The 288,358-nt window shown below is 51.9% G+C and overlaps 1 protein-coding gene across 1 annotated transcript; it reads left to right on the top strand.

Moving 5' to 3' along the window:
- Positions 1–75,546: 75,546 nt before the first annotated feature.
- On the top strand, positions 75,547–285,225 carry LOC140431056 (tetraspanin-32-like). The gene is made up of 8 exons (XM_072518972.1): positions 75,547–75,688; positions 80,543–80,657; positions 106,104–106,201; positions 177,321–177,395; positions 235,873–235,974; positions 243,042–243,128; positions 265,079–265,162; positions 281,120–285,225. Exons 1-8 carry the CDS (start codon positions 75,623–75,625, stop codon positions 281,216–281,218), a joined length of 726 nt encoding a protein of 241 aa, XP_072375073.1. The 5' UTR covers positions 75,547–75,622; the 3' UTR covers positions 281,219–285,225.
- Positions 285,226–288,358: the final 3,133 nt, after the last annotated feature.

The following is a 288,358-nucleotide window of genomic DNA, read 5'->3' as shown; positions in this document are numbered from 1 at the left end:
TCGCGACCCTCAAGGTCGACCCGCCTTCCCTCTTTGCGAACCTCACCCCGGATTGCAAACCCGCCGCCACCAGGAGCAGACGGTACAGTGCCCAGGACCGGACCTTCATTAGGTCGGAAGTCCAGCGGCTACTGAAGGAAGGTGTTATCAAGGCTAGCAACAGCCCCTGGAGAGCTCAAGTAGTGGTTGTAAAGACCGGGGAGAAGCATAGGATGGTCATCGATTATAGTCAGACCATCAACAGGTATACGCAGCTCGACGCGTACCCTCTCCCCCGCATATCTGATTTGGTCAATCAGATTGCACAATACAAGGTCTTTTCCATGGTGGACCTCAAATCCACCTACCACCAGCTCCCCATCTGCCCGGACGACCGCAAGTACACTGCATTCAAAGCAGATGGGCGGCTCTACCACTTCCTAAGGGTTCCCTTCGGTGTCACAAATGGAGTCTCGGTCTTCCAACGGGAGATGGACCAAATGGTTGACCGGTACGGTTTGCGTGCCACGTTTCCGTACCTCGACAATGTCACCATCTGCGGCCACGACCAGCAGGACCAGGACACCGACCTCCGTAAATCCCTCCATACCGCAAAAACCCTTAACTTGACCTACAACAATGACAAATGCATGTTCAGCACCGACCGTCTAGCCATCCTCGGCTACGTAGTGCATGATGGAGTCATAGGCCCAGATCCCGAACGCATGTGCCCCCTCATGGAGTTTCCCCTCCCCCACTGCTCCAAGGCCCTGAAACACTGCCTGTAATTGTTTCTCCGGCACCCAAATGTATATTTACCTCCCCAGTCTCCAAAACCCCCCCACCTCCCCCCCCCCCGCCCCTGCCACAAACAGTCGTCTATTTATGTGTTGTAAATAATTTTGCCAGTTGTACAGAGTTGCTGCTGTTGAGCTGATGCACAATACCCTACCAGTTATTCTATTTTATTTTTTATTATTACTTTTTTTTGTGGTATGTTTGCCCTTCTCTTCTATATTTGTATATATACATATATACATATTTCTTATTCTGTGTACATGACGGTAAATATACTTTGTTCAAAAACCCAATAAAAACATTTATATTAAAAAAACATTGAAGAGGCAACTCCACTTTCTGCTCGTTAACTTCCACAGTCACCCCTCAGCAGCAAACCTCTTTGGTATACATCCTCAAGACCACATCAGATGGTTTCCATGGCAATCATGATGCTATTTCGGTTCGAGTACAGGTGATATGGCAGCACCCATAGGCATGTCCATCTTAATTTTGGATAGATCCACAATTGTTTGTAGTCTCTTTGTGCTGCTAGAACGCCGAGCTTACATTCCTTATGCTGACTTGACACTTTAGTACTCAGTGAGTCTTCAGTTGGGCCACTTAACTAATAAACTTTGTAGTATTTTTCTTGGTACCCTTCTTTTATGTTGACCTTAGAATCATAGAATCCCTACAGTGCAGAAGGAGGCCATTCGGCCCATCGAGACTGCACCAACCCTCTGAAAGAGCACTCCACCTAAGCCCACTTCCCAACCCTATTCCTATAATCCATTAACCTAACCTACATATCCCTGGCACCAAGGGACAATTTAGCATGGCTAATCTACCTAACCGTCACATCTTTGGACTGTGGGGGGAAACTGGAGCACCCGGAGGAAACCCACGCAGGCACAGGAAGAAAGTGCAAACTCCACACAGACAGTCACCCGAGGCTGGAATTGCTACAGCAGGTTTTTAATGCCCCTTCAATCAACAATTTCTTTTGGATGGCTTCATTCCCTTTTTTAAAATATTTGTATTGAAGTTTTACATTTTTACACTGTACATTTGTTTAAAATCGATGAGACGGTTACAATTTCCAAATTGTGGATGGCTTTATTCCTGAAGCCACAAACCAATCAGCCACAAAGTGTATCATCCGTAGTCTGGCCAAATTCACAGTACTTGTGTTATGACTCCCTGGGCTAGGGCATGATCAATTCCAGCCTCCCCTTGACCTGGAGTCACAACATAATTGAGTTAACAAATAATTCTTAGAAAAATACCCAGTCTTTGGCCCTTAGCTGGCCACTAATCACAGTCACCAAGTTTATAAATTTATACACAATTACTTTTTATTAATAACAAGAACGATAATGAAATATGCAGCAAATACAATTGGTTAACTATTATTTAATTTCTAATACCCCCACTTTAACCTTCCCCCACTCTCTATGCACACACACAAGACAAACATAAGAGAGGGGTGAAAATAAAAAGATAAGAATTTTTGTTTCAGATGGCTGTTTCCAGCACCTTCCTTCTCTTCAAACTTTGCTTTCAGTTCAAGATTTTCACTGTAGGTTCATTCAGGTCTCTGCAGTTTCAGAAATACAGCAGCTTTTCTGGAGAGAACGCGAGGGGGAGAGAGCAGGCCCTTTCCTTGTAGCATCCAGGATTCAAACTCTGCTTTCCTTAGGCCTCTGGAAATCATCCCACTCAGATAGAATCCAATCACCACCTGTTATCAGGCAGAATATGGCCTTTTGGTCATTACATTGACCACCAGCCAACCAATCGAACTGAGTCCCACACCATCTCTCGGGTGCCACAAAGTCTGAGTTTTGTTGTCCAAAGCTAGCAGAGTGTTCTCTTCTGTAACTTTTGAATTCCGCATTTCCCCTGCTCGACTCAAAGATATATGTCCATAAAACATCCATAGATCAAAATGACAACAGCAAAAGTAAAGAAAGGAGGAAAACAGGAATAAACAGGAAGGACCCTTACACCTGGTTAGTTTTCGCAGTGATGCAACAAATTGTTAAATGTTTTCCCCTTCCTCCTGCACACGATGATGAAAGCGGAATCCTTCAGCTATTAATAGTGGACGGGGAGAGGAATGTTCTTGCAAGGCAGTCATTAATTCCTCATGTGATTTGTCTCCAGGTTTAGCTGGGTGTATTAAATTCTGAAGCAACATGAATGAGCTGAGAAAGATCGCAGTATGCAGGTCTGCTGGTGTCTGATTGGTTTTAAGGAATGGCTGGAACCTTTCCTGACAAGTCTTCCATGTCTCCTCCTCTTCATCAAACACGTCCATGCCGCCTATTCTTCCCTCCATTTTTGGACTGCAGCTCCCTGATTTGTGCGAATCAGCCTTTAGCCCACCATCCCTGCTATTTATTTTCTCTCTGTCTAATGCACACAAGCTCGCAGTGCGGAAGCAGACTAGTTATTTCTGTGCCCCGCTATCGATTCTGGGCAGCAGATTGCAGAATCGGCAACTCCAAAGGTTCGCATTCCTGCAGCCCATTTAAATGCCTCGAGCACGGTCTCCACAGCTCTACCTACTACAACGAAAAGTGCACTGAAAACGTCGATCCTCCATTTGAAGTACGCTCCCAGTAACTTACAGTTGTCTGACAGTTTTGGTTTTGGAAACCCTTTTACTTGCATTAGCGGCTGTCACGATCGACCGGACGGTTCACCAACGACCCTCTACGAAATGCATGGTGTCCAAATATTTACGTCAGTGTTGTTTTTACACGCCACAACTGCAAGGCGAAGGCTGTGCATGAGCCTTCCCATCCGGACTTCTTCGGGGCAGAGGTGCAAAGGCAGTAGGGTTCCCATTCGTCACCCTCCCCACCCAATAAATGCCCTCACCATCACCAAACATGCCTCCGGAGAGGTCAATAAATTCTGCGCAGTGTGTACATGACTCACTTGATGTTTAATCTAAGTCCTGGTCTTTGTGTATCACAATCCTATATTTAGAAATTCTTTTTGAGCGGTGTCAGCTAATTTACCAGATTTGTATCTACACCTTCATTAAAATGTTACATGCCTCTAACAGTGGTTAGCACTGTTGCTTCACAGTGTCAGGGACCTTGGTTCAATTTCCGGCTTGGGTTACTGTCTGTGCAGAGTCTCCATTTTCTCCCTGTATCTGCGTGGATTTTCTCCAGGCGCTCCGGTTTCCTCCCACTAATCACAAAAGACGTGTTTTTTTAGGTGAATTGGACATTCTGAATTCTCCCTCCATGTACCCGAACAGGCGCCGGAATGTGGCAACTAAGGGATTTTCACAGTAACGTCATTGCAGTGTTAATGTAAACCTACTTGTGGCACTAATAAAGATTATTATTATTAAACTTAATCGTACATAGGGCCATATATACTGAAATAGTTGCACTTTGATGTTGGGATAGTGTGGCCCCTTTAAAGGGGCAGGCTCCATGGACCACATGACCCAGTTTAGGGCCCAATTGCTCAGGAGCGTGGAAATAGAGAGTTTGCACGGGGCCCTGGGAGCGGGATCCTGGGCAGTGTGAACCAGGGAGCCGAAGTAACGTGCCTGTTACTAAACTGCCTTTTGTTTTCCCCCTTTGTTAACTATTGGAAGCTTCCGGTATTACGTTTAAGCCACCACATTGGTAACAAGGTGAAGGTTTTCAATCACAGCCAATAGTCATCGGAAATAGAGGTGAGAAGGAAAGAATAGTTGAGAAAGTTGAAAAGCTGCAGGAAGAGTCGGAATCATTTAAACCGTGAATGGGAATGTCTATCATTGGTAAACTAGACCCATTTTACCAAGTGGCTGAGGATTGGAGTCAGTACATCCAACGGCTCCGCTATTTTTATACCACGAACAAGACCACAGGCGAGGACAAGAAGAAGATGATATTTCTGACAGTTTGCGGGCCCCAAATTTGATGAGGAATCTCACGTTCCCGGAAGCACCTGGCTCAAAGACCTTCATTGAATTTACAGTGCAGAAGGAGGCCATTCGGCCCATCGAGGCCGCACCGGCCCTTCGAAAGGCCTACCTAAGCCCACACCTCCACCCAATCCCTGTAACCCCACCAAAACTTTTTGGGACACTAAGGGCAATTTAGCAGAGCCAATCCACCTAACCTGCACATCTTTGGACTGTGGGAGGAAACCGGAGCACCCGGAGGAAACCCACGCAGACATGGGGAGAACGTGCAGACTCCGCACAGACAGTGACCCAAGCCGGGAATCGAACCTGGGACCCTGGAGCTGTGAAGCAACTGTGCAAACCACTGTGCTATCTTCATAGAGAATTTTCATAGAATTTACAGTGCAGAAGGAGGCCATTGGGCCCATCGAGTCTGCACCGGCTCTTGGAAAGAGCATCCTACCCAAGGTCAACACCTCCACCCTATCCCCATAACCCCGTAACCCCACCCAACACTCAGGGCAATTTTGGACACTAAGGGCAATTTTGGACCTAAGGGCAATTTATCATGGCCAATCCACCTAACCTGCACATCTTTGGACTGTGGGAGGAAACCGGAGCACCCGAAGGAAACCCACGCACACACGGGGAGGATGTGCAGACTCCGCACAGACAGTGACCCAAGCCGGAATCGAACCTGGGACCCTGGAGCTGTGAAGCAATTGTGCTATCCACAATGCTACCGTGCTGCCCTTATAAGTAACATTATAAGTTATATAGCATTTTAAGTTTAACTCTGCAGTGAGGGACAATGAAGAGTCTGTCTCAGCCTTCACAGCCAGGCTTCATCAGCTTGCTGAGCTCTGTGTGTTCGGGACCCTGCTTTATTGATATGCTGCATGATCAACATGTTTGTGGGATCCATAACCTTAATATCCGGAAAAAGCTTATGTTGGAAAAAGTAGTCAAAATAGCGCAGGTGACGGAGTGCGCTGAGAAAGGCGCCACTGAGCTCCAAGGCACGGCTGAAGGGGAGGTTAACCAAGTATGCAGCAGTTTGGTCGCGAGGTCCATGGCGGGATCAACTGGCACAGCAGAGAAACAGACATGGTCCTCGATACCGGACCAGAACCCAAGGAGCGGAAAGAAGTCTGGGCATCAATCCAAGTTCAAGGTGGACTGCTATCATAGCGGGGGAGACCATCCCCAGGAGATCTGTCATGTTTGGGAATTTGTGTTTCCGATGCAACCCAAGGGAACACATTCAAGCAGGTTGCCGTGAGAGGCAAAGTGCGCCAATGCAAAAAGTAACGACAGCAGCAGCAGCAGTTCCCAGTGCCACTGAACATAGTGGAGAAGAGCTCTGAAGTAGAGCATGCAATGTATCAGTTGAATGCAGTCCAATTGAATAAGACAGGTCAGATTGAGATTGTTTTAGGTAAATGAAAGACCCCTTAAATTGGAAGTCGACAACGGTGACCATAGTGGGTGAGCAGACATTCCAATGTCTTTGTGCAGGAACTCAATCTTTAAGCTTGAAGAGTACCACAGCCAAGCTTTCCACATGCATCATAGAAATATTGAAGATCCTCCGAACAGGCTATCCCCAGTGGAATACAGAGGATAGGAGGCCAATTTGCCTTCGGGTGTTGTGGGAGGACATAGACCCAGTTTTTTTGGAAAGAGACTGGTTACAGAAGATTAGGCTCAACTGGCTGGGAATCTTCAAAATATACAATGGCATCCTCCAAGATGTCTTAAGAGGGTATGAAAACGTCTTCCACAAGGAACTGGGCCGGATTAAGTGCATAAAAGCCAAGATCTATGCCAGTTCGGACTTAAGCAGAGCTAAAGAGATTGTGAGAGATGGGTATAATCAAGCCGGTTCAATTTTCAGAGTCGGCGGAGCTAATAGCCCCTGTCCTTAAACCAGACCATTCGCTAATGATTTGTGGGGACTATATGCTTACCATTAATCAGGCTGTCCAGGTCGAATGGTATCCAATTCCCTGAATGAGGACTTTGACACATAAGCTGGCGGAAGCTTCACCTATTCAGCATTGGACCTCAGTCACGCCTACCTGCAACTACAGTCAGACAAAGAGCCTCAGAAGTTTGCTACTTTTAATACCCACAAAGGTCTCTTCCAGTATACCAGACTGTCGTTCGGCATCACTTCAGCTTGTGCCAATTCCCAGGGCACAATGCAAAATCTCACCCAGAGCATTCCCAAGGTGATGGTTTACCTTGATGACGTGCTAGTCACCAGCACTACCCCAGAAGAAGAAATGGTCAGCCTAGAGGAAGTATGAAAGAAGTTTTGTGATGTAGGGCTCTGCCTAAAATGAGTACAATGTACCTTTCAGGCTTCAGAAGGATTTTGCATTGTTGGGACTGGATTGCACCCCCTGGAAGAAAAGATCAAGACCATACGAGACGCCCTGCTCCCAAAAATGGCAGCGAGCTTAAATCCTTCCTAAGTATGGTAATTATTGTGGAAGATTCATTTGGAATTTAGCCATAACATTGGCACCATTACACCATAAGGAAGAATCAGCGGTGGAAGAGGAAGCCTTCTGAATCATGAAGAAAGCATTACAGTCTTCAAACCTCTTGGTGCATGTTGACCCAGGAAAACCAATCATGCAGACATGTGATGTGTCCCCTCATGGTAGAGGGACAGTTTTATCCCACATAATGGGTGTTGGTTCAGAACGCCCTATCATCTTTGCCTCAAGGACCCTTTCAGAAGCAGAACAAAACTATGCCCAGATTGAGAAGGAGGGTTTAGCGGTTATATTTGGTGTGGAGGAATTCCCTCAGTATGTGTACGGTCGGCGGTTCGACATAGTGACTGACAACAAGCCTTTACTGAGTCTTTTAAGGGAAGATAAGCACATATCACCCTTAGCCTCAGTGAGTTTGCAGCGTTCAAACAGAAATCTTTGTGTCCTCATTGGCCACAGGTGAGATCCCAGAAGATTTGAGGATAGCCAATGTTGTACCGTTATTCAAGAAGGGTTGCAAGGATAATCCGGGTCATTATAGGCCAGTGAGCATGACGTCAGTAATAGTGAAATTGTTGGAAAAGGTTCTCAGAGATAGGATCTATGCAAATTTGGAAGTGAATGGTCTTGATAGCAACAGACAGCATGGCTTTGTCCGAGGGAGGTCAGGTCTCACTAAGTTAATTGAATTTTATGTGGAGGTGACAAAAATGATTGACGAGGGAAGGGCTGTGGATGTTGTCTGCATGGATTTTAGTAAAGCATTTGATAAGGTCCCCCATGGCAGGCTGGTGCAAAAGATTAAGTCACATGGTGTCAGGGGTGAACTAGCTGGATGGATTCAGAACTGGCTTGGCCATAGAAGACAGAGGGTAGCAGTGGAAGGATGTTTTTCCGAATGGAGGTCTATAACTAGTGGTGTTCCGCAAGGATCAGTTCTGGGACCTCTGCTCTTTGTTATATATATAAATGACTTGGAAGAAAACGTAGCGGGCCTGATTAGCAAGTTTGCGGATGATACTAAGATTGCAGGAGTTGCAGATAGTGATGAAGATTGTCAGAGAATACAACAGGATATAGATTGGCTGCAAAATTGGGCAGAGAAATGGCAGATGGAATTTAACCCGGACAAATGTGAGATGATGCATTTTGGTATATCCAATTTAGGTGGGAGCTATAAAATAAATGGCAGAACCATCAGGAGCACAGAGACACAGAGAGACCTTGGTGTTCAGGTCCACAGATCCTTAAAAGTGGCAGCACAGATGGCAATGGTGATAAAGAAAGCATATGGCATGCTTGCCTTCATATGACGGGGTATCGAGTATAAAAGCTCAAAAATTAACTTACTGTTGTATAGAATGTTGGTTTGGCCACATTTGGAATACTGTGTCCAGTTCTGCTCACCGTACTACCAAAAGGACGTGGAGGCTTTGGAGAGAGTACAGAAAAGGTTTACCAGGATGTTGCCTGGTATGGAGGGTATTAGCTATGAGGAGAGATTGAATAAACTGGGATTGTTCTCCCTAGTGAGATGGAGGCTGAGGGGTGACCTGATAGAAGTTTATAAAATTATTAGGGGTATAGATAGGGTGGACAGTTGGAGGTTTTTTTCCCAGGGCGGAAATGACAATTACAGGGGGGCACAAGTTCAAGGTGAGGGGGGAAGGTTCAGTGGAGATGTGTGGGCCTACAACTATTCTTTCCAGTACCAGCCAGTACTAATGCAGACGTATTAAGTCACCTACCCCTACCTAAGAACATTCCACCACCATTTGTACCCAGGAGGCCATTCTGGCTTGAACCTCCTGTACACTATGCCAGTGTCAGCTGGGAAGATCTGCAACTGGACCCAAAGAGACAGACTGGGTGGCGTTATGAGAAGTCTGAACAGCTGAGGCCCTACTTCAATCCTCAAGATGAGTTGACATGTGAAGATGGCATGATTCTGTGGGGATCACAGGTGGCTGTCCCACCTCAGACCAAGGGGCCCCCTCCTCCAAGAGCTACATAGCACCCATGCAGGGCAAAGATAAAGGTGCTGATGCACAGATATGTCTGGTGCAAGATGTTTTTGGTGCAGGTGGATGCCCACTCTTAAGTGGTTCAAGAGATGGTGACCACTACCTCCGTGGTCACGGTAAATGCCTTGCACCGAGTATTTGCCATTCATGGGCTCCCGAGTCAATTGTTTCAGATAATTGCACCCCCTACACCGGCAATGATGTCCAGGTTTTTCAGAGAGCAAATGGCATGCGACACACGAGGACTGCCCCCTACAGTCTGGTTGAGAGGGCCGTTCAAACTTTCAAGAAAGCAATGAAAAAGCAATCTGATAAACTACTTCACCAGTGGTTGGCTAATTTGTGTTGCTGTCTATCTCAACTCCTCATTCCACTATGGGGGCCACACCTGCTGAGCTGCTCATGGGATGTTAGTTGAAAACCCGATTGGATCTAGTGTTTCCAAATTTGGCAGGGAGATTGGAGGAAGGACAAGCCTCCCAGGAGAGTCAGAACAGAGGGGCGACAGGTTCTTCCAGATGGGGGACCCGATTATGCTCCATAATTTTGCTTCAGGTCTGCCTTGGTCAGACCACTTAAGGAGTCGAAGGGTGGTGACCCCAAACTTGGAGTCAACAAGTCCAGCTAGCATTGTAAACATTCCTATAACTCATTCCAGCCAAAGGGAACCACGGATTCCTGATACTGCTCAACCAGCTGGCCTGTCGAGGCCGATGAGGCCAGTTCGCCTGTCATAGGTTCCCCACAGTGCAGAAGGAAGCCATTCAGCCCATCGACTCAGTACCAACCCTCTGAAAAAGCAACCGACCTAGGTCCAATCCCCCACCCTATCCCTGTAACGCCACCTGAACGTTTGGACACTAAGGAGTAATTTATCATTTCCAATTCACCTAATCTGCATATCTTTGGACTGTGGGAGGAAACCGGTGCACCTGGACGAAACCCACGCAGGCACGGGGAGAACGTGCAAACTCCACACAGATAATCACCCAAGGCTGGAATTGAACCGTGGAATGTAGAAAGCTGGTGCTTCGGGGAAGCAGTGCTGACCACTGTGCCACCCTGCCACCCACTCATTGAGGTGGAGCCTCCTGAGGTAACACCAACCGTTGACCACTCAATCACCCAAAACAGTGCCGAGCCTGTGGTGGGGCTATTGAAGTCCGGGAGGACCCAGAAGTCTCCGGACCTGTTGACCTTTTGATGGACTCTCATTCCCCTGTTGTCTCTGCTAACATTTGTAACTTCTGTATATCGTTTTTGGGGTGGTTATAATAAGGGACTTAAGAGAGGAGCAATGTGGTAGCGGGGTCCTTTATGGGTGTGGGCTCCATGGATCATGTGACTGGCTCTGGACCAATCACACAGGAGCACACAAACCCCAGCCAATAGGAAGTTTGCATGGGGCCCTGGGATCAGGACCCCGGGCAGTGTGGACCAGGGAGCCGAAGTGTTAAGACCTGTTGTATAGAGTTATGGGCCTGTTACTAAAATGCCTTTGCCTTTCATTAACAGACCCCTTTGTTAACTACTGGAAGTCTCCAGTGTCTGTCTCAATCCGTTCTTTGCATCCTCCCATGATGCATGATAGAGTTTGATCCTTTATGGTGATTGTCCCTTTAAAGACAACATAGCAGTGTAAGGGTCACACGGCCTGTGCGACCAATCGGGACTCAGTGTGGAATCATCCCATGGTGAGACAGGCTCCTAGGCAAGGAAACATTGATGTGTTAGGCAGGTAGGTTTGATGTGGACTGCACTTGATGCAGGGAAGCTAGAAACAGACATCTAACACTGGAGAAGATCCAACACTGTTTTATTCAACGATAGAACTGATACACATATTCAGCTGTGGGTCGACACTATACTGAACTGACTGGAGGCCTTGTAGTAGCTTGACCAGGCTTACTAGCTACCGCATGGTGTTTGCACTTGCTAGCTCGTGGACTCTGACTGTCTCAGTGGCTGGGTCCCGAGAGAGCAGGAAACCTAGTGCCCTCTGGCTTTATAGTGGTAATGTCCTATCTGGTGATTGACTGCACTGTGTTGTGTGCTTACTGGTCATCCTGTATGTCAATCACTTCCTGTTTGCATCTCATTATATACATGAGTGGATATTATGACATCGCCCTCTTTTTTTTTAGATAAATAAATACTAAGGTGTGCGTGCGTATATATATATATATATGCCTGACTATATACAAAAGGTATCTAAATGAATGTATATACATAGGAAAGTGTCAATAGTGCAGATACATGGCAAACAAAATAATATTGACAGATGTTAAATCGATGAAGTCACAAGATGTACAAAAGTTCAGTCTACAGATTCAGTCTTTGTGGCTGGCGACGAGTTCTTGTCGATCGCCGCAGAGGTGGATCAGGAGCCGCCTGCACGTGGATAAGCGGGGCCGCTGCCTTCGCGGTGGTCGCATGGGCCAGCAGGATTGCTGGTAGATCGGTGGCCTCGTGGCAGGGTACGTCCGGAGGAAGCATCGTAGGCGGCGGGGCACTTCGGGCAGTTAGTGGGTGTGGTACTCTTCACAGTGCCCGTCTGTTGCGCTGTAGCAGGGAGCCATCAGCCATGCGGCCAAGGAACGATCTTGGGGCCACTTGTTTGATCACAACAGCTGTAGCTGACCAGCCGCCCTCAGGCAATTGGACACGAACATGATCAGTTGGGGCCAGCTCGGGTAGATCCATGGCATGAGCATCGTATGTGGCCTTCTGTTGGGCCTGTGACTGCTGCATTTTCTGTAAGACCATGAGGTGGTCAAGGTCTGGAACATGAATGGCTGGAAATGTGGTCCTCAGAGTGCGATTCATGAGTATCTGCGCTGGAGACAACCCAGTGGACAGTGGGGTTGCCCTGTATGCCAGCATCGCCAGGTTGAAGTCGGAGCCTGAGTCTGCAGCTTTGCACAGCAACCGCTTTACAATATGGACCCCTTTCTCGGCCTTCCCGTTTGACTGCGGGTAGTGGGGACTGGAGGTTACGTGACGGAAGTTTAGGACTGTGCAAAATCAGACCATTCCTGGCTGTAAAAGCAAGAACCGTTGTCGCTCATTACCATGAGCTGAATCCCATGATTGGCAAACGTTTCTTTGCAGACTTTGATTACCGCCTTCGACGTGAGGTTGGACAGTTTCACCACTTCTGGGTAACTGGAGAAGTAGTTGACCAGGAGTATGTAGTCACTCCCTTGGCATGGAAAATGTTTACACCTACTTTGGATCACGGAGAGGTCACGATCTCGTGCTGTTGCAGCGTTTCCTGGGTTGAGCTGGTTGAAACTTGTGACAGGTAGGGCAGTTGATTACTGTGTTGGCAATGTCCTGGCTGATGCCCGGCCAATAGACCGCCTCCCGAGCTCTGCGTTGGCATTTCTCGACCCCAAGGTGACCCTCATGGAGTTGGCCCACCACAGCCCGCATGCTCTGAGGAATTACGATCCTGTCGAGTTTCAGAAGGATTCCCTCCACCACCGTCAGGTCGTCTTTTACGTTATAGAACTGGGGACATCGTCCCTTCTGCCAGCCATTGGTAAGGTGCTGCATCACACGCTGCAGCAGAGGATCCTTGGCCGTCTCCTCACGAATTTGGACCACCCGTTCGTCAGAGGCCGGAAGGTTGGTGGCACACAACTGCACTTGCGCTTCTATGTGGCAGATGAAGTCACTTTGTTCACACGGTGTGGTAATGGACCAGGATAGGGCATTTGCAACGATCAGCTATTTGCCTGGTGTGTAGACCAGTTCGAAGTCGTAGCGGCGTAGCTTAAGAAGAATTTGCTGTAACCGAGGTGTCATGCCATTTAAAACCTTCTGAATTATATGGGCGAGAGGCCTGTGGTCCGTTTCTACTGTGAATTTTGGCAGGCCGTAAACGTAGTCGTGAAACTTGACTATCCCTGTCAGGAGGCCCAGACACTCCTTCTCAATCTGAACGTACTGTTGCTCAGTGGAAGTCATGGCCCTGGAGGCATACGCCACTGGAGCCCAGGACGAGGAGTCATCTCGTTGAAGGAGCACCGCCTCAATGCCGTCCTGACTTGCATCAGTCGATATCTTGGTTTCCTTGGTTGGGTCGAAGAACGCTAGAACCGGGGCTGTGGTGAGCTTTGCTTTCAGCTCATGCCATTCCTCTTCATGCGTAGGCAGCCACTGGAATTCCGTCGACTTCTTGATGAGATGGCGGAGGTCCGTGGTGTGGGATGCCATATTGGGAATGAATTTCCCGGGGAAGTTGACAATCCCGAGGAAGCAGAGGACCGCCTTCTTGTCTTCCGGGGTCCTCATGGCATTGATCACCAAGACCTTGCCGGCATCTGGCCGCACGCCCTGCTGTAAGATGTGGTCACCCAGGAACTTAATATCGACCAAAATATTGACCAAATGAGCACTTGGCCCTGTTGAGCTGGAGACCATGTTCTTGAATTCTCTAGAATACCTTCTTGAGGCGAGCGATGTGTTCCTGGGGCGTTGTGGACCAGATAATTACGTTGTCAACATATACTCGCACCCCCTCGATGCCCTCCATCATCTGCTCCATGATGCGGTGAAATACTTCGGAGGCAGATATGATCCCAAAAGGCATCCGGTTGTAGCAGTAGCGACTGAACGGGGTGTTGAACGTGCACAGCTTGCGACTAGACGCATCCAGCTGTATTTGCCTAAAACCCTTGGAGGCGTCCAGCTTAGTAAAGAATTTGGCATGAGCCATCTCACTGGTCAACTCTTCACGTTTTGGTATCGGGTAATGCTCCTGCATGATGTTGCGGTTTAGATCCTGAGGGTCAATGCAAATGCGAAGATCCCCTGATGGCTTCTTTACGCAGACCATGGAGCTGACCCAGTCTGTTGGGTTTGTGACCTGATGCCCTGGTCTTGGAGGTCCTGTAATTGCTTCTTCAGACGATCCTTGAGGGGTGCCGGCAACCGGCGTGGTGCATGAATTACAGGGGTGGTGTTCGGCTTGAGCAGGATTTTATATCGGTATGGGAGCGTGCCCATTCCATCGAAAACGCTGTGGTACTGCGTGATAATGTCATCTATGTCAGCTTGCAAGTTTCCATCAGGCGAGGCCGTCGCCGGTGATGATGACATGGTGTGGACGCGCTGAACCAGGTTCAGGAGCTTGCAGACACGAGCACCGAGCAGGGACGCTCTGTCAGGCCCGACGATTTCAAACCGCAGTGTTGCCTTGATCGCCTTGTTGGATACCGCTAGTTGACAGGAGCCACTGGCAGCTATGGCATTGCCATTGTAGTCAAGGAGCTGGCAGGCCGGTGGAAGAATGCTTGCTCTGGCGCGGATGGTGTCGAGGTCGGATTTTGAGATGAGGTTCGCTGATGCGCCGGTGTCCAGTTTAAATCGGATGCGAGCCTTGTTAACTGTGAGGACAGCACACCACTCGTCGTCGGGATCCACACTGAGGATCGAGAGGCATTTCGCCGTTGTGGTGGAAGGCAGCGCATGTGTAGTTATGATGCCCACCCGGTATGGGGACTTGAGGCACTCAGCATCATGGTCTGTTGGGCTTGGAATGTGGCATGCGTTGTTGTATTGAGTGGACACTTCTGCGCCGCAGCCGGGATCGCTGGCTGCTGAGCGGTGGAACAGATCTGCAAAGGGCTGCGTAGTGGCCAAGCTTGCCACACTGTAGACACCAGCATCCTTTTGCCGGACATTGCCGCTTTAAATGGGCGGAGCCACAATTTTGACATATCATGACGCCGACGTCAGCGCGTTCCATGTGCCATCACGCATGCGCAGTGCGGTCGGTCGACGTACACACCTGCGCAGTCGGGTTATCAGGCTCGTCGTCCACTCGGTCGTAGCGCGCATGTGCAGGGACCCGGGAAATTCATGCAAAACGGCCACTCTCCTCAATGCTCAGGCCCTGCATTTGTGCAATGGCCCGCACCCGTTCCGCCTCATGGGAGGCCAGCTTTGCAGTTTCTGCCGCCCTGATGTGGGAGTAACGATTCTTAGCATGCTCATGTACAACGCACATCTTGATATCGACAGAGAGGGTCAACTGTTTGACTTTCAGGAGCTGCTGCCGAAGGGAGTCCGAGTGGACCCCGAAAACGATCTGATCCCGGATCATGGAATCAGCCGTCGAGTCATAGTTACATGACTGCGCTAGGATGCGGAGATGGGTCAAGAAGGACTGAAAAGGTTCATCCTTACCCTGAAGCCTCTGCTGGAAAACGTACCGTTCAAAGCTCTCATTCACCTCAATGTCATAGTGGCTGTCAAACTTCAGCAAGACTGTTTTGAATTTCGTTTTGGCTTCGCCGTCAGCGAACGTAGGGGAGTTGTAGATGTGGATGGCGTGGTCCCCGCGGTGGAGAGAGAATAGCGTGATCTTCCTGGCATCCGCTGCTGCTTCGAGGTCGGAGGCCTTGATGTACAATAGGAACTTTTGCTTGAAGATTTTCCAATTGGCGCCGAGGTTGCCGGAGATGCGGAGCTGCGGAGGAGGCTGGATGTTTTCCATTTCACCGGATGGCTGCTTGCTGGTCAATGCTGATTCAGTCAAGGTACTTCCGTCAAGATCAGTATCACTCTGGTACCATGATGTGTTAGGCAGGTAGGTTCGATGTGGACTGCACTCGATGCAGGGAAGCTAGAAACAGACGTCTAACACTGGAGAAGGTCCAACACCGTTTTATTCAACGATAGAACCGATATACATATTCAGCTGTGGGTCAACACTATACTGGACTGACTGGAGGCCTTGTAGTAGCTTGACCAGACTTACTAGCTACCGCATGGTGTTTACACTTGCTAGCTCGTGGACTCTGTCTCAGTGGCTGGGTCCCGAGAGAGCGGGAAACCTAGTGCCCTCTGGCTTTATAGTGGTAGTGTCTTGTCTGGTGATTGGCTGCACTGTGTTGTGTGCTTACGGGTCATCCTGTGTGTCAATCACTGCCTGTCTGCATCTCATTATATACATGAGTGGATATTATGACAATAATGACCTGGAACATTTCTCCATATGGTGTTGGTGCGAAGATGTCCCATGAGGTGGACGACGGCTCTGAATGGCCGAAAGGATAAGCCGTCAAGAACCCTCTCAGATTGGTTTAGCACAGGGCTAAATAGCTGGCTTTTAAAGCAGACTATGGTAGGCCAGCAGCACGGTTCAATTCCTGTACTAGCCTCCCCGAACAGGCGCCGGAATGTGGCGACTAGGGGCTTTTCACAGTAACATCATTTGAAGCCTACTTGTTACAATAAGCGATTTTCATTTAAAAAAAAGGTTACTCACAAATCAAGAAGGAAGGATTCTCAATAGTCTTTGGCGTCAAGAAATTCCACCAGTACTTACATGGTGGACACTATATCAGTGTTTCTGACCACAAACCGTTCTTTGAAGACAAAGAGGACAAGGTTATCCCACCATTGTCTCGGCAGGAATTTAATGATGGGCATTAATTCATCCACCTATGAATATGCTTCAAGCACTGACCTGGACCACACATAGCAAATGCAGATGCTCTTAGCTGTCTACCCTTACAAGAAAGTATCACATGTACTCCAGCACCACAAGAAATCATCATGGCATTTCATTTTTTAAGACACATTGCCAGTCTCGGCAAATAAGATCAGGAACAGGACCAATCGAGATCCACTACTGTCCAAAGTGAGAGACAAAATAGTTATCAGAGGGTAAATGAGCCAGTTTCCGAGGAAATTAAACTATTCTTTCCCCGCAAGAGTGAATTGAGTTATTAGGATGGCATCATACTCTGGGTGGTAAGAGTTGCTCTTGTACCAGGCAGAGAGCTGCTCCTAACTGAATCACATGGCACTCATCCTGGCATCTCGAAGATGAAGGTGCTTGCCAGGAGTTGTGTGGTGGTCTGGTATAGATGGTGATATCAAGAAGCTAGTCAGGCACTGTTAGGAGTGCCAACTGCACTGTTTTAAAATTCATTTGCGGGCGGTGGGCAGCGCTGGCTAGGCCAGTATTTATTGTCCATCACTCATCACCCTTCAAAAGTTGATGGTGAGCTGCCTTCTTGAACCACTGCAGTCCCTTAGGTGTAGTAACACCCACAGTGCTGTTAAGGGGGGGAATTCCAGGATTTGAACCCAGCGACAGTGAAGGAATGGCAATATATTTCCGAGTCAAGATGGTAAATGACTTGGAGGGGAACCTCCAGGTGGTGGTATTCCCATATAACTGCTGATCTTGTCATAGATTACATAGAACATACAGTGCAGAAGGAGGCCATTCGGCCCATCGAGTCTGCACCGACCCACATTAATCCCTCACTTCCACCTTATCCCCGCAACCCAATAACCCCTCCCAACCCTTATGGACACTACGGGTAATTTAGCATGGCCAATCCACCTAACCTGCACGTCTTTGGACTGTGGGAGGAAACCGGAGCACCCGGAGGAAACCCACGCGGACACGGGGAGAACGTGCAAACTCCGCACAGACAGTGACCCAGCGGGGAATCGAACCTGGGACCCTGGCGCTGTGAAGCCACAGTGCTAATCACTTGTGCTACCGTGCTGCCCTTCTAGATGGTAGTGGTCGTGGGTTTGGAAGGTGCAGTCTAAGGAACCTTGGTGAGTTCCTGCAGTGCATCTAGATGGTACACACGGTGCCACGGTTCGTCCATGGTGGAATGATTGAATGTTTGCTGAAGCGGTCTGCTTTGTCCTGGATGGTGTCAAGCGTCTCGAATGTTGTTGGCGCTGCACTCATCCAGGAAAGTGTAGAGTATTCCATTACACTCCTGAATTGTGCCTTATGGACAGGCTTTGGGGAGGTCAGAAGGTGAGTTACCTGCTGCAGGTGTTGCATCTTTAGACCAACAGTACTAACAAAATAGATTGCAGCTGCACATGGGTTCAAAGCAACATTATTAATTTGGTCTTCACTGTCCAAGGGTTGGTACTAGACTAGGGCAACGTAGCCGATGATGTCACGTGTGTCACGTGACTCAGTTCTTAAAGAGACATTTCACACAACTACAATAACTCACTTATATAACATCAATGCCTCTTTACTTCTAAGGTCCAACACAACGAATAACTAGGATTTGAACATAGTAATTTACATACATACACAAGTATTGGCATCAAATTATTGCACTGAAATAACACAATCAGGTGGAGGACTATTTCTTGCTGGTTGCCTGTGCACTTCCGCGACTTTGTTATTCTCAACCTTAGATGTATTTACATGTTCCTCAGTAGATGTCTCTACCCTGGAGGGTGTTACAGTCTTTTTTTCTGAAGGAAGATAGTAGTAGCAGATTCTTCTGGTGCAATCTCTGCTTCTGTAGATGGACTAGAAGTTACACAGTCAGATAGAATGGAGACCGTTACCCCTTGAGGTAGTTCTGGCACTGACTCACTAATGCGTGTTGACAATAATAGATCCTCATGGTGTCTCCACACGAGGTTGTCTGTCGTTTGGACTGTGTAGGAGATTGGACACATCTGAGCCAACACCGTCACAGGGACCAACTTCTCACTAGTGGTGTAGCTGCACACTAACACTTGTTCTCCTTGTTGAAACAAGCATTTCCTTGAGTTACTTTCTCATCTCAAGATCTGTGACTGTTCGTTTCACTCTATTATGTCAGATGTCTCCTTTGGCAAGAATAAATCAATGGTAATCCTCAGCTTCCTTTTCATCAATAGCAAAGCTGGTGAACGTTGTGTAGTTGCATGTGCCATAACCATATGTTGTTAAAAACCTGTTCACTCATCGATGAAGTGAACTTTAGTCCATGAAAGCTTTCAGTGCCTGCTTCAAGGACTGGACAAATCTTTCTTACAAACCATTCGTGGATGGTGGTAAGGTGCTGACTTTATATGTTGAACTTCACACGTCTTTAAGTAGTCTTCAAAGTCTTGAACTGTAAAATGTGGCCCATTGTTGCTCCCGAGCAGCTCTGGTTTAGCGAATTTCGCAAAGATCTCATCGAGTTTCTCAATGGTTTATTCTGCAGTGGTTGACTTCACTAAGACCACCTCAGAGTACTTTGAGTGTGCATCTGCAACAACCATGAACATGTGCCCCTCGAATGGAGACATTGTCAAGGCATTTTAGACCACTCCCATGGATGCAATGGGGACAATGGCGGTATGTTCCTTACTCGCACACATGACTGGCACAGTCCTGCTTTTTCTTCTTTCTGGGCATCAATTCCTGGCCAATAAAAGTAGTTTTGCGCTAGTTCCTTTATTGACACTATATCTGGGTGTCTTTTATTTAACTGTTATAATACTCTTTGTTGCAAATTTGGAAGAATTATTACTCTCATCCCCCACAACAGATATCCACTTTGTGCTGTTAATTCGAGTATCCTAGAAATATACGGTTTTAATTCAGGATGTTTTCCTGTTGTCCTCCCCTTGGGTGGTACGGTGGCACAGTGGTTAGCACTGCTGCCTCACAGCTCCAGGTCCTGGGTTCAATTCTGGCCTCGGGTGACTGTCTGTGTGGAGTTTGCACTTTCTCCCTGTGTCTGCGTGGGTTTCCTCCGGGTGCTCCGGTTTCCTCCCACAGTCCAAAGATATGCAGGTTAGGTGAGTTGGCTCTGCTAAATTGCCCCTAAGTGCCCAAAAGGTTAGGCGGGATTACTGGGTTACAGGGATGGGATGCAGGTGTGGGCTTAAGTAGGATGCTCTTTCCAAGGGCCGGTGCAGACTCGATGGGCCGAATGGCCTCCTTCTCCAGTGTAAATTCTATGATTCTTTAAATACCATTTCCAGTATCTTCCCCATCACAGGATCATTTCTGGTATGTTTTTGGACTTGAGCTGCAGTCATTTGAACATTCTCTATTAGTGCACAATAAAGAAATATTATCATGACTAGGTAGTATCTGACCAGCTGGCAAAGGCAGATGTGATAATGCATCTGGATTGGCATAATTTTCTGACTGAAGATATTTGATCTCATAGGAATGTGCAGATAGTATTAAAGACCATTGTTGGAGTCTACTTTCAGCCAACAAAGGGATACTACTGTGAGGCCCAAAAACAACTGTTAAGGGCCTGCAGTCCATCCACATTGTGAGGTGACGACCATAAAGTTATTAGTGAAATTTCCCTACACCAAATATAATACTCAGTGCCTCCTGATCCACTGAGTGTAGTTAGATTCTGCACTTGTTAATGTATGAGATGTAAAAGCTGTTGGTCTTTCTTCCCCTGATGGTAATTTATGTGGCACCACCGCTACAACACCATATGGCGAAGCATCACAGGCAAGTTGTAATGGTAACTTTGGGTTGAAATGTACCAACACATCTGACTTTTTCAGTGTTTCGTTTGCTGATTGATTTGCTTTTACACATTCTGGTGTCCAATTCCACACCTGTTTCGCGCACAAGATATGTAACAGTTTCAATGGGTTGTCAGGTTCTGGACAGATTTTCCATAGTAGTTGATTAACCCTAGGAATGATCTAAGTTGAGTGGCAATCATTGGTTGTGGAGCCCCATAATAACTTCCATCGTTTTAGGTGCTTTGTGTTGGCCCTTACTGTCAATTACATGTCCAAGATATTGTATGGATGTCTGAAAGAAATCACATTTATCTTTCCTAACATGAAGTCCATGCCTCTGAAAGTGTTTCTGTGTGACTTCTAAGTGTTATAAGTGTCCTTTATTGGTACCAATTATCAATATATGATCTAGGTAACACTGTACCCCCTATAAGCCATGAAGAATCTGCTCCATTGACTACTGAAGTAAAGTTGGTGCTGATATTATGCCAAAACAAAATCTCTTGCAGCAGAATAGGCCTTTATGAGTGATGATGACGAGTAGATGTTGAGATTTTGCTGCCTGAGCTGCAAAATATCAATCTTGCTGAACTTCTGTCCTCCTGCGAGGCCTGCGAACAAATCTTCAATCAATGGTAGCAGGTATTGTAGAACCGGATTGATTGTTGTCCTAAAATTTCTGCAGATATGAATTGTACCATTCTGCTTCACGACAGGTGCAATAGAGATTGCCCGTTCACTCAAAGTGATGGGGTCTAATACTCTGTTTCCACACGTCTCAGTAGTTCAGATACAAATTTTGGACATATTGCATAGGGTACTCCTCTAGCTTTGAGACATTTCAACTGGCTATTTTCCTTAATCTTCAGGGATACTTTGACTTCTTTCATGGACCCCAATGTGTCTTCAAAAACACTGCTGTATTTTTCCATGATAGTCTGTAAGTCCGACTTCGAATCAACCAAGCTGTTTACAGCGCTCCAGTTCAGTTTAATCCTTTCCAGCCAAGAGCAGCCAAAAAGAGCTGGAAAACATCCATAGAGTGGCAGCTCGGCAGTTTGTGCACTTAGCTCAACCTTGTCTGTGATGTAACCTCTCAGAGGCACTATTTCCTCATTATAGTCCAGAAGATCGCATCTGCAGGCTTCAATGGTGATTAAGTTTCCGTTCCTAGATGGTCTCCGGAATTACGACGACTGCTGCTCCCATATCCACCTCCATTTTGATGGGTTGTCCATTCAGTTTTGGGACTACCAGAAAATGGTGTGAATTATCCTGGATTGAGAGAACAGTCAGCTGCAGTTCTTCAGTTTCAGTTCTTCATCAGAATTAAGTGCCACAGCTTCACTGTGGTTGTTGTTCTTTTCTTCCACAATGTGAATTTTCAGGTTGAATTTGTTTTGTATCTTCCTTTCAATGAGTTCTGTGTTTTTCTTTGAGCGTTCGTCTCTGGAGAAGTTTATTTACTCCAGCAAACTCTTGCCGTGTGGCCAATTCTGCCACAGTTTTTACATTGACTGTCCTTGCTCCAGAAATCAGCCTGTGAATGGCCTATCTTTGCACAGTGATGACATGCCTGTTGCTGGGTAGACTTCTTCTGGCGGCAGCCAGTTTATGGATCCTCGTGCTTGTTCCAAGATGTCAAGCCTCCTTAGTCACAAGCTCCTTTGTAACAGCAATATTGAATGCAGTCTTCAGACTTCGATTTTTTTTGCTATCAATAATCTGCTCTGAAAGGCCTAATTTCTTCAAACCACACAACAAACAAACGCTAATTGTATCGTCTACGAGTCGCAAAATTTGCAAAACTCTGCAAGTCACTTGAGGGTTGCGATAAACTGTGCAATATTTTCCCTTTCTAACTAATTCCTTCGATGAAATCGAAATCTCTCCGCAATAATTAACGGCTTTGGTGCATAATGGTCTTCTAATATTTAAAATCTTGATACATCTTATCCCTGGGTGTCGCAGGCTGAACAAAGCTTTTTTTGCTTCCAGTTAGGAATGCAGGGACCTTAATATCTTCCAAAATCTTATTGGCTAGAATATAATAATGGAATCTTTCTGAATATGACTTCTACTTTTCTGAGTCTTCATCAAATTAGTCCATCACGCCAAGATTTCCTGCCATTTTTAAGGCTATTGGAAAGCTCTCCCAACCGTCCTTAAATTAATGGTCTAGTTAAATAAAGTTTCATAGAATCATAGAATTTACTGTGCAGAAGGAGGCCTTTCGGCCCATCGAGTCTGAACCGGCCCTTGGAAAGAGCACCCTACTTAAGCCACACTGCCACCCTAACTCCGTAACCCAATAACCCCACCTAACCTTTTTGGACACTAACCTTTGGACTGTGGGAGGAAACCGGAGCACCCGGAGGAAACCCACGCAAACACGGGGAGAACGTGCAGACTCCGAATAGACATAGCCCCAAGCCGGGAATCGGACCTGGGACCCTGGAGCTGTGAAGCAACTGAGCTAACCACTTTGCTACCGTGCTGCCCTTTGCTTTAATTACCAATTTGTAACAGCTTTAACTCACAAGCTGTGAGAATCTTCTGTTCTCGATCATTTATGATAAATGAAGCCGTATACGTGAGAAACTTCGATCGTGGATCAAGTTGGATCCCCAAAATTATTCGGACGGATTCTCCGTTTCTGAGACTAAGTGCTGACGCCAACACAAAATTCATGGACTTTCACGACAGCAAAACTGGTGCCTCATCTGGACCGATTCCGCTACTGTAAAGAGGCTAGCACCGGTGCCACGTGGAACACAATTGATTCCAATGGAAAATGATGCAGGATTCGTCGGGTCTGTGATTGACACTCAGGAGGCTGACAAACCGCAGCCTCATATACACACTACAATCCCCACACATACTCATCCCAGCCATGGAGATGGCACTGGTTGTAATGAAGAGTGCTCATACAGCTGATTGGTCGGCTGGGGCCAGAGGGCACCCAGGAGGGTGGCCTGGGAGGACATCTATACGACCCGTGGCCCTAAGGTCACAGTGGACTGAAGCGCCGAGAGCAGCTGCTTGGCCGCCTTGCCGGCTGCGGAAATGGTGTTCAACTTTCCGTCCACCCTGACCCCACAGCCCACCTCCTGGCCACCTCCTGCTACTCCCCGGGCCCTGGCAGAAGCCCACCCCCCACCAGCCAGCGGCACAGCTATCAGCAAACTATGGCCATGTTGGACACTTTCCGTATCCCCTCTCTCTCCCTCAGCAGCCACCATGCCGGTTTCAGGATTTTAAAAAGCATAAATCGACCGCGCCGTCAGGAACTCGCCCCTTCGGACGTGGAGCATCGCGGAGGCCCCAGAGAATACCGGGTTGGGCCCACTAATGATATGCAAAAGGTGTCCACTATACATGCATTCTGGTATGCATTGACGCCGCTGTCGAGGTGACAGAGAATTGCGATTTGGTGTCAAATTGGTGCCCTCCACAATTTTGCCGTCGGAACATATTCTCCATCCAATGACATTTCGTAATTTCAGAGTCGGCAAGTGGAGAATCCCGCCCATTGTCTCTAAACTGGACCCCTTGTGGAGGAACAGATCGTTTATAAACACATGGACCACATGAGGAGTACAGAGGTGCTCCAGAGGTCAGTGCTACCATCAAGAAATAATTTCAATGAGGCAAGAGACAGAGGGGTTTTACCCCCGACGATGTCACAGGCCACCATCTCCCTGATACTGAAACGGGACAAAGACCCGGAGGCATGTGGGTCCTATAGGCCCATCTCTCTGCTCAATGTAGATGCAAAATTACAGGCCAAGCTTTTGGTTTCTAGGATTGAGGACTGTGTGCCGGATGTTATTATGGAAGACCAAACCAGGCTCGTCAAGGGCAGGCAGCTGGTGGCCAATCTAAGAAGGTTGCTAAATGTGATCATGATGCCCCCAGAGAGTAGGGAGGTAGAGGTAGTCGTGGCAATGGATGCCGAGAAGGCTTTTGACCGGGTTGAATGGGACTACTTATGGGAGGTATTGGGATGATTTGGGTTCGGGGAGGGCTTTATCGACTGGGTTAGGCTGCTGTACCAGGCTCCGGAGGCTAGTGTAAGGACGAATAGGATGACGCCTGACTATTGTAGACTGTACCGAGGAACAAGGCAGGGGTGCCCCCTCTCCCCACTGCTGTTTGCGCTAGCAATAGAGACGCTGGCAATTGCTCTGAGAGCTTCAAGGGGCTGGAAGGGGCTGGAGGGGGGGGGGTGGAACACAAAGTCTCGTTATACGCCGATGACCTGCTCTTATACATCACGGATCCAGTGGCTGGGATGGACGGAATCATGGGAATCTTGAGGGAATTCGGCCGGTTCTTGGGGTATAAACTGAACATGGCAAAGAGTGAATTGTTTGTTGTCCTGGCGAGGGGCCAGGAGGGTCGGTTGAGGGAGCTGCCGGTTAGGTTAGTAGGGGATCATTTCAGGTACTGAGGGATACAGGTGGCACGGGACTGGGGTCGGTTGCACAAGTTGAACTTATCCCGGTTGGTGGAGCAAATGAGGGTCGAGTTTCGGAGGTGGGATGCGCTCCCACTGTCACTAACGGGGAGAGTGCAGACGGTTAAAATGACAATCCTCCCGAGATTCCTATTCGTGTTCCAGTGTCTCCCCATTTTCATTCCGCGGTCCTTTTTTAAGAGGGTCAATAAAATGATTATAGGATTTGTGTGGGCGGGAAAGTCCCTGCGGGTGAAGAGGGTGATGCTTGAGAGGAACCGAGTAGAAGGGGGGCTGGCGCTGCCAAATTTTTGTAATTACTACTGGGCAGCCAACATAGCTATGATATGGAAGTGGATGGTGGGTGCGGGGTCGGTTTGGGGGTGGATGGAGGCCGCTTCGTGCAGGGGCACCAGTTTGGCAGCCCTGGTTACGGCGCCACTGCCACTCCCGCCGGCACGGTACTCCACCAGCCCTATAGTGGTGGCGGCTTTGCAGATCTGGGGCCAATGGAGGAGGCACATGGGGGAAGTGAGAGCATCAGTTTGGTCCCCAATTTGCGCTAATCACCGGTTTTCCCCGGAGAATATGGATGGTGGGTTCCAAATATGACGGAGGGCTGGGATTGAGAGGATGGGGGATCTGTTCTTAGAAAGGAGCTTCCTGAGCATGAGGGCACTGGAGGAGAAATTTGGGCTGGCGAGAGGGAATGATTTCAGGTACTTGCAGGTGCGGGACTTTCTACGCAGACAGATTCCATCCTTCCCACGCCTGCCACTTAGGGGTTCCAGGACAGGGTAATGTCCAATGGATGGGTGGGGGAGGGGAGGATCTCAGATATATATAAAGAACTTATGGGAGCAGAGGAGACGCAGACCGAGGAGCTGAAGCTTAAGTGGGAAGAGGAGCTCGGAGGTGAGATAGAAGAGGGCTTATGGAATGAGGCGCTGAGCAGGGTAAACGCGACCGCAACATGCGCTAGGCTCAGTCTGGTCCAATTCAAGGTCATCCACCAGGCACACATGACAGTGGCCCGGATGAGTAAATTCTTTGGATTGGAGGACAGGTGCGCCAGATGTGCGGGAGGACCAGCGAACCATGTCCACATGTTCTGGGCATGTCCAAAACTCAGAGGATACTGGCAGGGATTGGCGGACGTTATGTCCCGGGTACTAAACAAGGGTGGTGATGAGTCCAGAGGTGGCGATTTTTGGGGTTTCGGAGGACCTGGGAGTCCAGGAGGAGAGAGAGGCCGACGTTCTGGCCTTTGCTTCCCTGGTAGCCCGGAGACGAATACTGCTGTCATGGAGGGATTCAAAGCCCCCGAAGTCGGAGGCCAGGCTATCGGATATGGCAAGCTTTCTCGGTCTGGAGAAAATTAAGTTCGCTCTGAGAGGGTCACTGTCAGGGTTCGCCCGGAGGTGACAACCATTTATCGACTTCTTCGCGGCAAATTAATCGTCAGCAAGGGGGGGAGCGGGGGGGGGGGGGGTTGGTTTAGGGTAACGTAGATTAGGGGGTTAATTAGACGGGTCCTTGTGAGATGGGAGCCGGTATTTCCCCTATGTTTCTTGTTCTTTTTGCACACTGTTCTGTACTGTTGCTGTTTACTATGCCAAAAATGCCTCAATAAAATTGTTTATTAAAAAAAAAAGAAATAATTTCAAACTCGTAAGCGCCAAAGTACCTGATCAACCTGTTGCCGACATAACTGATGTCCCCGTGGAAGCAAATAGTGATGAATCGCCTGTGTCAGAAGAGCTACCCATTATTGCAGTTCCTGGTGACATCGACCCTGTGGAAACATCTCAGACTACAGAATAATGCCGCTCTACAAGAAACAGAAAACCCCCTCAAAGACTCAATTTATAATTGTCCAACTCATGTACATAATGTTTAGTTAGTACTCATCAGTGAATTTGTTTTTGAAGATTGTATAAAGGACTTAAAGGCGGAGGGCTGTGGTGATTGTCCCTTTGCGGATAACACTACCTAAACATTATAAACCCAGCAGCAAGATGGCGCCGGAGTGTGGCGACTCTCTGCGAGCTCCCCCGAACAGATCCTCATTTCACTCATCTTATAATCGTTCTAATCTTTTGAAATTTAATTCTAAGACTAACATTATTAATCACCTTTCTCTTTTATCTTTTCTTGCAGGTTTGAACATCGTCCGAGGCCCATGGAGACCTTTTGACCCGACCCGACCTGACCTGGAAGCGGATGACACCCAAACCGGAAGTGAGGTCCCAACCTCGATTTGGACCTGACCCAGACCTCGGAGCACCCGAACCGGCCTAAGAACCGACACCAGCCGGCCCAGTCCCTAGAGCTCCCAACCCGGTTCCCAACCACGAGACCAGGCCCAACTTGACCCGGAGAGGCCCGTCCAGCACCCCGACCCGGAGTGGCCAGCCAGCAACCTGACCGACCTCGAGATGGAGGAAAGAAAAATCCACATGGAGGCCTGACCGGGCCTACTCCAAGACCTGTCCCCAGGTGCGCCCAAGGAGAGAACAGAACACGGGACCCAGTCCAACCTGCCTCAGAAAGCCCCTGCCTGTGTCACAGGACCCCCAAAATGACGGAGACCCCACGCAAAGACCCGAACGCGCCACAAGATACTCCCGTGCTTGCAGAACGGTGGGACCCGACCAGCTCGCAAACATGCCCCCCCCCCCCACCCCCAGCAACCCCATTACGTCAACCAGCGCCCGGGACTCTGCCAGACACAACCTCGGAAACGTAACCAGCATCCCAGTACCCGCCAGCACCTCGGTCCCTGCCAGACGCAACCGCCTACCTTCCACAAGGGCTGACTTCTCCCATCGGATCCCGGGAACATTCAGCCACGGCCGCAGCCGCCGACCGAGGAAATGAGGGAAACGGGGCGGTTTGCAGGTGAACCTGAAGCAACGCGGTTTCAAGACTCCTCTCCCCAGCATACTCCTGGCAAACGTACAAGTGATCGAAAACAAGCTGGATGAACTTAACGTCAGACTTACCTCTCAGAGGGATGTAAGAGATTGCTGTGTGCTCTGTTTCACAGAGACATGGCTCACCCCCGCCTCACCGGACTGTGCCATACAACCTAAAGCTTCTCAGTTCATCGGGCGGATCGCACTGCAACATTGGGCAAAGCGAAGGGTGGAGGGGTTTGCCTCTTCATCAACTCCTCCTGGTGCTTGGATGTGGTGATCCTGGTGACCTACTGCTCCCCAGACCTGGAATACCTGACCGTCAAGTGCCGCCCATACTATCTTCCACGTGAGTTCACTTCTGCCATTATCACAGCGGTCTGCATCCCACCCCAGGCAGAATTGAAGAAGGCGCTGGACGTGAGAATTTGCTATTGTCAGTCCGGATTAAATGATCAATCGAACACCAAGTCACTTCAATGTACGTTTATTCACGGCCGGGGCTGCACCACTGTACTTCGGGGGAGCACAGCAGCAAGCCAATATTAGTACAGTCGACAGTAGCTTATACACAGTATGACACTGTCCCTTTTCTGAGGACGGCCCCCTTAGAGGCCCAAGTTAGGGACGCATTCTGTTACTCTCAGCTAAATTATTATGCTCTCAGCTAAATTATTATGATCTTTAGAATGAGGAACCCATTCCCTCAGCTGCATCCTGTTATTGCAGACTGTCTAATGCAAAAGCAGAAGCGATTCACCTCGAAAGTCACATACACAGTTTACACAAAGCTTTGACATTCCATTTCCCATCAAGCTCTATTCTATCTTGAGCCAAACTCTCATTCCCCCCTTTTATCATTTTACGATAACTTCTAATCCATAGCCACTTGCCTCAGTCTTTCCCATTCTATCTGCACTTCTATAATTTTTCTACGTTCCTCTGCACCTTCTTTCACATCCATTAGCTCTTCAAGGCTCACTTCATGTTGCTGTATTAACTGTTGGGAAATTACTGCTGCACCGATGCTTTTACACAAGCATTTCATTAGGAAGCTAAGCATGATTATTACAAGTATTACAACTACCAGGATTATTAATCCATGCACTAGGTAAGACCCCCATGATCCGTCAAACAACCATGGTAAATATACCATATATGTCATGGTATATATGACATATACGTGTTTACATGTAATTCCCTTTTTTTCCGCAACTTTACCCTCCCTTGGTCAACGCATCCCAAGGGTAAAGTCTTTTTTTTGTTTCTGCAGCTATAGTCCCATTTACAGTTGACCCGATGACAGGGTAGGTTGCCCTTAGTCACTCCACTGATGAGTCTGGTCTGATTGCACCGTTGTACGTAGGCCGAACATCCGTCCGCAGGGGTCGCGTTCCAAGGTCCTTCTCCTGAGCCTTGACTGGTGCATTGTAAGGTGTCTCCTCGACAGAGGTGATGAGTCTGCCTTCCCTTGGGACCGCAGATCCTTCGCTTGGCCTCCCCCCTCATCTCCAAAAGTCCCAGCAGGGTTACAATAATAAGTGTGGCCTTCATCCTTGAAGCGATGCCGGAGTTATTACTTAGGGCTCAAAACAGAGGGTTATTTTCTATTGCATTTTCACAACCTTACAATGGTGGATGTGGATCCAGGCATTTCTGCCTTCCACTTTTACAGCAGTGGGAGTAGTGAGTAGGACCTGGTGTGGTCCTTCCCATCGGGGTTCTAATCCTTTCCTAACCCAATTACGAATCAGGACATACTCTCCCGGATTAATAGTGACAGAACTGGACAAGAGAGATATCTCCTCATAAGCAGCTCACACCCGTGAATGGAGGCCTTTTAGCACTTTGGTCAAGGCTATCACATAGTTGGCCATTTCAGTAGTCATATGGTGAAACTGTACTTCCTTAGGGCTTTCTTGATCCCAGGGAGTGCGAAAGGGTCTTCCGTATAGAATTTCGGCGGGACTCAGTCGTGTCTTTCCAGCCGGGATTGCACGTATCTGGAAGAGGGCAATAGGCAATAATTTGAGCCAAGTGGCTCCAGTCTCTGCCTGTAGTTTTGCCAGTTTCGTTTTTAATGTCTGATTAGCCCTTTCTACCATTCCCGCTGCCCGGGGTCGGTACACGCAATGTAATTGTTGTTTTATTCCCAGCTGAGTGGAAAATTCCTTATTGATCTGTTCCACAAAATGAGGTCCATTATCAGAGCTTAATCAATATGGAATCCCAAACTTAGGAACAATTTCTCACATCAAAACTTTTACTACCGTGGAAGCTTTGTTATCTACAGTTGAGTAAGCTTCTATCCATTTACTAAATACATCAACAATAACCAATACATGTTTATAACATTGGCATCTTTCCAACTCAATGTAATCCATCTGGAGTGTCTCAAAGGGACCTTCCGGTAGTGGGGTTTTACCCATTTCACAGGGTACTACTTTTCCAGGATTATATCGCTGACATACCAGGCAACGACTGCTAATGTTTTGTGCTATGTCCTGCAGTCTTGGATGCCACCAAGTCTTCAGCAATATATCACCCGTAGCTCGCGCACCACAATGAGTTGCAAAGTGAACACATTCGGTGACCCAGGCTGCTAATGCATCGGGCATACAAGTTTGCCCTGCCGGGGTGACCCACAATTTATTTACAGGATCATAACAACATCCCGATTCTTCCCATAGTCTTTTTACACAGCCAGGAGCGTCCTCCTGTAATTGAATGACGTCAGTGTTAGTCGGCATTGGCTTTTCAGAGGGAGACTGACCCTTAGAGCTTTTAGTCTGACTCATCATTTTGGGCACCACCAGGTCTTTTAAGCGAGAAGCCTCTTTGGCTTGGTGGGCCGTCTGCCGATTACCCACGTCCACCGGGGTTTTGCCAGTCATATGGGCAGCGCAGTTTATTACGGCTATTTGTTTAGGGAGCATTAAAGCCTGTAGTAATTGTATAACCAACTGTTTGTGGGATATCTGAGTGCATGCAGATGTAAGAAATCCCCTGTTCTTCCATAATTGGCCAAAGTCGTGTGTGACTCCAAATGCGTATCTGGAATTCGGCCAATTTTTTTGTCCTTTCCCAGTACACACGCACGGATTAGTGCAAATAGCTTGGCTTGTTGGGCGGAGAATGGCGTTTCAAAAGCTGCCGCCTCGAGAGTTTCGCCCTGCTGATTAACTATCCTCTATCCCCCCTTTCATTGATGGAGGCACTCCCGTCGGTGAAAACAGTTAATTCTGCGTCGGGCAGGGGAGTATCAATGGACCAGTTGCGGATAAAGGGCTTGGTTATAAGGTGGAGGTGGAGGTGGAGGTGGAGGCGGTGGTGGCGGTGGTGGAGGAGCAGTCGGCTGCCCCCGATATTGCCAATTTTCAGGGTCATCATCATCGTCTCCCTCGGTCAAGGCAAGGCCGGGCATTCGACCGTACGGTCTTGGTTTAGGGGTCGGGGGCTCGAGAGACTTAGGTCTCTTATGGTGGGCACATTCCTTTTTCAAAACCTCTGCAGTTTTAACAATTCCCCCTTCCGTTAATTCAATGCCCAACTTTAAGGCATTATCCTGCCAGCTAGCCAATAGAGATGCATCTTTTAATTTTTGACAGTACTCCCGCCATATCACGATCAGTTTCTTAGCCGTAGAGTTGAGGTTATGTTGCCAGATAACCTGTTGTGCCTCTACAACCGTAGGCAAATCTTTCAGCCCCCCCCAGGGGCCATTTTCCCTGTCCCAAATTTTTATGCAGTTCCCCCGATAACTGCCGCAGCTGCTTAGAATGTTCCGGATACTGTTCACAAAGAGTCTGAAGCACGCTTTCACTATCAGAGGTGCTATCCAGAGTATTACCCATTGTCTCCTATCCTCGGATGATCCTCACGGTTACTCACTTAATTTGGCAGCGAGCCTAAGTCGCTTATTCAATCAAGAATTAGAACGGGGTTATCCTGCCCCGCAACCCAATCTGGAATATAAGCAATTGCACGAGTGTTCCGACAGGGTGCGAGATGGTGAAACCCTGTTTATTGTGGAGGCTAAGGCGTCTTCCGCACCTGATGGGAAGTACTATATTTTAGACGGAGTTATCGGACTCCACTATAGCCAATAGTCAACCCGGAGTGTCGAACAAGTCAAGACACTGGTTGAGACAATCTCTTGTTTTAAGGACAACCTTTTATCACGAAGGTATCAACCAACCAGAAGGATCATCATCAGCCAAGGACCTTTCTTCGGCCGAGGGCCTCTAACCCTCGCGCAAAGAGGACTCTAACCTCTTTCGGGCCTCTAACCCTAATTCAAGAGAGGACTCTAACCTCTTACAGGCCTCTAACCCTGATTCGAAGAGGACTCTAACCTCTTACGGGCCTCTAACCCTGTCTCGGGCCTCTAGCCCGGGCTGTAACAGGGGTTCGCCGGACTGACCTGGATCTCGTAAGAGTCTCTTCAGAAACAGACGGTAGGACTAGGTCGCACTCGGAACAGCGGAGGGGGAAACCAAAGTGATAACAAGGGTACTCACATTTGGGGGCCCAATCCCTCCTTCGCGTCCGGACACGATCAGTCAGTTACACCGTCTGCCGCTGGCTAGGCTCCGTGACACCAAATGAGAATTTGCTATTCTCAGTCCGGATGAAATGATCAATCGAACACCAAGTCACTTCAACATACGTTTATTCACGGCCGGGGCTGCACCACTGTACTTCGGGGGAGCACAGCAGCAAGCCAATATTAGTACATTCGACAGTAGCTTATATACAGTATGACACTGTCCCTTTTCTGAGGACGGCCCCTTAGAGGCCCAAGTGAGGGACACATTCTGTTACTCTCAGCTAAATTATTATGCTCTCAGCTAAATTATTATGATCTTTAGAATGAGGAACCCATTCCCTCAGCTGCGTCCTGTTATTCCAGACTGTCTAGTGCAAAAGCAGAAGCAATTCATCTCGAAAGTCACGTACACAGTTTACACAAAGCTTTGACATTCCATTTCCCATCAAGCTCTATTCTATCTTGAGCCAAACTCTCAGATGAACTGTACATAGTTATAAACAACTATGAATCAGAACACCCAGAGGCCTTGTTCACCGTGGCCGGAGACTTCAACAAGGCCAACCTCAAGAGTGTACTGCCAAAGTTCCACCAGCACATCTCCTGTCCCATCAGGGGCGACAACACTCTTGACCACTGCTACTCAAAAATCAAGGGTGCCTACCGTTCCTTCCCCCGACCGCACTTTGGAAAATCAGACCATAAGACAGTGCTCCTTCTCCCAGCATACAAGCAGAAACTCAAGCGGTAGAATCCAGCTAAGAAGGTCGTGCAGTGCTGGTCCGAGGAAACAGAAGAGCTCCTACGTGTCTGCTTAGAGACAGTGAACTGGTCCATATTTAAGAATTCAGCGACCAACTTAAATGAGTATGCCACCACCATCACAGACTTCATCAGCAAATGTGCCAAAGAAAGCAGTACGCATGTTCCCCAACCGGAAACCGTGGCTCAATCATGAGATTGATTCCCTACTGAAGGACAGGTCTGAGGCGTTCAAGTCAGACAACACTGACCTATACAAGAAATCCAGGTACGACCTCTGCAAAGCCATCCGAGATGCCAAGAGAGAATATCAGACCAAGCTGGAGTCACAGACTAGCGTCGCAGACTCTCGGTGGTTGTGGCAAGGCCTAAACAACATAACAGGCTAGAAAGCGAAGCCGAGCAGTATCTCCAGCAGCAGCGCACCTCTCCCCGGTGCACTCAATGCATCCTATGCTCGGTTCGAGCAGGAAACCAACAATCTGCTGTCGAGTGCCCCAGCAGCCCATAACACACCCATACCCACCATCACAGCTTCCAGTCAGATCGACCTTCCTGAAAGTGAACCCTCGGAAGGCGATGGGTCCAGTCAGAGCCTGTGCGGACCAGCTGGCAGATGTGTTCGCAGACATCTTTAACCTGTCCCTATTCCACTCCGAGATCCCCACCTGCTTCAAGAAGACCACCATCATACCCGTGCCGAAGAAGAACCAGGCAATGTGCCTCAATGACTACCGTCCGGTGGCCCTGACTTCAGTCGTAATGAAGAGCTTCGAGAGGTTGGTCATGAAGTGCATCACCTTCATATTCCCAGAACACCTTGATCCACTGCAATTCGCATACCACCGCAACCGGTCCACAGCAGATGCCATCTCCCTGGCCCTACACTCATCCCTGGAGCATCTCGACAACAAGGACTCCTACATCAGACTCCTATTTATTGACTACAGCTCCGCCTTCACCACCATAATCCCAGCCAAGCTTATATCAAAGCTCCAAAACCTATGACTTACATCCTCCCTCTGCAACTGGATCCTCGACTTTCTGACCCACAGACCACAATCAGTAAGAATAAACAACAACACCTCCTCCACAATAGTCCTCAATACCGGGGCCCCGCAACTTATCCCCCTATTATACTCCCTGTCCACACACGACTGCGTGGCAAAATTTGGTTCCAACTCCATCTACAGCTTTGCTGACACTACGACCAAAGTGGGCCGGATCTCGAATAACGACGAGTCAGAATACAGGAGGGAGATAGAGAACCAGTGGAGTGGTGCAGCGACAACAATCTGTCCCTCAGTGCAAGCAAAATTAAAGAGCTGGTCATTGACTTCAGGAAGCAAAGTACTGTACACACCCCTGTCAGCATCAGCAGGGCCGAGGTGGAGATGGTTAGCAGCTTCAAATTCCTAGGGGTACACATCTCCAAAAATCTGTCCTGGTCCACCCACGTCGACCCTACCACCAAGAAAGCACAACAGCGCCTATACTTCCTCAGGAAACTAAGGAAATTCAGCACGTCCACATTAACCCTTACCAACTTTTACAGAAGAACCATAGAAAGTATCCTATCTGGCTGCATCACAGCCTGGTATGGCAACTGCTCAGCCCAAGACCGCAAGAAACTTCAGAGAGTCGTGAACACAGCCCAGTCCATCACACGAACCTGCCTCCCATCCATTGACTCCATCTACACCTCTCGCTGCCTGGGAAAGCGGGCAGCATAATCAAAGACCCCTCCCACCCGGCTTACTCACTCTTCCAACTTCTTCCATCAGGCAGGAGATACAAAAGTCTGAGAACACGCAGAAACAGACTCAAAAACAGTTTCTTCCCCACTGTTACCAGACGCCAAAACGACCCTCTTATGGACTGACCTCGTTAACACTACACCCCTGTATGTTTCACCTGATGCCAGTGTTTATGTAGTTACATTGTGTACCTTGTGTTGCCCTATTATGTATTTTCTTTTATTTAATTTTATTTTCATGTACTTAATGATCTGTTGAGCTGCTCTCAGAAAAATACCTATCACTGTACCCTAGTACACGTAACAATAAACAAAATCCAAATCCAATCCACAGCAGAGTGAATGTTACGTGGCCCATGTGACCAATCGGGACTCAGAGTGTGGAATCACCCCCATGGTGAGAGAGGTTCCTAGGCAAAGAGACATTTTGGGAGCTGGCTACAGCCTTGAGGCTGCTGTCCAATTCTTATTCATAAATAATTACCATTTGTGTTCACTGGTGAAGTCTGTGAAAGTGCATCTTTGCAGCCTTTAATTATGCTTTTAATGCAGGGCATGTCTGAAGGACAAGGCTCAAAGGTGATAATTTTACAGCTCGGATTTAACAGACTGGATAAAGCAGGTAATGAAATGGTTGATGAAAGCTGGATTCTGAATGAGGCATCTTCCCTGTTGTCATTCTATGTTGTAATAGAGCACTGTGCAGGACCAACATTTTATACCTGATCTCAGCAGTAAGGGAGACAGGAAGGACATGACAGCGAGCAGACCACCAGGGGCTCGTTAATCAGAGATCACAGTGGGGAGGGGTGTGCATCAGAGAACTGAGAGTCTCTCCCTAAAGGTCAAACACAGTGCGGTACTGAAAACAGCAGAGCATGGCTGTCAGACACTGTGTAAAGACAATGTGACTATAGCTGGGACATTGTCACACCTTCCCCTCTCTCTTTCACACACATACACAGAAGATAGTTCATCCTGTGATTATTCTTCCATCGTTCCATCCTCTCAATACATTGCTCATCTCTATTTCACAAGATAATTATGGATGATGAAGAACATTCAACCATTTTAGTTCAACTATTCACAAAAGTCATAAAGGTACTTCATTGCAGCATCCAAATCTTTCTTCAATAATTCCAGGATTTTTGTCTCCACTATTTTAATGAAAGTCCTTTTCATGTCGGGCTCACTCTTTGTGTGAGGAAAAGGATTCTTGATATCACTCTTAAATTTTCCATTATTAATTTGAACCTCTACTCTCTTGTTCTGTTCTTGAAATTCAAAGTAATTTCCAATTTTGTCTTTTCCCTGCTCTTTTACAATCCCGTATCATTCGGAGATGACCTTTCAGAGATCTCCTTTCAAGGCAGCAAAGCCCAATTTTCACCAATCTTTCCACATAATACAGATTCAAAAGACCAGTCCCTTGGCTTTATCTCTGCCTCCTGTGCTTGAATATGTCCCGTGTGTTTTGTGACCAGAACTAGATGCTGTACTCAAGATGGGATTTGGCTAAATTACTCTACATCTTAATTATGATTTTCTCCGATCTGTATTTTCCTGTTTTGATTGCATAGTTTAACATGTTAAATGTTAAGTCTACCAGGACTCTAAAGTCCCTTTGAATGTAATTCAAAGCTATTTTAACATCATTTTTGAAGAACGTATCACCCATTTTCTTTCCAATATGCAGTACTTTGCACCTGTCAGGGTTAAATTGCTCCTGACATTATTTTGCCCAGAAACACAATGGTCCAATCTTCTGGTCTCCAGATCATCAGAGACTGAATGTCTATCCAAAGATGCGCATCAGGGCCCTGGGGAATCCTGCCATGTGGACGTTCATGTGATTTAGACAGCAAGTTTAAACTTCCAATGGGAAATTCTCCCCTGCCTGTACCCTGTGCGGATGTCTCTGGGCTGGATTCTCCGTTTCAGTGGCTAAGTGCTAGCTCAAACGGAGAATTTGCGGGCGTTTGATGACACCAAAATCAACGGCGAACCCTCACCGATTCCGTGACCGGTAAGGGACTAGAAGCCATGCCACATAAAGCCCCCTCTTTACTTGCCGATATAGATGCAGAATGACCGAATCCATGGCCGCACATGCGCACGGTGACGGTCTGCGGCGGCCACGCCGTACAACATGTCGGCGGCCGCTTGCGAACCCGGCCTGCCAAACTCTGCCCCCCTGTAACCCCCCTCGCCACCACCGGACCGCCCCCCACCAATCACCCAGCCCCCGCCAAAGCCCCCTCACCAGCGGAACGGCTCCCCCCCGACTGTGGCGCCGCTGGACACAGTCCGCAGCCGTATGCCAGGTTTACGAAAAGTGAGAGGACACGCAACCTACGCCGTCGGGAAGTGGGCCCATTGGGGGCGGAGCATCGGGGAGGGCCTCAGGTGACGTCCTGAGGCCATCCTGACGGTGTGCGGCGTAAGGAGTACGCCATTTTTGAGGGGCGGAGCTTCAGATATCCGGCGCCACTCCAATTTCCAGCATTAAAGTGGACTCTCCGGCCAATCGTTTAATGCGATTTTGGCATCGGTGGTCGGAGAATCCCGCCCCCTGTCTCTGAGTTAGACACATGTGACTTACCTGAATAATTACCCAGGAAATGTTAGTGGGATTAAAATCTGGTCTAATACCCAGTTAACTCCAAAATCGACTGCTCCCACAACAAAAATTACCGACGCGACCAGACTCGACTACCACCTGGCTACACATTAACCTAACTGATGTGTTGGGTGTTCTGGATCACAAACAGGTCACCAACACTGGAAGTGGTGCAACTCTATTTTATTGTAAGGTTAACTATATTAACATACTTGAACTGTGGGTAAATGCAATACCAGCTTTAACTGTTGACCCTTGCCTTGTCCTAACCAGGTGATGCACTCAGCACATGGCGAATGTCTGTGTTGCAGGCTGTGAGCTCTGCTGGCTGCTACTAGAATGAGCGGGAACTCTCCTGTCCCGTCTTTATAGTGCGTGTGCTCTCACTGGTGATTGGCTGCGGTGTTGTGTATGCTGATTGGTCCCACTGCATGTCCATCAGTGTGTGTGTTGTTGTGTCTGCACCATAATATACTGGTGTATATTATGACATCCCCCCTTTTACATAAAGAACATGTGCCTCCATGACAATAAATATTGTGTTGTGAATGTACCTGACTATGTGTGTGCGTGTTATTTACATGACTATGTACATGAGGCTAATCTATTTACACGGGAAGGTGCCTGGTGCAGAGAAATAGGGTGTCACACCAACAACAAAATGAACATTATATACAAACTACTGGAACGATGAAACAGGATAACAGAACAGATGAAAGAGAACAACATTGCAAAACTCATAAGTCAAGTTTCTGAGGTGGGCGACGGATTCTGGTTGACCGCCTCAAGGGTGGGTCAGGAGCCACCAGCTGAGGAACGGGCTGGGCCACGGCAGAGTGAGGAGGATGCAGAGTATTTGGAATCTCCACATAGTCCAGGTTTGGGACAACAGGAGGGCGTGGCACCGGCGGAGGATCACGTAGCAAGCGTGGAACGAGATGAGGGGCACGCCGATTGCGGCGGCGAATGGAACCATCTGGCAGACGAACCAGGAACGAGTGGGGAGACACCTGCCGAAGAACCACAGCAGTTGCTGACAAGCCACCCTCCGGAAGATGGATGCGGACGTTGTCATCCGGCGCCAGAGCAGGGAGATCAGTCGCCCGAGCGTCATGCGCCGCCTTGTGTTGTGCACGAGACTGTTGCATCCGCTGAAGGACCGGAACGTGGTTGAGGTCTGGGACGTGAATGGACGGCACCGTGGTCCTGGGGGTGCGACCCATGAGCAGCTGGGCTGGCAACAGGCACGTGGAGAGTGGGGCCGAACGATAGGCCAGCAAGGCGAGGTAGAAGTCGGATCCTGCATCGGCTGCCTTGCAGAGGAGCTGTTTGACGATGTGGACGCCCTTTTCCGCTTTGCCATTGGATTGGGGGTGCAGCGGACTGGATGTCACATGCACAAAGTTGTACCTGCTGGCAAAGTTGGACCATTCCTGGCTCGCGAAGCAGGGGCCATTGTCCGACGTCACAGTGAGTGGGATGCCGTGACGAGCAAAGGTCTCCTTGCAGGCATGGGTGACCGCCGATGATGTGATGTCGTGCAGGCGTACGACCTCCGGGTAATTCGAAAAATAGTCTACAATCAGAACATAGTCCCTGCTGAGTGCATGGAACAGGTCAACGCCTACCTTAGACCAAGGGGACGTGACCAACTCATGGGGCTGTAGGGTCTCACATGGTTGGGCCGGCTGGAACCGTTGACAGGTGGGGCAGTTGAGCACTGTGTTGGCGATGTCCTCATTGATGCCAGGCCAGTACCCTCTTGGGCCCTCTGTCGGTACTTCTCCACGCCAAGATGGCCCTCGTGTAGCTGTTCCAAGACAAGCTGGCGCATGCTGTGCGGGATAACAATGCGGTCCAGCTTCAGGAGGACACCATCAACTACTGCCAGATCGTCTCTGATATTGTAGAACTGCGGGCATTGGCCCTTGAGCCACCCATCCGTCATGTGGCGCATGACACGCTGTAGTAGGGGGTCAGCCGCAGTCTCGCGGCGAATGTGGATGAGGCGTTCATCCGTAGCCGGCAGATTGGAGGCCATGAAGACCACATGGGCGTAAACCTGGCAGACGAACCCCTCTGGGTCAGATGGGGTGTTGACTGCCCTGGACAGAGCGTCGGCTGTGATCAGGTCTGTGATGAACGGTTACTGCCTTGTCATCATGTAAAGCGATGTCCCCTTTAAGACCGGGCTTGGAACCCTGGGGACTCCGCCTCTGGCTCCGCCCATCTGTGAGCCATATATAAGGGGCTGCCTTGTGGGCTGTGCAGCAGTTAGCACATGTCTCAGCTCTAGCATAGTTCTTAGTCTAATAAAGCCTTCTTTACCGTTTATACTCTAAGCTTCATTATTGAGGGTACCTCAAGGTCCTTGCCCGGGGTGTATAGGAGCTGGAAATCGTACTGCCGGGGTTTAAGCAGAATGCGCTGGAGGCGAGGGGTCATATCATTCAGGTCTTTTTGTATAATGTTGACCAGCAGGCGATGGTCGGTCTCGACAGTGAATTGGGGGAGGCCGTACACGTAATCGTGAAATTTGTCGACCCCAGTCAACTGGCCCAGGCACTCCTTTTCGATCTGCGCGTAGCGCTGTTCCGTGGGGGTCATGGCACGTGATGCATATGCAACGGGGGCCCATGATGAGGCCTCATCGCGTTGCAGGAGCACCGCCCCAATGCCAGATTGGCTGGCATCCGTTGAAATTTTTGTTTCCTTCGTGGGATCAAAAAATTCCAATACCGGGGCTGTGGTAAGCTTGGTCTTAAGCTCCTCCCATTTGCGCTCGTGGGCGGGAAGCCATTGGAAGTCTGTCGTCTTCCTGACCAGGTTCCGGAGAGCTGTGGTATGGGAGGCGAGGTTGGGGATGAACTTCCCCAGGAAGTTGACCATGCCCAAAAATCGGAGGACCGCCTTCTTATCCGCAGGCTTCTGCATGGCCGTGATGGCTGCCACCTTGTCCACATCCGGCCACACACCCAACCGGGAGATGTGGTCCCCTAGGAACTTGAGTTCCGTCTGGCCGAAGGAACATTTGGCTCTGTTGAGGCGAAGGCCTTGGTCCTGTATTCGTTTGAAAACGCGCTGGAGGCGACTGATATGCTCCTGCAGGGTGGTGGACCAAATGATGATGTCGTCAACATAGACGCGCACACCCTCAATGCCCTCCATCATTTGCTCCATGATCCGGTGGAATACTTCTGATGCCGATATAATCACAAACAGCATCCTGTTGTAGCAGTATCTGCCAAACAGGGTATTAAAGGTACACAGCTTTCTGCTGGACCTGTCTAGTTGAATTTGCCAGAATCCTTTCGAGGCGTCAAGTTTGGTGAAGATGTTGGCCCGAGCCATCTCGCACGTGATCTCCTCGCGCTTGGGGATAGGGTAATGCTCCCTCATTATGTTGCGATTCAGATCCTTTGGGTCAATGCAGATCCGGAGCTCGCCGGAAGGCTTCTTTACTCAAACCATGGAACTGACCCAGTCGGTTGGTTCCGTCACTCTGGAGACTCCTTGGTCTTGGAGGTCGTGCAGCTGCTGCTTGAGGCGGTCCTTGAGGGGTGCTGGGACTCTGCGAGGTGCATGAACCACAGGCTTTTGTTTGAGCAGGATTTTGTAAGTGTATGGAAGCGTGCCCATGCCTTCAAAAACGTTGCAGTGCTGGTCGATGATGGCATTGAGTTGCGCCCTGAAGTCCGCAACTTGGAAGGCAGACGTGTCCTCTGGAGAGAGAGAGTGTACTCGTTGAACGAGGTTTAGGAGTTTGCACGCCTGTGCGCCTAGCAGAGAGTCCCTCGAGGAGCCCACGATCTCGAAGGGAAGGATGGCTTTTCGCGAGTTGTGCGTCACTTCGAGTTGGCATGAACCGGTTGCAGGAATGACATTGCCATTGTAGTCCACTAGTTGGCAGGTCGACGGAAGAATGGTTGGTTTAACTCCAAGGGTCAGAAAGTCTGACCACACTAGGAGATTAGCGGAAGCACCAGTGTCCAGGCGGAATCGTATCTGGGATCGGTTGATCGTCAGGGTGGCACACCACTCGTCGTCTGGATCAATGCTGTGCACCGACAGCGGCTGGTGGTTTTGATTCAGGGACAGCCTGTTCTTTGTTATAACAGCAACTCGAAAAGGCTCCCTCGGGTCCTCGGTGTCACTGATCTGCGGGAAGTCGGAATCGGACTCGGTGAACGTGGGTTGAATTGCCGAACGTTCCTGCGAGGCTGGCTGAAGCGATGCGAATTGGCAGGCTGAGCTGCTCGACAGCAGGCAGCATAGTGGCCAAGTCTGCCACATCATAGGCATTGTCACGATTTTGCAGGACATTGCCGCTTTAAATGGGAGAAGCCACAGTTGCCGCACTTTGTGACGTCAGTACGCTCGTTGCGCCACCGCGCATGCATGGTGCAGTCCTGCGTGGTGCGCGCCTGCGCATCACGTTCCTCAATGTCACCGTCCCCTCGTTTGGCGCGTACAAGCGTGGGAGGCCGCGAAAAGCGCGCGAAATGGCCGCCCTCATCCAGGCTGCAGCCTTGGAGGTGTTCAATTGTTTGGATCCGTTCCGCCTCGTGGGGACCTTGCTGCGCCGTTTCAGCCGCCTGTATGTGGGAGTACCGGCTGGTGGCATTTTCATGCAGGACACAGGTCTCGATGGCAGTCGCTAGGGTGAGTTGCTTAATTTTGAGGAGCTGCTGACGCAGGGGGTCGGACAGAACACCAAATACGATCTGGTCGCGTATCATGGAGTCGAAGGTGGGCCCGTAGCCGCAGGACTGCGCAAGGATGCGGAGGTGTGTTAAAAAGGATTGGAAAGGCTCATCCTTACCCTGCAAGCGCTGCTGGAACAGGTATCTTTCGAAGCTTTCATTGACCTCTATGCTGAAGTGGGTATAGAATTTGAGGAAAACCGTCTTGTTCTTTGTCTTGTCCTCGTCGTCTGCGAATGTGAGGGAGTTGAAGATGTGGATGGCGTGTTGCCCGGCCGTGGCTTCGAGGAAGAGCTTGAAGCGCTGTTTAAAAATCTTCCCTGAGATTGCCGGCGATGCGGAGCGGCGGCGGCGGGTTGATGTTCTCCATACTTCAGGATGCCGGAATGCTGATTAGTTGCTGGTGGGTCTCAGAAGTGCTAGTATGCAACCACTCCTTGTACCATGATGTGTTGGGTGTTCTGGATCACAAACAGGTCACCAACACTGGAAGTGGTGCAACTCTATTTTATTATAAGGTTAACTATATTAACATACTTGAACTGTGGGTAAATGCAATACCAGCTTTAACTGTTGACCCTTGCCTAGTCCAAACCAGGTGATGCACTCAGCACATGGTGAATGTCTGTGTTGCAGGCTGTGAGCTCTGTGCTCCGAGCTGGCTGCTACTAGAATGAGCGTGAACTCTCCTGTCCCCTGTCTTTATAGTGCGTGTGCTCTCACTGGTGATTGGCTGCGGTGTTGTGTATGCTGATTGGTCCCATTGCATGTCCATCAGTGTGTGTGTGTGTGTCTGCACCATAATATACTGGTGTATATTATGACACTAACTACCCCCCCCTGACCCGACTACCACCTGGCTACACATTAACCTAACTACCCCCCTGACCCGACTACCACCTGGCTACCTAACTACCCCCTCGACTCAACTACCACCTGATTTCCAGCTCTCTTTTGAAACCTCCTATGGAATCCACCTCCAACACTCTCCCAGCAGCGCATTCCAAACCCCAACAACTCTGAGCAATGGAATGCACTGAAATAAGTACAGAAACTCTGGCAAAATATTCATCTTTGCAAAATTTATAGGACCAGCTAAAGAAAGAGGTGAATTTAGACCAACATGCTAAGTCCTGCTTCATACCTTCAAATAAAGGGTAAAAGCTGAGCTGAAAAGGGTCTCCAGGGAATCGAGTAATTAAAATTCCTAAATATTTAAAACTGTTTACTGGGACCTTGAAGGGCAGGGAGAAAGAAGGTAACTCTTGACAACAGAGTTAATGGGAAAAATTAACTCGTTTGCAAATGAATTTTAAAACTTGAAGTCTGACCAAATTGCTCAAGAATAGCGAGAATATGTGGGAGAGATGAGGCCAGATCAGAGAAGCAAGGTAGCAAATATAAATGTTGCCGTAATCCCAGAGGACCATGGCTGCTCTCGCCTTTGAGCCCCGCCTTCTAAAGTGCCACCTGGGCACCTTGTCAGTGTCAGGCTGGCACCCAGGTGGCACTTCCAGGGTTCCAGGATGGCATTGCCAATGTTTCCAGGTGCTACCAGCAGAGCCAGGGCACCGCCCTGCCCAAATTGCATACAGCTGACGGCCTCCGATTGCTTAGTCGCTCTGTCTGGTCAACCTTGGGGCAGCAAGGTAGCACAGTGGTTAGCACAGTTGCTTCACAGCTTCTTCTTCCCAGGTTCAATTCCCGGCTTGGGTCATTATCTGTGTGGAGTCTGTACGTTCTCCCTGTGTCTGCGTGGGTTTCCTCCGGGTGCTCCGGTTTCCTCCCACAGTCCAAAGATGTGCAAGTTAGGTGGATTGGCCATGCTAAATTGCCCTTAGAGTTACCGGGTTATGGGGATAGGGTGGAAGCAGGGTGTTCTTTCCAAGGGCTGGTGCAGACTCGAGGGGACGAATGGCTTCCTTCTGCACTGTAGATTCTATGATTCTATACATGGTCCCCGTTTGTGGAGACCAGTGTTGAACAACACTCGCCCGAGGTCTCTGAGACAAAGGAGATGAATTCCAAAGCCGCAGGTACCTTAGAAATGTGTACATTAGAGTGAGGCGAGCTGTCTCACACTAATATGCATATTCGCCAAAAACACCTCACAAGGTCGCGAGGCACTGTGAGCCGGGTAGATCCCGGGAGTGGCGTCTCCCGACTTTTATCACCATGCTGCGCGCGGTGAGCTGCTTTTCGGGCACAGCTTGGCCTTTGGATCGTGCCCTGTATATCTCCACAGGTCCGCAATGAAATTGCCACAGGAAGATCCTCTTCAAATAATTTGATTACATTTTTTGAGCAGGTCAAGCTTAATGAGGGTATTGATGTGGTAACTTGCAAAAGGTGTTTGCTAATATGCTGCATAATAGGATTACCAATAAATTTGAAGCCCACGGCAGTATGGATATGAAGTTGGCTGAGTGACAGGAAGCACAGTGTCATGGTTAATGGTTGATTTACAGACTAGAGGGAAGTATAGATTGGGTTCACCAGGGGTCAGGACCAGCACCACTGCTTCTCCTAATGGGCTGAATCTTCCGTGGAGTGGGAATCACCATTGGATTGTCACTATGCTCCTTTTTACTTACCTTAGTCTGGAGTTGCATATTTCTCACCCGGATTTCTGACCCACTTCAGTTAAGAAATGAGCAGCTCAGTTGCTCCAGGAGGTCTTCAGCGCAGTGCAGAACTATCAGGGTTAGTGAAGCCATGCCCCCCTTTGATGTCACTAGCTGTCGTAAACCGGTAAATGTAAATGCCCCAGCTACTTTGGGAAGTTAGGAGAGAAGGTGAGTGTGTAAGGTAAGTGGGTGGGTTGCCTCAGAGAGGATGGGTTGGGGTGGAGTGGCATGGTCGGGTAGTCAGATTGTCGGGGGGTAGTCGAGTGTTTGGGGGTTAGTCACGGGGGTTGGAGGAGGCAGTCGGGGACAGGGCGAGAGTCGGGGCAGTAATCAGGGGTGTGGGGCCAGGTGGCAATAGGGGGTATGGGGTTAGTTGGGGTGTCCAATGGGGACTCGGGGGTGGTTCAATAGCATGGTTATTTAGGAGTTAGAATTGGTTTTACTCCTTCTAACTTTTCCTGGGTACGTATTCTGCTCAGAATGTTGGGACAATCCAGACGCAGGCTAATTTCCCAATGGAAGTTGACATTTCCCAGGCAATGCCCATGCATTCCTTGCCTGGTAAGCTCCAAGGGGTTTGCCAGTGTATTCTCTGGGGTACCACCCTCTGGAGAATGAAAGATCTAGGCCAAAATATATTTATGATTTAGACTTAACGGTAAAAGATTAGTGAAGGATAGAGTGGGACCCATCCCTGTTACCTCACGGCGCTGAGGTCCCAGGGTCGATCCCGGCTCTGGGTCACTGTCTGTGTGGGGTTTGCACATTCTCCCCGTGTTTGCGTGGGTTTCGCCCCCGCAACCCAAAGATGTGCAGGTTAGGTGGATTGGCCACACTAAATTGCCCCTTAATTGGAAAAAATGAATTGGGTACTCTAAATTTTTTATTTTTTAAAGAGTGGGACCCATGACGGACTAGCAGTGTAAACTGCCCACTGAAGCGGAGGGTATGATAGTGGTATTAAATGAGTACTTTGCTTCTGTCTTTTTCTGTAACACCCATATTTTCAACTGGGCTGTTGTCACCATATTCTAATTTGGTAAAGACACAATTTCAAAGAGTGAGATGAGGAGAAACTTCTTTGCTCAGAGTTATTGGGGTTTGGAATGCGCTGCCTGGGAGAGTGGTGGAGGTGGATTCCATAGGAAGTTTCAAAAGAGAACTGGATATATATTTGAAAGTGATGAATTTAGGAGGCTTCAGCGATCGGGCTGGGGAATGGGACTAGTTAGGTTGCTCTTTTGGGAGCATGTGCAGACACGATGGGCCGAATGGCCTCCTTCTGAGCTGCAAATAACAAACAAACAGCTAACAAATGACAAACTGGGGTGAACACAGCATAATTTCAACATTTGCAGATAGCAAAGACTGTGAGATGTAAGGAGAATAGTGTTAGACTTCAAGAGGACATAGAGAGGTGGAATATGCGAGTATGTGGCAGATAAAATTTAATGTAGGGAAATATGAAGTTGTTTGGAAGAACAAGGTGAGGCAGTATAAAATAAAGACACCTTTCTAAAGTGGGTGCAGGAATGGCGGACCTGGGGATCTATGTGTACAAATCATTGAAGCTGGCAGGGAAGGTTGAGAAAGAGGTTTAAAAGGCTTACAGGACCCTGGGTTTTGAAATAGAGGAATAAAAACAAGGCCGCAATGATGAACCATTTTAAAACACTGGCCAGAATTCAACTGGAGTATTGTGCCCAATTTCTGGACATTGCTCCTTCAGAAGGATGTGAAGGATGTGAAGGCTTTAGTGAGAGCACAGGCAAAAATGTTTCCAGGGAGCCGTTCATCGACTTCTTTGAGAAAAATTATGCTGTCAGCAGGGGGGTGGGGGGAGGGGGGCGGAAATGGGAGCATGGGTGGTGGTTGGGGAAGGTGGCACTGTTTGTGTAAGCCATGTTGGCTGGCGTTTGTGCCCGGGGGAGTTTGTTGGGTATATTATTGTGTTTTTGTTTTTGTTGAAATTTGATGTTTAAAATTGTTTAAATTCTAAATGCCTCAATAAAATATTTTCCAACAAAAATGTTTCCAGGGATAAGGGACTTCAGTCAAGCAGGTAGATTGGAGAAGCTGAGGTGGCGCTCCTCATGGAAGAGAAGATTGAGGGAAGATTTGATAGGGGTGTTCAAAATCATGAATGGTCTGGACAGAATAGATGGAGAGGCCGTTCCTACTAGCTTGAGAACCGAAGGACGCCAGTTTAAGGTTTTTGGCACAAGAATAAAGGGCTGAATGAGGAAAAGCCCTTTTTATGCAGCTAAGGGTTATGGTCTGGAATGCAGTACTTGAGAGGATGGTGGAGACAGATTTCAAAAGGGAATTAGAGAAGTAGCTGAAGGGAAAAAATTCCAGGGCTACAAGCTTCAACGGGCTGAATGGCCCCCTTCTGTGTTGTAATCATCCTCTGATTCTATGAAGGGACAGCTGAGGCCAGTTAAACATCATATCCAAAAAAAACATTTATGACAATGTAACACTGTGTCAGCCTACATTATGCGCTTGAGGTAAGGGGTGGGGTTTCTGAGTTAAGGAGGAGGATGCTAGCGACTGAACCAATCTGTGGCTCCCATTGTAATGCTGTGCTAGATTTTTATTCTTTCAAGAAAGGCTGTGCCTGTTGACATGATATGTTTGTTTTGATCAAGTTAATTAAATTATTTAATGTCATCAATGGAAAACCTCTGTAATGTACTAAACATTTTTCACACAAGTCATCCTGAGAAACTGTAACAAAGCAGTTTGATGAAGGGTCACTTGCTGGATTTGTCTGATCCGTGTTCTCGGCACACTCCCGGTTAATCAGGTTGTGTATGTGAGATGCACAGCAAACTGTGTAAGTCTCAAGTTTCATGCAGTGCAATTGCTCCCTGCAGTACCAGATTAGCATGCCTTAAGCATTCATACCATGCAGCAGAAAAACTGGGTCAAATAATGTGACTTCTAATGGAGGAAAATATTCCATCAGTGTGATAGAAACATAAAGAGCAGGAATCCAGGGAGAGATTCTGGACAACAGAATTATTTTTACGTTCAAACCTATATAGTGTTCAATTCCAAAACATTGACTTTCAATAGCATGATACAAATCTCACACTCGATTGTTTTTTTGCTCTCTAAATAACTGGTTATTGAGCAGTCCCTGTGTGGCAGTGAATTTGTGTACCTGTTTCCACCAGGAATATGGTCAAGACCGTTCTCAAACTTACTTCAAAATTATTAGTACATGCACAGAGAAGAGATGTCCATCCTCTCAGTCAGACTTGCGGTTAATTCCAAGTCTGAGGGAAAAGCACAGTATTATCTATCTTGGAATATTCATGGAATAGAATCATAGAATCCTTACAGTGCAGAAGGAGGCATTCGGCCCATTGAGTTTACACCAGCCCTTGGAAAGAGCACCCTACTTAAGCCCACACCTCCACCCTATCCCCGTAACCCAGCAACCCCACCTAACCTTTTGGACACAGCTGTGGCACAGAGAGGCTATTCCTGAAAGTGGTCTCACAGATCTCAGGACCTGAGAAGAGAATGCGTTGGACGCTGTCTATAAGGAAAGGGTGAGGTAATGACACCATGGGATTAATCTGCGCAGTTCTTCTGCATCCTTGTGCGCTGGAGTGAATGTGTAATGCTGAAAGGCAACCTGTTGCAGACAACCAATGCAACCAAAGCAGCAAAGGAGAGGGAGTGCATGGCCCCAGTGCAGCCAAGTGTGTACAGGACCAGGATGACATACTTGCAGATGTCAGAGAGGCAGTGCAGGGAGAGACTATGCCTCTCAAGGCAGACAGTCAATGACCTCTGTGCCCTACTGCAGCATGACCTGAATCAGCAGTGTTATAATGGAAACTCAATTCCAATAGCCCTGAAAATCTCCGAAGCCTCCAATTCTTCATGTCCAATTTCATCTAGGTTTCCACAGATTTGGGGTATCTCCCAAGCAGCTACTCATGGCAGCATAAAGGTGACAAATGTACATTTGGGAGATGAATACAGATGTTTGCTCGATATCCAGGCTGTGGCACAAAGCCTATGTGCTGCGTGACTCAGAGGTGTCACACCTGTTTGCACCATGGTTGCAGATTCATCCATGGATCCTCAGTGACAGAGGCTACCCTTCGTACCTGGCTGATGATACCCATCAGAAAGCTGCACAGTGTGGCAAAAGTGAGGTTCAATACTCGTCACACAATAGCAAGGACCATAATTGAACAAACCATCAACCTTCTGAGGATGCCCTTTCGTTGCCCAGACAGCTCTGTTGGTTGTTATCTTGTGCTGTGCACTTCACAACCTTCCCGTGCAAAGGGGTGAGAACCTCAACCTAGAGGAAGAAGGGGAGGCACAAGCCTCATCTGATGAGGAGAATGGGGACATGGAGATTGATCATGAGGGGACCAGAGCATCTGCATGCAGTTGCTGCCTGAACCATGGAGTTAGTCAGATGGGAAGTAAGGGAGAACCTTATCCACACCCACTTCCAAAGACCACAATACCAATAAGGATCAGCCATTCATCATCCTTATTCTTTGGTCATCGATGGCACATGTCCTTGCAATAAAGAGCTTACATTATCCTTCCACTGTTGTCATAGAGACGCACATTTCTGAAATGGTGAGCACGTTTGTAAGGCTCCTTGCATATATTCTGATGGGCTTCTATCCTTGGATGACTATGTTGGACATCCTCTGGCAGCCCCAGGCCTGGCAGGCCCAGTTAACTACAGGTCTCCTGCACCAATGCAGGAGGCTCTGTAGCCTTTGTCATGGGAGGAGTGTGGATTACTAGCAGAGGGGCTGGAGAAGCTCCTGTTAAGACGTTGAACCCCTTGTGAGGAACCCGCAAGTGTGTCAGGCTCCATCTCCCCCAGCCTCTCAGTGCAAATGGCACCTCCCTGCTTTCTGTTGATTGAAGTATACCAGGAGGAGTGTCCACTGACAACCTCTCACTAGCCCAAGCTGATGTCACGAGCAATCGTCTGCAGGTACGCCGTAACACCAGGCACCCATTGAGGGGTCTCTTAGACCTGCCTCTCCATGTTACTCACCAATCTCTCCATTGAAGGAGCAAAGCATTCACCCACCTGAGACATGGCAGAGGCTGTGGCCTGGATGGACTTTATCATTGACCGTGCATGTCTGTTCAAACCCTCAGGCAGCCCGGCCCGATTCTTTTTATTTGCCTCTTTGACTCCAGCAGGTTGAGTGTGGTCCTCATCAGAAGCCTTTCATCAGTCTGGGCAAAGCATGGGCCTGGCCTCCAATAGCCAGCCGAGTGTCAGTGGCCTGGTCTCTTGCAGCCTCCGTCATCTATGGTAGTTGCCTGTGAGGCACTCACCAGATTGTGGCCCAGGGCCGGTGGGCAATTGTCTCCCCAGCAAAGTGAGCGTATCTGTGCTGCTGCTGGGTTCAGATGTAACACTACACCCTCAGAGACGGTGGGACAGTCCGCAGGTTCCATGGCAGGAGACTCTTGAGTCTCGGCTGCAGAGGAACCCGAAGCACAAACCGTGTTAGTTGGGTGAAGACTGTACGGCCTCTTGCCAGAGATCTGTCGATATTACAGAGTAGAGCTACATCACCTGATCATTTTAGGTCACAGTTGTTTAAAGGGACACTGTCTCGTGGGAGGACTCGTCATGGTGTGCAGTCACAGGCTGAAGATACGCAGAACAATAAATATTTCCAATTCATCTGATTGGTGACGGTGTAACACAACTTGAATCAAGTTTTTGGTAAGTAATTACGGCCTAAATCTGATTGTATTTAAACCAATATTTAATTATTACCTCCTGTCAAGGCATGGATTGGAAATTCAGCTGCTATTGATTATTCAATTTGTTTTTTGTTACAGATCCATTGGCATAACTGGAATGCTCGACCAGAGACTGTGAAAGCTTCGTACTTTAATAGTACAGTAACCGTGGCAACAATTGTATTAGCCATTCTTTTCTCCACCAATTTCTTACTCCTCTCCTGAAGGCACTGAGTCAGAGTGCGATCTATACACCAGGGACACTGGCAACTTTCCCACTACCTCACTAGAAGCTTCAGGAGCAAATGTCAGCAGGTTACAGCCAAGCCAAACTTGTTTTTGTTGAATGCCCACACACATGTATTCTTGTACAGTGATCAGGAATGGAACAGACAATCGATTCCCGGCTTGGGTCACTGTCTGTGCGGAGTCTGCACGTTCTCCCCGTGTGTGCGTGGGTTTCCTCCGGGTGCTCCGGTTTCCTCCCACAGTCCAAAGATGTGCAGGTTAGGTGGATTGGCCATGCTAAATTGCCCTTAGTATCCAAAATTGCCCTTAGTGTTGGGTGGGGTTACTGGGTTATGGGGATAGGGTGTGGGCTTGGGTAGGGTGCTCTTTCCAAGAGCCAGTGCAGACTCGATGGGCCGAGTGGCCTCCTTCTGCACTGTAAATTCTATGATTCTATGATTTCTTGCCTTTTGCCCAGAGGTGCTGAAACCACCGCCCACCCAAACTAGCAACCCAGCTGCAAAACTGATCATTGTTATCGGTTCTTAATGAAATGCATAAGGTGGAATTCTCCATTCCTCAGACTAAGGGTGGGATTCTCTGATCCTGAGGCTAAGTGTTGACGTTGTCGGAAACGCTTCGCGTTTCTCGACGCCATCAATACGGCCTCAGGATCAGCAATTCCAGCCCCTACAGGGGACCAGCACGGCACTGGAGCGTCCCACGCCGCTCCAGCTGCTGATCCTGTCGTGAAATGCGCACTGCGGGATCCTTACATGCGCAGTGGCACCGGCGTCAACGTGTGCATGCGCAGTGGCTCCCTTCTCCGCGCCGGCCCCGACACAGCATGGCGTAGGGCTTCAGGGGTCGGCGCGGAAGAAAGGAGGCACCCAACCAGAGAGACCGGCCCGCCGATCGGTGGGCCCCGATTGCTGCCAGGCCACAACGGCAGCCCCCCCCCCAGGGTCGATCCGCCCCCCCCCCCCCTCCAACATGCTGCCCCCGGACCCTTCCACGCCAAGGTCCTGCCGGCTGAGAGCAGATTAGAATGGCGCTGGCGGGACACGGGTGTTTTGCTACGGCCGCTCAGCCCATCCCGGGCCGAGAATAGGCGGGGGAGCCACGTAGAATGGCCCCCGACCGGCCAGTGGCGTCAATTCTTCGCTCTGCGGAGAATCGCGTGCCGGCATCGGGGCGGCATGGCGCAATTCGCGCCGGTTGCGGGGATTCTCTGGCCCGGCCACGACAGTAAATCTGGTGCCGCACCTGGACCGATTCAGTGACTCTGGAGGGGCCTAGCACTGGCACCACGTGGAACACAATCGATTCTAATGAGAAACGGTGCTGGATTCAGCGGGTTCGCGATTGACACTCAGGAGGCTGACAAGCTGCAGCCACAATACACACTCCACTCCCCACACACACACCATCCCAGCCAACAAGATGGCTGCAAGATGCGTGGTCCCACAAGTTATGGACGCCAAGCTCGAGACCCTCCTGGACGCCGTGGAGGAGAGGTGCGCCACCCTATACCCTGGCCCAGGAAGGAGGTTGCCAGCTGCCGCCTATCACCGTGCCTGGGTGCAGGTGGCACAGGTGATCATCGCCATGAGCAACACCGTCCGGACGGGCCTGCAGTGCTGGAAGAAACTGCACGACTTCCTCGACCAGCCAGTGTGAGTAGGCAGCACTGTGCCCCTGGCACCAACCCCCTCCCACACACCCATATCCTCACTTCCCCCCACCAGGAGGGTCGCCGAACCACCACCCTGCACCACATGCCGGCACCCATACCGACCGCCATGGCCGGCTGCCCTGGCCACTGAAGACACCAGTTACCCACCCCCTGGGCTGCAGGCGTCGGACTGTCTAACACTGTGTGTTATCTGTTTCCCCCCTCCTCAGGCGAAGGCCACCCAATACCTCAGGGAGCGGGTGAAGACTGGAGGAGCACCGCCAGACCTGCAGGCCCTCACCGTGGCAGAGCAGTGGACCCTGGGTGTGGTTGGTGGGCCTGAGTTGCGGTTCCCCGTGCATACGTGTGTCAATCCCCCCAACAACACCCCCACCACTCTCACACCACCCTCACCCCCCACACCACCTCCACCATCCCACTGCCCACCGGCCCGCAGTCTAAATATGCATCTTGCCTTGTGCCTTACAGGAGCTGCTGGTGATGGGACGGGTCCATCTGGTGTCCCCAGCCCCCAACCACAGCCAGTGCCACAACCATCCTTATTCTTGTATGGCGAGCAGAGATCACTATACCGACATGGAGTTCATTCATATGCCTGAGATCCAGAACACCCCGGAGCTCGAGTCCGAGGATGACACAGATTTCCTGTCACAGCTGTCTCCAACACACGTCACCATCCCAATGACACTCACCTCGGTTGGGCACTTTAGTGAAGAGGTTCCTGGGGCACTATCTGGTGTGCACCACACACATGCTCCAGTTCATCAGGTGGAGGTAGGAACTCCCGAGGGGGTGGACGGTCGGAGGGCGGGCCGACCCCAGGAACTAGCTGCCATCCAGTCGAGCATTGGGCTTCTGGAACAGACAGTTCTATCTATTGTGGAGATGCAGTCACAGAGCCAGGGACTAAATGAGGGATTGTCAGCAAGCATCCAGCACCTGCAGACGCAGGTGGAGCAGTCCAACCGTGTGCAGGAGCAAGAGGTGGTCCCGACCATGTGTGCCACACAAGCCAATACTGCACGGGTGGCATCCGTGCCGGAGGCCCTGGGGGCGAGGGATTTGGCTATGGATCAGCATGTCCAAGGCCTGGGCCAATCTGTGCAGGTGGGGGCCAAGGCCCAGGACAGGGCTGTCCTATCACAGGCAGCCATGTTCCAGAGCCACCTTGACATTGCAGTGGTGCTCCTGAGCATGTCTGAGTCACAGCGGGTCTTGGTTGAGAGCGTCGGCGGCATTGCCCAGGTGTTGGCCGGCGTGGCACAGATGCAGAGGGAGGTGGCCCAGTCCCAGAGGGAGATGGTGCAGTCACTGGCTGATGTGGCACTGACCCAGAAGGTGGTGGTACAGTCGCAGCGTGATGTGGTGCAGTCCCAGATGGAGGTGGTCCCTCCTGTTGTGATTGGTGCTCGATGTCTAGCAAGGAATCTACCAAATTACTTGTGACTTGTCCAAACCAAGATCATTATTAGATCACATGTGGTAAGATAGCGATCTGTTACAGAGCAAGTTATTATGGAGTTTCTTTGTACTCCCCTGGAACTACCCCTCGGCACGACTGTCCCCTTGTACATCTTATAACCATCTGCAGATCGCCGGATGCTCCCGCACTTATATCTGAGTGCCTTACCACATGACCCCTGTCTCAAAACTGCATGGTGGGTCTGTACCGCCATCTGCTAGTTAGAGGTTGCATCGACAGCCATTTACAATATTGCTTACAGGCATATCACCACACTTCCATGGCCACGAGTATGCAGACCCTGGCCGAGATGTGTGGGGCCTCCAGGACTGGCGGCGCCAGGTGGTGGGGGAGTGTCAGGGGATAGCTCCGCTCACACACTTGTCCGATGGAGTATTTCCGGGGGCCATCGGGCACCCCGAGGGTGGAGGAGGTGTTGGGGCCCGTGCCGGTGACTCCCCAAGGGAGGTGCTGGAACACCACAGCACCTCGGACTCCCCCCCAACCCCACCCCCACCTCCTCTCCCTGGAGCGCCTGGTGGGCAGCAGGGCAGCACCACGCCAGCTGGGATACCCGAGCAGCAGCTGCGCCCATCCAGGCTGGGTCGTCCCAGAAGACGCTGCCATAGGGGATCCAGGTCACAGGGCGGTAATCATTGCAGGCCGCCTCCACTCTTGCTGTACCATCTGGGGGTCCACCTCGACGTAGCGTTAGGGTCGTAAGGCCAGAAAATTAGACACCAGTTAAGTTGGCATGTGTGCAGGGCACAGTATAGGGATCGGGGCTAGGGCACGACTCTGTATATATTTGTTCACATTAAACATCTGTTCACACCATTACAACCTGCCTCGGTGCTCTGTCAAATGGGTGTGAGGGGTGGGCTGGTCTGGGCTGGCCAGAGAGGGGTCGCCGGCGGGTGAAATGGACACACGTTCTGAGTAGGCTGGGACCAGCTCTCCTTCCCCCATCCCCACCTCAGCCACCCCAGGGATCCGATGGCACCATGTGATGCAATGGCCAGCTCACATGGAGGGAGCTCCCAGGTGGGCAGTGGGAAGTGCTACTGTGGGCAGGAGTCAGATGTTGACGAACGATGCGGAGCATCAGAGCTCATCGCAGAGTGGGTTGTCATTATCATCTATCCCATGGACCAGACCCGCTGTTACTGCCAATCCAGGGTCCTCAACCATAGTGTGGCAGGGATGTACCACGGAGGGGCTTGCAGGCAGGGGGAGGAGGGGGGTTGAGTTGGGATGCGGCGTTCGTGTCCCTGGCCAGTAATCCCCAGTCAGTAAACCTGTAGGCGATCAGAGTATCCCGTACGCATTGGCCTGGAGCACATGTTATGCGATCTCACGTGTCTGCCTGGGTCCCATATCCTGCCCATCCTCGCTCTCCCCCGCATCCTCCTCGTCGGAAGAGGCCTGGGCTTCATCCTCCTCCTCTAGCACGTCGCTCCTCTGCTGTGCGATCTTGTGGAGGATGCAGAAAGCTGCCACAATGCTGGCGATACTCTCAGTACCATACTGGAGAGCCGCTCCAGAGCGGTCCAGGCAGCTGTCCCGCATCTTCAGGATGCCGAAGAACCGCTCGATGCATTCAAAAGGCATCTTGACAAACACATGGATAGGATGGGTATAGAGGGCTATGGCACAAGGAAGTGCTGAGGGTTTTGGCAAAGATTGGTATCATGACCAGTACAGGCTTGGAGGGCCGAAGGGCCTGTTCCTGTGCTGTATTGTTCTTTGTTCTTTGATCACACCCTTGGCCGCTGCATGGGCTTCATTGAAGAGGGTCTCCACGTTGGTCTTTGGCCATCGGATAGGTGCCATCAACCACGACCGCAGTTGTTAACCCCTGTCACCCAGGAGCCAACCTCCCAACTGGGGGGGCATCTCGAAGAGGTCAGGATCATTGAGTGTGCCAGAATGAAGGGGTCGTGCACACTGCCCAGATATCGAATGCAGAGGTGCATGATGCACATCTAATGGTCAAATATCAGCTGCACGTTCATCAAGTGGTATCCTTTTTGGTTTGTGTAGAGCGGCTTGTCATCTGAAGGTGCTCACATCAAGACACGCAACCCATCGATCACCCCCTGGACCCAGGGCATGGCAATGACCCCCACTGCCCGGGCATCCTGGTGGGCTCAGTACACATTGAAATGGATGTATTTTGCTGACTGGCATATAGGGCCTCCATGATGAGCCAAGCTCTGTGAGATACCGGATATGTCCCAATTCGGCACCTGGAAGGATGGCATAGAGGTTCAGGGTGACCGTCATGAGCGGGTGTCCTCCCCCATTCCCCTGCAGTGCTAGGTGCACCCTGATCTGACACATATGTCGCACGGTCCCCCTGGTAAGCCAGAGTCTTCGACAGCATGTCCAGTCCGGCAGGTTCTCGACTGGCAGGTGCTATCGGGGCTACATTGGGTTTTGCCCTGGGTGACTCGTCTGATGCCCTGCCGGTGGCTGGCGGCCAGTTGGGGGGCTTGCGGGGGTTGGTAGGATGGGGACTGGGGTGTGGGGGGTTGTGGGGTGGGGACTGGTGCACGGGGGTGGTGGGGTGGAGTGTGGGCGCTGGTGTGAGGGGTTGGTGGGGTTGGGTGCACCCATACGGCCGGTGTCACTCTGCAGAACCAGGGGCCAAGGTGGGTGGTCAGTGGGGTGTACAGCAAGATGGCTGCCTTGCAGGCCACAGCAATGGCAGTCCATGCCTGGACTCCGCCCCAGTCCCGTGGGGGTCACCCCAGCCCTATGGCCTGTTCCCCCATCATCAACCCCCTCCCCGGCCCTGGCAAGCACCCCAGCCAGTCCAGCCAGTGTCCAGACCTGTTGCCCACGGTTGCGCCTCTCCGTGTCCAACCTCCTCTCTCTCCCTCATTAGCTACAGTGCCAGTTACACGGGGCGGAATTCTCCGACCCCCCGTCGGGTCGGAGAGACGGCGTGGCATGGCGCGAATCGTGGTGCGGACCTTAATGAAGTGGGTAAGCCGGGTGACAGAGGTCATTGTGGATAGCCCGAAGTCGGCCATCTTGCGCATTGGCGCATGTGCCGCGGGACAGGGCATCTGGGGGCTCGTTGAGCTTCCCAGGACGATACTTGATATCGTAATTGTCGGTGGAGAGTTTGATCCTCCAACTCAAGATTTTGTCATTTTTTATTTTGCCCCGTTGTGCGTTGTCAAACATGAAGGTGACCGATCGCTGGTCGGTGACGAGGGTGAACCTCCTGCCGGCTAGATAGTGCCTCCAGTGCCGCACGGCTTCCACAATGGCTTGTGCTAACTTCTCGACCGAGGAGTGTCAGATTTCGGGAGCGTGGAGGGTCCTAGAAGAATGCTACTGACCTGCCCGCCTGGTTGAGGGTGGCGGCCAGTGCGACGTCTGACGCATCGCTCTCTACCTGAAAAGGGACAGACTCGTCCACCGCGTGCATTGCGACCTTGGTGATGTCGGCCTTGATGCGGCTGAAGGCCGAGCGGGCCTCATCCGTCAGGGGGAAACTGGTGGTCTGAATAAGTGGGCGGGATTTATCTGCATAGTTGGGGACCCACTGGGCATAGTAGGAGAACAGCCCCCAGCATTGTTTTAGGGCCTTGAGGCTGTGGGGAGGGTGGAGTTCTGTGAGGGGGCGCATACGGTCGCGGTCGGGCCCTAGGACTCCGTTCTCCACGACATAGCCGAGGATGGCTAGTCGGGAAGTACGGAAGACGCACTTTTCTTTGTTGTATGTGAGATTGAGAGATTGGGCGGCCTGGAGGAACCTCTGGAGGTTGGCGCCATGGTCCTGCTGGTCATGGCCGCAGATGGTCACATTGTCCAAGTACGGGTATGTAGCCCGCAAAATGCACTGGACCACCATTCGGTCCATCATTCTCTGAAAGACCGAGACCCCGTTAGTGACGCCGAAGGGGACTCTGAGGAAGTGGAAGAGTCGGCCGGCTGCTTCAAATGCAGTGTAGTGGCGATCTCCCGGGCGGATTGGGAGCTGGTGGTCGCAGACTTTAGATCGACAGTTGAGAACACACGGTACTGCTCGATCTGGTTGACCATCTCCGCTATGCGTGGGAGGGGGTCATCCAGTTGCGTGAACCGGTTAATGGTCTGGTTGTAGTCCACAACCATCCGATTCTTTTCCCCGGTCCTGACGACCACCACTTGCACTCTCCAGGGGCTGTTGCTGGCCTCGATGATCTCTTCACTCAACAGTCGCTGGACCTCCGACTTGGTAAACGTCATGTCTAGCGAACTGTACCGCCTGCTCCTGGTGGCGATGTCGCTTGCAGTCAGGAGTGAGGTTCGCAAAGAGTGACGGGGGGGGGAGACCTTGAGGGTTGCGAGGCTGCACATCGTGAGGGGGGGGGCAAGGGTCCGCCGAACTGTAAGGTCAGGCTTCGGTGGTTACATTGAAAGTCGAATCCGAGCAGTGGGGGGCGCAGAGGTGGGGGAGGACGTACAGCTTAAAACGAGTGTACTCTGTGCCCTGCATCGCGAAATTGGCGATACAGTACCCCTGGATCTGAACCGAATGGGACCCAGAGGCAAGGGAGATTGTTTGGGAGGCTGGGTAGGTGTGGATGGAGCAGCGCCTTACCGTGTCGGGGTGGACAAAGCTCTCCGTGCTCCCGGAGTCGAAAAGACAGGGGGCCTCGTGCCCGCAGACCCGGACGACCATCATGAAGTTCTTCAGCTGTTTTGGCTGCGACTGGTCGAGGGTGACTGCGCCCAGCTGCAGGTAGTCTGTGTGGTCGGCGGAGTCACAAGATGCCGGCCCCCATGAGTCACACGTGTCGGGCTGGGCCGGAGATGGTGACCAAGATGGTCGCCCCCATCGGTCGCACGTGTTGGTCGGTCCCGGAGCCGGCGGTCAAGATGGTGGCCCCCATGAGTCGCATGTGTCGGGCTGGGTCGGAGATGGTGACCAACATGGTCGCCCCCATCGGTCGCACGTGTTGGTCGGTCCCGGAGCCGGCGGTCAAGATGGTGGCCCCCATGAGTCGCACGTGTCGGGCTGGGTCGGAGATGGTGACCAACATGGTCGCCCCCATCGGTCGCATGTGTTGGTCGGTGCCAGAGCCGGCGGTCAAGATGGTGGCCCTCATGAGTCGCACGTGTCGGTCGGTGTTGGGGCCGGCGACCAAGATGGCCGCCCCCACGAGTCGCACGATGCCGATGACACGTCTGACGGGGGCATTCCGGGCAGGCACGCAGCCGCATTGAGGGGTCTGTGGGGATGCGCGTCCATGGGTCGGGCCTGGTGCGTTTTCGATTTCTGAGACTTAGGTCGGCCCAGACAGACTCTAGCGATGTGCTCCTTTTTCCCACAATCGCTGCACGTCGCTGTGCGGGCTGGGCAGTGCTGCCGGGGGTGTTGACCCTGGCCGCAGAAGTAGCACTGTGGTTCCCCGGGCTGGGCTGGCAGATGCGCGGCGCAGGCCTGCGGCGTAGTCGGTTCCGACGGGGGCCGCGACGAGGGTGTCCACGAGGGGATCGCCAGGCCCGCGGGGAACGCACTGAGGTTCTGGTAGGCCACCTCTAATGAGGTAGCTAGCTTTACCGTGTCCCACAGGTTGGAGGTCCCATTTTCCAGCAGGCGCTGCCTGATATAGTTCGAGCGGACCCCTGCCACGTAGGTGTCCCATATCTGTGAGTTCATGTGTTCCTCCGCCGTCACATCTCGATAGCTGCAGTTCCTCACGAGTAGGGTCAGGGTTTCCAGAAACTCGTCCAGCGATTCTCCGGCACGTTGACGGCGAGTAGTGAGGAGGTGGCCGCTTTCTCGATCATTACTAAAATTCGGTGGCTCACCCGAGCGTGGAGGAGTCGCAGCTTGAGAGTCTCTGTGGGATGCGTTGTGGAAGAGTCAAGATAGGCCTTGAAGCATCGAAGCCAATGTTCGAATATTTCTTTGGCTTAGGACGCTCAGGCGTCGAGTTCGAGCCTGTCTGGCTTTAGAGCGGCTTCCATAGTGCTGTCTATGCCTAATAAATTGATATACCTTCAATTCACCGAGAGGCAGAGAGAGCGAGTGAACATTAGGCGTTATTAGTCATGAACTTGTCTAGCCAGAGTCGGTAGTACAGATGAATGCCGCCCACAGGCCGCCGGTTTATATATGGCCCCGGTGAGGGTGGAGCCAGAGGCGGAGCCCTACCGGGGTTATAGTACAGTACCTGGAAGCAGCTCGTATCACCACTTCCAGGTCACAGGTCATAGGTGACAGTATCATACAGGCATTAGGTGAATACATTCACCACATTAGGGCTGATGGAATTTGGGGTATTAAATTAGCATGGTTTGAGAACTTGTTAATGGACAGAAAACAGGGGGCACGATCTAACGGAAACGTTTCTAAGTGTAATTTCAGGCGGGTTTCTGTTGGCGAGTTCCCCATCACTATCTAACCACACTAAGTCACTGGGGAGTTTCTCTATGGGCTAGCCCGCACTAATTGTTTTCCATCACTGGGGAGCTGAACTCGTTGGCCAGACCAACTCCTCAAAGATTGTGCCAACTCTTTTTTTTTTAAATTCCAATTAAGGGACAATTTAGCATGACCAATCCACCTACCCAGCGCACCTTTGGGTTGTGGGGGTGAGACCCACGTAGGCATAATAATAATCTAATAATCTTTATTAGTGTCACAAGTAGGCTTACATTATTGTTTAGGTTAGAGTGGGGCGTTTTTCCTTATTGGTGTGTTTATTTGTTAAATGGGGGTTTATTGTATTTTGTTGGTGTTATAACCTGCCTGCTTACCATTGGCTGGGGACTAATGACTATCCCACAATCCTGTGGGAGTATGAGCTTCCCCAATGAGGGGGGGCGGAGAAACCACTAGTAAACTCCTAGAATAAATAAAGCTGGCCAGTTCAGGAGCCAGCAGGAAGGAGTATGTAGCAAGGGAAGTTACTGCTACTGTTATGTATATATGTTATAGTAAATAAATGTTATTACTTTGTATCCTTAAAACTCGTGCTGGATTCTTCGTGGCCCTTACAAAAGTTGGAAATCTCATGCATAATTTTTGTTTGTTTTGTGCTTTATTCTCTTTTCTGGTTGGAGTGTTTTGTTGAAAATCGTTGAAAATTTGAATAAATATATATATTTTTTAAAGTAGGCTTACATTAACACTGCAATGAAGTTAATGGGAAAATCCCCTAGTCGCCACACTCCGGCGCCAGTTTGGGTACACTGAGGGAGAATTCAGAATGTCCAATTCACCTAACAGCGCATCTTTTTGTTGGAGGAACCCAGAGCACCCGGAGGAAACTCACGTAGACACGGGAAGAACGTGCAGACTCTGCACAGGCAGTGACCCAAGCGGGAATCAAACCTGGGACCCCGGTGCTGCAAAGCAACAGTGCTAACCACTGTGCCACCTTGCTGCCCAGTGCCACCATTTTGAAAGGGTGGTCCCTATCCCTAAGTGAGCTTGAGGGTCTCCACACCCACTACCCATAGGTAATGCCACCCCACCCCCCCCACACACACACACACATGGGCATTCCCCCCCCCCCCCCACCGCAAGTGAGGACATGCCACTATGGAGTTGCTGAGGACTCCCCATTGTGGGGCGATCCAGACCCGACATCTCACGAGATTTTGCGAGGTGCAGCAGCCGTCAGGAAGCCTGGAGGAGGCCTCTCCCAGCATCCACCGGTTGTGTGGCGCCCCAGAAGTAGGAATAAATAGAACATTTTCTGGTTAGCAGTCTGGGACCAGCAAGGATCAGTACTTAGACCCCACCTATTTACAATCTGTATTAATAACTTAGATGAGGAGACTGAGTGAAGCATACCCATAATTTCTGATGATGCAAACTTTGGCGTGAAAGTAAGTGGTGACAAGGATGGAACAAGGCTGCATTGTGATTGAAACAGTTTTGGGTGGGTGGGCAAGAACATTTCACACAGAATTCAATGTGATAAAGCATTGTCTACTTTGGTAGGAAAGATAAAAAAGCAGAAATTTACAAATAAATATATACATTCAGAGGAATCCGGCTGTCCTGGTACACCAATCACGGAAGGTGAACATGCAGGTACAGAAAGCAATTTGGAAGTAAATGGTGTGCTAACATTTGTTACGAAGGATTGGGCTACGAGAGTAGAGAAGCTTTCCTACAACAGAGCAGGGCATTGGTGAGGTCACACCTGGATACCGTGTGCAGTTTTAGTTTTCTTAGTTTGGGAAGGATATACTTTAGAGGCAGTGCAACAAGCATTCCCTAGATTAGTTGCAGAGTATCCTGAATAAGGATTGTCCCATTAAGGAGCAATTGAGTAGACTAGGCCTATACTCCCTGGAGTTTAAAAGAATGATTTGAAACACAAAATTCGCAAGTTTGACAGGATCTATTTGAGAAAATGTTTCCCTTGGTTGATGCACCTAGGCACAGGGTCGCAATCCAAGCTATTTAGGACTGAGATGAGGAAATATTTCTTCGCTCAAAGGGTTGGTAATCTTTGAAATTCTCTACCCCAGGGAATCCCCCTGTGGATTCTCAGTAATTAAGTATATTCCTTGCAGAGTTGGTGACATTTTGGGTATTAAAAGAATTAAGGGGCGGGATTCTCCGACCCCCCACCGGGTCGGAGAATCGGCGGGGGCTGGCGTGAATCCCGCCCCTGCCGTTTGCCGAATTCTCCGGCACCGGATATTCGGCGGGGGTGGGAATCGCGCCGCGCCGGTTGGCGCCCCCCCACCCCCCGGCAATTCTCCGGCCCGCGATGGGCCGAAGTCCCGCTGCTGGAATGCCTGGCCCTCCGGCAAGAATCAAACCACCTCTCTTACTGGCGGGATAAGGCGGCGTGGGCGGGCTCCGGGGTCCTGGGGGTGGCATGGGGCGATCTGGCCCCGGGGGGGTGCCCCCACGGTGGCCTGTCCCACGATCAGGGCCCACCGATCCGCGGGCGGGCCTGCGCCGTGGGGGCCCTCTTTTCCTTCCGCCTTCGCCATGGCTGGCGGGGCGGAAATCAGTCCAGCGCGGGCCTAGCCCTTCAAGGTTAGGGCTCAGCCCCTCAAGATGCGGAGGATTCCGCACCTTTGGGGTGGCGCGATGCCGGACTGATTCGCGCCGTTTTTGGCGCCGGTCGGCGGACATCGCGCCGATTGCGGTGAATCCCGCCCAAGGGATCTGGGGTAGTGAGGGAAAGCAGAGTAGAGAGAAGATCGGACATTATCTTGTTGATTGTGGGCTTAGTCCTGCTCTTATTACATTGTTATATTCTTATGAGTGTACCTTACACTCTTGGTCAAGTGTGATTCATACCAATTAATGTATAATAGATTATAATGTTGTATTTCTGTCAATGCTTTTAATAGGTTTATTAAAGGAGGTCATATGAATTCTGTCATCAACTTAAATGCACAATGGGTAAGTGTAAATTTGGGATTTCATAAATCCTTGGACAGGAGTTAGACTGGTGAGTGCACAAAGAACAAAGAAAATTACAGCACAGGAACAGGCCCCCCCAGCCTGCGCTGATACAGATCCTTTCTCTAAACCTGTCGCCTATTTTCCAAGGATCTACTCCTCTCTGTTCCCCGCCCGTTCATATAGCTGTCTAGATGCATCTTAAATGATGCTATCGTGCCCGCCTCTACCACCTCCGCTGGCAAAGCGTTCCAGGTACCCACCACCCTCTGCGTAAAAAGCTTTCCACGCACATCTCCCTTAAACTTTCCCCCTCTCACCTTGAAATCGTGACCCCTTGTAATTGACACCCCCCACTCTTGGAAAAAGCTTGTTGCTATCCACCCTGTCCATACCTCTCATAATTTTGTAGACCTCAATCAGGTCCCCCCTCAACCTCCATCTTTCCAACGAAAACAATCCTAATCTACTCAACCTTTCTTCTCATAGCTAGCACCCTCCATACCAGGCAACATCCTGGTGGACCTCCTCTGCACCCTCTCTAAAGCATCCACATCCTTCTGGTAATGTGGCGACCAGAACTGCACGCAGTATTCCAAATGTGGCCTAACCAAAGTCCTATACAACTGTAACATGACCTGCCGACTCTTGAACTCAATACCCCGCCGATGAAGGCAAGCATGCTGCATGCCTTCTTGACCACTCTATCGTCCTGCGTTGCCACCTTCAGGGTACAATGGACCTCAACCCCCAGATCTCTCTGTACATCAATTTTCCCCAGGACTCTTCCATTGACCGTATAGTCCGCTCTTGAATTGGATCTTCCAAAATGCATCACCTCGCATTTGCCTGGTTGAACTCCATCTGCCATTTCTCTGCCCAACTCTCCAATTTACCTATATTTTGCTGTATTCTCTGACAGTCCCCCTCGCTATCTGCAACTCCACCAATCTTAGTATCATCTGCAAACTTGCTAATTAGACCACCTATACCTTCGTCCAGATCATTTATGTATATCACAAACAACAGTGGTCCGAGCACGGATCCCTGTGGAACACCACTAGTCACCTTTTTCCATTTTGAGACACTCCCTTCCACCACTACTCTCTGTCTCCTGTTGACCAGCCAGTTCTTTATCCATCTAGCTAGTACGTCCTGAACCCCATGCAACTTCACTTTTTCCATCAACCTGCCATGGAAACTTTATCAACCGCCTTACTGAAGTCCATCTACAGCCCTTCCCTCATCAATTAACTTTGTCACTTCCTCAAAGAATTCTATTAGGTTTGTAAGACATGAACTTCCCTGCACAAAACCATGCTGCCTTTCACTGATAAGTCTATTTTCTTCCAAATGTGAATAGATCCTATCCCTCAGTATCTTCTCCAACAGTTTGCCTACCACTGACGTCAAGCTCACAGGTCTATAATTCCCTGGATTTTCCCTGCTACCCTTCTTAAACAAAGGTACAACATAAGCAATTCTCCAGTCCTCCGGGACCTCACCCATGCTCAAGGATGCTGCAAAGATATCTGTTAAGGCCCCAGCTATTTCGCCCCTCGCTTCCCTCAGTAACCTGGAGATTTGAGATTTGACCTACTTTCCCGATATTCCTCCAAAGCTTCATCAGTTTTAAGTCACCTAGATCTTATGTATGCTTCCCTTTTCATCTTAGCTAGTCTCACAATTCCACCCGTCATCCATGGTTCCTTAATTTTGCCATTTCTATCCCTCATTTTCACAGGGACATGTCTGTCCTGCACTCTAATCAACCTTTCCTTAAAAGACGCCCACATTTCAAATGTTGATTTATCCTTAAACAGCTGTTCCCAATCCACATTCCCTAGCTCCTGCCGAATTTTGTTATTCTTGGCCTTTCCCCAATTTAGCATTCTTTCTTTAGGACCACTCTTGTCTTTGTCCATGAGTATTCAAATCTTACGGAATTGTGATCGCTATTCCCAAAGTAATCACCGACTGAAACTTCAACCACCTGGCCGGGATCATTCCCCAATACCAGGTCCAGTATGGCCCCTTCCCGAGTTGGACTATTTACATACTGCTCTAAAAAACTCTCCTGGATGCTCTTTACAAATTCTGCTCCATCTACCCCTCCAACACTACATGAGTCCCATTAAATGTTGGGGAAGTTAAAATCTTCCATCACGACCACCCTATTGCTCCTACATTTTTCTTTAATCTGTCTACATGTTTGTACCTCTACTTCATGCTCGCTTTTGGGAGGCCTGTAGTAAAGTCCCAACAATGTTAGTGCACCCTCCCTATTTCTTAGCTCTACCCATATTGCCTCAGTGCTCAAATCCTCCATAGTGCCCTCCTTAATCACAGCTGCGATGCCATCTCTGACCAGTAATGCAACTCCTCCACCCCTTTTACCTCCCTCTCTATCCCTCCTGAAGCATCTATACCCTGGGATATTTAGTTGCCAATCTTGCCCTTCCCTCAACCAAGTCTCAGTAATACCAATAACATCATATTCCCAGGTACTAATCCAAGCCCTAAGTTCATCTGCTTTACCTGCTACACTTCTCGCATTAAAACAAATGCACCCTCAGACCACCTGTCCCTTTGCATTCATCATCTCTTCCCTGTCTACTCTTCCCCTTAGTCACAATGAGTTCATTATCTAGTACCTTACTGGCTTTAGTTACTGCCTCTTTACTGACCTCTGACGTCCTAATCTGGTTCCCATCCCCCTGCCACATTAGTTTAAAACCTCCCCAACAGTGTTAGCAAAAGCACCCCCTAGGACATTGGTTCCAGTCCTGCCCAGGTGTAGACCATCCGATTTGTAATGGCCGCACCACCCCCAGAACCGGTTCCAATGTCCCAAATATCTGAACCCCTTCCTCCTGCACCATCTCTCAAGCCACGTATTCATTCTGACTATTCTTGAATTTCTATTCTGACTGTCTCGTGGCACTGGTAGCAATCCTGAGATTACTACCTTTGAGGTCCTGTTTTTTAACTTATCTCCTAACTCCCTAAATTCTGATTGTAGGACCTCATCACGTTTTTTTACCTATATCGTTGGGGCCTATATGCATCACGACAACTGGCTGTTCACCCTCCCCCTTCAGTATGTCCTGCAGCAGATCTGAGACATCACTGACCCGTGCACCCGGGAGGCAACATACCATTCGGGAGTCTCGTTTTCGACCACAGAAACGCCTGTCTACTCCCCTTACGATTGAATCCCCTATGACTATAGCGCTGCCAGTCTTTCTCCCGCCCTTCTGTGCAGCAGAGCCAGCCACGGTGCCATGAACCTGGCTACTACTGCCTTCCCCTGGTGAGTCATCTCCCCCAACAGTATCCAAAACGGTATACCTGTTTTGGAGGGAGGTGACCGCAGGGGACACCTGCAATGCCTTCCTGCTCTTTCTCTGCCTTTTGGTCACCCATTCCCTGTCTCCCTCACCAATCCTAATCTGCGGTGTGACCAACTCACTGAACATGCTATCCATGACCTCCTCAGCATCGCGGATGCTCCAAAGTGAGTCCATCCCCAGCTCCAGAGCCATCATGCGGTCTAACAGGAGCTGCAGCTGGACACACTTCCCGCACATGAAGGAGTCAGGAGCATCGGCCGGGTCCCACATTGAGCACGAGGAGCATAACACGGGTCTGGGATCTCCTGCCATTTTTACACTTTACCTTAACTGATTACAAATATAATATCAAATACTGAATAAGTGAAAGGAATAAAGATTTTACTTACCAGTCACAATACTTGCCGACACGCTAATTGGAGCACTTTCCTTACCAGCCAATCAGGTCACTGCTTTGCTGTGATGTCACTCTTCAAATTGATCCCCAAAGACCCTGTGGCCGCTGTTTAAGCAGCGAAGCAGCTAGATTAAATACTCACCGCTCGACTCTGTAGCTCCGCCACTCCATCAGCTGAATTCCCGCTGAAAAGACTCGAATCCGCGAAGCAGCTAGATTAAATATTCACCGCTCGACTCTGTAGCTCCTCCACTCCATCAGCTGAATTTCCGCTGAAAAGACTCGAATCCGCGAAGCAGCTCGTTTAAATACTAACCGCTCGACTCTGTAGCTCCGCCACTCCATCAGCTGAATTCCCGCTGAAAAGACTCGAATCCGTGAAGCAGCTAGTTTAAATACTCACCGCTCGACTATGCAGCTCCGCCCACTCCAACAGCTGAATTCCCGCTGAAAAGACTCGGATCCGCGAAGCAGCTAGTTTAAATACTCACCGCTCGACTCTGTAGCTCCGCCCACTCCAACAGCTGAATTCCCGCTGAAAAGACTCGAATCCGCGAAGCAGCTCGTTTAAATACTCACCGCTCGACTCGGTAGCTCCGCCCACTCCAACAGCTGAATTCCCGCTGAAAAGACTCAAATCCGCGAAGCAGCTAGTTTAAATACTCACCGCTCGACTCGGTAGCTCCGCCCACTCCAACAGCTGAATTCCCGCTGAAAAGACTCGGATCCGCGAAGCAGCTAGTTTAAATACTCACCGCTCGACTCGGTAGCTCCGCCAACTCCAACAGCTGAATTCCCGCTGAAAAGACTCGAATCCACGAAGCAGCTAGTTTAAATACTCACCGCTCGACTCTGTAGCTCCGCCCCCTCCATCAGCTGAATTCCCGCCGAAAAGACTCGAATCTGCGAAGCAGCTCGTTTAAATACTCACCGCTCGACTCTGTAGCTCCGCCCACTCCAACAGCTGAATTCCCGCTGAAAAGACTCGAATCCGTGAAGCAGCTCGTTTAAATACTAACCGCTCGACTCGGTAGCTCCGCCCACTCCAACAGCTGAATTCCCGCTGAAAAGACTCGAATCCGCGAAGCAGCTCGTTTAAATACTAACCGCTCGACTCTGTAGCTCCGCCCCCTCCATCATCTGAATTCCCGCTGAAAAGACTCGAATCCGCGAAGCAGCTAGTTTAAATACTAACCGCTCGACTCGGTAGCTCCGCCCACTCCAACAGCTGAATTCCCGCTGCAAAGACTCGAATCCGCGAAGCAACTAGTTTAAATACTCACCGCTCGACTCTGTAGCTCCGCCCACTCCAACAGCTGAATTCCCGCCTGCAGGAGAGCATTTATCTGGCAAAAACCCCACAGTATTGGGCAGTGGAATTCTAATCCATACTCCATAATGTATGAAAAAATTCAGTTTAAGATCTATTTTCCACAATATTACATTTAATTCAGTCTCTTTCACTGTCCCTAGAACCTATTATTGAATTGAAATGAGTTGCCACACACAGCCACACTGGAACTATGAGGTTGGAGATCCAGGAAATCAATTGAGGGCCGGCAACCAATGGAATTGGAAACCCAGTTGATTGTAGGGTGAGGAACCAATCCATTGAAAGGTGAGTGATGGCGGGGTGATTGATGAATACTACTATAGGCGGAAGATTGGTGAAGGAGAGATAAAATACATGTTGACGGGAGGTTAGCAGATCAAATAACTGCGGATTGCAGATTAGCCAATCAATGCTATAGAAAGATTGTTCGAATGAGGAGTATGACATCAGGTTGTTGAGGACGTTAATTGATCAATGAGTAAGAGATAAGTTGATTAATGGTGAGAAATGAGTCAATCAAGCAATAAAATATGCGTCAATTGAGAAGTTCTCTTTCCTTTAATAATTCAAACAGTTGTGTTCCATCCAGGCAGAGTCCTATTTCAATGATTCATTGTTTCCAGCAATTAAATATTCGCAAGTTGTCCAGCCCACATATATTGTGTAAAATCCCTGGTTTTCCCAGTGGCACCGCTTTTCCTGTTCATCTCCATATTGTCAACACCCCACCCCAAACAGCCTGTTTCGCACGAACACACAGTGTCAACAAGCACGATAGCACAGTGGTTAGCACTGTTGATTAACAGCACCAGGGACCTGGGTTCGATTCCCTGCTGGGTCACTGTCTGTGCGGAGTCTGCACGTTCTCCCCGTGTCTGCGTGGGTTTCCTCCAGGTGCTCCAGTTTCCTCCCACAAGTCCCGAAAGACGTGATTGATAGGTGAATTGGACATTCTGAATTGTCCCTCAGTGTACCCGAACAGGAGTGTGGCGACTAGGGGCTTTTCACAGTAACTTCATTGCAGTGTTAATGTAAGCCTACTTGTGACAATAATAAAAATTATTATTATTAGGCAGCACCGTGGTGCAGTGGTTAGCACTACTGCTTCACTGAGCTGAGGACCCGGGTTCGACCCCTGCCCTGAGTCACTGTTCGTGTGGAGTTTGCACGTTCTCCCCGTTTCTGCGTGGGTCTCACCCGCACAACCCAAAAGAATGTGCAGGGCAGGTGGATTGGCCATGCTAAATTGTCCTTTAATTGGGAAAAAAATAATTGGGTACTCTAAATGTATTTTTTAAAAGGATTATTATTATTATACCTGTGAGCGATAAGCACCAGCTATTGTTAGATCTCTTACTCTTCACTCTTTTGCTTCTGTTATGGGAGAGTGTCATGGTTTGGTTTTGATCAAACCTCCCACTATGTTCAAGGACATCATCTGCCCTCTTCATTGCCAATGAAAAATATGCAGTTTCCACATCTAAAAAGTGAAGTGAATTGTGGGCTTTGCATTCGCATCTCATTATTCTGAGGCCCTATATCTTACCCCAACATTTAGAATAAAATCTCATATCTATTTGATAAGGTTTTCTTTGTGCAAATGTTCTCTTCTACTATGAAGAATAGCCAATGCTTTCTGGGTTTCCTTCCATGGGAGCTTGCTGCCCTGTGAGAAAGTGCTTATTTTTTGTGTTAGCCTGAATAGTGGGGGCCAGTATGCTATTCGACTGTAGACGACATTGTAGTTCAGTCCAATCTTGTCAACACTTAACATGCACTTGTGTGCCTTTCTAGCAGATCGCTGGACATGAATCTAATTCAGGAGTCTTGCTGATTATCTCACAAAGCCAATTATTCAGACATCAATTATAGCATCACCAATTAGCACACAGCTGTGGTCAAAGCTAGGACCTTCCCTTTCTGTATGGCTCAGTACCATTATGATTGAGGCATTTACACACTATTGCGCACCTATAATCAACGTGACACACTTTCATGCTAGGTACAGCAGAGATTGGACTAAAACTCCAATAATACTGCTCAACCAATCATACTTAGCCCTCACCTCAGCAGGTCAGCCACTCCTGTATCAGTTGATACTTCATTCCTCCTACATCCTGATGATCTGTTTATTGGAACTAGTGACAATTTGTACTGAACCTGTTGTTCGCATTGTGCTGTGGATCTGTGCACTGTAAGAACAGCTGTAGTTGTCCAAGGGGCTCACCCCATTTAGGATCCTAACAACCAAAGGCATGAGGGCATCACCAATTAGCACACAGCTGTGGTCAATGCTAGGACCTTCCCTTTCTGTATGGCTCAGTACCATTATGATTGAGGCATTTACACACTATTGCGCCATCCGTCTCAGTGCTGAAAGGCCAATCTGTTAACTTAGGTAGGGAGATGGTCATTTGTTGGATCCAAGTGGAATTGTGTCACGATATATCGATAATAACTGCCTGCCATGAAAGGCCTCCTCAGAAACAGAGTGAAGATATAACAAAAAGGAATTCTATTGTACTCATGTGCTTCGGACAATCTACAATGGCTGGCCATATATCTGGGTACGTGAACGTGGTTGGCGAGGGTTTTGATGAATACCTACAATTCAATTTGTTTATACCTGAATTCACAATACACTCTGGGTACTCAAGATGATTCAGGCAAAAGGAGGGAATTAGAGGTAGGTACATGGGGTGATCAAAGTCTTGTGGAGCAGTGGGTACTGCCGTTGCTTCTCAACCAGAAGCATTGGGTTGAAGTTCAACTCCAGGACTTGTTGACCACGGAAAGGGCGATCATGGCATGGTCAAACAGGTGGAAAGGGCCAGAGAGAGTCCTGTAGTAAGCCATGCTTGTTTCAGAGAGATTCCTCTCCAGCTATAACCACTTGTGTGTTAAGTCGATGGCCCCTTGTGGACTATGGGGATGATGTGATCATTGTTGTTACACTAGGTAACTGTGCCAATTTGCATTATCATTCTCCTTGATGAATTATTTCATATGGTTAATACTGAATTGAGTTAACACAACTCCCTCAAAGGCTTAATTGGTGAAGCCAGCATGTTGCACAGTGACAGAGAAGTCCTGGATTCAGTTCTTAGATTTTGCTGAGCCGGTACAGCTTGACATTTGCAACAATCATAACATTGGCTTTCAAGCCCCTGGGCATGGGAGAACAACATAGACCATGCAGGGTGACTACACTTGATCAATAGCAAGTGATAACTGTTGGAAAGTGTCGGTGTAAGATGTCAAATGTATACAGGGGTGGGTTGATTGTTGTGATGCATACTGTGGTAAAATAACTCTGCCTCTGAGCTCCCACATAAGGAAGCTCAGTTGAATGAGGTACAAGACTCAGAACCTTCAGGAAAGGAAATTGGGAATAAGGAATAAAATGAATCAAACACATAAGCTCAGGTTTGCAACCTGGAAGGGAAAATAAGAGATCAGTGTTCAAAGCTTTAATGGACATCCTGGTGACTGGATAACTGTCCTATTAACATCTGGTGAGAGACACTGTAAGAGATTGGATGCAAACAGCGCCACCTGCTGATAACACATGGAATATGAACAAGTATGTCTCAAGAGAAACATAAATTTTATATAAATATGAAAAGCGACAATGCAGATTAACCGCATTCAACAGTCAATACACGCACACAATAATCAGCTGGCCTCCAAACAACACTTTCTGTAGCCAACAGGCAGCCAGACACGAGTCCTGAAATTCCAAATGTGTGTTTTCTTTTTAAATATTTACCTGTCTGATTTTACCCAAAGCTGGAGAATCTAATACTGTATTGGAAATATAAGATTTCTAACATCACAAAGGTAAAAATGCAAACATACATGAAGTTGCTAACTTTACCTAGGCAGTATCATGTCCTCAACCGCCTGCTGTGTCTCTTTTTATTCACAGCATAATAATAGTGTTTAATTGGGAAATCTATTTCTGCTGAGCAGTGCTGATACAAGCGAGCAGGAGAAGTTCAGAATGAGTACCGTTGAAATACTAAAGACCAATATGCCGTCAAAGTAACACTAGCTCATAACCTGGCATTCTCAATGTGGTATCCAATCTTCCCAGAGTTCCTACTGCCATTTATAGATTGACTGTAATTACTCGGGATAGGTTTGGAGCAAAGATTGGACTCGCTGGATGGCAATGCTCACATGTGGTGGATTGGGCTCCAAATTGGCCTTAAAAGGAATTTTCTGCAAGGATAATACAGATGCCTACTGGGCGGCGAATATGGAGAAGGTGCGGAGCTGGGTAAGAGGGGTTGATTCCCAGTGGGTCAGAATGGAGGAGAGTTTGTGCATGGGGTCAGGATTGAAAGCACTAGCAACAGCGCCGCTCCCGATAGCCCCTGGGAAGTACTCAGGGAGTCCGTTAATAATAGCTTAATTGAGAATTTGGGGGCAGTTTCGTCAACACTTCGAATTAGGGGCAGGGTCAAGGGAAATGCCAATTCGGGGGAACCACAGATTTGAGCCAGAAAGGTGGGATGGAAATTTTCAGAAATGGGAGGAGAAGGGGATTAAGACACTGAAAGATTTGTTTCTTAGGGGTTGGTTTGCAGGATTGAAGGAGCTGGAAGCGAAGTATGGGCTGGAGCAGGGGGAAATGTTTAGATACATGCAGGTTCGAGATTTTGCCAGAAAGGAGATACAGAACTTCCTGGCGGAGCCGGCCTCCACATTGCTGGAGGAGGTGCTGCGACAGGGGGACTGGAGAATGGGGTAGTGTCAGCGGTCTACAGAGCTATTTTGGAAGAGGAAAAGGCACCACTGGAAAGGGTCAAAGCAAAGTGGGAGGAAGAGTTGGGAGAGGGGTTCTGGTGTGAGGTACTCCGGAGAGTGAATGCCTCCACCTCGTGCGCGCGGTTGGAGCTGATATAGCTGAAGGTGGTATATAGAGCACACCTCACGAGGGCGAGGCTGACCTGATTCTTTGAAGGAGTAGAAGATGTGTGTGAACGTTGCGGGGTGGGCCCCGCTAATCACGATCATATGTTTTGGTCCTGTTCAAAGCTAGAGGATTACTGGAAGGAGGTTTTTAGGGTAATTTCTAAAGTGGTGCACGGGAAACTGGACCCGGGCTCCCGGGAGGCCATATTCGGGGTGTCGGACCAGCCAGGGTTGGAAACGGGTGCGTAGGCAGATGTTGTAGCCTTCGCCTCGTTGATCGCCCGAAGGCGGATCCTGATAGGTTGGAGGGCAGCCTCTCCACCCTGTGCCCTAGTGTGGCGGGGGGATCTGTTGGAATTCTTGACTCTGGAGAAGGTTAAGTTTGAACTGAGGGGAAGGACGGAGGGGTTCTACAATTCATGGGCATTATTCATTGTGCACTTTCAAGAACTGGATAACATCGAACATTAGTTGGGGGGGGGGCGTTGGGGGAGGGGGGGCGGTGTGTGTTAATGGCGACTATGGGTGATTCCTGATTCCTTTTTGTCATTTGTTTGTGTGAACATGCAGGCTAATGTTTTGGGTTTGGTGGGAGGATGGGATCGTTGTTATTGATATGGGGATTGACATATTTGTTACTGATTATTGTTTATTGTTGGTGGGTGTAAATTTGGGAGAAAATGCGAAAAAGGAGAATAAAGAAATATTTTTAAAAATAAGGATAATTCAGACGCATTTTCTGTGGCAGATTTGAGATGGTAGCCACTGTGTAAAGTTTATTCCATGTAATACCCAGAACTGCTCAAAACCGAACTGTAATTCAGCGGAAAATCGATCCCTTCTATTCAACTCCCGGAAATATTATTCCTAGCTGGGGTTCTCAGCTATGATTCTAACCCTTAAAAAGAATAATTTAGCAGTGCAACCAACAATATTTTTATTAGACTGCGTGTGATGCGTGTTAGGGCTTCCATCTGGTGCCTGTTGTTGCTTTTCTGGAGCCTGAGGCAATTGATTGCAACTGGAAACTGTGGACAGAGATTGGGGAGAGAGGGGAGAAGGGGCAGTTAGAGGGAAGCTGGCCAGGGGCAAGATTCAGACTGTGCAATTGCACCAAGTGGATCATGAAAGGGGATCCCAGTACAGGGGATCCCAGATCATTGTGCAAACTATTTTATATTACATTTTTGAAACAAGCCTTTTCCTGATTGTATGTATGTGGATTTGACACCAGACTAAGTAGGGAGTATTTAGCATCACTGTCCATCAAAACTCAAAGGCTTTCTAACCAAATCTTTGCTGACGCCCCTGCAAGACAAACATCAGCCCTATGTTAGCACTGCTGCCTCACAGCGCCAGGGACCCGGGTTCGATTCCAACCTCGGTTGGCTGGAGTGAGGAGTTGCATGTTCGTCCAGTGTCTGTGTGGGTTTCCTCTGGATGCTCTGGGTTTCTCCCACAGTCCAAAGATGTGCAGGTTAGATGGATTGGCCATGCTAAATTACTCTTTAGTGTTCAAAGGTTAAGTGGAGTTACGGGATTGCGGAGGAGGGGGTGAGGGATCGTGCTCTTTCAGAGGGAGGGTGCTCTTTCAGAGGGTTGGTGCAGTCTTGAGGGGCCGAATGGCCTCCTTCTGCACTGTAGGGATTCTATGATTTTCATCTGTGAACACATGTAGGTCAGGCCACCAAAATACAAAAACAAAATACTGCAGGTGCCGGAAAGCCGAAATAAAAACAGAAAATGCTGTAAAAACTCAACATGTCAGGTAGCAACTGTAGAGAGAGAGAAAGGCCGTCAACCTGAATGTTTCACTTTACCGATGCTGTCAGTCCCGCTAAGTATTTCCAGCATGTTCTGGTTTTATTTGGGCTACCAGAAAGTTGTTACCTCGCCAGACAGTCGGCATGGGGAGAAATGTATTTTTATTTATTTGTCCTATTTGTTCTCAGAGATGTGCAAATGGCAAAAGTCGTTTGACTGCAGTGTGGATGGCTGGAGCAAGGGTTTTGATAAATATATTCACACATGCATGTTTGCATCCTTACATGTATTAAAGGCATACACCCAAAGCACATGCTGGGCGGGAGGGTGGAAGACTCGAGCTGGGAACCACGCTCCACTGACACTGAAGTGAGTGACAAGCTGGCGAAGGACAGCCTTGCACAGAGCCTCATAAAACTGGAGTTAAAGAAAGTTAACGTATCTGCAACCATGAGGATCGGGTGTCTGATTAAAACCACGAAATGCCAGCTCCTGGGCATCAGTCTCACCGTCATGGTAAATAATAACATATTTATTCTGTTTACCCTAATGCAATTTTAATGCACTGCGTGGGAATTTAAAAGAAAAATGGAATATGTTCTAATACAAAATTGGTTGTTTGCAAGCCACTTCCTTTGCAGAGAATAAAACCTCGGGTGTAATGATGTTTCGAATGTACGTGATGCTTTTGATGAACAATTAAAAAAGAAAGCCTGGTTGGGATAAAGTTTTTAAAAATGGTTTTTAAAGCCGCCCCATCATGATGCACTCCCATTTCCTCGTGATATTAATATTAAAATATGAGTTACCTCAGCCCAGGCCCCAATCCTCGTGTTGTAAAACATTGAATATATGCGGGTTGCTGGACTTTGGGGAGGTATCAGAGCGGAGTGATTATTCCTTCATGATGATGCACTATTAAAGAGTGGGAACAGATGGCAGCAACATCGGGTTGTGTTAGTTATACTGTGCTAATAAACTCACAAGATTAAAATTTAGGGGCACTTTTCAGACAACCCACTCCCACTCTGCTGCAACAGTTTGCTTCCCAGGGCCAGCTTTTGTGAAGCGCCCCTTATTGCACAATGAGGTATTTTCCTCTTCCTACACCAGCCATCTTATGGTTTCCCTGAGATTGCCAATTTCAAATGATGTGGGGAAACATTGCAAAAGTGCCTGGAACATGTGGCGCTTCACCCTTAAAATGGTGCGATTTTTAAAAATGCCTTTTGATTAGCTGTCACCAAAATAGGGATAGAGGACAGTACAAATTTCAATTTCTAATGGGACAAATCCTTTATGGCTTACTTTGCTGTTTATCATCAAGTGACCGGATTGGACCGGATTCTTTCAAGAATATCTTCAATTTTCTCCCAAAACAGACCAGGCAGTTTGGACCTAATAGGGACAAAAGAGGATTGTATATGCTCGAGGCTCAGGGAAATGCTGGAATATTTAATGAATAATTTGTATCAGTGTTCACTAAGGAAGAGAAAGGATTCTGATAAAATATTGGTTGAGAAGTAGAGATGGTAGAGGTAATGGATAGGGTGAAAATTCATAGGCACTTTTTGCTGAAAAGGCTGCCTGTGCTTAGAATGGATAAGGCACCTGGTCCAGATGGTTTGCATCCCACATTAATAATGGAAGTTGAGGTAGTCCAAAGACGTGCAGGTTAGGTGGATTGGCCATGATAAATTTCCCTTAGTGACCAAAAAGGTTAGGAGGGGTTATTGGGTTACGGGGATAGGATGGAAGTGAGGGATTAAGTGGGTCGGTGCAGACTCGATGGGCCAAATGGCCTCCTTCTGCACTGTATGTTCTATGTTCTAGAGGAAGGGCTTGCTATTATCTTACAGTTTCTGTAGATACAGCTGAGAAGCTAGAGGATTGGGAAGTGGCAAATGTGATATGTTCAAGAACGAGTGTAAGGACATTCCTAGTAACTACAGGCTAGTCAGTTTAACATCAATAGTGGGTAAGGTTTCAAAAACAATTATCAGGGAAAAGATCAACAGGCACTTGAAGAATTATTAAAGGAGAGCCAGCATATATTTGCAAACGGTTGACTAATCCACCTTTTTAATAAAGAGAGAAAGTTGTTTAGTTCTGCAGAGGAGATTTGCAGAATGGTCGCAGGGGTGACGGTTTTAGTGACAAGATTAGGTTGGAGAAACTGGGATTTTTCTCCCTGGAGCGAAGGAGATTTGATAAAGGTGTACAAGATTATGAATGGTTCAGATGAGGCAGACAAAGTAAACTGTTCCCATTAGCTGATGGTACAATAACTAGGGGACACAAATTCAAAGATTTGGATAAAAGATATAGGGAGCATGTGAGGAAGAACTTTTGTTTACGCAACAACTGGTAATGACTTGGAACTTTTGACAGGTGGCACAGTGATTAACACTGCTGCCTCACAGCTCCAGGATCCCAGGTTCAATTCCAGCCTTGGGTGACTGTGCAGAATTTGCACTTTCTCCCCATGTCTGTGGGTTTCCTCCAGGTGCTCCGGTTTCCACCCACAGTGCAAAGATGTGCAGGTTAGGTGGATTGGCCATGCTAAATTGACCCTTGGTGTCCAAAAGGTTAGTTAGGTTATTGGGTTACGAGATAGGGTGGAGACGTGGGCTTAAGTAGGGTGCTCTTTCCCAGGGCTGGTGCAGATTCGATGAACCGAATGGCCTCCTTCTGCACTGTAAATTCAATGAACTTGCTGCAATTGAGGGAAGCGGAGATGATCAATGATTTCAAATTGGATGTGCAGTTGAGGGAAACAAATCTGCATGACTATGGGGACGGAGCTCTGACTGGATTTTTCTGCAGAGAGCTAGCATGGACCCGATGGGTCGAATGGCATTCTTCTGTGTGATTATGACTTTGTGACTCAATGATTCTACATCCACGTTCTTATACCCACACTCCAAAATTAGTATTTATCCTCAGTTTTTTGGAAAGGAAATTTAAGTTTCTCAACTGAAGGATTGAAGTTTCTGTCTCAAAAAGTTCTTGGTGTAAGTCATTTTCAAGAACAGATCATATTTATGAGACAGATACAGTTGTAGCTTCAGGGTAATTTTGTCAATGATAAAGTTAACAGAGGGCAAAAGAGTTAGCCCAATATGCACCAAAAGCTGTGGAGGAAAGACGTTAAATGCAGATAGTGTGGCAGTAAATTGGAGAATAATATGGTTATCTAGGTCAGCGCTTCTCAAACATTTTTGATTGATAGACCCTTTTTTCAAATATTGTTGTAATCATAGACACCCCTATCAAAATTATAATACTATATAATACTTATAATGTGGAAGTGTTGAATGTTAAGAGTGTTTTAATAATGCTTTTAAGAAAACAGATATTTGCTTACAAAATTCAATTCGATGTGTGTGCCTGCTTCTCACTGCAAAGTCTTTCAATCCTCAGTGTGATGTTTGACAAAGACGCTCATAAATCATTCTCCACTTCCTCTTGAGACCCGTACTTTCTCTTCGCAGCCTTTGGGAAAAATCGCACCCTGGAAAAAGTTATATTTTGGTGCCCTTTGAGTTTAAGCATGCAGTGTTGAAATACATTAAATGCACTCCCCTTTGTTTAACAAGGCTAAACTAATCTGATGCCCCCTTGAAACCACAGGGCTACTTGTCAACTTCGTGCCGATCTCAAAACTCCTCTGTGCACACTCCCTTCCGAGGTAAGATAGTCAGCCCACTCTGCAGGGCATATTCGGAGGTTGCACTCCACCCGTGCCAAGTCTGCCTCCAGTTGCAGCTGAATCACTTACTCTTGACCACGATTCCCTGGCCAGTTGTAAAGCCCTGAAAACTACATTTGTTTTCCTAACACACATGTAGGGGGGAACAAATTGTAGGGGTTCGGGAAAAGGGTTGGGAGTGGGACCAGCTAAATTGCCGAGAAACAGGATAGGCTCGATGGGCCAAATGGCTCCTCCTATCGGTAACCATTCTATGAGCACAAACAAGAATATTTCCGAAAATAAAATTGATGATCCAAGAAAGGGTCCATTTCTCAGAGGGTGAAAGTCAAGTTTAGGTTTGGGTCATTTGGATTTTGGAACATGCTGAGTTCAACACAAATGCAGCAGTAAATAGTTAATGTATAACTAATTAAAATAGATAGTTGAAGGTCAAAATGGAAAGAAGTCTGCCTTTCTTTAACCAATGGTGGGCTTTGTTATTCCACACCACTCACTTAGGGACTAAGAGGATGGACAGTGAAGCTAGTTAAAATATTTCAGCCACAGAAAAGCCACACGTGGCATAAAAGATGCTGATTGCCCCAACCCGAATGTAGAAAACCAGCTGAAGATAGTGACAATGTTATGATGTTGATGGCTTCCCCAGAATATTTGACCGGTGGAATTGGCACGCTCTCGGTTCAAATTGGATGTTCAAATGATCGCGTACAAAAGACAAGGTTTAGTGTGAATTATCTCCCGGAGACAGACAACATTTTTTTCCCAGAATTCTTGCTGAAAAATTGATTGGTTAGAGTCCACAGGTGGACATTTTCTGAATATCAGCAAAGGCCGATAGCGGGCGGGAAAAGCGACATTGCTTTTTCCGCCACACTGTTCCGGACTTAGTTAAAAAATGGCCAGTCCCACAATTGATCCTGCCCTGCCAGCAACTTAGCTTTTTGGAAATCGGGATGCCATCTTTAAAGGTCTCCCCACTGCACAAGTGTTAACCAGGAACCAAACCTCACTCGCACGTCCCCACACAATCCCCCATCACCCAGGCACTACCCCCTGGCACGGCCCCCTCACTTGAGCCCCTCGGGGAGGTCTGCTCGGCAGGTGCATGCCTTGGGAATCCAGTCGTCTGCCCACACACCAACATGAATGGACTTTCTTTCGGGGGGGAGGAGATGATTCAGGTATAAGAGACCTGATATTGTGATGTTAATATATGGAAATAATGTTACCAACATTGAATGTCTGGAATCCTGTTATGCCACTAGCGGGGGGGTGGGGGGGGGGAACAATCACATTATGCTTTTAGGTGGGTGGGAAACGCGTTTTGGACGTCTAGCGAGATTTTACACTCCTGTCGCCAAACTTTTTCGAAGGAAACGGGAGTGGAAAATCTGGGCCACGATTGTATATTGTCTGTGAAAGGAAGGACTTGCTGAGCTGACTGGTCGTTCTTTGTACAAAGAAGTTACAAGATAGAAATAGGTCACAGAAGAATCAATGACTTCAGGAAAGCAGTGACAGAGAAAGTCAGAGTGATGGAAGAAGCAAAAGATAAATAAAATATTCAAATATCATCGCTGTCTTGTAATGAGCATTCTAGTGTTGTCCTGACTCTCACATCTCATTACCTTCCCCTTTGTTGTGTTTCACACTAGTTCCTTGGAGTTGCAGTTGCTGCATTGACCTTGTGGACCTCCTTCAGTGATGAGTTTAATGTTATCCGCAATATTACCATTGAAACCAACCGATACAACAGGTTTCATGATCTTGGTGAGTTAACTTGCAGACAGCTGAAATACAGACTCTTTTTCCATAGTGGCAAAGTACTTTTTTCAATCCTGATGAAAGTTCATGTGAAAGAACTATCACAGTTCTCTGTAAGGCCTATATAAACACCAGAATTTATTTAAAATACTGAGCGAGCAATTACATTTGTATCTTGACTCACTTAATTCTCATTCAGTGCTAAATGGCCTCCTTCTGCACTGTAGGGATTCTATGATAATACTCATGGAATGTAAGTTTTCAGTCTGTAAGGATCTGACATGAAATGGATAGTAACTCAACAACTTGCATTTTTATAGTGCCTTTAGCATCAAAAATCACCCTAGAGAACATCACGGAAGCATTATCAGAGAAATTTCAACACTGTGCCAAAAGAGTAAATATATAGAAGGTTGGTCAAATAATGGATTTTAAGACAGAATCTTATAGGAGAGAGAGAGATAGAACAGTTTAAGAAATAAATTCTCACATTGGAAAGGAATAACCACCAGTAATCGACAAAGTGAGTGGTGAATACTCAAAACGTCAGAATTGGAAAGCGGCAGACCTCAGAGAGTTGTAAGCTGGAGAAGGTTACAGAGGTCCCGAAAGGGCTTAAGCACGAGGCTGAGAATTTTACATTAAATTTTTAAAAAATTATTTCAAGGGACGTGGCCGTCGCTACGAATGGTCGGTGAAAAAATATAGCATAAGTGTTCCGTGCCATCGGAAATCGGCCCACTGGGGGCGCATCGGGGGAGGGGCTTCCAACGACGCTCCAACGGTGTGAACCGTGCAACATGACGACGCCATTTCGGAGGAGGCAGAGACTCGAAAACCGGCGTCAAACCGGCGCCGCCACCGATTTGGCCGTTGGAAGGGATTCTCCGCCCGATCGCCGATTACGATATCGACGTTGGGCAACGGAGAATCCCGCCCCCGGTTCCAACTAAGATGGTGTGCGACTTGGAGGGTAACTCCATGCATTTGCTGCCCTTTTCCTTTTAGGTAGTAGAGGTCATGGGTTTGGAAGGTGCTGTTGAAAGAGACTAGGTGAGTTACAGCAGTGCATCTTGTAGTCTTTCCCGCCCCAGACTTAATCTGGGTGAGGGCAGGAAGGCAGCGAAATGCTCACCCAGCACCCTCCCACCCAATTAAATGCCCCCCCCCCACCTCCAAACCCACCGCTAGAGAGGGCAGAAGATTCCACCCCAAATTTGAAAAGGCCAGTTATTCAGTTACAGTTTGCTTGGTTGCAATGGTTTGACTTCAGCTCAGGAAACGAGTTTGTGGCATTGAAGACTGAAGCTCAAAGATAACTCTTGCCCCAGCTGCTCAGCAGTACAAAACGTTGGTAAAAATGCCCATTTGTCATGCCTAAATTGTACAAACGTTATGCCTGACAATATCTTTTCATCATAACTTTTAATTTAATCAACTGTCAAATTATCGGTGCAGTTACAGACAACTCGGTGACTTGGCAAAATTAGACAAGCTACATCCTGGTGTCTTTTGTTCAGCAGAGAAGTGTTTCTGTTCAGCCACATAGGTTCTTCTGGGTGCAGCGAGCTATGTGCAGGGTGCACTCAACATATTTTCTAATAATACGGATGATCCTAGACTCAGCTGCAGAATGGCTCTGCATGAAATGCTTTTATAATCTTATAGAATATAAATACTTTCAGTTCTAATGAAGCACAGTCTCATACTGTCACATAAACATTCTCCTCATCTTGTATGAAATAAATGCTCCTTGGAATCAGCAAGTTTTGGAATCACAAAAGCACAACACTGCCCGTGCTGGAAATCAGAAATAAAAACGACGAAATGCAAGAACTACTCAGTAGATCAGGCAGTATCTGTGGAGTTCCAGGTTATGATGATCTGTCGAAAGATAGAAACATAATGCGCGGGATTCTCCGTTGGCCGACGCCGAAATCGGGAAAGATAATAAGGTGGAGAATCGGCTTTGGCGCCATAAATACGGCAGGTGCCGATTTGACGCCAAATCACAATTCTCTATCACCTGGTGTAGCCACCTGGGTTGGCCACTTCCCAACTTAAAATGGAGAACCGCAAAGGCTGAAGGGAAATTCAGCCAACACAGGCAAAGACTAGCAAGTGCAGAAATCATGTATATTGAAACCTGCAAAACAACCAGACAGCACTGAAACCAGCAGCCATCTGCATAGTAATGCAGCAGCCATCTACATAGTAATGAGCGATTCCAAGGCACAATGGCAACAGTTAAGGTGAATAAAGCCAAGCCAGACTCGTCGGCGCCAGCAGGAGCCAAGACAAAGGAAGGCCAACGGACATTTAGGGACCGCCCAACGATCAGGGAACAACTCCAGTATTGGAGAAATCGATCCAAGTGATCGGAACGCTGTCCAATCACTTGGAACCAGGTACGGGGTCCGCCCCGAAGGGTGGGAAGCCCCTGGGGACTATAAAGTAAAGCCCCCAAGTTCAAATCGTCCTTCTTTGGCAGGGTCACTCAGCAACTTGAACCAACCCTTGACAGTGACCTGCCTCGCTGCCGCCAACCAAGTAAATCTCAAGTCAACGCTCGCTACGAGATAGGGGCTCCTAGCTACAAGTCCATACCAGCTTTTGAATCCTGCAGACTAAGGACCTGAACGAAAGGCCATTTGTTCCCCTGACCTGGTGGGCCAGTCCGAAGCTAAGTATAGGCCTTTTGCCTAGAAAGTAGAGTTTATGCATGAGTAGTGATTTACTATGTATAATAAATGTGTTTTGATTTGAATCTTACTAATTGGTGTGTTGAGTTATTGATCATTACTTGAACTTGAATCTCGTTGGCGGTATCATAAAGATGCCTGGCGACTCTAGAGCAAAGGTTAAACAAACAGAGCAAATTACGAATTAAGAGCCAACCAAAAGTTAGCAACACTGGACAGCGGCGTCAATGCGTACCGGGACGCACATGCAGAAGACACCATTTATATATCGTTAGCGGACCCGACTTGGTATTCTCCAGGGCCTCCTCGATTCTCCACCTCTGATGGGCAGAGTTCCCGATGGCGAATTTCACTTGTGCTTTTAAAAATCGTGAATCCGCCGTCGTGGCTGGTGAGGGAAAGAGAGGAGGTAGGACGGTAGAAGAGCGACTGCGACACGGACACTGGACGTGCAGGCTGGGTTGGGCCGTTCCACGGCTGGGGGAGGGGAGGGGGAAGGTGGGGAACAGGCCGAGTGGCCAGGGTGATAGCCAAGGGACTAGGGCGGTGTCCAGGCACGGATCGCCATTACAGCGGCATCTTGCTGCGCACCTACTGACTACCCAACTTGGTCCCTGGTTCTGCAGCGTGAGGCACGATCAATTGGACAAAGACGATAGTTGAATCCAACTGAGGCTTTATTGCTATCAGATGTGTGGCCTCCCACAGCAGCTGCCGAAATGGCTGCTGGCTGGAGGACACACATATTTGTACAGTCAGGGACTACCGATGAACCTGTAGTACAGGTCCTACCGTACATTACCTAATACAGGTGCAACAGTGGTTTACCACATTCACCCCCTGTTAAAAATTGAGTCCGCCGGGGGTGGTGGATAACTATATACAACAATGAGTTAATATTTACAAGATTTGAGCAAACAAATGTCCTTTGATGTCTGGTGGACCAGTCAGAGGTTTAGCCGGTCCGGGGCCTTGATGTTCCTCTGGGAGCGACGCAGTGGTGTCGGCGATGTTGGTGCTGATCTGATTGATGGTGACTCCGGGAGCATGCCGAAATCCTCTTCATCGTCGGGCGCGGGTAGGGGGGGGGACGGATCTCCTGGGGGGGCTGCTGTTGGGAGCGATGGGAGAGGGGAGGGTGGTGCCGGGGGTGGAGGGGGTGTGGGGGTGGAACCTGCTGGTGCCAGGTCCCTGAAGGAGACAGTATCCTGGCGGCCGTTGGGGAACGCCACGTAGGCGTACTGGGGGTTTGCGTGGAGCAAGTGCACCCTCTTCACCAACGGGTCCGCCTTGTGGAGTCAGGCGTGCTTACGGAGAAGCATGGTTCCCGGAGCTGCAAGCCAAGTCGGGAGCGACACCCCGGATGTGGACTTCCTGGGGAAGGCAAAAAGACGTTCATGGGGTGTATTGTTCGTGGCAGTGCAGAGTAATGAGCGAATGGAGTGGAGTGCATCAGGGAGGACCTCCTGCCAGCGGGAGGCCGGGAGGTTTCTGGACCGTAGGGCCAGCTGGACGGCTCTCCATACCGTCCCATTCTCCCTATCTACCTGTCCGTTTCCCCAGGGGTTATAGCTTGTCGTTCTGCTGGAGGCGATACCCCTGCTGAGCAGGAACTGGTGTAGCTCATCACTCATGAATGAGGATCCCCTGTCACTGTGGATCTGGCGGGGAAACTGAACAGAGTGAAGATTGTGTTGAGGGCTTTAATGAAGGTGGCAGACGCCATGTCGGGGCATGGGATGGCGAAGGAGAACCGGGGGTATTCGTCGATCACACTGAGAAAATATGTGTGATGGTCGGTGGAGGGGAGGGGGCCTTTGAAGTCCACACTGAGGCGTTCAAAGGGGCGGGAGGCCTTAATGAATTTTGTGCCTTAATGAAGTGGTTCAACTCCTGGGACTCCTGGGTGACAAAGGCTGTCGAGCAGGGCCCGGAGTCGGTCAACCTGTGTGCTGGCACATGTACCTCGTGATAGGGCGTCTGGAGGTTCGTTGAGTTTGCCGGGGCGATACATAATCTCGTAATTATAGGTGGAGAGCTCGATTCTCCACCGCAAGATTTTATCATTTTTGATCTTGCCCCGCTATGTGTTGTTGAACATGAAGGCTACCGACCGTTGGTCAGTGAGGAGAGTGAATCTCCTGCCGGCCACATTTCTGAGGCATGAAGGATGCGGGAAAAGAATGCCACGGGCCTGCCTGCCTGATTGAGGGTGGCGGCAAGGGCGACGTCTGATGCGTCGCTTTCTACGGAAGGGCAGTGTCTCATCTACAGCGTGCATCCCGGCCTTGGCAATATCAGCTCTGATCCGGGCGAAGGCCTTTTGGGCCTCGGCCGTCAGGGGAAACTGGGTGGACTGTATGAGTGAGCAGGCCTTGTCCGCATACTTTGGGACCCACTGAGCGTAGTGCGAAAAGAACCCCAGGCAGCGTTTGAGGGCCCTGGGCAATGGGGGAGGGGGAGCTCCATGAGGGGGCTCATGCGGTTGGGTCCGGGTCCCGTTCTGGACCACATAGCCGAGGATGGCTAAGCGGTTCGTGCTGAACACGCACTTCTCCTTGTTGTAAGTGAGGTTTAGGAGAGTAGCGGTGTGGAGAAATTTAGCAAGGTCCATCTCCCATTGGAAGACCGAGACCCCGTTTGTGACGCCGAAGGAGACCCTAAGGAAGTGGTATAGGCAGCCGTCTGCCTCGAAGGCAGTGTATGGACGGTCCGATTTACGGATGGGGAGCTGGTGGTAGGCGGATTTCAGGTCCACCGTTGAGAAGACCCGGTACTGTGCAATCTGGTTAACCATGTCAGATATGTGTGGGAGGGGGTACGTGTCGAGCTGCGTGTACCGGTTGATGGTCTGGATGTGGTCCACAACCATTCGGTGTTTCTCCCCAATTTTAACTACTACCACTTGAGCTCTCCAGGGGCTGTTGCTGGCCTCGATGATGCCTTTCCGAAGCAGCTGCTGGACTTCGGACCTGATGAAGGTCTTGTCCTGGGTGCTGTACCGTCAGCTCCTGGTGCCGACGGGTTTGCAATCTGGAGTTAGATTGGCAAAGAGGGAAGGTGGGTCGACCTTTAGGGTCGCGAGGCCGCACACAGTAAGGGGTGGTAAGGGCCCGCCGAATTTCAGAGTTAGGCTCTGGAGGTTGCACTGGAAGTCAGACCGAGGATTAATGCAGCGCAGAGATTAGGGAGGACGTAGAGGCGGAAGTAGCTGAATTCTACGCCCTGGACCTTGAGCATGACCGTACATTACCCCCGGATCGCTACCCAATGGGATCCGGTGGCCAGGGTGATTTTTTGGTTGGCGGGTGGTATCGTGAGGGAGCAGCACCTTACCGTATCCGGGTGTATGAAACTTTCGATGCTCCCGGAGTCCAGCAGGCAGGAGGTTACATGTCCGTCGACTTTCTCGCTGGTGCATGCGTTGGTCAGGTTATGCGGACGAGACTGGTCGATTGACATGGAGGGGAGTCTTGGTTGGTCGTCGGGTCATGGGACGGCTGGTGAGCCCGGGTCCTGGAACACTGGTGCCCATGTGCTGAGGGGTAGACAAGATGGCGGCGCCCGAAGATCTTGCAGGTTACAAAATGGCGGTGCCCATGGAACGCACGTTGCGGGGGTGGAACAAGATGGCGGCGCCCATGGAACGCACGTGTTGCGCGGAGGGGAAGATGGCGGTGCCCACTGGCTGCACGTGGTCTGAGGAGGGGGGGGGATGGCGGTGCCCATTGTCCGTGACCGAGGGGGGTGAGGGCGATCGCGGCTACTGAGCAGGCCTGGCACACCGCGGCGAAGTGGCCCTTCTTCCCGCAGGCTTTACAATGGGCAGCGCGGGCCGGGCAGCGTTGGCGGGGGTGCTTCTGTTGGCCGCAAAAATAGCATCGGGGCCCCCCGGGGTTCGCTGGCTGGCATGCAGCGCAGGCGTATTGGGTGGCCAGCGCCCCCGCTGCGGCGGCTGTCTGTGGGGTCCACGAAGCGTAGGAGGGGTGGGCCGCGTGGCTGGGGTGTAGGACTGGACGTTGCACAGGGCGACCGTCATGGAGAGCGCTAGCGTTTTAGTCTCTGCGAGGTCGCGCATGGCCCCTTCTAGGAGCCGCTGGCGTATGAGTTCTGACCCAATTCCAGTCACAAAAGCGTCCCTCATAAGGAGGTCTGAGTGATCCGTGGCCGTAACGGCCTGACAGTCACAGTCCCGGACTAGTGGGATTAGGGCCCGCCAGAAGTCTTCTATGGACTCACCAGTGAGTTGAGAGCGAGTGGCGAGTGCGTGCCTGGCGAAGAGCGTGTTCGTCTTCTGTGCGTAGTTGTCCTTGAGTAGAGTCATGGCTTCGGTGTAGTTCGGCGCATCCTGGATTAACGGAAAGACTTTGGAGCTCAACCTGGAATATAAAATCTGAATCTCTGAGCCTCCGGGACAGGGGTTGGTGCCGCGTTGATATACGCCACGAAGCAAGCGAGCCAGTGCTGGAAGTCCTTTCCGGCGTCGCTTGAGTGCGGATCCAGCTGCAGGTGATCCGGTTTGATACTGAGGTCCATCCTTAGAAACTGATAGCAATAAATTGAAGCACGATCAATTCGGCAAAGACGATAGTTGAATCCAACTGAGGCTTTATTGCTATCAGATGTGTGGCCTCCCACAGCAGCTGGTGAAATGGCTGCTGGCTGGAGGACACGCATATTTATACAGGCAGGGACTACCGGCGAACCTGTAGTACAGGTCCTACCGTACATCACCTAATACAGGTGCAACAGTGGTTTACCACACAGAGTAACACCAGCCATATGGGTGCCCCATCCCCCCACCCACGCACCCCATGTCCCCGCCACATCACCCCCCCGCCCCAATCCCCTCCACCACCCAGCTACCACCCACCGACGGCCCACCCAGGGCAACACCCACAGTAGCCCCTGGTGAACGCAACACCAACCACGGAGCCGGGCACCCACGGGGCCAGGGGTGTGGGGATGTGGGGGGGGAGGGACAGGGAGTAGCATAGTGGTTACCACAGTTGCATCACAGCTCCAGGATCCCAGGTTCGACTCCCGCTTGGGTCACTGTCTGTGTGGAGTCTGCACGTTATCCCCGTGTCTGCGTAGGTTTCCTCCGGGTGCTCCGGTTTCCTCCCACAGTCCAAAGATGTGCAGATCAAGTGGATTGGCCATGCTAAATTGACCTTGGTGTCCAAAAAGGTTAGGTGGGATTACTGGGTTATGGGGATAAGGTGGAGGCATGGCCTCTTTCTGCACTGTAAATTCTATGATCAAAGCTTGCAGTGCTAACCGGGGCCCGTTGGCACGTTGTAGTCCGTTAGATCTGGTTGGACACAGAGGTACGCACCATGTTAACATGTCGACCTTTCAGCCCCTGCAGACAATTGATATTGGAATACAATCAGCAATGGTGGCCTTCTTGCTAGTCGCTGCCACCCTGGGGGATGCCTTGTGGCTGTACAAGGAGGAGGAAGCTGCAGCAGCGGAGCAGGCAGCAGCGGACCGTGCCGCAGAGGGACAGGTGGCAGTCGCCCAGGTTGGAGAGCCGACCGCCCAACAGGCTGAGGGGGAGGAGGTGCCAAGGAGGTGCCGCATGAGGCCTCGTGTGTCCCGGCACCGCCTGTCATTCGAGAAGCTGCCGGACCGGGCATGCCATTGAAGACTCCGGCTGAGTAGGGAGACAGTGCGACATATCTGTCAGATATGGGGGTATGGGGGTAGACACCTGCTCCCAGTGGCCGTTAAGGTGACGGTCGCCCTGAACATTTATGCAACGAGGTCCTTCCAGGCGCCGAGTGGGGACCTGTCCCGGATCTCACAGACATCGGTGCACAGGTGCATCAGCGGAGGCCCGATATGCCCAGGCAGATCAGCTTCAATGAGAACCAGGCCACCAGGATGCTCGGGAAGTGGGGTTTTCCGTCATCGACGGGATGCTCTTGGTCCAGGGGGTAATCAATGGGATGCATTTCCCCCTAGGGGCACCTGCGGATAACAGGCCGCTGTTCACAAACCGAATGGGGTTCCACGCGATGAACGTGCAACTGATATGTGACCACCAGGTGCGCATCATACATGTCTGTGCCCGGTACCCGGGAAGTGTGCATGACTCCTGGCACACTCGACGATTCCTGACATGTTCGAGATGCCCCTCAGGCTGGGGGGGGTTGGCTCCTGCATGATGGGGGGAACCACTGCAGTCGTGGCTTCTGACACCTATCCAGAGACCACAGCCCGATGCCGAGACCGGTACAACGACGGCCATACAGCAACGACCAGGAGTGTGATCGAGCGGTGCTTCGGCATCCTGAGGATGGGGTTCAGGTGCCTCCGACCGCTCTGGAGGGGCCCTCCACTGTGACGCTGAGAGGGTCGCCCACATCATGGTGGCCTGCTGCATCACACAGCAGAGGGGCGATGTGCTGGAGGAGCAGAATGAAGGCCAGGCCTCGTCCAACGAGGAGGGCGAGGGTGGGCTAAACATGGAGCCCAGGCAGGCATGGGAGGCCGCATGATGTGTGCGCCACGGCCAACCGCACGGGACGCTCTTATAGCCTCCAGGTTCACCGACTAGGAAGGGGGTTAGAGGGGGAGCACTGGCCAGGGGCAGGGGCATCACATCCCAACCCCGCACCACCTCATTTCCCCCTGGCCATCCCCGCCTTCAACACCCTCCGTGATAATAATCTTTATTATTGTCACAATGTAGGCTTACATTAACACTGCAATGAAGTTACTGTGAAAATCCCCTAGTCGCCACACTCCGGCGCCTGTTTGGGTACTCTTGAGGGAGAATTCAGAATGTCCAATTCACCTAACAGCACGTCTTTCGGGGCATGTGGGAGGAAACCGGAGCACCCGGAGGAAACCCACGCAGTCACAGGGGGGGGCTGGGTTCTCCGGCGGCAGGATGTTCCATCTTGCCGGCAGCCCGGGGGTTTCCCGACGGCGTGGGGCTGCCCCACAATGGGTAGTCCATTGACCAGCCAGCGTAAGGGAGCATCCCGCTGGCGTGCCGAAACAGAAATGTTGCGCAGCGGGACGGAGAATCCAGCCCAGGGAGAACGCGCAGACTCCGCACAGACAGTGACTCAAGCAGGAATCGAACCTGGGACCCTGGCGCTGTGAAGCAACAGTGTTAACCACTGTGCTATCGTGCCACCCACATGTGCAGCAGGCTGCCATGATACATACCTGTCCCACTACGGGGTAGGGGCCCTGGGTAGGCAGTAGCACCGTAGGACAGTAGGTCCATGGGATGGAGGATAATTACAACCCGCTCAGCGATGAGCTCTGATGCTCCACATCGTATGACAACGTCTAACTCCTGCTCACGGTAACACCTTCCACCGTCCACCTGGGTGCTCCCTCCGTGCGAGCTGGCCATTCCATGACATGGTCCCAATGGATTTGTTTGGTGGAAGTGGTGGGGACGGTTGGGCGGGGTGGGGGAGGGGGGGAGCATGGGACACCCATTCCCCCTCAACGTCCACCCATTTCCCCCTGCCCCGCCCCTGCCCGGCCAGCCCACACCTGTCCACCTCCTTCTGGGTCTGTGTCTCGTCAGCCAGTGACTGCGCCATTTCCCTCTGGGACTGGGCCACCCTTCTCTGTGTCTGCACCACGTCGGCCAGCGGTGTCAACATTCCCACGCATGGTCTGCTGTGACTTAATCCATGCTCCGGAGTGCCGCTGCAATGTCTAGGGGGCTCAGGCCTAAGGTCTCCTGTGAGGCTGCAACCCTGTCCTGGGCCACAGCCAGCATCTGTACAGAATGCCCCAGACCTTGGACCTGTTGACCATAGCCAAAATCGTCGCCCCTAATGCCTCCACCGCAGATGCCACCCATGCGATTTTGGCATGCATTGTCACCACAACCTCCTGCTGCACCTGCAGGTGCTGGTTGCTCGCCGACGACCCCTCATGCCATCCCTGCTCTGCGACTGCATCTCCATTCTAGATGGGAATGTCTGTTCCAGAAGCCCGAGATCCATTTGGACGGTAGCTAGTTCATCGGGCCGACCTTCCACCCCTCAAGAGTTCCTACCTCCACCTGCTGTACCGGAGCAGTTGTGTGCTGCACCAGAGAGTATCCCAGGAGCCTCTTCGCTAAAGTGGCCAACCAAGGTGAGTGTCTCTGGGATGGTGGAGGGTACTGGAGACAGCTGTGACGGGAAATCTGTGTCATCCACCGACCCGAGCTCCAGGGTGTCCTGAATCTCGGACGGAGAGCTGGTGTCCGAGCTGCTGATCTCGTCGGTGCTCGGCTCATAGGGGGGTTCCGGCTGTGGCACTGGCTGGGGCGGGGGACACCAGATGGGCCCGCCCCATCTCCAGTAGGTCCTGCAAGACCAGACGCGGGCCGTGGGTGGGGGAATGGGCATAGGGGTGGGGAGGGTGGTGGTGCAGGGTGAGGGAGTAGGTGGGGGTGGTGTGGGGGTGAGGGTGGATTTGGCGTGATGGTGGTGTGGGGGTGAGAATCGTGTGGGGTGAGGAAGGTGTAGGGTTGAGGGTGGTGTGCGGGTGGTGTTGGAGGTGGTTGACACATGTGTCACGGGGAACCGCAGCTAAGCGGAGTCTCACTTCCCCGCCCGCGGCTGAGCTCCACCTCGGCGACTTCCCTTTCCTCCGGGCCGCCAACCACGTTCAGGGCCATCTGCTCTGCCATGGCAAGGGGCTGCAGGTCCGGCGGTCCCCCACCTGTCTTCTCCTGCTCCCAGCAGTTATGCGCAGCCTTCTCCTGGGGGGGGGGGATACAAAAAACAACAATGTTATACAAGCAATGCATGCAGCCCAGGGGGTGGCAGCCGGAATGGGTGCCGGCATGGTGCCAGGGGGTTCGGCTACCCTCCGGGGGTGGTGGGGGGATGGGGGGGGGGGTGCAGGAGTTAGGGTTACGGGTCTGTGGGGCGAGATTAGTGCCAGAGGCACGGTGCTGTCTACTCACCCTGGCCGCCCTGAGAAGGTCGAGTAGTGTTTTCCGGCACTGCTGGGCCTTCAGGATGGCGTTGCCCACAGCGTTCACGGCCTCTGCTACCTGTGCTCAGGCACGACGAACGGCAGCGGCTGGAAGCCTCCTTCTCAGGCCGGGGTACAGGGTGATCTGCCGTTCCCCCACTGCGTCCTGTGAACCTCGGGGCTACTCTCCTCGCTGCCATCTTGTTGGCTGGGATGGTGTGTGTGGCAGGAGAATTGTTTATACGCGGCTGCAGCTTGTCAGCCTTTGGGTGTCAATCGCAAATCCGGCACCGTTTCTCACTGGAATTGATTGTATTCCACATGGCGCCGGAGCTAGTCCCTTAATAGTAACCAAATTGGCCCAGGTGCGGCGCCGGTTTTACTGTCGTGAAAGTCCACAAATTCTGCGTTGGCGTGAAGTCTAAGACAAGGAGAATCCCGCGCAATAGGTTTTGAGCCAGCGGAAGGGGGGCATGGGTCAAGAAGAATAAAAGGGAAGGCCTGTGATAGGGTGGAGGGCAGGAGAGACGGAAAGACAAAGATTTCAGGCTGCAAAAGCGAAAAGAGTGATAATGGGTATTACAAAGAGAGCAAGAATGTGACCAAGTAGGTGTGAATGGTTACATCGCACCCATCTGAAGGCAACATGAAGAGAGATGAGGAAAACAATGAGACCAGACCAGATGGTATTAGCCTAGGTGCTAAATTTAGACTGTCATGTCGTACTGTATTTCCCTGCATATAAATCACATACACAGAGGTCTACCCCTAAATTATTTACCATACTGTCATAGAAACTTACAATTGTCACAAACGCGGACTACTGCTACCAACTACCTTCGGGCAGATCAAACTCTTGGGCGGTGGAACTTAAAAAATTATGACAGCCGATCGTAATTTTTAATTGCACCCTTGACAGAGCAATTTAAGGGCCCTGGCCCCTCTTCGTGCAGTCTTGGCAAAAACTGACCAGAAGGCGCAAGGATGTGGAGCTTGCTCTTTCGATGGAGTGTGACCAGATTACCTCCCTGGAAGTGGAAATGGCACGGGAGGCCGGTGATAACAAGGCGCTAAGGGCCAAGCACGACGATCTGGAGAATCGCTCCAGAAGGCAGAATTTGAGAGTCGTTGGGCTGCTGGCGGGTCTGGAAGGTCTGAACCCAACAAAATAAATGTCGCAGTTGTTTGGGACGATGGTGGGGGAGGGTGGAATGGTTTCCCCTCCCGAGTTGGATCAGGCCCACAGGTCGCTCAGGCAGAAGCCCTGTTCTGATGAACCACCGCGGGTAATCTTCATGCCTTTTCACAATCACCAAGGAAAGGAAAGGGTCCTGCGGTGGGTGAAGGACCATCAGGACTATAAATGGGGGGGCGGGGGGGGGGGCGGGCATGCCATTAGGCTCTACCAGGATGTGGAAGCGGAGCTGGCTAATGTTATGGGTCAGGGTTTAGAGAACCCCAAAGTGTATCATGGAGTTCACCTGACCCACAACTTTTAATAGATTGTGGTATGGGGCGCACACGGCCCACTCTACAGGTGTGGTACAGCAGAAATGGAAAAGTATATTTTTAAAGCACAACAATGTTTATTCTATGAACTCAAGTTAACCTTTTTAAAACATACAGTGAACATCTTAGCAACCATTAATTCAAATACAACCCCCAAAGAATACAACATTAAGTAATTCTTTAAGCTTCCCTTTTAACATCTTTAAGACTTAAAACACCTTTTACCAGAAGCACATCAGGTTAAAGTCGCTACTGTTATTAGTTTTAAATCACCAGGATCGATTGACAGTTTTTAGATTACAGAGAGAGACTAATACCCCTTCTGGCTGTGACTGCAGCTATTCAGCTCTGAAAACGAAACTAAAACACACCCTCAGCAAACAGCCTAAAACGAAAGTAAAAAGCTGACAGACAGCCCAGCTCCACCCACTCTCTGACATCACTGCAGTAATAAACACCCATTTCTTAAAGGTACTCTCACTATAGATACTTATATACACACCCATTTATAAACACCCATTTCTTAAAGGTACTCTCACATGACACTAAGAGGCGGGCAGCATTCAACAAGGCCAAGGCTGAGTTGTACAGGAGCAACGTTCGATTCGGTGGTGTACCCTGCGTGCCTCTGAGTAACTACGAATCGACAGATTACTATTTTGATGCACCGGACGGGCAGGATCATTTGTACAGAAGCAAGGACTGGGGTTGGGCTAACTGCAAATTGGATTTGTTGTGAGATGTTTGTTGGGGGGTGGGTGTGTGATATTTGGCATCTGTTGGGGTGCCTGTGATAGCCCGCCTGAGGTCTACAGGGTGGGAATGATTAACTTTGATTTGATTTGATTTATTATTGTCACATGTATTAGTATACAGTGAAAAGTATTGTTTCTTGCATGCTGTTCAAACAATGCATACCGTACATAGGGAAGGAAGGAGAGACTGCAGAATATAATGTTACAGTTATAGCAAGGTGTAGAGAAAAGATCAACTTAATACGAGGTAGGTCCATTCAAAAGTCTGATAGCAGTAGGGAAGAAGCTGCTCTTGTATCGGTTGGTAGGTGACCTCAAACTTTTGTATCTTTTTCCTGACAGAAGAAGGTGGAAGAGAGTATGTACGGGGTGCGTGGGGTCCTTAATTATGCTGGCTGCCTTTCTGAGGCAGCGGGAATTATAGACAGAGTCAATGGATGGGAGGCTGGTTTGCGTGATGGACTTGGCTACATTCTCGACCTTTTGGCGTTTCCTGCGGTCTTGGGCAGAGCAGGCTCCATACCAAACTGTGATACATCTAGAAAGAATGCTTTCTATGGTACATCTGTTGAGGTTGGTGAGGGTCGTAGCTGACATGCCAAATTTCCTTCGTCTTCTGAGAAAGTAGAGTCATTGGTGGGTTTTGTTAACTATAGTGTCGGCATGGGGGGACCAGGACAGGCTGTTGGTGATCTGTACACTTAAAAACTTGAAGCTCTCGACCCTTTCTACTTCGTTCCCATTGATGTAGACAGGGGCATGTTCTCCACTACACTTCCTGAAGTCGATGACAATCTCCTTCATTTTGTTGACATTGAGGGAGAAATTATTGTCTTCACACCAGTTCACCAGATTCTCTATCTCATTCCTGTACTCTGTCTCGTCATTGTTCGAAATCCGACCCACTAAGGTGGTGTCATCAGCAAATTTGAAAATCGAATTGGAGGGGAATTTGGCCACACAGTCATAGGTGTATAAGGAGTATAGTAGGGGGCTGAGGACACAGCCTTGTGGGGCACCGGTGTTGAGGATGATCATGGAAGAGGTGTTGTTGCCTATCCTTACTGATTGTGGCCTGTGAGTTAGAAAGTTTAGGATCCAGTCGCAGAGGGAGGAGCCGAGGCCAAGGCCACAGAGTTTGGAGATGAGTTTCGTAGGAATGATGGTGTTGAAGGCTGAGCTGTAGTCGATAAATAGGAATCTGACATAGGTGTCTTTGTTATCTAGGTGTTCCAGGGTAGAGTGCAGGGCCATGGAGATGGCGTCTGCTGTGGACCTGTTGCAGCGGTAGGCAAACTGTAGTGGATCAAGGCAATCCGGGAGGCTGGAGTTGATTCGTGCCATAACTAACCTTTCAAAGCACTTCATGATGTTGGATGTCAGAGCCACTGTACGATAGTCGTTATGGCACGCTGCTTGACATTTTTTTGGTACAGGGATGATGGTCGTCTTCTTGAAGCAGATAGGGACCTCAGATTGTGGTAGAGAGACGTTGAAGATGTCTGCGAATACCCCGCCAGCTGATCAGCGCAAGACCTGAGTGCCCGTCCGGGTACCCCATCCGGGCCAGTGGCTTTCCGTGGGTTGACCTTCGAGAAGGCTGCTCTGACGTCTGCAGTGGTGATCTCAGATACAAGTTCATCCGCGGCTTCTGGGGTAGCGGGCTCGCTCTCGCTGACCTCTTGCTCAAGGTGGGCATAGAATGCATTGAGCTCATCAGGGAGGGGTGCGTTGGAGCCGACGATTTTCCCCGTGCTTCTTGTGCAGTACTGGCTCCCCCGTTAGGGGTGGGGGATCTCTATTAAAACGTCTGCAATAAGGCACCGATACCAGATCAGGATTCTGGTAGGGATCGACCAGGCGGTGTGAATATCATGTGGAAATAAGAACTATATTTCTGTATTTCACTCAGTCTGGACTCCCCATGTCCTTATGTAGATGCCTTTTGGCCATTTTGGAGTTTGCACTTGTATTGTTATTGTGGGCTTGTAGGATGGGTATTGTTCTTTTTTGTTTAATTATTAAGGTGGCAAAGGCTACCACCTCGGCCTCTCTCCCCACCTGCACCCCCGGATCCACTGACACACCAAATATCACCACCCACGGGCTCAGCGCTATCTCCACTCCCCAAATATTCGACATTACATTTGCGAACTCTTTCCAAAACCCCTCCAACTTCGGACAAAACATATGACATATGGACATGGTTTGCCGGTCCCCTTGCACACCGCCCACATCATCTTCCACCCCGGTACAAAACGGCTCTTCCTGGACCCCATCACATGAGCCCTATGCACCACCTTGAACTGTATGGGACTCAGTCTTGCTCACGACAAGGACGAGTTTATCCTACACAGAGTCTCACTCCACACCCCGGCTTATATCACCCCTACCAACTCCTCCTCCCACTTGCGCCAACCTCCTCCACTGGGGCGTCCTCCTTCCCCATCAACTCCCCATATATATCTGACACCTTGCCCTCGCCTATCTCATCCTCGGACAGGAGCTTGTCCTGTAGCGCTGGAGTTGCGGGAACGAACCCAACTCTTTTCTCAAGATGTCCCTCACCTGCAGGCACCTGAACCAATTCCCCTTTGGCAGCAGGTACACCTCCTCAAGCTCCTCCAATTCAGCAAACTTACCCTCAACGAAAAAGGTCCTGGAAATACTTCATCCCCAACTGACCCCACCCCAGAAAGCTCACCCCTACCAACCAAAACACCAACCTCCTTAAACTCCCCCCTGTCCCCGGGTATTAATTGGGGATACCTCACTTTTCCCCATGTAACATTATGGTGGGGCAGGCAATAAACAAAGAAATAACTGATGCATGTAGAAATGGTACAGCAGTTATCATGGGGGATTTTAATCTATATGTCGATTGGTTTAACCAGGTCGGTCAAGGCACCCTTGAGGAGGAGTTTGTAGAATGTATCCGCAATAGTTTCCTAGAACAGTATGTAATGGAACCTACGAGGGAACAAGCGGTCCTAGATCTGGTCCTGTGTAATGAGACAGGATTGATTCAGGATCTCATATTTAGGGATCCTCTCGGAAGGAGCGATCACAATATGGTGGAATTTAAAATACAGATGGAGGGTGAGAAGGTAAAATCAAGCACTCGTGTTTTGTGCTTAAACAAAGGAGATTACAATGGGATGGGAGAAGAACTAGCTAAGGTAGACTGGGAGCAAAGACTTTATGGTGAAACAGTTGAGGAACAGTGGAGAACCTTCCAAGTGATTTTTCACAGTGCTCAGCAAAGGTTTATACCAACAAAAAGGAAGGACGGTAAAAAGAGGGAAAATCGACCGTGGATGTCTAAGGAAATAAGGGAGAGTATCAAGTTGAAGGAAAAAACATACAAAGTAGCAAAGATCAGTGGGAGACTAGAGGACTGGGAAATCTTTATGGGGCAACAGAAAGCTACTAAAAAAACTATAAAGAAGAGTAAGATAGATTATGAGAGTAAACTTGCTCAGAATATAAAACAGAGAGTAAAAGTTTCTACAAATATAGAAAACAAAAAAGAGTGGCTAAGGTAAATATTGGTCCTTTAGAAGATGAGAAGGGAGATTTAATAATGGGAGATGAGGAAATGGCTGAGGAACTGAACAGGTTTTTTGGGTCGGTCTTCACAGTGGAAGACACAAATAACATGCCAGTGACTGATGGAAATGAGGCTATGACAGGTGAGGACCTTGAGAGGATTGTTATCACCAAGGAGGTAGTGATGGGCAAGTTAATGGGGCTAAAGGTAGACAAGTCTCCTGGACCTGATGGAATGCATCCCAGAGTGCTGAAAGAGATGGCTAGGGAAATTGTAAATGCATTAGTGATAATTTACCAAAATTCACTAGACTCTGGGGTGGTCCCGGCGGATTGGAAATTAGCAAACGTGACACCACTGTTTAAAAAAGGAGGTAGGCAGAAAGCGGGTAATTATAGGCCAGTGAGCTTAACTTCGGTAGTAGGGAAGATGGTGGAATCTATCATCAAGGAAGAAATAGCGAGGCATCTGGATGGAAATTGTCCCATTGGGCAGACGCAGCATGGGTTCATAAAGGGCAGGTCGTGCCGAACTAATTTAGTGGAATTTTTTGAGGACATTAACAGTGCGGTAGATAATGGGGAGCCAATGGATGTGGTATATCTAGATTTCCAGAAAGCCTTTGACAAGGTTCCACACAAAAGGTTGCTGCATAAGATAAAGATGCATGGCATTAAGGGGAAAGTAGTAGCATGGATAGAGAATTGGTTAATTAATAGAAAGCAAAGAGTGGGGATTAATGGGTGTTTCTCTGGTTGGCAATCAGTAGCTAGTGGTGTCCCTCAGGGATCAGTGTTGGGCCCACAACTGTTCACAATTTACATAGATAATTTGGAGTTGGGGACCAAAGGCAATGTGTCCAAGTTTGCAGATGACACTAAGATAAGTGGTAAAGCAAAATGTGCAGAGGATACTGGAAGGCTGCAGAGGGATTTGGATAGGCTAAGTGAATGGGCTAGGGTCTGGCAGATGGAATACAATGATGACAAATGTGAGGTTATCCAATTTTGTAGGAATAACAGCAAAAGGGATTATTATTTAAATGATAAAATATTAAAACATGCTGCTGTGCAGAGAGACCTGGGTGTGCTAGTGCATGAGTCGCCAAAAAGTTGGTTTACAGGTGCAACAGGTGATTAAGAAGGCAAATGGAATTTTGACCTTCATTGCTAGAGGGATGGAGTTTAAGACTAGGGAGGTTATGCTGGAATTGTATAAGGTGTTAGTGAGGCCACACCTGGAGTATTGTGTTCAGTTTTGGTCTCCTTACTTGAGAAAGGACGTACTGGCACTGGAGGGTGTGCAGAGGAGATTCACTAGGTTAATCCCAGAGCTGAAGGGGTTGGATTACGAGGAGAGGTTGAGTAGACTGGGACTGTACTCGTTGGAATTTAGAAGGATGAGAGGGGATCTTATCAAAACATATAAGATTATGAAGGGAATAGATAGGATAGATGCGGGCAAGTTGTTTCCACTGGCGGGTGAAAGCAGAACTAGGGGGCATAGCCTCAAAATAAGGGGAAGTCGATCTAGGACTGAGTTTAGGAGGAACATCTTCACCCAAAGGGTTGTGAATCTATGGAATTCCATGCCCAGTGAAGCAGTAGAGGCTCCTTCATTAAATGTTTTTAAGATAAAGATAGATAGTTTTTTGAAGAATAAAGGGATTAAGGGTTATGGTGTTCAGGCCGGAAAGTGGAGCTGAGTCCACAAAAGATCAGCCATGATCTCATTAAATGGTGGAGCAGGCTCGAGGGGCCAGATGGCCTACTCCTGCTCCTAGTTCTTATGTTATGTTGAGCTCATATCCCCAAAAAAGACAGAATTCCTCCAGGATCCCCGAAATCCTGTTGAAACCATCAACTGGGTCCGCAATATATAACAAGAGGTCAACAGCGCACAAAGAGACTCGTGCTCCACCCCACGCCCCCTCAATCCCCCGCCACCCATTTGAAGCCTTAATTGCCATTGCCAATGGTTCAATAACTAAGGCAAAGAGCAAAGGGGCGAGCGGGCACCCCTGCCTCGTCCCCCGGTGCAACCCAAAACACTCCGAATCGACACTATTGGTCCTCGCGCTCGCCTTTGGGACCCAATACAACAATCTCACCCCATCGACAAACCCATGCCCAAACCCAAACCGCCCCAACACCTTGACTAAATACGCCCACTCCACACGGTTAAACACCTTCTCCGCATCCATTGACACAACCACAACCACCTCCTGGCCCATTGAGGACATAATTACCACATTCAATCACCTCCGAACATTGGCCGATAGCTGCTGTCCATTGATGAACCCCGTCTGGTCCTCCCCTATCAATCCTAATTCTCTACCTGCATGGAATGCACCATTGCCAATAGCTTTGTATCAACATTTAACAACGATATCGGGCGGTACGACCCATACTGTTCTGGGTCTTTTTCTTTAAAAAGAGTGAGATAGACGCCTGAGACGGCGTGGGAGGAAGCTCCCCATCAACTCGTTGTACTTCTCCACCAACAGGGGGTCCAGTTCTGACTCAAACTTCTTATAAAACTCCGCTGGGAACCTGTCTGGGCCCAGGGCCTTCCCCGACTGCATCGACCCCACACAATCCATCACCTGCCCTGGTCCAATTGGGGACCCTGGCCCCTGCACCCTCGCCACATCCACCCTCGGAAACTCCAGCTCATCCAGAAACCGCCTCGTGCCGTCACCCCTCGCCGGAGGCTCCAAACTGTACACGTTACGAGAAAAAGCCTCAAACACACCAGCCTCAGCCTCTCTGCCCTCACTCTATGCAGCCTAATGGAAATAAACCCCACTCTAACCGCTGCCTTCAACGCCTCCCGCAATGTAGCCGCAGAGACCTCCCGCCTTATTATGCTCCACATAGTTCAGGTTAGCCATCCCTATCTCCTCACAGACCTCCTTATCACCCAATAACCCCAGATCCACCTCCATTGCAGTCTCTGGGAGCTTGCCCCCTCAACCCGCAAGTCCACCCAGTGTGGCACGTGGTCAGACACCACGATCATTGAATACTCGGTCCCAGCCACCCCCGCCAACAATGCCTTGTCCAGGAGAAAACGAATCAACCCGGCAGTACCCACTGTGTACATGCAAAAAGAACGGAAATTCCTTCGCTCTCATCGCCTCAAACCGCCACGGGTCCGTCGCCCCCATTCACTCCATGAATCCCAGCAACTCCTTTGCCAATGCCGACACCCTCATAAATTGGGGCACGATCAGTCCAACCTAGGATCCAGCACTGTATTAAAACCCACCCCCCCATAATCAACCAGTGCGTGTCCAGGCCCAGCATCTTTGCCGGGACCCACCATAAACTCCACATCATCCCAATTTGAGGCATAAATGCTCACCAACTCCAACTTCCATGTCATCATCACAAATCTACACCCTGGGTCCGTCATTCTGCTCCCCACCGGAGAGGACACCCTCTTATTAACCAGCATTGCCACCCCATTCGTCCTCATATTCAGCCCCAAATGAAACATCTGTGCCACCCATCCATTCCTCAGCCTCATCTGATCAGCCACCTTCACATGAGTCTCTTGCAAAAACACAACGTCTGCATTCAGACTCCTCACAAACACGCGCAACCTCTTAACCGGCTCATTTAATCCACGAACATTCCATGAAATCAGCTGGGTGGTGCCCAGCACCCCCTTCCCTCTGGTCAGCCATATCTCTGCTTTAACCAGCTCCCCCAGGTCCACGCCACACCCACCCAGGGCCTCCCAAAAATGTCAGCCACATCAATCACCCCCACACAACTGCGCCACACCAACTCCGTTCACAGGAGCAAAAGAGAATGAAAACCACCCCCCGCCAACAACTCCCCCCCCCCCCCCCCACCACAACAGATGTATCCCCCACTTCACTCCCGTTAACTAGCCTACCCCCGAGCATGGCCCCCAGTCAAAGCAACTGCCTTACCCCAAACCCGAACAAGTGCCGAATTTGGCGACTAGGGGCTTTTCACAGTAACTTCATTGCAGTGTTAATGTAAGCCTACTTGTGACAATATTAAATTATGAATCCCTCACACCCCTCCCCCATCACCTTCGCAAAGTTCTCAGTCAGCCTTGGGCCCTCCACCCCCTCATTCAAGACCACAATTCTGGAATTCTGCCGCCTTGACCCGTTCTCCAGATCCTTCACTTTGGCTTTGAGTCCTTTGTTGGCCTCCACCAACCCCACAGCTCCTCACCCATCGAGGTGAACTGGTCCCTGTGCTGTGACAGAGCTTCCTCCACCCCCTTCAACTTCTCTCCGTGCTCCCGTACCTCGGCCGATGCCTTCAACACCGCCGCCTTCATCGGGGCCAGCTCCTTCATCGCAGCCATCATCTCCGTACGCATCACCTCCATGTGTTTGGCGAACTGCCTCTCAAACTCTCCGGCCATCACCTCGGTCAAATTCTCTTCAGTGAAGGGCGCGGCCCCACCCAGCGATTGATCCTCCGCTATCTTTCCTGCTGCCGGTTTGCCCCGTTCACTCGATGCCGAACTTTCGCTCGCCCCCTTCTTCCCAGCGCTTTTTTTCTGGGTCTTCGACATTCCCCATCCTTATGTCTTCCTGCACCAGCTTATCCGAAAACAGCCCTTGGAACTGGGCATTAAACTCCAAAAACCAGAACCATCCAACATGCAACTTCCACCTACATGCTGCCACCGGAAGTCCCCCCTATGACCCAACTTGCACATCCCTGCACACTAAGGGCAATTTAGAATGGCCAATCCACCTAACCTACACATCTTTGGACTGTGGGAGACTGCTAATGATTTCTCCGCCCCCCTCATTGGGGAAGCTCATACACCCACAGGATTGTGGGATTGTCATTAGTCCCCAGCCAATGGTAAGCAGGCAGGTTATAACAGGAAGGAAACCGGAGCACCTAGAGGAAACCTGCAGACACGGGGAGAATGTACAAACTCCACACAGACAGATACCCGAGGCTGGAATCGAATCCCTGGTGCTGTGAGGCAGCAGTGCTAGCCACTGTGCCACCATGCTGCCCTTACGCAGGTTTCTTTCCTCTCCTGATGTGTTTCCCAGAATAAACTGCTTCAGCCAGCATGCACCTCTCCTTTGAGTAGCGCAGGAAAGCTTACATTGGTGCTAGCCTCAAAGTCTGAGCTGCAGCTACTCAGCGGCACCTTTGGCGCCAGGCTGCACGTCTGTGTCGTGGAAATGTGCATGTTGCCTACATTATTTTAAATGGCCACAGGTTAATCGCTCATCGACACCCCAGTGTCCCTTATCAGACCTTATCAAATTTATTGTTCATTCTGTGTAATATACAATCTATGTAATTTCTTATTTGTCTAACAAATTCAACTTGTCTTTCTGCAACGTGTTCCTATGTGATTGCTTTCGCTAACACTCTGTATAACACAATTCACACTGTAATTCCTCTTGTGTTTTTGTGATGCTCTCACTTTGTAATCCAGTTACATCCTTCTCTCATCACGTAAAAACATTCCATCCTGTGTAATAGTCTCTCCAGATACACTTTACAGACATAACACTGTTTCTCCAATATACTCCCAGTGTGTATGATTTTTATGCAACACGTGTGTTATTGCTGATAATTTGTAGTTTAACGCATACCAACTTGTGTAATGTTCTCACTGTGTGCATTCTCCAGTCTGTTAAATACTTTCTATTCCAAACTCTCCTCGTTTCTGCTCCGTGATAGGGTTGAACAGCATGGCTGGGAGTGAGTGCATGGTGCGTTATCTGAGGGGCCCCTCTCTCTCTGCTATCTCTCAGTGACCATGCTGAATACTGTTTCTGCTATCAGCAACTGACACCTCAACAAGAAAAATCACCCTGGTTATTTTTATTGCTTCAAGTTCTGGTAAATGTTGAGCAGAGTTGTGAGAGCTGACGCTATGTCCTGAACTGTTCACTGCTATCTTACTGAACACTGAAGGTTTCCTCTTGGACTGTGACTCTGAAAGTGGGAGCTTCACAATGAAGTGGAATAAACAAATTTACATCATAGATTCTGACCCTCAGAAAGGCCATGAACAGGCGTGACTGAGCCATGTAAACTGGGAAGGTGCCAAAGCCAGAGGGAGCCGGATAGCCAAAAATGTGCACTGGGGATTGCAATGCCTGATTAAGCTCCACCCAATGGTTGAAGTGAAGGTAGCACATCAGGTGCCCAAATGCGGGTTCTGCACCGGGCAGTACATCAGTCTCCGGTCCGTCCCCGACGGCAATAGCGGGCGTTCTGTCCCACTTTGGTGGGGACATGCCAACAGATCAAATGCATTCATTTGGATACAATTAACGGGCTAGGAGCCTGAATCTACAAACCCCAGTTATGCACCAACCCTCCCAGTGGAAACTCCATCGGGTGAACCTTGGTGCAAATATTGACAAGCGCTTTCCTGGCACAATGAACCCCAAGCGGTGGGGGGGGGGGGGGGGGGGGGGGGTCGAGGAAGTTAGCCTCTACCCGTCCAGTGAAATGATTGACAGCTCCTCACCACATAAAAAGGAGCTAATTGTTTTCTGCTGAGAAAAAAAGGAAATTAAAGCACTTAGCTCCTTTTGATGTGTGAGGAGCTGTCAATCATAGCAAGATTGTTTGTAAACATTGTGGTTAGTATCATTGAAGGGTACTTGAGATGCATCCACGCGTGACTAGCATGACAAATAAACAAACCCCGAAGCAGCTGTGTCAGGACCCATAAAAATGTCAATCACTGTCTAGTGAAATGTATTGCTGTGTGAAATTGAATTGGAATTTAAAGCCCTTTCAAGTGTATTTGGCTTTTGAAGTCTCTGACACTTGTAACAGCTGCTGCTTTAAACATTTTTGTCTGAGGCAGCAGATGTTAGGGAAGGGTAAGTCAAAATGCAGTGATCTTTCACCCTACTGTCTGGACTGCACCTGAGCTTTCAGGCAGGGGTGACTGATGGGGGCCTCTGATGGCGGTCTCTGTTGGGAGGAGGTCTCTGATAGGGGTCTCTGTTGGGCGTTCTGAATGGAGGAGGTCTCTAATGGGGGTCTCTGTTAGGCGTTCAGATGGGAGGAGGTCTCTGATGGGGGTGCGCAGAGTCTCTGTCACTAGGGAATTTGGAAAGCTTGGCTGAAACCTACATGAGTACATGAAATAATAATATTTTTACAAAGTGCTTTAAAAACAGATTTTCATAATTATATAGTATATTAGATGTTAATCTGTGATATGCAAACAATAATAATTATATACTGGATGTTACTATACTGCTTTATTAATGGTTTTATTTTTGTTGGTGTCTGGGGTCACATAAGTGTGTAAGTGTTAAAATGGGGTCACATTGGAAAATACTTTGGGAAGCACTGCCTTAGAGAATGCATATTCTTGCTATTTTATCTATACAATGACTCAGCACTCCCTCTGCTGGCCTTTCTATTACATGCAAAACAATCCTGGCATCGGTTTTAAGGCCTCTTTGGGTCAGATTGCTAACAGGTGAAGTTTTGTGTTGTGTGCTTTTAGTAACTGAGGAAGCCAGCAGTAATGGAACAATTATTTATTTCAAACTATCTACAATACTCTGCCCATGGCAGTAACTCCATTATTCAGTCCCCGTTGGGATAATCAACATCTCCGAGCCCTGCTTGGGCCGGCTTTTATGTGTAAGTCTAACAAACTCCAGCTGAGTGGCCTCCGCCCCCTACCTGGGAAGCTCGTACTCCATGAGTCCCATGGGGAGATCGGCAATGGTTTCTCTGTGGTCCTCATGGGGGTTATGACAGTGCTCAAAACTATTAGTTACCAGCCAGTAGCCAAGAAATGGTTCAGCTTCTAATTTTTGACTGGATTTAAACCTCATGCCAAAAGATTAAAGCCAATATTTAACCGACTCCAGACTCTACATTTCATCAATTACAAAATATGGTGAGATTTCTGTCCAAGAAGCATTCGTCTGGATTATCACAGGTTAAAATCAATTTTGTTGCTCTGTCTATTCCTACAGCTGTGTATAGTGGCCTGTCCACCAGCATCTTTCTCGCTCTCCTGGGAATTATCTGTCTGATTGGAATTGTGAAGGAATCGGAATACTTGCTCAGTGTGGTGAGTAGCACATTATTTGGGATACATCACACAAGATATTCAGGCAACAAGGAGCAAATAGACTGTGCTTGAGGTCGCCATCAGGCAGACAAACACATCTTGGTGTTTCAAGCAATGATCTGACTGTTGTGTGTGGGCAGACACGTTCTGGGCTGAATTCTCCGCTTCCCGCCTCTGGCAGCGAGGATTGCGATCGGGCGGAATATTGCGCACAAGTGAAAAATTGCAGCTGGCACCGAATCCAGTGTCATGCTCCAGGCCCCTTTTGGCGACATTAGTGAAGTTTGCGCCCCGTGCTGGCGGGACCATGCAAAACCATCATTTCCATGGATTTAAATCTCAGTTCAATCATTAGCGGGTTGGCCACTTCATGCTCCATCCCTCTCAAGCGGAAGTCACGCAGGTGTGAATTAGTGTAAGCATTTACAAGCGGGAACTGGGCGCCGTGGCCATTGGGGGAAGCAAGAGGCTAATAATTCAAAACCTCTGAACGATTGTGGGGCTTGCTGGGGGTGGCTGATGGGCTGGGGGGAGTAGAGGAGAACGACTTGGTGCCAGGTCTGTGGACTCAAGGGGTGCGATTCTCCACTCCCATGCCAGTTGGGAGAATCGCCTGGGCCGCCAAAATTTCCGGGGACGCCGGTCCGACGCCCTCCCGCGATTCTCCCAAGCGGCGGGATCGGCCCGGTCGAGTTCCGCAGGCCGGAGAATCGCCAGAGACACCCAAAATGGCGATTCTCCGGCACCCCCGCTATTCTGAGGCCCGGATGGGCCGAGTGGCCAGGCCAAAACGGCGGGTTACCCCCGGCGCCATCCACACCTGGTCGCTGCAGTCGTGGGCGGTGCGTGAACGCTGGGGGGGCGGCCTGTGGGGGGGCGAGGAGGGATCCTGCACCGGGCTTCACCTGGAATGTGGGGTGGCCTGCGATCGGTGCCCACCGATCGTCGGGCCGTCCTCTCTGAAGGAGGACCTCCTTACTTCCGCGGCCTCGCAAGATCCGTCCCCCATCTTCTTGCGGGGCGGACTTAGAGAGGACGGCAACCACGCATGCGCGGATGACGCTCGTTATGCAGCGCCGGCCGCGTCATCTATGCGGCGCCGCTTTTACGCGGGCGACAAGGCCGGGCGCGTGTAGATGACGCGGCCCCGATCCTGGCCCATTGTCAGGGCCTGAATCGGTCGGGACCGGGGCCGTTCCGCGCCGTCGTGAACCTCGACGGCGTTCACGACGGCGCGGCCACTTCGGCGTGGGGGTGGAGAATCCCGCCCAAGGTATCCCTCTCGGGATCGGGGTGGCCTTGCTCAGACTGCCGTTGCTGCAGTATGTGATTTAACCGCACCACTCTGGTGCTACTTACAAGCTTTTGGCTGCTCACACTGCTGACTGCTCACTATGTCCTGTAAAGGTTCAGAGAGCCTCTGGTGATGTGGGACCCGCCACCCCTCTGGAAACCTCCATACCCCAGCAGTATCATCAAGGGGATGGGGGCGGCCAAGTTCAGTCAGGGGCCAGCCAGGTGTTGGCACTCCTCAGAAGCGTTGCCTCATTGCAGTGAAAGCAGGGGATCAGCAGAGCTCACCCCAACCAAAGGTCACCCTGCCCAGTTTCTCTGCCCCTCTCAGGGCAGAGGCCTCACCAGTGCCCCCCCCCCCCCCCCAACACCCCTCAGGATCATAAGCTGTCTCCGCCTGGTGAGGTTGGCAACACGGACTGCATCTGCCACCACCTCTCAGGCACTTTCCAGGAGATCAGGCTTTATCTGCCGCCCCTCCAGGGAAGAGGGTGACCCTCCGCTGGCATCGAGCAGTGGGTCCACTTCAGACTCCCGAAATTGGGGGGCGGGGGGGCAGAACTTCTTTGAGCTACCCTTGTGGCTGCAATCAGTGTGTGGTGAGTGGAGTGCTGGAAGCAGCTTCAGCTTGTCAGGCTCTTTATTGTGAACTCCGGACCCAGCGGTTCTGCCACCAGCGGGGATGGGAATTGCTTCCAATGGGAATTACAAAGTATTTGCCCTTTGGATGTCCTGAATCACAGAATGAATAGCAACCCCAATGGAAACACAAATCGCACGCTATTCCGTTCCGGCGGGAACACTTAGGGCGGGATTCGCTGTTCCGCAGGCAGCGTGCCCTCGCTCACGGGTTTCCAGGCGGCGTGGGATGGCCACAATGAGAAATCCCATTGGCAGGTGGTGGGAACAGGGAATCCCACTGCCAGCGAGGGCCCGCTGCCGAGGAACACCCGGCTGGCGACCGGAGACCCCGACCCTTCGTCTCCCAAATGGAGAATTCAGTCCTCTGCCTTCTCTCTTAGGGCTGGATTCTCCGATTCTGGGGCTATGTGCTCTCGCCGGCATGGGAACGGTGGCGTTTCACGCCAGAACAAATGGTGTAAAACAGCCATCGATTCCCCGTTTTGCTGGGGGCTAGCTTGCCGGCTCGGGTGCCCCGGACCACCCTCCCACTGTGCCCCCAGCCCCGAATAAAGTCTCCCCCTGCCGGCGGATTGGCCCTCCCCCGACTGTGAAGGTGCTGGACTGAGTCCAAGCTCCCGATGGATGAGACCACATGTGTCCCGCGCTGTCAGGAACTCGGCTGGCCGGGGGCGGAGCATCGCGGGGGGGGCGTCAGGCAATGTTGGAGGCCGTTGATACGTGGCGCGGCGTACCCCCCTCCCGATTTGCTCTGGAACTTTGACTCTCCGGTCGCCGAACGCGATTTCGGCGTCGGCGACCGGAGAATTCAGCTCTTTGTCTCTCAGCTCCTGCAGTTGCTTTATTGCTGGTGTACCCACAATGGCAGTAATGTGTCCCAGCTCAGGTGTGTGTCCCACTTTGAAATACCAAAAAGTTATTCGTCACTTGGTATCTGGGAGGTGGAACGATTTAAAAATAAAACGCAAGAGTTCAGGGCCCATTCCTGGAACGTAACCTACCTCAAAAGGAGGCCGGCTATTCATGAAGAGACAGAAGACAAGGACCTGGAAACGTCAGAAGACAAGAGCAACCCACCTGAAGTAGGTAAAAACTAAGAACAAACCAGAAGTATGATGAACTAATGTAAACACGTGACGCTGCTCAACAGATTAAGCCCCAGGAATCATATTCAAATGAATTTATCACAGAATTGGTATGGTGCAGAAGGAGGCCACTGTCCCATCATGTCTCCACTGACTGTCCAAATGAGCATTATGACTTTGTGTCATTCCCCTGCCTTTTCCCCGTCCCCCTTGCACATTGATTCTATTCGAGTAATCATCTTGAGTCATCTTGACTGCCTCGGTTGAACCTGCCTGGACCACACTTCCAGGCAGTGCATTCCAGACCTGAACCACTCGTGTGAACCACTCATTTACCTAACTACTAAATGTATATTTTCTCCAGCACTTAAAAGTATTTCTTGGGCGAAATTCTCCGGAAACGGCGCGATGTCCGCCGACTGGCGCCCAAAATGGCGCAAATCAGTCGGGCATCGCGCCGCCCCAAAGATGCGGAATGCTCCGCATCTTGGGAGGCCGAGCCCCAACCTTAAGGGGCTAGGCCCGCGCCGGACGAATTTCCGCCCCACCAGCTGGCGGAAAAGGCTTTTGGTGCCCCGCCAGCTGGCGCGGAAATGACATCTCCGGGCGGCGCATGCGTGGGAGCGTTAGCGGCCGCTGACAGCATTCCCGTGCATGCGCAGTGGAGGGGGTCTCTTCCGCCACCGCCATGGTGGAGACCGTGGCGAAGGCGGAAGGGAAAGAGTGCCCCCACGGCACAGGCCCACCCGCGGATCGGTGGGCCCCGATCGCGGGCCAGGCCACCGTGGTGGCACCCCCCCAGGAGCCCGGAGCCCGCCTGCGCCGCCTTGTCCCGCCGGTAAGGTAGGTGGTTTAATCTACGCCGGCGGGACAGGCATTTTAGCGGCGGGACTTCGGCCCATCCGGGCCGGAGAATCGCGGGGGGGGGGGCCCGCCAACCGGCGTGGCACGATTCCCGCCTCCGCCGAATATCAGGTGCCGGAGAATTCGGCAACCGGCGGGGGCGGGATTCACGCCAGCCCCTGGCGATTCTCCGACCCGGCGGGGGTTCGGAGAATCTCGCCCCTTAAGTCCGAATCAAAAAAAAAGCCACTAAACCTGGAAAATTAATTAAAAATCAAAACAAGACCCCAGTGTGCAATGATCAGCTGACCTATGTGCTATTTCCCTCATCTCCCACCCCACTCCCCACCACCTCCCCAAACATTAATTTTCCTTCCTGATGTGTACGGCAGGTCGGTTCGGTGTGGACTGCACTTGATGCATCGATGCGAGAAACAGACCTCTAGCACTGTAGAATATCCAACACAGTTTTATTGAACAATAGAACTAACATACATATTTAACTGTTGGTCGACGCTATACTGAACTGACTGGAGACCTTGTAGTAGCCTGACCAGACTTACTCGCTACCGCATGGTGTTTGCACTGTGCTAGCTCATGGACTCTGACTGTCTCAGTGGCTGGGTCCCGAGAGAGGGAAACTTAGTGCCCTCTGGCTTTATAGTGGTGGTGTCCTGTCAGGTGATTGGCTGCACTGTACTGTGTGCTTACTGGTCATCCTGTGTGTCAATCACTGCCTGTCTGCATCTCATTATATACATGCGTGGATATTATGACACTTCCTTTACTTACACTGGGTAAAGAATGCCAACTGTAACAATAGATAATCCAGGGCCAAATTACACAACGTGCAGTTTTTCAAACTAACCCAAGTGAGTTGCAACATTCAAGAATGAACTGAGAGGGTACACTGCCAAACATAGTTAACCTGGAAGCAAAATGTTAACAGTTGTTGAACTTCTCCAACTGTGAATAAAGCATTGGTGAAGCAGTGACAGGATTCATATAAAAGATTGAAAAAAAAGAGAATCCCCAGGAGTTTCAGCTGTTAACCTCATGATGCAATTCAATTGCCTTCCACTAGGGAGCAGCAAAGGCTTGCTGATCAACTGCATTTCCCGCTTATACCCGTCCAAATGGAGGGCAGGAGTTCCTGCTGGATTGTGTTGGTTTTTCCAGCAGAATTCATCCTGAATCAGCCAAAGCAGCATAAATTATGCTCTGGCATGAATTGAGTTTCCGTGATGTTTTGCACTAGTTTTAAAAAAAACATTGCACCAGGAGTGAGTCTCACCCACCAAAATGTCCGTGGCCCAAGACTGAATTCACTACCATTGGGAATTTCCACAAATGGCCCTCTTGCAGACGTTTGGGGAGGCTCCTAAAACAAAACTGCTGTGTGGCACAAGGCCACCTTGTAAAATCTTCTAGATTTTATAATTTACTAAGAAATTTGAAATTTGTTTCCAACTAATAATGATTTTGTTATGCTGTCCTCAATATAGATGAAAAAACTGTAAACCATCAGGAACAGAATAGTAATAATACTGGGTGCATAATAATAATCATTATTATTGTCACAAGTAGGTTTACATTAACACTGCAATGAAGTTACTGTGAAAATCCTGCACATCCTTTTGTGTTGTGGGGGTGAGACCCACGCAGAAATGGGAAGAATGTGAAAACTCCACAAGGACAGTGACCCGGGGCCGGGGTTGAACACAGGTCCGCAGCGCCGTGAAGCAGTAGTGCTAACCACTGCGTCCCCGTGCCACCTAATAATAATAATCTTTATTATTGTCACAAGCAGGCTTGCATTACCACTGCAATGAAGTTACTGTGAAAAGCCGCTAGTCGCCACACCCGGCGCCCGTTCGGGTACACAGAGGGAGAATTCCCAATGTCCAATTCACCCAACAAGCACGTCTTTCGGGACTTGTGGGAGGAAACCGGAGCCCCTGGTGGAACCCATGCAGACATGGGGAGAACACAGACAGTGTCCCAAGCCGGGAATCGAACCTGGCTCCCTTGCGCTGTGAAGCAACAGTGCTAACCATTGTGTGACCATGTGCCAATGTCAATAAACCATTAATTAGGCTCAATTTACTGTAATCACACTATCAGGAACTCAGCAGGTTTATGTGTGGTATTATTAATACTCCACTTTGGGCTTTGTCAAACTTAGCCAACTTCAGTTTGCAGAGTGAAGTATCTTAACAACAATTACATTAAACTTTAGGAATGTACAGAATGCAAGAGAACACTGCAGTCAATCTGACTGGTGCGAGGTTAGAAAAATATATATTAAGCAAGATGCCAGTGAGGAAATACCTTACATTTCTCAACCTCCTCAATCACTTTCGTCACCCAAATATCCCTCAGGTTTGCTCCTGAACTCACTGACACCACCTGGTTCCACTGTCTCTCTGGCCATTTACTTCCATGTACTATTTTTGTGAAGCAACTGAACTCATCCAGTTTGTTCTTCCAGTCTAGAGTCTATATGAGACATTCTTGTAAAAGTTGAACATTATGGCCGGGATTCTCCATTTGGGAGACAAAGGGCTGGTTTCTCCGATTTTGAGGCTATGTCCGGAGGAAGTGTCTAATTTTACGATGAAAATGTCGGTGCCGCCCCCGCACTGATGCTCCGCCCGGTGGGGTACGAGCAGCCATGTCATGTGAAACTCCCGGCGTTCCCATCATGAACGCCCGGAGAATTGCCGGGTCCATGGCCACGCATGCGTGCGGTGATGACCTGCAGCGGTCGCGCCATGCAACATGGCGATGGCCGCGCGCGGACCCAGCCGGCCAAATGGTGTTCTCCTGGACACCCCCTCCCCACCCCTTGGACACCCCCTGCCAGTCCCCCCAGCCCTCGCCGAAGCCCTCCCTGCCAGCAGCGGGTCTCCCACCCGACTCTGGTAGTGCTGGACACAGTCTGTAGCCGCCACACCGGGTTTACAAAAATTCAGACCACACGTGGTCAGGAACCCAGCGGTGCGTGCCTCAATGACACCGATTTGGAGGGGGCGAAGCATCCGAAAAATGGCACCGGCTCCGATTTGGTGGCAAACGGGGATCCTCGGTCTGATCGCCGAATACAATTTTGGTGTCGGGCAATGGAGAATCCCGCCCAAAGTGTTGCCGCCAGGACTGAAGTGCGTGTGCTTTGCAGTCCCGTTGGGGGCGCTATTCATGAAGTACCTTGGGACATGTAAATGAGCCAGCACTCTGCCCATGCGAATCGAGAACAATCCCATTCCTGCTGGTGTCTGAGTCACTGGGGCCGGAATTGGCGCTGGAATGCCTGACAGGTTAAAGCTGCTTTTAAGCACTGCACTCCCCACACACACTCATTCCAGCCAAGAAGATGGCTACATGATGACCAGGGCTGAGGTTCATGGAGACGGAGCTGGACAGAATGCTGGAAGCGGTGGAGAAGAGGAGGAACACCCTCTTTCCCAGGGTGGGCAGGAGATTAAAGCCTGCCATTGTGTACAGGGCCTGGGAGGAGGTGGCAGAGGTGGTCAGTGCTGCCCGCCTCACCAGGAGGACTGGACCCAGTGCTGAAAGAAGATGAATGACCTCCTCAGGACAACTCGGGTGGGTCACCACCCCTATGCATCTGGCATCACTACCGCCCCTCGCTCCTCTCACATCACACCCACTCCCCAAGCGACCAATCAAAACCCACCTGCCTGCATCTCCCTTACAACCCACCCTCCACCAAACCCCAACACCTGTATTGTCCTCTTTGTCCAGGTGCTTCACACACTTGCCACCAGCTACAGACCCCCCCACAGAACTTGTCTATATGCACCTCACCATGTCCTTTAATAGATGGCCCAGAATGGGTGGGAGCAGCAGAAAACCGTCAGGGGCATCCAAGACCTGAAAATCCAAAGCCCTGCGGAGCAGAATGCAATGGAGCTAGCGGGCGAGGCTGATGAAAGGGCTGTCTCGGAAGCGGAGATCGGCATGCGGCAACCAAGAGAGCTCCCAATACAAAATGAATCCCCTATAGCAAGTGAGTCAGCACTTCCCACCCCAGACCACTCCTTTCCAAGACCTCACCATGTCTCTTGTCTTCTGTCTTGCAGAATCACCACCAGAAAAGGCCAAGCTCGCCCCCACCCACATCCCCAGCACACCTCAGAGCACCAGTCCGCAGACGGCACCGACCTCTCGGCACTGCATTCACCTGCACTCTCCTCCATCGCAGACACTATCACCTTGGTGGGGTATTTTAGTGAAAAGGCTTCCGGGTCACCTTCTGGTGATCACATCAAACATGCTACGGCATGTCAGGTGGAGGCAGGGACCCCCGAGGGAGCGGACAGTCGAAGTGCTGCCCGATCCCAGGAAACAGCTGTAGTCCAAAGAGGTGTCGCGCCCCTGGAAAGAATGATCCCATCACTGGTACAGCCAGACCCGGAGCCGTGAATTACTGGAGTGAGTGGACTTTCCAACAGCTGCAGGTACAGCTGGAGGAGTCCATCTGCCTTCAGGCACAGGAGATGGTGCTGACAATGCAGGGTACCCAGGCCAACACCGAACGGGCGGTGTCCGTGGTGGAAGGCATGGGACAAGATATTAGAGCCATGGTCAAGACATCCAAGTCTTGGGGCACACTGTGTGGTTAATGGCACAGGCAGAGAAGCCCAGTCACAGCCAGTCCCAGGCCACATGGACATTCCTGCAGCTCTCCAGAGCTTGGCTGAGTCACAAAGGGCCATGACGGAAATATCAATAGCATTGGCTGGGCACTGACAGACCTTGGCCAGTTGTAGAGGGACATGGCACAGTGCCAGAGGGACATGACCGAGGCAGTGAGGGACTGTCTCACTCGCTGAGGAACATGTCCCAGTCTCACTGCTCCATGGCTGAGGGCATCGAGGCTGTGGGGCAGATGAGAGCGGGCCTGCAGGATTGGCAGTGCCAGGTGACGGTGGAGCCTCCAGAGCTCACTCCAGCCTCACCTCCATCCCAAGGAGTAGCCCATGGGCCAACAAGCACCCTGAGGAAGGAGGAAGTGAAGGTGCCCATGCCAGTGCCTCCCGCACGAGAGGTGCAGGAAGACCACAGCGTTTCAGAGCCCCCCACCACCTGACACTGCCGCATTTGATGGGCAGCGGTTGGAATAGGCTGGCACCTCATCACCTGTGACACTCGAACGTAGGCTGGGCCCATCCACGTCCCGGCCCTCCAGAGAACAGCCGCCAAAGGCATCTCAGATCAGAAGGCGAGAGACGCAGGAGGCCGCCTCCACGTCTGATATGCTGTTGAAGAAGCAGTAGGCCACAAAAAATTAGAGAGTTAGACACCAGTTACGTTGGCACAGGTGCAGCACATAGGATTGTGGGGGGGAGCGATTTTGTGGGTGCGTCCTGGAGCATGCGGCGGATCAGGGCCCCCAGGACACTTCAATGTCTCAGCTGGGGTCACCTTCAGTGAGAGATGGCAGAGGAACGGGACCAGAATGTGAGCCCGCCTTGAATGACAGCTTACCGAGTGAATGACACGTCACCCTCACCGTGAGATGGAATGGCCAACACAGATTCAGGGATCTCCCGGGCGGACAGTGAAATGTGATCCTGAAAGGGAGTCAAACGTTGCCAAACAATGAGGAGCACCAGAGCTCATCTCACAGCGAGTCGCTGTCATTCTTCGTCCGGAGAAAAAAGACCCGCTGATACTGCCTGCCCAGGGCCAACACCCTGTGGTGATGCTGGTACGATCCTCAGAGGGGGAGCTGGGGTAGTGGGAAGGAGTGAAGGTCTGAGGGACAGGGAGGGTGCAGTGAAGAGAGGGGAGACAGGGGAGGTGGAGTGAAGGGAGGAGGGATAGAGGAGGTGCAGTGAGTGACAGGAGAGGTGCAGTGAAAGGAGGAGGGGCAGGAGAGGTGAAGTGGAGGGCAAGGGATAGGGGAGGTGGAGTGAAGGGAGGAGGGACAGGGAAGGTGGAGTGAAGGGAGGAGGGACAGGAGAGGCTGTACTCCAAAATTAATTTTTAATAATCTTTATTGTCACAAGTAGGCTTACATTAACACTGCAGTGAAGTTATTGTGAAAAACCCCTAGTTGCCACATTTCGGAGAATGTTTGGGTACACAGAGGGAGAATTCAGAAAGTCCAAATTACCTAACAGCAAGTCTTTCGCTATGGGGAAGTGGGTATCATTTGGCAGGGTGGGTGGGGGGGTGGAGATGTGGGACAGGGCAGCAGAGCTTCCGGTGGCCAGGCCTCTTAGTCAGTAAACCAGGAGTTGATGAGGTTGTCCCGTGTGCAGCGGCCCTGGAGCACACATTGGGTGGCCTTCCCTGCCAGCCTGGACTCCATGCTCGGTTCTTCCTGGACACCCTCTGCATCCTCCAGGTCAGATGAAACCTGGCAATCTTCCTCCTCCACCAGCATGTCCCTATTCTGCAGTGTGATGTAGTGGAGGGCACAGCAGGCCAGCATGCTGTTCAATACCCTCCTAGGGCTATATTGGAGAACCCCACCAGAGCGGTCGAGATATCGGAAGTGCATCTTGAGGTCGCCGAAGCACTGCTCAATGTCGCTCCTGGTTGCTGCATGGGCTTCGTTATAATGGGTCTTCGTGTCAGGCTGGGGCCTCCAGACAGGTGTCATTAGCCTAAGACATCAGTCGGTAACTCTTGTCGCCCAAGAGTCCACCCCTCACCCGAGGGGGCACCTCAAAGGTGGTGTGAATTGATGACTGCGGCAGGATGTATGTGTCGTGCGTGCTGCCTGGGTATCGGGCACAGACATGCACCTGGTGGTCACACACCAGCGGCACATTCAAGAATGGAAGCTCGGCTCCTGGAAAGACCCAGATCCCTAACAGGTCAGGGTGACCGTCACCTTGCGGGCCACCGGGAACGGGTGTCCTCTTCCTAACCCCCGCGTACTGGGTGCCCCACCATTTGGCACAGATGATGTATGGTATTACTGATGAGCCAAAGTCCTCAACAGCACAGGCGGTCCAGCAGCAACTCGAAGCACAGGCACCGACGTTGTACATGCGCCCTCATGTGGCGCCTCCTTCACATCTCCTCCTCGGCCTGTTGAACGGGCGGCACTTGAGCCTCACCGGCTGGCCCTTGTTCTTCAGGGGCAGGCTCCTGTTGGGCAAGGTCCCCATTGAGCAGGCCCTGTTCCTCCATCCTCTGTGCATCCGCAATGGCAGCTGCAGCAAGCTAGATAGCGAGCATTGCTGGCTGTACTCCAAAATTAATTTTTAATAAACTTTTTTTAATAATCTTTATTGTCACAAGTAGGCTTACATTAACACTGCAGTGAAGTTATTGTGAAAAACCCCTAGTCGCCACATTCCGGAGCATGTTCGGGTACACAGAGGGAGAATTCAGAAAGTCCAAATTATTGAACAGCACGTCTTTCGGGACTTGTGGGAGGAAACCCACGCAGACACAGGGTGAACGTGGAGACTCCACACAGACAGTGACCCAAGCCGGGAATTAAATCTGGGACCTTGGCGCTGTGAAGCAACAGTGCTAACCACTGTGTTACCGTGCCACTCTATTCTCTGCAGAGGGGGAAAGAGAAGACATGTTAGCAAGATGAGTATTCCCTTGCCCATCCAGACCCAGCAGACTATGTGGTGACCCTGAGTTGTACTAGAGTGCCACCCTCAACATGTCCCCACCCAACCCCGCACTGCACTCCTGACCACATTAGTGAGCGGCACCGGGCCTGTAATGTGGGGAGCCTCCACCCTCATCACCCATCCCTGTCAACAGGGGTACCAATGGCTGCCGTAGACCATGTCAGTGATAGGCTCTGTGATCCCTGTCCTGTTTCCTCTAGTGGGATCTACTGTGGGTGTCCTCATTGGGTGTTCTCCTGCTAGCAGGATGGCACTGGTTGTGGGGTGAAGACGGTCACCGTGTGCCACAATTGTCTCCATGTTTCGAGGCTTGGGTGTGGGCAGGTCCCACAGATGGGGAGTGAGGCAGGGAGGTGTGCATCTGCTGGGAGTGTAGCTGCAGTGTGATGCGGGTCCTGGGTGTGACACACAGGGCGTGACAATCAGTCCGGGGCAGGAAGGATGGGAGCAGGGGCGCGGTGGGCAGGCCGGGCTTGGAGACAGCTGGTGGTCCTGAAGGGTGGGATAGCTGATAGTGTCACTGTTGAGGCCTCTGCCCTGAGAGGGGCAGTGTGCCAGGGAGGATGCCAAAGGCCACGATACACGTGTCCTTTGTTGAGGTGAGCTCTGCTATTCTCCTGTTTCCCCTGTAATGGGGCTGCGCTTCTGATGAGTGCACTGAGGGGTGCCAGCACCAGGTGTGCCACTGATTGAATTTAGCCACACACGTCCCATTGACGATCCAGCTGGGGTCTGAGGTTTCCAGTGGGGGGCCCTGGGTGGGCTTCCAAATGACCAGAGTCTCTCTAAATATTTACAGGACACAGTGAGCAGTCATCATAGAGAATAGCCAAGGGCCTGTAACTTGTACCAAATGGTTGCATCCAAAACATATGCTGCAGCAATAGCAGTCTGAGCCAGGCCACCCTGAATCCACAAAGCTGCCACCATGTCGCTCCCAGCTACTCCCCCCGGCCCTGGCAACAGCAAGCGCTTCAACTTTTAACAGTTTTTCAAGTTTTGCTTATCTCCCCCTCAGCAGCCATGGCGCCCCGTCCCCGTTTGTAAATCCCTGGAGTAAACTGCGTCCGTGTGACATCCGCCTGAGAGGGGCGGAGCATCGCGGAGGCCAGGAGCATTGTGGGTTAAACGTGCTAAATACATTGAAATGCATGCTGCTGCTGGCGTGGGGTGTATACCTCGGAGTCGGCACCAGCGAGGGACCGGAGCTTGGCGCCGATTCCGCGGACCTCAATTTTGGTCAGACACCCGATTCTCCGCCCAATTGCAGTTCGTATTTGTGGCGTTGCAAGGCAGAGAATTCTCAGCCTTTGACTGCCAGATGTAAACATTTTCCAGTTTATTTCTGCAACCTGGAAATTGCTGGGTTAAACCCGGGGCTTAACTGAGGATCACATGATGAGGGATTTTAAACACTATTAAAGCACTTAATTTACAGTTTCCTGGAATTGCACTAAACCTTGCCTGTTAGCATCCATACACTGGGGGGAAAAAAAGATGAAATGTCAATAATATGGACCATCAGCTTTGCACTGCAATAAAGAGTCATTTAAAAGCTGCAATAATGCAGGGGAGTCTGGGGCTTCTGTTTATGAAGCAATATTGCCGAGACACAGAAAAGCTGACCAGGTGATGCAAGAGGGGGATTAGAATGTATGAGACTGCTGCCTCCTCCAACCCCCTCCATCTAACACCAACACCGCAGCTTTTGGAGAATAGAACTCAAAGGGTCAAAGATATGTCGAAAACCTTTAGAAACAGACAATGGGGTGAATTATCCTCCGGCAGGAATCTCCGTTCCGCCGGCAGCGTACCCACACCCGTGGGTTTCAGGGTGACGTGGAGGTGGCCACAATAGGAAATCCCATTGGCCGGAGCTGGGAATGAGGAATGCATGGCCGGGGTGGCGGAAAATTCACCCCGATATATTAGGAAAAGAGATATTGGGCAGGACTCTCCGACCCCCCCGCCGGGTCGGAGAATCGCCGGGGGCTGGCGTGAATCCCGCCCCCGCCGGTTGCCGAATTCTCCGGCACCGGATATTCGGCGGGGGTGGGAATCGCGCCGGTTGGCGGGCCCCCCCGGCGATTCTCCGGCCCGCGATGGGCCGAAGTCCCGCCGCTGTCAACCCACGCCAACCGGCGTGGATTGAACCACCTTTGGGACACGGCGCCGCGGGCGGGCTCCGGGGTCCTGGGGGGGGGGGGGGGGGGGGGGCGCGGGGCGATCTGGCCCCGGGGGGGTGCCCCCACGGTGGCCTGGCCCGTGATCGGGGCCCACCGATCCGCTGGCGGGCCTGTGCCGTGGGAGCACTCTTTTCCTTCCGCCTTCGCCATGGCCTCCACCATGGCGGAGGCGGAAGAGACCCCCTCCACTGCGCATGCACGGGGATGCCGTGAGCGTCTGCTGACGCTCCCGCGCATGCACCGCCCGGCAAAGTCAGTTTCCCGCCAGCTGGCGGGGCGGAAATCAGTCCGGCGCGGGCCTAGCCCCTCAAGGTGAGGGCACAGCCCCTCAAGATGCGGAGACTTCCGCACCTTTGGGGCGGTGCGATGCCGGACTGATTTGCGCCATTTTTGGCGCCGGTCAGCGGACATCGCGCCGATATCGGAGAATCCCGCCCAATAGGCCTGACGAAATGTGCTGTGGGAAACTCCCAGCTGTGTTTTTAGCAAGCACCTCCTATTTCTTCTTTTTAATTCTTAGTGCTGGAGCAGGCGAAACAACAAGAGAAGCTTACCAATGTAGAACATTGGTATGCTAGAACAGGGAATGTTTTGCTTCAATGGGGACTCTGAGGGTGGGACTTTCCAGCCCCGCCCACCACTGGTATTGTCCGGTCCTGTCAGAATGCAGTGGACTTTTGGCTGGGCTGCCAAATCTCCCATGGTGGGTCCTGCCATGACGGTGCCAAACAATCCCGGCCTTAGAGTGTCATTTGAAGAAAGGATTATCTGAGGCCTCAGGCCCTACGATTCTCCGCCCCCGACCGGCCGAGTTCCTGATGGCGTGTGTTGCGTGTGCTCACACCGTTCGTGAACTCGGCGTTGCGGCTGCGGACTCAGTCCGGGGCCGCCACAGTCGAGGGAGGGCCAATCCGCGGGCGTGGGGGGGGGCTTCATTCGGGGCTGGGGGCACTGTGGGTGGGCGGTCCGGGTTGCGCGAGCTGCCGAAGGGGGGGCATTACTTTCGCGATCCGGGTCCGTGGGCTGAGTCCGCCCTGGAGCATGGCACGGCCACTGCAGGCCGTCACTGTGCGCATGCACGGCCTCGGAACCAGAAATGCTGAGGGCCATATCGGCACCTAGAGCTGCCACTGCCTCCCTGCTAGCCCCCAGCAAAACGGGGAATCGGTGACCGTTTTATGCCAGTTTTCCTGGCGTAAAAGACCACCGTTTTCACGCCGGCGTGGGGACTTAGTCTCCAAAACGGAGAATCCAGCTCTTTGGCCCTCGGGGCCCAGACAGCACTCTGCGTTTGGACAGAAATCACTCTTTGAGAATTGATTTTGGATTGGATTTTGTTTAATGTCACATGTACCGAGGTACAGTGAAAAGTATTTTTCTGCGAGCAGCTCAACAGATCATTAAGTACATGAAAAGAGAAGGAAATAAAAGAAAATACATAATAGGCAACAAAGGGTACACAATGTAACTACATAACACCGGCATCAGGTGAAGCATACAGGGGTGTAGTGTTAATGAGGTCAGTCCATAAGAGGGCCGTTTAGGAGTCTGGTAACAGCGGGGAAGAAGCTGTTTTTGAGTCTGTTCGTTCGTGTTCTCAGACTTTTGTATCTTCTGCCCGATGGAAGAAGTTGGAAGAGTGAGTTTCGTCACATGTTCAGGAAAATCACATTTCAAGGTCAGGGAGGTAGCCTACTACCTGGTCTGTAGAGGATGGCTGAAATTTAGTCTGCACTGCCATCTGCAATGGAGCATGTAATCACTCCTGAATCATCCTCATTAGAGGCATTGGCTGAGACCATTGGCATAGAGGGAGTATCTCTCCAGGATACTATCGAGCCCTTGTGCTTTTTGATTGGTTTCATCAAATCTGAGGAACTTTAAGGTGGGGATTCTAAGGCCTCAGAACTGACCAAAGTTCAGCTCTCAAACAGATCACTGGACATTTCTGGGGCATTGCCAACATCAATGAGATGCCTCCAGTAGCCAGGGATGAGGCTCTCAAACCAACACCAATTTCTGACTTATCAACTATTTCTACACAAGTAGTAAACAAAATGCAGCCAGAGTGTTAACTCTGGCTGAGTCGGATACTGGGCTGCAGGGAGACCTGGAAGACTAAGATAACCAGAAGGCTGTCATTAACGAAGGATTAATGAGCAGAAGTAGGCATTCTGCCCTTTGCGCCTGCTTCGCCATTCAATCAGATCATGGCTGATCTCTTCCTGGTCTCAAGTCCACCTCCCTAGCTGTTCCCCATGTCCCTTTAACCCGTTTTTAAAATCAGAAATATATCGATTTCTATCTTGAAACTATTTAATGACTCAGATTCCACCGCACTATGGGGCAGCAAGTTCCAAAAATTCACCACCCTCTGCTCATTTCAGTTATAAATCTACCGCCTCCCAACCTATATCCATGACCTCTGTTTCTAGATTGCCCCACAAGGGGGAACATTCGGTCTACGTTTACTTTACCAATCCCTTTTCGTATTTTATACACCTCGATCAGATCCCCTCTCATCCTCCTAAACTCCAGCAAGTATAAGCCCAAACTATTTAATCTCTCCTCGTACGTCAACCTTTTCATCCCTGGAATCGATCTGGGGAACCTCCTCTGAACTGCCTCCACATCCTTCCTCAAATGAGGAGACCAGAACTGGACACAATACTCCAGATGTGGTCTCACCAACACCCTGCACAATTGCAACAACATTTCTCTACTTTTATACTCCAATCCTTTTGCAAGAAATGCTAACATTCCATCTGCCTGTTTAATTACATGCTGCACCTGCATACCGACTTTCTACAAAAGAAAGAACAAAGACACCCAGATTCCTTTGCACAGATGCATCTTGAATCTGATTTCCATTTAAAAAATAATTTGCCTTTCTATACTTTCAGCCAAAATGGATAACCTCGCACTTATCTCCATTAAACTCCATCTGCTAAATTTCGGCCCAATCTCCTCCATCGTTTGAGATGGGAGGAGAAGGGGGTTGAAGTGATGAGGGATTTGTTTTTAGAGGGGCGATTTGCGAGCATGGAGGTGCGGTCGGAGAAATTTGGGCTTTCATGGGCGGATGGTTTTTAGTTACCTTCAGGTTCACAACTTCGCAAAAAAGGTCTTCCCGACATTCCCTTTGGTGCCTCCTACCTTGTTGGAAAGGGTTTTGTCACTGGCAGGAACGGAGGAGGGGGTGAAGGCTAAGTGGGAGGAGGAGTTGGGGTTGGAGATGGAGGATGGGGTGTGGTGCCAGGCTCTGCCTAGGGTGAATGCAACATCGTCATGTGTGAGGTTAGGGCTGATACAGTTGAAGGTAGTGCATAGGGCCCATTTGACCAAATCCAGGATGAGCAGGTTGTTTGCGGGAGTGGAGGCTATAAATGAGTGGTGTGTGAGGGACCCAGTTTATCATGTGCACATGTTCTGCTCATGTCCTAAGCTCATGGCGTTCTGGGTCTCCTTCTTTAGCACCATGTAGGCGATGCTACAAATTGAACTGTAGTCCTGTCCCTTAGGGGCCGTATTTGGGTTGTCGGACGTGCCAGAGCGGCAGACTGGGGTGGGGGCTGATGTCCTGGCCTTTGCTTCACTGGTTGCTCGAAGGCAGGTGCTGCTGGGGCGGAGCTCAGCTTCTCCACCCAGTGCCTCAGTATGGCAGGGAGATCTTATGGAATTTTTATATCTTGAGAAAGAGAAAGGTAAGTACATTGTGAGGGGAGCAATTGAGGGGTTCTATTGGAGGTGTGTTGCTCTTATTAGCCTTAGTTTTATTAGCTCTAATTCTGTCACCTTTGCTCACGAGTTGCCAGGTATCTTTCTGATACCGCCACGTGGTTCAAGTCCAAGTAATGATTAATAATGCAACACACCGCTTAGTAAATGTTAAATCAACGATCATTTATTATATACAGCAATAAATACTTATACAATAATCCTACTTCTAGACTACTACCTACCACTAAAGGCCAATACTTAACTTTGGAAATGGCCCACCAGGTCAGGGAAACGAATGGTCTCTCGAATTGGTTCTGGCCTGCGGGATTCAAAGCTGGTACAAGTCGATAGTCAGGAGCGCCTCGCTGGAGTAAAACTTACTGTTTTCTTTGTCGAAGGGTCTCGAAGGTTGCGAGCAGGAAGAGAAGCGTCGATCTGAACTTGACCCCTATTCTTATAGTTCTCAGGGGCTTCCCGCCTCTCGGGGCGGACCTAGTACCTGGTTCCAAGTGATTGGACTTGGTCCCAATCACTTGGTTCGCTATGCTCCAATAATGGGGCAATTCCTTGATCGGGGGGTGGTCGTTTACCTTTCTTTGTGTCAACCCCTGCTGGCGCCGACAGGTCTGGATCGGCTTTATGTTGCTAATGTGTAGCAATTGTACCCGGGGATGGCTGCTTAAAATGCAGGTGGCTGGGTTGTTGTGATGTTGATGGCTGCAGGTATCGGTCTGGGCCGACTTCCCCAGAGGTGAATACACTGTTTTACCTGCAGCTGTCCGTTTGAGTCCTGTTGGCTGATTTTCCCATCAGCCTCTTTCGTTCGCCATTTTAGATCGGGGTTTGACCATTCTAATCGGGAATCAGCCATTTTAGGTGGCTACAGGTGGCAGCCGTTTACTCTGTACTTTAAAGAGCTGGTCATTGTTAGTTGTCAGGTGGGAGGAGAGGGGGAACTGAGGGAGGGGGGGTGGTCTCTCTGATGGGGGTTGTGCCGCTCGGAGCTGGGGAAGAGGGTTTTGGGGGCTTCTTGATTGTTTTATTGTGGTATTGTTTATGCATTAAATTTTAAAATGTGAATGAAAATACTTTTTAAAAAGAGGATGGGGTTCAGAGATCCTCGGTGAGGATAGTGAGGTGGAACGTGCGGGGGCTGAATGACCCGGTTAAACGGCCTCAGGTGCTCACACATTTGAAAAGCTTAAAGGCGGATGTGGTTTTCCTTCAGGAGACACATGTGCAATAATAAGTAATGGAGGACCAGATGCGGTTAAGCTAGGGATGCCGACGCTCCACTCAAGGTTTGATTCCAAATCGAGGAGGGGCGCGATTCTGTTTTGTAAAATGGTGGGATTCGTGATGGACAGTGAAGTGCAGGACCTAGGAGGGAGGTACGTGATGGGGTGCAGGGCGCTGGTTGTGTTAGTGAACATATGCACCCAATTGGGACAATGCAGAATTTGGTAAGAGGACGTTGGCAGCCATCCCGGACCTGGACTAGCCTCAGTTGATAATGGAGGGTGACTTCAATTGCATGTTAGATCCCAGGACGGATAGGTCGAGCCCCAAGCCATTAGTCAAGTGGGAAATATGAAAGGAGCTCGGGGTATTTATGGATCAAATTGGGGGGGGGGTTTGCTGGGGTGGACCCTTGGAGGTTTAGGCATCCGGGAGAGAGGGAGTATTCCTTCTTCTCCCATGCGCATCGGGTATACTCCACAATAGACTCTTCCTTGATGGGGAAATCAATACTCCTGGGAATTGTGGGGGCGGAATATGCAGCGATTGTGATTTTGGACCACGTGTGAGGTTGGAAACGAGCCAGAGACCCTCCTGGAGCGCCGATGCAGCGCTCCTGCTGGACAACAAGTTCTGTGAGAAGGTGGCCTAGGTGACAGAGGACTATATGGAGTTCAACCAAAACAGGTCTCTGCTTTTGGGAGGGGTTGAAGGCAATGCTCCGGGGAGAGGTTAAATCCTATAAGGGCCAAAGTATAAGGTTGAGAGGGTGGAGACACAGAGGTGGTGGATGTCATTCTGGAAGTGGTCAGATGGTACTTGATGGCCCTAACCGAGAGTTGTTAGCGGAAAGGAAGAAGTTACAAGGGAGTTTGAACAATTGACAACAAGGAAGGCGGTGGGCCAGTTTTGTCTCTCAAGGGGAGTGTTTTATGGGGAAAAGGCGAGCCGAATGCTAGCCCATCAGTTGAGACGACAGGTGGCCAAGCAGGAGATGGCGCAGGTAGGGGATGGGGAGGAGGATTGGTGACGACACCAGAGAGAATTAACGAGGCATTCGAGGCCTTCTACCAGTGGCTGTATAGGTCTGAGCCCTGGGCACTTTTTAGTGGGCTAGTATTCCTGGAAGTGGAAAGGGGGAAGGGACAGGGATTAGAGGCACCATTGGGACTGTCGAAATAATGGAATGCATCGGGTTGACGCAGTCGGGAGGGTATCGGGCCGAATAGCTTTCCAGTAGAATTATATTAACAATTCTCGCCAGTGCTGGCACCCCATCTCCTGGGAATGTATAATGATTTGTTGGCACAGGGAGAGTTGCCGGCCATGCAAGCTCGGGCATCAATCTCTTTGATCACCAAGAAGGATAAGGACCCATTGGAGTGTGGGTCTTATAGGCCCATCTCCCTGTTAAACACCGATGGAAAGCTGTGTCTAACATGTTGGGGAGGCGGCTGGAGGGGTCTGTGCTGGAGGTGGTCTCTGAGGGTCAGACAGGTTTTGTTAAGGGTGGCAGTTGTCAAGCAATATTAGGCGACTATCGAATGTGGTAATGACTCCGTCTAGGGGAAAAGCACCGGAAGTCATTATTTCAATGGACGGGAAGAAGGCTTTTGACCAGGTAGAATGGGGGTACTTCTTTGAGATCTGAGGGCAGTTTGGGTTTGGGCCAACTATCATTTTGTGGGTGCAGTTGCTGTATGCAGCTCCCACGGCAGATGTGAGGATGAACACGATGAGTCCGGGATATTTTCGGCTACATAGGGGTATGAGACAGGGATGCTTGCTGTCTTCGCTGTTGTTTGCACTGGCTATTGAGCCTTTGGCTATTGCACTCCTGGTGTCAAGAGAATGGAATGGCATTGAAAGGGGAGGGAGGGAGCACAGGGTGTCATTGTACACAGGTGATCTGTATCATATGTTTCGAAAAAGTCACTGAAAGGAGTAGTCTATAGGCCACCAAATAGTAACATTACGGTGGGGCGGGCAATAAACAAACAAATAACTGATGCATGTAGAAATGGTACAGCGGTTATCATAGGGGCTTTTAATCTACATGTCGATTGGTTTAACCAGGTTGGTCAAGGCAGCCTTGAGGAGGAGTTTATAGAATGTATCCGTGATAGTTTCCTAGAACTGTATGTAACGGATCCTACAAAGGAACAAGAGGTCCTACATCTGGTCCTGTGTAATGAGACAGGATTGATTCAGGATCTCATAGTTAGGGATCCTCTCGGAAGGTGCAGCACAATATGGTGGAATTTAAAATACAGATGGAGAGTGAGAAGGTAAAATCAAACACTAGTGTTTTGTGCTTAAACAAAGGAGATTACAATGGGATGAGAGAAGAACTAGCTAAGGTAGACTGGGATCAAAGACTTTATGGTGAAACAGTTGAGGAACAGTGGAGAACCTTCCAAGCGATTTTTCACAGACCTCAGCAAAAGTTTATACCAACAAAAAGGAAGGACGGTAGAAAGAAGGAAAATCGATCGTGGATATCAAAGGAAATAAGGGTTGTATCAAATTGAAGGAAAAAACATACAAAGTGGCAAAGATTAATGGGAGACTAGAGGATTGGGAAATGTTTATGGAGCAACAGATAGATACCAAAAAAGCTATAAAGAAGAGTAAGTCAGATTATGAGAGTAAACTTGCTCAGAATATAAAAACAGATAGTAAAAGTTTATACGAATATGTAAAATTTAAAAAATTGGCTCTGGTAAATTGTGGTCCTTTAGAGGATGAGAAGGGAGATTTAATAATGGGAGATGAGGAAATGGCTGAGGAACTGAACAGGTTTTTTGGGTCGGTCTTCACAGTGGAAGACACAAATAACATGCCAGTGACTGATGGAAATGAGGCTATGACAGGTGAGGACCTTGAGAGGATTGATATCACCAAGGAGGTAGTGATGGGCAAGCTAATGGGGCTAAAGGTAGACAGGTCTCCTGGCCCTGATGGAATGCATTCCAGGGTACTAAAAGAGATGGATAGGGAAATTGCAATGCACTCGTGATAATTTACCAAAACTCACTAGACTCTGGGGTGGTCCCGGCAGATTGGAAATTAGCAAACTTGACACCTGTTTAAAAAAGGAGGTCGGCAGAAAGCGGGTAATTATAGACCAGTTAGCTTAACTTTGGTAGTAGTGAAGATGCTAGAATCTATTATCAAGGAAGAAATAGCGAGGCATCTGGATGGAAATTGTCCCATTGGACAGGCGCAGCATGGGTTCATAAAGGGCAGGTCGTGCCTAACTTATTTAGTGGAATTTTTTGAGGACAGTACTAGTGAGGTAGACAATAGGGAGCCAATAGATGTGGTATATCTGGATTTCCAGAAAGCATTTGACAAGGTGCCACACAAAAGGTTGCTGCATAAGATAAGGATGCATGGCATTAAGGGTAAAGTATTAGCCTGGCTAGAGGATTGGTTAATTAATAGAAAGCAAAGAGTGGGGATTAATGGATGTTTCTCTGGTTGGCAATCAGTAGCTAGTGGTGTCCCTCAGGGATCAGTGTTGGGCCCACAATTGTTCACAATTTACATCGATGATTGGGCGTTGGGGACCAAGAGCAATGTGTCCAAGTTTGCAGACGACACTAAGATGAGTGGTAAAGCAAAAAGTGCAGAGGACACTGGAAGTCTGCAGAGGGATTTGGATAGTTTAAGTGAAAGTGCTAGGGTCTGGCAGATGGAATACAATGTTGACAAATGTGAGGTTATCCATTTTGGAAGGAATAACAGCAAAAGGGATTATTATTTAAATGGTAAAATATTAAAACATGCTGCTGTGCAGAGGGACCTGGGTGTCCTAGTGCATGAGTCGCAAAAAGTTGGTTTGCAGGGGCAACAGGTGATTAAGAAGGCGAATGGAGTTTTGTCCTTCATTGCTAGAGGGATGGAGTTTAAGACTAGGGCGGTTATGCTGCAACTGTATAAGGTGTTAGTGAGGCCACACCTGGAGTATTGTGTTCAGTTTTGGTCTCCTTACCTGAGAAAGGACGTACTGGCACTGGAGGGTGTGCAGAGGAGATTCACCAGGTTAATCCCAGAGTTGAGGGGGTTGGATTACGAGGAAAGGTTGAGTAGACTGAGACTGTACTCGTTGGAATTTAGAGGGATGCGGGGGGGCTCTTATAGAAACATATAAAATTATGAAGGGAGTAGATAGGATAGATGCGGACAGGTTGTTTCCACTGGTGGGTGAAAGCAGAACTAGGGGGCAAAGCCTCAAAATAAGGGGAAGTAGATTTAAGATTGCGTTTAGGAGGAACTTCTTCACCTAAAGGGTTGTGACTCTATGAAATTTCCTGCCCAGTGAAGCAGTTGAGGCTTCTTCAAGATAAAGATAGATAGTTTTTTGAAGAATAAAGGGATCAAGAGTTATGGTGTTCGGGCGGGAAAGTGGAGCTAAGTCCACAAAGGATCAGCCTTGATCTCATGGAATGGCGGACAGGCTCGAGGGGCCAGATGGCTTACTCCCGCTCCTAGTTCTTATGTTCTTATGAACCCGCTGGAATGTATGGGGATAATAAGGGACAAATTAGGGAAGTTTGCCATTTTTTCTGGGTATAAATTGAATGTGGCAACGGGTGAGGTATCCCGGTGAGTGCCCAGGGGAGGAGTGCTAACTTGGAAGCCCCGCCATTCAAGCTGGCCAAACAAGGTTTTGGTATCTGGGAATTCAAGTGGCCCATGACTGGGCCACGATGCATAAGTGGAACTTGCCGGTTTGGTAGAGGGGGTGAAAAGGGAGCTAAAGAGTTGGGATGCCTGACCACTGTCCTTAGCAGCTAGTGTACAAACCACAAAAATGAACATTCTCCTGAGGTTTTTATTTTTTTTCCAGTCCCTTCTGATATTCCTTCCAAAGGTGTTCTTTCAGAGGGTAGATAAGCTAATCTCAGAATTTGTTTGGGCAGACAAGTCACCCAGGATTCGGAGGGAATTTTCACAGAGAGGACGGCGGGTGGGGGGTTTGGCGCCCCCAAACCTGCTATATTATTACTGGGTGGCAAATGTAGAGAAGGTGCTAGGCAAGGTCGGAATTTGTGCAGGTGGAGGAGGCCTCCTGTGTCGGGGTGTACTTAAGGGCCTTTGTGACAACCCCCTTCCCGTTCTCCCTGGTTAAGTACACCAATAGCCCAGTTGTGGTGTCGCACTTTGAGTTCTGGAGCCAGCTGAGGTGGCACTTAGGAGGAGGAGGTATGTCTGTGCTGGCCCCATTATGCGGGAATCATACCAGCAGGGATAGACGTGTCGTACAGGAGTTGGCATAGGGAAGGGATAGAGGAGTTAAGGGATCTGTTCATAGAAGAGAGGTTCGCGAGACTGGAAGAGTTGCAGGAGAAGAACCAGCTGCCTATGAGGAGTGAAGTTAGGTACCTGCATGTGTGGAACTTTGTGCGTAAGGAGCTCCCCTTGTTCCCTCAGTTGTCAAGGTATTCTCGAATGGATAAATTGTTACCTCAGGATGAGCTGGGGAAAGGGAAGATTGTGGATATTTATAGGTGGTTGTTGGAAACGGAGAAGGCGCCAGTGTTGGAGATAAGATGGAATTGGGAGGAGGAGCTGGATAGAGCTTGAGGGGGAGTTGGAGTATAATTATGCACTGGGTGAATTCAACATCATCCTGTGCAGGATGAGTCTGATACAGTTTAAGGTGGTGCATCGGGTCCATATGACTCAGGCTCGCTTGAATGGGTCCTTCCCTGACATTGAGGACAGATGCAAGAGGTGCGCAAGGAGGCCTGCGAGTCATGTCCATATGTTTTGGTCTTGCCCAAAGTTAGGGGGATTCTATACATTGACCTTTGAGATACTGTCGGAGATTGTAGGGGTGAGGATGGTAACGTGCCCACTGGCAGTGATCTTTGGGGTTTCGGAGCTCCTGGAGAGGAGGGTGACTGATGTTGTGGCCTTCGCCACTCTGATTGCCCGGCAATGAATCTTACTGGGGCGGAGGTCAGCGACCCATCCGAGGGTGTCAGCATAGTTTGGGGATATGGTGGAGTTCCTACAACTGGAGAAAATTAAGTTCGCTCTTAGAGGGTCAGAAGAAGGATTTTATGTAAGGTGGAGGCTGTTTCTGTCTCTGTTCAAGGATTTGTTTGTCACCAGTGGGTTGGAGGGCTGGGGGAAGACATTGCTGGGGGGCATGGTGGTAGTAAAGGAAAAAAATGAGGAAAATGGGGTACTGTTGCAAGTGCTTGTATCGTTTGTTTATTATGTGATTTGTTGATTGTGTTTGTGGTGCTTATTTAAGAAGTGGACCTTTGAGTCATAGAGTCATACAGCACAGAAAAGGCCCTTCGGCCCATTGAATCTGCATCAGTCAATAACAACCAGCTAACTATTCTAATCCCATTTCCCAGCACTTGACCCATAGCCTTGTATGTCTTGGGATTGTATGTGCACTTCTAAATACTTCTTAAATGTTATGAGGGTCTCTCACTCCACCACCCTTTCAGACAGCGAATTCCAAACTCCCATCACCATCTGGGTGATGCACTATCAATTACGACGAGACGAGAGTAGAGAGTAATCAAGGCTTTATTACGCAGAGATGTGGAGCCTCCTACAGCTGCAGCCGAAATGGCTGCAGCTCGGAGAGCACACACATTTATACTCCGCCCACTGGGCGGAGCCAGAAGGCAGGGATCTACTCCTGTATCTGCAGTACAGGGCCTTCCCGTAATAACACTCGTATGCGGTATATACAATACAACAGTGGTGACTATCACCAGAGACTGCCAGGTCTGTGCGGAGTGTAAACCGCACTTCTACCGTATAGGGCAATGGACGCCAGGCATACGAGGTATGGGGGGGAAGATCCCTGCCTGCTGGCTCTGCCCAGTAGGCGGAGTATAAATGTGTGGGCTCTCCGAGCTGCAGCCATTTCGGCAGCAGCTGCGGGAGGCTCCACATGGTGCATCAATTTATTACGCAGAGATTTTACAACAATGGATCTCCGCATCAAGCCTGATCGCCTGCAGCTGCACCCTCAAGCAGACAATGCCAAGTCGGCCGTCGCACATTGGTTAGCTGGCTTTGAAGCATATATTGGATCTGCGACAGACCCACCCTCAGAGGCACAGAAGCTCCAGATCCTTTACACGCGGCTGAGCTGCGATATCTTTTCCCTCATCCGGGACGCACCGACCTACGCTGAGGCCATGGTGCTACTGAAGGAGAACTACACTCAGCAGACTAACAAAATCTATGCCAGGCACCTCCTGTCCACGCGGCATCAACTCCCCGGTGAGTCTGTGGAAGATTTCTGGCGTGCCCTGCACGTCCTGGTGAGAGACTGTGATTGCCAGGCCGTTTCGGCCGCTGAACATTCTGACCTGCTACTGCGAGACGCGTTCGTTACGGGCATAGGGTCGGCCTACATCCGCCAGCGCCTCTTAGAAAGGGCTACCCTCGACCTCGCGGCGACCAAGAAACTAGCAATCTCGCTCACAGTCGCCTCACACAATATACAGGTGATGCACAATCAATACTCTTGAGACCACGAGGAGTCATATCGATTCAGCTTTAATCAGATAGAACTGTACCCAGCAGCGATGTTACAGAAGTGAAGGCTGCTGGGATGGCATTGGTTCTTATACCCCGCCTCTCAGGGCGGGGCTATGTACATTGCCCAATGGTAGACCCCGCGGTCTAGCCAATGGTCATTCCTCTCTCAGGTACCGCAATACCTGGTATTACCACAACAGGCGTATGCCCCCGACCGCACGGCCCACCCTTCCTGGGCATCGTGGACCCCGCCAGCGAACACCCCACCGTGGACCCCATCAGCAACCTCCCCCAGCCAACCCCAGGCCTGCGCCGCGCGGCAGCCAATCAACCCCGGGGGACCAAAGTGCTACTTCTGCGGACACTCGAAACACCCCCGACAGTGCTGCCCGACACGGAGCGCGCTCTGCAAGGCCTGCGGGAAGATAGGGAATTTCGCAGCTGTGTGCCAGGCCCGCTCGGTCGCCGCTATTGTCCCGGCGCCCCCATGTGCGACACGCGGGCACCGCCATCTTCCTCGCCTCAGACCACGTGCGGCCCGTGGGCGCCGACATCTTGCTCCACTCACAGCACGTGCGGCCTGTGGGCGCCGCCATCTTGCTCGCCTCACAACACGTGCAGCCCGTGGGCGCTGCCATCTTGCCTGCCTCAGGACACGTGCGGCCATGTGTCACAGATCCGATGCTTCAAAGCAAGCTAGCCAATGTGCGAAGACCGACTTGGCGTTGTCTGTTTCAGGGTGCAGCTGCAGGCGATCAGGCTTGATGCGGAGATCCATCGTTGTAAAATCTCTGCATAATAAATTGATATACTATCAATTACGACGAGACGAGAGTAGAGAGTAATCGAGGCTTTATTCAGCAGAGATGTGTAGCCTCCCGCAGCTGCTGCCAAAATGGCTGCAGCTCGGAGAGTCCACACATTTATACTCCGCCTACTGGGTGGAGCCAGCAGGCAGGGATCTACCCCGTACCTGTAGTACAGGGGCCTTACCGTAATACCCCTCGTATGCATATATACAATACAACAGTGGTGACTACCACACTGGGTAAAAATGTTTTTTCTCCCATCCCCTCTAAACCTCCTGCCCATTACCTTAAATCGAGGCCCTGGTCACTGATCGCTCCACCAAGGGGAAAAGCTTCTTCCTATCTAGTCTATCTATGCTCTTCATAATTTTACACATCTCCAACATGTCCTCCCTCGGTTTCCTCTGCTCCAAGGAAAACAATCCCAGTCTAGCCAATCTCTCTTCATAACTAAAACTCTCCAGCCCAGACAACATCCTGATAAATCTCCTCTGCATCCTTTCCAGTGCTATCACATCCTTTCTGTAATGTAGATTCTAGAACTGGACACAATACTCTAGCTGTGGCCGAACCAATGTTTTATACAGTTCCAGCATGGCCTCCCTGCTCTTAACTCTATGCCTCGGTTAATAAAGGCAAGTATACCATATGCCTTCTTAACCACTGTAACCACCTGTTCTGTAACTTTAAGGGACCAGTATACATGCGCACCAAGATCCCTCTGATCCTCGGTGCTTTCCAGGATCCTGCGTTTATCATGTATTCCCTTGCCTTGTTTGTCCTGCCCAAGTGCATCACCTCACACTTATCCGGATTGAATTCCATTTGCCACTGATCAGCCCATCTGACCAGCCCATCTATATCCTCCTGTAATCGAAGGCTATTCTCACTATTTGCCACCCTACCAATTTTCGTATCATCCCAAACTTACTGATCAACCCTCCTACATTCATATCCAAATCATTTATATAAACCACAAACAGCAAGGGCCCCAACACTGATCCCTGTGGGACCCCACTGGACACGGACTTCCAGTCAGAAAAGCACCCCTCGACCATCACCCTCTCCTCCCTGCCACTCAGCCAATTTTGGATCCAATTTGCTCACCTCTTTGAAAAACTCAATCAATTTGTCAGACATGACCTCCCCTTAACAAAACATGCTGACAGTTCTTGATTAATCCCTGCCTCTCCAAATGCAGATAATTCTGACTCTCAGAATTGCTTCAAATAGTTTCCCCACAACTAAGGTTAGACTGACTGGTCTGTAGTTTCCTGGTTTATCCCTTCCTCCTTTCTTGAATAATGGTATCACATTGGCTATCCTCCAGTCCTCCGGCACCTCTGCTGTGGCCAGACAGGAATTGAAAATTATTGCCAGCAGTTCTGCTATTCCCTCCTTTGCCTCACTCAGCAACTGGGGATACATTTCATATGGCTCTGGAGATTTGTCTACCTTTAAGCCTGTCAGGCCACTCAGAACCTCCTCTCTGTCTATGTTAATCTCTTTAACTTTATTACAATTCTTCTCTCTGATTTCTATATCCACATTGTCTCTCACAAATGAACACTGACACTAAGTATTCATTTGGAGCCCTACCTCCATCCTCCGGCTCCACACACAAATTACCACTGTGGTCCTGAATGGGCCCTACTCTTTCCCTAGTTATCCTTTTATCCTCAATGTACTTGTAAAACAATTTAGGACTTTCCTTTATTTTATCTGCCAGTTTCCTTTCATGTCCCCTTTTTGCTCTCCTAATTTCCTTTTTAAGTTCCCTCTTGCACATTCTATACTCCTCGAGGCCTTCTACTGTTTTGAGCCCTCGATACCTGCCATAAGCCTCCCTATTTTTCCTTACCCAATTCAATGCCCAGGGTTCACTGGATTTGTTAATCCCACCATTTTTCTTGATTGGAACATGTTGGCCTTGCACTCTGCCACTATCCTTCTTGAATTAATCACTATTCTGTCGCAGATTTACCGAAAGGTTTCCACACCCAGTCCACTCTGGCCAAATCACGTCTGATTTTATTTAAATCGGCCTTTCCCCAGTTTAGAACTTTGATCTCAGGCACATTGTTGTCCATAAGACCATAAGACATAGGAGCGGAAGTAAGGCCATTCGGCCCATCAAGTCCACGCCACCATTCAATCATGGCTGATTTCAACTCCATTTACCCGCTCTCTCTCCATAGCCCTTAATTCCTCGAGAAATCAAGAATTTATCAACTTCTGTCTTAAAGACACTCAACGTCCCAGCCTCCACCGCCCTCTGTGGCAATGAATTCCACAGACCCACCACTCTCTGGCTGAAGAAATTTGTCTGTGCCCCCGGGTCCTAGTCTCCCCTGCTAATGGAAACAAATTCCCTACGTCCACCCTATCTAAGCCATTCATTATCTTGTAAGTTTCTATTAGATCTCCCCTCAACCTCCTAAACCCCAATGAATATAATCCCAGGATCCTCAGACGTTCATTGTATGTTAGGCCTACCATTCCTGGGATCATCCGTGTGAATCTCCACTGGACCCGCTCCAGTGCCAGTATGTCCTTCCTGAGGTGTGGGGCCCAAAATTGCTCACAGTATTCTAAATGGGGCCTAACTAATGCTTTATAAAGCTTCAGAAGTACATCCCTGCTTTTATATTCCAAGCCTCTTGAGATGAATGACAACATTGCATTTGCTTTCTTAATTACGGACTCAACCTGCAAGTTTACCTTTAGAGAATCCTGGACTAGGACTGCTAAGTCCCTTTGCACTTCAGCATTATGAATTTTGTCACCGTTTAGAAAATAGTCCATGCCTCTATTCTTTTTTCCAAAGTGCAAGACCTCGCACTTGCCCACGTTGAATTTCATCAGCCATTTCTTGGACCACTCTCCTAAACTGTCTAAATCTTTCTGCAGCCTCCCCGCCTCCTCCATACTACCTGCCCCTCCACCTATCTTTGTATCATCGGCAAACTTAGCCAGAATGCCCCCAGTCCCATCATCTAGATCGTTAATATGTAAAGAGAACAGCTGTGGCCCCAACACTGAACCCTGCGGGACACCACTCGTCACCGGTTGCCATTCCGAAAAAGAACCTTTTATCCCAACTCTCTGCCTTCTGCCTGACAGCCAATCGTCAATCCATGTTAGTACCTTGCCTCGAATACCATGGGCCCTTATTTTACTCAGCAGTCTCCCGTGAGGCATCTTATCAAAGGCCTTTTGGAAGTCAAGATAGATAACATCCATTGGCTCTCCTTGGTCTAATCTATTTGTTATCTCTTCAAAGAACTCTAACAGGTTTGTCAGGCATGACCTCCCCTTACTAAATCCATGCTGACTTGTCCTAATCCGACCCTGCACTTCCAAGAATTTAGAAATCTCATCCTTAACAATGGATTCTAGAATCCTGCCAACAATCGAGGTTAAGCTAATTGGCCTATAATTTTCCATCTTTTTTCTTGTTCCCTTCTTGAACAGGGGTGTTACAACAGCGATTTTCCAATCCTCTGGGGCTTTCCCTGACTCCAGTGACATTTGAAAGATCAGAACTAACGCCTCCACTATTTCTTCAGCTATCTCCTTTAGAACTCTAGGATGTAGCCCATCTGGGCCCGGAGATTTATCAATTTTTAGACCTCTTAGTTTCTCTAGCACTTTCTCCTTTGTGATGGCTACCATATTCAACTCTACCCCCTGACTCTCCTGAATTGTTGGGATATTACTCATGTCTTCTACTGTGAAGACTGACGCAAAGTACTTATTTAGTTCCTCAGCTATTTCCTTGTCTCCCATCACTAGATTACCAGCGTCATTTTGGAGTGGCCCAATGTCTACTTTTGCCTCCCGTTTTTAATGTATTGCAAGAAATTTTTACTATCGTTCCTAATGTTACTGGCTAGCCTACCTTCATAATTGATCCTCTCTTTCCTTATTTCTCTCTTTGTTATCCTCTGTTTGTTTTTGTAGCCTTCCCAATCTTCTGACTTCCCACTACTCTTTGCCACATTATAGGCTTTCTCTTTTGCTTTGATGCATTCCCTAACTTCCTTTGTCAGCCATGGCTGCCTAATCCCCCCTCTGATAACCTTTCTTTTCTTGGGATGAACCTCTGCACTGTGTCCTCAATTACTCCCAGAAACTCCTGCCATTGCTGTTCTACTGTCTTTCCCACTAGGCTCTGCTCCCAGTCGATTTTCGGCAGTTCCTCCCTCATGCCTTTAGTTACCTTTATTTAACTGTAACACCTTTACATCTGATTCTACCTTCTTTCTTTCAAATTGGAGATTGAATTCTACCATATTACGATCGCTGCCTCCTAAGTGTTCCCTTACTTTAAGATCTTTAATCAAGTCTGGCTCATTACACAACACTAAGTCCAGAATGGCCTGTTCCCTCGTGGGCTCCATCACAAGCTGTTCCAAAAAGCCCTCCTGTAAACATTCAATGAATTCCCTTTCCTTGGGTCCACTGGCAGCATTATTTACCCAGTGACCTGCATATTGAAGTCCCCCATGATCACTGTGATCTTGCCTTTCTGACATGCACTTTCTATTTCGTGGTGCATTTTGTGCCCCTGGTCCTGACCACTGTTAGGAGGCCTGTACATAACTCCCATTATGGTTTTTTTGCCTTTGTGGTTCCTCAACTCTACCCACACAGACTCCACATCATCTGACCCTATGTCGTTTAGTGCTATTGATTTAATTTCATTCCTAATTAACAAGGCAACCCCGCCCCCTCTGCCCACCTCCCTGTCTTTTCGATAGGTTGTGAATCCCTGGATGTTTAAATGCCAGTCCTGAACCCCCTGCAACCACGTCTCTGTGATGCCTACCACATCATACCTGCCAGTCACAATCTGGGCCACAAGTTCATCTACCTTGTTCCGTACACTGCGCGCATTTAAATATAGCACCTTTAGTTCTCTATTGACCGTCCCTTTTTGTTTTCTTAGTGTGGTGGACCTTGGTTTACTGAGCCTTTCCATACACTGTGTCATATTTTGTGGGATGGGGACTATCGTAACCTCTCCTGAGTTCTGTCTTTTCGTGCTTTTTTGTATTCCTAAGCAGCTACGCTTCCCACTGATTACTTCACCTCTTGGTTCCCTGACTTTCCCTTCCCCCCCCCAATCTCTAGTTTAAAGTCCTATTGACCACCCTATTTACTCTTTTCGCCAGAACACTGGTCCCAGCTCGGTTCAGGTGGAGACCATCCCAACGGTATAGGTCCCACCCGTCCCAAAACTGATGCCAGTGTCCCATGAAAAGGAACTCCTCTTTCCAACACCACTATTTCAGCCACGTGTTAACTTCCCTTATTCTTGCCTCCTTATGCCAATTTGCACGTGGCTCGGGCAGTAATCCGGAGATTATGACCCTTGAGGACCTGTTTTTTAATTTGAATCCTAGCTCTTTATAATCTCTAAACAGGTCCTCTTTCTTAGACTTGCCTATGTTGTTGGTACCGACATGGACCACAACAACTGGATCCTCCCCCTCCCTCTCCAGTATCCTTTCAAGCCGGTCAGAGATGTCCCGCACCCTAGCACCGGGCAGGCAACATACCATGCGGGACTCTTTATCCTGCTCACAAAGGATACTATCTATCCCCCTGATAATAGAATCCCCTACTACAACTTGCCTATTTACTCCCTCCCCTTGAATGGCCTGCTGAACCATGGTGCCTTGGTCAGCTGACTCATCCTTCCTGCAGCCCTGTTCGCCATCCACACAGGGAGCAAGTGCCTCATACCTGTTGGACAGGGTCAAGGGCTGAGGCTCCTGAGTTCCTGACTGCTGGTTCCCTTTACCTGCCTGACTTGCTGTCACATCCTGCTGTCCCTGGCCACTGGCAGGATTTAAACTACTTACTCTGACAGGTGTGACTGCCTCCTGAAACACAGTGTCCAGGTAAGTCTCCCCTCCTGGAGGTGCCTCAGTGTATGAAGCTCAAACTCTAGCTCATCAACTCTGAGCCGGAGCTCTTCGAGCAGCCAACACTTACTGTAGATGTGGTTGCTGCAACTCGCAATGGGATCTGCCAGCTCCCACATCAAGCAGCTCAAGCACATCACCTGACCAGCCATCTCTAATTAATTAATTAGTTTAATTTAAGTTTACGAGTTTAGCTGTGCTTTTTTAAAATTTGGGGCAGATGTGCTATCAACCAATCAGATCACAGCTTCCCTCTGACGTCACTTTTGGGGGGAAAAACTGGAAAACAGGAAGCTACCGTTAGGTTTTTATACTCACAGAGACTGCTCGTCCTCCTCCGAACGGCTCCCGAAACCGGCGGTATCAGATCGACTGAGAATTTCCAAACAACCGCCTCAACCGGAGCTACTCGGAGCGCTGCTACTTCCTCAGGTGAATAAAGAGGTATGTTCCAGAAACATACATATAGACAATACGTGCTCTCATCCCACGTACTCCCACGTACACGCATTGGAGCTCTCTGCTGCTTCCCGAAAATACATATGGCCAACACACCAGGCCGTCCTATCGTCTCAGGCAATGGGACCCTGTGTGAGAACCTCTCTGGCTACATCGAGGGCATCTTGAAACCCATCGTACAAGGTACGCCCAGCTTCTGTCACGATACGACGGACTTCCTACAGAAACTCAGCACCCATGGACCAGTTGAACCAGGAACATTCCTCTTCACAATGGACGTCTCGGCACTCTACACCAGCATCCCCCATGCCGACGGCATTGCTGCAACAGCCTCAGTACTCAACACCGACAACTGCCAATCTCCAGATGCAATTCTGCAACTCATCCGCTTCATTCTGGATCACAACGTCTTCAGCTTCGACAACAAGTTCTTCATCCAGACGCACGGAACAGCCATGGGGACCAAATTCGCACCCCAATACGCCAACATCTTCATGCACAAGTTTGAACAAGACCTACTCACCGCACAGGACCTTCAACCGACGTTATACACCAGATACATCGATGACATTTTTTTCCTTTGGACCCACGGCGAAGAATCACTGAAACGACTACACGATGACATTAATAAGTTCCATCCAACCATCAGACTCACCATGGACTGCTCTCCAAAATCAGTTGCATTCTTGGACACACTCGTCTCCATCAAGGACGGTCACCTCAGCACTTCGCTTTACCGCAAACCCACGGATAACCTCACGATGCTCCACTTCTCCAGCTTCCACCCTAAACACATTAAAGAAGCTATCCCCTATGGACAAGCTCTCTGTATACACAAGATCTGCTCAGACGAGGAGTAGCGTAACAGACATCTACGGACGTTGAAAGATGCCCTCGTACGAACGGGATATGGCGCTCGACTCATCGATCGACAGTTCCAACACGCCACAGCAAAAAACCGCACCGACCTCCTCAGAAGACAAACATGGGACACAACCGACAGAATACCCTTCGTCGTCCAGTACTTCCCCGGAGCGGAGAAACTACGACATCTTCTTCACAGCCTTCAACACTTCATCGATGAAGATGAACATCTTGTCAAGGTCATCCCCACACCCCCACTACTTGCCTTCAAACAACCGTGCCACCTCAAACAAACCATTGTTTGCAGCAAACTACCCAGCCTTCAGAACAGTGACCACGACACCACACAACCCTGCCATGGCAATCTCTGAAAGACGTGCCAGATCATCGACATGGATACCACCATTACACGTGAGAACACCACCCACCAGGTACGCGGTACATACTCGTGCGACTCGGCCAACGTTGTCGACCTCATACGCTGCAGGAAAGGATGTCCCGAAGCGTGGTACATTGGCGAGACCATGCAGACGCTGCGACAACGAATGAACGGACATCGCGCGACAATCACCAGGCAGGAATGTTCCCTTCCAGTCGGGGAACACTTCAGCAGTCAAGGGCATTCAGCCTCTGATCTCCGGGTAAGCGTTCTCCAAGGCGGCCTTCAGGACCCGCGACAACGCAGAATCGCCGAGCAGAAACTTATAGCCAAGTTCTGCACACATGAGTGCGGCCTCAACCGGGACCTGGGATTCATGTCGCATTACATTCATCCCCCACCATCTGGCCTGCGAAATCCGACCAACTGTCCTGGCTTGACACAATTCACGCCTCTTTAACCTGGGGTTACCCCATCTCTGGATCTGTAAAGATTTAATCACCTGCTAATGCTCGCATTCCAAGCATTGTTTGGCATCTTTGAATTTGTCTATATATATGTTTCTGGAACATACCTCTTCATTCACCTGAGGAAGGAGCAGTGCTCCGAAAGCTAGTGACATCGAAACAAACCTGTTGGACTTTAACCTGGTGTTGTAAGACTTCGTACTGTGCTCGCCCCAGTCCAACGCCGGCATCTCCACATCATGTATTTAAGTAGGCAGCACAATTAGATTCACAGTCTATTCAGGATGTCTGATTGTGTGTAGGCAGCACTGTTCATAGACTAAACATGTGAGTGGGCAGTGCATTCAGGATCTCGAGGGATATTAGGAATGAGCAATAAATGCTGGAGCTCAAATCCCACGCATGAATTAAGAAAAAAAGGAGGCACACAGTCTGTATCTCAGAAGGCAGTAGATTCAGAACATAAAAACATAAGAAATAGGAGAAGGAGCCAGTACAGTTCAAGTCTATATATCAGTAGCCAGTAGAGTTTGCAGGCGACATAAGAGTAGCCAATGCAGTTCAGTCTATAGTCAGTCTATGTCAATAGATAACACACTCAGGCTCAGTCTGTAGATGAGTAATATGCCCACCCACCTTAGAGATGCATTAGTCCGAAAAAGGCATTTGAATTCCCAGTGACTGACTTAAAGGAAGCAGAATATTTCAAGTTTTAAAAATTTTACTGTAACAAACAAAGTAAAAACAATGTCAACTAAGCAATATTTAGTAGGCAACTAATACTCTAAATTACAGAAAACACATTCCATGTCAGTTTCTTCACCTGACCAATAACCTCATGCTGTATTTACATTATGGCACAACTGAACTTTTGCTCACTTTATCTTTCTCAGCATCTGTCCATAAACTGAGCTGTTTCTTTGAAATAGGCTGTGGCATGTTTCCCCAAACCCTTTGGGCGGGATTCTCTGTCCCGCCGCACACATTTTCTTGTGTGGCGTACCCCCCGTCAGCAGCAGGATCCTTCGTCCCAGCAGTCGGCCAATGGGGTTTCCCATTATGGGCACCCCCACGCCGTTGGGAAATCCCCGGGCGTGAGTGCACTGCCGGAGAAGCGGATGCTCCCCCCCGACAGAGAATCCAGCCCATTGTTTTTGAGGTCAATTTTTAAAGTGACTCCAACAAACTCTCTTTCGGGTTTAATCAGAAATATGGGGCGGGATTCTCCGACCCGGCATCCGGGGGCTGGCGTGAATCCCACCCCCGCCGTGTCCCGAAGTCTCCGCCACCAGAGATTCGGTGGGGCAGGAATCGCGCCGCGCTGGTCAACGGGCCCAGCCCCGCCGATTCTCCGGCCCACGATGGGCCGATGTCCTGCTGCTGGAATGCCTGTCCCGCCAGCATGGATTAAACCATCTTTTGAACGGTGGGACAAGGCGGCGCGGGAAGGCTCCGGGGTCCTGGGGGGGGCGCGGGGCGATCTGGCCCCGGGGGGTGCCCCCACGGTGGCCTGGCCCGCGATCGGGGCCCACCGATCCGCGGGCGGGCCTGTGCTGTGGGGATACTCTTTTTCTTCCGCCTTCATAGATTTTATCATAGAATTTACAGTGCAGGAGGTCTTTACTATGGCAGAGGCAGAAGAGACCCCTCCCCTGCGCAACCGCTGACGCTCCCGCGCATGCGTAGCCCGGCGAAGACCTTTCAGACCCGGCTGGCGTGACACCAAAGGCCTTTCCCGCCAGCCGGCGCAAACCACGCCGGCACGGGCCTAGCCCCTCAAGGTGAGGGCTTGGCCCACACCTTTGGGGCGGCCCGACGCCGGAGTGGTTCCCGCCACTCCATTATGCCGGAACCCCCTGCCCCGCCGGGGAGGGGAGAATCCCGCCCCGGGGTCTGGATTTCCATTATTGAGACTATGTCCCCACACCGGTGTCAAAACGGTGGAATTTTACTCCTTTAATTCCTGTAAAAAAGTGAAACGAATTCATAGCCCTGCAGGAGGCTAACAGGGTCCCGGAGTGAATCTCGCAGCTTTTGCTGCAGGTACGGACCCTCTCACTTCTGGGTCAGTGGCCGCGCATGCGCACAGTGGCGGCCGTGGTCCATGGCGGATTCGGACCACGGAGGTAGACCCACAAAGGTGACTCTCCGATCGGCCGCGCACCCAACCCTCAAACCCCGCACATTAATTCCCCGGCCACCTACAAGACCCCGGTTTTCGGTGCCTGGAGATTCGCCGAACCGCCGCCGGTCCCGATTATGGCATCAAACTGGATTCTCCGCCCTAGCGCAGGCTGCGATTTCTGAGTCGGGGTGCGGAGGTCCAGCCCATGGTTTATTCATACATTCAAACCTGGGGAATATTGCAACTTTATACACACGCATACACATAAGCACACAGCAAGGAGATCGGAAAGAGGAGTTTTTACAACTATGAATAACTTGAAAGAAAAAGCACCACAGATATGGATATCTGTTCTTGTGATTGCCAGAGTCCAGAAAGTCCAGTGAGGGTTCTTTCATAAAGGGACTACAGTTTAGGCAGGTTCAGCTAACAGAAACAGTTTTGCAGAATTCCTTGAAAGTGTTGGTGATGCAAGGAGATGAGGTTGCTACACAGAGACTCGGCCTGCTCGGCAGACAGTAGCAGGAAACTTCCAGAGAAAACAGGCTTGGAGGAGGCTCCGACTTGATACAGGCTATTAGCTGGCTGGAGTCTTGCTTAGATGTTGCATGTTGGAGTTTAAAAGCAGATTGAATTGTGAGTCTTGGAATGTAATATTTAAACTTTCCAAAGATCAGAAAATTAAGTTATGGATTTTGCACATTAATGAGTCAACTGCAGGCTAACAAGCAGTTTCTATGTCCCTGGTCAGAGTCCATTGTCCACCTTAAGAGACAGATGGTGGCTCCTGGTGCCTCTGGGGGCATAATGAATTTTGATGGTGCTCCCTTTGTTATAAGATCAGGCTGGGGAGACAGATCATCTGCTAGTCCCTGGTTTTGCTGGATTGTATTGTACCCTAATGATGCGAGGTGTGAAATTCTACAAGAATGAGGGTTGAGCTTTTGTTCTGCAGCTGCTGTTGAAAATTTGCAGAAACTGTCGCCAACTTGTGAATCTTGTAGCCTGTGGCAGCCATTTTTTGTTACAGCAAGGATACAGAATTTTCATGCGAGATAGGGAAAGAGGTAAAAGAGGAGGAGATGTCGCAATTTTGATCAAGGAATTAATTACAACAGTAAGGAGGGATGACATCTTAGAAGGCTCTTCAACTGGGGCCTTATGGGTAGAACTTAAAAACCAAAATGGAGCAATCACATTGGTGGGCGTGTTCTACAGGCCCCCAAACAGTCTGAGAGAAATAGAAGAGCAGATATGGAGGTAAATTTCAGAGAAGTATAAAAGTAATAGGATAGCGATAGTGGAGGATTTCAATTTCCCCAATATTAACTGGGCAAGCCAAAGTGAGAAAGGTTTAGAGGGAGCAGAATTCGTAAAATGCATCCAGGAGAACTTTTAAGGCCAGTACGTAGAAGGACGTACAAGAGAGGGGGCGATGCGGGAATTAATTTTCGGTAACGAAGCTGAGCCGCTGTATAAGTGGGGGAACATTGTGGAGACAGTAATCATAACTCCATTAGATTCAAGATTGTTATTGAAAAGCACGAAAAGACAGAACTCAGGAGAGGTTACGATAGTCCCCATCCCACAAAATATGACTGTATGGAAAGGCTCAATAAACCAAGGTCCACCACACTAAGAAAACAAAAAGGGATGGTCAATAGAGAATTAAAGGTGCTATATTTAAATGCGCGCAGTGTACGGAACCAGGTAGATGAGCTTGTGGCCCAGATTGTGACTGGCAGGTATGATGTGGTAGGCACCACAGAGACGTGGTTGCAGGGGGTTCAGGACTGGCATTTAAACATCCAGGGATTCACAACCTACCGAAAAGACAGAGAGGGGGCGGGGTTGCCTTGTTAATCAGGAATGAAATTAAATCAATAGCACTAAACGACATAGGGTCAGATGATGTGGAGTCTGTGTGGGTAGAGTTGAGGAACCACAAAGGCAAAAAAACCATAATGGGAGTGTTATAAGCTGCCTACTTACCATTGGCTGGGGACTAATGACTATCCCACAATCCTGTGGGAGTATGAGCTTCCCCAATGAGGGGGGAGGAGAAACCACTAGTAAACTCCTAGTATAAATGAAGCTGGCCAGTTCAGGAACCAGCAGGAAGGAGTATGTAGCAAGGGAAGTTCCTGCTACTGTTATGTATATATGTTATAGTAAATAAATGTTATTACTTTGTATCCTTAAAACTCGTGCTGGATTCTTCGTGGCCCTTAAAAAACTGGCGACGAAGGTTAAAGTGAATAGCTGTCTACACTGCTGAAGCCACCTCCCTAGATTTTTGTTGGACACAGGTTGGAAGTTGTTTTCTGTTATACCATGCCTCTGTACGGACGTTTGGATGTTTTTGATGCCGCGCTGGAAAGCTGGAACCAGTACACACAACGGATGCGTTACTATTTCCGGGCAAACAATATCACCGAAAACGAATGCCAGGTGGTCATATTGCTCACCGCCTGCGGCCCACATACGTTTGGGGTGATTAGAAGCCTTACGTACCCAGCTGCGCCGGACACCAAAACGTTTGATGAACTTGTGAATATAGTGGGGCAACATTTTAACCCAACCCCGTCCACGATAGTCCAGCGTTACCGGTTTAATACCGCTGAGAGGACCCCTGGAGAATCCCTTGCCGATTTTCTATCCAGGCTACGCAGGATTGCGGAGTACTGTGACTATGGTGAGACCTTGTCAGAAATGTTACGCGACCGTTTGGTTTGCGGTATTAACAATGCGGCCACCCAGAGAAAGTTGTTAGCGGAGCCAACATTGACTTTTCAACAGGCCATTCAAATAGTATTGTCCCGAGAGAGCGCAGAGCGAAGAGTACAGGAGCTACAGGGAATGGAAGTGCATGCCTTGGGGCGCAACCCCTTCCGTCTGAAAACGTCCCCCCGCACTCCTGCGGTACCTTGGGCAAGGCAACGTCCGGACCGACGCCAGTGGCCGTCGGACATTCCTCCCCGAAGGGAGCCTTCTCCAGAGCCAATGGATGAGGAGCCATGTCCGTGTCAGACTTGTAGGCGCCGACCCCGTCGCGGACGCCGGTCCTGGGGGCGCGTCGTTCCGACCGAAACTGGGACCAGACCAGGGGCCGTAACTGGGACCAGCCCAGAGGCCGTACCTTCCATGTGGATGAACCTGCGGCGACTACCCCTGAGGACGTGGAGACGGAGGACGACTGCCTGCAGCTGCATTGTGTGGCAGCTCCCCGTGTGGCCCCCATTAAGGTGACAGTACGGGTCAATGGCCACCCGTTTGAGATGGAGTTGGATACTGGCGCAGCGGTCTCCGTGATCGCCCAGCGGACATTCGACCGCATCAAGCAGGGTATACAGACCCTTACATTAACCGACTCACAGGCCAGGTTGGCCACCTACACGGGGGAACCACTGGACATTGCAGGAACTACAATGACCCCTGTTGTCTATGGACGCCAGGAGGGGCGTTTCCCACTTATCGTGGTGCGCGGCCATGGGCCCAGCCTGTTGGGTCGGGACTGGTTGCTCCATTTGCGGTTGCAATGGCAGCACATCCTCCAAACAGTTTCTGAAGGGTTGACTGAGGTGCTAGGACGATACCCAGATGTATTCCAGCCTGGTTTGGGGAAAATAAAAGGGGCCGTAGCCCGTATCCAAGTTGAACCAGGAGCCACGCCGCGCTATTTCCGGGCGCGCCCAGTGCCTTACGCCTTGCTCGAGAAGGTAGAAAGGGAGCTCACTCGTTTGGAGAGTTTGGGTATTATCAGGCCTGTCTGTTTTGCTGACTGGGCAGCACCAATTGTACCTGTAATGAAGCCAGATGCCACAGTTCACTTGTGTGGCGACTATAAACTTACAGTGAATACGGTTTCCCGACTCGACCGATATCCAATGCCTCGCAGAGAGGATCTCTACGCGAAACTTGCAGGTGGACTCTCGTTCACAAAATTAGATATGAGTCACGCCTACCTGCAGTTGGAGCTGGACCTTGCGTCCCGACCATATGTAACGATTAATACACACCGGGGCCTGTATGAATATACACGGTTGCCCTTTGGAGTATCCTCTGCCTGCGCAATTTTTCAACCTATTATGGAGGGCATTTTGAGAGGTTTACCACGTGTGGCTGTCTACCTAGATGACGTTTTGATTACAGGGACGTCGGAGCAGGAACATTTGGAAAATCTGGAGGCTGTCCTTAGATGCCTTTCGGAGGCTGGAGTCCGTTTACGTCGCACAAAGTGCGTATTTCAGGCAATGGAAGTAGTCTACCTAGGTTATCGGGTGGACCGCGAAGGTCTGCACCCCGTCGCAGTGAAGGTGCGTGCAATTCAACATGCCCCCACCCCGACTGACACTTCGCATCTTCATTCTTTTCTCGGTCTCGTAAACTATTACGGGAAGTTCCTCCACAATCTGGCAACTACGCTGGTCCCTTTCCACCTTCTGCTGAAGAATAATCACACCTGGGTTTGGGGTCAGCCGCAAGAAACCGCTTTCCGGCGGGTAAAGCAACAATTGTCGTTGTCTGGATTACTAACCCACTATGATCCTGGAAAGCCTTTGCTCGTCACATGTGATGCATCCCCGTATGGTATTGGGGCCGTCCTGTCCCACAAGATGGAGAACAGGGCCGAACGACCGATAGCTTTCGCCTCCCGCACATTGACTGCAGCGGAGAAAAAGTACGCGCAGATCGGGGCAGCACGGTAGCATTGTGGATAGCACAATTGCTTCACAGCTCCAGGGTCCCAGGTTCGATTCCGGCTTGGGTCACTGTCTGTGCGGAGTCTGCACATCCTCCCCGTGTGTGCGTGGGTTTTCTCCGGGTGCTCCGGTTTCCTCCCACAGTCCAAGGATGTGCGGGTTAAGTGGATTGGCCATGATAAATTGCCCTTCGTGTCCAAAATTGCCCTTAGTGTTGGGTGGGGTTACTGGGTTATGGGGGATAGTGTGGAGGTGTTGACCTTGGGTAGGGTGCTCTTTCTAAGAGCCGGTGCAGACTCGATGGGCCGAATGGCCTCCTTCTGCACTGTAAATTCTATGATGATACTATGATATGAAAAGGAGGGCCTGGCAGTGGTTTTTGCGGTGAAATGCTTCTACCAGTACGTGTACGGCCGCCATTTCACTATCGTGACTGATCATAAACCCCTGCTGGGACTTTTCAGAGAGGATAAGCCAATACCGCCCATTGCTTCTGCACGGAGCCAGCGCTGGGCTTTGTTGCTTGCTGCATACGAGTATTCTCTGGAGCACAAACCAGGTACGCAGATAGCAAATGCCGACGCACTGAGCCGATTGCCTTTATCGACCGGCCCCATGTCGACCCCCACGACCGGTGAGGTGGTTGCAACCCTAAATTTTATGGACACCTTGCCTGTCACGGCATCACAGATCCGTGAGTGGACCCAGACGGAGCCAGTCCTGTCAAAGGTTCGGCACATAGTCCTGTATGGTGGGCAGCATAGACAACTCCCTGGCGAGTTGCGGGCATTTTCCTCCAAGCTGTCAGAATTCAGCATGGAAGATGGCATCCTCTTGTGGGGGACGCATGTGATTGTCTCGGAAAAAGGCCAGGAGCTGATACTAAGAGACTTGCACAATGGGAATCCAGGTGTGGCCAAAATGAAAATGTTGGCCCGGAGTTATGTTTGGTGGCCAGGCCTCGACACCGACATTGAGAAGATGGCCCAAAACTGCTCTATTTGTCAGGAGCATCAGAAGCTTCCGCCGGCCGCGCCCCTACATCACTGGGAATGGCCAGGGCGGCCTTGGGCGCGCTTGCATGCGGATTTCACCGGCCCTTTTCAAGGTTCCATGTTCCTTTTATTTATCGACGCCTAGTCTAAATGGCTAGAGGTGCATAAGATGCTAGGCACAACGTCCTGTGCAACAATTGAGAAGATGCGTTTTTCTTTTAGTACACATGGGCTCCCCGAGGCGCTGGTCACGGATAACGGCACTCCATTCACCAGTGAAGAGTTTGCGAGGTTCATGAAGATGAACGGCATACGCCATATCCGCACTGCCCCTTACCACCCGGCTTCAAATGGGTTGGCGGAGCGCGCAGTGCAGACATTCAAACGAGGCCTAAAGAAGCAGTCTTCCGGGTCAATGGACACGAGACTGTCTCGCTTTTTGTTTTCGTATAGGACCATCCCCTATACGGTGACTGGGGTAGCTCCCGCAGAACTCCTAAATGGGCCGGAGACTTCGCACCCGCCTTAGTATGGTTTTCCCGGACATTGGCGCAAAAGTACGCCGCACACAGGAACGGCAGGGACAGGGTTTTTCTCGGCATCTGCCGATTCGGCAGTTTGCGCCCGGTGTCCCAGTGTTCGTTCGCAATTTTGCTGGGGGTGCCCAGTGGGTCCCTGGCGTAATCTTTCGCCAAACGGGCCCTATATCTTACCAGGTGCAAGCCCAGGGTTGTCTCCAGCGCAAACATGTAGACCACGTTCGGTCCAGAAGACTATCCCTTCAAAGATTCCCCGCCCCAGGCACTAATTTCTACAGCCGCAGAGACCAGAGACAATGGAAAGTAGTCCTCACAATCTTCCTCTGGTGCCTCACTCAAAGCCTGCGCAGGTCGTTACAGAACGGAATGGAGATAGAGACACTGAGATGACAGAGGCAGCAGACTGACTCCGAGATGGAAACACAGGACGCAGCAGAGGGGGAATCCTCGGGCCCACGGGCTGTGGATGTACAACCGTTACACCGTTCATCACGGAAGCGCCGGTCTCCGTCTCGTTACACGTCGCCCGATCCAGCATCTCGTGCAAATGGTGTCCGGCCTGCGGCAAAACGAGTCCGACGCCCTCCTTCACCAGGGTCTTCGGTGGATTCCTTGCACTTTGGGGGGGAGGGATGTTATTACCTGCCTACTTACCATTGGCTGGGGACTAATGACTATTCCACAATCCTGTGGGAGTATGAGCTTCCCCAATGAGGGGGGCGGAGAAACCATTAGTAAACTCCTAGTATAAATAAAGCTGTTCCAGTTTGGAACCAGCAGGAAGGAGTGTGCAGCAGGGGAAGTTACTGCTACTGTTATGTATATATGTTGTAGTAAATAAATGTTATTACTTTGTATCCTTAAAACTCGTGCTGGATTCTTCGTGGCCCTCACAAAAGCGAGTTATGTACAGGCCTCCTAACAGGGGCACAAAATGCACCACGAAATAGAAAGTGCATGTCAGAAAGGCAAGATCACAGTGATCATGGGGGACTTCAATATGCAGGTGGACTGGGTAAATAATGCTGCCAGTGGACCCAAGGAAAGGGAACTCATTGAATGTTTACAGGAGAGCTTTTTGGAACAGCTTGTGATGGAGCCCACGAGGGGACAGGCCATTCTGGACTTAGTGTTATGTAATGAGCCAGACTTGATTAAAGATCTTAAAGTAAGGGAACACTTAGGAGGCAGTGATCATAATATGGTAGAATTCAATCTCCAATTTGAAAGAAAGAAGGTAGAATCAGATGTAAAGGTGTCACAGTTAAATAAAGGCAACTACAGGGGCATGAGGGAGGAACTGACGAAAATCGACTGGGAGCAGAGCCGAGTGGGAAAGACAGTAGAACAGCAAGGGCATGAGTTTCTGGGAGTAATTGAGGACACAGTACAGAGGTTCATCCCAAAGAAAAGAAAGGTTATCAGAGGGGGGATTAGGCAGCCATGGCTGACAAAGGAAGTTAGGGAATGCATCAAAGCAAAAGAGAAAGCCTATAATGTGGCAAAGAGTCGTGGGAAGTCAGAAGATTGGAAAGGCTACAAAAACAAACAGAGGATAACAAAGAGAGAAATAAGGAAAGAGAGAATCAAATATGAAGGTAGGCTAGCCAGTAACATTAGGAATGATAATAAAAGTTTCTTGAAATACATTAAAAACAAACGGGAGGCAAAAGTAGACATTGGGCCGCTCCAAAATGACGCTGGTAATCTAGTGATGGGAGACAAGGAAATAGCTGAGGAACTAAATAAGTACTTTGCGTCAGTCTTCACAGTAGAAGACATGAGTAGTACCAAGGTACTAACATGGATTGACGATTGGCTGTCAGGCAGAAGGCAGAGAGTTGGGATAAAAGGTTCTTTTTCGGAATGGCAACCGGTGACGAGTGGTGTCCCGCAGGGTTCAGTGTTGGGGCCACAGCTGTTCTCTTTATATATTAACGATCTAGATGACGGGACTGGGGGCATTCTGGCTAAGTTTGCCGATGATACAAAGATAGGTGGAGGGGCAGGTAGTATGGAGGAGGTGGGGAGGCTGCAGAAAGATTTAGACAGTTTGGGAGAGTGGTCCAAGAAATGGCTGATGAAATCCAACGTGGGCAAGTGCGAGGTCTTGCACTTTGGAAAAAAGAATAGAGGCATGGACTATTTTCTAAACGGTGACAAAATTCATAATGCTGAAGTGCAAAGGGACTTGGGAGTCCTAGTCCAGGATTCTCTAAAGGTAAACTTGCAGGTTGAGTCCAGAATTAAGAAAGCAAATGCAATGTTGTCATTCATCTCAAGAGGCTTGGAATATAAAAGCAGGGATGTACTTCTGAAGCTTTTCTATATATTTTATAAAAATATATTTATTAAGGTTTTTTAACACAATTTTTCTCCCTTACAAACAATAACCGGCCCCCCGTAACAAAAAAAAAGAGAAATCGCGCAGAGCAAGATATATACATGGCAAAATGATATATTTACACAGCTTTGTACACTGGCCCTCACCCGTACGTGCCAGTTTCCCCAACCCTTCATGTTATCTCTTGCTCATCCACCCTCCCAGGCAGTCCCCCTCCACCCCCCTCCCCCCACTCCCCCCACCCCCCAGGACGTTCCCCCCCCCCTCAGGGTTGCTGCTGCTGCTGACCGACCTTCCTCTAACGCTCCACGAGATAGTCTAGGAACGGTTGCCACCGCCTGTAAAACCCCTGCGCAGACCCTCTCAAGGCGAACTTAATCCTCTCCAACTTTATGAACCCAGCCATATCATTTATCCAGGCCTCCAGGCTGGGGGGCTTCGCCTCCTTCCACATTAGCAAGATCCTTCGCCGGGCTACTAGGGACGCAAAGGCCAGAATGCCGGCCTCTTTCGCCTCCTGCACTCCCGGTTCGTCCACTACTCCGAATATTGCTAGCCCCCAGCTTGGCTTGACCCCGACTTTCACCAGCTGAGATATTGCGCCCGCCACTCCTCTCCAGAACCCCTCCAGTGCCGGGCATGACCAAAACATATGGACATGGTTCGCCGGGCTCCCTGAGCACCTTCCACATCTGTCCTCTACCCCAAAGAACCTACTCAACCTCGCCCCGGTCAAGTGCGCTCTGTGGACCACCTTAAATTGTATCAGGCTGAGCCTGGCACACGAGGAGGAAGAATTAACCCTACCCAGGGCATCAGCCCACAGACCTTCCTCGATCTCCTCCCCCAGCTCCTCCTCCCATTTACCCATCAACTCTTCTAATAGCGTTTCCCCCTCTTCTTTCATCTCTTGGTGTATTTCCGACACCTTGCCCTCCCCGACCCATACACCCGAGATCACCCTGTCTTGAACTTCTTGTGCCGGGAGCAAAGGGAATTCCCTCACCTGTCGCCTCATAAAAGCCCTCACCTGCATATATCTAAAGGCATTTCCCGGGGGTAACTCGAACTTCTCCTCCAGTGCCCCTAGGCTCGCAAACGTCCCGTCGATGACCAGGTTCCCCAGTCTTGCAATCCCCGCCCGACGCCAGCTCTGGAACCCCCCGTCCATCTTCCCCGGGACAAACCGGTGGTTACCCCTGAACGGGGACCACACCGATGCTCCCATTGCACCCCTGTGCCGTCTCCACTGTCCCCAGATCCTTAGCGTTGCCGCCACCACTGGGCGGTGGTATACTTTGTCGGCGAGAGCGGCATCTCCATCCTCTTCCATGCCTCCCCCTCTCCCTCCATAACCCACTTGCGGATCATCGCCACATTTGCTGCCCAGTAGTAGCTCCCCGGGTTTGGCAGCGCCAACCCTCCTTGGTCCCTACTCTGTTCCAGGAACCCTCTCCTTCCTCTCGGGGTCTTATTCGCCCACACAAACCCCATAATACTCCTACCTACTCTCTTAAAAAAGGCCTTAGTGATCACGATGGGAAGGCACTGAAACACAAACAGAAACCTCAGAAGGACCACCATTTTGACCGACTGCACTCTACCCGCCAGCGAGAGCGGTAGCATGTCCCATCTTTTGAAATCCTCCTCCATTTGCTCCACCAACCTCGTCAGATTCAGTTTATGTAGGGCCCTCCCAACTCCTGGCTATCTGGATCCCCAGATACCGAAAGCTCCCCTCCGCCCTCCTCAGCGGTAGGTCCCCTATCCCTCTTTCTTGGTCCCCCGCCTGTAATACAAAGAGCTCACTCTTCCCTACATTGAGCTTATAGAAAACTCCCCAAACTCTCTTAGAGTCTGCATGACCTCCACCATCCCCTCCATTGGATCCGCCACGTACAGCAACAGGTCATCCGCATATAGCGACACCCGATGCTCTTCTCCCCCTCGGACCACCCCCCTCCATTTATTAGACTCCCTCAATGACATGGCCAATGGTTCGATCGCCAATGCGAACAACAGGGGGGACAGGGGGCACCCCTGCCTCATCCCTCGGTACAGTCGAAAGTACTCTGACCTCTGCCGGTTCATCACTACACTCGCCATCGGGGCTCTGTAAAGGAGCTTAACCCAACTGATAAACCCTCCCCCGAACCCAAACCTACGCAGCACCTCCCAGAGGTACTCCCACTCTACTCGGTCAAAGGCCTTCTCCGCGTCCATAGCTGCCACTATCTCCGCCTCTCCCTCCTCCGATGGCATCATCATCACGTTTAAGAGCCGCCATACGTTAGTGTTTAATTGCCTGCCCGTTACGAATCCCGTCTGGTCTTCATGGATTACCCCCGGGACACAGTCCTCGATCCTCGTGGCCAGCACTTTTGCCAGCAACTTTGCATCCACATTGAGGAGCGAGATCGGCCTGTACGATCCACATTGCAGTGGGTCCGTGTCCCGCTTTAGGATCAAAGAAATTGTCGCTTCCGACATTGTCGGGGGCAGGGTCCCCTCCTCTCTTGCCTCATTAAAGGTCCTCACCAGTAGCGGGGCCAACAGGTCTACGTACTTCCTGTAGAACTCCACCGGGAATCCGTCCGGTCCCGGGGCCTTCCCCGCCTGCATACTCCCCAAACCCTTGCTCAGCTCCTCCAACCCAATTGGTGCCCCCAAACCAGCCACCTCTTGCTCCTCCACCCTCGGGAATCTCAGTTGATCTAGGAATCGTCTCATCCCCTCTTCCCCCGCTGGGGGCTGGGATCTGTACAGCTCTTCATAAAAGGCCTTAAATACCTAGTTTATTTTCGTCGCACTCCGAACCGTGGCTCCCCTTCCACCTATTTCCCTCGCTGCCATCCTCTTACGAAGCTGGTGTGCCAGCATCCGACTAGCCTTTTCCCCATACTCGTAGGTCGCCCCCTGCGCTTTCCTCCACTGTGCCTCCGCCTTCACTGTGGTCAACAGGTCAAACTCCGTCTGGAGCCGTCGTCTTTCCCCAAGTAATCTTTCCTCTGGGACCTCTGCATATCTCCTGTCCACTCTCAAAATCTCTCTCACTAACCTCTCCCTTTCCATACCCTCTGTCTTCTCCCTATGAGCCCTAATGGAGATTAGCTCTCCCCTGATCACCGCCTTCAACGCCTCCCATACCACCCCCACCCGCACCTCCCCGTTGTCGTTGGCCTCCAAGTACCTTTCGATACACCCCCTCACCTCCCCACACACCACCTCATCCGCTAGCAGTCCCACATCCAGCTGCCACAACGGGCGTTGGTCCCACTCCTCTCCCAGCTCCAGTTCCACCCAGTGCGGGGCATGGTCCGAAACGGCTTTGGCCGAATACTCCGTCCCCACCACCCTCGGGATGAGCGCCCTACCCAGAACAAGAAAGTATATCCAGGAGTAGGCTTTGTGTACATGGGAGAAGAAAGAAAATTCCCTGGCCTGCGGCCTTGCAAACCGCCATGGGTCCACTCCCCCCATCTGATCCATAAACCCCCTAAGTACCTTGGCCGCCGCCGGCCTCTTTCCAGTCCTTGATTTGGAGCGGTCCAGTGCTGGATCCAACACTGTATTGAAGTCAGCTCCCATTATCAGGCCTCCTTTCTCCAGGTCCGGAATGCGCCCCAACATGCGCTTCATGAATCCTGCATCATCCCAGTTCGGGGCGTATACGTTTACCAACACCACCCACGTCCCTTGCAGCCTACCTCTCACCATTAGATATCGCCCTCCATTGTCCACTACAATAGTCTTGGCCTCAAATGACACCCGCTTTCCCACCAATATTGCCACCCCTCCATTCTTCGCGTCCAGTCCCGAGTGGAATACCTGTCCTACACATGACCACGTCCGCCTTCAGTCCCTTTAAGTGTGCGAACACTCGAGCCCTCTTCACCGGCCCATTCAGGCCCCTCACATTCCACGTTATCAGCCGGATTGGAGGGGCTCTCAACCCCCCCCCCTTGCCGACTAGCCATCTCCTTTTCTGGGCCAGTCCCGTGTCCACATCTCCCTCACCCTCCAGTCCCCCAGACGGGGGACCCCCGTCCCGACCACCTCTTCTGTGTCCCATTCCCTTTCGGCCAGTGCAGCAGCAACCCTTTCCCCCCTTCCCCCCTCCCCTCGCCCCCGCTAGACCCAGTCCGGGTATATTCGGATCTCTGCATTGTCCCACTTACTGCTCCGCTCCTTCTTGGCCCACCTCAGGACCCTCTCTCTGTCCGTGAACCGGTGAAACCTCACCACCATCGCCCATGGCGGCTCATTTGCCTGGGGCTTCCTCACCAGCACCCGATGTGCCCCGTCCAACTCCAGCGGCCTCGAAGGGGCCTTCGTGCCCATCATCGCCTCGAGCATCGTGCTCGCGTATGCCCCGGCATCGGCCCCCTCCACTCATTCAGGGAGACCCAGGATCCGCAGATTCTTTCTCCTCGACTGTTCTCCAGGTCTTCGAGTCTTCCCGCCCACCCCTTGTGTAGCGCCTCGTTCTGCCCCACTCTCACCGCCAGGCCCACGAGCTCGTCCTCATTCTGACTGACTCTTTTCTCTACCTCCTGGATCTTAACTTCGTGGGCCTTCTGGGTGATCTCGAGTCCTTCAATTGCCGAAAGCATAGGCGCCAACATCTCCTTGTGCATCTCCTCGCGCTGCTCCTCGAAGCAGCGCTTGATGAACTCCTGCAGCTCCCCTTTGTCCCTGGCCGCCGCCATTTTGTTTTTTTCCTTCGCTTCTCCCCTTGCTCCAGTGCCGCTTTTTTGGCCGTTGCACTTCTGGTCCATTTCATCGAAATTGGAGGGGGACCTCTCTCTTCCCTTCCCCACGAGTTGCGTCAAAAAAAATTTCTGTTGGGGCTCCTCTAGCGAGCCCGAAAGTCCGTGGTAGCTGCCGAATCGTGCGGCTTAGCTCCGCATAGCCGCAACCGGAAGTCCTTCTGAAGCTTTATAAAGCACTAGTTAGGCCCCACTTAGAATACTGTGAGCAATTTTGGGCCCCACACCTCAGGAAGGACATACTGGCACTGGAGCAGGTCCAGCGGAGATTCACACGGATGATCCCAGGAATGGTAGGCCTAACATACGATGAACGTCTGAGGATCCTGGGATTATATTCATTGGAGTTTAGGAGGTTGAGGGGAGATCTAATAGAAACTTACAAGATAATGAATGGCTTAGATAGGGTGGACGTAGAGAAGTTGTTTCCATTAGCAAGGGAGACTAGGACCCGGGGGCACAGCCTTAGAATAAAAGGGAGTCACTTTAGAACAGAGATGAGGAGAAATTTCTTCAGCCAGAGAGTGGTGAGTCTGTGGAATTCATTGCCACAGAGGGTGGTGGAGGCCGAGACGTTGAGTGTCTTTAAGACAGAAGTTGATAAATTCTTGATTTCTCGAGGAATTAAGGGCTATGGAGAGAGAGCGGGTAAATGGAGTTGAAATCAGCCATGATTGAATGGTGGAGTGGTCTCGATGAGCCGAATGGCCTTACTTCCGCTCCTATGTCTTGTGGAAAGCTAGTGACATCGAAACAAACCTGTTGGACTTTAACCTGGTGTTGTAAGACTTCTTACTGTGCTCACCCCAGTCCAACGCCGGCATCTCCACATCATGGCTACCATCGACACCGCAAATTGCCAGCTCAAAGTGGAGAGGATCTCCAGGAAGATCGCGCATATAGACACTGACATTAGCTATCTACAGAGATGCAAGAAAGCAGACAAGATCCCGAAAGGGCTACAGATCACAAACCCAGTCAAGTCGACCTACAACACTGACTACGCTGAGAGACTCTGACGTCGCACCTCTCTCACACTCCTCAACCACCTTGTACATCAGCTCTACAGCAGACGACGCAACCTGGAAACCAAGATAGAGGTCATATTCTCAACTTGCACTCAGGACGCAGCAGATCAGTTGCGGAACACCGCCAAACAGATGAGACAACAATACTATGCCACCTATAGGGGCTGGTTTAGCACACTGGGCTAAATCGCTGGCTTTTAAAGCAGACCAAGGCAGGCCAGCAGCACGGTTCGATTCCCGTACCAGCCTCCCCGAACAGGCGCCGGAATGTGGCGACTAGGGGATTTTCACAGTAACTTCATTTGAAGCCTACTTGTGACAATAAGCGATTTTCATTTCATTTCATTTCATATGCCCACCAAGAACAGGAAGCTTCAGAAACTCGACATCACCACCAGCAGCAACCCCAGTAGAAAACAATACAGGGAAATCTATTCTCAACTTGTCAGACTACACCTTTCAACCAGACGAAATCGAAGTCCTCAGCAGAGGGCTCAATTTCTGCACCACCACAAAAATGGACCCCATCAGTCTCGCGGCAGACACGGAGGAATTTATCAGGCGAATGAGGCTCCGGGAATTCTTCCACAGACCCCAAGAGGCCAACAGCGAACCAAGCAGACTACCAATGAACCAGAACAGCAGACCGAGAGATCTGCGGTGCGGCAACCGAAGAGGTAAGAGTCGAATTGGACCCCTCCGGAAGGCCTCTGCCCTAGACTCGACACGTATGCTCAAGCCGTCAGGAGTCGTGTCAATGCCAGATTCATCAGTTGCATTCACAAGACAGCCCCGAACGTCACCCAAGCACAACACAACGCCATCCGCGCTCTCAAGACCAACCGCAGCATCGTCATCAAACCAGCAGACAAAGGAGGGGCCACTGCCATACTGAACAGAACGGACTACTGCAAAGAAGTATACCGACAACTGAACAACCAAGAACACTACAGACAGTTACCCGCAGATCCGACCAAGGAACACAACTGCCAACTTAACAGACTGATCAAGACCTTGGATCCAGATCTTCAGAGGACCGTATGTGCTCTCATCCCACGTACTCCCCGCACTGGAGATCTCTACTGCCTCCCGAAAATACATAAGGCCAACACACCAGGCTGTCCTATCGTTTCAGGCAATGGGACCCTCTGTGAGAACCTCTCTGGCTACATCGAAGGCATCTTGAAACCCATCGTACAAGGTACGCCCAGCTTCTGTCGCGACACGACGGACTTCCTACAGAAACTCAGCACCCATGGACCAGTTGAACTAGGAACATTCCTCGTCACACAGGACGTCTCAGCACTCTACACCAGCATCCCCCATGACGACGGCATTGCTGCAACAGCCTCAGTACTCGACACCGACAACTGCCAATCTCCGATCGCAATTCTGCAACTCATCCGCTTCATTCTGGATCACAACGTCTTCACCTTCGACAACAATTTCTTCATCCAGACGCACGGAACAGCCATGGGGACCAAATTCGCGCCCAAATACGCCAACATCTTCATGCACAAGTTTGAACAAGACCTACTCACCGCACAGGACCTACAACCAACATTATACACCAGATACATCGATGACATTTTTTTCCTTTGGACCCACGGCGAAGAATCACTGAAACGGCTACACGATGACATTATTAAGTTCCATCCAACCATCAGACTCACCATGTACTACTCTTCAAAATCAGTTGCATTCTTGGACACACTCGTCTCCATCAAGGACGGTCACCTCAGCACTTTGCTTTACCGCAAACCCACGGATAACCTCACGATGCTCCACTTCTCCAGCTTCCACCCTAAACACATTAAAGAAGCCATCCCCTATGGACAAGCTCTCTCTATAGACAGGATCTGCTCAGACGAGGAGGAGCGTAACAGCCATCTATGGACGTTGAAAGATGCCCTCGTACGAACGGGATATGGCGCTCGACTCATCGATCGACAGTTCCAACGCGCCACAGCAAAAAAACGCACCGACCTCCTCAGAAGACAAGCATGGGACACAACCGACAGAATACCCTTCGTCGTCCAGTACTTCCCCGGAGCGGAGAAACTACGACATCTCCTTCACAGCCTTCAACACGTCATCGATGAAGATGAACATCGTGCCAAGGTCATTCCCACACCCCCACTACTTGCCTTCAAACAACTGCGCAACCTCAAACAGACCATTGTTTGCAGCAAACTACCCAGCCTTCAGAACAGTGACCACGACACCACACAACCCTGCCATGGCAATCTCTGCAAGACGTGCCAGATCATCGACATGGATACCACCATTACACGTGAGAACACCACCTACCAGGTACGCGGTACATACTCGTGCGACTCGGCCAACGTTGTCTCCCTCATACGCTGCAGGAAAGGGTGTCCCGAAGCGTGATACATTGGCGAGACCATGCAGACGCTGCGACAACGAATGAACGGACATTGCGCGACAATCACCAGGCAGGAATGTTCCCTTCCAGTCGGGGGACACTTCAGCAGTCAAGGGCATTCAGCCTCTGATTTCCGGGTAAGCGTTCTCCAAGGCGGCCTTCAGGACGCGCGACAACGCAGAATTGGCAAGCAGAAACTTATAGCCAAGTTCCGCACACGAGTGCGGCCTCAACCGGGACCTGGGATTCATGTTGCATTACATTCATCCCCCACCATCTAGCCTGCGAAATCCTACCAACTGTCCTGGCTTGACACAATTCACACCTCTTTAACTTGGGGTTACCCCATCTCTGGATCTGTAAAGATTTAATCACCTGCTAATGCTCACATTCCAAGCATTGTTTGGCATCTTTGAATTTGTCTATATATATGTTTCTGGAACATACCTCTTCATTCACCTGAGGAAGGAGCAGCACTCCGAAATCTAGTGACATCGAAACAAACCTGTTGGACTTTAACCTGGTGTTGTAAGACTTCTTACTGTGCTCAGCCCAGTCCAACGCCGGCATCTCCACATCATAATTAAATACAGACTGTGATCCTGAGTACTCACTACTACTCACATTGGCCGAGGTCTGTGTTTTTCACTGAACAAAATAGGGGAATGTTAACAACCTATATATAGGTTTCATCCTGTGTATATTCCCCACTCGCGCACACATGTTGCCCATTTAACCATTTAGAAATGCAACATACCCCATCCACCACTACTGCATGATGTGAACAACTGTTCAACATTTACAGGATTCATGCTTGAGACTTCGGCAAGTCTAACATTTGGGCTTGACACTAGAGAAGAGAGGAGCGCGAGACAAGTCCCTTTTTAAAATTTCTTCTTGGAACTTATCTCCAGTTTTCGAGGACTCAGGGGCGGGGGGCGGAGAATCGCCGGGGGCTGGCGTGAATCCCGCCCCCGCCGGCACCGGATATTTGGCTGGGGTGGGAATCGCGCCGTGCCGGTTGGCGGGCCCCCCCCCGGCAATTCTCCGGCCCGCAATTGGCCGAAGTCCCGCTGCTGGGATGCCTGTCCCACCAGCGAGAATCAAACCACCTCTCTTACCGACGGGACAATGCGGCGCGGGCGGGCTCCGTGGTCCTGATGGGGATCTGGCCCCGGGCGGTGCCCCCACGGTGGCCTGGCCCACGATCGGGGCCCACCGATCCACGGGCGAGCCTGTGCCGTGGGGGCACTCTTTTCCTTCCGCTTTCGCCATGGTCTCCACTATGGCAGAGGTGGAAGAGACCCCCTCCACTGCGCATGCGCGGGGATGCCGTGAGTGGCCGCTGATACTCCCGCGCATGCGCCGCACGGCAAAGTCATTTCCGCGCCAGCTGGCGGGGCACCAAAGGCCTTTCCCGCCAGCTGGCGGGGCAGAAATCAGTCCGGCGCGGGCCTAGCCCCTCAAGCTGAGGGCTCGGCCCCTCAAGATGCGGAGAATTCCGCACCTTTGGTGCGGCGCGATGCCGGACTGATTCGCGACGTTTTTGGCGCCGGTCGGCGGACATCGCGCCGATTGCGGAGAATCCCGCCCCTGATTCTTGCCAAAGTACAATTCACAAGGAACAGGCTATTCACTGGCACCACATCCAAACGTCTATCCTTCGCGTTACAGCCTGGACAGTGAATATCAACCGACTGTTCGGCAGAAGAGAGCCTCTCAGTCACACCTCAACATTAGGTCATAAATGGATCGTCCAGGAGGACTGAATGGACAGTGTTCAAATGCTGAAATTTGAATTGATCCTCCTCCATTCCCCAGCCAGTGCCTGGACACAATCAAGGTTAATTAGCATCGTGACCTCCACCTTGGGAGCGATCAGGAATCAAGCCTATGAACCGATCTTTGGAAATTAGTTATACAGTTGGCTGTGTTTTTACCCACTGGATTATTGGGTTGCTGAAATCCTTTGAGGCGATTCTATAAATAGGTGTTTATTTGAGGCAAGCTAGATAAATCAATTCTGTTAGGAATGCGGTTTTTAATCACACAGTCAATATTTTAAAGAACATTGAGATTTCAGGCTGAGTGATGTGCTCACTAAAGGTTCAATATTGTATCCTGTGCTCTCTCTCTTTCTCTGTGAGAGAGTAATAAATCCTGGCAGAGTTGACGGCAAAGCCTTCAAAATGATCAGCCACTCCAAACTGTGTAATAAAAGCTGGAATGCCGTGTTTGGATTTCCAGATGGATATTACTAATCAAAACCTCTCTGCATTACTCATCCCAGCTGAACAACAACGGGGATGTTCCGTTTGGCCTCTCCCAGGAATGCCATTCCTGATCGCTGTAACAAACAAGGGCTTCACTCTGATAGTCAAATAAGCGTACCAACATTTATTGTCAAAGCTTTCAAGGGTAGTCAGTATCATTTCAGCGTATCGACCAGTGACAGTTTCCATGTTCAAGAAAGAAGAGAATGGAAGGGATAGTACAATGAACACAAGAAAGTACAAACAAGTGAGAGAAAAAAAAGCTTGTCCCATTCTGTCGAGCGCCATAGTTGAATTCTGTCATTGGATTGGATTTGTTTATTGTCACGTGTACCGAGGTACAGTGAAAAGTATTTTTCTGCGAGCAGCTCAACAGATCATTAAGTACATGAGAAGAAAAGGGAATAAAAGAAAATACTTAATAGGGCAACACAACATATACAATGTAACTACATAAGCACTGGCATCGGATGAAGCATACAGGGTGTAGTGTTAATGAAATCAGTCCATCAGAGGGTCATTTAGGAGTCTGGTGACAGTGGGGAAGAAGCTGTTTTTGAGTCTGTTCGTGCGTGTTTTCAGACTTCTGTATGTCCTGCCTGATGGAAGAAGTTGGAAGAGTGAGTAAGCCGGGTGGGAGGGATCTTTGATTATACTGCCCGCTTTCCCCAGGCAGCGGGAGGTGTAGATGGAGTCAATGGATGGGTGGCAGGTTCGTGTGATGGACTGGGCGGTGTTCACGACTCTCTGAAGTTTCTTGCGGTCCTGGGCCGAGCAGTTGCCATACCAGGCTGTGATGCAGCCTGATAGGATGCTTTCTATGGTGCATCTGTAAAAGTTGGTAAGAGTCAATGTGGACATGCCGAATTTCCTTAGTTTCCTGAGGAAGTATAGGCGCTGTTGTGCTTTCTTGGTGGTAGCGTCGACGTGGGTGGACCAGGACTGATTTTTGGAGATGTGCACCCCTAGGAATTTGAAGCTGCTAACCATCTCCACCTCCGACCCGTTGATGCTGACAGGTGTATGTACATTACATTGCTTCCTGAAGTCAATTACCAGCTCTTTAGTTTTGCTGGCATTGAGGGAGAGATTGTTGTCGCTACACCACTCCACTAGGTTCTCTATCTCCCTCCTGCATTCGGACTCATCGTTATTCGAGATCCGGCCCACTATGGTCGTATCGTCAGCAAACTTGTAGATGGAGCTGGAACCAAGTTTTGCCACGCAGTCGTGTGTGTACAGGGAGTAGAGTAGGGGGCTAAGTACGCAGCCTTGGGGGGCGCCGGTGTTGAGGACTATTGTGGAGGAGGTGTTGTTGTTCATTCTTACTGATTGTGGTCTGTTGGTCAGAAAATCGAGAATCCAGTTGCAGAGTGGGGAGCCAAGTCCTAGGTTTTGGAGCTTTGAGATGAGCTTGGCTGGGATTATGGTGTTGAAGGCGGAGCTGTAGTCAATAAATAGGAGTCTAATGTAGGAGTCCTTGTTTTCGAGATGCTCTAGGGATGAGTGTAGGGCCAGGGAAATTGTATCTGATGTGGACCGGTTGCAGCGGTATGCGAATTGCAGTGGATCAAGGCGTTCTGGGAGTATGGAGGGAGTCATGGTCTTCCATGAAGGAAAACTAAGGTTTTAATTCCACGACCACCCCTGAAAAGAATCAGAAAGTGCTACTAAATGCATTTCTAAATGTGACTGCCCTTCTCAATGGCAAAGGCAGTTCTGGTGTAAAGTGTGCAACTATAGTTACCCTACTCATGATGTGATTTGATTTATTGTCACATGTACCATAGTACAGTGAAAAATATTTTATGCGGCCAAGGGAACGTACACAGTACGTACAGAGTAGACAAAAGAATAATCAACAGAGAACATTGACAAATGGTACATCGACAAACAGTGATTGGTTACAATACGCAGAAGAACATTGTTAGTAATTATATAAGAAGAGGAAAATAGTTTTAGTAGGTCAGAACGCTGATAGGAGATAAAAGAAAAGGGATAGAGGGAGCGAGTTCACAGAGAGTCGCCATGCTCCGGCTCCATCTTGGAAAATTGTAAATGAAAAGGAGACTCATACATTAGAAATTTACATCAATCCAAGTACATTTTTAAAATGTCAGTTGAATGCAAACCATCTTTGGCAATCTGTTCGCCATGTCCTGTAGCCTGGAGAGAAAACGTATTTTTTCCATATTTCTAAGCTTGCATTTTTATTCTTGTGCCCACTAATTCAACTGAAACAGATTTTGAACTGATCAAAATGGCAAGCAACATGGGCTTCCTGGCTGTAAATGTACCAACAACCATACCCATTCAGGTGCCCAGAGCATAGAACGAACATGGAGGAGCAGGGGTAGGACATTTGCCTCCATGGCGCACCCCAGAAATATTCAAAAAGCTTATTATAATAAAGTAAGGCTCTTAGTGATTGAAGGACACTTCTGTGAAATTGGTCTGCTTCAGAATGTGACGAACCATGTGATAAACCTATCATCAAATCACGCCACGAACAATCAGTAGAGGGCACTGCAGGAGCTCCACTTAAAAGAGCTCAAACCTTCAATACAAAGGAGTTGCAGATTTGCACTCTTAGCTGCTGGCCACTGTATCAAACATTATCCTGGCTGCCATTTTAACACATACTCTCTATCTCTGGTTCAATTGTATCACTTCTTTTGCGTGTTCCCTCTCTCTAACTGGTACTGCGCTCTCTCTGGCTCTCTCCGGTACCACAGTTTCACTCGCTCTCCAATCTCCGGTGCCGATGTGCCACTTGCTCTTTAAACTCCAGTACCACTCTGTGACTGTCAATCCCGAAATGCTAGTAACATTCTATCACTGTCACTCTCTAAAATCTCCAGTACCGCTCTATCACTCTCACTCTCTAATCTCAAATTCCACTCGAGCACTATCGTTCTATAATCTCCGGTATCACTCTATCGCTGACACGCTCTCATCATAGGTGCCACTCTATCACTGCCACTCCCTAATTTCCGTTACCGCTCTATCACTGTTGCTCTGTAATCTCCAGTACCGCTCTATCACTGTCACTCCCTAATCTCCAGTACCACTCTATCACTGTCACTCTCTAATCTCCAGAACCACTCTATCACTGCCATTCTCTAATCTCCAGAACCACTCTATCACTGTCACTCCCTAATCTCCAGAACCACTCTATCACTGTCACTCTCTAATCTCCAGAACCACTCTATCACTGTCACTCTCTAATCTCCAGAACCACTCTATCACTGTCACTCTCTAATCTCCAGAACCACTCTATCACTGTCACTCCCTAATCTCCAGTACCACTCTATCACTGTCACTCTCTAATCTCCAGAACCACTCTATCACTGTCACTCTCTAATCTCAAGTACCATTCTATCACTGTCACTCTCTGATCTCCAGAACCACTCTATCACTGTCACTCCCTAATCTCCAGAACCACTCTATCACTGTCACTCTCTAATCTCCAGAACCACTCTATCACTGCCATTCTCTAATCTCCAGTACCACTCTATCACTGTCACTCTCTAATCTCCAGTACCACTCTATCACTGTCACTCTCTAATCTCCAGAACCACTCTATCACTGTCACTCTCTAATCTCCAGAACCACTCTATCACTGCCATTCTCTAATCTCCAGTACCACTCTATCACTGTCACTCTCTGATCTCCAGTACCACTCTATCACTGTCACTCTCTAATCTCCAGAACCACTCTATCACTGTCACTCCCTAATCTCCAGAACCACTCTATCACTGTCACTCTCTAATCTCCAGAACCACTCTATCACTGCCATTCTCTAATCTCCAGTACCACTCTATCACTGTCACTCTCTAATCTCCAGTACCACTCTATCACTGTCACTCTCTAATCTCCAGAACCACTCTATCACTGTCACTCTCTAATCTCCAGAACCACTCTATCACTGCCATTCTCTAATCTCCAGTACCACTCTATCACTGTCACTCTCTAATCTCCAGTACCACTCTATCACTGTCACTCTCTAATCTCAAGTACCACTCTATCACAGTCACTCTCCAATCTCCGATACAGCTCTATCGCTGTCACTCTCTAATTTGCGGAGCACTCTATCTCTGTCACTCTCTAATCTCCAGTACGACTCCTTTACTGTCACTCTCTAATCTCAAGTACCACTCTATCACAGTCACTCTCTAATCTCAAGTACCACTCTATCACTGTCACTCCCTAATCTCCGGTACCATTCTATCACTGTCACTCTCTAATCTCTGATACAACTCTATTGCTGTCACTCTCTAATTTGCGGAGCACTCTATCACTGTCACTCTCTAATCTCCAGTACAACTCCTTCACTGTGACTCCCTAATCTCAAGTACCACTCTATCACTGTCACTCTCTAATCTCTGATACAACTCTTATCACTGTCACTCTCCAATCTCCGGTACCACTCTATCACTGTCACTCTCTAATCTCTGATACAACTCTTATCTCTGTCACTCTCCAATCTCCGGTACCACTCTATCACTGTCACTCTCTAATCTCCGGTACAACTCTTATCACTGTCACTCTCCAATCTCCGGTACCATTCTATCAGTGTCACTCTCTAATCTCCAGTACCGCTCTATCACTGTCACTCTCTAATCTCCAGTACCACTCTATTACTGTCATTCTCTAATCTCCGGTACAACTCTTATCACTGTCACTCTCCAATCTCCGGTACCATTCTATCAGTGTCACTCTCTAATCTCCAGTACCGCTCTATCACTGTCACTCTCTAATCTCCAGTACCGCTCTATCACTGTCACTCTCTAATCTCCAGTACCTCTCTATCACTGTTGCTCCCTAATCTCCGGTACCACTCTATCAATGTCACTCTCTATTCTCCGATACCACTCTACCACTGTCAGTCTCTCTTTTCCGGTACCGCTCTACCACTTTCCTTTCACTGTCACTCTCTAATCTCCAGTCCCACTCTATCGTTGTCACTCTCTGATCTCCGTTACCACTCTATTACTGTCACTCTCTAATCTCCAGTACCACTCTATCACTGTCACTCTCTAATCTCCAATATCACTCTATGACTGTCACTCTCTAATCTCCGATACAACTCTATCACTGTCACGCTCCAATCTCCAGTACGATTCCATCACTGTCATTCCCTAAACTCAAGTACCACTCTATCACTGTCACTCTCTAATCTCCGATACAACTCTATCACTGTCACTCTCTAATCCCCGGTACCATTCTATCACTGTCACTCTCCAATCTCCGGTACCACTCTATCACTGTCACTCTCTAATCTCCGGTACCACTCTATCACAGTCACTCTCTAATCTCCGATACAACTCTTATCACAGTCACTCTCTAATCTCCAGTACCACTCTATCACTGTCACTCTCCAATCTCCGGTACCAGGGGTTGGTTTAGCACACTGGGCTAAATCGCTGGTTTTTAAAGCAGACCAAGGCAGGCCAGCAGCACGGTTCAATTCCCGTACCAACCTCCCCGAACAGGCGCCGGAATGTGGCGACTAGGGGTTTTCACGGTAACTTCATTGAAGCCTACTTGTGACAATAAACGATTTTCATTTCATCACTGTCACTCTCTAATCTCCAGTACCACTCTATCACTGTCACTCCCTAATCTCCAATATAATTCTATCACTGTCACTCTCTAATCTCCGGTACCACTCTATTACTGTCACTCTCTAATCTCCGGTACCACTCTATCACCGTCACTCTCTTTTCTCTGCTACCGCTCTATCACTTTCCTATCACTGTCACTCTTTAATCGCCGGTTCCTCACTATCATTGTCACTCTCTACCGTCCAGAACCACTCCATCACTGTCCATCTCTAATCTCTGACACAACTCGACCATTATCACTCCAATCTCTGGTACCACTCCATTACTGTCACTCTCTCCTATCTGGTACCCCATCACTTTCTTATCACTGTCACTCTCTAATCTCCAGTTCCACTCGATCTCTGGCACTCTCTAATCACTTGTACTACACTGTCACTCCCTAATCTACAGTACCACTCTATCACTGTCACTCTCTAATCTCCAATACCACTGTATCACTGTCACTCTCTAACCTCCAATACCACTCTATCACTGTCACTCTCTAATCTCCAGTACCATTCTATCACAGTCACTCTCTGATCTCCGGTACCATTCTATCACTGTCACTCTCTGATCTCCGGTACCACTCTATCACTGTCACTCTCTAATCTCCAGTACCACACTATCACTGTCACTCTCTAATATCCAGAACCACTCTATCACTATCACTCTCTAATCTCCAGTACCATTCTATCACTATCACTCTCTGATCTCCGGTACCACTCTATCACTGTCACTCTCTAATCTCCAGTACCACTCTATCACTGCCACTCTCTAATATCCAGAACCACTCTATCACTATCACTCTCTGATCTCCGGTACCACTGTATCACTGTCACTCTCTAATCTCCAGTACCACTCTATCACTATCACTCTCTAATCTCCAGTTCCACTCTATCACTGTCACTCTCTAATATCCAGTACCACTCTATCACTGTCACTCTCTAATCTCCAATACCACTCTATCACTGTCACTCTCTAATCTCCAGTACCATTCTATCATTGTCACTCTCTAATATCCAGAACCACTCTATCACTGTCACTCTCTGATCTCCGGTACCATTCTATCACTGTCACTCTCCAATCTCCGGTACCACTCTATCACTGTCACTCTCTAATATCCAGAACCACTCTATCACTGTCACTCTCTAATCTCCAGTTCCACTCTATCACTGTCACTCTCTAATATCCAGTACCACTCTATCACTGTCACTCTCTAATTTCCAATATCATTCTATCACTGTCACTCTCTGATCTCCGGTACCACTGTATCACTGTCACTCTCTAATTTCCAGTACCACTCTATCACTGTCACTCTCTAATATCCAGAACCACTCTATCACTATCACTCTCTAATCTCCAGTACCATTCTATCACTGTCACTCTCTGATCTCCGGTACCACTCTATCACTGTCACTCTCTAATCTCCAGTACCACTCTATCACTGTCACTCTCTAATATCCAGAACCACTGTATCACTATCACTCTCTAATCTCTAGTACCATTCTATCACTATCACTCTCTGATCTCCGGTACCACTCTATCACTGACACTCTCTGATCTCCAGTACCATTCTATCACTGTCACTCTCTAATCTCCAATATCACTCTATCACTATCACTCTCTGATCTCCGGTACCACTCTATCACTGTCACTCTCTAATCTCCAGTACCATTCTATCACTGTCACTCTCTAATCTCCAATATCATTCTATCACTGTCACTCTCTAATCTCCAATACCACTATATCACTGTCACTCTCTAATCTCCAATACCACTGTATCACTGTCACTCTCTAATCTCCAGTACCATTCTATCACAGTCACTCTCTGATCTCCAGTACCATTCTATCACTGTCACTCTCTAATCTCCAATATCATTCTATCACTGTCACTCTCTAATCTCCAATACCACTATATCACTGTCACTCTCTAATCTCCAATACCACTCTATCACTGTCACTCTCTGATCTCCAGTACCATTCTATCACTGTCACTCTCTAATCTCCAATACCACTCTATCACTGTCACTCTCTGATCTCCAGTACCATTCTATCACTGTCACTCTCTGATCTCCGGTACCACTCTATCACTGTCACTCTCTAATCTCCAGTACCATTCTATCACTGTCACTCTCTAATCTCCAATATCATTCTATCACTGTCACTCTCTAATCTCTAATACCACTATATCACTGTCACTCTCTAATCTCCAATACCACTGTATCACTGTCACTCTCTAATCTCCAGTACCATTCTATCACTGTCACTCTCTAATCTCCAATATCACTCTATCACTGTCACTCTCTAATATCCAGAACCACTCTATCACTGTCATTCTCTGATCTCCGGTACCACTCTATCACTGTCACTCTCTAATATCCAGAACCACTCTATCACTATCACTCTCTAATCTCCAGTACCATTCTATCACTGTCACTCTCTGATCTCCGGTACCACTCTATCACTGTCACTCTCTAATCTCCAGTACCACTCTATCACTGTCACTCTCTAATCTCCAGTACCACTCTATCACTGTCACTCCCTAATCTCCAGTACCACTCTATCACTGTCACTCTCTAATATCCAGAACCACTCTATCACTATCACTCTCTAATCTCCAGTACCATTCTATCACTGTCACTCTCTGATCTCCGATACCATTCTATCACTATCACTCTCAAATCTCCAGTACCACTCTATCACTGTCACTCTCTAATCTCCAATACCACTCTATCACTATCACTCTCTAATCTCCAGTACCATTCTATCACTATCACTCTCTGATCTCCGGTACCACTCTATCACTGTCACTCTCAAATCTCCAGTACCACTCTATCACTGTCACTCTCTAATCTCCAGTACCACTCTATCACTGTCACTCTCAAATCTCCAGTACCACTCTATCACTGTCACTCTCAAATCTCCAGTACCACTCTATCACTGTCACTCTCTAATCTCCAATACCACTCTATCACTATCACTCTCTAATCTCCAGTACCATTCTATCACTATCACTCTCTGATCTCCGGTACCACTCTATCACTGTCACTCTCAAATCTCCAGTACCACTCTGTCACTCTCTAATCTCCAGTACCACTCTATCACTGTCACTCCCTAATCTCCAGTACCACTCTATCACTATCACTCTCTGATCTCCGGTACCACTCTATCACTGTCACTCTCTAATCTCCAGTACCACTCTATCACTATCACTCTCTGATCTCCGATACCACTCTATCACTGTTGCTCCCTAAGCTCCAGTACCATTCTATCACTGTCACTCTCTAATCTCCAGTACCATTCTATCACAGTCACTCTCCAATCTCCGATACCACTCTATCACTGTCACTCTCTGATCTCCGGTACCACTCTATCACTGTCACTCTCTAATCTCCAGTACCACTCTATCACTGCCACTCTCTAATATCCAGAACCACTCTATCACTGTCACTCTCTGATCTCCAGTACCATTCTATCACTGTCACTCTCTAATCTCCAGTACCATTCTATCACAGTCACTCTCTGATCTCCGGTACCACTCTATCACTGTCACTCTCTAATATCCAGTACCACTCTATCACTGTCACTCTCTAATCTCCGGTACCATTCTATCACTGTCACTCTCTAATCTCCGGTACCACTCTATCACTGTCACTCTCTAATATCCAGTACCACTCTATCACTGTCACTCTCTAATCTCCAGTACCACTCTATCACTGTCACTGTCTAATCTCCGGTACCACTCTATCACAGTCACTCTCTAATCTCAAGTACCACTCTATCACTGTTGCTCCCTAATCTCCGGTACCACTCTATCACTGTCAGTCTCTCTTCTCCGGTACCGCTCTACCACTTTCCTTTCACTGTCACCCTCTAATCTCCAGTACCACTCTATCACTGTCACTCTCAAATCGCCGGTACCACTCTATCACTGTTGCTCCCTAATCTCCAGTACCACTCTATCACAGTCACTCTCTAATCTCCGATACAACTCTATCACTGTCACTCTCTAATCTCCGGTACCTCTCTATCACTGTCACTCTCTAATCTCCAGTTCCACTCTATCACTGTCACTCTCTGATCTCCAGTACCACTCTATCACTATCACTCTCTAATATCCAGAACCACTCTATCACAGTCACTCTCTAATCTCCGATACAACTCTATCACTGTCACTTTCTAATCTCCAATATCACTCTATCACTGTCACTCTCAAATCTCCGGTACCACTCTATCACTGTCACTCTCTGATCTCCAGTACCATTCTATCACTGTCACTCTCTGATCTCCGGTACCACTCTATCACTGTCACTCTCTAATCTCCAGTACCATTCTATCACTGTCACTCTCTGATCTCCGGTACCACTCTATCACTGTCACTCTCTAATCTCCAATATCATTCTATCATTGTCACTCCCTAATCTCAAATACCACTCTATCACAGACACTCTCTAATCTCCGATACAACTCTATCACTGTCACTCTCTAATCTCCGGTACCTCTCTATCACTGTCACTCTCAAATCTCCGGTACCACTCTATCACTGTAACTCTCTAATCTCCAGTACCACTCTATCACTGTGACTCTCCAATCTCCAGTACCACTCTATCACTGTCACTCTGTAATCTCTGGTACCGCTCTATCACTGTCACTCTGTAATCTCCAGTTCCACTCTATCATTGTCACTCTCTAATCTCCAGTACCATTCTACCACTGTCAGTCTTTAATCTCCAGTACCATCCTATCACTGTCTTTCTAATCTCAGTACCACTCTATCACTGTCACACTCTGACTCCAGTACCACACTGTCACTGTCACTCTCTAATCTCCAGTACCACTCTATAACTGTCACTCTCTCCTTTCTGGTACCACTCTATCACATTTTTATCATTGTCACTCTCTAACCTCCAGTTCCACTTGATCTCTGTCACTCTCTAATCTCCAGTTCCGCTCTATCACTGTGACCCTCTAATCAACGGCACCACTCGATCTCTATCACTCCCTAATCTTCAGTACCACTGTATCATTGTCTCTCTCTAATCTCCGGTATCTCTCTAACACTCGTCTCTAATCTGCAGTGCTGCTGTGTCACCGTAGCTCTCTTTTTCTCTGGTGCCACTGTTACTCTCTATCTATCTCTGGTATCAATGTCACACACAATGATTCTTCGACTCAGCGAACATTAGTTATTTTATTATCCCTCTCCTCAGACAGGAATGTCCTGGCTGCATTCACTTGTGAAGATTATTGAAGAATTGAAGTGCAGTAGAGGATGAAAACACTGTACAAAAGAGCTAGAATCTAGAGATAGGCTGTGTAAATACATGGATTGAGCCTGAGAATATCTTGGTATATCATGAAAGGTGATAGGTGAAGGACTTCTGGTGGCGGCCATGGAGTGTGAGATCACATATTTGGTGGCTCCCGCTCAAAGCGGGAATTTCCAAAGTTTGGAATTTTCCCCGCCCGAAGGGTGAAGCATTTGAGTGTAAGAGGTGCAGGAGTGCCTGGGGAAGGTTTTGCATTATCGCAGGCTTCCATCTCACTGATATTGAAAAAGGATAAGGATCTGGAGCAGTGTGGGTCATACCACCCAATAGGCTTACTGAATGTTGATGCTGCGTTGTTGGCAAAAGTCTTTGCCTCGCAAATCGAGGACTGCATCCCGGGGTGATAGGTGAGGACCAAACGGGGTTTGTGAAGGGGACGCAGTTGACGACAAACGTGAGGAGGCTGCTTAATGTAATCATGATGCCTTCGGAGGGGCAGGAGGTGGAGGTAGTGGTGGTGATGGGCGTGGAGAAGGCATTTGATCGGGTGGCGTGGGAATATCTGTGGGAGGTGTTGGGGCGGATCAGGGTCGAGCAGGGGTTTGTGCACTGGGTCTGGTTGGAATACAACCCACTTGTCACAAGTGTGCGGACGAACCGAGTGAGTTCGGGATATTTTGGACTGCATCGGGGGACAAGGCAGGGGTATCCGCTCTCCCCGTTGCTCTTCGCTTTGGTGATAGAGCCACTGGCGATGTTGTTCAGGGGTTTGAGGGATTGGAGAGGGATTGCGCAGGGGGCGGGACCGAGCACTGGGTCTCACTGTATGCGGACGGCCTATTGTTATATACCTCAGACCCATTGGGCAGTATCGGGAACATTACGGAGATTTTGGAGGAATTTGGCCAGTTTTCTGGGTACAAGTTGAATGTGGGAAAGAGCAAGATGTTCCCGAATGAGACTAGAGGGCAGGAGAGGAGGTTAGGGGAGCTGCTGTTCAAAGTGGTGGGGATGAATTTTAGATATTTGGGCATCTCGGTGACGTGGGGTTGGGCGCAGCTGCACAAGTTGAACATGACTCGGCAGGTGGAGCAAATTAAAGTGGATTTTAAGAAGTGGGATTTGCTGTCGCTGTCGCTGGCAGGGCGGGTGCAGACAGTAAAACTAATAATAATCTTTATTAGTGTCACAAGAAGTTTTACATTAACACTGCAATGAAGTTATTGTGAAAAGCCCCTAGTCGCCACACTCCGGCGCCTGTTCGGGTACACTGAGGGAGAATTCAGAATGTCCAATTCACCTAACAAGCAAGTCTTTCGGGACTTGTGGGAGGAAACCGGAACATCTGGAGGAAACCCACGCAGACACAGGGAGAACGTGCAGACTCCCCACAGTGACCCAAGCCGGGAATCGAACCTGGGACCCTGGCGCTGTGAAGCAACAGTGCTAACCACTGTGCTACCATGCCACCCAAATGCCGGTGCTGCCAAGGTTCGTATTTCAGAACCTCCCAATCTTCGTCCCAAAGACGTTTTTCAAGAAGGTTAATGCGCTGATCTCTGGGTTTGGGTGGGCGAATAATATCCTGCAGGTTCTGAAGGTTTTCCTGGAGCCGAACAAGGGGGGTCTGGTGCTGCTGAACATGATGAACCACCACTGGGCAGCGAATATTGGTCTGGTTAGGAAATGGGTCGTGGGGGAGGGGTTGGTGTGGGGTCGGATGGATGCAGCATCGTGTAGGGGAACAAGCTTGAGGTCTTTGTTGTCAGCACCATTGTGAGCTCAGTGTTGGCAGCATTTGGGACTGGACGGTGCCTCAGTGTGGGCACTGACTTGTGACAACCATAGGTTTGCGCTGGGGGATTTGGATACGAGGTTTTGGGGGCAGCGAGTAGGGACCGAGCAATTTGGTGTCCTGTTCATAGCTAGGCAAATATGTGAGGTTAGAGGATCTGGAGGAAGAGTACAAGCTGCCCAGGGGGAATGGCTTTCAGTACCTGCAGGTTTGGGATTTTATAAAGAGGGAGGTGTCATCCTTTTTTGGGCTGCCGTCCCTGGGGTTGCAGGTCGAGGGATGAGATAGGGGAGGGGAAGATGTCTGAGGTCTACAGGAGCTGATGGATTGGGAGGGGGCCCTGCTGGGGGATATAAAGCGTAAGTGGGTGGAGGAGCTGGGTCTGGAGATGGTGGCCGGGACGTGGGCAGAGGTCCTTCGGAGGGTGAACGCATCCTCGTCGTGTGCGAGGTTAAGCTTCATCCAGTTTAAAGTAATACATAGGGTGCATATGACAGTAACTCGGATGAGTAGGGTCTTTGAGGGGTTAGAGGATAGGTGTGCGTGGGGAGGCCCGCGAATTACGTCCCCATGTTCTGGGCATGTCCGAAGCTAAAAGAGTTCTGGCAGGGTTTGTGGACATAATGTCCGAGGTGCTGGGGATGAAGGTTGTCCCGAGTCCAGAGGTGAGGATATTCGGGATGTCGGAAAACCTGGAAGCCCAGGGGGCAAGAGAGGCCGATGTCTTGGCCTTTGCTTCCCTGATGGGCCGGAGACGGATCCTGCTTGGATTGAGGGACTCGGAGCCGCCGAAAGCAGGGGTGTGGGTGAGTGATCTGGCGGAATTCCTGAGGCTGGAGAAGGTCAAGTTCGGCCTGAGGGGGTCGGTTGATGGGTTCGCTCGATGGTGGAAGCCGTTTATTGATTTCTATAAGGAGGTTTGAGGTGTCAGCAAAGGCAGGGTTAAGGGGATTAAAACGGGGAAGGCAGGATGGGAGAAGGGGGTGGTATTAGGGGAGCAGTGAGTGTTGGTTGTTTATAATGTTGTTGGTTGTTCCTCTGCTTGTGGTAGTCAATACTAGCAGTATTATATGTATTACGGTAAGACACATATAATAGAGGTACATGGGTAAATCCCTGCCTGCTGGCTCCGCCCAGTAGGCGGCGTATAAATGTGTGTGCTCGCTCCTCTGCACCGCAACTAACGAAACCCCCCATGAACGTCTCTTTGGCTTCCCCTGGAAGTCCACCTCCGGGGTCTCGCTCCCAACATGGCTGACAGTTCCTGGACCCGTCCTCCTTTGCAAGCATGTGCGGACCCATAAGTTGGACCCTTTGGTCAAAAGGGTCCACCTCCTACACGCGGACCCGCAGTACGCCTACGTGGCACACCCCGACGGGTGCCAGGACACAGTCTCCCTCTGGGACCTTGCACCCGTGGGATCCCCACCCACGGCCCCCCGACCCCCCCCCCCCCCCCCCCCCCCCCCCCCCCCCCCCACGGTTGCCTGATTCACCCCTGCGCCACTCACCCTCCTCCCAGCGAACCTCACTGCAGCCCCCACCCCAGGAGGATCCGTCCTCCCATTGGTTCCACTCAGGGGTGACAAAGACGAGGACAACACACTCCCAGAGTCACAGATGACCAAGTCGGTGCCTACATCACCACCAGGACTGAGGCAATCGCAGAGGAGGGTCAAGGCCCCCGACAGACTGAACTTGTAATTTTTTTCCACCACCCCCGCCGGACTCTTTTTTTAACGGGGTGAATGTGGTAGTCACCACCAGCAGTATTATCTGTATTATGGTAAGACACGTATACTAGAGGTACATGGGTAAATCCCTGCCTGCTGGCTCCGCCCAGTAGGCGGCGAAAAATGTGTGTGCCCGCCGGTGCTGCAGCCATTCTGATCCCAGCTACAGGAGGCACAACATCTTTGCTCAATAAAGCCTCGATTATTCCACTACTCTTGACTTTGTGGTAATTGATAGTGCATCACTGCTTTTGTTTGTTTATATGAAAATGCCTTGAATAAAATATTTCAAAAATGGAAGTTGCTATGTGAATGAAAGTCTATCTCTATTCCAGGAGTGTCAAGATTGTTCTGTTTTATCTGTTTGTATATCCTATCACGTCAATTCAGGGGTCTCCCCATATCATTATCACTCTCCCAGATGGTTGTGTCTTTAACCATCCTGTTTTTCAGTTTGTTATTTCCTCTCGCTGCAGGTACTGTTCTGTTTTGCTCTCCTGTTTTGTGGAGTGGTGCAGATGGCATATTGGAGGTCAACATATCAGCAGCTGGTGAGTCACAATCCAAACCTGGACTCAATTATATTTATCTATCTTAATAAAACTTGTAACTGACTGGAGAAGTGACAAATTATCTTCCCCCCGTCGGGTCGGAGAATCCCCGTGGGGAGGTGCGAATCCCGCCCCGACACAGGCCGCCGTATTCTCCGGCGCCGTTTGTCGGGTGGCAGCGGGATTCCCACCATGCCGGTCGAGGGCCGTTGACAGCGCCCCCCCCTCCGACGATTCTCCAGGCCCCGATGGGCCAAGCGGCCATCCAGTTTTGGCCAGTCCTGCCGGCGTGAATTACGTACCTCATGCAAGTGAGTGTGCGGGGGTGGTCCTCGGGGGGGCGCGGGGGGATCTGACCCGGGGGGGGGGGGGGGCCATAGTGGCCTGGCCTGCGATCGGGGCCTACCGATCTGCGAGCGGGCTTGTTCCGGGGGAGGACTTCTTTCCTCTGCGCTGGGCCCCTGTAGGGCTCCGGCATATTGATCGGGGCCAGCAGGAGAAAAGAACCCCCGCGCATGCGCGGAAATACGCCGGCCGTTCCGCACATGCGCGAACTCGTGCCGCCCTTTGGTGCCGGCTGGAGCAGCGGGGGACGACTCCGGCGGCAACTTAGCCCCCTAGAAACGTGAGAATTACGGGCGGACAGGAGTTACGCGGAATCCCCAAGGCCAGAGTTACTCAGGAAACGACAGAGGCTGCAGGCCGAATTTGGGATGCTGACGACAGGCAAGGCTGTAGAGCAGCTTAGAAAGGTAACAGGCGCGATTTATGAGCATGGGGTGAAGGCCAGCAGAATGCTTGCGCAACAACTAAGGAAGAGGGAAGCGGCTAGGGAAATAGGGAGGGTAGTGGATGGGGAGGGTAATCTAGTGGGTGACCCGGCAGGGCTGAACAAGTTCTTTCGGGACTTTTATAGGAGGCTGTACACTTCGGACCCCCCCCCCCCCCGAGGGACCGGGGGGGATGAGTCGATTCCTGGACGGACTGACCTTCCCAGGAGTGGGAAGGGGGTTGGTGGACGGACTGGGGGCCCTGGTCAGGATCGAAGAGGTATTGGGGGGCCTGAAGGTCATGCAGTCGGGTAAAGCCCTGGGGCCGGACGGGTATCCGATGGAATTTTACAAAATATTTGCCGGGATAGTGGGGCCGGTGCTGGTCAGGGTCTTTAACGAGGCAAGAGGCAGAGGGAGTTCACCCCCGACGATGTCGCAGGCCACCATCTCGCTTATTCTGAAATGGGATAAGGACCCGGAGGCTTGTGGGTCATACAGGCCGATCTCTTTGATCAACGTAGACGCCAAGTTATTGGCCAAGATCTTGCCGACTAGATGCAGAGATAGTGGTAGCCATGGACGCTGAAAAGGTTTTTGACCGAGTCGAGTGGGATTATCTGTGGGAGGTACTAGGACGGTACGGGTTCGGGGTGGGGTTCATCGACTGGGTTAGGCTATTGTATCGGGCCCGGAGGCGAGTGTAAGGACGAACAGGATGACATTGGACTACTTTAGACTGCACCGTGGGACAAGACAGGGCTACCCTCTTTCCTCACTGCTGTTTGCGCTGGCCACAGAGTCGCTGGCAATTGCACTGAGAGCTTCTAGGGGTTGGAAAGGGCTGGTCCGGGGGGGAGTGAAACATAGAGTCTCGTTATACGCAGACGATCTGCTGTTATATGTATTGGACCCAATGGTGGGGATGGACGGTATTATGGCAACCCTGAGGGAATTTGGCTGGTTCTCCGGATACAAACTGAACATGGCTAAGAGCGAGTTGTTTGTAATTCAGGCGAGGGGGCAGGAGAGTAGGCTGAAGGGGCTGCCGTTCAGGATAGTGGGGGAGAGTTTCCGATATTTGCGGATTCAGGTGGCACGGGACTGGGGCGAGTTGCATAAGCTCAACGTGTCCCGACTGGTGGAATGAGTGAGGGAGGAGGTCCGGAGGTGGGATGCGCTCCCGCTGTCATTGGCGGGGAGGGTGCAGACTGTTAAGATGATGATTCTCCCGTGGTTCTTGTTTGTTTTTCAGTGTCTCCCCATCTTTATCCCGCGGTCCTTCTTTAAGAGGCTGAATAAAATTATTCTGGGATTTGTCTGGGCTGGGAAGTCCCGCGGGTGAAGAGGGTGATGCTTGAAAGGAACAGAGGAACAGGGGCTGTTTAGCACAGGGCTAAATCGCTGGCTTTGAAAGCAGACCAAGGCAGGCCAGCAGCACGGTTCAATTCCCGTAACAGCCTCCCCGAACAGGTGCCGGAATGTGGCGACTAGGGGCTTTTCACAGTAACTTCATTTGAAGCCTACTTGTGACAATAAGCGATTTTCATTTCATTCAGAAGGGGGCTGGCATTGCCGAACTTCAGCAACTATTACTGGGCGGCCAACATAGCGATGATAAGGAAATGGATGGTGGGTGTGGGGTCGGTTTGGGAGCAGATGGAGGCTACTTTGTGCAGGAGCACTAGCTTAGCAGCCATGGTCACGGCACCTCTGCCGCTTCCGCCGGCACGCTACTCCACCAGCCCGACAGTGGTGGCGGCTGTTCGTATCTGGGGCCAGTGGAGGAGGCATGTAGGGCATGTAGGGGAGGTAAAAGCATTGGTGTGGACCCCTATCTGCGGCAACCACCGATTTGCCCCGGGGAACATGGACTGTGGAGGAGGGCGGGGATTGCGAGGATGGGGGACCTGGAATGCTTCTCCTGAGCGAGGAATGTGGTTTTGTTAACCTCCATCAATGCCACATTGCCCTTAAATTACCATGGTCGGCAATAAATTAGCAGTTACTCTCAGATGTGATGCTGGAGATGCAAAACTGCTACACCAGACCAGTGAAAAGTGCTCCTCAGTGCTTGATGTAATAGAGAGTAGGATTTACTCTTGGGAGAAATTTAACTTCGAAGAATGGGTGGGTTTCGGCTGGGTGGGAAGTAAAAATGTAAAACAATCTCAAACGCAAGGATCAGAAGATGGAGATGTAGAATCAGTTTGGGTGGAGATAAGAAACAGCAAGGGGCAGCAAACCTTGGTGGGAGACGATTAAAGGCCACCAACTGTAGTGGTAATTTAGGGAAATCAGGAAATTAGAGGCAAGGGTAATACTGTAATTATAGTGAATTCAATCTTCATATAGACTTGGGAAACCAAATTGGCACTAATACTGTGGAGGACAAATTCCTGGAATGTTTACAAGATGGTTTTCTAGAACGTACATAGATTTCATAGATTTCATAGAATTTACAGTGCAGAAGGAGGCCATTCGGCCCATCGAGTCTGCACCGGCTCTTGGAAAGAGCACCCTACCCAAGCCCACACCTCCAGCCTATCCCCATAACCCAGTAACCCCATCCAACACTAAGGGCAATTTTGGACACGAAGGACAATTTAACATGGCCAATCCACCTAACCTGCACATCTTTGGACTGTGGGAGGAAACCGGAGCACCCGGAGGAAACCCACGCACACACGGGGAGGATGTGCAGACTCCGCACAGACAGTGACCCAAGCCGGAATCGAACCTGGGACCCTGGAGCTGTGAAGCAATTGTGCTATCCACTATGCTACCGTGCTGCCCCGATCTGCGCGTACTTTTTCTCCGCTGCAGTCAATGTGCGGGAGGCGAAAGCTATCGGTCATTCGGCCCTGTTCTCCATCTTGTGGGACAGGATGGCCCCAATACCATACGGGGATGCATCACATGTGACGAGCAAAGGCTTTCCAGGATCATAGTGGGTTAGTAATCCAGACAACGACAATTGTTGTTTTACCCGCCGGAAAGCGGTTTCTTGCGGCTGACCCCAAACCCAGGTGTGATTTTTCTTTAGCAGAAGGTGCAAAGGGGCCAGCGTAGTTGCCAGATTGTGGAGGAACTTCCCGTAATAGTTTACGAGACCGAGAAAAGAACGAAGATGCGAAGTGTCAGTCGGGGCGGGGGCATGTTGAATTGCACGCACCTTCTCTGCGACGGGGTGCAGACCTTCGCGGTCCGTATCCCTTTATTCCCATCCTATTCATGTATTTGTCAAGATTCCCCTTAAATGTCACTATCGTCCCTGCTTCCACCACCTGCTCCGGCAGCGAATTCCAGGCACCCACTACCCTCTGTGTAAAAAGCCTGCCTCATACATCTCCTCTAAATCGTGCACCTCGCACCTTAAACCTATGCCCCCTAGTAATTGGCCCTTCTACCCAGGGAAAAAGCCTCTGACTATCCACTCTGTCTACGCCCCTCATAATTTTGTAGACCGTTATCAGGTCACCCCTCAACCTCCGTCATTCCTGTGAGAACAAACCAAGTTTATTCAACCGCTCCTCATATCTAATGCCCTCCATACCAGGCAACAGCCTGGTAAATCTCTTCTGCACCCACTTCTGGTAGTGTGGCGGCCAGAATTGAACACTATACTCCAAGTGTGGCCTAACTAAGGTCCTATACAGCTGCAACATGACTTGCCAATTCTTATACTCAATGCCCCGGCCAATGAAGGCAAGCATGCCGTATGCCTTCTTGACTACCTTCTCCACCTGTGTTGCCCCTTTCAGTGACCTGTGGACCTGTAAACCTAGATCTCTCTGACCGTCAATACTCTTGAGGGTTCTACCATTCACTGCATAAGCCAGCTAGTGTTCAACCGCTAGACCATAAAACACCACGGGCGAGATTCTCCGACCCCCCAGCGAGGCCGCAGACCTCGGAGAATGGCATGGGTGGGCGCAAGGCAATCGATTTTGGGCCTGTCGATATCCTCCGTCCGGATGGGCCGAAGTCCCGTCGACGTGATGACGGGTCACGTCGGCGTAAATCAAACCTCCTTTCAATCGGCGTCAACCTGTGCTCCAGGTTTACGCCGACCAGCGTGGAGGTGGGTGACGGCCTGGGGGGTTGGCCGCTGGAGAGGCGATGGCGTGGCCGCAGTCTGAATGTGTGGGGGAGAGGTGTGTGTAGGGTTTTGTGTGTGTGTGTGCGCGGCGGGCTGGGGGGGGGGGGGGGGTGGGGGGGGCGGTGGTTAGAGTGGGCTGGGCTCCGGGGCCGTGCCGGGGAGGAGGATGGGGTCCGTGCCGGGGAGGAGGGATGGGGGGGTCCGTGCCGGGGAGGAGGATGGGGTCCGTGCCGGGGAGGGGGGATGGGCGGCTCCGTGCCGGGGAGGAGGATGGGGTCCATGCCGGGGAGGGGGGATGGGGTGGTGTGTCCCCCCGCCCCCCCCCCCCTCCGCCAACCAGGCCGTCATGTTTTCCGATCAGCCAGCGATGTTGGCCCCCGTGGCGGCAGCCGCTAATGTCTATGTTGCCCTGGATGAGGAGGAGGAGGAGGAGGAGCGTTCCAGAGAGGCGGCGCAGGCTGCCGCAGAGGGGCAGGCGACAGCCGCCCAGTCTGGAGGGACACCTGACTGACAGGACGAGGAGGGGGAGGAGGACGTCGCGGCCCCACGGCAACGGAGGCACCCGCGGGCGCACCGTGTGTACCGGCCCCGGCAGTCATACCAGGACCTCATGGACCGGGAATGCAGGAGGAGACTCCGGATGAGGCGGAAAACCGTGGCACACATCTGTCATCGCGTGGCACTGGCGGGGGACACCCTCTCCCCGTGTCCGTCAAGGTTACGGTGGACCTGAACGTTTATGCCACGGGGTCATTCCAGGCACCGAGTGGGGACCTGTCCGGCATATCGCAGACATCGGTGCACCGGTGCATCCGGGCAGTGTCAGACGCCGTTTATGCCATGGCGCACCGCTACATCCGCTTCCCTGTGGACTGGGCCAGCCAAGATGCCCGGGCCTTGGGCTTCTCTGCCGTGGCCGGGTTCCCCATGGTCCAGGGCGCGATTGATGGGATGCACGTCGCCGTGCGGCCACCTGCAGATAACAGGGCCGTGTTCACCAATAGGAAGGGGACCTATTCGATGAACATACAGGTGGTCTGCGACCACCGCATGATGATCCTGCACGTCTGCGCCCGTTACCCGGGCAGTGTACACGACTCATACGTGTTGTCGCGGTCATACATCACCGGCATGTACGAGGGACGCCATCCCCGGCTGAGGGGCTGGTTGCTGGGCGACAGGGGCTACCCATTGCGATCGTGGCTGATGACGCCTGTACGGAGGCCACGCAATGAGGCGGAGAACCGCTACAATGATGCCCATGTAGCGACAAGGGGAGTGATAGAGAGGTGCTTTGGCGTGCTGAAGATGCGTTTCAGGTGCCTGGACCTCTCTGGGGGCGCCCTCCAGTATCGGTCAGATAGGGTCGGCCGCATCATTGTGGTGTGCTGCGTCCTGCACAATATAGCCCAGCAGAGGGGCGATGTGCCGCAGGCAGAGCAGGGCGGAGTGGAGGATCAGCAGGAAGAGGCGCAGTCCTCCCCAGATGAGGGGGATGGGGGGCAATGGTCAGGGCAGGCGGGCTAGACACGGGCGGGTGGCTGTCCACCGTTACCGGCTGGGCCAGTGGGCACGGGACAGGCTGATAGTCGCCCGCTTCACTGACTAGATGGGCGTAGGAATCGGGTAGTATGGCCACAGACCGCACACCATGGCAACAGCCGACCACCCACACCCCCCACCCATCCACCCACCCAGCACCCTCATCCCTCTCCCCAACCCCACCCACCCCACCCGCATGCACACCACCCCCCCATTGCCGATCCACCTGCGGCACAACGGCCGGGCTCACACAGTTGCCGGTGGACGCGTGTCTATCGCAGGCCATGGAGGATGATGACAACCCGCCCTGCAATGAGCTCCTGGCTCCACATCGTTGGACTATGTCTGACCCATGGCTACAGTACCACCATCCACCCGGACCATCCCTGCATGCGGCTGTGACACTGCAGCGCACGGTCCCGTCCTCTGCCCAGGGGGATGTTGATGGCGGCCCAGGGGGAAGGGGGCAGACTCACCTGGGGCTGAGGTAAGACCACCCCTCACACACACACACACACTTGCACTCAACGTACATGACACCCCCGCACACTTTGGACAGAGCACAAAGGCAGCTTCTGTAGGTGTAACATTGACTTTAATAACCAAAGGAGTTCATGCACGTGCCCTAGCCCCTAAAACTCATCTGTGCCCTGCACCCGTGCCAACTTACTCAGTGTCTAATTGTTTGGCCTTACGGGCCCTTTGACTACGTCTACGTGGTTCCCCAGACGGCACAGCAGAACTGGAGGTGGACTCCTGTGATTCCTGCCCTCTGACACGGGATCCCTTTGGCGGCCGTTTCCTGGGGCATCCTGGCCTAGATGGGCCAGGCTGCGGCCCGGGCGACTGGGATGGCGAGCTGCAAGCCTGTCCTGCCCGTTGCCCACCCGATGCACCTGGGATGGAAGGGGGGGGAGTCCGAGTGTTGCGGTGTTCTGGGACCTCCCCCACAGGGGGACCCGGGACGGACCACAGCACCTCCTCCTCCCTCGGGGTGCCCGATGGCCCCCAGGCCTCTACATGGGTGGGGGATGCGAACGGACTGGCCATCCGACGTCCCCCCGACATCTGGCGCTGCCAGTCCTGGAGGCCCGTGCTGGTATCGAAGGGGTCTGCAGGTTTGCAGCCATGGAGCTCAGGGGATTGGCAAACCCTGTCTGTGACTGTGCGACGCCGGCTCGCACGTGGCCAATGGCGCCGATGCCCTCGGCGATGGCCTGCAGAGACTGGGCCATGTCCTGCTGAGACTGGGCCATGGCCTGCTGAGACTGGGCCATGACGTTGAGTGCCTCTGCCATCTGGCGCTGGCACTGGCTCATGGCCTCCTGTGAGAGGGCAGCCATGTCCTGGGCCACAGACGCCGCCTGCACGAAAAGCCCCAGGCCTCGCAAACCGTTCCCCATGTCTGACACCGTCGCACCCATTGCCTCCACCGCGGACGCCACCCGTGCGGTGTCGGCCTGGGTGGCACGCATGACCGGCACCACTCCCAGCTCCTGGACGCGGGTGGACTCCTCCACCTGCGACTGCAGCCGCCGCAAGCCGGCCGTCACCCTCTTCGCTCGTCTCCGGTTCGGTGGTTGCATCGGATCTATGGGTGGGTGTGGTAACTCCAGGAACCCGGGATCCATCTGGGCGGCAGATGTTCGCTTGGGCTGGGCTGCCCTCCGACCGCCCGGCCCTCTGCTGCTCCTACCTCCACCTGCTGTACCGGGACGGCTGTGTTGTGCGCACCAGTGAGTGTACCAGACGCCTCATCACTAAAGTGCCCAACCGTGGTGAGTGTTTCTGCGATGGTGGAGGGTGTTGGTGACAGCAGTGGCGTTGTGTCGTGCTCTTCGTCCCACTCTGAGTCCATGGCACTTTGGGGTGGGGGTTCGTCTCCACCCATCCACTCTGAGTCACTGTCCGGTATTTCGTCTTCCTGCGAAGTGCTGTCCCGGGTAGGGGTGTCCTGGGTAGTGCTGTCCCGGGTAGTGCTGTCCCGGGTAGTGCTGTCCGGGTAGTGCTGTCCCGGGTAGTGCTGTCCCGGGTAGTGGTGTCCCGGGTAGTGCTGTCCGGGTAGTGCTGTCCCGGGTAGTGCTGTCCCGGGTAGTGCTGTCCGGGTAGTGCTGTCCCGGGTAGTGGTGTCCCGGGTAGTGGTGTCCTGGGGAGTGCTGTCCCGGGTAGTGGTGTCCCGGGTAGTGGTGTCCTGGGGAGTGGTGTCCTGGGGAGTGGTGTCCTGGGTAGTGGTGTCCTGGGGAGTGGTGTTCTGGGGAGTGGTGTCCTGGCTCGGCTGTGACGGGGGCCTGTGGCTGCCCCTCTCGTCGCTGGGTGGCACACGCCTGCGCCGTCGCACCCGCACGAGACAGGGTCGTCGTCTCCCTGTTGCTCCAGGTCTCTCCGTCTCCAGTGGTCTCCTAGGGACATCCTGCGGGCGTAGCATGCCGGAAGGTCCGGGTCTCTCCGTCTCCCGTGTGCGAGGGGCATCCTGCGGGCGTCGCATGCCGGAGGGTCCGGGTCTCTCCGTCTCCCGTGGTGTGCGAGGGGCATCCTGCGGGCGTCGCATGCCGGAGGGTCCGGGTCTCTCCGTCTCCCGTGGCCTCCGAGGCGCAACATGCGGGCGTCGCATGCCGGAGGGTCCGGGTCTCTCCGTCCCCCGTAGTCTCCAAGGGGCATCCTGCGGGCGGTCTGCATCTGCGGGGATGGGTGCCTCGACGTTTGCTCCTGCGATACACAATGAAGCATGCATGGTTAGACATCAGGCAGTGATCAGGTGATATGGGGGAGGGGGATATAGGGGAGGGGGGATATGGGGACGGGCTGTCGGTGGCTCAGTTGCTAGTATGCCCCGACCTCTGCATCAGCAACCTCCCGGTCCTCAGGTCCACCAGTCAGTTCCAGGGCCCTTTCCTCGTGTTCGGTCAGTGGCCTCTCATCAGCGGGGCCTCCTCCAGTCCTCACATGCTCCCTGGTGTTGTGTGCGCGCTTCTCCTGTGGGAGGTGGGGGGGGTGGGGTGGCAGGGGTAAAAGGCAACAGTGTTAGACAGGTATATGAATGCACGCCATCGGTTGCGCGTGTATTGCAGAGGTTAAGGTTAGGGCTGGATTCACTTGGGGAAATGGGGGATATGGGGGAGGGGGGATATGGGTGAGGGGGGATATGGGGGAGGGAGGATATGGGGGAGGGGGGGATATGGGGGAGGGGGATATGGGGGAGGGGGATATGGATATCGGGCACAGTGGAGGAGGCTCACCCTGGCTGCTCTGACGAGGTCGTTCACCTTCTTGTGGCACTGGGTGCCTGTCCATGGTGTCAGGGCCACAGCGGTGACGGCCTCTGCCACCTCCCTCCACAGATGCCGGCTGTGGCGTGGGGCAACTCTGCGGCCGTGTCCGGGATACAGGGCCTCCCTCCTCTGCTCCACTGCATCCAGGAGCGCCTCCACATCCCGTGATTGGAACCTCGGTGTTGAGCGGCGGGCGGCCATCCAGTCGGGTGTTGCGGTCGGGTGGGGGGGAGCAGCGCGTCCTGATGAGCCGTCACGCCGTGCGGCGTGTATGACGCTGCACGGCGTGAACCACGTGAGCAAGCGCGGATCCCGTCACGTCGCTGCTAGCCCATTCCGGGCCGGAGACTTTGCGACGTTTGGGGCGGCGTGATGAAGGTCGGATTTGCGCTGTTTTTGGCGCCGATCGGCGGACTTTGCGCCGATAACGGAGAATTTCGCCCCACATCCTTGTTTAAATATTTCCAAATAAATTTGGCGCATGACGGAAATAATGTGCTTACATGCCAAGTTTTCGGAGACGTTTTATAGCATGCCTTCATGGCGCAGGCTGGCAAAATAAGCACTTATAAGAAATGGGAGCACGAGTTGACCATACTGCTGAGCCTGCTCCATCACTCAGTACGATCATAAGAACACAAGAACCAGGAGCAGGAGCAGGCCACCTGGCCCCCCGAGCCCACCCCGCCACTCAACGAGACCACGGCTGATCCCCTGGGGACCCAGCCCCACCCCCCGGCCCAAACACCACAACCCCCCAATCCCTCCACTCCTCAAAAAAACATTTATCCCCATCTTAAAAACATTCAATGAAGGAGCCTCAACTGCCCCCACCGGGCAAGGAACTCCACAGACCCACAACCCCCCTGGCGAAGATGCCCCTCCCAAGCCCAGTCCCAAATCCACCTCCCCATCCCGAGGCCACGCCCCCCAGCTCCCATCTGCCAGCGGAAACAACCCACCCGCATCCACCCCATCCATTCCCCCCACAATTCTACACGTTTCCACAAGATCCCCCCGCATCCCTCCAAACTCAACCTCCCCTCCCAATCCAACCCCCCCAGCCCTGGGATCAAAAGCAGATTAGGAATAAACAGGTCATTCCCAGGTTGGCAGGCAGCGACATTTGAGGTACCCAATGATCAATACTTGGGCTCTAGCTATTCACAATCAATAATGATTTGGATGTGGGGACCAAATATAAAGGCGGGATTCTCCGCTGCGGGTCCGCCTTTGCACTGCTGCCAGTGAGGACGGGGAATTTGGTGCTCAGCCAAATCTTCATTCACTGCAGTGAGAACAGAAAATCGAGTCAATGGAGTGGATGCTCCACCGGTGGGATTCTGTGTTCCGCCGGCAGCATACCCCTGCCCACGGATTTCCTGGCGGTGTAGGGTGGCCACAATGGGAAATCCCATTGGCCAGCGGTGAGAACAGAGAATCCCGCTGCCGGAGTCGGCACACCATCGAGGGACGCACAGCTGGTGAGGCAGAGAATTCACCCCAATATCTTGGAATTGATACAAAACATGGTGGGAATGTGAGTTGTAAAGAGGATGTAAAGAGGCTTCGAGAGGATCTAGGCAGGCTACACAACTGGGCAAGAACATGATAAATGGAATATAATGTGAAAAAATATATAAAGTTATTCACTTTGGTAGGAAAAACAGAAATGCAGAGTATTTTTTTAAATAATGAGAGACTGGGATGTGTTGATGTCCAAAAGGCCTCGAGTGTCCTTGTTCATGAGTGACTGAAATTCAGCTAACATGCAGGTGTAACAAGCAATTAGGAAAACAAATGGTGTAATTGGCCTTTATTGCAAGAGGAGTAAAGATGTCTTTCTGCAGTTGCATGGAGCGTTGGTGATACCACATCGGCAGTATTCTGTACAGTTTTCATCCCACTACCTAAGGAAGGACACACTTGCCACAGGAGGAGTGAAACTCATGCCCACCAGACTCATTCCTGGGATGGTGGGATTGTCATACGAGGAAAGATTGAGGAGGTCTGTATTCTCTAGAGTTTAGAAGAGTGAGGGGTGATCTCATTGAAACAACAAAATTCTTACAGGATTCGACAGAGGAGATGCAGGATGGACGTATCCCTGGGTCTGGGGGCAGGGCCTAGAACCAGGGACACAGTCTCAGAATAAGGGGTAGGCCATTTGACTGAGATGAGGAGGAATTTCTTCGCCTTAGAAGGTGGTCAATCTTTGGAATTCTCTACCCCAGAGGATTGTGGAGGCTCAGTCATTGAGTACGATGAAGAGTGAGATATATAGATATTAAAGATGTGCAGGATTGTGGGAATAGTGCAGGAAAATGGCACTGAGGGAGAAGATCAACCATGATCTAGCGAATGGTGGAGCAGGCTCGAGGGCCCAAATGGCCTACTCCTGCGCCTATTTCCCAAGTTCCACCTCAAATGCTGCCATTTCCTATTTTAATGGAGGCAACTATTTTAATGGGTGCCAACAACTGACATGCTCTTAGAAGCTGAGCTCCACATTTTAATATTTTAATATGGCAGCATTCCTCAGATCTTTTTTCTCTGCTTTAGCTTTAACATAAGACTGACCTGGTTTGCCAGCTTTTGGGAAACCTGGCAGCTGAACGGAAGTGACTGCTGCACGGAACAGATCGATGCAATTTCCAGCACTGCTTGTGGCCCATGAGGAACAGGGATATTTCCCTCTGATTCTTCAAGCAGGCCTGTTAAACTGACCAGCAGTTGTACCCCTCCCCCCCATCCCCACAACTTGATTCCCTCCCAATATCCTCCACAGCCTGTGATCTCATCCTGACCTTCGCCCCCGACCCGATGCCCTACTGGACCCCCCATTATCCTCTTCCCTCCCCCTACCCACCCCGGCCATCTACAATCTTCTCTCTTCCTGATCTCTCTGGACCACCATCATCTTCTCCACCATGACTCTCTCTCTCTGTCTCTCGCTCTCTCCCACCCCCTCTCTCTCTCTCGCTCTCTCCCACCCCCTCTCTCTCTCTCTCTCTCTCTCACCCATTGATTCCCTCTTCCCCCCCCCTCCCCCATCTCTCTCTCTCGCTCATTGATACCCTCTCCCCCCATCTCTCTCCCTCCTTTCCGCTCACAAACTGTGGCCTACCTGTCTGACAACTGCAAAGCTTCTCAATTTGGCTGCCTGCAGCTGGGAAATGGAATCCAAAAATGATGACGAGGTTCTGCTGTTTTCTGTAGCAGCAACTGAGGAAAATGTGTATTTCTGGGTTTCCTGGCATAGCAGAAAGGGCAAACAGGGAGGTGGAAAACATTTGAAACTAGTAGAACGTTCTCCGCCCCCTGTCTCCAAGAAATGAAACAAACCTAAATATAAAAGAAACAGGACATCACAGAACAAACTAAATTAAGGAAGATCATAAATGGCTAGAAAACAAATAGAGTTGTAGAACAGAAGTGTAAAAATACGGTTAAATATAGCATGAGAGAAACTGCAATTAAAAATTAGTTAATCTGTCTGTACAACAATGCAGATAGTATTCATAATCAAACGGGGACGGTTAGCAACTATAGGTTGCAAGGATTTCGATGTTGGGATTACTGTGACAAGGCTACAGAAAAATCAGGATTGGAATGAAGCAGTACCGGGTGTAACATATTTCAGAAAGATTGATTGGGAGAAAAGAGAGGTACGGTAGCTGACCTCATTAGGAATAACATAATGGCAGCAGCGAAAAGTGGGACAATCGTCAGTAAGAGATAGAATTTATGTGGAAATATTTAGTAAAAGGCGAAAGATTTATACGATCTGAAGAGAAACCAGAGTGTACTGGATAAAGATACGAAAGGAACAATCAGACGAATAGAGGTAACCAATGAGCCATCGAATAGTGCAATAGGATTTGGATTTGATTTATTGTCACATGTACTGAGGTCGTGAAAAGTATTGTTCTGCGTAAAGTCCAGACAGCTCATTCCATAATTGAAAAAATATAAAACATGCATAAATAAGTGTAAATACATAGACGCATAAATCGGGTGAAGCATACGGAATGTAGTACTACTCAGTAGAGAAGATGCGCGAAGAGATCAGTTCAGTCCATAAGAGGATCGTTTAGGAGTCTGGTAACAGCAGGGAAGAAGCTGTTTTTGAATCTGTTAGTGTGTGTTCTCAGACTTTTGTATCTCTTGCCCGATGGAAGAAGTTGGAAGAGAGAATAACCCGGGTGGGAGGGGTCTTTGATTATGCTGCCCGCTTTCCCAAGGCATCGGGAGGTGTAAACAGAGTCAGTGAATGGGAGGTGGGTTCACGTGATGGATTGGGTTGTGTTCATAACTCGTAATTTCTTATTGTTTTGGGCTGAGCAGTTGCCATACCAAGTTGTGATGCAGCCAGATAGGGGCCGGGATTCTCCGAGCCTGCGCCGGGTCGGAGAATTGGCGGTCACACGGGAAATTCCCGCTCCGATGCCGGGACGCGATTCTCCGGCAACCGGAGAATCGGCGGCAATTGCACCCGTGCGGTCGGCGCGCCGCCGGTCGGGGGCTGCTGAAAGAGGCCTCCGCGGCCGACCGGCCGAATGCCCACTGAGTCCCACCGGCGTGGTTCCAACCTGGTACCACCCGGCGGGAGCTCGGACCCGCAGCTGCGGTGGCTGTCCTGGTGGGGGGGGGGATCCGACTCCATGGGTGGCCTTCATTGCATCCAGGCCCGCGATCAGAGACTACCGATAGGCGGTCACCCGCGATCTGGAGGGGGTCTACCTCCTTCTGCGCGGGCCCACTGTACGACTCTGCCATGGTGCTCGGCGCCAAAACTACCACCATGCGCCGGCGCGGAGTCAGCCGTCGTGCACATGGGCCGGCGTGGAGACGGCTGTTGCGCGCATGCACGGACCCCCACCGGCAGTGCAGAGCCGCCTTTCGGCGCCAGAGCAGCACGCAGCACTCCGGCGCCGTGCTGGCCACCTGAGGGCCACCGAGTCGCTGGGCCTGGAAGCCCATTGACACCGGCGTGCACCACTCCGGTGTTTACGCCAGCGTCAACACTTGACCGGGATTTCGGAGAATCCCGGCCAGGATGCTTTCTTTTTAAAAAAATATATTTTATTCAAATTTTTTTTTCGGCCAAACAAAACAGTACAAAAATTTTTCCCTTTTACAACAATAAAACAATATAAATAATAGTGACCGTTTTTAACAAATAAATAAATAATATATAAACTAAATGGCAACTGCCACAACAAAATATTAACTCTCCCAAATAATAAAGTCAAACAAGCCAATATACATATCCAAGTAAAAATATCCATACAAAAACGCCCCTGAGGACCCACCCGAGCCCCCCCCCCCCTCCCCCCCTGGGTTGCTGCTGCTACTTTCCCAGTTCCTTTATCGTTCTACTAGATAGTCAATGAACGGTTGCCACCGCCTGATGAACCCCTGAGCCGAACCTCTTAGTGCGAACTTTATCCGTTCCAGTTTTATAAACCCTGCCATGTCGTTTATCCAGGCCTCCACGCCCGGGGGTTTAGCTTCCTTCCACATTAACAATATCCTTCGCCGGGCTACTAGGGACGCAAAGGCCAAAACATCAGCCTCTCTCGCCTCCTGCACTCCCGGCTCTTCTGCAACCCCAAATATAGTCAACCCCCAGCCTGGCTCGACCCGGACCCCCACCACCTTCGAAAGCACATTTGTCACCCCCACCCAGAACCCATGCAGTGCCGAGCATGACCAAAACATGTGGGTGTGGTTCGCTGGGCTTCTCGCGCATCTCCCGCACCTATCCTCTACCCCTAAAAATTTACTGAGCCTTGCTCCGGTCATGTGCGCCCTGTGCAAGACCTTGAATTGTATCAGGCTAAGCCTGGCACACGAGGACGAAGAGTTTACCCTGCGTAGGGCATCTGCCCACAGCCCCTCTTCGATCTCTTCCCCCAGCTCTTCTTCCCATTTTCCCTTCAGCTCATCCACCATGATCTCCCCCTGTCTCTCATTTCCCTGTATATATCTGACACCCTACCATCCCCCACCCATGTTCCCGAAATCACTCTATCCTGAATCTCCTGCGTCGGGAGCTGCGGAAATTCCCTCACCTGTTGCCTCACAAAAGCCCTCAATTGCATATACCGAAATGCATTCCCCTGGGGCAACCCGTATTTTTCCGTCAGCACTCCCAGACTCGCAAACGCCCCGTCTAGGAACAGATTCCTCAGTTGCACAATCCCTGCTCGCTGCCATGTTCTAAATCCCCCATCTATTCTCCCCGGGACAAACCTATGATTAATCCTTATCGGGGACCGCACCGAGGCACCCATCATTCCCTTATGCCGTCTCCACTTCCCCCAAATTTTCAGTGTTGCCACCACCACTGGACTTGTGTATTTCTTCGGGGAGAACGGCAACGGCGCCGTCGCCAATGCTTGTAGGCTGGTTCCTTTGCAGGACACCATTTCCAGTCTCTTCCACGCCGCTCCCTCCCCTTCTCCCATCCACTTACACACCATTGAGATATTGGCGGCCCAATAATAATCACTTAAGCTCGGCAGTGCCAGTCCCCCCCTATCCCTGCTACGCTGCAAAAAAACCCTCCTCACTCTCGGGGTCTTCCCAGCCCACACAAAGCTCTTAACACTCTTCTCAATTTTTTTGAAAAAAGCCCTCGTAACCATCACCGGGAGGCACTGGAACACAAAAAGAAATCTCGGGAGGACTACCATTTTGACCGCCTGCACCCTGCCCACCAGTGACAGGGACACCATGTCCCATCTCTTAAAATCCTTCTCCATCTGTTCCACCAATCGTGTTAAATTAAGCCTATGTAGGGTTCCCCAGTTCCTGGCTATCTGGATCCCTAAGTACCGGAAATCTCTTGTTACCCTCCTCAGTGGTAAATCATCTATTCCCCTGCTCTGCTCCCCCGGATGCACCACAAACAACTCACTCTTCCCCATATTCAATTTGTACCCCGAAAATTCCCCAAACTCCCTGAGTGTCCACATTATCTCAGGCATCCCCTCCACTGGGTCCGCAACATACAGCAATAGATCATCTGCATACAATGATACCCGGTGTTCTTCTCCTCCCCTGAGTACTCCCCTCCACTTCCTAGAGCCCCTCAGTGCTATGGCCAGCGGCTCAATTGCCAATGCAAACAGTAACGGAGACAGGGGACACCCCTGTCTTGTCCCTCTATAAAGACGGAAGTAGTCGGACCTCTGCCTGTTCGTGATCACATTTGCCACCGGGGCCCTATATAGCAGCTGTACCCATCCAATAAACCCCTCTCCAAAACCAAATCTCTTCAACACTTCCCATAGGTAGTCCCACTCCACTCTGTCAAATGCTTTCTCAGCGTCCATCGCCACCACTATCTCCGCCTCCCCCTCCGGCGGGGGCATCATCATCACCCCTAGCAGCCTCCGTATATTCGTGTTCAGCTGTCTCCCCTTAACGAACCCAGTTTGATCCTCATGGACCACCCCCGGAACACAATCCTCTATCCTTGTCGCCATCACCTTGGCCAGGAGCTTAGCATCCACGTCCAGGAGGGAAATAGGCCTGTAAGACCCGCACTGCAGCGGGTCTTTTTCCTTCTTTAAGAGTAACGATATCGTCACCTCCGACATAGTCGGGGGCAACGTCCCCCTTTCCCTGGCCTCATTAAAGTTTCTCGTCAAAAGCGGGGTTAGTAGGTCCACATATTTCCTATAAAATTCCACCGGGAACCCATCCGGCCCCGGGGCCTTCCCCGCCTGCATGCTCCCAATCCCCTTTACCACCTCCTCCACCTCAATCCGTGCTCCCAGTCCCGCCCTCTCCTGCTCCTCCACCTTCGGGAATTCCAGCCGATCTAGGAAATGCATCATTCCCTCCTTCCCTTCCGGGGGCTGAGCCTTATACAGCCTCTCGTAGAATGCCTTAAACATCCCGTTCACCCTCTCCGTTCCCCGTTCCATCTCACCTTCCTCATCCCTCACCCCACCTATCTCCCTCGCCGCTCCCCTCTTCCTCAGTTGTTGGGCCAGTAACCGGCTCGCCTTCTCTCCATACTCATATTGTACTCCCTGTGCCCTCCTCCACTGTGCTTCTGCCTTGCCCGTGGTCAGCAGGTCAAATTCCATATGTAGCCTTTGTCTTTCCCTGTACAGTCCCTCCTCCGGTGCCTCTGCATATTGCCTGTCTACCCTCAGAAGTTCTCTCAACAGTCGCTCCCTTTCTTTGCTCTCTTGCTTCCCTTTATGGGCCCTTATGGATATCAGTTCCCCTCTGACCACCGCCTTCAGCGCCTCCCAGACCACTCCCACCTGGACCTCTCCGTTATCATTAAGCTCCAGGTACCTTTTGATACACCCCCTCACCCTTAGACATACCCCCTCATCCGCCAACAACCCCATATCCAATCTCCAGAGTGGGTGCTGTTCTTTTTCCTCTCCTACCTCCAGATCTACCCAATGTGGAGCGTGGTCTGAAATGGCTATGGCCATGTACTCCGTCCCTGTCACCTTCGGAATCAGTGCCCTTCCCAGGACAAAAAAGTCTATCCGTGAATAAACCTTGTGAACATGGGAGAAAATTGAAAACTCCTTACTCCTAGGCCTAATAAATCTCCAGGGGTCTACTCCTCCCATCTGCTCCATGAAGTCCTTAAGCACCTTGGCCACTGCCGGCCTCCTCCCGGTCTTAGACCTAGACCGGTCCAGCCCTGGATCAAGCACCGTAAGGAAATCTCCCCCCATACCAACTTTCCTGCCTCCAGGTCCGGGATACGCCCCAGCATACGTCATGAAGTTTACATCATCCCAGTTCGGGGCATATACCCTTGCAATCTGCCACTCACCATCGCGTATCTACCCCCACTGTCCGCCACTATGGTCTTTGCCTCAAACAGTACCCGTTTCCCCACTAGAATAGCCACCCCCCTATTCTTCGCATCTAGGCCCGAATGGAACACCTGCCCCACCCATCCTTTACGTAGTCTGACCTGATCTGCCAGTTTCAGGTGAGTCTCCTGCAACATGACCACATCTGCCTTTAAGTTCTTTAGGGGTGCGAGTACCCGTGTCCTTTTAATCGGCCCATTCAGCCCTCTCACGTTCCACGTGATCAACCGGGTTGGGGGGCTCTTTACCCCCCCCCCCACCCCCCCATGTCGACTAGCCATCCCCTTTTCTAACCCAGCTCCTCACCCGGTTCCCACGTACCCGTATATTCCACCGACGGTGCTCTCCCGTCCCGACCACCCTGCCCCATAACAGCTCCCCCTTCCCCTTAGCAGCAGCAACCCAGTTAACTCCCCCCCCCCCCCCCCCCGCTAGATCCCTTTCTAGCGTAGGTGCACCCCCCATGTTGCTCCCAGAAGTCAGCAAACTCTGGCTGACCTCAGCTTCCCCCGTTTGTCCTCGGCACCTCATTGTGCGAGGCCCCCTCCTTCCTGCGTCCCCGTTCCCGCCACAATTACCATAGCGCGGGAGCAAAGCCCGTGTTTCCCACTCGGCCCCGCCCCTGATGGTGCAGTTCCCTTCTCCTTCCCCTTTCCTTCCCACCGGTGCTCACAGTTCCCCATACTCTCCCCCCCACCCCCCCCCCTCCCCCAAACGAGGGGAAAAGAGAAAAGTTACAAAATTGAAAAAATTCCCCACCCCCTTCCCCTTCCTCGTCCCACATAATCACCCCACCACTTTATTACAGAAGCTTTTTCTCTCGCCAGACTATTCCAGCTTCTCGTCCACAATGAATGTCCACGCCTCTTCTGCCGTCTCAAAGTAGTGGTGCTTCCCTTGGTGTGTGACCCACAGTCTCGCCGGCTGCAACATTCCAAATTTAACCTTTTTGTGGAGCACCGCCTTGGCCCGGTTGAAACTTGCCCTCCTTCTCGCCACCTCCGCACTCCAATCCTGGTACATGCGGATCACCGCGTTCTCCCACCTGCAGCTCCGAGTTTTCTTCGCCCATCTTAGAACCATCTCTCTGTCATTGCAGCGGTGAAACCTCACCACTATGGCTCGAGGTATTTCTCCTGCTTTTGGTCTTCGCGCCAGAACACGATAACCTCCCTCCACTTCCAAAGGGCCCGTCGGGGCCTCCGATCCCATTAGCGCGTGAAGCATCGTGCTCACATATGCCCCGACGTCCGCCCCCTCTGTGCCTTCGGGAAGACCCAAGACTCTTAAATTCTTCCTCCTCGAGTTATTCTCCAGGGCTTCCAACCTCTCCACACACCTTTTGTGCTGTGCCTCGTGCGTCTCTGTCTTCACCACCAGGCCCTGTATTTCATCCTCATTCTCCGCAGCCTTTGCCTTCACGACCCGAAGCTCCAACTCCTGGGTCCTCTGCGCCTCCTTTAGCCCTTCAGTCGCCTGTAGCATCGGGGCCAACACCTCCTTCTTCAGCTCTTCCACACAGCGCCGCAGGAACTCTTGTTGCTCCGGGCCCCATACCAAACAGCCACCTTCCAACGCCATCTTGCTTCGAGCTTCCCTTCCTTGCCGCTGCTCCAGTGGATCCACCGCAATCCGGCCGCTATCCTCTCCTTTATCCATATTTATCCGGGGGGATTCCCTCCTATTTCACCGCACAATGATTTTGGCCGTTAGAAATTGTTGTTGGGGCTCCTAATAAGAGCCCAAAAGTCTGTTTCAACGGGAGGTGCCGAAACGTGAGACTTAGCTGGTCATCGCCACACCCGGAAGTCGCCAGGATGCTTTCTATGCATTGAATATAGAGTAGAATATAGAATGCATTGAGTATAGATGAAATTAGGTAAATGAGTAAAAACAAGACAGCATAATAATCACGGGAGACTTTAACTATCCTAACATTAATTGTACCAAAGAAGCAAGTAAACAAGGTAAGGGAATGGGGTCCCTACTTCAGGCAATCCCAAACTGTGAGATGTGACCCTCAGTGGGGATGCAAAGGTCACATTAAATATTGCAAGCTGCCCCTCTTCCGAGATAACAGTAGCGATTGTGGAGAGGATGTTGCTGGACCAATGGGACAGCCCTAGGCCCAGTAAATCAGGACCACTAAACAGCAAGGGGTAGGCAGTGAGCTCAACGTGCCCTTGAACATTGGGGAGGAAGTGGCGTAGTAATCCAGAGACCCAGGGAAATGCTCTGGGGGCCTGGGTGCGAATCCCACCAGGGCAGTTGGTGGAATTTGAATTCAATAAAAAAATCTGGAATTAAAAATGTAATGACGATGAAACCATTGTCAATTGTCGTTAAAAACCCATCTGGTTCACTAATATCCTTTAGGGAAGGAAATCTGCCACCCTTGCCTGGTCTGGCCCACATGTGACTCCAGATCCACAGCAATGTGGTTCACTCTTAAATTCACTCCTATTGCGGGCAATAAATGCTGGCCCAGCCAATGTCGGGCACATCCCATGAGCAAATTTTGAAAAAGAAACCACTTTTAGCAGTGAGCTCAGCTGTGCCCAGGTTGTTGGTGTGCCAACTTGGCACAGGTAGAGGCAGGAAAGTGTAACTCACTCACTGACTTAGTGTGGTCTTGAGGCTGAGCCAAGAAGGTTAGTGGTGGCTCTGTCTTCCTGTTTCTGCTCCTGTCTACCTGTTGTACAGGCTCTTTACCCCAGGATGCTGACGCTGCTTTGCGGGCACCGGCAACTAAACAAAAGTGGAAAGGGAAGAGAGGTTGGTGAGTGAGTGTGCGGGAGGGAGGGGTTCAGAAGAGTGGTACCTGTGTTTAGTGTGTATGCATGTTTGAGTGTGTGTGGTGGGGGTGTTGGTGGGAGGGGGAGAGGGGCTGAGTACAATGGACGTGGACGGTGGGGGAAAGTCTTCTGTCACTCCCAGTGAGTTCTCCCAGTGAACCAGAGAAGACACAGCGAAGAGTGAGTTTGGGAATTTGAAGCTAGGTGGGAATTCGAAGCTGAGTGGGGAGGAGGTGCTTTTTATCCCTGGTAAGTGACTGGTAAGTAGTTTTTCTTTTGATTTGTATTTTAAATTTTTTTTTTTCCGTTTTTTGGAATTGTAGTTGTATACGTTAACCTAAGGTTTAAGACATGGCAGGAGATCCCAGACCCGTGTCCTTCTCCTCGTGTACGATGTGGGAGCTCAGGGACACGTCCACTCTCCCTGGCTCCTTCACGTGCAAGAAGTTTGTCCAGTTGCAGCTCTTTTTAGACCGTTAGTCATGAGAGTTGGTGGGGCTTGGTGTTCCGCCTGCGACATGTGGTCAATCAATAATGCTGACAATACACCTGGCAATTACATCTGTGGGAAATGTATCCAACTGCACTTGCTGACTGAACAAATGGATCGGTTTGAGCAGCAAGCTGGAGGTACTAAGAAGCAACCAAATGGTGGAAAATGTCATAGATGGAGGTTATAGAGACATGGTCACACCCAAGGTGCAGGAGGAAAGATGGATGACCACTAGATGGGGCAGGAAGTCAGTGCAGGAGTGTCCTGTGGTGTGCCACTCTCTAACCAGTGTGTCCTTTTGGATACTGATGAGGGGGACAGCTCATCAGGTGACAGCAGCAGCAGTAGCCAGAGCGGTAGCACCGTGGCTGGCCCTACTGTGCAGAGGAGGGGGGGGGGGGGGGGGGCAAAGCATAATAGAGCAATACTAATTGGGGATTAAATAGTCAGGGGCACAGAGAGGTGCTTCTGTGGTTGTGAACGAGATTCCAGGATGGTGTGTTGCCTCCCTGGTACCAGGGTCATGGATTTTTTAAAAATATAAATTTGGAGTGCCCACGTATGTTTTTCCAATTAAGAGGCAATTTAGCGTGGCCAACCCACCTATCCTGCACATCTTTGGGTTGTGGGGGTGAAACCCACACAGACACGGGGAGAATGTGCAAACTCCACACGGACAGTGACCCATGGCCGGGATCGAACCCGGGTCCTCAGCACCATAGAAAGCAGTACTACCCACTGCGCCACCGCGCTGTCCCGGGGTCATGGATCCCTCTGAGCGGGTACAGGACATCCTGAAATGGGAGGGCAAACAGGCAGATGTCATTGTCCACATTGGTACATATTACATAGTCAGGAAGAGCACAGGGAATTAGATAGTAATGTAAAAAGCAGGACCTCTAGGGTAGTAATTTCAAGGATTCCTCCCCGTGCCACGTGCTAGTGAGGCTAGGAACAGAGAGATACTACAATTGAATACTTGGCTAGAGAGCTGGTGTTGGAGGGAGGGCTTCAGATATGGGGATCATTGGGATGTCTTCCAGGAAAGGTGGGACCTGTACAAGCAGGACGGGTTGCACCTAAACTGGAGGGCCACCAATATCCTGGCTGGGAGGTTTGCTAATGTGGTTCTAGAGGGTTTAAACTAGTATAGCAGGGGGGAGGGAATCGGAGCAGCAGGCCAGCGAGTGTAGAGACTGGAAGAGCTTGAGACTAAGACAAATATAGCGAAGAGGAAGAACAGGCAGAGGGAAATTGTTGTCTCAGTGGGTCTGGAGGCCTGGAATACGTTTGCTTCAACCCAAGAAGTATAACAGGTAAGACAAATGAACTTAGACCTTGGATCAATGTGGGGAACTATGATATTGGGCGGGATTCTCCCTTACCCAGCGGGGCGGGGGGTCCCGGCGGGATGGAGTGGCATGAACCACTCCAGCGTCGGGCCGCCCCAAAGGTGCGGATTTCTCCGCACCTTTAGGGTCCAAGCCCTCACCGTGAGGGGCTAGGCCCGCGCCGGAGTGGTTTCCGCTCCATCGCTGGCGTGGAAGGCCTTTGGCGCCACGCCAGTCGGGTCCGAAAGGACTTCGCCGGCCGGCGGAAGTTCGTGCATGCGCGGGAGCGCCAGCGGCTGCTGACATCATCCCCGCGCATGCGCGGGGGGGGGTGTCTCTTACGCCTCGGCCATGGTGAAGGCTGTGGCCGAGGCAGAGGGAAAAGAGTGCCCGCCTGTGGATTGGTGGGCCCCGATCGCGGGCCAGGCCACTGTGGGGGCACCCCCCAGGACCAGATCGCCCCCGTGCCCCCCCCCCCCCCCCCCAGGACCCCGGAGCCCGCCCACGCTGCCTTGTCCCGCCGGTAAGAGAGGTGGTTTGATTCTCGCCGGCGGGACAGGCATTCCAGCAGCGGGACTTCAGCCCATCGCAGGCCGGAGAATCGCCGGGGGGGGGGGGGGGCCACCGACCGGCGCGATTCCCGCCCCCGCCGAATATCCGGTGCCGGAGAATTCAGCAACCCAGCAGGGGCGGGATTCACGCCAGCTCCCGGTGATTCTCAGACCCGGCAGGGGGTCGGAGAATCCCGCCCATTGTTTCTATTATGGAGACATGGTGAAAGGAGGGAATGGACTGGCAGTTCCGCAATATCAACATTTTAGACGAGACAGCGGGGTAGCAGAAAGGGTGGGGGAGTTGCAATACTGGTCAGGAACATATCACAGCTGTGTTGAGGGAGGATATCTTGGTCGGATCCTGCAGTAAGGCATTATGGGCAGAGCTCATGAATAGGAAGGGTGCAATGACAATGTTGGGGTTATACTATAGGCCTCCCAACAGCAAGCGGAATATGGTGGCACAGTGGTTAGCACTGCTGCCTCACGCTCCAGGGACCCGGGTTCAATTCCATCCTCAGGTGACTGTGTGTAGTTTGCGCGTTCTCCCCATGTCTGCGTGGGTTTCCTCCGGGTCCTCCGGTTTCCTCCCACAGTCCAAAGATGTGCAGGTTAGGTGGCTTGGCCATGATCAATTGCCCCTTAGTATCCAAAAAGTTAGGTGAGGTTACTGGGTGGGGGCGTGGGCTTAAGTAGGGTGCTCATTCCAAGGGCCGGTGCAGACTCGATGGGCCGAATGGCCTTCTTCTGCACTGTAAATTCTATGATATATAGTCAGATTCTGGAAAGATGTGAAAATGGCAGGAAAGTTATGGTCGGTGATTTTAATTTCCTCCATATTGACTGCAACTCCCTAAGTGCCAGAGTTTGGATGGAGAACAATTTGTTAGGTGTGTCCAAGAGGGTTTTTTTGAAACAGTATGTTGATAGTCCAACCAGGGAGGGGGCCTTACTGGACCCAGTTTGGGGGAATGAGCCCGGCCAGGTGACCAACGTTTCAGTCGGGGAACATTTTGGAAATAGTGATCATAATTCCGAAAGTTTTCGAATACTCATGGATACAAGAGTGGGTCCTCGAAAGCGGGTGCGAAATTAGGGGAAAGCTAACTACAACAGAATTCGTCAAGAGCTGGAGAATGTGGACTGAGAGTGGCTGTTTGAGGGTAAATCCACATTTGATATGTGGGAGTCTTAAAGACCAGTTGTTTAGAGTGCAGGACAGACATGTCCCTACGAAAATGAAGGACAGAAATGGCAGGATTAGGGAACGATGGATGACGGGTAAGTGTGAGACTAGTCAAAAAGAAAAATGAAGCTTCCGGTTGCGGCCATGCCTGGGTAGGTCGCACGTTCGGCAGCTCCCGCCGTGAACAGACTTTTGGGCCCTTTCAAGTAGCCCCAGCGGCACTTGGACGGCAATTCCCGGTGTGGGAAGGCAGCAGTGAGGTTCCCCAGCACTGTATGGAGTAGACCAGGAGCGGAGTGGTCAAAAAAGCGGCACTGGAAAAGAGAGGAGAGCGAGGGCGTAATGCCCTTTTTATTTCTCTTTTGTATATTTTCTTTCCTTTCTAGAGTGTTTTGGAAAAATTTATTGGAAAAATTTTGAATCAACATAATTTTTTTTTAAAGAAGAAAAAGGAAGCATACATAAGGGGCGGGATACTCTGACCCCCCCCCCCCCCCCCCCCGCCGGGTCGGAGAATCGCCGGGGGGGGCGGCGTGAATCCCGCTCCGACGCTGGCTGCCGAATTCTCCGCCGGCCTGTGTAAAGCTCCATCATGGCCGACGCGGAGAAGAAACCCCCTGCGCATGAAACACGCCTGCGGTTCTGGGAACACGCTGGCGCTCCTGCGCATGCGCCAACTCGTGCTGGCCAGCGGAGGCCCTTCGGCGCCGGTTGACGCGGCGCCAACCACTCCAGCGGCAGCCTAGCCCCCGGAAGTGCGGAGGATTCCGCAACTTCCGGGCGGCCCGATGCCGGAGTGGTTCGTGCCGCTCTTTGACGCCGGTACGGGCCCTCCCGCCGGTTGGTGGAGAATCCCGGCCAAGGTCTTGACAACTAAAAACAGACAAAGCTTTTGACGAATATAGGGAAAGTAGGAACATACTCAAATAGGTGTTCGGAGGACTAAAAGAGGCCATGAATTGTCATTGTCATTGGCAAGCAGGGTCAAGGAAAATCCCAAGGCCTTTTATACATATGTAAGAAGCAAGAGGGTAGCTAGGGAAAGAGTAGGCCCACTCAAGGACAAAGGAGGGAAGTTAAGCGTGGAGTCAGAGGAAATGGGTGAGTTCCTTAATGAGTACTTTGCGTCAGTATTCACCAAGGAGAGGGACATGACGGATGTTGATGTTAGGGATGGGTGTGTATAATCTTTAACATGTCAGCATAATGAAGAACGAAGTGTTGGATATCTTAAAATGTATTAAGTCCCTGGGCCAGATGGGATATATCCCAGGTTACTGTGGGAGGCAAGAGAGGAAATAGCTGGGGCCTTCACAGCTTTCTTTGCAGCATCTTGGATTGGATTGGATTGGATTTGTTTATTGTCACGTGTACCGCGGTACAGTGAAAAGTATTTTTCTGCGAGCAGCTCAACAGATCATTGAGTACATGAGAAGAAAAGGGAATAAAAGAAAATACATAATAGGGCAACACAACATATACAATGTAACTACATAAGCACTGGCATCGGATGAAGCATACAGGGTGTAGTGTTAATGAGGTCAGTCCATAAGAGGGCCATTTAGGAGTCTGGTGACAGTGGGGAAGAAGCTGTTTTTGAGTCTGTTTGTGCGTGTTCTCAGACTTCTGTATCTCCTGCCCGATGGAAGAAGTTGGAAGAGTGAGTAATCCGGGTGGGAGGGATCTTTGATTATGCTGCCCGCTTTCCCCAGGCAGCGGGAGGTGTAGATGGAGTCAATGGATGGGAGGCAGGTTTGTGTGATGGACTGAGCGGTGTTCACGACTCTCTGAAGTTTCTTGCGGTCCTGGGCCGAGCAGTTGCCTTACCAGGCTGTGATGCCACCCGATAGGATGCTTTCTATGGTGCATCTGTAAAAGTTGGTAAGGGTTAATGTGGACATGCCAAATTTCCTTAGTTTCCTGAGGAAGTATAGGCGCTGTTGTGCTTTCTTGGTGGTAGCATCGACGTGGGTGGACCAGGACAGATTTTTGGAGATGTGCACCCCTAGGAATTTGAAACTGCTAACCATCTCCACCTCGGCCCCGTTGATGCTGACAGGGGTGTGTACAGTACTTTGCTTCCTGAAGTCAATTACCAGTTCTTTAGTTTTGCTGGCATTGAGGGAGAGATTGTTGCCGCTACACTACTCCACTAGGTTCTCTATCTCCCTCCTGTATTCGGACTCATCGTTATTCGCGATCCAGCCCACTATGGTCGTATCGTCAGCAAACTTGTAGATGGAGTTGGAACCAAGTTTTGCCACGCAGTCGTGTGTGTGTACAGGGAGTAGAGTAGGGGGCTAAGTACGCAGTCTTGCGGGGCGCCGGTGTTGAGGACTATTGTGGAGGAGGTGTTGTTGTTCATTCTTACTGATTGTGGTCTGTTGGACAGAAAATCGAGGATCCAGTTGCAGAGTGGGGAGCCAAGTCCTAGGTTTTGGAGCTTTGATATGAGCTTGGCTGGGATTATGGTGTTGAAGGCGGAGCTGTAGTCAATAAATAGGAGTCTAATGTAGGAGATGTGGCAGGTCAGGGAGGCTTCCAGCGTCCCGGATGGCTTCATCTGCAGAACGTGCACCCAACTGGAGCTCCTCACAGACCACATGGTTCGGTTGGAGCAGCAATTGGATGCACCTAGGAGCATGCAGGTGGCGGAAAGCGTCATAGATAGCAGTTATATAAATGTGGTCACACCCAAGGTGCAGGCAGAGAAATGGGTGACCACCAGAAAGGGCAGGCAGTCAGTGCAGGAATCCCCTGTGGTTGTCTCCCTCTTGAACAGGTATACCCCTTTGGATACTGTCGGGGGGGATAGCCTATCAGGGGAAAACAGCAGCAGCCAGAGCAGTGGCACCATGGCTGGCTCTGATGTTCAGAAGGGAGGGTCAAGGCGCAGAAGAGCAATAGTCATAGGGGACTCCATAGTCAGGGGCACAGATAGGCGCTTCTGTGGACGTGAAAGTGACTCCAGGATGGTATGTTGCCTCCCTGGTGCCAGGGTCCAGGATGTCTCCGAAGGGTAGAGGGCATCCTGAAGGGGGAGGGCAAACAGGCAGAGGTCGTTGTCCATATTGGTACTAACAACATAGGCAGGAAGGGGCATGAGGTCCTGCAGCAGGAGTTCAGGGAGCTAGGCAGAAAGTTAAAAGACAGGACCTCGAGGGTTGTAATCTCGGGATTACTCCCTGTGCCATGTGCCAGTGAGGCTGGAAATAGGAAGATAGAGCAGCTAAACACGTGGCTAAACAGCTGGTGTAAGTGGGAGGGTTTCCGTTATCTGGACCACTGGGAGCTCTTCCGGGGCAGTTGTGACCTATATAAGAAGGCGGGTTGCACCTAAACTGGAGAGGCATAAATATCCTGGCCGCAAGGTTTGCTAGTGTCACACGGGAGGGTTTAAACTAGTATGGCAGGGGGGTGGGCACGGGAGCAATAGGTCAGAAGGTGAGAGCATTGAGAGAGAACTAGGGAATAGGGCCAGCATGGCTCTGAGGCAGAGCAGACAGGGAGAAGTTGCTGAACACAGCGGGTCTGGTGGCCTGAAAGGCATATGTTTTAATGCAAGAAGTATTACGGGTAAGGCAGATGAACTTAGAGCTTGGATTAGTACTTGGAACTATGATGTTGTTGCCATTTTTCATTACAGAGACCTGGTTGAGGGAAGGGCAGGATTGGCAGCTAAACGTTCCAGGATTTAGATGTGTCAGGCGGGATAGAGGGGGATGTAAAAGGGGTGGCGGAATTGCGCTACTGGTTAGGGAGAATATCACAGCAGTACTATGGGAGGACACCTCAGAGGGCAGTTAGGCTATATGGGTAGAGATCAGGAATAAGAAGGGTGCAGTCACAATGTTGGGGGTTTACGACAGGCCTCCCAACAGCCAGCGGGAAATAGAGGAGCAGATAGGTAGACAGATTTTGGAAAAGAGTAAAAACAACAGGGTTGTTGTGATGGGAGACTTCAACTTCCCCGATATTGACTAGGACTCACTTAGTGCCAGGGGCTTAGATGGGGCAGAGTTTGTAAGGAGCATCCTGGAGGGCTTCTTCAAACAAGATGTAGACAGTCCAACTAGGGAAGGGGCTGTACTGGACTTGGTATTGGGGAATGAGCCCGGCCAGGTGGTAGAAGTTTCAGTAGGGGAGCATTTCGGGAACAGTGACCACAATTCAGTAAGTTTTAAAGTGCTGGTGGACAAGGATAAGAGTGGTCCTAGGGTGAATGTGCTAAATTGGAGGAAGGCTAATTATAACAATATTAGGCGGGAACTGAAGAACCTAGATTGGGGGCGGGTGTTTAAGGGTAAATCACCATCTGACATGTGGGAGACTTTCAAGTGTCAGTTGAAAGGAATTCATGACCGGCATGTTCCTGTGAGGAAGAAGGGTAAATACGGCAATTTTCGGGAACCTTGGATAACGAGAGCTGTTGTAGGCCTCGTCAAAAAGAAAAAGGAGGCATTTGTCAGGGCTAAAAGGCTGGGAACAGACAAAGCCTGTGTGGAATATAAGGAAAGTAGGAAGGAACTTAAGCAAGGAGTTAGGAGGGCTAGAAGGGGTCACGAAAAGTCATTGGCAAATAGGGTTAAGGAAAATCCCAAGGCTTTTTACACATACATAAAAAGCAAGAGGGTAGCCAGGGAAAGGGTTGGCCCACTGAAGGATAGGCAAGGGAATCTATGTGTGGAGCCAGAGGAAATGGGCAAGCTACTAAATGAATACTTTGCAGTATTCACCAAAGAAAAGGAATTGGTGGATGTTAAGTCTGGAGAAGGGTGTGTAGATAGCCTGGGTCACATGAGATCCAAAAAGACGAGGTGTTGGGCGACTTGAAAAATATTACGGTAGTTAAGTCCCCAGGGTCTGATGGGATCTACCCCAGAATACTGAAGGAGGCTAGAGAATAAATTGCTGAGGCCTTGACAGAAATCTTTGGATCCTCACTGTCTTCAAGTGATGTCCCGGAGGACTGGAGAATAGCCAATGTTGTTCCTCTGTTTAAGAAGGGTAGCAAGGATAATCCAGGGAACTACAGGCCGGTGAGCCTTACGTCAGTGGTAGGGAAATTACTGGAGAGAATTCTTCGAGACACGATCTACTCCCACTTGGAAGCAAATGGAGGTATTGGTGAGAGGCAGCATGGTTTTGTGAAGGGGAGGTCGTGTCTCACTAACTTGATAGAGTTTTTCGAAGAGGTCACAAAGATGATTGATGCAGGTAGGGCAGTGGATGTTGTCTATATGGACTTCAGTAAGGCCTTTGACAAGGTCCCTCATGGTAGACTAGTACAAAAGGTGAAGTCACACGGGATCAGGGGTGAGCTGGCAAGGTGGATACAGAACTGGCTAGGTCATAGAAGTCAGAGAGTAGCAATGGAAGGATGCTTTTCTAATTGGAGGGCTGTGACTAGTGGTGTTCCGCAGGGATCAGTGCTGGGACCTTTGCTGTTTGTAGTATATATAAATGATTTGGTGGAAAATGTAACTGGTCTGATTAGTAAGTTTGCAGACGACACAAAGGTTGGTGGAATTGCGGATAGCGATGAGGACTGTCAGAGGATACAGCAGGATTTAGATTGTTTGGAGACTTAGGCGGAGAGATGGCAGATGGAGTTTAATCCGGATAAATGTGGTGTGACATTTTGGAAGGTCTAATGCAGGTAGGGAATATACAGTGAATGGTAGAACCCTCAAGAATATTGAAAGTCAGAGAGATCTAGGTGTACAGGTCCACAGGTCACTGAAAGGGGCAACACAGGTGGAGAAGGTAGTCAAGAAGACATACGGCATGCTTGCCTTCATTGGCCGGGGCATTGAGTATAAGAATTGGCAAGTGATGTTGCAGCTGTATAGCACCTTAGTTAGGCCACACTTGGAGTATAGTGTTCAATTCTGGTCGCCACACTACCAGAAGGATGTGGAGGCTTTAGAGAGGCTGCAGAAGAAATTTACCAGGATGTTGCCTGGTATGGAGGGCATTAGCTATGAGGAGCGGTTGAATAAACTCGGTTTGTTCTCACTGGCACGACGGAGGTTGAGGGGCGACCTGATAGAGGTCTACAGAATTATGAGGGGCATAGACAGAGTGGATAGTCAGAGGCTTTTCCCCAGGGTAGAGGGGTCAATTACTAGGGGGCATAGGTTTAAGGTGCGAGGGGCAAGGTTTAGAGTAGATGTACGAGGCAAGTTTTTTACACAGAGGGTAGTGGGTGCCTGGAACTCGCTGCCGGAGGAGGTGGTGGAAGAAGGGACGATAGTGACATTTAAGGGGCACCTAGACAAATACATGAATAGGATGGGAATAGAGGGATACGGACCCAGAAATTGTAGAAGACTGTAGTTTAGTCGGGCAGCATGGTCGGCACGGGCTTGGAGGGCCGAAGGGCCTGTTCCTGTGCTGTACTTTTCTTTGTTCTTTGTTTGTATGCCTTCTTGACCACCTTATCCACCTGCATTGCCACTTTCATGGAACTATAGACCTGAACACCCAGATGTCAATGCTCCTCAGGATTCTGCCATTTACTGTGTAATTCACACCTCGCGCGAAATTCTCCCCCAACGGCGCGATGTCCGCCGACTGGCGCCAATCAGACGGGCATTGTGCCGGCCCAAAGGTGCGGAATGCTCCGCATCTTTGGGGGCCGAGCCCCAACATTGAGGGGCTCGGCCGACGCCGGAGGGATTTCCGCCCCGCCAGCTGGCGGAAATGGCGTTTGTTGCCCCGCCAGCTGGCGCGGAAATGCGGCGCATGCGCGGGAGCGTCAGCGGCCGCTGTCAGTTTCCCGGCGCATGCGCGGGAGCGTCAGCGGCCGCTGACAGTTTCCCGCGCATGCACAGTGGGGAGAGTCTCTTCCACCTCCGCCATGGTGGAGACCGTGGCGGAGGCGGAAGGGAAAGAGTGCCCCCACGACACAGGCCCGCCCGCGGATCGGTGGGCCCCGATCGCGGGCCAGGCCACCGTGGGGGCACCCCCCGGGGTCAGATCGCCACGCGCCCCCCCCAGGACCCCGGAACCCGCCCACGCCGCCTGGTCCCGCCGGTAAATACCAGGTTTGATTTACACCGGCGGGACAGGCAATTTCCGGAGAATTGAGCGGGGGGTCCCGCCAACCGGCGCGGCCCGATTCCCGCCCCCGCCCAATCTCCGGTACCGGAGACTTCGGCGGGGGCGGGATTCACGGCGGCCAACGGCCATTCTCCGACCCGGCGGGGGGTCGGAGAATGACGCCCCAGATTTTGATCAGAGTGCATCACCTCGCATTTCTCTGCCCAACTCTCCAATCTATATTCTGCCGTATTCTCTCACAGTCCCCTTCACTATCTGCAACTACATCTATCTTACTGTCATCTGCAAACTTGCTGATCAGAGTATCTACATTTTCCTCCAAATCATTTATATATATTACAACAACAGCACTGATCCCTATGGAACACCGCCAGTTGCAGATCTCCATTCTGAAAAGCTCCCTTCCACTGTTAGCCTCTGTCTCCTGTTGCCAAGCCAATTCTTTATTCATCCAGCTAGCACACCCAAATTTCATGCGACTTTAACTTTTGTAATAATAATAATCTTTATTGTTCCAAGTAGGCTTACATTAACACTGCAATGAAGTTACTGTGAAAAGCCCCTAGTAGCCACATTGCGGCCCTTGGGCGGGATTCACCGATCCGCCGCCGGGTCGGAGAATCCCGGGGGGGGGACGCGGCGTGAATCCCGCCCCGCCGCTCCGACGCCGGCTGCCGTATTCTCCGCGCCGGTTTTCGGGCGGGGGCGGGATCACACCACCCTGGCAATTCTCCGGGCCCCGAGCAGCCGTCCGTTTTCGGCCTGTTACGCCGGCGTGAATTGGAGATGGTCCCACATGGCGGGACCTGGCTGGTAGGCCGGCTGGTGCGCTCCTCGGGGGGGGGGGAGGGGGGGTGCCTGGGGATCGCATCGGGAGGTTGGGAGATTTAAATGCACCCCGATCTCTTCCTGCACTGGCAAGTGGAACTCCTCAGTTCAGGAAATGCGACTGACTGCGGCCTTGGTGGGGCATTCCCCACTGAGGCCCAAAATAATAAGAGTGCCATTCGATAGCGGGGTAATTCCCGCCGCTATAAGCACCAGGAATGACCCCACTACGCCTGTCCAAAACGGACTCTCTTTTTTTGGGTTAGATTGCATTCCAGATTTTCTTTTTTTTTTAAAGATATATTTTATTCAAGATTTTTTGGCCAAACATAACAGTACATAGTGTTTCCTTTATACATCAATAAAACAATATAAATAACAATGGCCAGTTTTAAACAAATAAATAAATAATATTTGAACAAAATCAAAAACAAAACTAAATGGCAACTGCCTTGTCCACGATAAATACTCTCCAAAAATACAATCCAACAATCCAATATACAATTACATATACCAAATACCTATGCATATACAATAACATCCCTGAGAGTCCTTCTGATTCCTCCCCCCCCCCCCCCCCCCCCCCCCCCCCCCCCCCTCCCCTGGGCTGCTGCTGCTGTCTTCTTCTTTTCCATTCCCTCTATCTTTCTGTGAGGTATTCGACGAACGGTTGCCACCGCCTGGTGAACCCTTGAGCCGACCCCCTTAGAACGAAATTAATCCGTTCCAACTTTATAAACCCTGTCATGTCAATTATCCAGGTCTCCACACCCGGGGGCGTGGCTTCCTTCCACATTAACAATATCCTGCGCCGGGCTACTAGGGACGCAAAGGCCAAAACATCAGCCTCTTTCGCCTCCTGCACTCCCGGCTCTTCTGCAACCCCAAATATAGCCAGCCCCCAGCTTGGTTCGACCTGGACCCCCACCACCTTCGAAAGCACCTTTGCCACCCCCACCCAAAACCCCTGTAGTGCCGGGCATGACCAGAACATGTGGGTATGATTCGCTGGGCTTCTCGAGCATCTCGCACACCTATCCTCTACTCCAAAAAATTTACTGAGCCGTGCTCCAGTCATATGCGCCCTGTGTAACACCTTAAATTGTATCAGGCTTAGCCTGGCACACGAGGACGATGAGTTTACCCTACTTAGGGGCATCAGCCCATAGCCCCTCCTCAATCTCCTCCCCCAGCTCTTCTTCCCATTTCCCTTTCACCTCATCTACCATGATCTCCCCCTCGTCCCTCATTTCCCTATATATGTCTGACACCTTACCGTCCCCCATCCATGTCTCTGAGATCACTCTATCCTGCACCTCCTGCATCGGGAGCTGTGGGAATTCCCTCACCTGTTGCCTCGCAAAAGCCCTCAGTTGCATATACTGAAATGCATTCCCTTGGGGCAACCCATATTTTTCCGTCAGCGCTTCCAGACTCGCAAACGTCCCATCTACGAACAGATCTCTCAATTGTGTTACCCCAGCTCTTTGCCATGCTCCAAATCCCCCATCCATTCTCCCCGGAGCAAACCTATGGTTATTTCTGATCGGGGACCACACCGAGGCTCTCGTCTTTCCCCTATGCCGTCTCCACTGCCCCCAAATTTTCAATGTAGCCACCACCACCGGGCTTGTGGTGTATTTCTTCGGTGAGAACGGCAACGGTGCCGTCACCATAGCTTGTAGGCTAGTCCCCCTGCAGGACGCCCTCTCCAATCTCTTCCACGCCGCTCCCTCCTCTTCTCCCATCCACTTACACACCATTGAGATATTGGCGGCCCAGTAGTACTCACTTAGGCTCGGTAGTGCCAGCCCCCCCCCTATCCCTACTACGCTGCAAAAATCCCCTCCTCACTCTCGGGGTCTTCCCGGCCCACACAAAACTCATAATACTCTTCTCAATTCTTTTAAAATAAGCCTTCGTGACCACCACTGGGAGGCACTGAAATACAAAAAGGAATCTCGGGAGGACCACCATTTTAACCGCCTGCACCCTCCCTGCCAGTATCAGGGACACCATGTCCCATCTCTTAAAATCCTCCTCCATCTGCTCCACCAACCGCGTTAAATTTAGCCTATGCAATGTACCCCAATTCTTGGCTATCTGGATCCCCAAGTACCGAAAGTCCCTTGTTACCTTCTTCAACGGTAAGTCCTCTATTTCTCTGCTCTGCTCCCCTGGATGCACCACAAACAACTCACTTTTCCCCATGTTCAATTTATACCCTGAAAAAACTCCAAACTCCCCAAGTATCCGCATTATCTCTGGCATCCCCTCTGCCGGGTCCGCCACATATAACAACAAATCGTCCGCATACAGAGATACCCGGTGTTCTTCTCCTCCCCTAAACACTCCCCTCCACTTCCTGGAACCCCTCAATGCTATTGCCAGGGGCTCAATCGCCAGTGCAAACAATAATGGGGACAGAGGACATCCCTGCCTCGTCCCTCTATGGAGCCGAAAATATTATGACCCCCGTCCATTCGTGACTACGCTCGCCATCGGGGCCCTATACAGCAGCTGTACCCATCTAATATACCCATCTCCAAAGCCGAATCTCCTCAGCACCTCCCATAAATAATCCCACTCCACTCTATCAAATGCTTTCTCGGCATCCATCGCCACCACTATCTCCTCTTCCCCCTCTGGTGGGGGCATCATCATTACCCCTAGCAGCCTCCGTATATTCGTATTCAGCTGTCTCCCCTTCACAAACCCAGTTTGGTCCTCATGGACCACTCCCGGGACACAATCCTCTATCCTCATTGCCATTACTTTGGCCAGAATCTTAGCGTCCACGTTCAAGAGGGAAATAGGCCTATAGGACCCGCATTGCACGGGTCTTTTTCCTTCTTTAGGAGGAGCGATATCGTTGCCTCTGACATAGTCAGGGGCAGCTGCCCCCTTTCCCTCGCCTCATTAAAGGTTCTCATCAGTAGCGGGGCCAGCAAGTCCACATATTTCCTATAAAATTCAACTGGGAATCCGTCTGGTCCCGGGGCCTTCCCCGCCTGCATGCTCCTAATTCCTTTCACTACTTCCTCCGTTTCAATCTGTGATCTCAGTCCCACCCTCTCCTGCTCCTCCACCTTAGGAAATTCCAGCTGGTCCAGAAAACACATCATTCTCTCCTTCCCATCCGGGGGCTGAGCTTCATATAATCTTTCATAGAATGCCTTGAACACTCCATTCACTCTCTCCGCTCCCCGCTCCATCTCTCCCTCCTCATCTCTCACTCCCCCTATCTCCCTCGCTGCTCCCCTTTTCGTCAGTTGGTGGGCCAGCAACCTGCTTGCCTTCTCCCCATATTCGTACTGTACACCCTGTGCCTTCCTCCACTGTGCCTCTGCATTGCCCGTAGTCAGCAAATCAAATTCTACATGTAGCCTTTGCCTTTCCCTGTATAGTCCCTCCTCCGGTGCCTCCGCATATTGCCTGTCCACCCTCAGACGTTCTTTCAGCAACCGCTCCCGTTCCCTACCCTCCTGCTTTCCTTTATGTGCCCTGATTGATATCAGCTCCCCTCTAACCACTGCCTTCAGCGCGTCCCAGACCACTCCCATCTGGACCTCCCCATTATCATTGAGTTCCAAGTACCTTTCAATACACCCCCTCACCCTTAAGCACACCCCCTCGTCCGCCAATAGTCCCATGTCCATTCTCCAGGGTGGACGCTGTTCTTTTTCCTCCCCTATCTCCAAGTCCACCCAATGTGGAGCGTGATCCGAAATAGCTATAGCCGTATACTCCGTCCCCGTCACCTTCGGGATCAGCGCCCTTCCCAAAAAAAAGTCTATCCGTGAATAAACTTTGTGGACATAGGAGAAAAACGAAAACTCCTTACTCCTGGGTCTACTAAATCTCCAGGGGTCTACTCCTCCCATCTGCTCCATAAAGTCCTTAAGCACCCGAGCTGCTGCCGGCCTCCTTCCGGTCCTGGACCTCGATCTGTCCAGCCCTGGTTCCAGCACCGTGTTAAAATCTCCACCCATTACCAGCTTCCCCGCCTCTAGGTCCGGGATACGTCCTAGCATGCGCCTCATAAAGTTGGCATCATCCCAGTTCGGAGCATATACGTTCACTAAGACCACCGCCTCCCCCTGTAATTTGCCACTCACCATCACGTATCTGCCCCCACTATCCGCCACTATGGTCTTTGCCTCAAACATTACCCCCTTCTCCACTGGTATAGCCAGTTTTTCGCATCTAGCCCCGAATGAAACACCTGCCCCACCCATCCTTTGCGTAGTCTGACCTGGTCTATCAGTTTCAAATGCGTCTCCTGTAGCATAACCACATCTGCCTTAAGTTTCTTTAGGTGTGCGAGTACCCGTGCCCTCTTTATCGGCCCGTTCAGCCCTCTCACATTCCACGTGATCAGCCGGGTTGGGGGGCTCTTTACCCCCCCCCCCCTTGTCGACTAGCCATCCCCTTTTTTTAACCAGCTCCTCACCCGGTTCCCACGTAGCTGTGTCCCCCCCAGGTGGCGCCCCCCCGCCCCGCCCACCCCACCCCATACCAGCTCCCCCTTCTCCCAGCAGCAGCAACCCAGTTAACCCCCCCCCCCCCACCCCCCCGCTAGATCCCCCACTAGCGTAATTGCACCCCCCATGTTGCTCCCAGAAGTCAGCAAACTCTGGCCGACCTCGGCTTCCCCCTCGGCTCGCACTGTGCGACGCCCCCTCCTTCCTGCTTCCCTGTTCCCGCCATAATTATCATAGCGCGGGAACAAAGCCCGCGCTTCCCTTTTGGCCCCGCCCCCAATGGCCGACGCCCCCAGCTCCTCCACCTCCCTCCCTCCCCCACAACAAGGGGAAGAGAGAAAAGTTACCGGGTCGCAGGATTAACAACTTAAAAATCATCTCTCTTCTCCCCCCTTTTTCCCCCCTCTTTGCCCCCCATATTCGCCCCACCACTTTGTCTCAAACGTTCTTTTTTTTTATATAACCCACTTATTCCAATTTCTCTTTGACAATAAATGTCCATGCCTCATCCGCCGTTTCAAAGTAGTGGTGTTTCCCTTGATGTGTGACCCACAGTCTTGCCGGCTGCAGCATTCCAAATTTGACCTTCCTTTTATGAAGCACCGCCTTGGCCCGATTAAAGCTCGCCCTCCTTCTCGCCACCTCCGCACTCCAATCCTGATATACGCGGATCACCGCGTTCTCCCACCTACTGCTCCGAGTTTTCTTTGCCCATCTGAGGACCATCTCTCTGTCCTTATATTGGAGAAATCTGACCACTATGGCTCGGGGAATTTCTCCAGCCCTCGGTCTTCGCGCCATAACTCGATAGGCTCCCTCCACCTCCAACGGACCCGTCGGGGCCTCCGATCCCATTAACGAGTGCAGCATCGTGCTCATATATGCCCCGACGTCCGCCCCTTCTGTACCTTCAGGAAGACCAAGAATCCTTAAATTCTTCCTCCTCGCATTATTCTCCAGCACCTCCAGCCTTTCCACACATCGTTTATGGTGTGCCTCGTGCATCTCCGTCTTCACCACCAGGCCCTGTATATCGTCCTCGTTCTCGGCAGCCTTTGCCTTCACGACCCAAAGCTCCCGCTCCTGGGTCTTTTGCTCATCTTTTAGCCCTTCAATCGCCTGTAATATCGGGGCCAACAGCTCCTTCTTCATCTCCTTTTTAAGTTCTTCCACGCAGCGCTTCAAGAACTCGTGTTGTTCAGGGCCCCATATTAAACTGCCACCTTCCGACGCCATCTTGGTTTTTGCTTGCCTTCCTTGCCACTGCTCTAAAGGATCCACCGCAATCCGGCCACTTTCCTCTCCTTTTTCCATCCGTGTCCAGGGGGGATTCCCTTCTGGTTTACCGCACAGTGCTTTTAGCCGTTAAAATTGCCGTTGGGGCTCTTATCAAGAGCCCAAAAGTCCATTCCACCGGGAGCTGCCGAAACGTGCGACTTAGCTGGTCATCGCCGCACCCGGAAGTCGCATTCCAGATTTTCATTTACAAACTTTTAATTATATGTGAAATGTTTTTGCTGCATCTGGGATCACATTAATTTTCAAGTATTAAAAGGGTGTCACATTGGAAAATAGCTTGGGAAGCACTGCCACATATTGTGCTCAGAACTCTAATGTAATACTGGGGAACAAACCAGAGCAGATAGAAGTAATAATGTAAGTGGTAGGGACTTTATTGTGGCACTCTTTAAAATAATAATTGAGAAGGCTGCAAAGATATGTCATGTCCTTACCACATGAAGGAGATCATAAACTGATCATAAATCAAACCTTGGGCGGGGGGTCGGAGAATCGCCGGGGGGCGGCGTGAATCCCGCCTCTGCCGGCTGCCGAATTCTCCGACGCCGGGGATTTGGCGGGGGCAGGAATCGCGCCGCACCAGTCGGCAGCTGCTGGTAGCGGCGATTCTCCGGCCCGCAATGGGCCGAGTGGCCTCCCCTTTCCGACCGGTCCCGCCGCCGTTAATTAGAGTAGGTACTTACTGGCGGGAACTGGCTCCGCGGGCGGCCTTGGGGGTGGCGTGGGGAGATCTGGCCCCGTGAGGTGGCCCCACGGTGGCCTGGCGCGCGGTAGGGGCCCATCGATCCGCGGGCAGGCCTGTGCCGTGGGGGCAGTCTATTCCTCCGCATCGGCTACTGTCAGCTTCCGCCATGGCCGACGCGGAGATGAACCCCCCTGCGCATGCGCTGGGATGACGCCAGCACACGCTGGCGCTCCCGCGCATGCACCAACTCGCGTTGGCCAGTGGAGGTCCTTCGGTGCCGGCTCGTGAGGTGCAAACCACTCCGGCGCCGGCCTAGCCCCTGAAGGTGAGGGTGATTCCCTCGCCATTCCCTCGCGCCGGCGTTGCCCGCCCAGCCAATTCCCATAGAATCCCGCCCAATCTTTTTGTTTATTTAACAAGTGGACTTTGCTGAACCAAAAGATGGTTGCTCTCCCAGAGCGAGCGCAATTCAACTGTAATTCAGCTTTGGAGGGAACATACGTCATGATTTACCCGCCACATCCCACCGGAATCGGGATGGGACGTGGCCGGTAGACCCCGGGAGAACTTGACGGTCACCATGCCTCATGAGATCTAATGAGGTCTCGAGAGACATTGCGATCTGGATCCCGCCCACAATGGATGGGACCCAGACTCGTAGAGTTAAGTGAGTTAACACTGCCTCCGCCAGTTCTAACCGGCTCCCAAGATCCATAGGCCTCGCCGCGGAGGCCCCAGTCGGGCGCCCATTAATACTGGTCCCCACAAATGGTGGAGGGGGGATCTCTCAGGCGTGGCTGGTATCTGCCGAGTGGCACTCTGGCACTTCAAGAGTAACCAAGTGGCACCACAGGCTGACAGTTCCAAGGTGCCCAGGTGGCATTTTGCCCATGCCGGGCGTCGGGCCCGGAGTGCCCTGTCCATGTGAGGTGGGATACGGGGGGGACTCGAGGACCCTCCCAACGGGTGAGTAGGGGCATTGGTAGGGTCCAGGGGTCATATTGGGTGGAAGGGGATCAAGAGATGAGCGGATCTCATCAGTGCATGAAATGTAGCTGAATGTGACCTCATCGGGGCGTTCACTGTCTTGTACCGTTAGATAACGGGGTCATTCCCACCCAGAACGGACTCTGATTTCTGTTGTTAGATTGCACTCAGTGTCTCCCAAACAGAGTGTGGTAGTCACCACTAGCAATATTATATGTATTACAATAAGACACGTAGAAAAGAGGTACAAGGGTAAATCCCTGCCTGTTGGCTCCGCCCAGTTGGCGGCGTATAAATGTGTGTGCAGCCATTCTGGTGGCAGCTACAGGAGGTACAACATCTTTGCTCAATAAAGCCTCGATTATTCCACTACTCTCATCTTTGTGGTAATTGATAGTGCATCAATTTATTAGCAAAGATTTTTTAAACGATGGATCTTTGCATCAAGCCTGATCGCCTGCAGCTGAGCCCTCAAGCAGCCAACGCTACATCCGCCTTTGACCACTGGCTAGCCTGCTTCGAAAGCTACCTCCGAACACCCGCTGAGGAACCCTCGGACTCGCGGAAGCTCCAAGTCCTTTATTCACGGGTGAGCCCTGACATTTTTCCTCTCATCCGGGATGCGCCCACTTACTCCGAAGCGATGGACCTCCTGAAGGGACATTACGTTCGGCCAGTCAACCAACTATACGCCAGGCACCTCCTGTCCATGAGACAGCAACTCCCTGGTGAGTCCCTGGATGATATCTGGTGTGCCCTGCACATCCTGGGGAGGAACTGTGACTGCCAGGCAGTTTTGGCAGTCCAGCACACAGAACTGTTAATCCGAGACGCCTTCGTTACGGGCGTGAGGTCTGCGTACGTCCGCCAGCGGCTACAGGAAGGGGGTATGCTTGATCTTGCGGGAACTAGGCAGCTAACAAACACGTTAGAAGTGACCTCCCGTAACGTCCAGTCGTACGCCCTCGACCGTGTGGCACCCTCGTGGGCATCGTGGGCCCCACCAGCTGCCGACTCCAGCTCATCGCAGCCAGCCAACCCTGGGGGGCCCAAGTGCTATTTTTGCGGGCAGAACAAACACCCCCGGCAGTGCTGCCCGGCGCGGAGCGCGACCTGCAACGGATGTGGAAAGAAGGGACACTTTGTTTCTGTTTGCCAGGCCCGGTTGGTCGCCGCTGTTTCCAGGCTCGGTGTTCCCAGATGCGCCGCCATCTTCTCCGCAGGCCACATGCGGCCCGTGGGCGCCGCCATCTGTGATGCCGCCCGCCATGTGTGTCCTGTGGGCGCCGCCATCTTCGGTGCCATTTTGGACGGTGCCTCAGGACCCCTGCTCGTCTGGCCGTTCATCGCCTGCCGCTACCTCTGCTACCGCTGACCAGCCCGGGACCTCCCAGCATCTGCCGCAGCTCGCCTCGATCACCTTGGATCAGTCCGGGCCCCGCAACCTCTCGACCGCAACAACGACTGTGAAAATCGATGGGCTCTAGATGACCTGCCTTTTTGACTCCGGGAGCACAGAGAGCTTCATCCACCCCATTACGGTAAGGCGCTGCTCCCTCCCGGTACACCCCGTTACCCAGAAAATCTCCCTGGCCTCCGGATCCCATTCCGTGGAAATCCGGGGGTACTGCATCGCGACCCTCACCGTCCAAGGCGTAGAGTTTAGCAACTTCCGGCTCTACGTCCTCCCCACCTCTGCGCTGCCCTGTTACTCGGCCTGGACTTCCAGTGCCAGCTCCAAAGCTTAACCTTAAAATTCGGCAGACCCCTACCCCCGCTCACCGTATGTGGCCTCACGACCCTTAAGGAACCTCACGCCGGATTGCAAACCCGTCGCCACTAGGAACAGACGGTACAGTGCCCAGGACAGGACCTTCATCAGGTCAGAGGTCCAACAGCTTCTGCGGGAAGGGGTCATTGAGGTCAGCAACAGCCCCTGGAGAGCTTAAGTTGTAGTAGTAAAGACTGGGGAGAAGCACAGGATGATCATTGACTACAGTCAGAACATCAATTGGTACAGGCAGCTCTGACATGGTCAATCAGATTGCACAGTTCTGTGAGGGCCACGAAGAATCCAGCACGAGTTTCAAGGATACAAAGAAATAACATTTATTTTGAATAACATATATATATACACAACAGCAGCAACCTCGCTTGCTGCTTCCAAACTGGCCAGCTTTATTTATACAGGGAGTCTGCTAATGATTTCTCCGGCCCCCCTCATTGGGGAAGCTCATGCTCCCACAGGATTGTGGGATTGTTATTAGTCCCCCGCCAATGGTAAGCAGGCAGGTAATAACACCCTCCCCCCCAAAGTCCAAGGAATCCACCGAAGACCCTGGCGAAGGAGGGCGTCGGACTCGTTTTGCCGCAGGCCGGACACCATTTGCACGAGATGCTGGATCGGGCGACGTGTAACGAGCTGGAGACCGGCGCTTCCGTGATGAACGGTGTAACGGTTGTACATCCACAGCCCGTGGGCCCGAGGATTCCCCCTCTGCTGCGTCCTGTGTCTCCATCTCGGAGGCAGAGTCTGCTGCCTCTGTCATCTCGGTGTCTCTATCTCCGCGCGGTTCTGTAACGACCTGCGCAGGCTTTGAGTGAGGCACCAGAGGAAGATTGTGAGGACTACTTTCCATTGTCTCTGGTCTCTGCGGCTGTAGAAATTAGTGCCTGGGGCGGGGAATCTTTGAAGGGATAGTCTTCTGGACCGAACGTGGTCTACATGTTTGCGCTGGAGACAACCCTGGGCTTGCACCTGGTAAGATATAGGGCCCGTTTGGCGAAAGATTACGCCAGGGACCCACTGGGCACCCCCAGCAAAATTGCGAACGAACACTGGGACACCGGGCGCAAACTGCCGAATCGGCAGATGCCGAGAAAAACCCTGTCCCTGCCGTTCCTGTGTGCGGCGTACTTTTGCGCCAATGTCCGGGAAAACCATACGAAGGCGGGTGCGAAGTCTCCGGCCCATTTAGGAGTTCTGCGGGAGCTACCCCAGTCACCGCATGGGGGATGGTCCTATACGAAAACAAAAAGCGAGCCAGTCTCGTGTCCATTGACCCGGAAGACTGCTTCTTTAGGCCTCGTTTGAATGTCTGCACTGCGCGCTCCGCCAACCCATTTGAAGCCGGGTGGTAAGTGGCAGTGCGGATATGGCGTATGCCGTTCATCTTCATGAACCTCGCAAACTCCTCACTGGTGAATGGAGTGCCGTTATCCGTGACCAGCGCCTCGGGGAGCCCATGTGTACTAAAAGAAAAACGCATCTTCTCAATTGTTGCACAGGACGTTTTGCCTAGCATCTTATGCACCTCTAGCCATTTAGACTAGGCGTCGATTAATAAAAGGAACATGGAACCTTGAAAAGGGCCGGCGAAATCCGCATGCAAGCGCGCCCAAGGCCGCCCTGGCCATTCCCAGTGATGTAGGGGCGCGGCCGGCGGAAGCTTCTGATGCTCCTGACAAATAGAGCAGTTTTGGGCCACCTTTTCAATGTCGGTGTCGAGGCCTGGCCACCAAACATAACTCCGGGCCAACATTTTCATTTTGGTCACACCTGGATTCCCATTGTGCAAGTCTCTTAGTATCAGCTCCTGGCCTTTTTCCGAGACAATCACATGCGTCCCCCACAAGAGGATGCCGTCTTCCATGCTGAATTCTGACAGCTTGGAGGAAAATGCCCGCAACTCGCCTGGGAGCTGTCTATGCTGCCCACCATACAGGACTATGTGTCGAACCTTTGACAGGACTGGCTCCGTCTGGGTCCACTCACGGATCTGTGATGCCGTGACAGGCAAGGTGTCCATAAAATTTAGGGTTGCAACCACCTCACCAGTCATGGCGGTCGACATGGGGCCGGTCGATAAAGGCAATCGGCTCAGTGCGTCGGCATTTGCTATCTGCGTACCTGGTTTGTGCTCCAGAGAATACTCGTATGCAGCGAGCAACAAAGCCCAGCGCTGGATCCGTGCAGAAGCAATGGGCGGTATTGGCTTATCCTCTCTGAAAAGTCCCAGCAGAGACTTATGATCAGTCACGATAGTGAAGTGGCAGCATACACATACTGGTGGAAGCATTTCACCGCAAAGACCACTGCCAGGCCCTCCTTCTCGATCTGCGCGTGCTTTTTTTCCGCTGCAGTCAATGTGCGGGAGGCGAAAGCTATCGGCCGCTCGGCCCCGTTCTCCCTCTTGTGGGACAGGATGGCCCCAATACCATACGGGGATGCATCACATGTGACGAGCAAAGGCTTTCCAGGATCATAGTGGGTTAGTAACCAAGACGACGACAATTGTTGTTTTACCCGCCGGAAAGCGGTTTCTTGCGGCTGACCCCAAACCCAGGTGTGATTTTTATTTAGCAGAAGATGCAACGGGGCCAGTATAGTTGCCAGATTGGGGAGGAACTTCCCGTAATAGTTTACGAAGCCGAGAAAAGAACGAAGATCGAAGTGTCAGTCGGGGCGGGGGCATGTTGAATTGCACGCACCTTCTCTGCGACGGGGTGCAAACCTTCGCGGTCCACCCAATAACCCAGGTAGATTACTTCCTTCGCCTGAAAGACGCACATTGTGCGACGTAAACGGTTCCAGCCTCCGAAAAGCGTCTAAGGACAGCCTCCTGATTTTCCAAATGTTCCTGCTCCGACGTCCCTGTGATCAAAACTTCATCTAAGTCGACAGCGACTCGCGGTAAACCTCTCAAAATGCCCTCCATAACGCGTTGAAAAATAGCGCAGGCAGAGGATACTCCAAAGGGCAAACGTGTACATTCATACAGGCCCTGGTGTGTATTCATTGTTACATATGGTCGGGAGGCAGGGTGCAGCTCCAACTGTAGGTAGGCGTGACTCATATCTAATTTTGTGAACGAGAGTCCACCTGCAAGCTTTGCGTAGAGATCCTCTATGCGAAGCATTGGATATCGGTCGAGTCGGGAAGCCGTATTCACTGTAAGTTTATAGTCGCCGCACAAGCGAACTGTGGCATCTCGCTTCATTACAGGTACAATTGGTGCTGCCCAGTCAGCATAAAAGGACGTGCCTGTTAATACCCAAAGTTTCCAAACGAGTGAGCTCCCCTTCTACCTTCTTGAGCAAGGCGTAAGGCACCGGGCGCGCCCGGAAATAGCGCGACATGGCTCCTGGCTCGACTTGGATCTCAAGCGGGTGACCATTGACCCGTACTGTCACCTTAATGGGGGCCACACGGGGAGCTGCCACACAATGAGGCTGCAGGCAGTCGTCCTCCGTCTCCACGTCCTCAGGAGTAGTCACCGCAGGTTCATCCACATGGAAGGTACGGCCCCTGGGCTGGTCCCAGTTTCGGTCGGAACGACGGCGCCTCTGGCGCCCCCAGGACCGGCGTCCGCGATGGGTTCGGCGCCTACAAGTCTGACACGGACATGGCTCCTCATCCATTGGTTCTGGAGAAGGCTCCCTTTGGGGAGGAATGTCCGACGGCCACTGGCGTCGATCCGGACGTCGTCTCGCCCAAGGTACCGCAGGAGTGCGGGGAGACGTTTTCGGACGGAAGGGGTTGCGCCCCAAGGCATGCACTTCCATTCCCTGTATCCTGCACTCCTCGTTCTGCGCTCTCTCGGGACAATACTATTTGAATGGCCTGTTGAAAAGTCAATGTTGGCTGAGCTAACAACTTACTCTGGGTGGCCGCATTGTTAATATCGCAAACCAAACGGTCACGTAACATTTCTGACAAGGTCTCACCATAGTCACAGTACTCCGCAATCCTGCGTAGCCTGGATAGAAAGTCGGCAAGGGATTCTCCTGCGGTCCTCTCAGCGGTATTAAGCCGGTAACGTTGGACTATCGTGGAAAGGTTGGGTGAAAATGCTGCCCCACTAAATTCACAAGTTCATCAAACGTTTTGGTGTCCGGCGCTGCTGGTTACGAAAGGCTCCTAATCACCCCAAACGTATGCGGGCCGCAGGCGGTGAGCAATATGACCACCTGGCGCTCGTTTTCGGTGATATTGTTTGCCTGGAAATAGTAACGCATCCGTTGTGCATACTGGTTCCAGCTTTCCAGCGCAGCATCAAAAACATCCAAACGTCCGTACAGAGGCATGGTGTAATAGAAAACAACTTCCAACCTGCATCCAACAAAAATCCAGGGAGGTGGCTTCAGCAGTGTAGACAGCTATTCACTTTAACCCTCGTCGCCAGTTTTGTGAGGGCCACGAAGAATCCAGCACGAGTTTCAAGGATACAAAGAAATAACATTTATTTACAATAACATATATATATACACAACAGCAGCAACCTCGCTTGCTGCTTACTCCTTCCTGCTGGTTCCTAACTGGCCAGCTTTATTTATACAGGGAGTCTGCTAATGATTTCTCTGCCCTCCTCATTGGGGAAGCTCATACTCCCACAGGATTGTGGGATTGTCATTAGTCCCCAGCCAATGGTAAGCAGGCAGGTTATAACACGCAGTATCGGGTCTTTTCCACAGTGGACCTGAAGTCCGCCTACCACCAGCTCCCCATGCGCCTGGAGGACCGCCAATACACTGCGTTCGAAGCAGATGGCCGCCTCTATCACTTCCTTAGGGTTCCCTTCGGCGTCATTAATGCGGTCTCCGTCTTCCAACGTGAGATGGACCAAATGGTTGACCGGTACAGACTGCGGGCCACCTTCCCGTACCTAGATAACGTCACCATCTGCGGCCACGATCAGCAGGACCACGCCGCTAACCTCCAAAAATTCCTCCAGACCACCAAACTCCTTAACCTCATGTACAATAAGGAGAAATGCGTTTTCTGCACCAACCGCTTAGCCATCCTTGGCTATGTCGTGGAAAATGGAGTTCTGGGGCCCGACCCCGACCGCATGTGCCCCCTCATGGAACTCCCCCTCCCCCACTGCCCCAAGGCCCTGAAACGATGCCTGGGGTTTTGCACCTACTATGCCCAGTGGGTCCCTAATTATGTGGACATGGACCGCCCACTCATTCAGTCCACAGTTTTTCCCCGATGGCTGAGGCCCGCCAGGCCTTCAACCGCATCAAAGCAGACATCGCCAAGGCCACGATGCACGCAGTCGATGAGTCCCTCCACTTTCAGGTCGAGAGCGATGCATCGGACGTAGCTCTGGCCGCCACCCTCAACCAGGCGAGCAGGCCAGTGGCCTTCTTTTCCCGCACCCCCCATGCCTCCGAAATCCGGCACTCCTCGAAAAGAAGCCCCAAGCCATTGAGGAAGCTGTGCGACATTGGAGGCATTACCTGGCTGGCAGGAGATTCACTCTCCTCACAGACCAACAGTCGGTTGCCTTCATGTTCAATAACACACAGCGGGGCAAGATCAAAAACGACAAGATCTTGAGGTGGAGGATCGAGCTCTCTACCTATAATTACGAGATTTTGTATTTTCCGGGGAAGCTCAACGAGCCCCCTGATGCCCTATCCCGCGGTACATGTGCCAGCGCACAAGTGGACTGACTCCGGGCTCTCCACTATGACCTCTGCCACCCGGGGGTCACCCGGTTCTTCCATTTCATCAAGGCCCGCAACCTACCCGACACCATTGAGGAGGTCAGGACCATCACCAGAGACTGCCAGGTCTGCGCGGAGTGCAAGCCGCACTTCTACCGGCCAGATCGAGCGCACCTGGTGAAGGCCTCCCGCCCCTTTGGTCGCCTCAGCGTCGACGTCAAAGGGCCCCTCCCCTCCACCGACCACAATACGTAGTTTCTGAACATGGTTGATGAGTACTCCCGGTTCCCTTTCGCCATCCCATGCCCCGATATGACTTCTGCCATGGTCATTAGAGCCCTCCACAGCATCTTCACACTGTTCGGTTTCCCCACATACGTCCACAGCGATCAGGGATCCTCTTTTATGAGTGATGAGCTGCGTCAGTTCCAGCTCAGCAAGGGCATCGCCTCGAGCAGGACGACCAGCTACAACACCCGGGGAAACGGGCAGGTGGAGAGGGAGAACGGGACGGTCTGGAAGGCCATCCTGCTGGCCCTGCGGTCTAAAGATCACCCGGTCTCCCGCTGGCAGGAGGTCCTCCCTGACACGCTCCACTCCATCCGATCGCTCCTCAGCACCGCGACTAACGAGACCCCTCATGAACGTCACTTTGCCTTTCCCAGGAAGTCCACCTCTGGGGTCTCGCTCCCAACATGGCTGACAGTTCCTGGACCCGTCCTCCTTCGCAAGCATGTGCGGACCCATAAGTCTGACCCTTTGGTCAAAAGGGTCCACCTCCTCACGCAAACCCGCAGTGCGCCTACATGGCACACCCCGACGGGCGTCAGGACACAGTCTCCCTCCGGAACCTGGCACCCGCTGGATCCCCACCCATGGCCCCCAACCTGACACCGCCACCCCACCCCCCCACCGCCCTCCCCGGTTGCCTCATTCACCCCTGTGCCACTCACGCTTCCCCCAGCGAACCTCACCACAGCCCCCAGGAGGATCCGTCCTCCCATTGGTTCCACTCAGGGGTGACGAAGACGAGGACAACACGCTCCCGAAGTCACAGGTGACCAAGTCGGCGCTCACATCACCACCAGGACTGAAGCGATCGCAGAGGAGGGTCAAGGCCCCCGACAGACTGAACTTGTAATTCTTTTTTCCACCACCCCCGCCAGACTCTTTTTTTAACAGGGTGTGAATGTGGTAGTCACCACTAGCAGTATTATATGTATTACGGTAAGACAAGTATAACAAAGGTACATGGGTAAATCCCTGCCTGCTGGCTCCGCCCAGTAGACGGCGTATAAATGTGTGTGCCCGCCGGTGCTGCAGCCATTCTGGTGGCAGCTACAGGAGGCACAACATCTTTGCTCAATAAAGCCTCGATTATTCCGCTACTCTCGTCTTTGTGGTAATTGATAGTGCATCACAGAGAATCCAGGTTTATATTTCTGATCTAACCCTAAAAATAATTTGCTGGAGCCACTTAAAAAATTTACTTCACAAAGCGAGGGTTTAGGGAAACACACCACCACCTATTCCAAGAAAACAAAGGCAGCAAGAAAACAAAGAAGTTCAGTTTTGTCTCTCTCCCCTGTCTGTAACACATGGTAATAGATTAGAGAAAAGCCAAATTAGAGAGGTTGAGACTTTTAAAAACTAAAATGGACAACAAACAGTACTGTAGAAAGTTAATAGAAAACATTTAACATTTCCTGTCTTGTTTATCTGCCTCCATGGGATATAACTATTTATTTTCTATTCATCGGCAATTTTGTTTCATAATCCCTCTTTGCCTTCCAAATAATTTTTTCTCTGCTCTCCTAATTGCTTCATTTTCTACCTTAACAGACTCTTACTTCTCTGTTGTCCACGTAGTTAGTGTATGCCTTTTTTCTTATCCTCAATATTTTCCTTTTCTTTATTCATCAGTCTTTAGTTTGCTCTTTGGATGTCCCATTCAAACTATTGTAAAATATGATGGGCGGGATTCTCCCACTCCGCGCCGTATGGGAGAATCGCCGTTCACGCCATTTTTTCCCGAGGAGCGGAGAATCGGCGCCATTTGCGCCGGCGCGTTGGGCGGGTCGCGGGCCGTTGTCTGCGGCCGGGCCGCCGATTCTCGGGCCTTGATGGGCCGAGCGGCCACGCGGAAACTGCAGAGTCCCGTCGGCGCCGTCCACACCTGCTCGCAGCCAGCGGGAACTCTGCGCGTAGGGTCAGGGGATGGCCTGTGGGGGTGCGCTCCTTCACAGGGGGGGGGGGGGGTCCTCCGATGGAGTCTGGCCCGCGATCGGGGCCCCACGACGGCGCAGACACTCTGTCCCGCGATCGAAGAATCTCGCCCCATGTCTTCCTTTTTTTCCTGACCTGGATATTTTGGTGAACGGATAAAAGCATTTTCCGATCTATGGAACTTTCCTCAGCAATTATCCTCTGACGGACCTCAAGATGTGCCATTTCCTCACAAAATGTACCTGAACATTTGGCCTTAAAGGACAGTTAAGCACAGCTGTATCTTACCAGCTAAACCATGATCCAGACACCAGGCTGTCTGCTGTTCATTAGCATCTCCACAGGAGATCAGTTAGTATTAATTAAACACTTGATTACCTATTCGTTGAGCTGCTAAAAGTACAGATGTGATTCACAGACAATAGCAATTAATCTGATGCAGACAGTGCTGGATTTATGTCAGTATAATTCTGAGACCTTCACTCAGTATCTATTACATATGGAGCCGAATGTGAATGCAGTCTTTGGCTCAGGGCCTCATTTAATGAATTCTCTCAGGCCTGTGAGCCATCATTAATAGCCAGAGATTGAATTGAATTTTGCTTTGTGGAGACTGGCAAGAGATTTCTCAAGTAGACCATCTTATAAACTTGTTTAGGAGAGGCTCACAAAGTAGTTTGCGTGGCTCTGCTGCATTTCCAGCTCGATACATCCATTCTGTAAGATACTTACACTATCTAAAATTAAACTAACTTACAGAACCTGACCCTATGCTGACCCCAGTATAGGTAAAGGATCAGTACTAATTTCTCCATAACTGATCCTGATACATATTCATGATCAGAACTAACCTCCCAGTACTGAACTACACTTTGTGCATGGACGCAATTTAACGGAAACATTCCAAACCGTCTTGAGTGCAATTGGCAGGGTGTTTCTCGATGGATGCATTGGCTAGATCGTGGCCCGTATTTAACGGCACCTAGTGCTGGAAATGAGCCCCATAAGCTTCTCACCGTTGCGGACTCCCTTGCTGTCTGATTCACCATACTTGCATTTCAGCATCTCGCCGTTAACAAGGAGGAACTGCTTTTAAAAACTCCCTCACCACTCACTTCAGTCAACACACAAGCATGGCAGCGTGGAGACCTGCTCCTCGCTTTGGGGATGCCGACCTCACAAGGATTTTCGACGCTATGCATACGAAATGGGACATTCTGTTCCCCCTGGGGGGCCAACAGCAGGGTCACCAGTACCGTCTGGGAGGCAGTGGCAGCGACTGTCAGTGTGGGCAGCATGACCAGGAGGACCACCATAGGAAGAAGATCAACGATCTCCACTGAGCTGCAAGGGTAGGTTACCACCTCTCCCCAGGCATCAGTTCCACCTGCCATCCCTCAGATTCCCAACCAGAAGTACTAAAATGCAGCGGAGATGCATGCCTGACAAGAATCCACAACCTCATCAGTCTTGTCTGGAAGGAGGAAAGGATGCCAATGATCTCAGAGGTGGCTTAATTGCGACCATCGTCAAAAAATTACAGAGGGATTTTCCTACTGTCTGCCATGGGAAAGGTCATTGTGAGAATCCTCCTCAACCGCCTCCTCCAAGTGGCTGACGACCTCCTCCCTGAATCTCAGTACGGCTTCCGCTCATCAAGAGGCTCAATAGATAAGATCTTCAGCATGGGACAAATTCAGGAAAAGTGCAGGGAGCAGCATCAACCTCTGTACTTGGCCTTCTTTGATGTTGCAAAGGCCTTCGACTGTCAACCGTGAGGGATTCTGGCACATCCTCCTCAAATTCCGCTGCCCGCAGGAATTCGTCACCATTCTCTGCCTGCTCCACGATGACAAGCAAGTCGTGATCCTCGCCAACAGAACCACCTCAGACCCAATACGTCTGAAAACTGGGGTCAAACAGGGCTGCAGCATCGCACCAAAATTCCTCTCCGGCTTCCTTGCTGCTATACTCCATCCTGTCATCCTGAAGCTCCCGCTGGAGTAGAGCTAACCTACCGGGCAGATGGGAAACTGTTGAAACTCCCTGCCTCCAGGCTGGAACTAAGACCACTCCAACTTCTGTCATTGAGCTGCAGTACACAGACAATGCCTGTGTGTGCGCACATTCAGAGACTGAGCTACAAACTACCGTCGACGCTTTCACCGAGGCATATGAGAGAATGGGCCTCAGACTAAACTTCTGGGAAACAAAGCTTCTCTATCAGCCCACTGCTGCCACACAAAACTGCCCCCCAACCATCAAGATCCACGGTGAGCCCTTGGACAATGTGGATCATTTCCCATACCTCTGGGGCCTCCTCTCAATGTGAGCAGACATTGATGATGAAATCCAACATTGATTCCAAAGCGCCAGTGCAGTCTTCGGATGCCTGAGGAACAGAGGATTCGAAGACCTCAAACCCTGCACCAAACTCATGGTCTACAGAGCAGCCGTCGTCCTTGCCATCCTATATGCATCAGAAACATGGGCGATGTACATCAGAACCTCAATTCCTTGGAGAGATATCACCAACACTGCCTCCGCAGAATCCTGCAAATCCACTGGCAGGATAGGCGTACCAATGTGAGCGTCCTCTCCTAGCCCAATATCTCCAATATCGAGGTACTGGTGACATCTGCTCAGAACCTAGAGCGTCCCACCCACCCACCTCATCAAGTTCCACCTGCCAAACCTGTGGCAGAGTCTGCGGATCCAGGATCGGACTTTTCAGCCAACACAAAACCCACCCCGCAGGAGTGGAAGCACGTCATTCTCGACACTGAGGGTCTGCCCAAGAAGGAGAAGAAGCCATAAAAAGACCAATTTTCAGAAATAACTAGAAATGGTGCCTAGATATTGCTATGAGGTTAAAGAATTACTCTAGTAAGAAGGCAGCAGTCTGTGAGAAAGCACGATTCCCTTGTAAACATTGAAGATGCTGTGCTTGATTGCATTTAAACCATTTGGCTGTTTTGCTCATTAATTCATGGATAATTAGAACATAGAACATTACAGCACAGAACAGGCCCTTCGGCCCTCGATGTTGTGCCGAGCCTTGTCCGAAACCAAGATCAAGCTATCCCACTCCCTGTCATTCTGGTGAGCTCCATGTGCCTATCCAATAACCGCTTGAAAGTTCCTAAAGTGTCCGACTCCACTATCACAGCAGGCAGTCTATTCCACACCCTAACCACTCTCTGAGTAAAGAACTTACCTCGGACATCCCTCCTATATCTCCCACCCTGAACCTTATAATTATGCCCCCTTGTAACAGCTACATCTGCCCGTGATCATACATTACATTATTGCCACACTTTAAAAGTACTTCATTGGCTGTAAAGTACTTTGGGACGTGCTGAAGTCTTTGAAGGCACTTTATAAAATGGTATTTCTTAAAGGACTAGTGTACGAAATTCCAATCTTACATATGCAATATGCTCTTACCACTCACAGGAAGCAGTTATTGCACCTGAGTCAGCTCTTTGCCTGTCAGGATTCTGAAAGAAATGAGTGTGTTGTGTTACTGCTGCTGACATTTCTCCACAATCAGTTTAGTAAAGGAGTGGCAGAGAATAGTCAGCAAGGGAGGCCAGATAGCAACAAAATTATCCTGTCGAGGACTGCTGCTTTATATGATGTATTATAACTAAAGGCAATGAAAGAAGAGCAGTGGGTCCGGAGATGGTTGCACAGCTATTGGGCGGGATTCTCCAGTCGCTGACGGCGAAATCGCGTTCTGCAATCGGCCAGAGAATCCCCGTTCACGACCATATGGGGGGCGGCGCCGCTTTCACGTTGCTCCGCCCCCTCCAAAGTGGCGTACTCGGACATTGCCTGAGGCCCACCCCCTGATGCTCCGCCCCCGACCGGCCGAGTTCCCAACGGCGCCAGTCGGGTGTGGTCTCATCCGTCAGGAATTCGGTGTGGCAGCTGCGGACTCAGTCCAGCGCCGCCACAGTTGGTGGAGGGCCGATCTGCGGGCAGGGGGATTTTGCCAGGGGCTGGGTGCTGGGGGGGGGGGGGGGGGGCACTGTTGGGGGGGTGGTCCGGGGCGCACGAACCAGCCAAAGGGGGGGAACTATTATGCAGGCCGGGTCCGGGAGCGCCCGCCACCACGCTGCACGGTGCAGCTGGTGCAGTCTGCCGCCGTGCGCGGCCACGGACCCGGCTATTCTCTGGGCCATATGGACAGCTAGAGCCGGGTGCTCTACACTGACTTGATGCTAGCCCCCAGGCAAAGGGAGGATCGAGGGCCGTTTTACGCCATTTTTCTGTCGTAAACCGCTGCCGTTCCCACTCCGGCATGGGGACATAGCCTCACAATCAGAGAATCCAGCCCATTATATCTGCTTCTGAAAGACCTGCAGACAACATAGGAACGGCACTGCCATTGGCCATATCGGTGACTACTGCTGTCAGTTAAATGCCTCAAACTTTTTCTAGATCAATGCAGAGGACATTACCAGGATCAGTAGGCTCCTCAACTTTGCTCAACAGGGATAACTTCATCTCCCAAGAGGCAGCAGCAAGATGACAGGGCTGCCAAGTTCTGACTTTAATAAGCAAAGGGGATGACTGTTAATGATCCGCCCATGCAGTCCTCTTGCCACAACGGCCCATGTGAATATGAGCGGTGTCCTGCTTCATCAGTGTACAGCTGAGCAGTGAGCACCGGGCACAGTATCACACAGATTCATGAACCCTTCACAGGGAGTACTCACAATGCTTTCATTTGAAGGCTGTCATCATCTGAGGCATGTTTGAAGGTGAAAGCTGTTGGCAGGAAGGCTTCTGGAAGATGATGGTGACCTTCTTTAGCCTTGACCCTCTTACTACTTCAGTGGTGTTGGGGAAACAAGTCAACCTTTCCCCACTCGCCTCATACACTTCTCCAGCCATCAGTCAGGGGTGGGGGTCTTTTTATGTCTTCTTCTCCTTCTTGGACAGCCAAGATAAATTGCCCTTTAGTGTCCAGGGATGTACAAGTTATGTTATGGATATAGAGTGGAGAGGATCTGTGCAGACTCGATGGGCTGAATGGCCTCCTCAGATTCTATGAGATTTTCTGTCTGTAATCAGCAAAATGGACAAAGCAACTTCTTCCCATAAGCATTTTATCAAGGATCTTGCTTTGTAGATCTCGACAAGGTTCCCTCTGCACTTATGCAGAGCCTCGATTATTTGAGCTTGAAAAATAGCATAATGCTTGTCCATGATAGAAGTGGACCTGCCCTAGCAACTTGCAGGTCCGGTGGTGTCAAATCTTCCAATGGAAATCTCTAACTCCTAATTTGAATGGGCCAGTAGCACTGAAAATGATGCCCAGTGAGCTTGGGTTAATCCAAACAACTCTTTAAGAACCTTACCATCAAAGGTTAAATAGGTACTTTCTCACAATGACTGAATGGGGACATGTGGACAGCATTGCTTACAATGCAGAAAGATTGGAGGTTCTGCTGCACTAAAGGAGAGTGGCCCTGTTTGGAACTGAAGGCCAATCCCAGTCCTCTGTTTGTTTGGATGGTAAAGCTGTGCCTATGTAGTTGCCCAACTCACTTTGTGTCAGACTCCTGGGGCGAAATTCTCCGGTATCGGCGCGATGTCCGCTGACCGGCGCCCAAAACGGCGCAAATCAGTCGGGCATCGCGCCGCCCCAAAGGTGCGGAATCCTCCGCATCTTGGGGTGCCCAGCCCCAACTTTAAGGGGCTAGGCCCGCGCCGGACTAATTTCCGCCCCGCCAGCTGGCAGAAAAGGCCTTTGGTGCCCCGCCAGCTGGCGCGGAAATGACATCTCCGGGCGGCGCATGCGCGGGAGCGTTAGCGGCCGCTCACGGCATCCCCGCGCATGCGCTGTGGAGGGAGTCTCTTCCGCCTCCGCCATGGTGGAGACTGTGGCGAAGGCGGAAGGAAAAGAGTGCCCCCACGGCACAGGCCCGCCCGCGGATCGGTGAGCCCCGATCGCGGGCCAGGCCACCGTGGGGGCACCCCCCGGGGCCAGACCGCCCCGCGCCCCCCCCCCCCCCCCCCCCCCAGGACCCCGGAGCCCGCCCGCACTGCCTTGTCCCGCTGGTAAGGTAGGTGGTTTAATCTACGCCGGCGGGACAGGCATTCTAGCAGTGGGACTTCGGCCCATCTGGGCCAGAGAATCGCGGGGGGGGGGGCGCCAACCGGCGCGGCGCGATTCCCGCCCCGCCGAATATCCGGTGCCGGAGAATTCGGCAACCGGCGGGGGCGGGATTCACGCCAGCCCCCGGCGATTCTCCGACCCGGCGGGGGATCGGAGAATCTCGCCCCGAGTGTGAAATGTGTTAGCTGCTGTGGGGCCGAAGGTACAAAGAGAAACATTTCTTTTGTGAGGGTCTTTACATTGTGTTAAACATTTAAACTGAACATCTTGACACATTTCAAAGTCCAAAAAGACAGATGAGTTCAGAACACTTTACATCAAGCACATTTCGGGTGCTCATTCCAGGGGCGGAATTCTCCCATTTTGAGTCTAAGTGTGGTGGCGAGAGACTCCGGCGGCACCTGTCCTGCCGACCAGAGCAGCGGGATCTTGTGCCAGATTCTGCACTTGGTAGCTCATTAATTATGCACAGGGGCGTTCTCCTCCGAAGCTCCTGGCTGCCGGCAACCGATTCATCGGCCTGCCCTCAGCTGACGGGTTTGAAGGTCCCGGTGCCGTATTTAAACACCGGTCCTGCACACTCATAACATTCTCTCCAGCCCACCTGCCTTCACCAGCAGGATGTCAGCAACCCAGAAGGAAAAGGATAGCAGCCTCAAGAAGAAGTCTGTTCCTCAATTGAACCACCTTCCCATCTAGCCCGTCACCTGCAAGGTGTCCGTTCCCCACTTGGACCTCTGCCTACTGCCTCTGGAATCTTCAAAAATCCCCTTCCAGCAAGCAATGTGCTATCCCTTTGACCCCGTTGTTTGTGAGCTTTTCATGCAGCCTAGTCGGGACCCACCTTCACGCCCCTCAGTCTTCCTTCAACCTTCGATTGTTCACCTTCATCATCCACCTCTTTGGCCCTCTGCCTGCCATTGTGAGCCCTCGCCCCACACCCCATCCTTGAACAGCTTTCCTTCCACATTGCCCTCTTGTTATTGTCAGGCCAAACCTGCAACCCCCCCCCCGAATACCAACCCACTCCTCCCCACCTTGCACTGCACCCCTGATTGAACTTCGGACCTTGTTGCGGTGGCTGCATGAGTCCCACAGCATAGTGCTGTGCAGGTAGACACTGGTGTGTGGCACCAGGGGACGGAGACATCTGTCCCCCCAACCTCAAGCACAGCAGTGATCTGCATTGGTGACTCAGGAGGGTCCATGGGTCCAGCAGCATGGTGCTGTCGATGAAGACCAGTTCAGCATGGAGACGGAAGCAGGAACCGGTGCCCTGGCAGAGTGGTGAGCAGAGCAGCACTTTGACAGAAAGTTGTTGCACTCACCTTGAAGTGTCTGGTGAACTGAAGGCCAGCTTGTAAAAGCTACTCTTTAACAACCGGGTTTAATGCCAACATGACTTCCCGCTGCCGGGACACAAGATTGGAAAGTCTGACAGGATGCTGGCAGGCAGCTGTTTAAATGAGCATTCATGAGGTGCAAATGGCACTCACACCACTGGCCAGTGGGATGACCAACCCGCCGTTGGGAGAATTGCCACATAATTTTACGCCGGTGGGTTGTAGACATTTTGGCTGGGATTCTCCCTTCTGGGGACTATGTCCCCACGCTGACGGGAGAACCGGCGCCAATCACTCCGGTGTCAACAGCCCCCTAAAGTGCGGAATTCTCCGCACTTTCAGGGGCTAGGTGGACGCCAGAGGGGTTGGCGCCGCTCCAGCCGGCACCGAAGGGCAGCGCGAGTTCGCGCATGTGCCGAAGGGCCGGCATAATCTCACGCATGCGCGGAACTGCCGGCATATTTTGGCGCATGCGCAGGGGGTTCTCTTCTCTGCGCCGGCCATGGCGGAGCCCGACAGGGGAGGGCGCAGAAGAAAGGAGTGTCCCCACGGAACAAGCCCGCCCGCAGATCGGTGACCAGGCAACTGTGGGGGCCCCCCTTGGGCGAATTCCCCCGCACCCCCCCGAGGACTGCCCCCGCCGACTTACCGCTGGTACGTGATTTGAGTGATTCACACCGGTGGGACTGGCCAAAAACAGACGGTCGCTCGGCCCATCGGGCCCGGAGAATTGCTGGGGGGACCGCTGCCAATGGCCTCCGACCGGCATGGTGTGAATCCCGCCCTTGCCGCCGGGAATACGGCAGCCTGCGTCGGGGAGGGGTTCGCGCCGCCCCCCGCGGATTCTCCGAACCGGCGAGGCATCTAGAATCCCGCCCTTTGGCTCCCCCAGATTCTCTGTGCCGGAGCTGGAAGAACTTTGCCCCATGACACACCACAAGGAGAAGTGGGAAGGGGAGGGAAGGAAAACCAGCAAAACAAAGTGTAGCTATATTTTTAAAATGTTTGCCTTGTTGCTGAAGTGTGTGTGTCTGTATGGTTGTTAACATTTGAATATGTGTCTCATCAGGTAGAGAATGCAGTGAAGGACGTGTATGATTTTCTATATGACGATTTTACGAGAAACAGCTCCAACCACTCAAAACAGGATTTGATAGCCATTCACTCAACTGTAAGTAATGGTATAAACGGCTTCCACTGTGTCAGACTCCTGTTATAGTGGAGATACTTATTAGAAACGATGAAATGAAAATATTAGCAAGATCTGACAAAATGGCCGACATTTATAAAGCATAAAATATTCCAAAGTGCTTCACAGGAATACTATCAAACAAAATCTGGCACCAAACGACGTCAGGAGTTTCTAAGATAGATGACTAAAAGAGATTGATTTTAAGGAAGTTACAGAGGTAGAGAAGTGAAGATGGTTAGTGAGGGGAATTCCAGACTGTAGCACCTCAGTAGCTACACGGTCGTTAATGGTTCAGCAATTAAAGTCAGGGAAGCTCAAGAATCCAGAAGTGATGGTCCGTGCCGGGGAGGGGGATGGGGGGTCCGTGCCGGGGAGGGGGATGGGGGGTCCGTGCCGGGGAGTGGGATGGGGGGTCCGTGCCGGGGAGGGGGATGGGGGGTCCGGGCCGGGGAGGGGGATGGGGGGTCCGTGCCGGGGAGGGGGATGGGGGGGGTCCGTGCCGAGGAGGAGGATGGGGGGGGGGGGGTCCGTGCCGGGGAGGAGGTTGGGGTCCGTGCCGGGGAGGGGGATGGGGGGTCCGTGCCGGGGAGGGGGATGGGGGGGGTCCGTGCCGGGGAGGGGGGGTGCGAGGGCAATTGAGTTGGTCCACCTGGCCAGGTGCCAGCCTCCAACAGTTGGACCCATGCGGTCCATGCCACCTGGCTGGGGGGAAGGAGGGGATATGGGCAATGGTGACATGTCGTCCCCCCCCCACCCCCGTCCCCCCCGCCCCCACCAGGCCGTCATGTTTTCCGATCATCCAGCGATGTTGGCCGCCGTGGCGGCAGCCGCTAATGTCCATGTTGCCCTGGATGAGGAGGAGGAGGAGGAGCGTGCCAGAGAGGCGGCGCAGGCTGCCGCAGAGGGGCAGGCGGCAGCCGCCCAGGCTGGAGGGACACCTGACCGACAGGACGAGGGGGGGGAGGAGGACGTCGCGGCCCCGCGGCAATGGAGGCACCCGAGGGCGCCCCGTGTGTACCGGCCCCGGCAGTCATACCAGGACCTCACGGACCGGGAATGCAGGAGGAGACTCCGGATGAGGCGGGAAACCGTGGCACACATCTGGCACACCTGTCACAGCGTGGCACTGGCGGGGGACACCCTCTCCCCGTGTCCGTCAAGGTTACGGTGGCCCTGAACGTTTATGCAACGGGGTCATTCCAGGCACCGAGTGGGGATCTGTCCGGCATATCGCAGACATCGGTGCATCGGGGCAGTGACAGATGCCCTATATGCCATGGCACACCGCTACATCCGCTTCCCCGTGGACCGGGCCAGCCAAGATGCCCGGGCCGTGGGCTTCTCTGCCGTGGCCGGGTTCCCCATGGTCCAGGGCGCGATTGATGGGATGCACGTCGCCGTGCGGCCACCTGCAGATAACAGGGCCGTGTTCACCAATAGGAAGGGGACCTATTCGATGAACGTACAGGTGGTCTGCGACCACCGCATGATGATCCTGCAAGTCTGCGCCCGTTACCCAGGCAGTGTACACGACTCATACGTGTTGTCGCGGTCATCCATCCCCGGCATGTACGAGGGAGGCCATCCCCGGCTGAGGGGCTGGTTGCTGGGCGACAGGGGCTACCCATTGCGATCGTGGCTGATGACGCCTATACGGAGGCCACGCAATGAGGCGGAGAACCGCTACAATGATGCCCATGTCGCGACAAGGAGAGTGATAGAGAGGTGCTTTGGCGTGCTGAAGATGCGTTTCAGGTGCCTGGACCTCTCTGGGGGCGCCCTCCAGTATCGGTCAGATAGGGTCGGCCGCATCATTGTGGTGTGCTGCGTCCTGCACAACATAGCCCAGCAGAGGGGCGATGTGCCGCAGGCAGAGGAGGGCGGAGTGGAGGAGCAGCAGGAAGAGGCGCAGTCCTCCCCAGATGAGGGGGATGGGGGCAATGGTCAGGGCAGACGGGGTAGACACAGGCGGGTGGCTGTCCACCGTTACCGGCTGGCCCAGCGGGCACGGGACAGACTGATAGACGCCCGCTTCACTGACTAGATGGGCGTGGGAATCGGGTAGTATGGCCACAGACCGCACACCATGGCAACAGCCGACCACCCACACCCCCCACCCATCCACCCACCCAGCACCCTCACCCCCCTCCTCAACCCCACCCACCCCACCCGCATGCACCCCATCCCCATTGCCGATCGACCTGCGGCACAACGGGCCGGGCTCACACAGTTGCGGGTGGACGCGTGTCTATTGCAGGCCATGGAGGATGATGACAACCCGCCCTGCGGTGAGCTCCTGGCTCCTCATCGTTGGACTATGTCTGACCCATGGCCACAGTACCACCATCCACCCGGACCATCCCTGCATGCGGCTGTGACACTGCAGCGCACGGTCCCGTCCTCTGCCCGGGGGGATGTTGATGACGGCCCAGGGGGAACGGGGCAGACTCACCTGGGGCTGAGGTAAGACCACCTCTCACACACACACTTGTGCTCAACGTACATGACACCCCCGCACGCTTTGGACAGAGCACAAAGGCAGCTTCTATAGGTGTAACATTGACTTTAATAACCAAACGAGTTCATGCACGTGCCCTAGCCCCTAAAACTCATCTGTGCCCTGCACCCGTGCCAACTTATTCAGTGTCTAATTGTTTGGCCTTACGGGCCCTTTGACTATGTCTACGTGGTTCCCCAGATGGTACAGCAGAACTGGAGGTGGACTCCTGTGATTCCTGCCCTCTGACACTGGATCCCTTTGGCGGCCGTTTCCTGGGGCGTCCTGGCCTAGATGGGCCAGGCTGCGGCCCGGGCGACTGGGATGGCGAGCTGCCAGCCTGTCCTGCCCGTTGCCCACCCGATGCACCTGGGAGGGAAGGGGGGGAGTCCGAGGTGTCGCGGTGTACCGGGACCTCCCCTACAGGGGGAGCCAGAACGGACCACACCACCTCCTCCTCCCTCGGGGCGCCCGATGGCCCCCAGGCCTCTACATGGGTGGGGGATGCGAACGGACTGGCCATCCGACGCCCCCCCGACATCTGGCGCTGCCAGTCCTGGAGGCCCGTGCTGGTATCGACAGGGGTCTGCAGGTTTGCTGCCATGGAGCCCAAGGGGGTTGGCAAACCCTGTCTGTGACTGTGCGGCGCCGGCTCGCACATGGCCAATGGTGCCGATGCCCTCAGCGATGGCCTGCAGAGACTGGGCCATGGCCTGCAGAGACTGGGCCATGGCCTGCTGAGACTGGGCTATGGTGTTGAGCGCATCTGGCGCTGGCACTGGCTCATGGCCTCCTGTGAGAGGGCAGCCATGTCCTGGGCCACAGACGCCGCCTGCACGGAAAGCTCCAGGCCTCGCAAACCGTTCCCCATGTCTGACACCGTCGCACCCATTGCCTCCACCGCGGACGCCACCCGTGCGGTGTCGGCCTGGGTGGCACGCATGACCAGCAGAACTTCCAGCTCCTGGACGCGGATGGACTCCTCCACCTGCGACTGCAGCCGCCGCAAGCCGGCCGTCACCCTCTTCGCTCGTCTCCGGGTCGGTGGTTGCATCGGATCTATGTGTGGGTGTGGAAACTCCAGGAACCCGGGATCCATCTGGGTGGCAGATGTTCGCTTGGGCTGGGCTGCCCTCCGACCGCCCGGTCCCTCTGCTGCTCCTACCTCCACCTGCTGTACCGGGACGGCTGTGTTGTGCGCACCAGTGAGTGTACCAGACGCCTCATCACTAAAGTGCCCAACCGAGGTGAGTGTTTCTGCGATGGTGGAGGGTGTTGGTGACAGCAGTGGCGTTGTGTCGTGCTCTTCGTCCCACTCTGAGTCCATGGCACTTTGGGGTGGGGGTTCGTCTCCACCCATCCACTCTGAGTCACTGTCCGGTATTTCGTCTTCCTGGGTAGTGCTGTCCCGGGTAGGGGTGTCCTGGGCAGTGCTGTCCCGGGTAGTGGTGTCCTCGGTAGTGGTGTCCTGGGTAGTGGTGTCCTGGGTAGTGGTGTCCTGGGTAGTGGTGTCCTGGGTAGTGGTGCCCTGGGTAGTGGTGTCCTGGCTCGGATGTGACGGGGGCCTGTGGCTGCCCCCCTCGTCGCTGGGTGGTCGCTGTTGCTCCAGGTCTCTCCGTCTCCCGTGGTGTGCGAGGGGCACCCACACTGCGGACCGGCACCAAGACCCACACCGCGGACCGGCACCAAGACCCACACCACGGACCGGCGCCAAGACCCACACTGCGGACCGGCACCAAGACCCACACCGCGGACCAGCACCAAGACCCACACCGCGGACCGGCACCAAGACCCACACCGCGGACCGGCACCAAGACCCACACCACGGACCGGCACCAAGACCCACACCACGGACCGGCACCAAGACCCACACCGCGGACCGGCACCAAGACCCACACCGCGGACCGACACCAAGACCCACACCGCGGACCGGCACCAAGACCCACACCACGGACCGGCACCAAGACCCACACCACGGACCGGCACCAAGACTCACACCACGGACCGACACCAAGACCCACACCACGGACCGGCACCAAGGCCCACACCACGGACCGACACCAAGACCCACACCGCGGACCGGCACCAAGACCCACACCGCGGACCGGCACCAAGACCCACACCGCGGACCGGCACCAAGACACACACCACGGACCGACACCAAGACCCACACCGCGGACCGGCACCAAGACCCACACTGCGGACCGGCACCAAGACCCACACTGCGGACCGGCACCAAGACTCACACCACGGACCGGCACCAAGACACACACTGCGGACCGGCACCAAGACACACACCACGGACCGGCACCAAGACCCACACCGCGGACCGGCACCAAGACACACACCACGGACCGGCACCAAGACCCACACTGCGGACCGGCACCAAGACTCACACCACGGACCGACACCAAGACCCACACCGCGGACCGGCACCAAGACACACACCACGGACCGACACCAAGACCCACACCGCGGACCGGCACCAAGACACGCACCACGGACCGACACCAAGACCCACAACACGGACCGGCACCAAGACCCACACCGCGGACCGGCACCAAGACCCACACTGCGGACCGGCACCAAGACCCACACCGCGGACCGGCACCAAGACCCACACTGCGGACCGGCACCAAGACCCACACCGCGGACCGGCACCAAGACACACACCACGGACCGGAACCAAGACCCACACTGCGGACCGGCACCAAGACCCACACTGCGGACCGGCACCAAGACCCACACCACGGACCGGCACCAAGACACACACCACGGACCGGAACCAAGACCCACACCACGGACCGGCACCCAGACCCACACCACGGACCGGCACCAAGACCCACACCACGGACCGGCACCAAGACCCACACCACGGACCGACACCAAGACCCACACCACGGATCGGCACCAAGACTCACACCACGGACCGACACCAAGACCCACACCACGGACCGGCACCAAGACTCAAACCACGGACCGGCACCAAGACTCACACCGCGGACCGGCACCAAGACCCACAACACGGACCGGCACCAAGACCCACACCACGGACCGGCACCAAGACCCACACCACGGACCGGCACCAAGACCCACACCACGGACCGGCACCAAGACCCACACCACGGACCGGCACCAAGACCCACACCACGGACCGGCACCAAGACCCACACTGCGGACCGGCACCAAGACCCACACCGCGGACCGGCACCAAGACCCACACCACGGACCGGCACCAAGACCCACACCGCGGACCAGCACCAAGACTCACACCACGGACCGGCACCAAGGCCCACACCGCGGACCGGCACCAAGACCCACACTGCGGACCGGCACCAAGACCCACAACACAGACCGGCACCAAGACCCACACCACCCCTCCACAGCAACCCCCTCTCCACCCCCAGTAGACCCACATCAGGGGAAAGGCGCCCAAACGAGCAGCACAGATCACCAAAAAAGGACACACACAGATACGGGGCATGGCGGTAGAGAGAGAGAGAATTCCCTTTACCAAAAAAAGCAAGACAGAATACAGGACAAGAAACCCAACAGATAATTAAGTACAAAGCAAACCACCAACACTCAAGCCAGTGCATGCTCCTTCCCGCACCCTCCCTGACTGCAGCAACAGCCCCACCCCGGTGAAGAGGTGTCCGCAAGCAGCACAGTCCATCGGAAAAGGACAGGCAGCGCACGGTTGAGGAGAGATAGAGAGAACACCCCTCCCCCTCACTAACACTGGGAGGGACTCCTCAGCCCCCAGTGCTCAGAAGCAGGAGGACGCAACTGGCAAGCACCCAGCCGCTAGGCCCAAAATAGCAATACCCAACAAAAATACAATAATAACCATACAATCCCCCAACAATAAAACAAAACTAACATCAGTACAAGAAGTACACATAGTCAATTGGGCCACCGCCCTGCTGCTCTCACAGTCCTGGCATCAGGTCTCCGGACACCATCCAGTCCAAAACTGCAAAAGTAAGTCCGTTCTCCTCCACTTTCAGCCCGGCCAACCAAATCCACTCCTCTCTCCAATCTAAGCCGATAAGCAGAAAAGCAGCCAGTAACAAATATGGCAAACAAGCATGGCAGCTACAGGCAAGCAAACTCTTCCTCTCTCTCCCCTGCTAGCAACTGGCAGCATGCAGCAAGCTCCTCTTCCCCTCTATCCAACCGGTTGTAGCATTGTTCGTCCTCGCCATAGTCCAGGCTTCAAAATCTGGGGAAAAAGACAGCCAGCATACAGAATAGCACACCAGATCCAGAAACCCCAGCATGGGGGTCCCTTGCCTGGTCTGCCCCTTCCAGCTGTGGGCAACCTGAAGATCACCTTGGCATGGTGATCTGCACTGTGAGGCAGCAGTGCTAACCACTGTGGCACTGTGCTGCCCTTGTAGTATCAATTTTAACACAGAATTAGGTCACAGTGCAAAATCTTATTTTTGATGTGCACAAGTTGTGAGATTCCCCAGTGCAGTTCCATGAACAGTTTTTTTTTGTGAGGTGTTGCTAATTAAACTATCTCTTTTCTATTTTCTTACAGTTTCTTTGCTGTGGAAAAAACTCAACATTCAGCCATTACAGCAGTGTTGAGAATGAGACATGCTTTGCAGAAGGTGCTCTGCTAAAGGTATGACAAATGTTGCAACTAAAGAGAATATTAAGGATCTTGTCTAGGATTATAAACAACAATAGGTGCTCTGTCCAAGATTACAGGCAGCAGGGTGGCGCAATGGTTAGCATTGCTGCCTACGGCACTGAGAACCTGGGTTCGAATCCCAGCCCTGTGTCACTGTCCGTGTGGAGTTTGCACTTTCTCCCCGTGTTTGCGTGGGTCTCACCCCCACAACCCAAAGATGTGCAGGGTAGGTGGATTGGCCACGCTAAATTGCCCCTTAATTGGAAAAAAAAATAATTGGGTACTCTAAATTTAAAAATAAAGATTACAGGCAGCAGGATGGATTATGTTCAGGATTACAGGCAGCAGTAGGGACCGTTTCTAGGATTATGGACAGCAGTAGGATCATATGTAGATCATGGGCTCGATTCAATGGACTCAAATTAAAGTCCGGCTTTGGGAGTAATTGTGTGGAGTTTCGCAACAGCTGAGTTGGTGAGATTGTGGACCGTATTCAACCACACAGTGCCAAAAATGAGCCCCGTGAGATTCTCGCCATTACTGTCTCCCTTGCCGTCTGATTCGCCCGACTTGCGTCTCAGCAGCTCAACACTCACTCCCAGTCAACACACAAGCATGGCAGCGTGCAGACCTGCTCCTCGCTTTGCGGCTTCTGCCGCTATGGATGATAGGTAGGGCATCATGTTCCCCCGATGGTGTCAGAGGACCAGCAGCAGGGTCAGCAATGCCGCCTGGGAGGCAGTGGCAGAGGCTGTCATTGCGGGCAGCATGACCACGTGGACCTCCGTCCAATGTCGGAAGAAGACCAACACACCTCCAACAAGCTGCAAGGGTCACAACCTTTATCTTGGCATCAGTTCCGCCTGCCACCCCTCAAATTCACAAAATTCCCCTCCTCCTCCCCAATCCACAGCTGCAGATGTGGTTGCCCCTGTTATGGGTCTCTACAGGATTTAAAGATGGCTTGAAGGCCTCACAGATACAAAGCCCATCACCTCCCGGCCCAGGGGCGGCCCTCGAGCTTCATGCTGGAAAATGGAAATAGCTATCACGTCCTCACTTCTCCTCAGTAGCCATTGCGCCAGGTTCCTGTTTTTGAAAAGGAGCACTAAATGCTGCCCACGTGACTTCCCGCTGGGGAGTCGGGTAATTCTTAGGAGGCCGCTGCTTTCGCCTTCAATCTCGTTAATGAGATTATAATGAATGCAAACGAGGGTTAATGATGTTCTCGCTGTTTTGGGGTCTGATCCGGAACACGCCATGGGGAGCGGGCCAAGTGAATTACAAAAGGGCGCGAATCACAACTTTGCCTACTCTCGCTAGTCACCCGATGCCAGGTGCAATCCGTTGGCTCAGTCACGCCCCATATGTAGATCTGAAGATACAGGGCGGGATTCTCTGATCCTGAGGTTAAGTGTTGACGCCGTCAGAAATGCCGTTGCGTTTTCCGACAGCGTCAACACGGCCCCAAGATCAGCAATTCTGGCCCCTACAGGGGGCCAGCAGGGCGCTCGAGTGGTTCACGCCGCTCCAGCTGCTGATCCAGCCGTGGAATGGGCGCCGGGGGATGCGCGCATCCGCAGTGGGTCCGACACGAACCCACGCATGCGCAGTCCCACGGCGCGATTTCCACACATGCGCAGTGTCTCCCTTGTCCGCGCCAGCCCCGACCCAACATGGCGCAGGAGTACAGGCGCCGGCATGGAGGAAAGGAGGCTGGGAGACAGAGAGGCCGGCCCGCCGATCGGTGGGTCCCGATCGCGGGCCAGGCCACATCGGAGGCCCCCCCCCCCCCGGGGTCAGGCACCCCTCCCCCACAGGCCGCTCCCAGACCCTTCAACGCCGAAGTCCCGCTGGCTCAGAGCAGGTTAGAACGGTGCCGGCAGGACTCGTTTTATTTTTACGGCCACTCGGCCCATCTGGGCCGGAGAATCGCAGGGGTTGCCGCATAGAGCAACCGGCGCCGTGCCGACCACGCCGGCCCCAATGGCGTTTGCGGAGAATTGCGTCGGGGCAGCGTGGCGATTCTATGTATGTAAATCATTTGAATATGTGTATCTTGGCAGGAAATGTTCGGCCGTAGGGATTCTCTGTTCCTGCCAGCAGCGCAACTCCGTCCATGGGTTTCCCGGCAGTACGGGGTGGCTTCAATGGGAAATCCCATTGACAAGTGGGGGGAACAGAGAATCCCGCCGCCAGCGAACAGACACGCCACTGAGTAACATGCAGCTGGGGGACCAGAGAATCCAGCCACATATGTAGATGGATCCTCCGCTTGGCCATGCTCGAAGCGAGAATCGTGATCAGGCGGAGAATCGCACAAAATGGAAATAATCCGTTTTCGCCCAGCGCCGATTCCGACATCATGCTCTGGTCCCTCGCTGGCGTCAAGATTGAAGGTTGCACCCATGCTGGCATTTGCATGGATTTGAATATCATTTGCGGGTTGGACACTTCATCATCCACCCCTCCGCGATGCTCCATCGCTTTTACGCACACGTCTCGTGGGCATGAATTGGTGCAGGTATCGACAAGCGGGAATTGGGAGCTGAAGGGGAGGGGGAGGCTAAGGAAATTCTGAAAAGCTCAAATAGGGGCTTTTCACAGTAACTTCATTGAAGCTTACTTGTGACAACGAGGATTATTATTATTATTATTGTTGGGTCTGCTGGGGGTTGGCTGCCCTGGCCAGGGGCAGTAGCGGGGAATGACTTGGTGCTAGGTCCGTGGACTCGAGGTGTCCCCCTTGGGATCCAGGTAGACTGGCTCAGACTGCCATTGCTGCAGCATGTGATTTAAACCCACCCCTTTGGTGCTACTTACAGGCTCCTTTTCACACTGCTGACTGCTCACTATCCTGATCCAGGCCGGATTGCAAGCCTTCTGCCACGTTGGTGGTCCTGGTTGAGGCGCACCTTAACCCACAGTCCTCCATAATGATCCACCGGTTCCGGTTCCACAAGGCCTTACAGGCCCAAGGAGAATCAAATGGCGGCTTTTTGGCGCGCTTCAGGGCACTCCTGCCACATGTGATATTGCGGCTGCACTGTCCGAATCATTGTGGGACCCATTCGTCTGTGGGCTCTGAAACGCCAATACCCCACTACCCAAAGACGAGAGGAACACACGGTAGGGTAGGAAGCAACAACAGGTTTATTATGGTATAAACAAAACTACGAAAGACTATGGGCTTGATTCTCTGGCCTCTCACATTCCCCTCTCACTCGAGCAAAACGAGGCCAGTGAATAGCTTGAGAGGCCGAAAATGAGAACTGCGGCAAGCACCAAACAGTTTACGATGCAACCAGCCCACTCCCATCGGTGAAATCAGGCAACCATGCGCGGCACCACCATGCCAACCCCTGGATCATGTGTACCCATTCTGGGGGCAACCCTTGTCCCTGCCCGTCTGTCCCATTGACCACCGATAACCCCCACTGACTGCCAAGGCCTCTTGCCATAAACAAATTTTTAAAAATGCCGTAGTCTGACCTGCCTGTCTGCTAAGTGCTCGGCGAGATGGGTCAAGGGTTCGGAGGTCAGCTCACATTCCGAAGAAAGTGACAGAGGCATCATACTGGTTGTGCACAGGGTGTTCATTGTGCGTAACAATTCTCCACTCTCCCGGTAGTGCCTCCCTCTCCCTCACCCCCTTACTCACACACCACCTCCCCCCTCCCCAGGTGCCCTCAGTGATCCTCGATGTGCTTTGCCCTCCTAGCTCTACCACTACGTCTAGGTGTCTCACCAGGATGCACATCAGAGGTAGAGGCAGCCAGCTGCTTACCACGTCCCGTGGCCTTTGATGACTCTGGCAGGCGTCCATTGGGGGCTCTGGTGCCTGAGGGCCCCGGCTCACTTGTCAGGGCACATACACAGCTGTGCCACCCTGTCCAGTGTGCTGACTGTGCGACGCGGCCTCATCAGAGGGGTGCAACTCGGGGGAGCTGGTGGCCACCGTCGCCACTCCATGGGATAGGTCTGGGTTGGCACCCGGCACCCCCTCCTTCCACTCGTTACCCACAGGGCCCGGGATTCACCATGGGACAGAGGAGTGGCTGTTTGGAGCATCATCTGGCTCTGCCAGGCCAGGCAGTTCTCCCTGGTCTGCACCATCGTGTCAACGATGCTCCTCAGTGACTGGGCCAATGCTCTGCAGCGCCTCGGCAATGCCCACCTGCGACTGGGACCGACTCCGTGGTGCCTCAGCCATTCCCATCTGAGAGAGGGACATGTCTCGCAGAATCTCATCAAGGTCAGCCTGGTACTGGGTGACATCCCCAAGCGAGGTGGACATCCTGTCAAGACCCTCAGCCGTGGATGTCACCGACTGCGCGACGCCTTGGATACCTTCACTAGCGGTGCCAACATCATGCACCAGGCTCTCCACTACAGTCGCAACCTGAGCAGTGTTGGCCTCAGTGCCACACATTGCTGGCAACAACTCCTGCGCCCGTAGCCTTTGGGACTCCTCCAATCAGCCATGGATCTGCTGGAGTATCGCTGACATCTCCCTCTGAACGTCCTGATCGCTTCCTATCGTCTCCATCAGCTCTGGGTAACCCACTTCCACAGGCTCAGCATCAGGCTGGGACCCAGCTGGGTCCTGGAATCCAGCAGCTCTCCGACTGCTGTCTTGTCTGGGGGTTCATGCCTCCACCTGATGTACATCAGCAGCTGTGTGGTGCTCACCAGATTGTGCCGCAGAAGCCTGACCACTAATGTTTCCCGCCGAGGTGCATGTATCTGCGCTGATGGAGGGCGGGGAAGACAGCTGTGATGCCTCAGTCATGTCTTCCTCGGAGCTCCCCTCCAAGGGGTTCTCCTGGGAGGCTGGTGAGGGGGCCACCCGGGATAGGCTGGCGTCATTGGCTGGAGTACCTGGAGGAGAATGAACACGTGGTCAGTGGGAGGGCCGAGTCAGACAGTAGGCAATAACAACTCACGTTTGACAGGTCCCCCAGGTGGAGCCTGGTGGTCCCTCACCTCTGCAGCATCCACCAGCCTCCGCGTTGGTGACTGCCCGGTCCTCGGCCATACCGGTCACCTCCAGGGCCCGCCACTCGAAGGAGGTAAGAATTCATGGGCGTCACTCTCCGCCCCCCCAGAGGGTCGGAGAATGGCCGTTGGCCGCCGTGAATCCTGCCCCCGCCAAAGTCTCCGAAGGGAGAAAAGTCGGCGGGGCGTTAATGGCGCTGCTGCCGCGGAGAATGTCACGGGTCTGCGCAAGGCAGCGGATTTTCGGCCTGCCAAGATTCTCCCTTCCGGATGGGCCGAAGTCCCGTCGACGTGATGACCGTTCACGTCGACGTGAATCAAACCTCCTTTTCATCGGCGTGACCCGGTGCTCCAGGCTCACGCCGACCAGCGTGGAGGTGAGTGACGGCCTGGGGGGTTGGCTTTGGGCAGGAAATGGCGTGGCCGCAGTCTGATTGCGTGAGGCGAGGTGTGTCTCGGGTTGTGTGTGTGTGTGTGTGCGGCGGGGGGGGGGTGGTTAGGGTAGGCTGGGCTCCGGGGGAGTGCCGGAGGGGGTCCATGCCGGGGTGGAGATTGGGGGGGGGGGGGTCCGTGCCGGGGTGGGGGTTGGGGGGGGTCCGTGCTGGGGTGGAGGTTGGGGGGGTCCGTGCTGGGGTGGAGGTTGGGGGGGGTCCGTGCCGTGCCGGGGTGGAGGTTGGGGGAGGGTCCAGCTGGGGTGGAGGTTGGGGGGGGTCCGTGCCGTGCCGGGGTGGAGGTTGGGGGTTGGGGGGGGGGGCTCGTGCTGGGGTGGAGGTTGGGGGGGTCCGTGCCGGGGTGGAGGTTAGGGGGGGGTCCGTGCTGGGGTGGAAGTTGGGGGGGGGTCCGTGCCGGGGTGCAGGTTGGGGGTGGGGGGGTCCGTGCTGGGGTGGAGGTTGGGGGGGGGTCCGTGCTGGGGTGGAGGTTGGGGGGGGTCCGTGCCGTTCGGGGTGGAGGTTGGAGGTTTGGGGGGGGTCCGTGCTGGGGTGGAGGTTGGGGGGGGTCCGTGCCGTGCCGGGGTGGAGGTTGGGGGGGGTCCGTGCTGGGGTGGAGGTTGGGGGGGGGGGTCCGTGCTGGGGTGGAGGTTGTGGGGGGTCCGTGCCGTGCCGGGGGGTGGAGGTTGGGGGGGGGGTCCGTGCTGGGGTGGAGGTTGGGGGGGGGGTCCGTTCTGGGGTGGAGGTTGGGGGGGGGGTCAGTGCCGTGCCGGGGTGGAGGTTGGGGGGGGGGTCCGTGCTGGGGTGGAGGTTGGGGGGGGGTCCGTGCCGTGCCGGGGTGGAGGTTGGGGGGGGGTCCATGCTGGGGTGGAGGTTGGGGGGTGTCCGTGCCGGGGTGGAGGTTGGGGGGGGGGTCCGTGCTGGGGTGGAGGTTGGGGGGGGGGTCCGTGCTGTGCCGGGGTGGAGGTTGGCGGGGGTCCGTGCTGGGGTGGAGGTTGGGGGGGGGGTCCGTGCCGGGGTGGAGGTTGGGGGGGGGGGGGGGGGTCCGTGCCGGGGTGGAGGTTGGGGGGGGTCCATGCTGGGGTGGAGGTTGGGGGGGGTCCGTGCTGGGGTGGAGGTTGGGGGGGGGGTCCGTGCTGGGGTGGAGGTTGGGGGGGTCCGTGCCGTGCCGGGGTGGAGGTTGGGGGTTGGGGGGGGGGGGTCCGTGCTGGGGTGGAGGTTGGGGGGGGGGGGTCCGTGCTGGGGTGGAGGTTGGGGGGGGTCCGTGCCGGGGTGGAGGTTGGGGGGGGGGGGTCCGTGCTGGGGTGGAGGTTGGGGGGGGGGGTCCGTGCTGGGGTGGAGGTTGGGGGGCGTCCGTGCCATGCCGGGGTGGAGGTTGGGGGTTGGGGGGGGGGGTCCGTGCTGGGGTGGAGGTTGGGGGGGGGGGGGTCCGTGCCGAGGAGGGGGATGGGAGGGCAAGTGAGTTGGTCCACCTGGCCAGGTGCAGCCTCCAACAGTTGGACCCATGCGGTTCATGCCACCTGGCTGGGGGGAGGAGGGGATATGGGCAATGATATGTCGTCGTTCCCCTCCCCCCCACCAGGCCGTCATGTTTTCAGATCATCCAGCGATGTTGGCCGCCGTGGTGGCAGCCGCTCATGTCTATGTTGCCCTGGATGAGGAGGAAGGAGGAGGAGGAAGAGCGTGCCAGAGAGGCGGCGCAGGCTGCCGCAGAGGGGCAGGCGGCAGCCGCCCAGGCTGGAGGGACACCTGACCGACAGGACGAGGAGGGGGAGGAGGACGTCGCGGCTCCACGGCAACGGAGGCACCTGAGGGCGCCCCGTGTGTACCGGCCCCGGCAGTCATACCAGGACCTCACGGACCGGGAATGCAGGAGGAGACTCCGGATGAGCCGGGAAACCATGGCACACATCTGCCACCTGCTGGCACACCTGCTGGCACACCTGTCACCGCATGGCACTGGGGGGGGACACCCTCTCCCCGTGTCCGCCAAGGTTACGGTGGCCCTGAACTTTTATGCAACGGGGTCATTCCAGGCACCGAGTGGGGACCTGTCCGGCATATCGCAGACATCGGTGCATCGGTGCACCCGGGCAGTGACAGATGCCCTATATGCCATGGCGCACCGCTACATCCGCTTCCCCGTGGACCGGGCCAGCCAAGATGCCCGGGCCGTGGGCTTCTCTGCCGTGGCCGGGTTCCCCATGGTCCAGGGCGCGATTGATGGGATGCACGTCGCCGTGCGGCCACCTGCAGATAACAGGGCCGTGTTCACTAATAGGAAGGGGACCTATTCGATGAACGTACAGGTGGTCTGCGACCACCGCATGATGATCCTGCACGTCTGCGCCCGTCACCCAGGCAGTGTACACGACTCATTCGTGTTGTCGCGGTCATCCATCCCCGGCATGTACAAGGGACGCCATCCCCGGCTGAGGGGCTGGTTGCTGGGCGACAGGGGCTACCCATTGCGATCGTGGCTGATGACGCCTATACGGAGGCCACGCAATGAGGCGGAGAACCGCTACAATGATGCCCATGTAGCGACAAGGGGAGTGATCGAGAGGTGCTTTGGCGTGCTGAAGATGCGTTTCAGGTGCCTGGACCTCTCTGGGGGCGCCCTCCAGTATCGGTCAGATAGGGTCGGCCGCATCATTGTGGTGTGCTGCGTCCTGCACAACATAGCCCAGCAGAGGGGCGATGTGCCGCAGGCAGAGGAGGGCGGAGTGGAGGAGCAGCAGGAAGAGGCAGTCCTCCCCAGATGAGGGGGATGGGGGCAATGGTCAGGGCAGACGGGGTAGACACAGGCGGGTGGCTGTCCACCGTTACCGGCTGACCCAGCGGGCACGGGACAGACTGATAGACGCCCGCTTCACTGACTAGATGGGCGTGGGAATCGGGTAGTATGGCCACAGACCGCACACCATGGCAACAGCCGACCACCCACACCCCCCACCCATCCACCCACCCAGCACCCTCACCCCCCTCCCCAACCCCACCCGCATGCACACCACCCCCCCCCCCCCCCCCCCCCCCCCCATTGCCGGTCCACGGGCCAGGCTCACACAGTTGCTGGTGGACACGTGTCTATCGCAGGCCATGGAGGATAATGACAACCCGCCCTGCGATGAGCTCCTGGCTCTACATCGTTGGACTATGTCTGACCCATGGCCACAGTACCACCATCCACCCGGACCATCCCTGCATGCGGCTGTGACACTGCAGCGCACGGTCCTGTCCTCTGCCCGGGGGGATGTTGATGGCGGCCCAGGGGGAAGGGGGCAGACTCACCTGGGGCTGAGGTAAGACCACCCCTCACACACACACCTGCGCTCAACGTACATGACACCCCCGCACACTTTGGACAGAGCACAAAGGCAGCTTCTGTAGGTGTAACATTGACTTTAATAACCAAAGGAGTTCATGCACGTGCCCTAGCCCCTAAAACTCATCTGTGCCCTGCACCCGTGCCAACTTACTCAGTGTCTAATTGTTTGGCCTTACGGGCCCTTTGACTACGTCTACGTGGTTCCCCAGACGGTACAGCAGAACTGGAGGTGGACTCCTGTGATTCCTGCCCTCTGACACTGGATCCCTTTGGCGGCCGTTTCCTGGGGCGTCCTGGCCTAGATGGGCCAGGCTGCGGCCCGGGCGACTGGGATGGCGAGCTGCCAGCCTGTCCTGCCCGTTGCCCACCCGATGCACCTGGGACGGAAGGGGGGGAGTCCGAGGTGTCGCGGTGTACCGGCACCTCCCCTGCAGAGGGAGCCGGGACGGACCACACCACCTCCTCCTCCCTCTGGGTGCCCGATGGCCCCCAGGCCTCTAGATGGGTGGGGGATGCGAACGGACTGGCCATCCGACGCCCCCCCGAGATCTGGCGCTGCCAGTCCTGGAGGCCCGTGCTGGTATCGACAGGGGTCTGTAGGTTTTCAGCCATGGAGCCCAGGGTGTTGGCAAACCCTGTCTGTGACAGTGCGACGCCGGCTCGCACATGGCCACTGGCGCCGATGCCCTCAGCGATGGCCTGCAGAGACTGGGCCATGGCCTGCTGAGACTGGGCCGTGGCCTGCAGAGACTGGGCTATGGCGTTGAGCGCCTCTGCCATCTGGAGCTGGCACTGGCTCATGGCCTCCTGTGAGAGGGCAGCCATTTCATGGGCCACAGACGCCGCCTGCACGGAAGGCCCCAGGCCTCGCAAACCGTTCCCCATGTCTGACACCGTCGCACCCATTGCCTCCACCGCGGACGCCACCCGTGCGGTGTCAGCCTGGGTGGCACGCATGACCGGCACCACTCCCAGCTCCTGGACGTGGGTGGACTCCTCCACCTGCAACCGCAGCCGCCGCAAGCCGGCCGTCACCCTCTTCGCTCGTCTCCGGGTCGGTGGTTGCGTCGGATCTATGTGTGGGTGTGGTAACTGCAGGAACCCGTGATCCATCTGGGCGGCAGATGTTCGCTTGGGTTGGGCTGCCCTCCGACCGCCCGGTCCCTCTGCTGCTCCTACCTCCACCTGCTGTACCGGGACGGCTGTGTTGTGCGCACCAGTGAGGGTACCAGACGCCTCATCGGTGAGTGTTTCTGCGATGGTGGAGGGTGTTGGTGACAGCAGTGGCGTTGTGTCGTGCTCTTCGTCCCACTCTGAGTCCATGGCACTTTGGGGTGGGGGTTTGTCTCCACCCATCCATTCTGACTCACTGTCCGGTATTTCGTCTTCCTGGGTAGTGCTGTCCCGGGTAGGGGTGTCCTGGGTAGTGCTGTCCCGGGTAGGGGTGTCCTGGGTAGTGGTGTCCTGGGTAGTGGTGTCCTGGGTAGTGGTGTCCTGGCTCGAATGTGACGGGGGCCTGTGGCTGCCCCCCTCATCGCTGGGTGGTCGCTCCCGCACGTGACGGGGGTGTCGTCTCCCTGTTGCTCCAGGTCTCTCCGTCTCCCGTGGTGTGCGAGGGGCATCCTGCGGGCGCCGCATGCTGGAGGGTCCGGGTCTCTCCGTCTCCCGTGGTCTCCGAGGGGCATCCTGCGGGCGTCGCATGCTGGAGGGTGCGGGTCTCTCCGTCTCCTGTGGTCTCCGAGGGGCATCCTGCGGGCGTCGCATGCTGGAGGGTGCGGGGTCTCTCCGTCTCCCGTGGTCTCCGAGGGGCATCCTGCGGGCGTCGCATGCTGGAGGGTGCGGGTCTCTCCGTCTCCCGTGGTCTCCGAGGGGCATCCTGCGGGCGTCGCATGCTGGAGGGTGCGGGTCTCTCTGTCTCCTGTGGTCTCCGAGGGGCATCCTGCGGGCGGTGTGCATCTGCGGGGATGGGTGCCTGGACGTTTGGTCCTGCGATACACAATGAAGCATGCATGGTTAGACATCAGGCAGTGATCAGGTGATACAGGGGAGGGGGATATAGGGGAGGGGGGATATGGGGACGGGCTGTTGGTGGCTCACTCGCTAGTACGCCCCTGACCTCTGCATCAGCAACCTCCCGGTCCTCAGGTCCGCCAGCCAGTTCCAGGGCCCTTTCCTCGTGTACGGTCAGTGGCCTCTCATCAGCGGGCCCTCCTCCAGTCCTCACATGCTCCCTATTGTCGTGTGCGCGCTTCTCCTGTGGGGGGTGGGGGGCAGGGGTAAAAGGCAACAGTGTTAGGCAGGTATATGAATGCACGCCATCGGTTGCGCGTGCATTGCAGAGGTTAAGGTTAGGGCTGGATTCACTTGGGGATATGGGGGATATGGGGGAGGGGGGGATATGGGGGAGGGGGGGATATGGGGGAGGGGGGATATGGGGAGGGGATATGGGGGAGGGGGGGATATGGGGTAGGGGGGATATGGGGGTGGGGGGGATATGGGGAGGGGGGGATATGGGGAGGCTCACCCTGCCTGCTCTGACGAGGTCGTTCACCTTCTTGTGGCACTGGGTTTCTGTCCGTGGTGTCAGGGCCACAGCGGTGACGGCCTCTGCCACTTCCCTGCACAGACGCCGGCTGTGGCGTGGGGCAACTCTGCGGCCGTGCCCTGGGTACAGGGCATCCCTCCTCTGCTCCACCGCGTCCAGGAGCGCCTCCACATCGCGTGACTCGAACCTCGGGGCTGAGCGACGGCCAGCCATCCAGTCGGGTGTTGCGGTCGGGGTGTTCCGGTCGGGTGGGGGGGAGCAGCGCGGCCTTATGAGCCGTCACGCCGTGCAGCGCGTATGACGCTGCACGGCGTGAACCACTGCGCAAGCGTGGATCCCGTTACATCGCTGCTAGCCCATTTCGGGCCAGAGACTATCGACCCATTTTTCCGACGTGACGCAAGTCGGATTTGCGCCGTTTTTTGCGCCGATCGGCGGACTTTCCGCCGATAACGGAGAATTTCGCCCCTTATGTCCAGCATTTCCGCCAGTCTGGGCCCTCTCCCGGTGGTTGAGGGAGAGCTTTTCCTGATGAGACACAGAGAGCATCTTTAGCCATACATGTGGTTCACAGTGGTGGGATAGGGCTGTGAAGGAAGGGTTGGGGGGTTAAAGGGAGAGGGGGGGTGAAAGAAGGGTTGGGGGGGTTGAAGGAAGGTGAGGTGGAGGAGGGTTGGGGATGTTGCAGGGAGAGGGGGTGGAGGGAGCGTTAGGGTCACATGGAGAGTATTAAAAAACATATTTATAAACATATTTATTAAAGTTTTTTAACACAATTTTTCTCCCTTACAAACAATAACTCCCCCACCCCCCCCCCCCCCCCCCCCCCCCCCCCCCTCGTAACAAAAAAAAACCCCGAGAAATCGCGCAGAGCAAGATATATACATGGCAAAATTATATATTTACACAGCTTTGTACACTGGCCGTCACCCGTACGTGCCAGTTTCCCCAACCCTTCATGTTGTCTCTTGCTCATCCACCCTCCCAGGCAGTCCCCCTTTCCCCCCCCCTCTCAGGACGTCCCCCCCCAAGGTTGCTGCTGCTGCTGACCGACCTTCCTCTAACGCTCCGCGAGATAGTCGAGGAACGGTTGCCACCGCCTGTAGAACCCCTGCGCAGACCCTCTCAAGGCGAACTTAATCCTCTCCAACTTTATGAACCCAGCCATATCATTTATCCAGGCCTCCAGGCTGGGGGGCTTCGCCTCCTTCCACATTAGCAAGATCGTTCGCCGGGCTACTAGGGACGGCAAAGGCCAGAATGCCGGCCTCTTTCGCCTCCTGCACTCCCGGTTCGTCCACTACTCCAAATATTGCTAGCCCCCAGCTTGGCTTGACCCGGACTTTCACCACCTGAGATATTGCTCCCGCCACTCCTCTCCAGAACCCCTCCAGTGCCGGGCATGACCAAAACATATGGACATGGTTTGCCGGGCTCCCTGAGCACCTTCCACATCTGTCCTCTACACCAAAGAACCTACCCCCGTCCCGACCACCTCTTCTGTGTCCCATTCCCTTTCGGCCAGTGCAGCAGCAACCCTTTCTCCCCCGCCCCCCCCTTTCCCCCCTCCCCTCCCCCCGCTAGACCCCCTGTCTAGCTTTTTTGCTCACCCGATGTCACTCCCGTAAGTCAGCTGACGCCTGCTGACCCCGGCTTCCCCCGCCGTCCCATTGACCTCCCCGCGTGGGAGTCTCCCAAACCATATGCATTCTTTCGTTCCCCTTCCCGCCTTTCTTCCCACGCGCGGGAAAACACCCTGCGCTTTCCAAAGCCCGCTCCGCCCCCTCTGGCGCAGCTCCTGTCGCGGCCTTGTCTCTCTCCCCCAGCCCATGTAACATTTCCTGCACGTGATTGACCCCCTATATACAACAACCATCACACATCAACCCTCAAACATCCCCCCCACCCTCACAAACCCTCAGTTAGAGTCCAACTTTTCGGCTTGTACAAAGGTCCACGCCTCTTCAGGCATTTCAAAGTAATAGTGTTGGCCCTTGTATGTGACCCACAGTCGCGCTGGCTGCAGCATTCCGAATTTCACTTCTTTCCGGTACAACGCCGCTTTGGCCCGGTTGAAACCTGCTCTCCGCTTTGCAACCTCCGTGCTCCAGTCCGGGTATATTCGGATCTCTGCGTTGTCCCACTTACTGCTCCGCTCCTTCTTGGCCCATCTCAGGACCCACTCTCTGTCCATGAACCGGTGGAAACTCACCACCATCGCACTTGGCGGCTCATTTGCCTGGGGCTTCTTCGCCAGCACCCGATGTGCCCATCCAACTCCAGCGGCCTCGAAGGGGCCTTCGTGCCCATCATCGCCTCGAGCATCGTGCTCGCGTATGCCCCGGCATCAGCCCCCTCCATTCCCTCAGGGAGACCCAGGATTCGCAGATTCTTTCTCCTCGCCCTGTTCTCCAGGTCTTCGAGCCTTCCCGCCCACCTCTTGTGTAGCGCCTCGTTCTGCTCCACTCTCACCGCCAGGCCCACAAGCTCGTCCTCGTTCTGACTGACTCTTTTCTGTACCTCCTGGATCTTAGCTTCGTGGGCCTTCTGGGTGATCCCGAGTCCTTCAATTGCCGAAAGCATAGGCGCAAACATCTCCTTGCGCATCTCCTCGCGCTGCTCCTCGAAGCAGCGCTTGATGAACTCCTGCAGCTCCCCTTTGTCCCTGGCCGCTGGCATTTTGTTTTCTTTCCCTCGCTTCTCCCGTTGCTCCAGTGCCGCTCCTTTGGCCGTTACACTTCTGGTCCGTTTCATAGAAGTTGGAGGGGGACCCATGGCCGCCACCGGAAGCCTCGTCCCTGCTTATTCAATGGCCTTGGTAGATCTTTTCACAGTTGTTCCCTCTGCTGCTAGAACTCACCTTTAATAAAGGCCCTCAGGTCAGCTTGCAGCTTAAAGCTTGCCCTTCCCCCGCCTGCATGCTGGAAGAGGCTTTTGTCTATTCCTGCAGCAAAAGCCAAATCTTTTACTATTTCTGCCGGGTGTGGTAGCCAAAAGACATAACATTCCTGGGAGACACTGTCGGGGGAATGCTGCGGTCTTCTTCCCACACCGGGAAATGTCAAACAAATGCCGTGGGGGCCCTGTAAAAGAGCCCAAAAGTCCGTTCCAAGCGGGAGCTACCGAATATGCGACCTAGCTCTGCATAGCCGCTCCCGGAAGTCCGGTCACATGGAGAGTTGAGGGGTGGATGCTCGCATGGGGGTGGAAACGTCTCCAAGCGGGCGTGGCGTGGAGTCTGCTCACTCGTGCTTAAGGGAGAGGGGGAGCAGCCAGAAGTCGTGGTGCACATTGATACCAACGACGTAGGTAGGAAAAGGGGTGTGGAGGTAATAAACAAGTTTAGGGAGTTAGGCTGGAATTAAAAGCCAGGACAGACAGAGTTGTCATCTCTGGTTTGTTGCCGAAGCCACGTGATAGCGAGGCTAGGAATAGGGAGAGAGTGCAGTTGAACACGTGGCTGCAGGAATGGTGTAGGAGGGAGGGCTTCAGGTATTTGGATAATTGGAGCGCATTCTGGGGAAGGTGGGACCTGTACAAGCAGGACGGGTTGCATCTGAACCAGAGGGGCACCAATATCCTGGGAGGGAGGTTTTCTAGTACTCTTCGGGAGGGTTTAAACTAATTTGGCAGGGGAATGGGAACCGGATTTGTAATCCAGCAACTAAGGTAGCCGATATTCAGGACGACAAAGCGTGTAGTGAGGCGGGGGGAAGGTAACACTGACAAAGGAGAGTACTTGCAGGCACGGAGATGGGTTGAAGTGTGTATACTTCAATGCAAGAAGCATCAGGAATAATGTGGGTGAACCTAAAGCATGGATTGGTACTTGGGACTACGATGTGGTGGCCATCACGGAAACTTGGATAGAAGAGGGGCAGAAATGGTTGTTGGAGGTCCCTGGTTATAGATGTTTCAATAAGATTAGGGAGGATGGTAAAAGAGGTGGGGGGTGGCATTGTTAATTAGAGATAGTATAACAGCTGCAGAAAGGCAGTTCGAGGAGTATCACCCTATTGAGGTAGTATGGGTTGAAGTCAGAAATAGGAAAGGAGCAGTCACCTTGTCAGGAGTTTTCTATAGGCCCCCCAATAGTAGCAGAGATGTGGAGGAACAGATTGGGAAACAGATTTTGGAAAGGTGCAGAAGTCACAGGGTAGTAGTCATGGGTGACTTCAACTTCCCAAACATTGTGTGGAAACTCTTTAGATCAAATAGTTTGGATGGGGTGGTGTTTGTGCAGTGTGTCCAGGAAGCTTTTCTAACACAGTATGTAGATTGTCCGACCAGAGGGGAGGCCATATTGGATTTGGTACTTGGTAATGAACCAGGGCAAGTGATAGATTTGTTAGTGGGGGAGCATTTTGGAGATAGTGACCACAATTCTGTGACTTTCACTTTAGTAATGGAGAGGGATAGGTGCGTGCAACAGGGCAAGGTTTACAATTGTGGGGAGGGTATATACAATGTTGTCAGACAAGAATTGAAGTGCATAAGTTGGGAACGTAGGCTGTCAGGGAAGGACACAAGTGAAATGTGGAACTTGTTCAAGGAACAGGTACTACGTGTCCTTGACATGTATGTCCCTGTCAGGCAGGAAAGAGATGGTCGAGTGAGGGAACCATGGTTGACAAGAGAGGTTGAATGTCTTGTTCTTGGAAGAAGGTGACATATGTAAGGCTGAGGAAACAAGGTTCAGACAGGGCGCTGGAGGGATACAAGATAGCCAGGAGGGAACTGAAGAAAGGGATTAGGAGAGCTAAGAGAGGGCATGAACAATCTTTGGCAGGTAGGATCAAGGAAAACCCTAAGGCCTTTTACACATATGTGAGAAATATGAGAATGACTAGAGCGAGGGTAGGTCCGATCAAGGACAGTAGCGGGAGATTGTGTATTGAGTCTGAAGAGATAGGAGAAGTCTTGAACGGTACTTTTCTTCAGTATTTACAAATGAGAGGGGCCATATTGTTGGAGAGGACAGTGTGAAACAGACTGGTAAGCTCGAGGAAATATTGTTAGGAAGGAAGATGTGTTGGGCATTTTGAAAAACTTGAGGATAGACAAGTCCCCCGGGCCTGACGGGATATATCCAAGGATTCTATGGGAAGCAAGAGATGAAATTGCAGAGCCGTTGGCAATGATCTTTTCGTCCTCACTGTCAACAGGGGTGGTACCAGGGGATTGGAGAGTGGCGAATGTCGTGCCCCTGTTCAAAAAAGGGACTAGGGATAACCCTGGGAATTACAGGCCAGTTAGTCTTACTTCAGTGGTAGGCAAAGTAATGGAAAGGGTACTGAAGGATAGGATTTCTGAGCATCTGGAAAGACACTGCTTGATTACGGATAGTCAGCACGGATTTGTGAGGGGTAGGTCTTGCCTTACGAGTCTTATTGAATTCTTTCAGGAGGTGACCAAGGTAAAGCAGTGGATGTAGTGTACATGGATTTTAGTAAGGCATTTGATAAGGTTCCCCATGGTAGGCTTATGCAGAAAGTAAGGAGGCATGGGATAGTGGGAAATTTGGCCAGTTGGATAACAAAGTGGCTAACCGATAGAAGTCAGAGAGTGGTGGTGGATGGCAAATATTCAGCCTGGATCCCAGTTACCAGTGGCGTACCGCAGGGATCAGTTCTGGGTCCTCTGCTGTTTGTGATTTTCATTAATGACTTGGATGAGGGAGTTGAAGGGTGGGTCAGTAAATTTGCAGACGATACGAAGATTGGTGGGGTTGTGGATAGTGAGGAAGGCTGTTGCCGGCTGCAAAGAGACATAGATAGGATGCAGAGCTGGGCTGAGAAGTGGCAGATGGAGTTTAACCCTGAAAAGTGGAGGTTGTCCATTTTGGAAGGACAAATATGAATGCGGAATACAGGATTAACGGTAGAGTTCTTGGCAATGTGGAGGAGCAGAGAGATCTTGGGGTCTATGTTCATACATCTTTGAAAGTTGCCACTCAAGTGGATAGAGCTGTGAAGAAGGCCTATGGTGTGCTAGCGTTCATTAACAGAGGGATTGAATTTAAGAGCCGAGAGGTGATGATGCAGCTGTACAAAACTTTGGTAAGGCCACATTTGGAGTACTGTGTACAGTTCTGGTCGCCTAATTTTAGGAAGGATGTGGAAGCTTTGGAACAGGTGCAAAGGAGATTTACCAGGATGTTGCCTGGAATGGAGAGTAGGTCTTACGAGGAAAGGCCTTTTCTCATTAGGACGGAGAAGGATGAGGGGCGACTTGATAGAGGTTTATAAGATGATCAGTGGAACAGATAGAGTAGACAGTCAGAGACTTTTTCCCCAGGTGGAACAAACCATTACAAAGGGACATAAATTTAAGGTGAATGGTGGAAGATATAGGGGGGAGGTCAGAGGTAGGTTCTTTACCCAGAGAGTAGTGGGGGCATGGAATGCTCTGCCTGTGGAAGTAGTTGAGTCGGAAACATTAGGGACCTTCAAGCAGCTATTGGATAGGTACATGGATTACGGTAGAATGCTATAGTGTCGATTAGTTTGTTCTTAAGGGCAGCATGGTAACATTGTGGGTAGCACAATTGCTTCACAGCTCCAGGGTCCCAGGTTCGATTCCGGCTTGGGTCACTGTCTGTGCGGAGTCTGCACATCCTCCCCGTGTGTGCGTGGGTTTCCTCCAGGTGCTCCGGTTTCCTCCCACAGTCCAAAGATGTGCAGGTTAGGTGGATTGGCCATGATAAATTGTCCTTAGTATCCAAAATTGCCCTTAGTGTTGGGTGGGGTTACTAGGTTATGGGGATAGGGTGGAGGTGTTGACCTTGGGTAGGGTGCTCTTTCCAAGAGCCAGTGCAGACTCGATGGGCTGAATGGCCTCCTTGTGCACTGTAAATTCTATGATAATCTATGATTAATCTAGGACAAAGGTTCAGCACAACATCATGGGCCGAAGGGCCTGTTCTGTGCTGTATTTTTCTCTGTTCGTGCTGCCACAGGTCATTGACCTTTTTTGCACACTGGAGGCCAGTCCTCTTGGTCACACTCCTGGAACTCACAGTCGCCGCCACCTCATCCCAGGCAGCACTGGCTGCCCTATAGCTGATCCTCATGGACCTTCAGGGGAACAGGACATCCCCCCTGGCCTCCACTTCATCTAGAAGCCTGACGAGATCTGCATCCCCTCTTCTTGGGACTGGTTTCACGGCACCATTATTGCCAGCTGGCTGAGCAAGTGCAGCTTAAGTGCTGCTCGCCTTGTTAGCGGGGGGGGGGGGGGCTGGCGAGCGTGGTGCCCGCAAATCGGCTGCCGATCCTTCATTTGCTGCAAGAAGCCAGTGGGGCCTCGTTAACTGGACCAATTAACGTTGAATAGCATTGCTGGCCTCGCTCGGCTGAGGCCGGGAAGCTCGCAGCAGTTCCTGCTCGCTACCACACTTAGAAATTGTCATGATATACATCAGCATATCATGGTGCAATCACACACACACCGACACACTGATGGACATACGGTAGGACCAACCAGCATGTAGCCTTCACTTCTGCCAATCTGCCGGCCACTGACGAACGCTTTGCCCACATTCGACGTGAGACTGCAGCTGAGCCCCTTCTGCAACGTGTGATGCGCCACATGACGGACGGGTGGCTCAAGGGGCAATGCCCACAGTTTTACAACATTCGGGATGACTTGGCAGTCGTGGATGGTATCCTCCTGAAGCTGGACCGCATTGTGATCCCACACAGCATGTACCGGCTTGTCTTAGAACAGCTGCACGAAGGCCATCTCGGCATTGAGAAGTGCCGACGGAGGGCCCGAGAGGCTGTATACTGGCCGGGAATAAATGAGGACATTGCCAACACTGTGCTCAATTGCCCCACCTGTCAGCGGTTCCAGCCGGCACAACCACGTGAGACCCTTCAGCCACATGAGTTGGCCACGTCCCCCTGGTCGAAGGTGGGCGTGGACCTGTACCATGCGCTCGGCAGGGACTACATCATCATCATCGACTACTTTTCCAGCTATCCAGAGGTCACACGCCTGCACGACACCACGTCATCGGCTGTTATCGGGGCCTGTAAGGAGACCTTTGCTCGCCACGGCATTCCGCTCACCGTGATGTCAGACAATGGCCCCTGCTTCGCGAGTCAGGAATGGTCTTCCTTCGCTAGTGCATACAACTTTGCACACGTGACGCCCAGTCCCCTGCACCCTCAGTCAAATGGCAAAGCAGAGAAGGGCATCCACATTGTAAAAAGGCTCCTTTGCAAGGCTGCTGATGCAGGATCTGACTTCTGCCTCGCCTTGCTGGCCTATCGCTCGGCCCCACTGTCCACGGGCATATCGCCGGCCCAACTGCTGATGGGTCGCACCCTCAGGACCACTGTGCCGTCCATTCACGTCCCAGACCTCGACCATGCTCCGGTACTTCAGCGGATGCAACAAGAGCGTGAGCAACACAGGGCGGCTCATGATGCTCGGGCGACTGATCTTCCTGCCCTGGTGCCTGGAGATCATGTCCGCATACATCTTCCGGAGGGTGGCTGGTCGGCAACCGCTGAGGTTCTTAGACAGGTGGCTCCCCGCTCGTTTCTGATTCGTTTGCCTGATGGCTCCATTCGCCGCCGCAATCGGCGTGCCCTTCGTCTGGTTCCACGCTCGCTACAAAATTCTGCACCGGTGCCACACCCTCCTGTTGTCCCTGACATGGACTTTGTTGACCTTCCGGATACCCTGCCTCCTCCTCACTCGACCGTGGCCCGGCCCATTCCTCAGCCGGTGGATCCTGAACCACCCTTGAGGCGGTCAACCTGAATTCGTCGCCCACCCCAAAGACTTGATTTATAAACCTTGAACTATTGGACTCACTGACTTGTTCTGCCGTACTGTTTAAGAATTTTTCATCGTTTGTTAATAGCATTTGTTTCGTTCTTGGTGTAACATAGTTTTCCTCTGCACCTGGCATCTTCCCGTGTATATAGCATAGCCACATGTACAAATTGATGTAAATATTGCACATACATGATCAGACACACTCACTACACTTTATTTATTCTCATGTAGGCACATATTCTTTGCGAAAAGGGGGGATGCCATGATATACATCAGCATATCATGGTGCAATCACACACACACTGACACACTGATGGACATACAGTAGGACCAACCAGCATACACAACATCGCAGCCAATCACCAGTGAGAGCACACGCACTATAAAGACAGGGGATGCCAGAGTTCCCGCTCATTCTAGCAGCAGCCAGCCCAGAGCACAGAGCTCACAGCCTGCCTCTCAGACATTCACCGTGTGCTGAGTGCCTCGCCTAGATGGTGATAGGACAGGGTCCACAGATAAGCTGGTAATGCACGTACCCAAGCTTACAGTATGTTATTACAGTTGAGTTGTTAATAAAATAGAGTTACAACATCTCCAGCCGTGTTGACCAGTTTGTAGATCAGAACATCCAACACGACAGAAATCACTCCAGAGAATCCTGCCCTATAACTCCTGTCTCGGAAGTGCCACCTTCCCTGATCTTCACCCAGGTCAGGGTTTTTATACTGTGTGGTTTTCCCTCGTTAAGGGGAACCCCCCCCCCGGGGAAAAAAATGGAGCACAGTCCTTGGCCCCAAGGGGTTCTAACAGTTTAATCTCATATAGAAGATGGCATCTTTCAGCATGCAGCATTTCCTCAGTATTTGGAATGTTAGCACAGATGATGAATTAAGATCATGGAGTGGAGTTTAAATCCATAACTTTTTTGTGGCTGCTAACAAAATGATGGACACCCAATATCCAAAAAGAGCTATTTTCTGCAAGTTAAAAAATAAATTTAGAATACCCAATTCATTTTTTCCAATTAAGGGGCAATTTAGTGTGGCCAATCCACCTACCCTGCACATCTTTGGGTTGTTGGTGCGACACCCACGCAAACACGGAGAGAATGTGCAAACTCCACACGGACAGTGACCGAGAGCTGGGATCGAACCTGGGGCCCTGGCGCAGTGAGGCAGCAGTGCTAACCCACTGCGCCACCGCCGCAAAGTTGAGCATGGAAACTCTTGACTCGAAGTGCAGCAGTGAGGACCATGAATGGGATTAGGAGACTTCCTGTAAAGGCAGCCATCTGAACACTTCCAAAAAAGCATATGGACTTCTCTGAGCTTTGTCACTCCTGGCACCGGGCCACACAGTGGCGCAGTGGTTAGCACTGCTGCCTCACAGTGCTGAGGACCCAGGTTCGATCCCGGCACCCACAACCCAAAGATGTGCAGGGTATGTAGATTGGCCACGGTAAATTGCCCCTTAATTTTAAAAAGAAAGTCACTCCTGGCACCCTGCCCATCATCCCTTTGCTCTTCACCACTTCTGTCGTGCCCCTCCCTCCATGCTGGGAAATATAGCAGATAGCCTGCAGCCTTCTTTTGGCTACTGCCACCCAATAGTGTAGCCCCTGTGCTTCCATCGCCTGTCAAGAGAGCTGCCCAGAGCACCAGAATGTTCATACAAACAACCAAGTTCACTTTCTCCAGTGAGGGCAGCTCACTTGTGCACAGACCTGGGTCAAGCTGAGAGATGAATGAGAGATTTGTTGAAACTGTGCTTTTTTTTAACTTGGAAGCACCTCTTATTCCATAGTGGCTTTCAGATGTGAATTTTCATAATCATGTGTCTTATCCATTAGGATTGTCTTCAGGCAATGGAGAATCGGGTCACTGGCCTCATGGCTGTGGTTGAAGGACTGACGATGTTGGTGGGAATTGTCACGGTAATTTCAATCTAGAGCTGCATTTCAATTTCACTTTGATGAATGTTCTTTTTTAAAAATATATATTTATTAAAGTTTTTAACACAATCTTTCTCCCTTATAAACAATAACACCCCCCCCCGTAACAAAAAAAAAAGAAACGAGAAATCGCGCGGAGCAAGATATATACATGGCAAAATAGTATTTACATAGCTTTGTACACTGGCTCTCTCCCGTACGTGCCAGTTTCCCCGACTCTTCATGTTATCTCTTGCTCATCCACCACCCCAGGCAGCTCCCCCTCCCCGGACGTCCCCCCTCCCCGGACGTCCCCCCCCAGGTTGCTGCTGCTGTTGACCGACCTTCCTCTAACGCTCCACGAGAGTCTAGGAACGGTTGCCACCGCCTGTAGAACCCCTGCGCAGACCCTCTCAAGGCGAACTTGATCCTCTCCAACTTTATGAACCCAGCCATATCGTTTATCCAGGCCTCCACGCTGGGGGGCTTCGCCTCCTTCCACATTAGCAAAATCCTTCGCCGGGCTACTAGGGACGCAAAGGCCAGAATGCCGGCCTCTTTCGCCTCCTGCACTCACAGTTCGTCCACTACTCCGAATATTGCTAGCCCCCAGCTTGGCTTGACCCGGACTTTCACCACCTGAGATATTGCTCCCGCCACTCCTCTCCAGAACCTCTCCAGTGCCGGGCATGACCAAAACATATGGACATGGTTCGCCAGGCTTCCTGAGCACCTTCCACATCTGTCCTCTACCCCAAAGAACCTGCTCAACCTCGCCCCCGTCAAGTGAGCTCTGTGAACCACCTTAAATTGTATCAGGCTGAGCCTGGCACACGAGGAGGAGGAATTAACCCTACCCAGGGCATCAGCCCACAGACCTTCCTCGATCTCCTCCCCCAGCTCCTCCTCCCATTTACCCTTCAACTCTTCTACCAGCGCTTCCCCCTCTTTCAACTCCTTGTGTATTTCCGACACCTTGCCCTCCCCGACCCATACACCCGAGATCACCCTGTCTTGAACTTCTTGTGCCGGGAGCAACGGGAATTCCCTCACCTGTCGCCTCACAAAAGCCCTCACCTGCATATATCTAAAGGCATTTCCCGGGGGTAACTCGAACTTCTCCTCCAGTGCCCCTAGGCTTGCAAACGTCCCGTCAATGAACAGGTCCCCCATTCTTCCAATCCCCGCCCGATGCCAGCTCCGGAACCCCCCGTCCATCTTCCGCGGGACAAACCGGTGGTTACCCCTGATCGGGGACCACACCGATGCTCCCATTGCACCCCGGTGCCGTCTCCACTGGCCCCAGATCCTTAGCGTTGCCGCCACCACCGTGCTCGTGGTATACTTTGTCGGCGAGAGCGGCAGCGGTGCCGTCACCAACGTCCCCAGGCTCGTTCCTTTGCAGGACGCCATCTCCATCCTCTTCCATGCCGCCCCCTCTCCCTCCATAACCCACTTGCGGATCATCGCCACATTTGCTCCCCAGGTTTGGCAGCGCCAACCCTCCTCGGTCTCTACTGCGTTCCAGGAACCCTCTCCTTACCCTCGGGGTTTTATTCGCCCACACAAACCCCATAATACTCCTGCCTACTCTCTTAAAAAAGGCCTTAGTGATCACGATGGGAAGGCACTGAAACACAAACAGAAACCTCGGAAGGACCACCATTTTGACCGACTGCACTCTACCCGCCAGCGAGAGCGGTAATATGTCCCATCTTTTAAAATCCTCCTCCATTTGCTCCACCAAACTCGTCAGATTCAGTTTATGTAGGGCCCCCCAACTCCTGGCTATCTGGATCCCCAGATACCGAAAGCTCCCCTCCGCCCTCCTCAGCGGTAGGTCCCCTATCCCTCTTTCTTGGTCCCCCGCCTGTAATACAAGGAGCTCACTCTTCCCTACATTGAGCTTGTAGCCCGAAAACTCCCCAAACTCCCTTAAAGTCTGCATGACCTCCACCATCCCCTCCATTGGATCCGCCACGTACAGCAACAGGTCATCCGCATATAGCGACACCCGATGCTCTTCTCCCCCTCGGACCACCCCCCTCCATTTATTAGACTCCCTCAATGACATGGCCAATGGTTCGATCGCCAATGCGAACAACAGGGGGGACAGGGGGCACCCCTGCCTCGTCCCTCGGTACAGTCGAAAGTACTCCGACCTCCGCCGGTTCGTCACTACACTCGCCACCGGGGCTCTGTAAAGGAGCTTAACCCAACTGATAAACCCTCCCCCGAACCCAAATCTACGCAGCACCTCCCAGAGGTACTCCCACTCTACTCGGTCAAAGGCCTTCTCCGCGTCCATAGCTGCCACTATCTCCACTTCTCCCTCCACCTATGGCATCATTATCACGTTTAAGAGCCGCCGCACATTGGTGTTTAACTGCCTACCCTTTATTTTCGCCGCACTCCGAACCGTGGGCGTCATTCTCCGACCCCCCAGAGGGTCGGAGAATGGCCGTTGGCCGCCGTGAATCCCGCCCCCGCCGAAGTCTCCGAAGGGAGAAAAGTCAGCGGGACGTTAATGGCGCCGCTGCCGCGGAGAATGTCACGGGCCTGCGCAAGGCAGCCGATTTTCGGCCTGCCGATATTCTCCCTTCCGGATGGGCCGAAGTCCCGTCGACGTGATGACCGTTCACGTCGACGTGAATCGAACCTCCTTTTCATCGGCGTGACCCGGTGCTCCAGGCTCATGCCGACCAGCGTGGAGGTGAGTGACGGCCTGGGGGGTTGGCTCTGGGCAGGAAATGGCGTGGCCGCAGTCTGATTGCGTGAGGAGAGGTGAGTCTCGGGTTGTGTGTGTGTGTGTGCGGCGGGGGGGGGGGTGGTTAGTGTAGGCTGGGCTCCGGGGGAGTGCCGGGAGGGGGTCCGTGCCGGGGTGGAGGTTGGGGGTGGGGGTCCGTGCCGGGGTGGAGGTTGGGGGTTAGGGGGGGTCCGTGCTGGGGTGGAGGTTGGGGGGGGTCCGTGCTGGGGTGGAGGTTGGGGGTTGGGGAGGGGGTCCGTGCTGGGGTGGAGGTTGGGGGTTGGGGGGGGTCCATGCTGGGGTGGAGGTTGGGGGTTGGGGGGGGGGGTCCGTGCTGGGGTGGAGGTTGGGGGTTGGGGGGGGTCCGTGCTGGGGTGGAGGTTGGGGGGGTCCGTGCTGGGGTGGAGATTGGGGGTTGGGGGGGGGTCCGTGCTGGGGTGGAGGTTGGGGGTTGGGGAGGGGGTCCGTGCCGGGGTGGAGGTTGGACGGGGGGGTCCGTGCCGGGGTGGAGGTTGGAGGGGGATGGGAGTCCGTGCTGGGGTGGAGGTTGAGGGTTGAGGAGGGGGTCCGTGCTGGGGTGGAGGTTGGGTGTTGGGGGGGGGGGTCCGTGCTGGGGTGGAGGTTGGGGGTTGGGGGGGGTCCGTGCCGGGGTGGAGGTTGGGGGTTGGGGGGGGGTCCGTGCTGGGGTGGAGGTTAGGGGTTGAGGGGGGTCCGTGTTGGGGTGGAGGTTGGGGAGGGGGTCCGTGCCGGGATGGAGGTTGGAGGGGGGGGGGTCCGTGCTGGGGTGGAGGTTGGGTGTTGGGGGGGGGTCCGTGCCGGGGTGAAGGTTGGGGGTTGGGGGGGTCCGTGCCGGGGTGGAGGTTGGGGGTTGGGGGTCCGTGCTGGGGTGGAGGTTGGGGGTTGGGGGGGGTCCGTGCCGAGGAGGGGGTTGGGAGGTCAAGTGAGTTGGTCCACCTGGCCAGGTGCCAGCCTCCAACAGTTGGACCCATGCGGTCCATGCCACCTGGCTGGGGGGAGGAGGGGATATGGGCAATGATGACATGTCGTCGTTCCCCCCCACCAGGCCGTCATGTTTTCAGATCATCCAGCGATGTTGGCCGCCGTGGTGGCAGCCGCTCATGTCTATGTTGCCCTGGATGAGGAGGAGGAGGAGCGTGCCAGAGAGGCAGCGCAGGCTGCCGCAGAGGGGCAGGCGGCAGCCGCCCAGGCTGGAGGGACACCTGACCGACAGGACGAGGAGGGGGAGGAGGACGTCGCGGCCCCACGGCAACGGAGGCACCCGAGGGCGCCACGTGTGTACCGGCCCCGGCAGTCATACCAGGACCTCACGGACCGGGAATGCAGGAGGAGACTCCGGATGAGCCGGGAAACCGTGGCACACATCTGCCACCTGCTGGCACACCTGTCACCGTGTGGCACTGGCGGGGGACACCCTCTCCCCGTGTCCGTCAAGGTTACGGTGGCCCTGAACTTTTATGCAACGGGGTCATTCCAGGCACCGAGTGGGGACCTGCCGGCATATCGCAGACATCGGTGCACCGGTGCATCCGGGCAGTGACAGATGCCCTTTATGCCATGGCGCACCGCTACATCCGCTTCCCCGTGGACTGGGCCAGCCAAGATGCCCGGGCCGTGGGCTTCTCTGCCGTGGCCGGGTTCCCCATGGTCCAGGGCGCGATCGAAAGGATGCACGTCGCCGTGCGGCCACCTGCAGATAACAGGGCCGTGTTCACTAATAGGAAGGGGACCTATTCGATGAACGTACAGGTGGTCTGCGACCACCGCGTGATGATCCTGCACGTCTGCGCCCGTCACCCAGGCAGTGTACACGACTCATTCGTGTTGTCGCGGTCATCCATCCCCGGCATGTACGAGGGACGCCATCCCCGGCTGAGGGACTGGTTGCTGGGCGACAGGGGCTACCCATTGCGATCGTGGCTGATGACGCCTATACGGAGGCCACGCAATGAGGCGGAGAACCGCTACAATGATGCCCATGTAGCGACAAGGGGAGTAATCGAGAGGTGCTTTGGCGTGCTGAAGATGCGTTTCAGGTGCCTGGACCTCTCTGGGGGCGCCCTCCAGTATCGGTCAGATAGGGTCGGCCGCATCATTGTGGTGTGCTGCGTCCTGCACAACATCGCCCAGCAGAGGGGCGATGTGCCGCAGGCAGAGGAGGGCGGAGTGGAGGAGCAGCAGGAAGAGGCGCAGTCCTCCCCAGATGAGGGGGATGGGGGCAATGGTCAGGGCAGACGGGGTAGACACAGGCGGGTGGCTGTCCACCGTTACCGGCTGGCCCAGCGTGCACGGGACAGACTGATAGACGCCCGCTTCACTGACTAGATGGGCGTGGGAATCGGGTAGTATGGCCACAGACCGCACACCATGGCAACAGCCGACCACCCACACCCCCCACCCATCCACCCACCCAGCACCCTCACCTCCCTCCCCAACCCCACCCACCCCACCCGCATGTACACCACCCCCCCCCCCATTGCCGATCCACCGGTGGCACAACGGGCCGGGCTCACACAGTTGCGGGTGGACGCGTGTCTATCGCAGGCCATGGAGGATGATGCCAACCCGCCCTGCGATGAGCTCCTGGCTCTACATCGTTGGACTATGTCTGACCCATGGCCACAGCACCACCATCCACCCGGACCATCCCTGCATGCGGCTGTGACACTGCAGCGCACGGTCCCGTCCTCTGCCCGGGGGATGTTGATGGCGGCCCAGGGGGAAGGGGGCAGACTCACCTGGGGCTGAGGTAAGACCACCCCTCACACACACACTTGCGCTCAACGTACATGACACCCCCGCACACTTTGGACAGAGCACAAAGGCAGCTTCGGTAGGTGTAACATTGACTTTAATAACCAAAGGAGTTCATGCACGTGCCCTAGCCCCTAAAACTCATCTGTGCCCTGCACCCGTGCCAACTTACTCAGTGTCTAATTGTTTGGCCTTCCGGGCCCTTTGACTACGTCTACGTGGTTCCCCAGACGGTACAGCAGAACTGGAGGTGGACTCCTGTGATTCCTGCCCTCTGACACTGGATCCCTTTGGCGGCCGTTTCCTGGGGCGTCCTGGCCTAGATGGGCCAGGCTGCGGCCCGGGCGACTGGGATGGCGAGCTGCCAGCCTGTCCTGCCCGTTGCCCACCCGATGCACCTGGGACGGAAGGGGGGGGAGTCCGAGGTGTCGCGGTGTACCGGGACCTCCCCTACAGAGGGAGCCGGGACGGACTACACCACCTCCTCCTCCCTCGGGGTGCCCGATGGCCCCCAGGCCTCTACATGGGTGGGGGATGCGAACGGACTGGCCATCCGACGCCCCCCCGACATCTGGCGCTGCCAGTCCTGGAGGCCCGTGCTGGTATCGACAGGGGTCTGCAGGTTTGCAGCCATGGAGCCCAGGATGTTGGCAAACCCTGTCTGTGACAGTGCGACGCCGGCTCGCACATGGCCACATGCGCCGATGCCCTCAGCGATGGCCTGCTGAGACTGGGCCATGGCCTGCTGAGACTGGGCCATGGCCTGCAGAGACTGGGCCATGGCCTGCTGAGACTGGGCCATGGCCTGCAGAGACTGGGCCATGGCCTGCTGAGACTGGGCTATGGCGCTGAGCGCATCTGGCGCTGGCACTGGCTCATGGCCTCCTGTGAGAGGGCAGCCATTTCCTGGGCCACAGACGCCGCCTGCACGGAAGGCCCCAGGCCTCGCAAACCGTTCCCCATGTCTGACACCGTCGCAACCATTGCCTCCACCGCGGACGCCACCCGTGCGGTGTCAGCCTGGGTGGCACGCATGACCGGGACCACTCCCAGCTCCTGGACGCGGGTGGACTCCTCCAGCTGCGACCGCAGCCGCCGCAAGCCGCCCGTCACCCTCTTCGCTCGTCTCCGGGTCGGTGGTTGCATCGGATCTATGTGTGGGTGTGGTAACTGCAGGAACCCGGGATCCATCTGGGCGGCAGATGTTCGCTTGGCCTGGGCTGCCCTCCGACCGCCCGGTCGCTCTGCTGCTCCTACCTCCACCTGCTGTACCGGGACGGCTGTGTTGTGCGCACCAGTGAGTGTACCAGACGCCTCATCACTAAAGTGCCCAACCGTGGTGAGTGTTTCTGCGATGGTGGAGGGTGTTGGTGACAGCAGTGGTGTTGTGTCGTGCTCTTCGTCCCACTCTGAGTCCATGGCACTTTGGGGTGGGGGTTCGTCTCCACCCATCCACTCTGAGTCACTGTCCGGTATTTTGTCTTCCTGGGTAGTGCTGTCCCGGGTAGTGCTGTCCCGGGTAGGGGTGTCTTGGGTAGTGGTGTCCTGGGTAGTGGTGTCCTGGGTAGTGGTGTCCTGGGTAGTGGTGTCCTGGCTCGGATGTGACGGGGGCCTGTGGCTGCCCCCCTCATCGCTGGGTGGTCGCTCCCGCACGTGACGGGGGTGTCGTCTCCCTGTTGCTCCAGGTCTCTCCGTCTCCCGTGGTGTGCGAGGGGCATCCTGCGGGCGTCGCATGCTGGAGGGTCCGGGTCTCTCATGGTCTCCAAGGGGCATCCTGCGGGCGTCGCATGCTGGAGGGTGCGGGTCTCTCCGTCTCCTGTGGTCTCCGAGGGGCATCCTGCGGGCGTCGCATGCTGGAGGGTGCGGGTCTCTCCGTCTCCTGTGGTCTCCGAGGGGCATCCTGCAGGCGGTGTGCATCTGCGGGGATGGGTGCCTGGACGTTTGGTCCTGCGATACACAATGAAGCATGCATGGTTAGACATCAGGCAGTGATCAGGTGATACGGGGGAGCGGATATAGGGGAGGGGGGATATGTGGACGGGCTGTCGGTGGCTCACTTGCTGGTGGGCCCCCGACCTCTGCATCAGCAACCTCCCGGTCCTCAGGTCCGCCAGCCAGTTCCAGGGCCCTTTCCTCGTGTACGGTCAGCGGCCTCTCATCAGCGGGCCCTCCTCCAGTCCTCACATGCTCCCTATTGTTGTGTGCGCGCTTCTCCTGTGGGGGGCGTGGCAGGGGTAAAAGGCAACAGTGTTAGGCAGGTATATGAATGCACGCCATCGGTTGCGCGTGCATTGCAGAGGTTAAGGTTAGGGCTGGATTCACTTGGGGATATGGGGATATGGGGGAGGGGGGGATATGGGGAAGGGGGGATATGGGGGAGGGGGGATATGGGGGAGGGGGGGATATGGGGAGGGGGGATATGGGGGAGGGGGGATATGGGGGAGGGAGGATATGGGGCAGGGGGGCATATGGGGGAGGGGGGATATGGGGCAGGGGGGCATATGGGGGAGGGGGGATATGGGGGAGGGGGGATATGGGGGAGGGGGGGATATGGGGGAGGCTCACCCTGCCTGCTCTGACGAGGTTGTTCACCTTCTTGTGGCACTGGGTGCCTGTCCGTTGTGTCAGGGCCACAGCGGTGACGGCCTCTGCCACTTCCCTCCACAGACGCCGGCTGTGGCGTGGGGCAACTCTGCGGCCGTGCCCGGGATACAGGGCGTCCCTCCTCTGCTCCACCGCGTCCAGGAGCGCCTCCACATCGCGTGACTCGAACCTCGGGGCTGAGCGACGGCCAGCCATCCAGTCGGGTGTTGCGGTCGGGTGTTCCGGTCGGGTGGGGGGGAGCTGCGCGGCCTTATGAGCCGTCACGCCGTGCAGCGCGTATGACGCTGCACGGCGTGAACCACTGTGCAAGCGCGGATCCCGTTACGTCGCTGCTCGCCCATTTCGGGCCGGAGACTATCGACCCATTTTTATGACGTGACGCAAGTGGGATTTGCGCCGTTTTTTGCGCCGATCGGCGGACTTTCAGCCGATAACGGAGAATTTCGTCCCGTGGCTCCCCTTCCATCTTTGACTCCCCCTATTTCCCTCGCTGCCACCCTTTTACGGAGCTGGTGTGCCAGCATCCGACTAGCATTTTCCCCATACTCATAGGTCGCCCCCTGCGCTTTCCTCCACTGTCTCTCCGCCTTCCCTGTGGTCAACAGGTCAAACTCCATCTGGAGCCGTCGTCTTTCCCCGAGTAATCTTTCCTCCGGGGCCTCTGCGTATCTCCTGTCCACTCTCAAAATCTCCCCCCACTAACCTCTCCCTTTCAGCCCTAATGGAGATTAGGTCTCCCCTGACCACCGCCTTCAACGCCTCCCATACCACCCCTACCCGCCCCTCCCGTTGTCGTTGGCCTCCAAGTACCTTTCGATACACCCCCTCACCTTCCCACACACCACCTCGTCCGCCAGCAGTCCCACATACAGCCGCCACAACGGGCGTTGGTCCCTCTCCTCTCCCAGCTCCAGTTCCACCCAGTGCGGGGCATGGTCCGAAACGGCTATGGCCGAATACTCCGTCCCCTCCACCCTCGGGATGAGCGCCCTGCCCAGAACAAAAAAATCTATCCGGAGTAGGCTTTGTGTACATGGGAAAAGAAAGAAAATTCCCTGGCCTGCGGCCTTGCAAACCGCCATGGGTCCACTCCCCCCATCTGATCCATAAACCCCTAAGTACCTTGGCCGGCCTCTTTCCAGTCCTTGATTTGGAGCGGTCCAGTGCTGGATCCAACACTGTATTGAAGTCCCCTCCATTATCATGCCACCTTTCTCCAGGTCCGGAATGCGCCCCAACATACATAGAACATAGAACATAGAAAATACAGCACAGAACAGGCCCTTCGGCCCACGATGTTGTGCCGAACCTTTGTCCTAGATTAATCATAGATTATCATTGAATTTACAGTGCAGAAGGAGGCCATTCGGCCCTTTGAGTCTGCACCAGCTCTTGGAAAGAGCACCCTACCCAAACTCAACACCTCCACCCAACACCAAGGGCAATTTGGACATTAAGGCAATTTATCATTGGCCAATTCACAACATGCGCTTCATGAATCCTGCATCATCCCAGTTCGGGGCGTATACGTTTACCAACACCACCCACGTCCCTTGCAGCCTACCGCTCACCATTACATATCGCCCTCCATTGTCCACCTCAATAGTCTTGGCTTCAAATGACACCCGCTTTCCCACTAATATTGCCACCCCTCTATTCTTCGCGTCCATTCCCAAGTGGAATACCTGTCCTACCCATCCCTTTCTTAACCTGACCTGGTCCACCACCTTCAGGTGAGTCTCTTGGAGCATGACCACGTCCGCCTTCAGTCCCTTTAAGTGCGCGAACACTCGAGAGCCCTCTTCACCGGCCCATTCAGCCCCCTCACGTTCCACGTTATCAGCCAGATTGGAGGCTCTCACCCCCCCCCCCCCCCCCCCCCCCCCCCCCCCCCCGCCGACTAGCCATCGCCTTTTCTGGGCCAGTCCCGTCTCCACGCCTCCCTCTCACCCTCCAGTCCCCCAGACGGGGAACCCCCGCCCCGACCACCTCTTCTATGTTCCATTCCCTTTCGGCCAGTGCAGCAGCAACCCTTCCCCCCCCCCCCCTTCCCTCCCCCCCGCTAGACCCCTGTCTAGCTTTTTGCTCCCCCCATGTCACTCCCGTAAGTCAGCTGACACCTGCTGACCCCGGCTACCCCCGCTATCCCATTGACCTCCCCGTGTGGGAGTTCCCCCTCCCACCTTTCTTCCAGCGCGCGGGAAAAACAAAAGAAAAACCCCGCGCTTTCCAAAGCCCGCTCCGCCCCCTCTGGCGCAGCTCCTGTCTCTCTCCCCCAGCCCATGTAACATTTCCTGCACGTGATTGTGATTGACCCCCTATATACAACAACCATCACACATCAAACCTCAAATATCCCCCCCACCCTCACAAACCCTCAGTTAGAGTCCAACTTTTCGGTTTGTATAAATGTCCACGCCTCTTCAGGCGTTTCAAAGTAGTAGTGGTGGCCCTTGTATGTGACCCACAGTCGCGCTGGCTGCAGCATTCCGAATTTCACTTCTTTCCGGTACAGCACCGCTTTGGCCCGGTTGAAACCCGCTCTCCGCTTTGCAACCTCCGTGCTCCAATCTGGGTATATTCGGATCTCTGCATTGTCCCACTTACTGCTCCGCTCCTTCTTGGCCCATTTCAGGACCCACTCTCGGTCCGTGAACCGGTGGAACCTCACCACCATCGCCCTTGGCGGCTCATTTGCCCGGGGCCCCCTCGCCAGCACCCGGTGTGCCCCGTCCAACTCCAACGGCCTCGAAGGGGCCTCCTTGCCCATCATCGCCCCAAGCATCGTGCTCGCGTATGCCCCGGCATCGTCCCCCTCCACTCCTTCAGGGAGACCCAGGATCCGCAGATTCTTTCTCCTCGACCTGTTCTCCAGGTCTTCGAGTCTTCCCGCCCACCTCCTGTGTAGCGCCTCGTTCTGCTCCACTCTCACCACCAGGCCCGAGATCTCGTCCTCGTTCTGACCAACTCTTTTCTGTACCTCCTGGATCTGAACCTCGTGGGCCTTCTGGGTGATCCCTAGTCCTTCAATTGCCGAAAGCATAGGCGCCAGCATTTCCTTACGCATCTCCTCGCGCTGCTCCTCAAAGCAGTGCTTAATAAACTCCTGCAGCTCCACTTTGTCTCTGGCCGCCGCCATTTTGTCTTTTTTCCCTGGTTTTTCCCGTTGCTCCAACTCCTGCAGCTCCACTTTGTCTCTGGCTGCCGCCATTTTGTCTTTTTTCCCCGGTTTTTCCCGTTGCTCCAATGCCACTTTTGTGGCCATTACGCTTCGAGTCCGTTTCATAAAAGTTGGAGGGAGACCTCCCTCTTACCTTCCCCACGGGTTAGTGACGGAAAAAGTTCCATTGGGGCTCTTCTAGCGAGCCCGAAAGTCCGTGGTAGCGGGAGCTGCCGAATCGTGCGGCTCAGCTCCGCGTAGCGGCACCCGGAAGTCTTGATGAATGTTCTTGATGCATTAAGAATACAGTAAACAAAATCTTTGTTGTCCAGCATGCTGGGGGAAATGGGTGATGCTGGTTAATCAAAAATGCTGGCTCACAGGAGTTTAAATTTTATTCATTTGTGGGATGTGGGCTTCGCTGGCTAGGCCAGCTATATTGTCCATCCCTAATTGCCCTTGAGAAGTCATGGACACAAGACAAGATGCATGACATCTTTGCTCAGGCTCGATAAGGAAAACTGACCCAATAATTGCATAATTTCAATGTAAAACCTCAGAACAAATTCTGCAGATTTACAATCCATTCTTATATTAATTTTTTTAAAGGATGTATTATTTGAACATGGAAAGTATTGGCTTTTAAAAAACCTCAAGCTGTCAGGAATTCCAGTCACTCAAGAATTCTGGTTGGTTGGGTTACGGAAACACAAAGTTTACTGTATTTTGAAAGATCCCACTACAAGAGAGTTCTGTTAGGAGGACAGAACTTTGTTCTGAAGGGAATGATGTGGGAAATATAAATCCGACAAGACCTGACGGAAAAGATGAGGGAAACCATTGGGAAGAATATGAATACCTCCAATTGGTTGAACTTTCCGAATGGATTTAAACCAGTGTTTTTCAAACTTTTTTCCGGGACCCACTTTTACCAACCGGCCGACCTTCACGGCACACCATTTTTGCTTCCCTTTAATGCGACAGGTGAGCCTGCTTGGTCCTCATAACCTCACTTGCTTTATCATTCAATGTTACATTTCTGCTAAGGACTTCAGCTGGTGATTTAAGTTCTCGCTGCATCCTTTGAAAAAAATCAAGAGGTTTGTCCTCAAACTCACCATGCTTACTCTTCAGATGCCTTTGAAGTTCTGAAGGTTGTAAACTTTAATTTGTCAGTACTTCCCTACATATAACACACGGGGATTTTGCATCCTGATTTGCATTGGCACAATTAACAAAGCCATACCTCAAGAAATCATCTTTATACTGCTTTGTTCACGATTTCAGTTCCAACTTCAGTTCTTCACAGTCCTGTTGCCTTGCTTGCAGCTAGAAATTGGAGGAATCTCTCTTCCGTGATTTTGCACCAAATGTACGTATGTAAGGGCATGTGATGTCAGTGTATGTGCCGGGCAGGTGAGCTGCTCTCTGCCGCCACTTCTGGCCAGAAGAGTGCGTTCTATTTAAAACGTGGTCGCGGCTGACATTCTCAATTTAAAAGCCGATTGCGACCGGCATTCTTAAAGCTGGTTGTGGATTCTTCTCCCGCGGTCAGGAATGCCGCGACCGATCGCTCCACGACCCTCCCGACACTCGCCCGCAACCCACCTGCGGGTCACAATCTGTAGTTTGAAAAGCCCTGGTGTAAACAAGTGGTATTGAATTGATGAACCATTATAAACCTACACAGGTTTTCCACCCTGTAAAGGTCAATGGAGTGTTTGGAAGCCACCCTCAAAGCCCTCATCCAAGATGTTGCTCTTCACATTATGGAGGCTGGCATCTATCCTCACACCATATAGTTTTCTGTGTCCGCAGGCTATCAATCAGTACTTCCACCTTTGATACACTGACTGACTTACAGGTCTCCCTGTTAAGGAGGAACATGAAAATGAAATGAAAATCGCTTATTGTCACAAGTAGGCTTCAAATGAAGTTACTGTGAAAAGCCCCTAGTCGCCACATTCCGGCACCTGTTCGGGGAGGCTGATAGAGCTTTTAAAGAAACTACTCAGCCCAGCTGGCACTGCATGGAAGATCTCTCTTGATTGTCTGGCGAAGGATGGGTATTAGAATCAGTGGTCTATCAGCCAATTTCAGGTGAAGCAGTGTTTCACTTGCACCTCCCTCAATTTGGTCTACCGTATTCACTGCTCCCAATGCAGTTTCCTCTAATCTGGAGAGGCTAAACACAGGACGGATGACCGCTTTGCGGAATACCTTTATTCAGTCTGCAAGCAGGACCCCGACCTTTATGTCACTTGTTATTTCAACTCACCATTTTGCTCTCATACCCACATGTCCAACCTAGGCTGGCTGTAATGCCCCAGAAAAGCACCGCGCAAGCTGGAGGATCAACACCTCGACTTCAGATTAGGCACATTACAGCCTTATGAACTCAACATTGAGTTCTACAACTATACACCTTAAATTCTCCGCTCCATCGTGACCCCCTGTTTCCTTGCTTGTCTCAATGCAACCCCTCCAACTGTTCGGCCATCAGGCACTTGTTCTTTAATTTTGCTTTCACTGACCACTGACCTTTGCTCTCTTATTAACACATTCTGCTATCTTACCTTTATGCCACTATCAGCACTTTCTTTAGTCTTTAATACTACCATTAACACTCCCTTTGTCTTGTGTCCATGACATATTTGTCAATCTCTCCATAGTTCCCACCTATCCCTGACCTTCTATTCTGCTCCACTTTTTATATCCCCTCTCTCCAACTATTTAATCCATCACATTTCTACCCCTCTTCAGCTCTGAAGAAGTCATATGGGCTTGAAACATTTATTCTGTTTCTCTCTCCACTGCTGCTGCCAGACCTGGTGAGTTTATCCAGCATTTTCTGTGTTTTATTTGGTATCTATCAGCTGCTTCTGTAGCTCTTGCCTTTGTTTACTATTTCTGAGGCAAGAATGAAACACAACAATTAGCATAATTCTGCTATTACTTAAATAATAACTTCACCTTCTTATATTAGAGTTTCAACCAAATGTTTTGTAGCTGCTCTGATCTGTTTCAGCCATGATCTGATTAAATGTTGAAACATGCTCAAGGAGCTGAAAGGTCTAAACCCGTGTCTATGAACCATTACCATACCTTATCATAGTTTCAATTGGTCATCACCAAGTGACTGCAGGCACAGGGGCCTGAGCCAAGGAACACAGAACTTCATATGGTAAAACTGTTTTATTGTGCAAATATATATTTACAATCAGTGCTTCTTTTCACCATCAGGGGCGGAATGTTACGGGCCATTCAAAGTTTGGATAACAAGCAGGTGGCCAGGTAAATTAGGGCACTGTGCCATCAGCAGTGTATCTGCTGTCAGCCCCCTCCCCCCCTCCATGATTTTACAGGCGGCTGTGCAGACCTCAGATGGGTAATTTGCCCAATTAAGGGCCTCATTCTGCCACTGCTCCAATACAATGGGCGGCAGGAGAGGCCTATCCCCAACATGTGACCGGCAGCTTTAACCTTGCAGGCTGCTTGTCAGTTAAATGGGAGGGAGGGTGTCTTCTTCCAGGACCCATCTACCAATCGAGGCCCCCTGTCACAGTTCTACCTCTTCATTACCATCCCCTTCCATGGCCTGTCCAATATGCAACCCCCTAAGTTCACTCCCTTTTGCTGAGACTTGTCAGCCTGGCCCCAGTCAGATCTTGGATCTATCGCAATGCCTGTTTCCTGAATGCCACCTCCTTGACCTTCCTGCAGTACACCCAGTGGCTATCTCTCTTGGCTTGCAGCTCTGTGCGGCGGGAAGTCCTCCTGGAGAAGGACAGAAGTCCCGCCTCATTCTAATTAAAGGGGTGTTACCCGAAAAATTAAAGTGGGGCAAGCCAGCTAAGTGGAGGTGGGCTATCCCCCAGAATTCACATTGGAGTGTTGGGATCCTGCCCTCAGGGTGAAACCCAGCCCCATGATTAGCCCAAATGGAGACTTGCCAAAAAAAGTCATATCATTGGGAGACAGAATAGTATCATGAAAGCAGACTATTAGCATCCCACTGTCCTGGGTCATCAGTCTGAGTGCCCACTGATTAGCAGGAGGGCAGGTTTGATGAGATCAGTTAGTTGTTGAATAGAATGTCACATAGGTTTCAAATGAAGGGAAACACTATCAGAAAAGGCATCAAGTTGGCTAGAGGACAGAAAGCAGAGTTGTGTAACTGTTGATATCCCTTAGATGCCATTACTCGTCTCATTCTAGCATGGGCACGATTGGCCAAATGGTCTCCCTCTGTGCCTTAATGTTATATGACATATTTATGATTAGGAGCAGAAGCTAGTCTTCCAACTTTGCGGAAGTCACAAACAAAGAGAGGTGGTTAATTATGGAAAGAAGCTAAGAGACTTGAGGGAGGCAGAGACAGGCTTATATGTGTCAGATTAAATTTAATGTCACAAAATATGAGGCCATACAATTTTGGAGGGAGAATAAAAAGAAATAGAAACCAAATTATAAACTTTTAAAAAGAAGTAAAGAGACTTAAGGGTTCCACTGTGCAAAGCGTTACGGTGGCAAGTTGTTCATTATTACGAAGCATTAAAACTGTGTTCTGGAATGAACAGTTAAGAGGTTAGGAACCAGAAAGGAAACAGGGTGGAGCTTGTTTTTAAGTTGACCTTTAAATATTTACATTAACTGCTAGTTTCTGTTGTCCCTACAGGTTTATGGAATGATCTTGACCGCTTTCCTCTGCTTTGCTGGTTGCTTGACTGAGGATTGGTACACAAAAGGGAAGCACAGAATGGACAAGCAATACTGAGCACTGAGCTGGATTCAGAAACTAGGAGCTAGCCAGACAGGAAGAAATATCCTGTGAACTGAGCTCTCTTGATACTGTGGAAGCTGTCACCTCTCACACAGTTCAGATTCTCTTTACACTGAAATATCTTACATTCTCATTCTCAAGGAAGGCAAATTAATGCATATCTATTTCACAGGGACCTATGGCGAGCAAATCCCATGGGCCTATCCCCTCTCCCCACTGCATTGTGCCGATAGATTCCGCTTTTAACAAGTGCTATGCTTTGTGTCATGCTGTTGGAGCAAGAAACTGTGACATTGTGATTCTTGCGCTGTGTGACTTTTTTTAAAACATACAAATTTAAAACAGAAATGTGTTTTAAAAATTAACTTTGAGAAGCTTGTCTTACTGGGGTAGGCACTTGGGAAGGGGGAACAAGAACATAAGTCAGCCAGCCAGCTTCTCTTGTCTGTTCATTCATGAGATCTGTCATTGGCTATGCTAAATTGCTCCTGAGCGTCCAAAAGGTTAAGTGGGTTGACTGGGTTGCAGGGAATTGATGGGGGCATAGGCCTAGGTAGGCTGCTCTTTCAGAGGGTCGGTGCAGACTCGAAGGGATGAATGGCCTCCTTCTGCACTGTAGGGATTCGGTGATTTTATGAACATTTGCTTTTTGCGGGAGAGATTTCAAACTTATAGAACCCTTCATGTGAAGAAGTGTGTCTTAACTTCTCTCCTGAGTGCCTGGTTCTGATTCTAAGGTATTGTTACTTTATCCTAGACTCCGAACCGTTAGTAAATGTGGAAGGCTCCCACCTGACCTGACTGATCATGTTCCTTGGAATAACAATCTACGTGACAGGTTAATTGACAATACTGGCACACTGGTTGATTTGGAGTGAGGAAACATTGATTAGTGTAGGAGAGCGAGTGAGGGTGGGAAGGAAGGAGCATCTAGGCTGGTGAGGAGGAGGGGTCCAGTTGGATTAGGACCTGGAATCATAGAATCCTTACAATGCAGAAGGAGGCCATTCAATCCATCGAGCATACACCGACCCTCTGAAAGAGCAACTTACCTCGACCCACTCCTCCTCCTTATCCCTGTAGCCCCATAACCCCACCTAACCGTTGGAATCAATCTAAGGGGCAATTTAGCATGGACAATCCACCTATCCTGAACATATTTGGACTGTGGGAGGAAACCAGAGCACCTGGAGGAAACTCACGCAGACACGGGGAGAATGTGCAAATTCGCCACAGACAGTGACCTGAGGTTGGAATTGAGCCTGGGCCCTTGGCAGCTGTGGGGCACCAGTGCTAACCACTGTGCCTCAACTAGAAGGCGGCACTGTATTAGGCACTAAGAGTAGCAGCTGTGTTGATTGGCAGGTATGAGGGGCTGGAGAGAAGAAACTGCTATTGGCTCAATTATCTGTGATCTGGCATGATTTTTAGTTCTTACTTATGAGTTAAGTTGGAACAGCAAGGAAGCAGCCCCATTGATGCTGCTATGGACAAGAATGTGGTAGTGATAGTCAAACACAGGTCTTTAAAGAGAAGCATTCTGGTTCAGTAATCAGTGCATGCAGAGTTTCGGTCCGCAATGTGGTATAGAATCCCTACAGTGCAGAAGGAGCCATTCGGCCCATTGAGTCTGCACCGGCCCCACACCTCCACCCTATCCCAGTAACCTCCCTAACCTTTTTGACACTAAGGGGCAATTTATCATGGCCAACCCACCTAACCTACATCTTTGGACTATGGGAGGAAACCAGAGCACCCGGAGTAAATCCACGCAGACACGGGGAGAACGTGCAAACTCCCCACAGACAGTCACCTGAGGCTGGAATTGCCTGGAGCTGTGAGGCAGCTGTGTGCCACCGTGCCACCTATATGTTTATCATCACTGGGTAACTATAGCTTCCTCTTCTTGCAATACATGCTGGGTGTAGACTGCCAACCCATTAAAATGTAATCTTAGTCTTATTCTCATACCATTGCATCTCACTTCCCCTAACACATACTGACATTCTCACCAAATGCTCCACTCTGCATTTAATTGAAGTTCTGGTTTCAGAGCATCCCTTCTATCACGTACATCTGCAAATTAATAATACTCCAGCCCTGAAGTGTTAAATTCTGCTCATTCCAAAATGAAAACAGTTTCACTGTTTGGTACCCACTGTGTGACTCACACACACAGGCAGCAAGATGACATGATTGACAGATGAATAGCCCCAATGTTTAATAAACAATACAACGTCTGTACCATGCTGCCTTCACTGATGAAAGGATGAATTATGTGATGTTCTCAACTCCCTCAGATGGACTTTACTGCAGTGGGTGTCTGTTTGTTACACTTAAGCACTTGGTACAAACCCTTGCTGGCTCATTGAGTAATGATCCACCTGGTGTGGTGCTGAGCAGCACAGGCCTAGGATTAATTCATTCCCTGATTAGAATCAGGGACAGTTGTTGTGGTGCTACAATTAACCTCAGCTCCCCGAGGTTCAGGAGGACAAAATCAGATAGGCTGCAGAGCCTTGAATATTATTCAATGGCTCCTGATGGACTATGCACTTGTATGGACTTCACTCTTAGTGCCTGTAGAAATTTTTATCACTATTCGAGATCTTCAAGTACTACAACTTTATCAAATTCCCAGCCCAATTGTGGAATGGATGCAGAATAATCAGTTGCCACTCCGCATTTATGCGGCCTTGCTGCTTTCAAACATAATGCTGGATGTATGGGGCGGGATTCTCCGACCCCCCACTGGGTCGGAGAATCGCTGGGGGTCGGCGTGAATCCCGCCCCCACCGTCCTCCCGAGTTCTCCGGCCCCCCAAAAATCACCCCGGCGTGAATCGCGCCGCCCGCCTCGGAGAATGGCGGGGACCGGCGGGACTCAATGGGTCCTGGGGCCGCCCGAATTCTCCAGGCCACGATGGGCCGAAATCCCGCCCGTTTAGCGAGGGTCCCGGCGGCGTAAATCAAGGTTGGTCCCTACCGGTGGGACCCAGTTCTGTGAACGGCCTCCAGGGTCCTCGGGAGGGGCGCGAGGTGATCTGGCCCTGGGGGGTGCCCCCACGGTGGCCTGGCCCGCAATCGGGGCCCACCGATCTGCGGGCGGGCCTGTGCCACGGGGCCACTCTATTCCTCCGCGTCAGCCTTGTACCGATCCGCGATGGCCGACGCAGAGATGAACCCCCCCCTGCGCATGCGCGGGGATGACGCCAGCAGACCCTGGCGCTCCCACGCATGCGCCAACCCGCGCCGGCCGGCGGAGGCCCTTCGGCGCTGGTTGGCGTGGCACCAAGCCCTTTCCCGCCGGTGGCCGCAAACCACTCCAGCGCATTCCTAGCCCCCGAAGGTGCGGAGGATTCCACACCTTTGGGGCGGCTCGACGCCGGCGCGGTTCCCTCCAGGGTTTGCGCCCCCCCCCTGACGATTTGCGCAGTATCCCACCTGTGGGCTTTCGGAATCACAGAGATGCTCAGCGAGAAAGCAAACTTGTATTTATATGGCAATTTTATTCCCTGAGGTTATTCCAAAATACTTCACAACCACTGGGATACCTTAAGAAGTGTAGTCACTGTCGGTATGTAGGCAAACACAGCAAACAGGTTGCACATAGCAAAGTCCCACAAACTACAGTGAGATCAATGACCAGATAATCCATTTTTGTCATGTTGGCTGAGTGATAATTGTAGCCAATATATATATCCTGATCTTTTTCATTTTTTTCTGCCATGAGATCTTTAAAATTCACTTTAACAAGGACAGACGATGCTCTGGTTTGATATTTCATCCCAAGGATGTATTTTACTCTGCAGCACTGTCACCCTCTTGGGATCACAGTGGCACCTTCGTGCTGGATGAAGTGTTCATCTCTGAAGTGGGTCTCAAAACCAGCAAAGGTTTTGAGCCAAGGCTGCTACAGAATACATAGAAGACATGGAGGCCATTTTGTCAGCAAGATTTTTGTTCTGTATCTCTGAGGAATAAAAGCTGATGATATTGAAACGGTTCCAAGGTTCTGATGAATGCACCAGCACAACACAAATCTGATTGAAACACAATAATACAGGCAGACCAGCAAAATATAACACCAGAATGTTTTAGGCAGACACAATAAAACAGGCAGACAGCAATACAGTCAGAGATAGCATTGCATAGTCAGGGAGACTAGGAAGAGCATTATAAAGGCATGAAGCCCAAAAGGGGCAGGATACAGATCGGAAATCCAAATACAATCCTACAGAGGCGATTAAACGCAGAATAATACAGAAAGATTTAAAATACAGCACCAAATAGGCAGGATGTACAGGTACAAAATAATGCGAGTAGGAAGTAACAGACAGCATTTTGCAGGAAGGAAACATGATTTAAATACCACCTAAACAGAATGTTCAGTCACATCACAAGTAGACGCAACCCCCCAACAGAATTTTCAGCCTCAACATAACAAACTTAAGAGCCTAACGGGCAGAGCCCAGGATACAATGCAAAACAACTAGCAAGATCTTCCCTTCAAATAAAGGTGGTACAGTTGATTGAAGGCATTGTTGGTGCTGCCAGGGAAGCAGGTATTGACTTGAATTATGCTGCACTGACAGTCACATAGAAGCTGGATATTGATGAAGTAAAGGGCATAGATTGTACACAAACCCAAAATAGCAACACAGGTGGCAACAATGAGCTCTTGGGAAGATGTTCGAAGGTGTGACACACTCTCACACTGCCTCTGTTGCAAGCGAGAGGAGAAGGTAGTGTCTGATGTATAGGGGACAGTAAACTATCTGACAATGCTGGTTGCGACATTATAAATAAAGAACTGTCAGGGTTAATGTAATGTCTAAATCAACCATCAGGGAGCTAGATGTACAACTATATAAGGCATCAACGCTAAGCCTTGTAGAGATAATAATAGTAATAACCTTTTATTGTCACAAGTATGAAGTTACTGTGAAAAGCCCCTAGTCGCCACATTCCGGCGCCTGTTCGCGAAGCTGGTACGGGAATTGAACCTGCGCTGCTGGCCTTGTTCTGCATCACAAACCAGCTGTCTAGCCCACTGAGCTAAACCAGCCCAACCAGAGGTTGAGAAAGCTAGAGGAAAGACTGAAGGAAAAAGCGTGAGTGAGAGCAGATCATAGTAAATGTAAAATGTAGAGATTAGTTGTAGATGAGTGCAGATTATATATTTATTTTCAGTATATAATACTGTGTATTACCATAAGTGTCGAATCTAATTAAGTAGTGTCAATAAATTTATAGCTCTGTTCAAGTTAAAAGCTATTTGTGAACACTGCCAATCATCCTTAAAATTAACAACACAAAGAACACAACACTGGCGTCACCAGCACTAACCACAAAAGAACGTGGGGCGGGATTCTCCGAAATGGAGGCAGAGTGTTCGCGCCGTCGTGAACGCCATCGAAGTTCACGACGGTGCGAAATGGCCCCTATCCCGACTGATTCAGGGCCCGATAATGGGCTAGGAGCGGCGCCGTGTCATTTACGCACGCCAGGCCTTGGCGCCGCTTAAAGGCGCCGCCGCATACATGACGCGGCCGGCGCCGCATAACTGGCGCCAACCCGCACATGGGTGGTTGCCGTCCTTTACAAGTCCGCCCCGCAAGAAGATGTCTGACGGATCTTGCGGGGCTGCGGGAGAAAGGAGGTCCTCCTTCAGAGAGGCCAGCCCGACGATCGGTGGGCACCGATCGTGGGCCAGACCCCATTTGAGGCCCTCCCCCCGGTGCAGGATCCCCCCACCCGAAGGCCGCCCCCCCCAGCGTTCCCGCACTGTTCCCTCCGGCAGCGACCAGGTGTGGATGGCGCCGGGGGGAATCCGCCGTTTTGGGCTGGCCACTCGGCCCATCTGGCACTGAGAATCGCGGAGGTACCAGTGAATCGCCATTTTGGCTGTCTCTGGCGATTCACTGGACCGCGGCACGCAAAACGCGATTGTGCCAATCTGGCCGCTTCCGTGAAGGGCGTCGGACCGGCGTGGCGGGAAAATTTGGCGACCCAGGCGATTCTCCAAACCGGCGCGGGAGCGGAGAATCACGCCCATGATGCCCAGGGATCTATGTGGGAGGCCTCAATTTATAAAGGCCAGGGCTGATTTACATCCTGTCAGCCAGCTGCCCACCAAAAGGGCTGGAAAGAGGCAATTGCCTGGACTCAGTCAGCTCAAATTGTTGGGCCAAATAGGCCAGGAACATATTGCATCATACGGCAATGTAGGAGCTTTGGACAAAAGGCAGTTCCAGCTAAGTACTATGCAACTCCACTATAATGCTGATAAGCGGCTTTGATCCAATAGTCATTTGGTATTGTGTGAACACTATGTTTAATGTGTAGGTACACCATGCTACATATAGAATCATAACAGCACAGAAGAAGGCCATTCACCACATCATGTTCATGCTGGCTCTCCTAAGGAGCAATTCCTTACTGCCCCCTCATCACATCCCAGTACATTCTTCCTTTTCAGATATTTAGAAAATCTGGAAAAATATGGCAAGGATATGGCAAATATGGCACAGAAGGAGGCCACTCTGCTCATCGAGTGTCCGCCAGCCAAAAAGCAAACTGCCAGCCTAGTCTCATATTCCAGCATTTGGTCCGCAGCCCCGGAGCTCACAGGACTTAGGTACTTATCCAGACACATTTTAAATGAGTTAAGGGGTTTGGGCTCGACTACCATTTTAGCCAATGAGTTTCAGATCCCTACCACCCTCTGGCTGAAAAAAGCTTTTCCTCATCTCCCCTCTAATCCTTCCACCAATCACTTTACGTTTATGCCCCCTAGTCACTGACCTCTGATAAAGTAAATAGGTCCTTTCCATTCACACTATCCAGGCCCTTCTCAAACTTGAACATCTCAAGCAAGTCTCCCCTCAGCCTCTTCTGTTCCAAGGAAAACAAACCCATCCTATCCAATCTTTCTTCATGGCTGCAATTTTCCAGTTTTGGCTGCATTCTTGTAAATGTCCTCTCGACTGCAATTACATCTGTTCAGTATTGAGGTGGCCAAAACTGCAAGTTGTGGTCTAACTGTTTTAAATAGTCCAGCAAAACATCCCTGCTCTTATATTCTATACCTCGGCTATAAATGAAAGAATTCCATATGCTGCCTGCTTAACCA

This window comes from Scyliorhinus torazame, chromosome 10 (genome assembly GCF_047496885.1).
Source record: "Scyliorhinus torazame isolate Kashiwa2021f chromosome 10, sScyTor2.1, whole genome shotgun sequence".
NCBI classification, from domain to species: domain Eukaryota; kingdom Metazoa; phylum Chordata; class Chondrichthyes; order Carcharhiniformes; family Scyliorhinidae; genus Scyliorhinus; species Scyliorhinus torazame.
The sequence above is the reverse complement of the archived record's forward strand: the minus strand, read 5'-3'. Positions and strand labels throughout refer to the sequence as shown.

Excerpts from the sequence above, each read along its gene's own strand:
- LOC140431056 (XM_072518972.1), top strand. The coding sequence starts at position 75,623 with ATGAGGATCGGGTGTCTGATTAAAACCACGAAATGCCAGCTCCTGGGC. Across the intron at positions 177,396-235,872 it reads GGTCAACATATCAGCAGCTG|GTAGAGAATGCAGTGAAGGA; the intron begins GTGAGTCACAAT and ends GTGTCTCATCAG. Across the intron at positions 243,129-265,078 it reads CAGAAGGTGCTCTGCTAAAG|GATTGTCTTCAGGCAATGGA; the intron begins GTATGACAAATG and ends CTTATCCATTAG.